Genomic DNA, 247,348 nt, shown 5'->3' on the forward strand with positions numbered 1-247,348 from the left:
TAAGAAACAATGGTGATATAGCACCTCTTGTATTTTTCTGGATAGAGCTGGAATCCATTCTACTAAGTGAAGTATCCCAAGAATGGAAAAATAAGCACACATGTACTCACCATCAAATTGGTTTCACTGATCAACACCTAAATGCACATATAGGAATAACATTTATTGGGCATTGGGCAGATGGAAGGGGGGAGGAGGGGATGGATATATAGATACATAATGAGTGTGATACGCACCATCTGGGGGATGGACACGCCTGAAGCTCTGACTGGGGGTGAGGGAAAAGGGCAATATACATAACCTAAACATAATAAGCTGAAATGAAAAAAATGTTCATACTACCCAAAGTAATCTACAGACTCAATGCAATCCCTACCAAAATATCAATGACATTCTTCATAGAAATAAAAATAGAATCCTAAAATTTATATGGAATCACAGAAGACCCAGAATAGCCAAAGCCATCCTGAGCAAAAACAACAAAACTGGAAGAATCACGTTATCTGACTTCAAATTCTACTACAGAGCTGTAGTAACCAAAACAGCATGGTACTGGCATAAAAACAGATACATAGACCAATGGAACAGAACAGAGAACCCAGAAAGAAATCCATACATGTATAGTCAATCTATCTTTGACAAAGGTGCCATACTGTCCCGGGGAAAGGATAGTCTGTTCAATAAATGGTGCTGGGAAAACTGGATATCCATATGAAAAATGAATTACTAGGCCTTTATCTCTCACCATATACAAAAATCAAATCAAAATGGATTAAAGACTTACATCTAGACCTGAAACTATAAAACTATTAAAAAATTGGGGAAACACTTTAGGGCATTGGTCTGAGCAAAGACTTCTTGAATAATACCTCCAAAGCACAGGCAACCAAACTGAAATTGGACAAATGGGATTACATCAAGCTAAAAAACTTCTACATAGTCAAGGAAACAATCAACAAGGTGAAGAATAAACTCACAGAATGAGAGAAGATATTTGCAAACTACCCATCTGACAAGGGATTAATAACTGGAATATATAAGGAGCTCCAACAACTTGATAGGAAAAAACTCAAATAATCCGAATTAAAAATGGGCAAAGGATCTGAATAGACTTTTCTCAAAAGAAGACATACAAATGGCCAACAGGTATATGAAAAAATGCTCAACATCATTAGTCATCAGAGAAATGCAAATCAAAACTATGAGATATCATCTCACTCCAGTTAAAATGGCTTTTGTCAAAAAGACAGGCAATAATGAATGCTGGCGAGTATGTGGAGAAAGGAGAACCCTCATACACTGTTGGTGGAAATGTAAATTAGTGCAACCACTATGGAAAACAGTGCAGAAGTTCCTCTAAAAACTGAAAATAGAACTACCATATGGCCCAGAAATCTCATTGCTGGGTATATATCCAAAGGATGGAAATTCAGTATATCGAAAAGATATCTGTACTCTCATGTTTATTGCAGCACTATGCACAATAGCCAAGATGTGGAATCAACCTAAGTGTCCATCAATGGATGAATGGATACAGCAAATGTGGGGCATATACACAACAGAATATTATTCAGCCACAAAAAAGAATGAAATCCTGCCATTTGAAACAACATGGATGGACGTGTAGAACATTATGTGAAGTGAAATAAGCCAAGCACAGATAGCCAAGCACAAGATAGACCTCAAAAAAAAAAAAAAAAAAAAAGAAAGACAAACCTCGCATGTTCTCACTTATATATGGGAGCTAAATATTAAAAAAAATTATCTCACAGAGACAGAGAGTAGAATGATGGTTACCAGAGGCTGGGAAGGGTAGCAGGGAGGGGGTGATAAAGTGGAGATGGTTAATGTGTTCAAAAATACAGTTAGATCGATAGAATGAACAATATTTGATAGCACAACAAAGTGACTATAATCAACAATAAGTTAGGGTATACTTTAAAATAACTAAAAGAGTGAAATTGGAATGTTCCTTACACAAAGAACTGTTAAATGCCTAAGGTGATGTATACCCCAATTAACCTGATTTGATTAATTCACATTGAATGCCTGTATCAAAACATCACAGGTACCCATAATAATTAAAAATATAAATAAAATAAAAGAACACAAAAAGGAGAAAGAGGAGATCATTCTAGTCACCTAGAATATGTACAGGAAGGTAACTAGGAGAGCCCAGTAATTCACATGCACAGGATTAATCAAGCCTTTAGGGCCTTCGACAGAGAAACATTTTGCCCTTTTCTTTTTGAGTTAAGTTAATTTTCTGTATGATTTGTGATATTAAATAAAGAATGAAAGGAAGGATGGAAAAACATTTAACAACCTTCCATTTTGTTGGCATTCCAGACCATGCCTAGCAGAGTGTGTACAATTAATTGATTCATCATGTGCTGACTTGGCTTGGATAGGTTGATAAGGAACTTACTAAACAGGGAGTTTTATTCTTCTCCTTCAGCATTTAAAGTACCCCCCCCCACCTCCATCTGTGGATTTGATTTCCATAGTTTCAGTTACCTACAAGCAACTGCAGTCCAAAAATATTAAATGGAAAATTCCAGCAATAAACAATTCATAAGTATTAAATCACATGCAGTTCCGAACATGATGAAATCTCTTGCCATTCCTCTGTCCTGGCTGGGACGTGAATCATCCCTTTGTCTAGTGTATCCACGCTGTATACGTTGCCTGCCTATTAGTATCATCATCATTTGCTCCTGATATCCAACCATCAGCATCATGATGGCTCAATGATCCAGGATCACCTGAAGCAGATGATTCTCCTTCTCCTGTATCATTAGAAGGTCAAAATTGCTGAACACGTCGCAATGCCTATGTCACTCACCTCATCTCATCTCATCACATAGGCATTTTATCATCTTTCATCATCAAAAGAAGGGTAAGTACTTTGAGAGAGAGAGAGAAAGAGGAAAAAGTGAGGGAGAGAGAGAGAAAGAGAGAGACCACATTCAAAATAATTTTTATTACAGTATATTGTTATAATTGTTCTATTTTATTATTAAGTATTCTTGTTAATTTCTTACTGTACCTAATTTATAAATTAAATTTTATTGTAAGTATGTACATGTATGTATAGGGAAAAAACATAGTATATGTAGGGTTTGGCACTTTCTGTGGTTTCGGCCATCCACTGAGGGTCTTGAAAGGTATTGCCCTTGGATAAGAGGGGACTATTGTACTTAGAAGTAAAGGCATTTCGGATATATTGTTAAACGCATGACTGTTCACAGAATAAGTTACAATTTGTAGTTCGTCTCCTTATCCCCATGAAATCAGCTTGAAAATTAAAAGCATCAAAAGCAGTTTTAAAGGGAAAAAAGAGTAACCAAAAAATAAAAAAGTTGTAATCTAGGTAATATGAAAAGTGGACCCAATTTTTTCATATTTTTGTGATCATGGGAGAATTATGTGCCAAAAAAAGCTACATGAACCTGATTCCTTTTAGAAATTATTGTAAGAGAAACATAGTTTTATTTTGGAAAACATGGAAAAATACCTAAATGAAGACAAAAATTAAAAAATATTCATAACTGTACAAATCACAGATAACAAATCTTAATTTTTTGGTACATTTCTATTGATCATTATGCATGTATATTTTCACAAAATTGGGCTCCTATGGCAAATACAGGTTTGAATCTTGATTTTATCACTTATAGGCATAATAATAAACATTACCCTTTATTATTAAATATTATTTTAAATATGATTTTTAAATCTGTTGTATTTCTGTAGCCAATATTGTTGCAAATTAGATTTTAATCACTTTTCATTTATTAACGTAAGAAAAAAACTTACATTTTCAGTTTTGACTCCATTAATTTTCCGAGGTTATGTTTTTAGAATAAGAATTATGACATTAAATAGGAGAACATTTTCAAGGCTTTTGGTAAACTTAAGCCATATGGCATCCAAGAAGTTCACGCCAATTTCTTAGGTCAATTTTTTTTTTTAAATACCCACTGGCAGACACTTGCACTTTCTTCCTGTAGTTGCTAACTAAAATCAGCGTGTGGGCTAGAACCAGACTCTTTGATGAAGGGTTGCCCCCTCCCCTAGCTGTTCTGGGAGAGGTAATTCCTGGTAAGAACTGTCCCTGGAGCCCTCTGCACCTCTTTGTTCCTCAGGGTGTAAATGAGAAGGTTGCGCAGCGTGGTGTCTGCTGTGAACACCAGAGGGGGAAGTGGATTCCACTTGAGGGTTTATCTAGAGTGGGACACACGCACGTGAAGATTAACAGCCGTCGTGCGGCAGGACTGTGCTGAGGTGGGAGGGACGTTAGCGCCCCCTGCTGAGTGGATCTGTGAACAGCAGCCATTGTGAAGGCCTAGCAGGTGGGGAGGCGGGTGGAACAGCAAAGACTGGGGGGAGAGCCACCAGCACAGAGCGCTCACGCAGGCGGTGCTGCCACCAAGACCACATGTGGTTCCCCGTACCCCAGCACAGCTGGCACGTAGTAGGTGTTTCGTCAGTGAGTGCAAATTCCTGTCCTCTTCCTGGCATGAATGAAAGAAAATGAAGGCGACCCCAGGGGAATGCATGGAGTGAAGGACATTGATGCATTAAATAAGCTATGGTTTGCCATATATTGATATCCAAAACAATCAAATATCCCCTTATCATATAACATAAAGCGTTTTAACTTCACATGATAATAGTTGAGAGTTGCTAACTTTACATCATAGTATTTAAGGTACAGAACCTCAGGAAAAATCAAGATCACCGCCACAATCACATGAGCCAATTCCTTAAAATAAATCTCTTGTTCATATATTGCTTCAGAGGAAAAGTAACCTTTTTAACTTCAGGTTAAGTGAACAATAGCAGCCTACAGTGTCCCTATCCACTTTTTGGAGTTTTAAGGTTTCATAGAACTTAAAAAAATGAGAGTGAACTGCAGCAACTAAGTGTATCAGGTACAGGGAATTAATGAAAGTCCAAATTGTGAGGAAATAAAGGCAAATGTAGCATTTGCATGGGAGAGTTTCACTGCTGTCAGGTGCTCAACGACGCCTTTCGATCTCCCTAAACTTCAGAGACCTTAAAATGTCCCTTTGGTACTGATGACCTTTTTCAGGGCGCCTTTGACATCCTTGTTCCTAAGGGTGTAAATCAAAGGGTTGAGTAAGGGAGTGACGAAAGTGTAGACCAGCGCGATGTGGCGGTCCTCATCCGCCGAGGAGCTGGACCGGGGGCGCAGGTAGACCAAGGCGCAGCAGCCGTACTGCAGCAGCACCACGCTGAGGTGCGAGGAGCAGGTGGAGAAGGCCCGGCGGCGGCCCTCGGCGCAGCGAATGCGCAGGATGGCAGAGGTGATGAACACGTAGGAGACACAGATAAGCAGGAAGGGGACCGTCAGCACGAGGACGCCGACGACGTAGAGCACGGCCTGGTGCACGCGGATGTCAGCACAGGCCAGGCGCAGGACCGGAGGCACGTCGCAGAGGAAGTGGTTGATTTCGCGGCGGTGCCCGCAGAAGGGCAGGGTGAAGATTAAGGCGGTGAGCTGCAGCGACAGCAAGAGGGCCAGGCCCAGGGCGCCGGCCACCAGCTGCACGCACAGCTTCTGGGTCACGAGGACGGTGTAGTGCAGCGGGTGGCAGATGGCCACATAGCGATCATATGCCATGACTGCTAGGAGAAAACAGTCCGTGCAGCCAAGGGTGACAAAGAAGAACATTTGGGCTCCACATCCAGCCAATGGAATGGGCTTCTGGGCCCCCAAAATGTTGGAGAGCATCAAGGGCACGACGACAGTGGTGTAGCAGATCTCTACAAAGGACAGGTTAGACAGGAAGAAGTACATCGGGGTGCGGAGGGAGCTGTGTGCGCACACCACCCCGATGATGGCTGTGTTGCCACAGAGGACCATCAAGTAGAGGAGGAGGAAGAGAAGGAAGAGAAGGGCCTGGAATTCAGGGACGGTGGTGAACACACGGAACACGAACTCAGTGGGGCCGGAGTGGTTGAGGACAGGTTTCCAGGCAAACATGCCTTCTGCAGAAGCAGCGGAGGAGGCCCTGAGCCCTCATTGGCTGAGTTACTTTATTGCTTGCATAAAAGCACGGACTTTAAATTTTGTTTGGAATTACCTATTTAGCATCCAGTTTCCAATCACAATGCTTGGGAATGAATTCACGATGGAAGGTTTGGTATAATTTTCCTTGGAAATCTTCATGCATGGGATAGATAGTAATCTGTAGAAGTTCCTGGGGACAAGACATGTAGTTGTTTCTTGTGAAATTTTTAAAAATTTTACTCTGGTATTTTTAATCCAATTGATGAGAGCTAATATTTTGCTGGGATTTATTTATTTTATTATTTTATTTAAGCATATTGGGTATAAATGTTTAGGTTATGTATAAAAATAAAGAATTGTATGGTTGTACGTATTGTAAAATCAGTTAAATGGATGTGTTGTTTACTTTTTTGGTAAACATTCTCATTGAAATACAACATATGTACAGAGAAACTCACGAATCCTAAGTGTACAGCTTGACTTACAATTTTTTTACGTAGAAATATGCTAGTATAACTACTACCACAATTAAGAACTAGAACAATTCCAGTAACCTACAAGCATCCTGCATGACTCCTCCCAGTCTTTATCCCTCACAAAAGTAATCATAATTTTAAAAATTTTATCATTGCAGATTACTTTATGTTTCAACCTCTATGTGAAATGATAATGATTTGGCAGTCCTCTGTACTTTATTGTAACTGAATTCAATATCATGTCTGCAAAGATTATTCTTACTGTTCTTTGTAGCAATACTCTGTTTTTCCACTGCTTTATAGTATCCCATTTTATGGCAATACTATAAGTTATTCATGAGTTATTCATTTTTAAATTCAGTTGTTTTGACTCCATATAAAACTAGGCAAACATCTTTTATTCCATTTCTTTCTGATAGTTACTCTTCGTGCATTTCCTTTCATTCGAATATTTTCTCTAAATTTCTAACCAGGAACCTAAACTTTTGGACTCAGATTCAAAGGAAAGGGAAGTGAATAGAATAAGGTTAAAACTAAAATAGAGCTTTCTAAGAAAAGACAATAAGAAAACTAAAAATGCAATAGCAGATTGCATTAGAAGAAACAGGAGAATAAAAGAGTTTTGTAAGCATCTGGAAAGGGAAAAATAGGTATAAATTAAGCACTTTTAGGTTGGACTACAACCTTATTTTTAATACAAAAATTCAGAAACAATAGAATAATATCTATAGAGTTTTAAGAAAAACAAATTGTTGTGAAAGAATTCTATACGCAGACCTTAGTGATTTATGTTAAAAAGCAACAGAAATACTTTCTCACGTTTATGAGGGCTTAGGAAGTAACATCACTTCTGTTTAGCATTGTGTTTTGTTATCCAACCAATGCAATAAGGCAGAAAAAAGATGCAGAAGATGTGATTGTTTAACTGAAAACACAAAAGAATCAACTGAAAAAATGAGGACCAATAAGATATTCATTATCGTTCCAAATGAAATGTAGTAGAAGGTCTCTTAACTAATCTTCACTTAACTCATGTGTCAGATTAACCAGTGTCCCTCATTCCCTCTGTACAACACACAGCATAATGCTGTGACACACCGACCACAAGAGACCTGAGTTTACTCTGCAGTATGTCTGAGCATTCTTACGCCCACAAGGGAGGTGGCTTGCACGTAAATCAGTTGGATATTCCTCAAACCTGTTTATGTCATGTGTATTCATTTTTTGTAATTAAGTAATTGTATTAAACATTACAAAATCACATAAGGTGTTATTGTGACTATGAAGGTATTTAATGAAAATTAATAATTGAATGCTTGAGAAATACTTGATAATTACAAGTTGCTAAAAATTGCTGTGGAATAAGCTATGAGCCAGGCCACTATAAAAGGCTAGGAGAAAATGTCATAAAATTTTGAATAATTTTCTATTCATATTTGACATGAGTCTAATTTTCACTCCATATTAAAAAAGATAAAACTGTAATTAATACATGATGCATGCAAGAAAGGCTTTGACTTCAGGTAATACAAACTCAAGGTAAAGCTCTTGGCTTTATATCCGAAGGTTGATGAATAAAAGTCCATCTGTATGATTTAAGTTAAAGTAAAATGAATAACTTTTACATACATACATACTAAGTAGTATGTAGTTTATGCTTTGGATCACAGGACTTTCTTTCCTTTATTTTTTTAAAAATCAATGATACAAGTTAGAAAATGTCCTTCTTCCCCAAACAACTGAAATGAATGAATGAATGAATGAATGAATGAATAATAAAACACCAGTGAATAAACTTAATAAATACAAGTAGCACTATCAGAAGAAAACTACTAAGCTTTGCACATATGTGCCTGGGTGGAAAAACTCAATATTTTGGTGTTAATTGACTCTGAAATAATGCATGAATTCCATGCCATTCCAATCTAAATCCCTACAAGAACAAACAAGTGAAAAGACAAAAGAATGTTAAAAAAAAGTGCCACAGTGGAGTGAAACTTGTATCACAAGACATTAAAATATATCACAAATAATTATATGTTATTATATCATAAATCTAAATGGTATTTGTGGAGCAGTAGAGACCCAGCATAATAAAAGAGAATCACTAGTAATACCTAACTCTATTGTGCTTATTGCATCACACATTATTGTATACACTTGACATCTATTAAGTCATTTCATACCAGCCCTCCATAAAGGGGCTCTTATAACTGTTTTACAGATGAAGAAACTGAGGCACAGAGAGGCTAAGTAAACTGCCCAAGAAACCTTCACAGCTAGTAAGTGTTGAAATGGAAATTTAAACGTAAGCAGGCTGGCTCCACTTAATCACTTTATTATATTATCTCTATTTACTATGTACAACAGTTTAATTATCTGTAAAATGGAACTGAAAATACGCTTTCCACCCTTCTCAAGTTGTTGTGAGACTTGAACAAGCTATTCCGTGAAATTATTTAGAACAGTCCTGGCACAGAGTACACACTCAAAGTACAGTATATTAACTATTTTCACTATTTCAAATCAAGTAAAAAGGATCAATTTCCTAACAGGGCATTAGGACAATGGGCTAATCATTTTCGAAGTTAACTCCTCAATGCATGTAAATCAAAATTTATTTCTGGTGGACCTTAGATTCAAATATTTTAAAAAGCGATAGAAAATTAGAAAATAGAGTAGATGAATATTTTTTCAGATCTCAGGGTAGATAAACATTTACAACCATATGAGCAAAGGACAGAGTACATAATATTGATATTTTGACATAATAAAAGTTTATAAAGTTTTGTGGGTCAAAAACAAAATAAGAAAATTATGTAGTAAATGTACTTTTACAGTTCAGCAAAAATTAACCTATCATTAGAAAAACAAATACTGGAAATCCAAAAAAGAAATATGCAAAAGTAAAAAATATAAAAATCTATTTTATTAGTATTCAAATAAATATAAAATTAAATAAAATGAGATATAATTTTCTATTTACTAACTGATAGTAATGGGAAAAAATAACTTCTGGTGTTAAGATTGCAAAGAGAGATGTATTCCCAAATATGCTAGTGGAAGTATAAATTGCTATAAAAATTTGTGGAGTGCAATTTGGTAATGTAATGAAAGACTTGCAGAAATTCATATACTTTGATTCAGCAATATTGGTTCAGAAATTTATTCTTATAAACTAACCATGTGCATAAAATTGTTGACAGGAATGTTCATCACAGTTCTCAATATAATGGTAAGAAATTATATCAAACTAAATACCAATAATGGGAAAATGTTTAAATTAATTGTGGTTTATTCATTTGATGGAACTGTGTGCAATTGTTTAAAATTACATTGTACAAAAATATTTAATAAGACTGAGAGGACTCATAAAAAGCAGATTATAAAACAGCATTATACCATGCTTTAATTAAAAAAATTATATCTATTTATAAAAAGTAGACCATACCTCAAAATATTAACAGTGAATATTGCGAGGTGGCTGGAATTGTGGATCTTTTTGCTTATGGCTTACGCTTTTCTGTTTTTACAAATTTTACAATGAACATACACAATTTTGTAATCATATAATGAATTAAAAGTCTGTTTATTCTTAATTTCCATCAGTGTTAGGAAGGAAGGACAATACTATGGATTTTGTAGTTAGTTAGATCTGCATTTGAAAACTACTCTTCTCACTTGTTAGTTTAATTTTCCTAATGAACTCATTACTTGATGAGCCTCGGTTCCCTGATGTTAATTGAGGATATGAATATGGACCCTTATAGAAAATTTATGACAATTAATAGTTTCGAATATATAGTATTTCTGAGACACAACAGTTTCAATGAATGTACCTGCCCTTCTGTCTCCTTTCTTGTAATGAAGCGTTTTCCTTAGATATTTACTCTTCAGTTCTTATCTTTTTCAGACGGAGAGTGAGGTTCTTCTAGAGCTGTATCCTCCCAGGCCTTGCAGTTGCTCTGCTAAACCTTAAATAATACGGCAAAGAGTAAAAGAGAAAAGGAAGAAGAAGAAAACTGGAAGAGAGATTTCAGTACAATAATTGTAATTATATATGATCAAAATCAAATGAGATAAACTTTGACTCAGGAAACAATTTAAAAATGATTCTGTCTTATTAGATTTGAACATAAAATGATCAATATTGCACCTAAATGGGAAGAGCCAAGATTTGATGCAGAATGTACCTATTCTGTTGATAAAGCAAGGCATGCAGCACTGGGAGTGTGACGTCTGTCACAACATCACACTGAGGTAATTGGAAGGAAAAACTAGTAGACATATGCAAGGTGAGGCTGTAACCTGTTAAAAACCAAACACATCAGAATTTATATTGACAAATTAATATTTTCCTTTCCAGTGGTCACTTTCAAAGGCTTTTGACTTGCTCTAATGATTTCACCCCATTCAAACCACTTCTGGAGCTCCTCTGGGAATTATTTTCAAAGTACCTATGTATTTTCTTGAATATCATCAGTTGTGACCTATATTCACATTTGAATGACACAATTATTTTTTTTCTTAATAGCAAAACATTTGAGATACAGTGACATGAAATACAGTGGATTTAATAGATGATTACATTTTGCACTATAGGGTTTGATCAAAATATTAATAAGAGTTGGTGCTGCTAGAAACACACATTGTGTAGTAGAAACAAACATTTCCCCCAGCTTTCCATAAAATGTAAGAATAAATATTAATATCATTTCTGCTAGGTTAATCATTCCAGATTTTGATTCAATTTTTGTGAACATTTTCCTCTTGTTGACGTTCTGAACTAGAATTAACTGATTCTGTCATTCAGATTCAACTGTGTTGGCCACTTACCTTGGAGTAAACTGTCCACTGGCACATCCGACCATTACAACATTTTCACATGGCTAACGGGTGAGAGATTGGTTGCATCTGAAATTTGTTAATAAAAATGTTCCCTGGGGCATTTCTTTATTTCATGTCTAAATGATCTCTGTGCATCTACACCACATTTTCTTTATCCATTCATCTGTTGATGGACACTTAGGCTGAGTCCATGTTTTGGCTGTCTTAAACAATACTGCAATGAATATGGGAGTATAGATATCTCTTCAACATACTGACTTTATTTCCTTTGGATATATACACAGTAGTGGGATTGCTGGATCATACGGTAGTTCTATTTTTAATTTTTTTGGGAAATCTCCATATTGTTTTCCATTTGCCACTTAAAATATAATAAATAAATTTATATATTCTGGGTCTGCATCCTCCTGTTGTATGACATGCATTCAAAACTTTTTCGCCTAACAGTCCATGCAATTCCATAAACAGTATTTATTATTCTCAGTCTTCTATTACTCTCCCCAAAGTTGTTCGTAGAGAAAGTCACAACCTTTCCCTCCTCACTACCCACAGAATTCACTTGCCTTCTGAGTGCCTATACTGTTTCCTTTGGGAGTTGACACTTAAAACACCGAACTCCTGGCAATGCCAGTTTGATAAACACTTTAATCATGGCTATATTTTGGCTCGATAAGGGCAAGGACATCTGTCTTGTTCAGTCCTGTATCCTTACTATAATTGATTTGATTTGACCTAAATCAAATTAGTTTGTAGGTAAATCTCATGTTCTTTAAACTTCCTTTCAAAGCCAATATTCAGTGATGACTTCTATAACTCAATTATGCCGTTTAATTACTGTAGTCCCACAAAGATGGGGGCATTTCTCAGTCCAGTGGTTGTATGTTTATATTTGTTTGCTGCATGCGACAAGGAAGACCTTGAGTGGGATGGGTTCAGCTGATAAGTGGACAACGGGAAGCACAACAGTTAAATTATTGATATGTTAAATATTTGTTGAGCCAATCAATAAGTTTGATAATGTTGGGAAGCTCATCTAGGTAGCAGTTATCTCTCAATGGCTGATGGGCAATATTGCAATGTGTAATGTAAGCACACTGCTAATACATAAACACTGTAATATAAAATTGAAACACTTTTGAAAATGTTAGGGAGCCATGGAACAATGAAAAAGCCCAGTCATAGGTCAAATGTGTGCTGGTTTATAAAATATATATAAAATTGAATATCCACATCTGTAAGGAAACTCAAGAGACATTTAGTCTTATTCCCTTATATTCTTCATGCAAGAAGTGAGGCTCATTGAGATTAAGCCTTGTCCAAAGGCATATGGTTAGTTATAGGCATACCTGAGGCCAGAACCCACATTCCATTAGATTAGTGAGCAGAGAGTGGAGCCCACACACATGTCTACACTACCTCTCTCTTTTCATCCACATTGAGGGCTGTGCAACTTAATTAAGAGAGTGAAAACAGCCAGGCAGAAAGGACACATTAGTATGATCCTGGCCATGCAGCTAAAATGAATCCCCAGACTCAATCGTGCTATTGTGCACACAGGCAGGGGGAACAATGTCCTGTGTAGAATAATTTAATAACTCTTCAATACTTTTCTTGCCTCAGATTATTTCCCCTAATGGCAATGACCACTGTGCCATTCCCTAGTTAATTATACCTTTAGGAAATATTTGATCTTTCAACAAGAGCATGAGTCCTAGATTTGTCATTTACTGCTTTTAGAACCACGGACAAAGTTATGAATCTCCATGAGCCTCAGCTTTTTATCTACAAAGGATATGATATATTAATAGTTACCCTGCAGATTTATTGTGAGGATTAACAGTAGGGCTCATTAAGTGCATTGTCTGACTTCCAGTAGGTATTCTTTTCTCATTCTCCTGATTGTACTTGCAGCCCTGGCTCTATTGAATAACTTTCAGTTCCTTGTCATGATCTTTCTTGCTCTGGGTACTTCAAATCACCTACTCCTTCTGCCTTGGATACTTTTCTCCTCCATACTCATACTCCATCCTCATCCTCACCTTTCTCAACTCTAGTGATAGGTGCTCCTTCTATGAACTTCCAGAAAACCTTCTCACTTCAACTATAAAGCCACTGTGCCTCATCGATAAATCAACCAAGTAGGAAAATATTAATTGAGTATCTGTCACGAATTCAAGTCTTGTGCTTAGCTATGTGGAGGGATTTAAGAGAATTATAAGGCATGATCACCAATTTCGGCTTTGTAAGAGAACAAACACATAAGAAAAGAATTTAAACATCCTCTGAGAAACTCGTTTCTAAATTGTGTTCCTTAGAACGTGAATTCTTCATGACACCCCAGATATGAAAGTTTCTGTGCTCAAATTGGAAAACATTCACATTTTTTCTCAGATATTCACAATGCATATTAACACAATAATGTTTTGTGAGGTCTTGATGTAAAGCAACCAGCTTAATTTTGCCTCAAAATATTTCCAACTCTATTTCACCATAGAATACATTTTTTTTTTACATAACACCATTAAACTGCTTTTGACTTAATGATGCTGCTTGAAGAAAGTGAGTTCCATGCCATGCTTTTTAGGATAGGCCTATGGAAGAACATTGAAAGGAAAGGCAGAAGATTTGAGTTCCATCCTGGCTTTACGTTTTTAGGCACATGATGCTAGGAAATGCAATCATTTATTCTGTATTTGTAAAGTGGATACCAATACCTACTCTGATAACTCATTTGTTGTCCACAATTCAATATTGATATATATATATATATGAATCAATTATAAAACATTATAAAATTTATGTTATTATTTTTAGAAAGAAAATCAAAATCAAATCAATCAAAGAAATTAAGTCTCTTAAGATGTTCTCTTACCGCTTTGAAATTTGCTGCATTCCATCAGCCACCTAAGAAAAGTCACAAATGAGTAGGTTAACGTTTGCTAGGATGCCACGAATTCCTGCAGTAGGTGATGGAGGGAGCTCTCCTTGAGAGGCCCTATCTATCTTCTTTTTACAGGGCAAAATGGAATAAGGGTCCATGAGCTTCGTGTTATACAACCTCTTCTGGAGGGGAAAAGTAGACAAATATGATACCCTCATAATATCCACATGACAATGGGGAAGTGTCCTTTGCAAGCACACTCAGGAGAAGAATCACATCTTAGAAATTTGGGATGAGGGTGGAATAGGGTGAGAGGGACATCCTTTGGAAAAGTGATACTACGGAATAATCCTAACTTGAGCCCTGAGTGAGACCCTGTGTCCTCAATGATAGAAAACAGCTTCTGATATATTTATTCAGGGTCCAGTCATGCCTAATTTAGTCAGATTATTTAGTGTCCTTTTTGAAATCTCTTTAAAATTAATGGGCCCCCAAAGACAAGGAATTTCCCCAGTGGTTGCTCTTAAACTGAACTCAACTAGAGAACAATTTCCAGGGTTGATCAACTAAGGCAAGATTGATGAGCAACTCTTTTGTGTGGTCACTGTAGGTAATTGTTGTCTGGGGCTTCCAGTCAGGTATCCTTATTCCTTTCCTATATCCATCAGGTGTTTATTGATGTTGCATTCCAGAAAAATCTTCCCAGTGAGTGTGGTTGGCATTTATCTCAGCTTGAGCTCAAGGAACATGTGTAATGCACTAACCCAACACTAGCCTGGGCATCTTGAGATCTGGAATCTAGTTGTGGTTCTGCCTGGTGGTAACTGTTGACTTCAGGCAGTAGTGGAGCTTCCTCAAGCCTTACATGGGCTTCCTCATCTGTGATATGAAGTGTTGGATTACATGAACTCCATGGGTCCTTCCAGCTCGAAAACTCTATAAACAGTGCATTTTTTCCTTAAGAAGCAGAAAATTTATGAAGGATTTTTTTATAACCATTATTGTAAACTTTGGCTTCATCTTTCTGCATCATACATATTTCTGTCTTTTGATCAAGTTTTCTCTCTGCTGATACTTTCATAGTTCTGAAAGCTTTATTTTTTTGTAATGATAGCTCTATCCCCAACTCTAGTATTTTGTTGAGGATTTTTACACCTGTGTTCATCAGGTATACTGACCTGTACTTTTCTCTTTTTGTTGTGTCCCATCATCTGTAAGCTACTTTTATTCTTCCCAGAAAATAGGGCTGGGTTGGAGGGCATCATGAGACAAGGAGGGTATAAAGAAAAGCTCAGAGCTTCACAAAGTATGAGTCTAAGATGTGACTTTCCAACATAAGCCTGGGATGCCAAGGGCTACACCATGAGGTGAGGTAGGATCACCAACTATCCTGGTTTTTCTGGGACTGCTGTGTTTTGGATTTTGGGAAGAACAATAGTCCTTAAGCCAAAAGGAACAGAGGTTTAGTAATTTGGAAATTTTCAGCCTACTCCAATTGAAAAATATGCCAAAATTAGGAGATACACTGTTAGGAAAGTGTATTCTGGAGAGAAAGCCAAGGATAGGCTGGACTATCTTTTGCTAGTGCTTTGGAAGGATAAAAAGTATTCATTCACACAGAGGCTCTCTAAAGACATTAGGTGTGTGACTCATGTATCTCCTCAACAATCTCAGCAGAAGCTGGGAATAGAGATGGGATTATTCAGGAAAGGTATATGGAGAACTCTCTTGTCTAATGGAGTAAATTCCTATGACATACATGGAGGACCCATAAGGTTTTTGAGAAAGTAATATCAGCAGAAACCTTGGCAGCCCGCATTGAAAGGGACAGAGGAAAGAAGAAATAAAATAAAGCTGTCAGTCTCCCAAAATTACGTAAGCAGGATAAAGGCTGATGAAACTATTTGGCTGAAAACATGTGCTACCCTTTCTGAAGAAGGAAGGATGACTCTGGGGGCAGAGCCTTGGGTCTGGAGTGTGGCTCCTTAAATCAGAGAGGGTGGATTCTTTGGTACAGGAGGTGGAACCATGAGCTGCAGAAGATTATTCCCAGGTCTTAACAATAATGGAGTTTTCCCTTTTTGATTTCAAAATTTCTTGGGACCAATAACTCCTTTTTTTCATTTCTTTTTCTCTCTTTTGGAATGTCAATGTCTGTAACCATTATTCTATTCCTGTTCCATCACTGTATTTTGGGAGTAGATATTTTATTTTCTAGTTGTGCAAGTTCACAGATGGAGAGAAAATTTGCCCCAGAATACTTTATACCCAGTGTCTTACCTAGACCTTGACTTAGATGGTTTAGATGATGAGATTTGGGGAATTTACACTGATAATATTTAGATGAGATTTTGGACTTGAGTTGATGGTGTAACGGGTTGAGACTTTCGGGGATGTTGGGATAGGGTGAATGTATTTTGTACTTGGGATGTGTTATTAAATACCAGGAATCTTCTCCCTTTTTTAGGTTGATCATAGTAGTATACCTGGAAACCAAGGATAAAGAGAGAATATTTTATATTCATGTGGGGAAAATAACTAAGAAGACAAGTTTTTTCTCATCTGATACAATGGGAACCAGAAGACAGTGGAATGACATCTTTACAAAGATTGAAGGAAAGAGAGCATTCTTAGAATTCTATATCCAGTGAAAATATTCTTAAGATCATGTTTAAAAATGTAAAAGACTACTTTTAAATTAAGAAACCTATTAACTGTTTAAAACAAAATAATAATAATCTATGATAAATATACATAAAATATGGTACAATAAGAGCATAAATATGAAAGTACAGTAAATGGGATTATAATTTTGAAAGTTCTGGAGAAGGGATATTACCAGCAAAAAGGAAAGCATTGCTTAATGATAAAATGGGTAATTCATCAGCAAGATATAACAATGCTAAATATGTCTACATCTAATAAGATACAGGCTATCTAATAAGATACAGCTTCAAGATACAGGAAACAAAAATTGTCAGAACTAAAGGGAGAGATTGACAAATCTTCCATCCTCGTTGTGGATTTTAACCCACTTCCATCAGTGATTGATAGCAAAGTAGACGAAAACATATAAAGATATTGAAGATTAGAACTACAATATTGGCTTACTTCACCTAATTGATTTTACTCAGTATCTATAGGATACACATTCTTTTTTTTTAATTTATTTTTTATTGAGGTAAAGTGTACATACATAATTTAAAATATTTGCCATTTTTAAGGGGATATACATTTTTTTCAAAGGCACATGGAACATCACCACAAAACATATGTGGTGCCATAAAGCAGATTTCAAAGATAAAAGTTATAATCCAGGCTCAACATCCAGGATCTTGTAATTAGAATTAGCTCCCTATTTAGAGCATAATGTAGTCACTAGCCCATAGCAATTTTGAATCCAATTGGGCACATTGTCAGCATCCTTTACTCTGGCAGAAGAGAATGTTCCTTTATTACAGCCCAATTATGCTCCCTGGGACCGGTTTCCTAATCCATAATTATCTGCAGATACTGGCTCAACTCTCCGGATCTGTCCTCTGAGAAGTTCTTCCATTTGTATGAAAAACAGGGATAACAGTCTTACTCCATAGGATTTTTAAAGATTAATAGAATATGTACATATTTATATATTATATATGTTTCTGGCACACAGCAAATGATTAATGTTAACTATTACTAATAACTAGTATTTTAAAACATAAAATTGAGGCTAAGTAATATTTTTTTGATACAGTAATTGCTTAAATAATACTTTAGGAAAATTGTTAATTTATTTTTATTTTTATGTATAATTCTATAATAAATAACCTTTGTTCTGGTCACATGCTGTGTGCCCCTAATTCTCAAGGTCTTTGTCTGCCTTGCTGTGTGTTCCAAGAGACTGACTTCTCTGGTCTGAATTAGCCGGTCTCCCCAGCCCTCTTGTTGGCAGTTGGGTTTGGCCAATGGGAGACAGAACAAGAGATGGATGGTTTTGAGCAGAGACAGGTGGGGGTATTTACCTCCTGGCTCTCTCTTTGCATGGTCATAAGTCTATCAATAGTTGCCTTTTATTTCTAAAGCCACATTTCCTGCCATGTGGCTTCTCTTCTTAGACCTATTTAGTTCTAACTGGTCGGTGATAATACTGCACCCTTCTTTTGTCTTTTAGGTCTAGAGGTGATGATGTCTTCCTGCTATTGCTAGTATGCAAGTGCATTGCCACATCTTGTTGGTTTCCTTACGCATAGCCACTGTAGAGAATCCCTTTATTACATTTTTTTTTAGTTTCATATATTGAACGAGCCATCTCCTTCCAACAGATACCTGGATACAGTCTTACACTTGCCACTTTATATTATTTATGCTGACTTGCTTATATATTTCTTTTCCAGAAGAAAATTTACTGAGTCAAATTTTATAAACATTTTAAATGTTTGGCACATGTAGATAAACAGTATTCATAAAATTTATATGCCATTTTTAAAATTCATTTTAACATCAACTGAGAGAAATCCCAGTTGCACAGGGATTCACATGGCTGGAACCAAACTTCTGCCTGATAGGTTGTACCCTCCCCTATCCTGGCTGTGCTTGGAGAGGCGATTCCGGATTAGAACTCTCGCTATGGCCCCTTTCATCTCACCGTTCCTCAGGGTGTAGATGAGAGGGTTGAGCAGTGGGGTTCCTAATGTGTACACCAGTGAGACGAACTGATCCTGCCCGGGCTGGTAGCTGGCGCTGGGGCGCAGGTACACGAAGGCGCAGCAGCCGTACTGCAGCAGCACCACAGTGAGGTGCGAGGAGCAGGTGGAGAAGGCCCGGTGGCGACCGGTTGCCGAGTGGAGCTTGAGCACGGCGGCCACTATGAAGGCGTAGGAGGTGGCGATGAGGAAGAAAGGCACAGCAATGGCTAGTGTGGCTGCCGCCAGCACTGAGTGCTCATGGACATGGCTGTGGGCACAAACAAGATGCATGACTGGTGGCACGTCACAGAAGAAGTGCTCGATACCCCGAGCCTGGCAGAATGGCAGAGAGAAGATGAAGGCCACCAGCTGTAAGGACAGGAACAAGCCAATGACCACAGAGGCCACAACCAAGCGGACACAAAGAGTCAATGTCATGATGACAGGGTACTGCAAGGGATGGCAAATGGCAACATACCGGTCATAGGCCATGGTGGCCAGGACGAGGCAGTCTGCACTGCCAAGTCCGACGAAGAACGCCATCTGAGCGGCACAGCCCAGGAGGGAGATGGTCTTCGCTGACTGTAGGGTGTTGGCCAGGATGTGGGGCACCACCACAGCAGTGTAGCATATTTCCACCCCTGCGAGGCTGCCCAGGAAGTAGTACATGGGCGTGTGTAGACGGGCTTCTGTGTGAATGGATACCACAATAAGGACATTCCCGGTGACGATAAGTATATAAACCAGGCTGACCGCAAGGAAGGACAGGACACGCAGCTCTGGGCAGGAGGGGTAAGCCAGGAGCACAAATTCCGTCAACACAGAGTGATTTTCCCAGGTCATTGAGCTAACAGCTTTTCTCTGTGGAGAGTCACAAGGACAGAGGGAAGAATGAGACGGAGGATACATGAGTTTACACTCTGAGCCATGAATCTAGTCTAATCGGAACTGGAGTTAGACACCAGAAGGATAAGAAGTAGTTCTTTTTCCCCCCCCTCCACTTTACAAGGTTTCTCCACGGAAATATCTACACCTCAAATTCTAACTGCCAAGAGTTGGGCCAGATTATGTAAGAGACTGTTGAGGCAAAGTGGCAGAGGAAGTGGGTGGAATTCAGGAACTATTTTCAGAAGTAGTGGAACAAAAATTAAATTTTCTTAGTAAATTCACAAGAAAGTGTCAGGAAATCTTGGGGGCTAGAGGTCACTAAGGTGCAAGAGGGAGGCCAATCATTCATTTGTTCATATATTTATTTACGCTCAGCATCTCCTGAGCTGTTAAATCGGTGGTATGTGGATGTTTCACTCAAAAGCTCATGATATGATAGAAAATGAAGAAAGAACAAAACGCCCATAAGGCGAAGGGCCGACATAGGCATGAGCTTGGCAGTGTCAGGGATGAGCCTCACGAAACAAAGCCCTCCTTCCTCTTGGCTTCGTTAGTCTGATGCAATGAGGAGACGTATAAGAACTTCAAGGAACCAGGTTTCCTCCTGGTTTGTGGAGGTTTGGGAAAATACGTGATAAAAAGCTGTTGAAAATCTAAGAGCCCTTCCTGCGAGTTTGGGCATGAATATGAATGACCAAGCTGGTCCCTTTTTCCATATTTCTAAGAGGTTTATGTGAAATCTGGGAGAAGCCATCTAGTTCTCATGAAAACCTTTTAATGAACAGACGTAGCTCGCAAGGGACATCCATCCTACTTCTTTTCCCAGACCAACTCTTATTCAAGAAGGTGGGAAAGAGGTAACGTATGACCTCATTTCAATTTGCCAAATGTAAATATTTTCTGTTATTCGTTATGAGCTTTGAAGAGAAATCTCTAACTGGACACACCACTTTCAGTAAAAATCATTCACATAAACCTACCCCAGTGTCACAAGCATGGGGACAAACGTGATTACAGGCAGTCACAGATATTAAGAGCACTGAGGACATGAATGGCTCTCTGTTGTTTTTCTAACAGCTAACAAGCAGTGTCTGCTTCAGTTATTCTGTTTCCCTCATCTGAACTTCAATGATACTTTGAATTATTTCTAATGCCACTTAGCATATTGCACATTTAACTGTAACATGTGGAGGAGGGGCAGTGTATCAGTGTGAAATGAGCTGTGAAATTGAATGATGTGGTTTGAATAATTTCACCTCCCAGTTCCATGATGCTAGGCAATATATGATTTCTCTGAGTCTCGGTTTCTTTATTTGAAAAATGGGAATAATAATTATACTTAGTTCAAAGGGTTGCTGTGAGTTTAAATGGTTCAAAAGGTTGCTGTGAGTTTAAATGTGATAATAATGTATGATATCTATCACAATAACCAGCCCATAGTAACAGCAACCTAATAAAAGACAACCGTCATTATTATTTGTAAGTTCAAGGGCAGCCATTCTGCATTATTTACATTTTTATATCTCCATGATCACCAAGCCTTATGTTGTGCAAATTGTAAAGACTCAATAATTATATCTTGGGCAGGTACAGTGGCTCACACCTGTAATCCTGGCACTCTGGGAGGACAAGGCTGGAGGATCACTTGAGATCAGGAGTTTAAGACCAGCCTGAGCAAGAGAAGACCCTATTTCTACTAAAAATAGAAAAACTTAGCTGGATGTGGTGGACACATGCCTGTAGTCCCAGCTACTTGAGAGGCTGAGACAGGAGGATCACTTGAGCCCAGGAGTTTGAGGTTGCAGTGAACTATGGTGATGCTGCTGCACTCTAGCTTGGACAACAGAGTGAGGCTGTTTAAAAAAAATTATATCTTACATGATGAGTGCAATGCGCACTGTCTGGGGAATGGACACGCTTGAAGCTCTGACTCAGGGGGATGGGCGGTACATGGGCAATATACACAACCTGAACTTTTGTACCCCCATAATAAGCTGAAATAAAAAAAAATAAATAAATGAAAAAAAATTATATCTTGAATGGATAAGTATATTGTGAAAAACATAAGTTATTTTTTTCCCATTTTCTGCTTCTACTTTTAAGTGAAAGATTTAAGATTATTTCATAGTCAAATCACTTGTTTAGGTGCCCTTATGGAAAACAACTTCATATGTATATTTGGGCTACACTGTGGAAAAAAATCCTATCAATCTAGAACATCGCAAATAAAAGCCTACAACAAATTGACATCTGAAGGCTAGTCTACCACCTGTGTTATGATAGGAGGAGGCTTTGAAATTCATGTCATAATGATGACTTCTGAGAATTTTATTGTACTCTATTATACTCATATCATCTTTTTAAAAAATTTTATGTTATTTTTAATTGACAATAATTATTGTATATATTTGTGGGTACAATGTGATGTTTTGATACACGTATACATTTTGGAATGATCAAATGAGGTTAATTTGCATATCTATCACATCAAATATTTATCATCTTAATGCTGCTCTCCAACGTCTATAATAAAATATTTACATCAGAGCTATCGTAGGTCATGAATTCTTGGTGCTGGAAGAGACCTCAGAAATTGCCTGGTTTAATCTCCTGTTAGCTACTTGAATCTTCCTTACAGTATTGGGACATCAGGTCACCTTCAATGCCCACAGACTCTCATTGCCTCCTGGTTTACTTGCGCCAGTGCTGGACTACTAGAGTCTCCGGAAGTTATTTCTGTGATCTGTTGAAACCTGCCTCTGCGCAACTATAGCTTATTCTTTCTGTTCTAAACAATGTGGCCATTTTCTACATAAAACACCTCAGATACTAAAGAGCTCTTATACTGTAGCTCTGATTGTTTTTCCTAATTTCCTTTTACTATTCAACATGGTTTTGATACATCATACAATTTAAACTCTCATTTTATTTATTTATTTATTTATTTATTTCATGGAACAAACTGTTTTATTTTTTATTTATTTATTTATTTTTATTTCAGCTTATTGTGGGGGTACAAAAATTTAGGTTATGTATATTGCCCATACCTCCCCATCCCCCCAAGTCAGAGCTTCAAGCGTGTCCATTCCCCAGACAGTGCACATCACATTCATCATGTAGGTATACACCCATCCCCTCCCCCCAACCCCCACATCTGTCCGACCCCCAACTGGTGTTATTCCCATAAACTCTCATTTTAAATATCTCTTTTAAAAGTGCGCTGCATAGGACATACCACAGGAATGGTTACATTAACAAGATCTAGATAGATAACATAGTGGAGTTCATGGTTCCAAGAGAGTGAAAGTTATCATGTCAACATAGCATTAATTTGCTATTCCAAGTTGTTACTGAATATGTTGCATAGGACAGAGTAAGATAAGAGCACTTCAGCCTCATCCCCAGAAATCTCCCCAGATCTCAGTACATCCAGGTGAAACTCCACATCATTCTCTCAAATTCCTTCCGACCTCTCCAGAGAGCCCTGCCCCAGTTGGCAAGACTATCCTGAGAAACATTATCTCTGTTCAATCTGGAAATTCAGATAGCCTAGACTAGAACAACCCTCCAACTGTCTAGTTAGTGTTACGTAAAAAAGGGGGCTAGTGGATTTCTCACTAAGCAGACCTGAGCTAGAATCTCAGCCTGCTATTATTAGCATAATCCCCTGGGCAGATCATCTCACATGAATTTCTGTTTCCTCATGTTTAAAAGATGTAAATAATAACACTTACATAATGGAGCTGTGATGAAATTAAATGAGATAAAGTATTTAGAACACTTGGTTTGATGTATGAAACCTACTAAGTTGCATAATAAATGTTAATTCTTCCCTCTTTTATTTATATCTAATAAGGGTATGATATTAATCATGTCTGCTTCATAGCAGAAGATTAAATGAGGTACCATATGGTATGATGAAAAGGCTTTTTATTAACTCTTAAACCTTCTCAAAATTTATATTTATTCAATCCCTTCACATTTCTTTGACTGAGATTAGTTATTACCATTTTAATCAGAGTGGTTGGGCTCCCAAGTGAAATTCAGAGAAACACCATAAGTCATGGGCTGAACTAGTTCTGAAATCCTGGAGTCTATTTGTAAAGCCACTACTTACTTTTCTAACTCAGTTTTAGCAGGTGCTGGAATGTTGCAAATCTGGAATAAGGTAGAAGAAGACTTTCGCTTACCTTCAACATGAGAAGGGAGAGGGCTGCACTGAGACAGCCTCCTCAGTTATGTTCATAAAAGACAGGCTAGGCTGTAGGAGGTGACGTCTAACTACTCTGGTGGTTAAAGAAGGGAAGACATGGCCCTGGAGAGTCTACCCAGTGGGACAGAGCCTTTATGTAACCTCCCAAACAGAAGCCATGGAAGGAGTAATTGCTTTGCCACTGAGGGTCTTGCCTTGTAAGTTCTATCTCCCTGAAGAAGGTAACTTAGTCATTGCTGACCTCCTCCCTTGTTACCAGATAATTAGTCCAAACTAAAACTGTCTCTATCATGTGGAGGGTCTGGAGTATGTTTGTCAAAGTAAAGACCAGTATCAAACCCTTTAGCAACACTCTCAGTGTCCAAAACAATTTTGTGAGAAATGTGAAGTGCCCTAATCGAGGTCATTTGAACCTCCTGTTTCAGAGAATTTACTCCCACCATTTTGTCGTAGCTGGGTTCATTCCTAGTCCCAAATTATTATTGCCCTGGAGAATTGAGACTATATTTTGTATTTTGTTTCTCTTCCATGGGGCCCAGCATAGTGTTATATTATTAATAGGGCCTCGATTAATACATATCAAATGTTTCACCTTTTCTGTGGCTTCTTTCTTTAATTTTCCTGGAGACATTCCCATTAATTAGCAAATTAGCTTAATTAATTCCCTTAGAACAAATGTTGGTCATGTGTAAAAATATATAGCATATTAAAATATATAACATATAAATGTTTGTGTGTGTGTGAATGTATGCACCCATGTGTCCATTTTTTCAAAGGCAATTCTTCTGCATAGGCCTACAGTGATTAGTGTAGTTCTCTGGTGTGTGTGTGCGTGTGTGTGTGTGTGTGTGTGCGCGCGCACATGCAGGATGATCAGATCCCAAAGCAGGCATGGATGAGATACCTGAGATATTCAGAAACTATGAGATATCTTCGGTGTCAATAAATGGAGGAGAGTGGGTGGGGGGAGAAAGCATAATATATTAAGTGCCTACTGTGTGCCAAGCATTATAGTGATTACAGTAGCTGAGTCTTATGTTGCACTTACTATATTCTACACACTTTGCCTTTAACTCATTTTATGCTTACAACAATGCTAACAAGGGGTAATTGGTATCCCATTTCTACATTGCATCACTTAATCATAAGAACTCTGCAAAGTGAGTTATTCCTATTTCACAGGTAAAATTCAAAGGTAAAAGATCTGCAGAATTTGAATTGTTTGTCCAAGAACAGATGAAGCAAGTAAGCTGAGATGAAATTTGTCTGATACTAAAAGTATTTCCACTTTCCTCTATATTAAGCTTCATCCAGCCACATTGCCCTCAAATGCTTTTTAGTGAAAGTAAAATATGGCATATATTGCAAAGATGAACCACAAAATGGATTAGAAGGCCATATAAGGTTGAACCCCTGGCAACTTCTGGCTTCCTCCTGACTCTTCTTCAGCAATCCTGTCTTTCTTTCAGTCCCTCTTCTCACCATGCTTCCTCCCACCACCAGGCCTTTGCACATGCTGTTCCCTCTGCTTGGAATGCCCTTCCACTTTTCTTTTTACCTAAGTAGCTCCTACTTATCCTTTGTCCAAGTCCCATTACAACTTCCCCAGGGGACACTTCTCTGACCTCGGTCACATCAGGGTCAAATGTGCCTTTTGGAAAGTCATGTACCCCTCCCTCATGGCAACTACCGTAGCTGGAAGTTTACATGTATCTGTGCGCTATTTGATTAACCTCTCTCGCCCTAGTAGTGTGTAGGCTCAAGGAGGGCAACAACCAAGTCTCCTTTTCTTCAACTTCTGTGTATATTGTATGAATAACAAAAGGCTAGACTAGGATTTCCCAACCTGGGCACTGTTGATATGCTGGGCTGGATAATTATTTGCTGTGAAGGGCTGTCCTGTTCAGTGTAGGATGTTTCACAGCATCCTGGCTTCTACCCACTAGATGACAGTAGCATCAGTCCCTACTTTCTAGTTATAATAATCCAAAATATCTCCAGATATTTCCCTGGGAGTCTAAATGACCTCCCATTAAGTCCACTGGGATAGACATATAGAGGGCACTCAAAACTATGTATTGAATAATTGAATAAACAACTCAAGATTCAGGTCTGGAACTCTATAGGGATGAATCTTGCAACTTCAGATGAAGATGGGGAGGTTGGTAGGTGAACACAGAATTGTAGCTACCTGAGCTGTATAGTTTTAAGCCTTCTTTTCATTCATCTGTGGTAACTTGGTGCATTTTCCTCTCTGTTGTGGTGGTATTTCAGTTACATGAATTAAGAATGATTATCTAGAATCACTGCATCCTTTTCCCTGATCAGTTTTATTTTATGTTATGTTATTTTATTTTAGAATATTATGGGGTACAAACGTTTAGGATACATATATTGCCTTTGTACTGCCCAAGTCAGAGCTACAAGCGTGCCCATCCCCCAGACGGTGTGCACTGCACCTGTTAGGTGTGAATATGCCCATCCCCTCCTCCCCTCTCCCACCTGCCCAACACCCACGAATGTTACTTCCCTGATCAGTTCTAAGGAAACACCAAAAATTCTTCCTTATCAATTCTCCATTTTAGGTAATATAGATTAACTCCTGTATGCATGAAAATTTTCTTCAGAATCGAGTTGTTTGTGTAGGTCCTTACTTGGGGGAATAAAGGGCCAAGTGAATAGTCCTGCAGCTCTTGTTATGGAACAAGATACAACTGAGGGTGTGGGGTAGGTAGCAAGAGGACTTATGACTGAGAAAATATGTAGGGTTCCTTTTAATTTCTTGAATAATTTCTAACTATGGCCTATATCTCTCTGAGTGGAACATGGCATTATACAGCAATAATGATGTTAAAATCTTGGCCTGCTACTTCCTTACTTCAAGTAAGTGTCTAAAGAATTAAGTATGGAACAGGAAATCATTTTTCAAGTTTTTTTTTATTTCAACATATTATGAGAGTACAAATGTTTAGGTTACATATATTGCCTTTGCCCCACCCAAGTAAGAGTTTCAAGCATGTCCATCCCCCAGACAGTGTGTACCGCTCCCATTTGGTGTGAATATACACATCCCCTCCTCCCCACTCCCACCTGCCCAACCCCCAGTGAATGTTACTACTTAAGTGAAGTATCACAAGAATGGAAAAACAAGCACCACGTGCACTCACCATCAAATTGGTATTAACTGATCCGCACTTATGGAATAGGAAATTGCATAGGATGATTGCAAAAGTCACTTTTCAGAGAGCCTGGAGTGGGGAAGAATGATGTTACTATGCGTATACGTGTGAAAAGTATAACATATTTAATGACTCTATACTATATGCTGAAAACATTTTTTCTTCTCTAAGCTACATTAGTGAGAGCATGGTACTGCAAGTTTTTGTTTCATAGATATGTGTATGAGTTTTCCAGGGCTGTCATAAAAATATCACAGACTGGGTGGCTTACACAACAGAAATTTATTTTCTCTCAATTCTGGAGGGTAGAAGTCTAAGATCAAGGTGCTGGCGGGGATAGTTTCTGCTGAGGTTCCTCTCCTTGGCATATAGATAGCTGTCTTCACCCTGTGTCTTCACATGGGTTTTCCCTCTGTACAAGTCTGTGTCCTAATATCTTTTTCTTAGAAGGACAATAGTCATGTTGGATTAGGGCCACCCGAATGACCTATTTTAACCTAAGTACCTCTTTAAAGACCCGATTTCCAAATACAGTTACATTTGAGGTTCCAGGGGTTAGGGCTTCAACATTTGAATTATTTTTTTGGGGGGGGAGGGACACAATTCAGCCCATAACAATATATATGCATTAAAATTGGATAAAATACGCTACACCAGGGAAGTCTCTTCTTTGGCTTTTTTCCATCAAGTTATCCATCTGTCAGAAGTATCTCTTTCTGTCCCATATTTTGTAAGGCAACTATTTAGAAATATTGTAGTAATGGACCAAGGACTTCATAGAATGAGTAATTCGTTGCTGCAATAATTCTACTTTCCCCCCTCCCAATTTACTTGGACTGGATTTAATTAATCCCGAAGGGAACTTGGGTGAAGAAAAGTTGAGGCTACTGGCATACTTTCCTTCAAGAAAGCTGATATTTTTAAAGATCAAACTTAAAAACTAAAAATTGAATAAATTGAGCAATGTGGGTGGGGTTAGCAATTATCGGTGCAGATAATGTCCTTGTGGAGTTTCTGCAAATGACATCATCTAAGGAGCTTTCATGTTCCAGTTTAGACGAGCACAAAACAAAAGCAAGGACCTCACCAAGAGCGGTTTCAGAGAGGGTCCCTGGGGAGGTGACCTTCACAGCTGAAACCTAAGGATTATTAACAGTGATCCAGGAAGATCAATACAAATGGAGATAAATAAGGCCTGCTATCTTAAGGTGGGTCAATGTAAAAAGAAGATTTGATTTGTAAATGTTTGCTGTATAAACTTTGGTTCGCATAGCATAACCGGATGTTTACCTCAAAGGGATATTTCTCTACTCCTTGCAGAAGATTCAATTGGGTGATATTGAGTATGGAACCTTGGAGGCAGCAACTTCCCGAAATGCTGCCAGTGATTGTGTTGCAGGAAGCCAGATGAGAGCTGTTAGAGCTATACTACTTTAAAGGAACTCAGTTTTGTACCAGAACTTGTTTGTTCATCCTAATTTGTATTAGGCACTTTGTAAAGCATTTCCATTGCCCAAGTCCCTGTCCCTCCCCTAGGAATTCACCATCCAAGATAGTTAACACAGTGAGTATCTCACTGGAACAAGCCTGGGCATGTTCATCTATGTATTCCGTCCTTACATGGCACACAAGGGATTTAATACAAAGTATGAGGAAAGTTAAAAAAATAGTTACCTTATTGCAAACGAACCCTGGATGTAGTACACCCAGGCATAAATTATGTTTGTTAAATCAGCATTCCATAAAATTTTCTGTTCACATTTTTGCACCATATGGAAGGCCCAAACTCTTAGCTATTTCTCTCACTTCTCTCTCTTTAGAGATCTATATCTATATCTATCTTATCTGTAAGTAGATCATCTATATCTATATCTGGATATATCTTTATGTATATATATATGAAGGGGAGTTCATGTGTGTGTATGTGTGTGCATGTACATTTATAGATGCATAATTGGAGAGGTTTTTAATCAAATAATTTTATTGGGGAAAAAGTTCTAACTAGAAAATATTGAATTCACATTCTAGTGAGGACTCTATATACTTTGCTGAAGAGTTATCTGATGCCTAATTAAAAATGAACAGCATAAAATGACACACTAGAAGGTATGATATGAGATGCTAGAGTTTTATTATTAAGTACATTAATTTGGATACTCTGAGAGGCAGATGCCATGTCATTTGCAGCAACATGAATGAATCTAGAGGACATTTTGCTAAGTGAAAGAAGCCAGCACAGAAATACAGACGCTGCATGATTTCAGTTATTTGTGAAATCAAAAAAGTCAAACTCACGCAAGTAGAGAGTATAATGGTAGTTTCCAGAGGCTGAGTGGTAGCAGGTGTGAACGGGGAAAGAGGAGATGTTAGCCGAAGGGTATAAAGTTTCAGTTAGACAGGAGAAATAAATTCTAGTGATCGACTGCACCGGAACCTGGTGACCTATAGTTAATAATAATGTATTGTATGCTTCAAACTGCTAAAAGAATAGATTTTAAATGTTCTCATCACAAAGAAATTATAAATATGTGAGGTGACAGATAAGTTAATTAGCCTGATTGGATCATTCTACAATGTATGCTGTATCATAACATCACATTATACCCTCTAAATATTTAATATATACAATTATCATCTGTCAATTAAAATAAAATTTAAAAAAGAAATTCAAGCTCCCAAAATACTCATTTGTGATATATAAAGTGTAGGGACTAAAGATGAATAATGAAGATGATAAATGTCATTCATTATCCCTCAAACCAGAGATGACTATAGTTAATATTTTGGAATATTTACATCCATTCTCTTTCCTACATACGTCACATGGTGGATATTTCTAGTATTTGAATCATTCTGTAAATGCAGCTTATATTTTACTTTTGCTAATAATAATTATAAGTATTAACATTACCTCTGAAGCTGGAATATCCCTGGGTTTAAATCCCAGCGTCACCACTTATTAGCTGTATGTGACCTTCTGCCAGTTACTTAAACTCTGTGAGTCAGATCCGGCATTGGAAAATGGGCATAGTAAAAGTCTTCACAGAATTTTGAAGACTAGGTAAACATATATGTATGTATATATGTATACACACAATATTTATATTTCTGGCACACAGAAAGCAACTAATGTTAGCTATTACTAATAACTAGTATTTAAAAATATAAACTTAAAATTGAATAAATTCCTTCATACAATAAATGTTTAAACAATACTTTATTCTGGGGATTTTGGATTGTCAGTGTATTTTTATTTTTGTATATAGTATTATAAAAAACAAATTTTTCCTAATAATTCTCTGTCCCTAATTCTCAAGGTCTTTGTCTTCTCTGATCTGTGACCCAAGAGACTAACTTCTCCCCAGCCCTCTTGTTGCCTGTTGGGTTTGGCCAATGGGAGACAGTGCAAAAAATGGGAAGGTATGAGTTGGGGGGAGGTTTGGGGTATTTACCTCCCTGCTCTCTCCTTGCATGGCCATAGGTCTGACAATAGCTGCTTTTTATTTTTTCTAAAGTCACAGTTTCTACCAAGTGGTTTTTCTCCCCATAGATCTAGCTTTCACAGGTCTCTGTAATATTGCACCCTTCTTTTGCCTTTTAGGTCTAGGGGTGATAATGTCTTCTTGCTATTGTTGACATGTAAGTGCATTGCTACAATTTGGTCTCCTTACCCATAACTACTATAGATAATACCTTTATTATAATTTTTTCAGTCAAAAGTTATTAAAGGAGTTACCTGTTTCCAGGTGATACCTGGATACAGTTTTATACTTGCCACTTTTTGTTATTTTATGCTGATTTGCTTTATATATTTATTTCTTAGATGACAAATTACTGAGTCAAATTGTAGTAATATTTTTAAAGACTTTGGCATACATAGGTGAACAGCATCCACAGAACTTATACCATTTTTAGAAATCAGTAGCATTTCTATATACCAATAACAATCTCGCCAAGAACCAAATCAAGAAGGGAATCCTATTTACAATAGCTACAAAAGATTAAAATACCTAGGAATATTTAACCAAGGAAAGGAAAGATCTCTACAAGGAAATCTATAAAACGCTGAAGAAGGAAATTGTAGATGACACAAATCAATGGAAAAACATCTCATGCTCATGGATTGGAAGTATTAATATCTTTAAAATGACCATATTGCCCAAAGCAATCTACAGATTCAATATAATCCCTATCAAAATACTAACATCATTTTCCACAGAGTTAGAAAAAACAATTCTAACATTCATATAGAATGAAAAAAGATCCTGAATAGCAATCTTGAGCAAAAAGAATGAAGCTGGAAGCATCACATTGCTTGACTTCAAATTATACTACAAGGCTATAGTAAGCAAAACAGCATGGTAGTGCTATCAAAGCAGACACATATATCAATGAAACAGAAAAGAGAACCCAGAAATAAAGCCACATACTTACAGCCAAATGATCTTTGGCAAAGTTAACAAGAGCATACATTGGGGAAAGGACATCCTTTTCAATAAATGATGCTGGGAAAATTGGATTGACATATGCAGAAGAATAAAACTGCACCTCAACTCAAGATGAATTACAGACTTGAGTGGAAGACCTGAAACTATAAAAATCTTAGAAGAAATCCAAGGGGACATTGATCTAGGGAAATAATTCATGACCAAGACCTCAAAAGCACAGGCAGTGATAACAAAAATGGACCAATAGGACTTAAACTACAAAGCTTCTGCACAGCAAAAGAAATAATCAAGAAGATTGAACATATAACCTGCAGAATGAGAGAAAATATTTACAAACTATACATCCAAAAGGGGACTAACATTCTGAATTTACAAGGAACTCAGACAAGTCAAGAACAAAATACAAATAAACCCACTAATAAGTGGGCTAAGGTCATGAATAGACATTTTTTTCAAAAGAAGACAAACAAATGTCCAAAAAGTATGTGAAAAAAAGTTCTACATCACTAATCATTAGAGATATGCAAATTATTAATAGAACCACAATGAAATATCTTCTTACACTAATCTGAATGGCTATTATTAAGAAGATAAAAATTAACAGATATTGGTAAGGATGTGGAAAAAAGGGAATGCTTTTGCAGTGTTGGTGGAAATATAACTTAGTCTAATACAATCTCTATGGAATACAATACAGATATTTCTCAAAGAACTAAAAATATAGCTACCAAACATTCCAGCAATTCCATAACTGGGTATCTACCAAAAGGAAAAGAAATCATTCTATCAAAAAGATACCTGAAATAACATATTTATTGCAGCACCATCCAAAATAGTAAAGATATGGAGTCAACCTAAGTGTCTATCAGTGGATGACTGGATAAAGAAATTGTGGTATATATGCACAATGGAATACTATTCAGTCATAAAAAAGAATGAAATCTTGTCTTGTGCCACGACATGGAAGGAACTGGAGGCCATTATCTTAAGTGAATCAACTCAGACACAGAAGACAAATACTGCATGTTCTCACTTATAAGTGGGAGCTAAATAATGTGTACACATGGAAGCAGAGTATGGAATGGTAGACAATGGAGACTCAGAGGGGTGAGGACTGAGAGGGGTGGATGATGGCAGGTTGCTTAGTAGGCACAATATGTTGCTTCAATGAATGGATGCACTTCCACAAGTCATGAACCAATTCCCTAAGATAGTTTTCTCTACATCCTATTGGTGGTGTTTTTCTGAAGAACCCTGATTAACACAGCTTTTGGTATTAAGAGTAGTTCTAGAGGAACAGAACCTTAGGGATGAGATTTTTGAATTGGTTCTGGGGTTTGTGGAATTGTTTCTCTAATCTGATTAGATTTAAAGGCACTAATGATTCTCTTTTCAGTAGTAAAGAGCAATGAAAGTCATAGTGTGACATGGCAGTAGAGATACACAAAATAGCACTATTGGATACATCTAATCAAATATTTGTAAGAGGCAAAGTTCTGGGTGCACTTTGCATATGATGCCAGTGAATACTTTTGTCAAACTAACAATATAATGAAATTGACTGGTTGCTTCTAATTGCACTAGATCAAGTGGGAAGAAAGAATGAGTTTAAGGGTTCAAATTCTAACATCAAGCAGTGCATAAATGATGTAAAAACTTGTATGTCAGTCCTGAAAGAGGCTCATATGCCTGTAGTGGTGGGGCTGATATTTCTAATAGCCAAACCCAGAATCTCATCTTGTGAGTGGGTGATTTACAATGCATTCCCAAACTTGAGGGATGTCTACAGTTAAAGTGAGGGCATGAACTGGGAAGCAATAGGCTCTAGAAAGTGGGGACATATGAGAGAATTCTGATGAAGCTGGGAATGTAGAAGTCCTAAATTCTGGTGAGTCTTCTTTGCCAGTAAAGTAGCTGCTCTAGCCTTGGCTGAGGAGATTAATCCTGATTTCCCTCTAATGGCATCCCCTGGGGTAGTTGCCGTATAAGACACTACTGATTCTCCTCAGGACCCACTCTCACCACCCCTCTTTGTTTCTAAACCTATGACTAGACTCACATCCCAGCAACCTGATAACACTATGTCAATTGATCTGCAATGAGGGTGTCAAGAATATATAATGAGAAAAAGACAGTCTCTTCAACAAAAGGTGTTGGGAAAACTGGATATCAATATATGAAAACTGGATATCCATATTCCACACAGCATTGCTTCTAATCAAGGTTGTCACTTGATAGCAAATGAAGTGTGTAAATGGAATTAACTGGTTCCCCATTACTATGTTCCCCAACATCCTGAAGCAACTGATTTGACAGAACCATGAATGTCCTGTTGAAGACTTAAGTTACAGCACCAGCTTGGTGACAATACCTTTGAGGGCTGGGCAACATTCTTTAGGAGGCTGTATATGCTCTCAGTCAGCATCCAACATATGGTGCTGTTTCTCCCTTAGGCAAGATCTATAGCTCTAGGAATCAATGGGTGGAAATGAGAGTGGCATCACTCACCATTATTCTTAGGGATCTGTCCCTTGACCTTATATTTGACTGGTCAAGACAACTTAATTCCAAAGGGAGGAATGCATCCACCAGGAGATGCAGCAATGATTCCATTGAACTGGATGTTAAGAGACTATCACCTGGCCACTTTGGGTTCTCTTGTCTCTGAATCAATAGGCAAATAAAAGTGTTTCTGTTCTGAATTGGGGTGATTGATTCTCATTACCAAAGGGAAATTGGACTACCTCTCCTAGAAAGAGTATATTTGGAATGTAGGAGGCAAGTTAGAGTGTTTCTTAGTACTACTATGCCCTGAGATTAAAGTCAATGGAAAATTACAACAACCCAATTCAAGCAGGACTGCTAAAGACCCAGACTCTTCAGGAATGAAGGCTTGGTTCATCCTATCAGATAAAGAAACACAATGAGTTGTGGTACTTTCTGAGGACAAAGGGAATATGGATAGTGGAAGGAGGGAGTTATAAATATCAGCTTTGACCATACGAACAGTTACAGAAACGAGGATTGTTGTTGTTGGGTGTATTTTTCCCTTATTTTGTTACGGATATGTTTGTGTGTGTGTATAATAAATATCTATGTTTTCTTCTCTCTTATACCTTTATAATGTAACATAAAGTGTTTTAACTTCACATGATAATAGTTGAGGGTTGCTAACTTTACATCATAGTATTTAAGGTACAGAACCTCAAGAAAAATCAAGATCACCGCCACAATCATGTGAGTCAATTTCTTAAAATAAATCTCTTGTTCATATATTGCTTCAGAGGAAAGGTAACCTTTTTAAAACTTTGGGTTAAGTGAACAATAGCAGCCTACAGTGTCCCTATCCACTTTTTGGAGTTTTAAGGTTTCATAGAACTTAAAAAAATGAGAGTGAACTGCAGCAACTAAATGTATCAGGTACAGAGAATTAATGAAAGTCCAAATTGTGAGGAAATAAAGGCCAATCTGACATTTGCATGTGAGAATTTCACTGCTGTCAGGTGCTCAAGGAACGCTTTGGATCTCCCTAAGCCTCAGGGAGCTTCAGATGTCCCTTTGGTACTGATGACCGTTTTCAGAGCACCTTTGACATCCTTGTTCCTAAGGGTGTAAATCAAAGGGTTGAGTAAAGGGGTGATAAAAGTGTAAACGAGGGCAAACTGGCGGTCCTCATCCGCCGAGGAGCTGGACCGGGGGCGCAGGTAGACCAAGGCGCAGCAGCCGTACTGCAGCAGCACCACGCTGAGGTGCGAGGAGCAGGTGGAGAAGGCCCGGCGTTGGCCCTCGGCGCAGCGAATGTGCAGGATGGCGGAGGTGATGAACACGTAGGAGACACAGATAAGCAGGAAGGGGACCGTCAGCACGAGGACGCCGACGACGTAGAGCACGGCCTGGTGCACGCGGATGTCAGCACAGGCCAGGCGCAGGACCGGAGGCACGTCGCAGAGGAAGTGGTTGATTTCGCGGCGGTGCCCGCAGACGGGCAGGGTGAAGATTAAGGAGGTGAGCTGCAGCGACAGCAAGAGGGCCAGGCCCAGGGCGCCGGCCACCAGCTGCACGCACAGCTTCTGGGTCATGAGGACGGTGTAGTGCAGCGGGTGGCAGATGGCCACATAGCGATCATATGCCATGACTGCTAGGAGAAAACAGTCCGTGCTGCCAAGGGTGACAAAGAAGAACATTTGGGCTCCACATCCAGCCAATGGAATGGGCTTCTGGGCCCCCAAAATGTTGGAGAGCATCAAGGGCACGACGACAGTGGTGTAGCAGATCTCTACAAAGGACAGGTTAGACAGGAAGAAGTACATCGGGGTGCGGAGGGAGCTGTGTGCGCACACCACCCCGATGATGGCTGTGTTGCCACAGAGGACCATCAAGTAGAGGAGGAGGAAGAGAAGGAAGAGAAGGGCCTGGAATTCAGGGACGGTGGTGAACACACGGAACACGAACTCAGTGGGGCCGGAGTGGTTGAGGACAGGTTTCCAGGCAAACATGCCTTCTGCAGAAGCAGCGGAGGAGGCCCTGAGCCCTCACTGGCCGAGTCCCTTCGTTGCTGGTGTAAAATAAAGGATAACAAGTTTTGTTTCTGATGTGGAAATGACCTAATTGTCATCGAGATTCTAATTGTAATGAAAGTTATGGAATAATTTTCCTGAGACATCTTCATGTGTATGTTCTTGAAGACAAAGAAACAGATTTCTAAAGTGCTTTTAAAAAACGGCCTTTTAAGTATAAGATAGTAGAATGGTGGTTACCACGGGCAGTGAGGGAGGGGGAAATAGGAGGCATAGGTCCAAGGGTACAAACTCGCCTCTATGTAGGATGAGTAAGTCTAGTGATCTAGTGCACAGCATGAGGACTATAGTTAATAATATTGTATTGTGTACTGAAAATTTACTAAGAGAATAGATTTTAGGTGTTCTTACCCAAGAAAATGTTATGTGAGAAATAGATATGTCAATTTGCTTGACTATGGTAATTAATTCACGATGTATCTGTATATCAAAACATCGTATTGTATACATTAACTATATACAGTAAAAATAAATAAATTAAATAAATACAAATTTATCAATCAGGTCTTTGTTTCTGCTAAAGATTCATAGTTGTATAATTGTAAATCCTTATTTTACAGATAAAACTTAGATGATGGAACATTCATATTAATCCCAATGTTTTGGCCTCAGAAAGGATTGGGAACATACATTTATTCCAATTTTATCCTGACATATGTTCCTTATTTACTTTTCCTTATTGGAATATTTTCTGTAAGACTTCAATTGTGAACCCAAATTTTAGAATTCAAATAGCCTGAGATGTAATGTGTAGTAGACAGAAACAAGAGAGAAGCTAGATGGTATAAGAAAAGATAAGTAGGAAATTAAACAAACAAACAAACAAAAAAAACGTAACCACTTTCTACAAGGTAACCACTCTCAGGGAAATGTTTGCCTAAAATATCTATTTTGTGACACAAAAATCCGGGAGATGATGGATTACTATCCAAAATGTTTTAAGGAATACAAATTCTGATCAAGGAATCCTATGCCTGATCAAGTTGTCATCCATGTATAATAGCATCAGAAAGAATTTTTCAGATTTGCCAATGCTTGGATGTCTGCTATCCACATGCATGACAGCTCAAAAAACAATCTAGTTAAAAAATCAAAATTAAAATTCAACATTAGATATTTTATGGTATAAAAGTGGAGGGAATTAAAACACAGTAAAACATAGTTATGTCTAAGTAATTATTTCAAATATAGTTTTATCAAGAAGAAAAATTTCAAGCATAATTCTTGAAAAATGAATTGTGGAAAACAATTTTTAATAATAATATGGATCTAATATTTCAACAGACATAAAAAAGTATGAAAAATGGGTAGGGGAGAGGAGAGATATGTGAAATCGTGCTAATTTCCTCAATCTGTATAGGGAATAATTCAATATAAGCAATATTATTATTTAGATGTGGATAAGTACACAGAAGTTTATTCTTCTTATATTCTTTAACTTTCAAAATTAGTCACTTGAATATTAAGCACAAATAGAATATACTTTTTCATATGTATATATGCTATATATATCATATAATATATACTATATATATCTTTCCTCAAAAGAAAAGAAAGAAGCTATAGTTCAAAACAAAAAGAAGAAAAAAATTGGTAAAGAGTTGTATGGAACAAAAATCTTTTAAAAACAGTTTTCAGAAGAAGAATGTCAATTATGACAATAAATATGGATGGGCACACATCCCTTTTTTAAAATAAAAAGATGTTCACATTGATTTAAGAAGCAAAAGATGTTTTTAAGAGGCAAAAAGTAGTATCATGGAGAAGCTAATTACCTGTTTTAGTCAATATTTTTCTGAAAGTTCTAAAAAATGAAATAAGCCATGTCCCCCAACCAAACAAGATGACAGATATCTGATGGTCCCTATGAAAACCCCAAGACAACTGAGAAGTTGTTGGAACTAATACAGAAATTCCTTAAGATGGTCAATAGTTAACCAATTTCCATTTAAGCTCTTTGTTCTCTTTACCTCTATAAAACATACTGTCAGTTGTCCATAGCACACTCAACTCTAGGCAAGGAGACTTCACTCTAGTACATCTGAGCATGTCTACTCCCTCTAGTTGAGGATTTTTCTTGTCAAGTCAACCGTATTAGTTTCCAACTGCGAATAAGCCAAGTACAGTTGATATTGCAAAAATTGATAAAATAATGCATGAAATGTTCCACATAATATTGAAATCTATGTGAAAGAGGATTCTTTCAATGGAAATTCTTTCAGTGGATTCTTTCAATGGAATATTTTGGAATTATTTGACAAAAATGAACTGCAAACAAATAATTTACTGATTAATCAGTTAAGATGGACAGAAGCACTATATACGTTTAAGGAAAAAATCGCAAAAATCTTGGATGATGTAGCACGCATTTTGTTTCACAAGTGTCTTTACATTTTCATTCCATGTTAAAGACACTGATATTGCAAATTGTAGGGAATGATTTGTAAGTGTGGTTCACATAAGAACACTTCAGTTTGCAATAATCATCCAACCCAAATTGGATACACAAAAAACGTCTTGGTCATACATCAAAATTTGGGAGTAAAAGTGTGCATTTATATATTTTAAGTTAAATGAAGATTTTAAGGATATATGCATTTTTAAAAAATTAATTTCCTTTTAAGGAGCTTTTCAATTGTTGATCAAACACTGGCTGCTTTGGATAAAAGGGCTTTTATTGTACATGAAACACAATGCTTTTTCCTTGCATAAGGAATAACTAGTTGGAAATTATAATCTCCAAAAGTCACACAAATATAAAATATTAATAAATGTAACATGCAATAACAAAGACAAATTTAAGGTAATTGCAAAAAAATTTTTATGGGAAAACTCAATATTTTAAGAACATTATGTCTTCAGAATAATACATATATTTGGTGCAAACCTGATAAAAATTCCAAGAGAACATAAGTGTGTATTTGCATGCATATGTAATTCATAATGTGATTTTGAAGTTTATTTGGAAGAATAACCAAGTAAGCATAAATACATTTTCAAAAAACAAGGGTGGAAACTTGTATTAAAAATTAAAATGTTGCATAAATTACAATATTTCATAAATATGTAATGCACTAAAATTATATCAGAAATAAAAAATAAGTGCAGGAATAGAAAAATAGTTCAATTAACAGAAAATACCCACCAATGTATGAATCTTAAATACACAGTAAAGTCAAGGCAGCACAGCAAAGTTGTTAAGAGCATGCTCTTTGTCATGAGATTACTTGGGTTCAAAGTAATCTTGAACATGTTACATAAAATCTTTACACTTCAATTTTCTCATTTATAATATAGAAATAATAAATGCACTTACCAATAGAGTTTCTGTGATAATATGGTGAAAATAAATGAAAGGGACTTAAAATAGTGCTAGTCCCTATACACATCCACTAAATGTCAACTCTTACTATTTTTCAAATAACCACAGCATTGGAATAATGAGCTAACATTTGTTTTGACATTATTTTCCCATTACTGTAAACTGAAATATATTTCGGATGATCAAAATGTTTGTTTTCTCCAAAAGTGAAATCATAAAGGAATTAGAAGACTATACAGTTAAGGGCAAAACTAAGAAGACCTAAATCCAGCAAGCCTAATTATTAGAAGGTAGAATCTATGTTGTAGTCTTTGGTTCTTGGATTTTGCTCTTTTAATATTAATTGCTTTGCAACTTAGTCAAGATGTTGCTAAGATATTCATGGAAAAGACAGATTAGTTGGAACTATTCTGTTGGAGTGTCTGACACCAATACCCAAACTCTGAGTCTATACTTGTAGGAGAGGGAGGCAATCTTCCATGAAGTGTGATTTGAAAAGCCTCTGAAAATATATCCTGCCCCATATTGTTCCTCTAAAGGAAGTGAATACTGGGAAGGAAATTCTTGAGTTAATTATTCCTGCGAGAAAACTTACAGGCTTTAAGGTCCTTCCATCTGTGTTTTAATCCTGGCTCTGCCACATGCCAACTCTCTGGTCTTGGGAAATTTACTTAGTAAATAAAGCTTATGACCCACAGTTTCCTTAGCTAACTTGCAGGGTTAGTGTGCATGTAGTGAAAATATATGTAAAGTACCCTGTATTGTGTCTAGAATTTTTTCCTGCAAATATTTTTTTATTGTAAAATACACACAGCATAAAATTTATCGTCTTAACCATTTTTGTGTACAGTTCAGTGGTGTTAAGTATAATGCATTCATATTCTTGTGCAGCCATCACCACCATCTGTCTCCAGAATCTTTTCATTTTGCAAAACTGAAACTCTACATCATTAAACAATAGCTTCCTATTTCCCCTATCCCCAGCCTCTAGCAACCACCGTTCTACTTTCCATCTCTGTAATTTTGACTCCTCTAGGTTCCTCATATAAGTGCAGTGACTTTTGTGACTGAATTATCTCAGTGTGTCTAGCTTTTAATAGGGGCTCGCCTCTTCCCAGTCCCCTCTCCTTCCCTCCCCAATTTCTTGAATACTATATTATCTCTCCTAAAATCATGGAAACTTCCTCAGCCTGAAGTTTCCATCTTTTCATTTTCTTAGCTAATTTCTACATATTTCAGCTCAGGATTCAGCTCAAGAATCAGTTATCCAGAAAGTAGCCCTGAATCTCATCCTTCCCACATCTTCAGGATATGAATTACTGCAGAATTGTGCATATATCTCAGTTATAAGATTGTTAGGCCTGCATCAGGTTAAATACTGTCAATCAATCAATCAATCAATCAAGGAAGCTAACTAGCCTTTACTGAGCGCATATTATATGCTGAAATCGTAGTATCAGCTCTGTGGGAGAATATGAAAAAATTATATAAAAAATGGTCTTTCCCTTAATCATGCAAGGAAGACCTAACATTTAAAGGAATTATGAGAAAAAAATATACTAAATGAAAGTTTCTTAAATTATCTTTTTTGAAAAGTAAAGCTATACAACGCTCCCCTTCCTAACAGATAGATCAATCCATAGATATTAATACATAGATTCAAAAATAGAAACAGAGATAGATACATAAATATGTATACATAGTCAAGCACATTTGGGAAATACTAAAAATTCTACCTCTTTGTGATCCACAATGTATGTTAGCATCAAAATCCCCTAAGAACCCTTAGAATTTTTTCAAAACTTATTGCTCTGTGCAATGTTTTCTTTTTCACACAGTACAACTAGTGTTTTGGGAAAGCCTCTTTAGATGCTGTGGAAAGCATATTCAAATATAGTAATAATGGCTTATGCCATAATGAGCAAGCACTGTCTGGGCTATCCTCATGCATTAATTCAGTCACACTTCAGAAAAACACCATGGGACAGAAAACATTTTAATATCTATTTTGCAGATAAAGAACCGAGGTACCAATAGATTAGGTAAGTAGTCTGAGATCAAACAGCTGGTCAGTGGAGGAATTAGGGTTCAAGCTCAAGCATTTTATTTTTTTTTATATTTCAGTGTCTTTCATTCAGCATCAGAAGTGGTCTTCAGATTTTATTGTTGCCCTTGAAAATACCTTGTCATTTTTTCCCACTAACAAAATGCTACTGGTGTCAGCTGCTTCATCTGCCTTGACAGGAGATTCAATTTATTTGGAGCAAAGGAATGAGTTAAATCCTCTCGTGTGTGTTTATCATTTTGATAAATGAGTCCCAACAAGGTTAAATTTATCTTCTGTCTAAACAAGAGTCAAACTTGTGAGAAACAATTGTTCAATGCACATAAAGTTGAAAGTCAGTTCTTGGGTGGAGAAAAGGAGGAATTATGGGAAGTCATTGCTAAAACTAGGAAAAAATTCTGTAATTTCTGTGATCTTTAAGGCTCAGTTACCAATGATAAGCCTTGATATGAACTTTCTAACCATTTTTTCCCTCCACTTTCAAATATGTCAACCATCTAGAAATTTTGTCAGTGCAAGCACAAGCATTTTAGATCTAGAAGGGAGAGACCTGATTTTGGGCCCTGGTTTCACTTCTTCCTAGTTGTACGATGTTGGATAAACCACAGTCAAAGCCTCATTTTCCTCATCTGGGAAGTGTGGATGCCCAATCCATTACATCATTGATTTATTTAATTCTTCTTCAGTCTACTTTAAAGTGTTCCCTACACTTGAAAGCAGGGATTGGCAAACTTTTGTTATAAAAGACCAGATTGTCAATATTTTAGGCATCGAGTGCCACATCGGTTAGTTGTACATTGTGTATCTTCCTTTCTCCTCCTTCTCTTTCTTTCTCTCTACCTCTCTCTCTCTCTCCTCTCTTTTCTCTCCACTCTCTCTCTCCTTTCTGCTGTTGCTTCTTTCCTCTCTTTCTTCTCTTAAAAATGTAAAACACAAAAAAATGATAAATGTTTGAGGTAATGGATACTCAAATTACTCTGATTTGATTATTCCATAATTTATGCCTGTGTCAAAACATCACATATACTCCATAAATATATACAGCTATTAGGTATTCATAATGAAAAATAAAAATAATTTTTAAATGTAAACATATTCTTCGCTAAATGGCTGTACATACGAAAAGAGGCTGAGTTTGAACTCTAGGTCTAGCTTGCCTGTACTTGCTCTAAAGTATTATACACTCTAAGTCAAGATCAATTAGGAAAAAGAATAATCAATTAGTTTATAAAAAGTAAAGTCTCTGAAGATGTTTCCTTACCTCTTTGCAATTCACTTCATTCCATCAGCCGTCAAAGAAAACGTATACGGGCGATTTTTCTTTCAGAAATACGAAAAGTTTCTGCCACAGATGATTAAGGTAGCTCTCCAAGAATGCTTTTCATCCCCATATACCATGTTCCTAAAGGATACAATACAATAAGGATCCACGCAGCATCTCCTAGAAATAATGAGTGATCAGTTGGTGATGTCCACCTAATGTCCAGATGTGAATAGGAAAGAGAGTGCTGGTGTCTAGGAAAGAAGTCAGGTCTCGTTAGAGAGCTGTGCTTGGGGTAGAGAAAGAGGGACACCAAGAAAGTAGGGGCACTATGGAGTTGGCCTAGGCCAGACTCCTGCGTGGAAAGACCAGGCTTCTTTCTACGTTCTCCTTTTCACTCAGAGGTGATTCTCTGAGTTAGCCTGATTTAGCTAGATAATTTGGTGCCCTGTAAGATGTTCCTTTTAAAATAATGAGTCTCCAAAGAGGAGGAATTCCCCTAATGGATTTTCCTAAGCCAAGTCCAACTAAAAACATATTTGGGAAAAATTTCCTGGGTTGATAAACTGTGACAAAGTTAATGGGCAACTTTTCAGGTGATGATCATAGACCACTGCCATCTGGGACCACGGTAGACTCCTTCCCTGTTTGGTAGTTTTGTGGTTTCCTGATTCTAATCAGGTCTTATATTAGGAGTCCATGTTTTAATGGATATTTTATCTATAATGGAATATTATGTTTGCATTTATATTTATAATTTCAGGCCCCACGAAGTGGATGGCTTAATTTAATTATGATTCATTTGAGTGCATTTGCTTGCTGCCTTTAACATGAGCAAGCACATTATTTCTGGACACATTCCAAGTAAGTTTTCAGAGAACTTTCAACATCTATTAGAGTCAGGTTTTAAGTCCAGTCACCAGTTTCTTGTGGGGATCTTAGTTTCTGTCTCCTGCCACTACTGGGGATGTTAACTCCTCATTCTTTACAGGGATTGAAATCCTTAGCCCCACTATTTCTGTTTTCAGTACTCGATAGTCTTCTGATTTTAGTCACCAGTAATCACTGTGGCTTCAGTTCTGGTCATCAGAAATTTTAATAGCATTTGTGACTCAGGTGTTAAATAAAGTTTTAATTTTTCCCTATTGTTGCAATGTGTTTAGAAGGGAATTCAGAAGTTTCCATGTATGTTCATTTTATTTCCCTGATAGAAAAAACTGATGCTAGAATCTTTCACTCCTGAAAAAAAAAAAATCACAAATTAAATACTTTTCCCCCAAAGAACATTGAGAAGTCTAACATATGCTTAAGTCTCCTCTCTCTCAAGAATATATTTTTTCAATTTATCTTTCCAGTGATGATCTTAACTAAAACACTGCTACTCAAAATATGGCCCAAGGATGAGTGTTAATCTGGAAGATGTTTGTTGCTGATTTGATAAAAGATATGCACAGAAATTGAGAATAAGTGTTTCAAAACTTTAGAGCAATTTGACATTCCTATGCCACTCACACAGCACTTTCACATTCATGTTGTTGAATGGAGTATAGACCAGTTCTAGTGTGGCTACACTTGGGTGTGATGAATCTCATTTAGCATGAGTTGCAAAGTAGTAATGAGCAGCAGAACACATTAAGTTGTGTGGTATTTTAAGGTTAGTTGGTCAAATATAATTCAAAATTATATGAATAAGTGACAAAATAAAAACATTTTAAAATTTTTGTAACTTGTTTTTATAGTAAGTTAATTTTTAATCAAACCTGCCTTTAGAAATTTATATTTTTACATTACAGCTAAATTAGGAAAGCAAAATCTGGCCGGGCGCGGTGGCTCACGCCTGTAATCCTAGCACTCTGCGAGGCCGAGGCAGGTGGATTGCTCGAGGTCAGGAGCTCGAGACCAGCCTGAGCAAGAGCGAGACCCCGTCTCTACTAAAAATAGAAACAAATTAGCTGGCCAACTAAAATATATATAGAAAAAATTAGCCTGGCATGGTGGCGCATGCCTGTAGTCCCAGCTGCTCGGGAGGCTGAGGCAGTAGGATTGCTTAAGCCCAGGAGTTTGAGGTTGCTGTGAGCTAGGCTGATGCCACGGCACTCTAGCCAGGGCAACAAAGTGACACTCTGTCTCAAAAAAAAAAAAAAAAAGGAAAGCAAAATCTGTAATTTTTTAACTTTTAAAACTGAGGTATAATTTACATACAGTGAAATGCAGTGTACATTTCAATCACATTTGATAATTGCATATACTCATGTAACCCACATCAAGCTTTCATTACCCTAGAAAGTTCCCCTGCGTCCCTTTCCAGGCAATACCTGCCTTGGAACCCAACGCTTTTTTCTTTCCTTGTTTCTTTTTTTTTTTAATTGTATATTAGCTTTGATGGCTACTGAAATTCATGTAGATTGAATCCTATTGCATGTACTCTTTTGTGTCTGGTTTTTTTCAATAAATTCATCCACATTATTGGGTATGTCATCAGTTCACTCTTGTCATTGCTGAACAATATTTCATTGTACAAATAGGCTGAAAATTTTTATCTGTTATTTTGTTGAAAAACATTTGTTCTGACTAAACACTGAGGAGTCAAACTTTTGTATTATAGAATTGATGTTTCTAACCTTAAAAGAACTGCTAAATTGTTTTCCAAAGTGATTGCACCATTTTACACTCCTGAAATTTTTTGTCTGTTATTCTGAAATATAAAATTTTCAGAATATACTGAAAATGCCAATAGCATAGTATCTTGCTTCAGCTGACATATTGCCTTCTTCCTGTGTAGTTAAACCTCCCTTTAGCTCCCTCTTTTAAGAACCCAGTACAATCTCTCAATTTTAAAATTCTTAGTTTAATCACATCTTCAAAGTCCCTTGCAGGTTCCAAGAATTAGGACCTGTATATCTTTGGGGACTGTTATTCAACCTACCACATTAGGGATACATTATGCCAACATTGATGTTGATACACATTTAAAAATAATTTATAGCTGAAATATTATTTGTCACATAAGAGCTGACTTAAGTTAATTAATATTCTTGTGATTATTGATATTTGAGATTTATTTCCAAAAAATTGTTTTATGTTTTCTATTGGCCATGATTTTTAATTTACTCATTTTTGTACTTTTCCATTTTTTTAGTTGTTACTATGAAATTTTTAGCCTGCTGGAAATTTTAGGTGATCAATAAACAATATCTTTTTATTTCTTTCCTGAATTTACAACCAACTGACAAATATGTTACAGAGGTCAGAAAAGTGGAGATCAAAATCAGCCTTCTTATTAATAAAGCTAATTGCTAATTAATAAAGGAATAAGTAATTATAATACTTATTACTAATAAAGACATTCGACAAACTTGGCTTGAATCTGTAAGCAGATGTGCTTGGTAATATTTTCTTCTCTGAATTTATCCTCCTGCAGCAGATACTGTCGGCACTTTACTCACATCCTCTGCTGCAGCGCACATTATCTCTGTGCATGCTAACACTTATTGATGAAAGAATATATACTCTTGGCCTGAGGAATGATTGTGGCTGAAAAGCACTCTTAGTCCATGGGTAAACCAGACCAGAAATTCTGGGAGTTAATTGTTCTGGTGACATCATCAATAAAGGACAGAGGGAAGATGAGAGATAAATACCATAGATTTCTCACCCCTCAGGTGGTATTACTCTGAAACCTGTTTTATATAGTCTCTCATGAAGCAAGATAGATCTCCTGTTCTTGATTGATATAATCTACTATATAATGCAGCACTGTGTTGATTTTCTTCTCTTCATCTTACTGTCCCACTCCCCTACCAGTTATTTCTGATATTACCTCTAAAAGAAACCACTTGAGCACAAACCCTTAACTCTGGGATTATTTCTGAGGCAATCCAATATAATACACATTCCCGGGTTATAGGTCTCCCCTTTACAGAAGCTGATTCTTCTATTTTATTGCTTCCATATAAATAAAACATAACAGAAGCTACCCTTGCTGCAGATAATGAGAGCAAAAAGAGAAAAAGAAAAGCATATGAACCAAGAATGCTCCATTCTCTCTTCCCAAGTCTCCAATCAGATAAATTGACTTTCTTCAACCTTATGGAAACACATTCTTTGTACTTCAGCCCCTGTGAATAGTAAGTTAACTTTCCATCCTTGTATATTTGAAGATGTCATTTTGTCATCACACTGTAATGATAGTCTATCTGGGTATAGAAATATGGATGGATATTTAATTTCCCTCAGCTATTTGCAAAATATTAATCCACTGCTTACTTCAGTGGTTTTTATGAGAAGTCTGCTGTCAGTCTGATTATTATCACTTTGTATAGTTCTTTCTGACATCTAAAAATCTTTCCTTCTTCTTGATTTTCTAGTTTCACAATACAATCAAATAAAGATTTTAAAAATGTATCCCTCTCAGAAATTGGTGTGGTACTTCAAGCAGAGGACTTATAAATTTCTCCAATTTACCAATCTCTTAGTCATTTTCAGTTTTGATATTTATTTTCTTTTGTTCATGCTGTTCTTTCTTTCTGAAATTCCTAGTATGTCTATATAAAAGCTTCTCAATCTGTTTTGGTTGACTCTTAGATTGTCTCATGTTTTACATTTCTTTTCTCTCTAGGGTATATTTTGAATATTTTTAAAGTTTTAACATCTACATGCTAATTCTGAGATCACTTTTGTCTTATGATAACATATATCCAATTCATTGAAAGATTTCATAAATTTTTTGGTAATGTATGTTTTATTTCCAAGGCTTTTCAATCGTTTACTTTTTATATTTATTGTGCTAATTAATAACCAATTTTTTCATTTGTTTCCTTCTCTGGTTTTATGGATTTATTTTCTTCATAACTTACGAGTATTTTAAACTAGTTTATTTTAAAGTTTTTGTATTACACTATGATTTATTTTCTCTTTGCATGCAATATTAATCTTCTCTTGGGTCTGATTTATTCTGTTTATTGATTTTCTTAGTTGTGATTCATGGAGAGATTTCCCTATATTTAACATACCCCTATTTATCTGAGAGCTCATCTCATGTTGGTGTTTTTTGTTTTCTCTTGATTGGATAAGCCCATTCTGTTAAGTGGTTTTGCATTTTCAATGGCCAACATTTCTGATATTCACAGATCATATATTAATAAGTCAGAGTTTTATCAGTGGTGGTTTGATCTTGTTCTTTATCAAGTCAAGGGAAGGACTATTTCTCTCCTTTACTATAGGCAAGAGGACTAGCTATGGAGACAAACAAAATGAGATTTAATTTATCTCCATTCATGGGAAAGAATCACATAGATTTCCTGTTTTTTGCAGGGAATCTATCCCTGGTACTCACTGAACATGTTTGTTCCCTGTTTGCCCAGGGGTGTTACTGTCAAGGGCTCAATAGTTTGTTTTATTCCCAGAGCTCAGTGTACTGTAGGATCATCTCTCACTCACCATTATGGTTTCCTGCACTTTTTGGACCACAGATATTTGTATATATAATTTTGAGTCCAGGTATGTGTTTTTAAATACATGGTATATAATTTCTATATGTTTAGAGCAGCGAAAGAAGATTTTTTTCTCTTACTTTCTTTTCAGATGACTAATGACCAACTTACTGATGGAATTTAATTTGGCTCTTATAGAAAGCATTGAAATATCACACAACAGATTACCTTGAATGGGTTCCAAATGTTCTAACTCCCCAATCAATAAGGTTTACCCTAATCAATAAGTTCAGAAGTATTTGCTTGTACAATAATGCTGACATACACGTGCATGATTGAACTTGGACTGGAATAAACTCTACTTGATGGAGTCATCAAAAACTGTATGGAAATGATTTTTGTACCATAGAAAGAAGCAAATACTCTCATAATATAACTGGAATATTCTCTCATGCCCACATGTTCTCAATATCTTCTCTGCATTTTCCTGTCTCTGCTTTTCACTCTCCACCTAATTTCTCAACAAATAATAGTCCCTTGAGAAAGCCACTGATAAAATATACATATGCTATTGCACAGCAAGTCTGGCTCTTTCCTAAAACATTAGAGAGATCTAAAGAGGTAAGAATAGTATATGGTATATACATGTGTTTTGAAGACAGGTGTCATGAAAATATCACTAATTTCATTGTTATTGAAAGATTTTAAATTTGTACTTTAGAACTGCTGATGAGAAGGGCATGAAAGTCTTCCATTCTCAACATATTTCCTGGACATCCCAGAGAAGAATGAGAGGATCCTGTGACCGAGATCACAATTTTAAACATGGTTTGACAGACTGGATTTAAAAAAGCCAGACAGAGAAATCAGTCCCTGTTGTGGTGTCTCCATAAGGTCCATAGTCCAGGAAGGTGGCCCTAGGAAGTTGCATATGAGCGCAGGTTCAGGTAAAAAAAGTTCAAGAATCTTAAGAAGTAGAGAAAAAAGGTGAGGCAGTTCTGGAGTGGGAGCAGGGCAGAGAGATAAGATGGTCCAGTTCAGTCTCTATTAGTTTTGCTAAAGATATAATAAAAACACTTTACATTTGTTTCTTTGTAGTAGTCTAAGCATTGTGCTAAGTGTCTAAAATATACTACCACATTAAATATCACCCCACCCCTATGAAATAAGTACTATTATTATGCACATTTCACAGACAGAGTAACTGAGGCACAGAGAGATTCATACAGTTTGAACTCATATTGTCTCACACTGGGGCCTTTGATTTTAATCATTGCATTAGCACAATTTAAAAATACTTCTTCAGAGTGGAGAATTCATGACTCAATTTTATTATAATTGTGGGATTATAATCTTAATCTTAAAATAGAAGTGGCATTCTATTTCTGGTAAAAAAGACATCCAAAATTTTCTCTAACCTAGTCGTATTCCAAAAACATGAATAGAACAAGCTTCATACATGAAGGAACTCCTCAGAGAAATTAAAGACTAGAAATAATTAAAATTAAAAAATATTCTTAGCCACTGGAGATCCAATGGAATTTTGACATGGTTTGCCACCAATTTATAATTAATAGGCTAAGCACAACGAAGACTTCACTTTTCCAACAACCTTCCTGAATGCATTCTTGACCTCTTTGTTCCTCAGGCTGTAGACCAGAGGATTCAGCATGGGAATGACCATGGTATAGAACACAGATGTGATTTTGTCTGTGTCCATGGAGTGGATGGAATTTGGCTGCAAGTACATAAAGATGATTGTTGCATAGAAGATAGACACAGTGGTGAGGTGGGATGCACAGGTGGAGAAGGCCTTCTTCTGTCCCTCAGCTGAATGCATCCTCAAGATGGCAACAAAAATAAAAAGATAAGAGTTCAGGATAACCAAGAGAGTGAAAAAGACATTGAATGCTGCCAATGTGAAGAGGACAATTTCATTTGTGTAAATATCAGAGCAAGAAAGAGCCAAGAGTGGGGGAATGTCACAGAAGAAGTGATTGACCACATTGGAATGACAGAAGGAGAGATGGAAAGTGAAGGAAACATGGATGGAAGATTGAAAGAGTCCACAAATGTAGGAGCCAGTGACCAGTAGGACACACATAGTATTTGTCATGGTTGTGGTGTAATGCAGGGGTTTACACACTGCTGCATGACGGTCAAAGGCCATTGAGGCCAGGAGGAAACTCTCAATAGTGACAAAGGCTGCAAAGAAGAACATCTGGGCAGCACATGCATTGTACGACATGATCTTATCCCCTGTGAGTAACCCCACCATTACCTTGGGAGTGACAGCCGAGGTATAGACACAGTCCACCAGGGAGAGGTTACTAAGGAAAAAGTACATGGGAGTGTGGAGCCGGGAGTCCAGCAGAATTAATACAATGATCCCAAGGTTCCCAGCCAGAGTGATGAAATAAATGAGAGTGAAGATTATAAATAAAGGAACCTGAAGCTCTAGGGCATCTGTTAACCCCACAAGAAGGAATTCTTTCACCTCTGAAGTATTCTCCATCAAAGTCGTTTGGGATTTATCATGAGAGGTACCTATGACAAGATGAGAAAACACAAAATTATGATAATTGAACACTATCATGGGAACTGGAATGTGGCCAGGGTCTCTCGCTCGTGTGTCAGTTTCCTGTGCTGTGCAAGAGTCTGTGCGCGAGAAGCTATCCAAATGCTGGGAGCAGTGGGCTCTGTGAGGTCGTTCATCTGGAGGTGGTATGTTTGGGCACTGGAATATCTCTGCTGACCATGGCTGGGGCACATTTCGGCTTGCCTGGTGTATGGTATACTCTATTACACTAAACCACACAGGGCCCTTTTTCACTACTTGCCATATCTTGCAAACACTCTTGTTAAAATATACATAAAAAGTGTAATCAACAGAAAGCAAAATATAGGAAACATTTGATCATTCTTTGGCATGTGATGCTGACAAGATGTTTCACACGCATTTTCCATCTCTGATAGACTCATCCCCAACCTGTTCTTAGTAGCTAACGATATGCAACGATTCAGGACACTGCTCCAGGGACACACACACTTTTCTCTCTAATTTATGAGGACCCTTAATTGGGTGCTTCCCTTTAAACATTGGCCTAAATGAAACCACATGATCTGTGGAGTACATTCTTACTGATATTTTTATATCTTTCTGTAACTCAAAAACTAAAGGAGCAGTTTTTCAAAAAATTGAAGCAAAGCTTTAGTTTTTTTCTTTTCACATCTTTTCTTTTCTTTATTTTTCTCACAGGCTGATATTTTCACCTCTCCCCACCACTTATGTCTTTGCTTTATCTGTGGGGAGGGTGAATAGGAGAAGATGGAAGAGTTACTTTGGGCCTCCCCTAGGGAGAGAATCTGTGCCTCTAACCAAGCTGCAGACAGCCTGTCATACCTCATGGTGTATCTGCTTGTGCTCACTTCCAGTGGTGGCTCAGGTGACAGCTGCCGTGGTTATAGTATGAGAAGCTGTCTCAAATCACTCTCCATCTCCCTCATAGACTATCCTACTCTTATGTGACAATGAACTGAAAGTTTTTTGAAAACCATAAAAGATACTAACATTTTTAAATTAGGCAATCTGAACCATTACTTTTCATAGCCCATCTCGTCTCTTCTTAGTTACTGTAGAATATTCAGCCAATAATATCAAATGTCCAAACTTTGATGTTCCTAAAGTAAATAGCCTAACATTTGAGATCCCCAAATAGATGTTGAAAGTGTTACAATCCCTGAAATTCAGAAAGGAAGGTATGATCTTTGCACTGCTACTCCTACAGCATATTCACAATAAAAGAAAATTAGAAAATGTGGTCTCCCCTTTGAAAATAATCGTCACCCCAACCCCTTATGCAAGACATATGAGGGTGATAAGCATGGAAATCTGGGTGCTGTAGAGCAACTTAGTAGGGTGAAGAGAGCAGTGAGTAAGAAATCAGAAGACGACTAGCTAACAGGATGTCTGTGGTATAGCTCTAATCACTCAGGGCTTTATTTTCTCTTTTTTATTTGCATTTGCGAAATAAAAATAATTGGGCCTTCTAGCACACCTTCCAATTCTAACTGGCTATGATTGTATGTTTTCTTGATACTTACTTTTGTCCTGGGAACAGACAAATGAGGGTGCAAAGAAGAGGGTATGGAAAAGCTTCGTGGCCAGACCATTGACCAAAAGTCCTCGTCCACATCCAGGAAAGCATCATGCTGGAGAAACTCCTTCCCACCTGTGGAGTTTTATGTTGTGGAACAAAGTCTGGGCTTGTGCTCTTGCAACTATTAAGGCAGAGACAGAGACATGTCTCTCGGGAAACATTTAACATTATGTGAGTGGATATCTCAGGAGGCTTCTGATTCCGGGTTGGCCCGCCCGGTAAGACCCTGACTGGAGACAGCAGAGGGTAATGTTTGCATTTGGGCTGAGAGTGCATATGAAGACACCGGGGAGTGGAAGCTTAGAGGAAAGAGCCTCCAATCATCAAATGAGCAGGGCCAAGCCACGTTAGGCAACAAAGAGACAGCCTCACTGAAATCTCTGGTTTATGCAGTGTCAGGACCTCATGAAGCTTTCTCATAGCTAGCTTTTTCTCGAAGGTCTAGAGATCTCCCCAGAAATATTTTTTCTTTCTGTTTTTCTAATTTTTTCTTTAAACAAAATACCCGTTTGTCTTACCACCACACAGCTGGTCTGAGGGTCTTTTCTCTTAGTTTGGAGGTAAGGGAATGGATCCATTCTTTCCTCTGCATAGTCACCTGATCCCAAACCCCAACTCAGGGTTATCTCTTTTTTTAATCAATGCAGTCAAGTGCTGTGTGGTCACATGGCCTAGCTTCAGTCCTAGTTGTGTCACCTATTGCAGTGTGATCTTTGCTAAATTATTTAATCTTTCCAAACTTCAGTATATCATCTATTAAAAAGAAATATTAATAATAATAATTACATATTTCTTATAGGAGAATCACAAAGATGAAATATGATAATGCATATCATGATGAGTAGCACATATTAAAAGCTCAATAAATTTAAGTATCACTACTTCATTACAAGTAAGAAATTGATATGGGAAACAAAAATACAGGTGCTCAAACATGACATCTGCTCCCTCTATTTCCCTGCCCCCTTGCAGCTAGTTAGAACCATGAACTAGCTCTATGCAGTGGACTGGTGAAGAAGCAGCATGTGTCATTTTGGTGTTGAAGTATAGCAAAGCCCACGCATAATCACTCATTTGCCTCACCCCCTGCTATGGTAACTGAAAAGGCTGCATGTTCCAGAGGATGTAGCTACAGGTGGCAAAATCTCCACTGGCCTGGGTATTTGAGTGAACATGCAGAGAGAGACTTCCCCTTTCTTAGACAACCTATTATACACACCCATTAGCAGAAATATGAAATAAATCTCTGTTGTCTTAAATCATTGGAATTTTGGGTTGGTTTGTTATGGCAGTTTAACCTGGTCTACCTTGTCTAATACAATGTATAATAAGCTATGTATGTCTTGTTGACTATTTATCTTTTGTTTTGAATAGATGACATGTTGTTGGGTACCACTCCACTTATCTTTTATTCCTTCTTTTTTTATATAACAGCCTTATTGTGATATAATTAATAGACCATAAAATTTACTCATTTAAAATGTAAAATTCATTGAATTTTAGTATATTCAGAGTTGTGTGTTTATCACTACAATTAAGAACATTTTCTACAACTGAATAAAAACCTTGTACTGAGTAGCAGTCACTCCCATTTCCTTCCACCCCTACCCTAGTGTTAGGAAACCACTGATCTACTTTCTGTCTCTATATGTTTGTTTAGTATGGACATTTCATATAAATAGAATCATATAATATGTGGTCATTTGTGACTGTATTCTTTTAGAATAATGTTTCCAAGGTTCTTTCACCTTGTAACATGCATCAATACTTCATTCCTTTTTATGACTGAATAATATTCCATTGTATGGATATACCACATTCTATTCATGCATTAATTACATTGATGAATATTTGACTTCTTTCACCATTTGGCAATTTTGAATAATGCTGCTATGAACATTCACATACAAAGTTGATCTGATCTTGTGTTTTAAGTTCTCTTGAGTACATACCTAGAAGCAAAACCACAGGTAGGGCACCATTTTATAATACATCTGCCCCCAGCAAGGTATTAGGGCTCCTATTTCTCCACAGTGATTCCAAAATTTGCAGTTTCCATTTTTTTTTATTACTGCCATCCCAGGGGGTACAAAGTGGTATCTTACTGTGGATTTGATTTGCATTTTTCTACAGACTGAAGATGCTGCACATCTTTTACCATGTGTATTGCCTGTGTATTCCCATGTGTATTCCCATGTGTATTCCCATGTGTATCTTTGAAGCAATGTATATTCAAATATATTGCACATTTAACATTTGGCTATTTATCTTTCTAATGTTAACTTGTAAATGCCCTATGTGTACTCTGGATACTAGTCCCTTACCAAAATACTGTATTTGATCATTGATAAGAAAAGCCTCTTATTTGAGATGCTATTGTAAATCAAATTGCTTTCTTAATTTCATTTTCAGATTGTTCATTGCTACTATATAAAAACCCAACTGATTTTTTCATGTTCTTGTACCCTGCAACTTAGCTAAATTCATTTATTAGCTTTAGTAGCTTTCTCATAGATTCTTCAGGATTTTCTATATGTAGGATCATGTCATCTGCAAATAGAGATAATTTATTTCTTCCTTTAAAATCTGTATGCCTTGTATTTCTTTTTCTTGTCTAATTCTTCTGGCTTGTATGATGTTGAATGGCAGTGAGGAAAGCATGCATCCTTGTCTTGGCCATAATCTTAGGGGGAAAGATGTCAGTCTTTCATTATTGAGTATGTTAGCCTTGGATTTTTTTAAATGCCCTGGATAAAGTTGAGGAAGTCCCACATATTCACAGATTTCTGATTTTTTTTTATCATGAAAGGATGCTAGATTTTGTTAAGTGGCATTTTGCATCAGTTGTGATGATCATGTGGGGTTTTTTTCTTCTTCAATTAATGTAGTGTATTACATTGTTTTTTTTTATGTTGAACCACCCTTGCATACCTGAAGTAAATCTTTCTTGGTCATTGCATTTAATTATTTTTATATGCTATTTGATTTGACTTGCTAGTATTTTGTTAAAAATCTTCATTTATATTACCAAGGAATATTAGTCTATAATCTTCTTGTGATATTTTTATTTGGCTTTAGTTGTAGGGTTATTGACCTCTTTATTACTACATAATGGTATTTTTTTGTCCTTTTATATTTTTTAAATTTAAATTTAAATTAAAAATTAAAATTAAATTAAAAATTAAAATGTTTAATTTAAAGTATATTTTATATTTTTTATTTTAAATTTTTTATTTTTAATTATTATAGGTACATAATAGTTATATATTTATAGGGTACATGTGATGTTTTGATACAGGCATACGATGTGAATTAATCAAATGGGGGTAATTGGGGTATCTGTCATCTCAGGCATTTATCATTTCTTTGTGTTAGTAACATTCTAATTCCACTCTTTTACTTATTTTAAAGTATACCCTAACTTATTGTTTATAGTCACTTTGTTGTGCTATCAAATACTGTTCATTCTATCCAACTATCTAACTATATTTTTGTACCCATTAACCATCCTACTTTATCTCTTCCTCCCCACTACCCTTCCCAGCTTCTGGCAATCATCATTCCACTCTCTGTCTCCATGAGATCAATTGTTTTTAATATTTAACTTGCACATATGAGTGAGAATATGTGAGATTTGAATTCTGTGCATGGCTTATCTAACTTAATGTTCTCCAGTTCCATCCATGTTGTTGCAAATGGCAAACTTTCACTTTTTGATGGCTATATAATATCCTACTGTATATATGTATCGCAGTTTCTTTTTCCACTCATCCACTGATGGACAATTAGATTGATTTCAAATCTTGGCTATTGTGAATAGTGCTACAATAAACATGGGAGTGAAGATTTTTTTTGATATACTGAGTTCCTATCTTTTGTGTGTGTGTGTTTGTGTGTGTGTGTGTGTGTGTGTGTGTGTACATATATATATAGCCAGTAGTAGGACTGCTGGGTTATATGGTAGTTTTATTTTTTAGGTTTTTGAGGAATCTTGATATTGTTCTTCATAGCGGTTGCACTTATTAACATTCCCACCAACAGTGTAGGAAGGTTCCCCTTTCTCCACATCCTTTCCAGCATTAGTTATCTTTTTGATAAAAGCCATTTTAATTGAGGTGAGATGATATCTCACTGTAATTTTGATTTGCATTTCTGTGATGACCAATGATGTTGAGCATTTTTTCATATACCCATTGGCCATTTGTGTATCTTCTTTTGAGAAATGTCTATTCAGATTCTTTACCCATTTTAAAATGAGATTATATGAATTTTTTCTTATAGAATTATTGGAGCTCCTTATATATTCTAGTTATTAATCCCTTGTCAGACAGGTAGTTTGCAAATATTTTCTCCAATTCTATGGGTTGCGCCTTCACTTTGTTGAGTGTTTCTTTTGCTGTGCAGAAACTTTTTAGCATGATATGATCCCAAATGTCCAATTTTATTTTGGTTATCTGTGCTTTGCGGGTATTACTCTAGAAGTCTCTGTGAAATTCTTGGCAGGTACTCCTCAAAACTATCAAGTTCATAAAAAACAGAGAAAGACTGAGAACATGTCTCAGAGAAGTAGAGAGTAAGGAGGCAGGACAAGTGAATGCTAGAGGAGCTAAAGGACATCTGTAGAATACTACTGAAATCTGAATAAAGTCAGAAGTTTAGAAAATAATATTGTATTCATCTTAGTTTCTTAGTTTTGACAAATACCATTGCAATATAAGATTATAACAGGGGAAAATGGGAGAGATTATATTAGATTCTTATGACAGCTATAACAAATCATTATAAACTTAGAAGCTTAAAATAGCACATATTTATCATTTCACAGCTCTTGAAGTTCAAAAATATTTTCACTGGGCCAAAATGAATTGTTGACAGACACGAACTTCCTCTGGATGCTCTAAGGGACAATCCATTTCTTGTCTCTTCCATCTTATAGTGGCTGTGGGTATTCCTGGACTGTGGTCACATCACTTCACTCTCTGCTTCCATGGTCACGTTGCAGACTCCTCTTTTGTCTGTGGTCACCTCTTTCTGACTCCCTCTTATAAAGATACATGGATTGCCTGTGGTCCCACACAAATAATCCACCACAATCTCTCAAGCTTTAAACACTTACCTTAATTACGTCTGCATTGTTTATTTTTTTAAATGCCACGTAAGATGACGTTGACAGGTTCCAGGAATGAGGATGCAAATTCTTTGGTGGACCATTATTCTGAGTGCCACCACCTTATATGGAAACATCTGCACTATCTTTGACAATTTTCTTTAAATAATTTGAAAATAAATAATTTTCTAAATAATTCTAAGGAAAATAATCACTGAAAATAATAAATAGAAATAATTCCAAGAGAAGAAATATCACTATAAAGACAGAACTGAATATTCGTGTTCTATTCTACTGCCCCATAAACACCAACCTGAGCATCTTGGCATTTTAAGCACGAACTTACAAATACTAAGATGTGGAAGCAAATTATGTAGAGACAAAAAAAAAAAAAAGAAAATATGAGTGCACACTCTTGTGAGTAGTTTTGTAGAGTATAGAACTCCCTGAGGATCAAAATTTAAAGCATAAAAATTATGCATTATATTAGTACATTGAATATATGTTATGTTTATTACTGACAGATATTGTCATGTTATATTTTATCTGGACACTCAAAAACATTTCAGCTAATTATGTAATTTGTATGTATAAAGTCATTTTTCAAATATAGCCATATATTAAACTTTATCTCATGTTTAACTTCTATTTATGATTTACTAAATAGTATTTATTTAATGTGTTACTTGCCACTTACCAAGATATCATTTCAAAGTAAAAATTATGAGGTGATTTATTTGGTGATGGGATTTCCAGGAAATCATTGTGTCCTATCATTGCACCCTCAGAATGTCCAAACTCTGAGTGAGAATGTAAAGAAAAATATTTCAGCAAAGCAGAAAAGAAGCTGTGCCTCTCAAAATGCACTACATGTGTATTTAGAAGGTTTGTATTATGGTTTAAAGATTCAATATATTGATACAATTGGACCCAAAGCTTAATAATTTTATTCATTCATTTAACAAATAATTATTGAGAATCTTCAGTGAAACAGACGTCTGTTTAAGTACTGAGCAGGATCACGTAAACAAAACAGAAAAGTCACTGCTCTCATGGAGTTTAAACTCTAGATATAGATGATAAATAACAAGTGAGCAAATTAATATGCGGTAGGAGAGTGTGGATAAGGACTTTGAGGAATAATGCAGGCAGAGGGGGACAGCATGATAGGGAGGGAGTGTGGTCAGGGAAGGCTTCCATGACATATTAACATTTGTTTACAAAGAGACCTGAGTGATGGGAGGGAGACTTCCACACAGAGGGAATAACAAAGTCCAGTGCCCTGAGGCAGGAATGTGATTGGAGTTGTGAAGAAACATCAAAGACATCAGCATAACATTTGGGAATAACAATAGGGTGTCCGGCAGAAGTGTGGAGGGGAGGGGATGGGTGTATACCTACATAATGAGTGCAATATGCACTGTGTGGGGAATGGACACGCTTGAAGCTGTGACTGGGGGATGGGGGGGGCATGGGCAATATACGTAACCTAAACTTTTGTTCCCCCATAATATGCTGAAATAAAAAAAAAAGACATCAGCATACATAGCATGAGTAAAGAGAGACAAAAGACTGAGGGAGTGATAAGAGAGGATGTGTCTTAACTAAATTAAGAATTAATGAGCAACATTAACCATTTCAAAGCACTTGCAGAGAGAATGTAGAACTGAGGACATCTAATTTCTGAGGGCATTTCTTTTTATTATTTCAGCATATTATGGGGGGTACATAAGTTTAGGTTATGTATATTGCCCTTCCCTGCCCCCCCACCCCACCCCAGCCCCCGCCCTGAGTCAGAGTTTCAAGTGTGTCCATCTTTACTTTTCTTCTGTTGTTATTATACTCTGGCTATTTTATCCTTTTGAAAAGTATAATGTGAAAAAGTAGGTTCTACAAAATGACTCGGTCAAGCCACAAATATTGATTCATTTGAGGTGCTTTAGTTACATAACTCTCAATAAAATATGCCAACAAAATGAGCACATATTTTCATTTAAAACTATATCACTTTCTTCACAAACTAGAAAAAAAGTAACATTAGTCAGAAACTTATATTCTAATACCCCAGTTAATAGGTTAAACTATTTTTGTTAAACATTAGCCACATTCCATTTACCTCTGGCTAATTTTCTACTCCCATGTGTATGTGCCCACATTGGTCGCATGGGTGAAATTCTGTTCAAGAGCTTGTTTCTGCACCTATTTTATGTGTATGTTACTAGTGGCATATGATAGAGAAAATGCACATGGAAGGAGTGAATAAATCAAATTTCCTTAATAAGATTTAAACAAGCCTAAACAAAACATTTTATGCATCTCTTTAGTTATTCTTATTCAGGTATTGTGTTTCTGATTATTGTGTTTCCTTTTTCTAAAAACCAGACTTTCAAAGAGATAACAGTATCAGTTCTGGAATTTTAACTTCAGTGTGGGCCTTGAAATATTATGAGGTTTCTGGAAAAATATCAGAGAGGAATGAAACTAGGGTATTATGCATCCTACAATGTTAAACTCACAATCCTAGAGACAACCTTGCCTTCTCAACCATCTTCTTGAATGCACTCTTCACCTCCTTGTTCCTCAGGCTGTAGACCACAGGGTTCAGCATGGGGATGACCATAGTATAGAACACAGATGCCATCTTGTCTGTGTCCATGGAATGACTGGAACTGGGTTGTAAGTACATGAAGGTAACAGTCCCATAGAAGATGGATACTGCAGTGAGGTGAGAAACACAGGTGGACAAAGCCTTCTGGTGTCCTGCAGCTGAGTGCATCTTTAGGATGGTGATAAATATGAATAGGTAGGATATCAGGATAACTAGGAGGGCAAAAGAGACATTGAAGCTGGCTACATAAACAAGAACCAGCTCATTCACATGTCTATCAGAACAAGACAGAGCCATGACTGCTGGAACATCACAGAAAAAGTGATGGACTACATTGGACTTACAGAAAGAGAGACTGAATGTTTCCCCGATGTGGATGGAGGCATTCAGGAAGCCACAGACATAGCAGCCTATGGCCAGACATGCACACACACTCATTGTCATGGTGGTGGTGTAATGCAAGGGTTTACACACGGCTGCGTAGCAGTCATAGGCCATTGCAGCCAAGAGGAAATTTTCTACAGTGGCAAAGGCTACAAAAAAGAACATCTGAGCAACACATGCATTGTAGGAGATGAGCTTGTCTCCTATAAGGAGCCCAGCTATGACTGTGGGAGTGACAGCTGAAGAATAACAAAAGTCCACCAGAGACAGGTTACCAAGGAAAAAGTACATGGGAGTGTGGAGGCGACAGTCCCAGAGAGCCAAAATAACCATGCCCAGATTTCCAGAAACATTGATGAAGTAGATGAGAGTGAACATGATCAAGAGGGGGACCTGTAGATCTGGGGCACTGGTTAGTCCTAGGAGGATGAACTGTGTCACTTCTGTACTGTTCTCCATCAGTGTTATTCAGGCATCAGAAGACATCCTGTAGCAACGAGCAGGAAAGGAGCAGAGCATTAAACATAGTAGAGATTGCAACAAAAGTAAATGTTTATATTCCCTATACATTATTTCATTATAGCAATAATAAATAATATGTGTTTCAAGATTCTCCATAAATAAAGCACGAACTTAACAACAAAATTTAATGTATTAATTATCTATGGAGGTCCAGACCATTGAATGAGAGATCTTCATGTATCATCTCTCCAGTTTTTAAATTTTATATATTTGTAAACTGAGATTTGGAAAATTTAATGAATAAATAACATGACAATTCTGGAATTAAAGCAGCCAGTTCAATTTTTCCAAGCCTAGGAAATTCATAGACTTCTGCATTGCTAATGTGTCCGCAGCTGTTCTAGACACTTTCAAATCTCTATTCACTTATCCCTCTCAACAAAATTATGACGTTGCATAGTTGTTACTTTCATTTAGATTGTGAGGCACCAGAGGTTGGGTAATTGATTCATGTATACAGAAGTATTAATTATCCTGGAAAGCTTTAGTTCTAGACAGAATGGTTACCAAGTCCAATGGCCTAAACTCAATTTAAATCAAAGTGAATTTAACTCAATTTACAATTACTGTCTCCATTATTCTAAACTCAGTGTTTGGGGTTTCATAGTGAATTAACTGAGGGGTATATGCACAGAGATGTGGTGAGATAACTGGGGCAATAGAGGCATGTACAAACCACAAAGGCAATTCTAAGGGGTAGGCACAGCATTGGGTACAGAGCTTGAGCTCTGGGAAGAGGTGCATGTCATCCCTACTTATATTAATACAGCCTAAGACTCAGTGGTCCTAGCCTACCTTTGCTGAGCCAGATTTTCTTCATCTACAAAATGAAGATGGTAATGAGACCTAACTCAAGGTTTTATTATGAGAATTAAATGAGAAAATGCATAAAAGGAATATAATGCTGAATGTTTGGCACAGACTAAGTACTAGCTGTTTCTGTTATTGTTGGAATGAAATGATGCCCTCTCTATGCTTTGAGAAAAGTCGGTGGCAACATTGTAGGGCTTCAAGTGTGGATGAGATTTGAAGTTTTGAAGCCTCATTCTTCAGTTTGCTTTTTTTTTTTTCCACACAGTAGCTTCACAGAGATTTTATGTGCCCTCCAACGATTCACACTCAGCTCATACTCTTCCCATATGATTGGTTACTCTGTTCATGTGAGTCATTCTTTTGCTTAATATCTTTCTTGAAATTCATATTTGAGCTTTAGTTGAAAAAATCTTTTTCCCTTTATTGTTATCCCATAGTTGAATCACGGACATTGAGGGTTGAATGTTCATAGTTTGTGGATTATCTTTAGCTCGCAGATCTGTTTTGGTGAAAAGTTCATGTTTAAAAGTTTTGCATTTGAGTATTTTCTAGTGTGAAAATATTATTTTAAATCTTTTTCATTTTAATTTAAAGCTTTTGGAAGCATATCCATCCTGCACTCACTGCTCTTCCCTATTTCTCCGCCTATTCCTTTACAAGCCTAGCCCAGGAGGGCTTTATGTTTGCCTACCTTAACACATATAACCACTTTTAGCGTATACTGTGTTCTACAACATATGATCAGAGCTTTACACATAAAATGCGTGTGAGTGTGTACATGTTTGTTTGTCTGTTCTTATTTACCATTAAGGCAATTGCTTATCTGTGAAGTTACGTGATATTGTGTAATTCCACAGGTAGTAGGAGGAAGACTCAAGATTCAAAATGTAAATTCTGTTTCATCCTGCTCAAAAGCCAGTAAAATTTGTGGAGATGTGCCAATAACAAGGATGAGATTATGGGATTATGGGGAAAATGTTAAAATGAAGTTCAGATCTTGCTAATTCATTTACGGCCCTTTGTAGTTTAAAGAAGGGTCATTTCACTCTCTGGTTACTTTTACTGTTGTAATCTCCAATGAGAGGCCAAGTGATAGTGAACAAATTGAAATTATTACCTGATCAAGCAGAGCATCACCTATACTATTATTTTGGTTATTATTTTTAGAAAGCAGCATGATGATGTTTCATAAATATCACTAAATTCTCTACTGCTAGAATTTTATTTTTTTTATTTTTTTTATTTCAGGATATTATGGGGGTATAGACATTTTGGTTATATGTTATGACTTTACATCTCTAATCATTAGGGAAATGCAAATCAAAACCACAATGAGATATCACCTAACCCCAATGAGATTGGCCTTTATCAAAAATCCCAAAGCAACAAATGCTGGCAAGGATATGGTGAGATAGGAACACTTACACTGCTGGAATTTTAATATATCTCATCTTCACTTAAATGTTTTAGAAAAATGTTCAAAACTTCTATTTATGCACTTAAATAACTTATAGTAGGTGTAGCTGCCTCAGTATTTTTGCATGAATTACACTTTTCGTTAAAAGTGTACACGGAATATGGAAGCTTACCTTGCCTCTTGAAAACAAGTGACAGTCAATCCTGAATAGTGTGTTTGAAATCAGAAATTCCTCCATGGAATAATGCCAAAATGTTGTTGGAGAAGCTCTCCTGCAGGCAGTGGTCAAAAGATTCTGAGAACTCTAAGGCAGGGAAAGATGGAGGAAAAGACACTAATACACGTTTAGATCACGGATCTACCATGTCTTCCTTCTGTGTCCTTGGAGGAGTCACTTACCACCTTCCTATTTGTGAAGTAAAAATTATAAAATTGTCTCTTCCATGTAATTCATGGAATTATGCTTGTACATAGCAAATAAAGGAATGTCTGCAAAACAACTTGCTAAGAGGTTATTATTTTAAAGTCACTCAATATAATTTTAGTATTGGAGTGTTTTCCTAACCATGGTTGCAGACTCATAGCCAATCTGTGGGTCAGGACTTTTTTTTCTATTTTTATTTCAAGATATTACGAGGGTACAAACATTTTGGTTATATTATATGACTTTGCCTCACTCAAGCGAGTATTAGAGGCATGCCCTTCCCCTCTACAACACTCACTGCATCCATTAGTTGTGTTTACTTCCCCCAACCCCCTAATTCCTGGAGAATATTACTACCGTGTGAGCACCATAGTGTTGATCAGTTAGTGCCAATTTGATGGCAAGTACATGTGGAGCCTATTCTTCTGTTCTTTTATACTAACAAATATTAACACCCAGATGAATAAATGATGTCCAAAGAGGCCCAGCAAACAGTTTGGTTCCTCTAAAATAAAGTCACCTGGAGTCATGTTGGATTGCAGAGGCTAATTTCAGAGGCTGATGCTAATGAACCAGCAGGGAATTATGGAGACACTGAGTTCTCTGGGAATGTCCCCTATGAGGGCATCTACAACTTCTCATTCCACTTTTCTAGAGAAAAAGCAATTTAACTACCTGTACAGACGAAGCTGGATATTTTGATTGTGCTACTTTGTGTTGTTACTTTTTGTGTTTTTAAATTTTTAATTAATATACAGTTTACAAGCAGTAATATGCACACTTTTTACATATAGCTCTAAAAATTTGGTCAAATATATACTCATACAACCATTACCATGATCATCCATAATAAATTTCCTCAAGCTTCTTTGTTGTCAACCCCTTCTCCTACCTCCTGTCCCTGGAAAACCCTAAACTCTTTTTGTCCATATAATTGTATCTTTTCAAGAATGTCCTTATCTAGAATCCTAGAATTTGTAGTCTTTGGTTCTGGCACCTTCACTTAGTATAATCTACTTGATGACCTTTCATAGTGTTATGTGTATCAGAACTGGTATCTTCTTTTTTTATTGACAAATTATATTGAATAGATGTACATATTTATGGGGTACAAAGTGGTGTTATAAAGTTTGAATACAATGTGTAATGGTTAAGTAAAGCTAATTAATATATTCATCAACTCGACTATTGAACATTTTTGTGATAAGATCATTTTAAATTTACACTTTCAAATTTAAATGTACAGTACAAAAATATTAGCTATATTCACTGTGCTACACACACACACACACACACACACACATACACACACACACACACACACACACACACACACACACACACTACATTAGTTATGCATTCATCCCTAAATGGACACTTAGGTTGAGTCCATTACTTGACTATTGTGCATAGCACTGCAATGAACATGGGAGTGCAGAAATCTCTCTGGCAACTGTGTCAAAGATTCCAAATCTGTGGAGTAAATACTCAGAGGTGGGATTGCTGGGTCATACGGTAATTTGATTTTTACTTTTTAAGGAAACTCCATGCTGTTTTCTATAATATTTGTATTAATTTACATTCCTACCAACAGTGTACGGGGTTCATTTTTTCCCCGATCCTTGCCAACATTTATCTTTTGTGAGTTTTTTTCTTCCAGTAGCGATTCTAACAGGTGTGAAGTGACATCTCATTGTGTTTTAATTAGCATCTCTCTAATGATTTGTAATGTTGAAGATTTTTTCATTTTTTTCTTAGCTATTGTATGTCTCCTTTTGAGAAATGCTATTCAGGTCTCTTACTCATTTCTTTTTTTTATTTCAGAATTTTATGTTGGTACATATGTTTTAGTTACATAATTTGCTTTTCTACAGTTTGAGTAGAAGTTATAAGTATGCCCTTCAGTCAGTTAGTGTGCATTGTACTTGTCAGGTGTGAATTTACCCATCCCCTCCTCTCCCCACTTGATTTTCCTTGAATTTTACTTGCATATGTGTACGGAAGTGTTGATCAATTAGTTCCAATTTAGTACTGAGTACATGTGGTGTTTGTTTTTCCATTCTTGCAATACTTCACTTAGAAGAATGGTGTCTAGTTCTATCCAAATTAATACAAGATGATTGGTTCACCATTATATTTTATGGCTGAGTAGTGCTCCACGGCATACATATACCACATTTTATTAATCCACTCGTGTATCAATGGGTACTTGGGTTGTTTCCACATCTTTGGGCTCATTTATGCCCCTGTTTTAGATGTGTGTTTCTACTGGTATGCGGTAAAGGACATGCATGTAGAATGAGTGAAGGAATCAAACATCCTTAAGAAGGTTTTTGACAAGTAAGACCCAAGAAACCTTATGATTCACCTTAGCTGTCTCATTTCGGTATTCTATTTCTAGACATAATATTTTATTTTTCCCAGACAATACACTTTTGAAGAGTTAACAGTATCATTTTTGGAACTTAACTTCCATGTGTGTCTTAAAATGTGATTCAGGCCATGGAGAATATCTCAGCAGAATGAAACTAGGTTATTATGGTTAGTACATTAAATTTACAATCCTAGAGACAACCTTGCTTTCTCAACAAGTTTCTTGAATGCACTCTTCACCTCCTTGTTTCTCAGGCTGTAAATCACAGGGTTCAGCATGGGGATGACCATAGTATAGAACACAGATGCCATTTTGTCTATGTCCATGGAATGACTGGAGCTGGGCTGCAAGTACATGAAGATTATAGTTCCATAGAAGATGGAGACTGCAGTGAGGTGAGAAACACAGGTGGACAAAGCCTTCTGGTGTCCTGCAGCTGAGTGCATCTTTAGGATGGTGATAAATATGAATAGGTAGGATATCAGGATAACTAGGAGGGCAAAAGAGACATTGAAGCTGGCTACATAAACAAGAACCAGCTCATTCACATGTCTATCAGAACAAGACAGAGCCATGACTGCTGGAACATCACAGAAAAAGTGATGGACCACATTGGACTTACAGAAAGAGAGACTGAACGTTTCCCCGATGTGGATGGAGGCATTCAGGAAGCCACAGACATAGCAGCCTATGGCCAGACATGCACACACACTCGTTGTCATCATGGTGGTGTAATGTAGGGGTTTACACACGGCTGCATAGCGGGCATAGGCCATTGTGGCCAAGAGGAAATTTTCCATAGTGGCAAAGGCTGCAAAAAAGAACATCTGAGCAGCACATGCATTGTAGGAGATGACCTTGTCTCCTAAAAGGAGCCCAGTTATGACTGTGGGAGTGACAGCTGAAGAATAACAAAAGTCCACCAGAGACAGGTTACCAAGGAAAAAGTACATGGGAGTGTGGAGACGACAGTCCCAGAGAGCCAAAATAACCATGCCCAGGTTTCCCGAAACATTGATGAAGTAGATGAGAGTGAACATGATCAAGAAGGGGAGCTGTAGTTCTGGGGCACTGGTTAGTCCTAGGAGGATGAACTGTGTCACTTCTGTACTGTTCTCCATCAGTGTTATTCAGGCATCAGAAGACATCCTGTAGGGACGAGAATTAAAGGACAAGAGTGTTAATAGATGTTGTAGGATAGATATTGCACTGAAATAGAAATGTTCTTATGCCATGTGCATTATTTTATTATATTTATAATACGTATTAAAGATTCTCCATACCTAAACTTGAGCTTAACCACAAAATTTAGGGCATTAAATAGCTATAGATTTACAAAAGTTAAACTGGAAAGATCTTCATGGATTATCTTATTAGTTTTTAAATTTTTATCATTGCAAACTGACATTTGGAAAATTTTATAAATTTTTCATATGACTTTTATGTAATTATGCCAATTCAGTTTTTCCTGTCCTAGTGAAAGCTTATATTTCTGTTTCTCACCTGGCAGGATTGGTCTGGATACTTTACCTCTATGTTCATTAATTCCTATCAATAATATTTTGAGTTTAGTTGATACTTTCATTTATATTGAGAGGCACAAGAGGTTGAGTAATTTATTCATTTTTACACAAGTGTTAATGGCAAGGTAAGCTTTGAAACCAAGCACAGTGGTTTCCAAGCACGAAGGTCATAATGGTATATTGATCAAATTATTTTAGCTCAATTTACACTTGCTCATTGTCTCCATTGGCCCAAACTCAGTGTTGGGGTTTCACAGTGAAGTAACAGAGATATATGCACAGCAGATATCTTAGGACGACTGGAACAGTATGGACATGTACAAACCACAAAGGCACTTCTGAGAGGAAAACACGACATCGGATATAGAGCTTGGGCTCTGGAAAGAGCTGCATATTGGCTCTACCATTTACTACCTTGGAGTCATTGGTCCTAACCTAACTCCCCCGAAGCTCATTTTATCCACCTGTAAAATGAAGATAGTAATGATATTTAACTCAAGGTATTATTGGGAGAATTAAATGTGAACATGCATAAAAAAACAATGGATGAATGCTGGGTGATTAGCCAACCTGAGGAGGGCTAGCTATAATATTATTACTAAGATGGAAGGATAGACTTAAAAGAGTCTCTTTTCTTTTTTTTTATTTCAGCTTATTATGGGGGTACAAAAGTTCAAGCTATATATATTGCTCATGCCCCTCCGTCCCCCCTAGTCTGAGCTTCAAGCATGTCCATTCCCCAGACAGTGCACATCGCACTCATCATGTAGGTATGCACCCATCCCCTCCCCCCCATCCCCCCCCCAGTCAGAACTTCAAGCGTGTCCATTCCCCAGACAGTGCGCATCACACTCATCATGTAGGTATACACCCATCCCCTCCCCCCATCCCTCACCTCTGTCCTATACCCAATTGATGTTATTCCCAAATGTGCACTTAGGTGATGATCAGGGAAACCAATTTGCTGGTGAGTACATGTGGTGCTTATTTTTCCATTCTTGGGATATTTCACTTAATAGAATGGATTCCAACTCTCTCCAGGAGAACAAATACCATTATTGGGCATCTACCCAGAAGAACAAAAGTCATTCTATAAAAAAGACACCTGTACCCAAATGTTTATAGCAGCACAATTCACAATTGCAAAGATGTGGAAACAACCCAAATGCCCATCAATTCATGAATGGATTAGTAAAATGTGGTATATGTATACCATGGAGTATTACTCAGCTATAAGAAATAATGAGTCTCCTTTCTTATACTCTTTCTTTCTCTCAGTAGCATCATCCCATATTTGACTCACAGGTCAAGGGTTGAAAAATGATCATTTGTGACTTGACTTTAGCCTGTGGATCTGTTTTTGTGGCAATCTCTATGTTGTAAAATATTTCATTTGAATTTGTTCTTGTGTAGGAATAGTGTTTTAATTATTTTTATTTTAATATGAAGCCTTTGGAAGGATATCCATCCAATGCTAACCAGTTCCTTCCATCTTACTCATTAACCTTCGGCAACTTCACTTTACAAGCCAACCCCTTGGAGGCTTTATGTTTGCCAAGCTTAACCCACATGACCACTTTTAGCATATACTATGCTAACCCAATGTTAAGCATATACCATAACCAGTGTTAAGAGCTTTATATATAAATGGATGTGTTTGTGTTATGTATTTGTGTGTAGTATAAGTTAGGTAACAGTATTCTTTTTATTTTACTATTAAGGCAAATGGGGACTTCTGAAGTGTTTGATGCTTTACAATTACACAGCTAGTATGAGGAAGATTAAATATTAAAAGCCAGTTTAGACCTACTTGTCAGCCTGTGCTTTTAGCCATAGCACTGTCAACATGTACAGACATGCTAGAAATAATAAGGATGAAATTATGGGAAACATGTTAAAAAGAAGTTTGGAGTTTGCTAATTCTCTTTGGTACTTTTTGTAGCTTAAGGAAGAGCCACTTTACCCTTCTGTTTATTCTTTACCTCCAATGAGAGGCTAATATATAGTGAACAGGATGAAGTGACTACATAATCACCTACATTCTTTTTTTGACTAATCTTTTTGAGGACACCAGCATAATGATGTTTCATATGTATCAGCTAACTCCCCACTGATGGAAGTTTTGATGTTTACACCACCAGCTTCACCTCATTCTTTTAGAAAAATGTTGAAAACGTCTATTTCTGTGTTCAAAAAATGATAGTAGGTATAGCTGTGCCACCGCTTTTGTATGGATTACAGTTTTCACTAAAAATGTATATTGAATATAGAAGCCTACCTTGCTTCTTGAAGACAAGAGACAGTCAACCATGAACAGTGAGTTCAATATCAGAAATTCTTCCCTGCACAAATTCTGTTAGAGAAGCTCTCTCTTGGGTAGTGGCCAATGGTTCCAAGGTCTCTAAATCAGGGAAAGATGAAGGAAAAGACATTAATACATGTTCAGATAATGAATCTACCATGCATTCTTTCTGTGCCCTTGGAAGAGTCACCTACCTCCTTCTTTATTATATTATAAAATAAACATAATAAAATTACCTTTCCCATATAATCCATAGAATTGTATTTGTTTTATTTATTTTTTATTTTTTTAATTTTTTAATTATTATGGGTACACAATAGTTGTATTTATGGAGTATGCATGATGTTTTGATACAGGCACACAATGTGAATTAATCAAATCAGGGTAATTGTGGTATCCATTAGCTCAAGCATTTATCATTTCTTTGTGTTAGGAACATTCCAGTTCCACTCTTTTAGTTGTTTTAAAGTATACTCTTATTGTTGATTATAGTCACTTTGTTGTGCTACCAAATATTATTTATTCTATGTAACTGTCAAACTATATTTTTGCACCCGTCAACCATCCCAACTAACAAATGAAAGAGTACCTATAAAACAACTCATTTAGGAGTTATCATTTTCAAGTCACTCAATATAATGTTTATCTTGAGGTGTTCCCTTAGCTATGGCTGCAGGCTTACAGGAAATACTAAAATCAGGAGAGGGCCTGTATACACAAATAACTGTTAACATTTGGATGAATAAAAAATGATCCAGTGAGTTAGGATTAAAGTCCGGTACCTCTAAAAGGAAGTCACCTGGAGTCATGGTGGATTTCAGAAGCTAATGCATAGAGCCAGGAGTGAATTAAAGAGATATGGCGCCCTGAGGGTATGTGCCCCATGAGAGCATCTATAGCTCTTCTTGCTTTCCTAGAGAAGACACAATTTAATTGCTTGTGGGGATCAAATTGGGTATCTCAAGTGTGCACATATGTTTTTCTATTATTTGTTATTTTGTATTTATTTTTCACTTTTAATTAATATATAAGTTGCAAATAATATTAGGCACACATTTTGGTATTTATTTCTAAGAATTTTGTTAAATACATAGTCATGTAACCACTACCACAAGCACCTAAACTAATTTCCTGAGCTTAAATGTGGTCAACCCTTTCTCCCATCCACTGCTTCTGGCAATTACTAGACTGTTTTTGTACAGACAATTTTTCCTTTGCAAGATTGTCCTTAACTAGAATCCTAAAACATACAGTCTTCTTTTCTGTTATTTTTTTAACTTAGTGTTATTCAGCTGAGGTCCAATAATTTTGTTAAATGTGTCTATAGTGGAATATTAGTTAGCCATGAAGAAGAAGGAAATTTTGTCATTTGCAGAAACATGGATGGATCTGGAGGGCATTATTTTAAGTGAAATAAACCAGGCGCCAAAAGACAAATATTGCATTTTCACACTCATATATGGGATCTAAAAAAAATTGATCTCATGGAGGTAGTGAATAGAATGGTGGCTACTAGAAATTGGTAAGGGTGGTGGAAAGGGGTAATGAAGGGGTGTTGGTTAATGGGTAATACTGTTAAATAGAAGGAAAAAGTTCTAGTGTTCAATAGTGCAATAAGGCAATTATAGTAAAAATAATTTATTATATTTCAAAGTAGCTAGAAGTTTTCAAATGTTCCCAACATAAAGCAATGATAAATGTTTCAGGTGAATCATGTCCCAATTACCCTGATTTGATCATTATATGTTATATGCTTGTATCAAAATATAACATGTACTCCATGAATATGTATCAAAAAATTTTTTAAATGTGTTTATAGTGGAATTTCTTAAGTTGTGGAATAATGTCTCATAATGGGAACTTTACACATGTTTTTTAATTCCCAAGTTGAAGACCATTTGTGTCATTTCTAGTGTTCAGTGACTGTGAATAAAGCTGACCTGAACATTGACTAACATTTTTGTGTGAATATAGGTTTTAATTTCATTTGGCCAAATACCTGGAAGTTAGATTGCTTTGTCACATGGTAAATATGCTTGATTTAATGGAAATTCTCAAATTGTCTATGAATCAATAAAATGAAAAGGCAAGCTATGAAATTAGAGAAAATATTTGCAAACTATATATCTTACAAAGGGTTAATATCTATAATATACAAGTAACTCATACAACTCAATAGCAAAAAGTCACACAATCTGACTAAGAAATGGGCAAAAAACCTAAATAGACATTTCTCTAAAGAAAACATACAAGTGGCAGACAGGTACTTTAAAATGTGCTCAATATCACTAATCATTAGAGTAATACAAATCAAAACTGCAATGAAGTATCACCTCACACCTGTTAGAATGACTATTATCAAAAAGAGAAAAGATAACTGTTGGTGAAGATATGGAAAAAAGGGAACCCTAGCACGCTATTGGTGGAAATGTAAATTGGTACAGCCATTATAAAAAACAGTATGAAGGTTCTTCAAAAATTAAAAAATAGAACTACCATAGGATCCAGCAATCCCTCTTCTGGGTAAATATGCAGAAATTAAAACAGTACCTCCAAGAGATATTTGCACTCTCACATTCATTGCAGTATTATACCCAATAGCCAAGACATGATAACTGCCTAAATGTCCATTGATGGTGATGATATATTGTGATATATATAGTATTATTAATGTTATATATTATGTATAATATATATATATTATTCAGTCTTAGAGAAAAAATACTGCCATTTGTGACAAGATGGATGAAACTGGAGGGCCTCATGCTAAATGAAATAAACTAGACACAGAAAGACAAATATTGTGTGATCTCATATGTGAAATCTAAAAAAGTCAAACTCATACAAACAACAAAAGTGGTTTCCAGAATAAATTCTTCATTTCCAGGAGTTCAGTTTGATTTTTCTTTGATATTTCAATTTCTTTAGTGAATTTTTCTTCCAAGTCTTGGATTTTTTTTTGTGGTTTCTTTGTGTTGGCTGTCCATTTTTTCTTGCATATCATTGAGTTTTCTTACAATCCACATTTGAAATTTTCTGTCATTTAGTCTTCTGAATTAGGTTAATGTCCATTGCTAGAGAGCTGGTATTCCTCTTTGGAGGTGTGTTTTCTGTTTGATTCTTCATACTTCCAGAGTTCTTTTGCTGAGTCCTTCTCATCTGGATCAGCCATTGCTTCCTACTTTTCAGTTTTCATTTGGAAAGTAACACACTGTGTGCAGGCTCTGTTCCAGTGGATGCTGTAGGGGCAAGGCAGCTTGCAGCTGCTTCCTACCAGCCTGGATGTGTGTGCTTCTATGGTTGCTTGATCTGCCGCTAGGGAGAGCTGCTAATATCGTGGGTCGGCAGAATCAACATTGTTAAAATGTCTACACTACCCAAAGTGATCTACAGATTCAATGCAATCTCTACTAAATTATCAACATCATTTTTCACAGATATAGGAAAAATAATTTTACATTTTGTATGGAACCAGAGAAGACTCTGTTTAGCAAAAGCAATTTTAGGCAATAAGAACAAATTGGGAGGTATTAATTTATGAGACTTCAAACTATATTACAAGGTTATAGTTATTAAATCAGCTTGATATTGGCACAAGAACAGGGACATAGACCAGTGGAACATAACTGAGAACCCAGATATAAAACCATCCTCATATAGCCATCTAATCTTTGACAAAGCAGACAAAAACATACACTAAGGAAAAGAATCCTTATTCAATAAATGGTGCTGGGAAAACTGGATAGCCACATGTAGAAGATTGAAACAGGACCTGCACCAAAATCACCTCTCACAAAAATCAACTCACGATGGATAACAGACTTAAACCTAAGGTGTGAAACTATTAGAATTCTAGAAGAAAATGTGGGAAAAACTCTTGTAGACATTGGCCTAGGCAAAGAATTTATGAAGAAGACCCCAAATACAATCACAGTAACAATAAAAATAAATAAATGGGACCTGATCAAATTAAAAAGCTTCTGCACAGCCAAAGAAACTATCACGAGAGGAAACAGACAACCTACAGAATGGGAGAAAATTTTCACATGCTACACCTCCAATAAAGGGCTGATAACTAGAATCTATTTAGAACTCAGGAAAATCAGCAAAAAAAACTCAAACAACCCTATCAAAAAGTGGGCCATGGACATGAACAGAAACTTTTCAAAAGAGGCCAGAATAATGGCCAACAAACATATGAAAAAATGCTCAACATCTCTAATCATCAGGGAAATGCAAATCAAAACCACAATAAGATACCACTTATCCCCAGTGAGAATGGCCTTTATCAAAAAGTGCCCAAAACAATAAATGTTCGTGTAGATGTGGAAAGATAGGAACACTCTTACACTGCTGGTGGGACTGCAAACTAGTGCAACCTCTGTAGAAAGCAATATGGAGATACCTCAAAGAGATACAAGTAGACCTACCATTTGATCCAGCAATCTCATTATTGGACATCTATCCAAAAGAACAAAAGACATTCTATAAAAAAGACATCTGCACTCGAATGTTTATAGCAGCACAATTCACAATTGCAAAGATGTGGAAACAACCCAAGTACCCATCAATACATGAGTGGATTAATAAAATGTGGTATATGTATACCATGCAGTACTACTCAGCTATAAGAAACAATGGTGATATAGCACCTCTTGTATTTTCCTGGATAGAGCTAGAACCCATTGTACTAAGTGAAGTATCCCAAGAATGGAAAAATAAGCACCACATGTACTCACTATCAAATTGGTTTCACTGATCAACACCTAAGTGCACATATATGAATAACATTCACCGGGTGTTGGGCAGATGGGAGTGGGAGAAGGGATGGGTATATACATAATGAGAGTGATGCACATGGTCTGGGGGATGGACACACTTGAAGCTCTGACTAGCGGGGGAACAGGGGGGCAAGGGCAATATACATAACCTAAACTTTTGTACCCCTATAATATGCCGAAATTTAAAAAAATGAAAAAAAAAAGTGGTTTCCAGGGGCTGAGAGAGGGGTAGGGGAAATGGGGAGATGTTTATCAAGAGATACAAACTTTTAGTTATAACCTGAACTAGAAATCCAATATATAGTATGGGTGGTAATCGATGTGTTCGTTCATTCGATTGTGATAATCGTTACACAATATATGCATATATCAAATCACTACATTGTACACATTGAATATATGCCATATTTATTTGTCAATTAAATATATATATATATATTTTTTGAGACAGAGTCTCACTCTGTTGCCTGGGCTAGAGTGAGTGCCGTGGCGTCAGCCTAGCTCACAGCAACCTCAAACTCCTGGGCTTAAGCAATCCTACTGCCTCAGCCTCCCGAGTAGCTGGGACTACAGGCATGTGCCACCATGCCCGGCTAATTTTTTCTACATATATTTTTAGTTGGCCAGATAATTTCTTTCTATTTTTAGTAGAGATGGGGTCTCGCTCTTGCTCAGGTTGATCTCGAACTCCTGACCTCGAGTGATCCTCCCACCTCGGCCTCCCAAAGTGCTGGGATTACAGGCGTGAGCCACCGCACCCAGCCTGTCAATTAAATATTTTAAAATAAAAAATCAATTCTTGGAAAAAAAAGCTCGGGGGTTTTGTTTAGATAATGGAGCTCTTTTATATCATGATTATAGTAGTGGTTATATGACCACATAAATTTGACCAGACTCATAACTATACACTAAAAGCTATGGATATTACTCTTTATAAATTATACTTTAATTAGAAAATGAAAAACAACAATATGAAATTATGTGTACACTATCAACATATCCAGCTAGGTCCCCACAAGCAGATTGATTGCCTTTTTCTTGAAAAAGTGGGATGAGAGATTAGATGCCCTCATGGAGAACATCCCCGGAGAGCTCTCAATTCTTCCTGTTGGTTCCCCTGCATCGTCCTCTGAAATCCCAATATAACACAATGTGACACAATTTTAGAGAAACCAGACGATGTGCCGAGCTCCTCTTGCTTCATTTGTGCATCTGAATGGTAACAGTTGTTAATACATGCAGGCCTGCCCCTTTCCCCCTCTGTAACCAGATGATTTGCTATGAGCCTACAATCATGGCCAGAAAAAACACTCCTAGGTGGAAATTATATTGACCGACTTTCAATGATAACACCTCAGCAAAGTGTTTATAGAACTTCTCTCATTTGCTATTCATAGACACAATTCTGTGAATTACATGGGAGAGGTAATTTTGTTTATTTTACAAATAAGAAGACTAGTGACTCCTCCAAAGGCACAATAAGGATTGACTGTCCCTTTTTTTTCCCACAACAAGGTAAGCTTCTCTACTGCATATACACATTTAGTGAGAAGTGTAATCCATGCAAAAACAGTGAGGCAGCTGTATCTATTATGAGTTATTTCGGCACAGAAACATATGTGTTGAACATTTTTCTAAAACAGTGAATTAAGGCTAGACATAAATGTCAAAACTTCCATCAGTAGTGATACTTATGAAACATCATGACACTGCTTTCCTTAAAAAGGATCAATAGCAACAGAAAAAGGAAAGGTGTTGCTCTGATTAAGTGTTAATTGCACCTTCTTGACCTCTCACTGTGGGGGTGGGTAGAGAGAGAGAGAGAAAATGCATGTGAAATAATCATTCTTTAAACTACAGAAGGTATTAACTGAATTAGTGAGTTCCATACTCCACCATAACCTATTCCCCATAACTTCACCCTAATTATTACTGTTATATCTACAAATGCTGACAGTGAGGTGGCTAAAAGCACAGGCTTTTTTGATTTGTTCACGATGTGTTTGAATCTTGTCTCTTTAGTCTTCCTTACACTAACTGTATAATTGTAGAGCTTTATATACCTTCTTAAATTCTCAGATCTCTAAATGATAAAATGAGAATAATAATACTACCTACCTTACAACATTATTGTAAGGATTAAATTTAAAAAATTAAATGAAAAAATATGCATATATACATATGCACACATTATTTGTCTGTATAGGTCTTATTATTGGCTATAAAACACAGAATTTTACAAGTGGCAATGAGTGTCAAAGGTTGGAAAACACCATAACTTTTGGGGTTAGGCTTGTAAAATGAACATATGAAAGAATTAGGGTGATGGTAGAGAATGAGGATTAGCAGACATTAGATGTCTCTCTCAAGGCCTAGAATTCAAATACAAAGATTTAAAACGCTGTCCCTATACAAGAATTTATTCAAAGAAAAAGTTAAAAAATGGAATTCACCCCTCAAACAAATTTGCCAGCTAAAGGAGACAGATAAACTAGGTACTTTTAACCATTGACCTCAGTGATTCAACTATGGGATGGCAGTAATGACAGAAAGAATGAGATTAAGAAAGGAACTCTTTCAACCCAAACTAGAATATAGATTTTAAGGAGAAATTAAGCAAAATAATGCCTCACAAAGAAAGACTGAACTCATGCCGGCAAAGGACAGACTGGGAAGCACTGGAGGGCACAGAAAATCTCGGTGAACCAATTGCTTGAGAAAAAGCAACTGAAAGAGAGAGGCTATGAGACTTCAGAACTCACCCATACCTGAGCCTGCATGTTACCGCCCACCTTTCTCAAACAAATACGTAGGCCATCATTCTATCCTAATAATAATATTATACCTAACACTAATCGAGCTAAATAATCAGCATTTTAATCATTCTCTTTATACAATACTTCATTTAATTCTCACAATAATATCTTGAGGTAGGTTTCATTAATATTTCCATTTTGTAGATGGAGAAAATTAGGTTCAGGTAGTTACGTTAGGACTATGAATCTTAGGTAGTACACGGTGGAGCTGATGTGCACCTCTCCCTGCTGCCCAAGCTCTACACTCAGTGCTGTGCTTTCTCATCATTAGCTCTGCTGGTTGTACACGCCCCTGTTGTCCCAGCTACACTAAGTCATCTATTACATGTATATATCTCCCAGTTAATTCACTGGGAAACCCCAAACACTGAGTTTGGACCTGTGAAGACAATGGTAAGTACACATTGAGTTAAATTCCATTTTATTGAAATTCATTTAAGACTTGGGAACCATGGGGGAGGGGGAGAGGGGATGGGGGTATAACTACATGATGAGTGCAATGTGCACTGTCTGGGGAATGGACATGCTTGAAGTTCTGACTCGGGGGGATGGGCGGGACATGGGCAATATACATAACCTGAACTTTTGTACCCCCATAATAAGCTGAAATAAAAAAAAAACCCTTGAATTTGGCACTAACAATTTTTTAAACTTAAATACATTAATGAACCTCTGTGCTTTGTAAGTTAAAAGGAGGTAACAACTAGTAAATCCCATTGGATTGTTAAGAGGAATAAACAAATATCCATGTAAATTGTCTGAATAGTTCCTGGCACACGAGCAACAAGAAAGTATAAGCATTTACTAGGCTCAGGAAAACTGAATTGACAGATATATTCATTGCAGACATGTCATCTTAGTTAAGACTACATTTTCTACATCTTAGTTTATAAATTTACAAAATTTAGAAGTTGAGAGACGATTCATGAGGATCATTCTGTTTCAATAATGTGTAACTCTATAGATAATTTATGCATTAAATATCATTGTCGTCTAGTCCACACTTTAGATCTGGAGAATACTGAAGTATAAATTATTACTATAATGGAATAATGCACATTATAGTTATAGTTTTTAATTTCACCTAAATCTCTTTTTTCATTTATCATTTTGTTCCTTTATTTTTCGTTGCTATAGGGCATCTCATGATTCACAAATACCATCTATGGAGAACAGCACAGAAGTGACTGAGTTTATCCTTCTAGGACTAACTGATGCCCCAGAACTACAGGTCCCTCTCTTCATGATATTCACTTTTATTTATCTCATCAGTGTGGTTGGGAATCTGGGGATGATCCTGTTGATTCTCTTAGACTCTCATCTCCACACTCCCATGTACTTTTTCCTCAGTAACCTGTCTCTGGTGGACTTTTGCTACTCTACAGCTGTCACTCTCAAGGTCGTAGCTGGGCTCCTTATAGGAGACAAGGTCCTCTCCTACAATGCATGTGCTGCTCAAATGTTCTTTTTTGTAGCCTTGGCCACTGTGGAAAATTTCCTCCTGGCATCAATGGCCTATGACCGCTTCGCAGCAGTGTGCAAACCTCTACATTACACTATGACCATGACGACAAGTGTGTGCGCATGTCTGGCCACAGGCTCCTACGTCTACAGTTTCCTGAACGCCTCCATCCACATTGGAAACACATTCAGTCTCTCTTTCTGTACGTCCAATCTGGTCCATCACTTTTTCTGTGACCTTCCAGCGGTTCTGGCCCTGTCTTGCTCTGACAGACATGTTAGTGAGCTAATTCTTGTTTTTGTAGCAAGTTTCAACATATTTTTTGGTCTCCTGGTTATCTTGATTTCCTACCTGCTCATATTTACCACCATTATGAAAATGCACTCAGCTGCAGGATACCAAAAGGCTTTGTCCACCTGTGCTTCACACCTCACTATGGTCTCTATCTTCTATGGAACAGCCATCTTCATGTACTCCCAGCCTAGCTCCAGTCACTCCATGGACACAGACAAAATCGCATCTGTGTTCTACACCATGGTCATCCCCATGCTGAACCCTCTGGTCTACAGCCTGAGGAACAAGGAGGTCAAGTGTGCATTCAAGAAAGTGGTTGAGAAGGCAAAATTGTCTTTAGGATTGACTTCTTAAAGGTGCAGGATCCACAGTGAACACGTTTCACCCCTATCAGATATTCTGCATGAAATGACTCACACTTTAAGGCCCACACTGCATTTAAATTACTGAGATGATACTTTTTCCTCTTCAAAAGAGTGTCACCTGGTAGGAAGAAATCATTATGTCCAGATATGTTATGTCTAAATGAGAATAGCCAAATGGGACCTTAGGCATTTTGGAGTCCTCCTTCTCAAAAACCTTATTAATAGTATTTGATTCAGTCACGTTCACATTGTCTCTACCATTTGTCTAGGCAATCTTATACGTAAACAGGGCACACACAAACCCATGAGTAGAAGAGCAAGCAAACATCCCGTAAGTACACACACACACAGAAGTGGGAAATTTGTTAAAGGAGATAGATGGCATGTGATTACCTGTTTTTTGTTTGTTTGTTTCTTTCTTTCTCTCTCTCTCTCTTTTTTTTTTTTTTTTTTGAGGCAGAGTCCTGCTCTGTCACCCTGGCTAGAGTGCCATGGTGTCAGCCTAGCTCACAGCAACCTCAAACTCCCGGGCTCAAGCAATTCTCCTGCCTCAGCCTCCCAAGTAGTTGGGATTACAGGCATGTGCCAGCATGCCCAGCTATATTTTTCTATATATGCTTTCAGTTATCCAGCTAATTTCTTTCCATTTTTTTTTAGTAGAGATGGGGTCTTGTTCTTGCTTAGGCTGGTCTTGAACTTCTGAGCTCAAATGATCCGCCCACCTCGGCCTCCCGGAGTGCTAGGATTACAAACTTGAGCCACCATGTTCGGCCTATGATTATCTTTTAATAAAAAAGTTAAAATAGTCAATTGAGGTATCATAATATAAATTTTGTCTGGTATTATTTATTTCTCTAGTTGAAAACTATTCTAAGAGTCCAAAATGAAGAAAAATGTGATATGAATTTTTAATAATGGTGTATGCTTTTTGTTGGCACATTTTATTCATAGCATATAAGTATACAATTTTAAGGAATTAATATTTCTGTCTGTAATTAGTCATTTGGTAGATACAGTGTGGTCATATGATCATTTTCAAAAGCAAAAAGGCCAGAGTACAGGAAAAGGGGATGGATAAATAATAAGGGAATTTCTTAATTTTTCTGTGTATGACTACTTCTATTACATTTGGCACAAAAAAAATACACTCAGTAATGATGTTACCCATTTTTTCTCTGGAAATTCTATAAAAATCACAGGCAACAAAATCAAAAATTGTCAAATGGAACTACATCAAACTTCTGTGCTGCACAGTAAACAATCAACAAAATGTAAAGGCAACTTAGAGAGTGGAAAAATATTTGCTGACTGTGTATCTGACAAGGGTTTAATATCCAAAATATATAACGAACTCATGCAATTCAATAGCAAAAAAAAAACACCCAAATTATCTGATTTAAAAATGGGCAAAGGATCTGAATAGACATTTCTCCAAAGAAAACATACACGTGGCCAATAGGTATATGAAAAGATGTTCAACATCACTAATTATCAGGGAAATGCCAGTCAAAATCACAATAAAATAACGCTTCGCACCTGTTAGGATGGCCACTATCCAAAAAGAAATGGAAAATTGCAAATATTGATAAGGATGTGGAAGAATTGGAATTCTTGTGTGCCATTGGTGGAAATGTAAAATGGTGCAGCACTATGGATAAGAGTATGGAGGTTTCTCAAAAAAATTAAAAACGAAACTAACATATGATCCCTTGATCCCACTTCTGGGTATATATCTAAAAGAATTGAAATCAGAGTTTTGAAGAGATAGCTGCATTCCTATGTTTATTGCATCATTACTCACAATAGCTAATATATGAAAACAACATAATTGTCCATCAGTAGACGAGTGGATATAGAAAATGTGATATATATGTACAATAGAATACTATCAATCCTTAATAAAGAAGAAGATCCTGTCTTTTGTGACATAGATGAACCTGTGGACATTATGCTAAGTGAAATAGGCCCATCACAAAAAGGCAAATACTGCATGATTCCACTATATTTAAAGTAGTCAGACTCATGAAATCAGGAAGTAGAATGGTGGTTGCCAAAGGATGAAAGCAGGAGGAGGTGGGGAAATGTTTGATGTGTATAGAGTTTCAGTTACGCAGGATGGGAGAGGGGACCTCTGAAGATCTGGTGCACAAAAATGTGCATGTGGTTGTCAAATTGTACTGTACACTTGGAAATTGATGTCATAGTAAATTTTATGTTATGCATGTTTTTGCTCACACACACACAAAATCCAACGACAGAGGAAATTGTGTTAAATGTAAATAAACTAAATATACTAAATAAAATACTGAAATAAATAGACAAATCAAAACCCAAAAATGTATTTCTTAAAGGGAGGCATTCTTTAAATATAAGGAACCACAAATATGAAAGTATAAAGATGGAAAAAGATATATTATGAATATATAACAAATGAATACTGGTATTATCCTGTTATCAGACAAAGTAGTCTTTGGGAAAAAAGCATCTTTGATTTGATTTTTGGCTTGACTGTTATTGGCATATAGGAATGCCACTGATTTGTGTGCATTAATTTTGTATCCTGAGACTTTACTGAATTCATTTATCAATTCTAGGAGTCTCTTGGTTGAATCTTGGGATTTTCTAGATATAATATCATATCATCAGCAAAGAGTGAGAGTTTGACTGCTTCTGTCCCCATTTGGACACCCTTAATTCCTGTCTCTTGTCTGATTGCTCTGGCAAGGACTTCCAGGAAGCACTATGTTGAATAGAAGTAGAGATAGTGGGACAGCAAACATATAAAAAAATGCTCAACATCTCTAATCATTAGGGAAATGCAAATCAAAACCACAATGAGATATCACCTAAGTCTTCTATGCATTAATTTATTTGACATCTAATTTTCAAATGATGCATTCAATAAATTTATACATTTATTGAGGTTTACTACATGCATATCAAGCCTTGGGGATGCAATGGAAAAACAATACTGATAAGATCTTATTCTCATAGAGTTTAGAATCTTATGGGTGAATGAGACAAGAAAATGACTAAATATAGAAATAATTTTAAAATTGTATTAGTGCTATAAAAATGATCAGGGAGTTGTGACAGAAACTAATAGAGAAACATACTTTCAATATGGATGTCTAAGAGGATAAACAAATTAGTCAGGTTTTTATTCAAGAAAGCAGGCCGGGTGCGGTGGCTCACGCCTGTAATCCTAGCACTCTGGGAGGCCGAGGTGGGTGGATTGCTCAAGGTCAGGAGTTCGAGACCAGCCTGAGGAAGAGCAAGACCCCGTCTCTACTAAAAAAATAGAAAGAAATTATCTGGACAGCTAAAATATATATAGAAAAAATTAGCCGGGCATGGTGGCACATGCCTGTAGTCCCAGCTACCCGGGAGGCTGAGGCAGTAGGATCGCTGAAGCCCAGGAGTTTGAGGTTGCTGTGAGCTAGGCTAATGCCACGGCACTCACTCTAGCCCGGACAAGAAAAGCGAGACTCTGTCTCAAAAAAAAAAAAAAAAAGAAAGAAAGCAGAACCACTGTTGGGGAATAGGAAATTACTTGGGGAACTAGTTGTTTAAGAATTTTTGGAGGAACTAGAGAAACTGAAGACCTAAATATGGATACACTAAATACCTTGACTTGATCATTACACATTCTATGAATGCAACAAAATATCACATCTACCCCATAAATATATACAAATACTATGTATCAGTGAAAAAAATTTAAATTAAAAAATAAAGTGGGAGTTTAAGGCTCAGAGAAAATAAATTTACTAATCTGATGAAGGACCAGTGAGGTAAGCAAGTTGGAGTTTTCAGGAATAAATGTGTGTGTGTGTTTGGAGATACACCATGTCCAGTACATCAGCAAATCATATAATCTCCACTTTTCAAATACAATAAATAATCTAGGCAATTTGAAGGCTATCTTATTTATAAAATATTACATATATAATATTACATATGATTTGGAGGAAGCAGAAAATAATTAAGTAGATGTATAATTTTAGAGATTTATTTATTTATTTATTTTGAAAGATATAAAAACATTAACTTTATTGAACTAATGAGATAATATGGTGATCAGCTGGGGGATTTGATGGCAAAACAAGAGTTTCAAAATGTTCTTAAGCCACAGAACAATGATGAAATATGTCAACTAAGAGACCAGGCCTCATCTGCATTTCGTTGTCACAGACTGCAATTTTTTTTTCCAATAAGTCTCTGATATTTTGTTTATTTATTTGTTTATTTATTTAAGCATATTATGGGGGTGCAAAAGTTTAGGTTACGTATATTGTCCTCGTGCCCCCTACCCCGAGTCAGAGCTTTAAGCGTGTCCATCCCCTAGAGGATGAGCATCGCACTCATTATGTATGTGTACACCCATCCCATCCCCCCCACATCTGCCCGACACCCGATGAATGTCATTTCTGTATGTGCACTTAGGTGTTGATCAGTGAAACCAATTTGATGGTGAGTACATGTGGTGCTTATTTTTCCATTCTTGGGATACTTCACTTAGGACAATGGGTTCCAGCTCTATCCAGGAAAATACAAGAGGTGCTATATCACCATTGTTTCTTATAGCTGAGTAGTACTCCATGGTATACATATACCACATTTAATTAATCCACTCATATATTGATGGGCACTTGGGTTGTTTCCACATATTTGCAATTGTGAATTATGCTGCTATAAACATTCGAGTGCAGATGTCTTTTTTATAGAATTCTGTGAAGAAGATAAAAAAGAGTAAGAGATTACTTAGGATAGCAATTTAAATGGGGTGGTCAAGAAAGGGTTTTTAAGGAAGCAATGCCAGGTCTAGAAAAAAGGGGAACAAACAAGTTAGAGATTCAGTTTTGGGGATGAATCTAGCAGTTCAGTTTCAAGTACAAATTGTATGGCAGACTAATACTTTTTCTCAAAATCCATTCTCTTTTCCTTCCAGAGTACTGGAATTTGAGATAAGCACATTTTCATTCAGCTAGAGACTCAATGTCAAAGTTGTCTTTGCAGCTAGTTGTGGCTACATGCCTGAAGCTTTCCCAGTGGAAGTATACTCAGATGTAATGTGTACAGCTACTACATTACTTTCTAGAGAAGAATTTATTTTTCCTCCATCTCTCCTCTTTCTCTTTCCCTCCAGGTAGAATAGCTATGATGAGGATAGACTACACTCCAGGAGATGGTAGAAGGTGACAATGTGAAAGGAAGCTGGATCCCAGAATGACAGGCACCCCAGTGTTTAGACAGTTCATTTTTACGCCTACTGCTATTTGAGAAAAAAAAAAATTCTATCTTTTTTATGCCACTATATTTGGCTTTCTGTGTTACAGCAGGTTAGCCTCATTTTTAATTGTGCCAGATTAACGATGGCCACAGATTCTTCACAGCTCCTTTCCTTAGTATGTGGAATCTCTTTCTTCATACTTGAATTTAGGTCAGCTTTTGACTCACATTGACCAATACAATGTTGTAGAAGACATGCTATATGAGCTTGGGAATCCTTGCAGTTTTACTTTTACACTGGCCTGCAGATGGCACGTAAGAAAACTGATCCTGCCTCTGGAAGTTGAAAGACCATGTGGAGAAGAACTAAGGTGACCTGGAGAGTACGTAGCATCCACATCCAGAAGTGTGAATGACACTACCTTGGACCATCAAGCCCATGTGAACTTCCAATCTCATGAGTGAGCCTGGGTGAAAGCAGCAAAGGAAATCCTCTACCCATAGATTTATAAAAAATAATAAACCATTGTTTTAATCCACTACATTTTGGGGTAATTTGTTACACAATAATAGATAACTGATTTAACTATAGTTTATCTAATCTCCCTGATTAAAATTATGTGCTGAGCAGAGTCTTCATCTTCTCCATGGCTTTTTTGAAAGCATTATTAACCTCTTTATTCCTTAGACTATAGACTATTGGGTTCAACATGGGAATTATTATTGTATAAAACACAGATGCCATTTGGTCATTGTCCATAGAATGACTAGAACTGGGTTGTAGGTACATGAAGATTACAGTTCCATAGAATATGGTGACAGCAGTGAGGTGAGAAGCACAGGTGGAGAAGGCTTTCTTCTGTCCTTCTGCTGAGCGCATCCTCAGGATGGCAATGAGTATAAACAGATAGGAAGTCAAGATAACTATAAGGGCAAAAGCAACATTGAAAGCTGCTAAGATAAAGAGCACAATCTCATTCATGTAGATGTCAGAACAGGAAAGAGCCAGGATTGGGGGGATATCACAAAAAAAGTGGTGGACCACATTTGAATGGCAGAATGAGAGGCGGAAGGTGAACCCAGTGTGGATGGCTGACTCAACAAAGCCCCAGACGTAGCAGCCCATCACCATGTGAGTGCACACACTGGTAGTCATGGTGGTGGTGTAATGTAAGGGCTTACACACTGCTGCGTGACGGTCATAGGCCATGACAGCAAGGAGGAAACAGTCAACGCTGGCAAAAGCCACGAAGAAGAACATTTGAGCAACACATCCCCCGTAGGAAATAACTTTATCCCCTGTGAGAAGCCCAAGCATCACTTTGGGAGTAACAGCAGAGGAGTAAACACAGTCTGCCAGAGAGAGATTACTGAGGAAAAAATACATCGGAGTGTGGAGACGAGAGTCCAGCAGAATTAACACAATCATCCCCAGGTTTCCAATGAGGGTGATGAGATAAACGAGGGTGAACATTACGAAGAGGGGGACTTGCAGCTCTGGAGTATCAGTCAGCACCAAGAGTCTAAACTCATTCACCTCAGTGCTATTTTCCATGAATGCCCTTTTGAAATTGTGTTTCACCTGTTAAAACAAGGAAAGCTGGATAAATTAGTGGCTTACACATGTAATCCTAGCACTCTGGGAGGCCAAGGTGGGAGGATTGCTTGAGGTCAGGAGTTTGAGACCAGCCTGGACTAGAGTGAGGCCCCATCTCTACTAAAAACAGAAGAAAAAAATTAGCTGGGCCAGGTGGTGCAAGCCTGTAGTCCCAGCTACTCAGGAGGCTGAGGCAGGAGGATCGCTTGAGCCAGGAGTTTGAGGTTGCTGTGAGCTAGGCTGATGCCATGGCATTCTAGCCTGGTCAACACAGTGAGACTCTGTCTCAGAAAAAAAATTGTCCTCCTTGAGAGGCATGCCAAAAAAAAGTGTAAGAAGCTCAAAATCATGACCAATCACTGCACTGCACAGCCTACGCCTTCCTTGATCCTCTTGAGGGAAGCAGCATAAAAGGAGAAAGATGCTCATCCTTCTTTAATCCCCTGAGATAAGCAACATAAATATCCCTGAGCTTTAATTTCTTGATCTGAAAAATTTAAGCGAGCATTGTGTTTTCTACTTTTATTATGTCACAAAATCCTTCCAGCAATTTTAAAAACGTGCTTTGAAAACAAGACAAGTATTCAGAGATGCAGTATATTGTTGTGATAAAGAACATGTTCTCTGGTCATGACCCGTCTACATTCAAATTCTAGCCTTTCCGTTTACTGGTTGGGTAACCTTAGGCAAGTCACAACCTGTCTGTGACTCAATTTAAGACAGGGATAATGACAATCCTACCTCACAAGGCTGTGTGGAGAATGTAATGAATTGCTATGTTTAAATCACTCGGAATACTGTCTCATATGTAGTTAGAACTCAATAAAATTATAGGTATCACTATCATTAAATAAATATTATTATTAATATTAATGGTAGTAGCACTATATACAATTGTTGAGGGAAAAATAAAAGAAATGAAATTATTGGAACCACATCACTAACGAAGTTTATGGGAGTGACTTCATAAATTAAATTCAAATTTGTTTAAACAAGCATATTATTTTCACAGATATTAACAATGGAAAATTTGTGGCTGAGCTTTAGGAATAATAATAGATACAAATTTTGAGATGATGTCTTCCAATGCATGACTTCTGCAGGGAATTTATTGAGGATTGTACCAATTATTTCACCCAACTACATAATCGTATTATGAAATAACCTCCTCAATTTTCAAAATCCATGCTAAATATCTGGTCAAAACTGATAAAGTCTTCAAAAACTAATTCCCTAATACCAGAATTGTTCAGCTCTGGCTCTCTTTCCCTTACATTCCCCCTGAAATCCATGAGCATATACTGTTAACTCTACCTTCAAAATATACTCCAAATCTATTCCCTAGTCACTACCTCCAGGGTGACCACTGCAGGCCGTAATACGACTTAGGTCACACCTGCTAAGAACTGAGGCCCCAAATGAGTCAGTGAGAAAGTTAAGAAAAGGAAAACTAAGGCAAGATGCAGATTTGGGAGCTGAGAGAGGGTGGGGATTAAGGAGCAGATATTGAAGTTCTGCTTTTTCGATAGAGAGTAAATGCATGCTAGGGACCATGTTTTTTTAAATCTAACAATATCAGCACCATCACAGGTAGCCATATTGGCCTTCTTGACAGGCACTTTTGTCCTGGCTTGAATAGATCCAAACCCCAATCAGTCTGAATCCAAGCCTAAATGCACAAACAATAAATTGTACTGCCTTAAATTTTGTTTCTGTATGACCCAACGTACCTATATATAGCTGAGCACATAATAGATAATAATTGAAGAGATGAATGATTAAATCATTCCATAATTGTAAGTCAATCCGAGGTAGAAAAAAGTGCCTGAGTTTTAGTTCCTAACACCTGGGTTTGGATATCAGCTTCTTCACTTAATACTTTGAACATGATTTCTACGTTCTCTAAAGGTCATTTTTTTTTCCTCTGCAAATGGAGACATAGCAACTTCAAAGTTATTAGAGAAACCATATTATACTTCTTTGTTTGAATATCCACTGCCTGCTAGATTGAAACTTGGAAAAGCTTTAGTTGAATTGTCTTCTCATCCATGTGCCTACCATGGTGTGTGGCACATACCCCACAGTCAATAATTTTTTATTGCACGACTGAACTAGTGAAGAAATAGCTGTTATTACTGTCTAAAAACAGCCTGTAAAAAGCGATTCCTACCGAGGGATTAAGCAGCATCTTCAGTAATAACTGCTTTGAGACTAGAAGACTGTATCTAAGTGAAACAGAATTCATATGCATTTTATTGATATTCTCATAGGAATATATTCTTTATTAATATAATTTTATTTAATATATTTTACATTGTGTTCAATATAGTTAATGTCAATAGCTTTCTTAACATTCCCCTGAGAATATACTCAGTGAAAAATACTTAAACACAAGAGGAATATATTTATTTGTATTTATTGAAATACATTCAAGAATAATACTCGATGAGATGCCTTTTTGTTAATATAAAACAAATTATACTTATTACTTTTGTACATGTAATTATGTTAATCTTAATATGACTTACCGTATTCATCAAATCTCCAACACATAAATCATTCGTAAGTGTGTTTTAGGTTAACTGAGTTTTCGAGAATTAATTTACAGCAGATTGTGCTAACCCAGTATTTTACAAATGGTAAGTCACGATCCGTTAGCTGGCGGTGAAATCAAACAGTGGATCAGGACAAGCATTTTTTTCAAAAAGTAAATAAAACTAAATACCACTGCTATTACTAGTAATAATCTCTAACACATAAAGCACTTACTGTGTGCAGATGCTCTTCTAAGGGTTTTACATACATTAGCTCATTTAAAACAGAAAAGAATAGAAAGCAAAGGTGCATTGCACCTTGAAAGGCAAGTGGGGCCCCATGAAAGTTTTGTTTTTGCTCTGTGTGTGTATGTGTATTTTTGTATGCACACAGGTGATGGGTTACAATGTAAATTGTATTTCTTGTTATGGATTTCTCATTTTAAAAAGTCTAAAACCTTTCATCAATAGCCTCTGAATAGCCTATGCAAAGTTAAGCAAGAGACTGTGCTTCAGTAATGCAGGACCATATACATTCATAGTATGCTCACAGTTCATTCACTGACTTGTTTATTTCTTTATTTATTTACTCACTGACTCATTTATTCTTTCATCTATATGTTCTCTCATTGCCTCAACGAACATTTACCGCGAGCCTATCATTTTCAAAATCCCCTCCTGTGCACAGGGATTTTAAATGATGAGAATAATATCATCTAATTAATGGAGGTTGTTGTAATATCTGGACTCTACCTAAACAGCATGAATGTATTAAAAGCTGGGATACTAAACTCTGACTACCCCATGGGAAAATGTTTTCCCTTAGACCTTTACATACCACGTCTTCTACTACCACAATCTAAACAGACCATGGATCTGAACTTAGAAACTTACCTTGCTCTTCAAGGAAGATGACACAAATTCACTGAAAGAAAAGAAGAAAAGCATCTGTTTAAGAAGTTAATTTTTAATGTCTAATGACAAAAATTGAAGTTCTCTAGAGGCAGAAAGATGTAGGGAAAAGGCAATTAGATGGAAATTATAAAATATTCTCCAACTTGTCACATGAGGCTGCTGCCGTGAGGACAAATAGGGTAAAGTTTGAATGCACTCTGCAAAGTGCTGAGCAGCTCTAAGAAGAGATCGTCAGACCCACCATGGACATGATTTTTACCTGGGGGTTTTATCTCTGGCAATTACCGCAGGCTCACAGTAATAAACCAATGTGCAATAAGACCACTTAGTAAAATGAACAATCTCTTACATTAAGATCAATACATGAACACCAAAAGGCCTCTAACACACAGGCTGGTCCCTCTAACATGGTTTAATTAGGATCATGTTAGGATGTTAGAGACCAATGACTGGAAACCAACAATGACTGAGGGATTTGTGTGTATGTAAAGTTCTCAGGGGACTAGGTACCCATGAGAACAACCACAGTCTCTCACTCCAGGAACCTAGAGAAGCAGCAATTAAACTGTCTGTGAAGCCCTAGTTGAGTTTGTTGAGGAGGAACACTAGTGTATTTACATTACTTGAGGTTATTTCTCTTGATAGTGCAGAACATCTTCAGAAGAGATTTAGCATGAACTTTCCTGGCCACAATCAGACAGAATCACGAGACGGAATGGAAACCAGGCTGGAGTGGTGTGTAAGTTGTGTTGGCTCATGTCAGCATGCCTTCCCAAAATTCATATCAAAAATGTTACTGCTGACTGGGCGTGGGGCTCACGCCTGTAATCCTAGCAGTCTGGGAGGCCGAGGAGGGAGGATCACTCAAGGTGAGGAGTTTGAGACCAGCCTCAGCAAGAGCGAGACCATGTCTCTACTAAAAATAGAAAGAAATTAGCTGGACAACTAAAAATATATAGAAAAAATTAGCTAGGCATGGTGGTTCATGGCTGTAGTCCCAGGTACTTGGGAAGCTGAGGCAGACAGATGGCTTGAACCCAGGAGTTTAAGGTTGCAGTGAGCTAGGCTGACTCCGTGGCACTCTAACCTTGGCAACAGAGTGAGACTCTGTTTGAAAACAAAAGAAAAAAAAAAGGTTATTGCTTACATAACTTCTCTGCACTTCAGTTCTTTCACTCATAAAATGGAGATGATGATGATAATAGCTACTTCATATGGTCATTAGGAATATATAAGTTAATATTTATAAAGTGCTTAAAACAGAGCCTGGTACACAGTAAACTTTCAACAAATACCAGATACAAAAAACCAATTACAACATCTTGTGTTTTTATGAGAGAGCCTCCATTCATAGCTAAAAGTGTCCACTATCTCCAAAATAAATCATTTATCCCTTAGGGACCTTGGAAGCCACCATGAATTAATTTCAAATATCTTACCACATAATTGTGAGGTTAGAGTGTATGTTAAATAATTATTGAAAACAAGCTGAAAATAAGACAGAGGAGAACCAAAATGTGAACTACTTAAGCTGACAGAGCAAATTGGAGAACAGAGTTCCATCTTCAGTGTATGGGTTTCACCCACTGAGATACAGGCAAAGCTGAGCAACCCTAGGACACACCAAAAAATCATCTCCAGATGTGTTTTTACACAGAGACGGTCTATAACATGGCTACCAGGAGCAGACATATGACATGTTTTCTAGCTGTTCTTTACCCAAACTCTTCCTATTTTTTGTAGTTTTTGTAGTTGAAACTTGCTGGAAGACTGTATAATAGTGTTTAAGAGCTCTCTAGAAGAGACTCTAAAGGATGGCATGGGTTCAAATCCTGGTTCTGCCTAAACTGTTCTTGAACATGGCAAGTGTCTTAATGTCCCTAAGCCTCACTTTCCTTGCAAGTAGAATGGGAATAATAATAGTACCTATTTGTAGAGCTGTCAGGATTAATGAGTAAAGAGATATAAATCACAAACAACAGTGCCAATGTGCTAAGAAGCCATATAAATGAAAGCATTCTTATTGTAATTTTACTTAAAGTGATCACAACTCAGCTACCAGCAAAGGAACCTGTCTCAGTCAACGATGTACGATGAATAATTCCCAGAAGTCAGGATAGTTATAATTTATTTGTGGTGGGTACTGTGGCATGCGGCATTAGCCAGAGTCCAAAAGTTGTGATAGTAGTGACCAAAGGTATTAGTGTCAAAGGATGGGAGTGGTGAATATGCCAGAGGAATTGTCTTAACCAAACTGTTCCAGTGGTTTGATCTTGCTTATGGGTCCTGTTCTCTGGCTTCCTGAGAGGAAAATCCATATCCATAAATGCCTACATCCAAAAGACAGAAAGATCACAAATAAACAATCTAATGAATCGTCTCAAAGAACTAGAAAAGGATGAGAAAACCAGCCCCAAACTCAGCAGAAGAAAATAAATAACAAAGATCAGAGCAGAATTAAATAAGAGAGGAAGTTTAAATTAAAAAGGGTGGGAGAAACACTTCCAGAACAGCATAAAAAGGACCTCCAAAAGCCTGTTCCTCCATAAAAACAATGACAACACAGGCAAAAGTATTTATAATACAAATTTTCAAAACTCTAGAAATTAACTAAAGGTTCTCAACAATTCAAGAAAAATGGCTGAATCTCTCAGTAGTACTAGTGAACTATGTGGCATTTTAACTTACTCTTCCTCAGCTCTGTAGCAGCCTTGAAAACCAACAAATACGGAATGATAGTAGCAGAGGAAAACATCAGCTGAACAGCCATTGAGTGAGCAAAATGTGTTTGGAGGTTCCTAAAAGGCCTCATTCCCAGAGTATTTCACCTATCTGCCAGCTCCCTAGAAAAACCTCAAAACTGTGAAGTTTTGTCTTTATTTCACCTGACTCAAGTCACACAGTCAGAAAAATCCTAATCCTAGGGTGTTTGTCAAAGCAATGTGCAGCAATTGCTTAACACTGCAATTGCCTGAATGTGTAAATATCAGTTGGAGCAAACAATAATCTGACCAAATTCTTACAAGAAATTTTTGAGGCCATTATAAATCGATACAGGGCCTCGAAAAGCTGCCACATATTTCTAGGGAATCACAAAAATCATGCATCTGTGTAAGGCCCCATGCATGCCCAGAAAAGGCCTGAGAAGGACTTAATCTTTCATCTTTGGCTAACTTTGTGGCTCTGAACAAACAATAAGTGAAAATTAAGGCAGAATTTAAACTGCTGGGACATTAAAGACAAGCTCCTTACAAAGCCCATTTGCAAGGTTTCAGAGAATTAATGGTTTAAAGCATTTTAAAAAATCTGTCCAATTGTTAGTTGACCACTAAGCTAACTTAGTAGAAACCGCAGTGACCACACATGACAAATAATACAGAATTAACATAAGTAACCCAGGAAAATCATTAAAAAAATAAACATCACCACCAAAACTAAATAAATACATAATCCCTAAGTGGGAGAGGAGACATAATTTCCAGAATATGCTACATTTTATTATTTAAAATGCCCTAATTTTAACAAAAAATAGAAGTCACCTAATGAACAAAGTATGACCAATACACAGGTTTAAAAAGATTGTCCATAGAAACTGTCCCCGAGGAAGCCCAGATGTTGGACTTAACAAAGATTAATTTGAGGGGGATGACACAGCATTGTGAAGTCTATATAATTAAAATTTGAATCCTATAGAAGACTTTGCCTTCCCAACAGTCTTTTTAAAGGCACTCTTAACCTCTTTGTTCCTCATGCTGTAGACTAGTGGATTCAGCATGGGAATGACTATGGCATAGAACACAGATGCCATTTTGTCAGTGCCCATGGAATGGTTAGAGCTAGGCTGTAAGTACATAAAGATGCCTGTCCCGTAGAAGATGGAAACTGCAGTGAGGTGGGAAGCACAAGTGGAAAAGGCCTTCTGGCGTCCTTCGGATGAGTGCATCTTCAGGATGGTGATAAATATGAATAGGTAGGAGATCAAGATTACCAGGATTGAAAAGAGGACATTGAATCCCACCACAAAAAAAATAACCATCTCACTGATGTGGTTGTCAGAACATGAGAGAGCCAGGAGAGGAGGAGCATCACAGAAAAAGTGATCAACTACATTGGACCTACAGAAAGAAAGCCTGAAAGTGTTCCCAGTGTGGATGGAGGCATTCAGGAAACCACAGACATAGCAGCCTATGGCCAGACAAGCACACACATTTGTTGTCATGGTGGTGGTGTAATGCAGGGGTTTACACACTGCTGCATAGCGGTCATAGGCCATTGAGGCCAAGAGGAAACTTTCTACTGTGATAAAGGCTGCAAAGAAGAAGAACTGAGTGACACAAGCAGTGTAGGACATGATTTTGTCTCCTGTGAGAAATCCTGCCATCACCTTGGGAGTGACAGCTGAGGAATAACCAAAGTCTGCCAGGGAGAGATTACTGAGGAAAAAGTACATGGGTATGTGGAGACGAGAGTCCAATAGAATCAACCCAATCATCCCTAGGTTCCCGACCAGAGTGATGAGGTAGATGAAAAGGAAGATTACGAAGAGTGGGATCTGCAGTTCTGGGTCATCGGTTAACCCCGCAAGAATGAATTCAGTCACCTCTGTAATGTTCTCCATTAGGAAATTTGGGGCTGCCCTGTAACAGTGAGAAAAAAAAATCAGAATGATAAATGGAGAGAGGACTGCTGAGATCAGTCAGCATGTCCATTTTGTCCCATGTCACAGTATTGCAATTGCTTGTTTTCCAGAAGTTCTGGACCTTAAACATGTCCATGACAACAGGATGCAACTTTAAATTATTAATAGTTAATAGAGTGTCCCTAAAAATGATTTTAGAGATAATGCATCCCAACCTCCTAGCTTCATAGATCACTAAACTAAGATACAGAAAAGATTCATACAAGATCATCAGATGAATTACTAACTGGAACAGGTGAGATGTGAAGCCAAGTCACTTTGAATCTAAGTCTTCTCTCTTTATCAAAAAGAAAAATTCATTTAAACCTTTTACATTCAACCTAAACTAAGCACACAATAGTAACTTGTTTAATTGACTGATTGAATGATTAATGAAATCTATCATTGCAAGTTAATGTGGATAACTGAAAACATGAAATTAGGAATAAAAAACATTACCAGTTTGCTTGGCTTTGTGCAAATAACCTACCTTTCCAGATCTTAATTAATGGCGAGAACTGGATGCACAAACATTTATGACCACACTCAACCTGTTAAAATCTTCAAAAAGTTAAAAAGAAATACGCCTCTGGTAATATCAACCAATAAACTATGTAAATTTCTGAATGCTGTTCATTCCTTCATCTCTCTATAAGCACTAATTCAGTATGGTACATCAGATTGCCTGCTAATTGCCAGGTCTACACTGATGCACAAGATACATTCTCTGACCTCAGGATGTTTAGTCGACAAAGACACCTAAATTTAGGAATATTATGTTTAGATCAGAATATTCTTATTCTCCATTCCCAAGGAGAGAGCATTGCTTTCTCATTTGCCCAGAACCGTGTGATGGTTATTGATCTCACTTACACTGTAGTCCATTAGTCAGGCAATGATACACTTACTGAATTGTGTGTCCAACACCAGATAAGTCTTTAGTGTCAGAATTAGAACTTGAGATCAGGTCTCCTTATTCTAGTAATTAGTTCTATCATATAATTTTTCACATCTCCGTTACAGTCTGTTTTATAACTTGTTTCAAAGCCCAATTTCTTCCTCAGTTAATCAACATTTCTTCTGTCTCTTTTTAAAAATATTAACATGGGCTTCCTGATTACAATAAAATTTTATGTTGATATCCCATTCAATTCTCTCGACAATTCTAGAATTACTCAAGATAACTAATATTATCATATTTCCTGAAAAAGAAAACTAAGATATAAATAGTTTAAATAACTTGTTCAAAGTAATACGAGCTTATACTTTGTGAAGTAGGGACTCAAGGCCTTCCTGTGCTTTTTCTTTATGCCACGTGAGTATACATGTTCTAATAGGAACTCATCAGTGCTTAGACATATAGCATCCCTAATCCAAAAATTCAAAATACGAAGTACTCCAAAATCTGAAACTTTTGAGCACCAATGTGATGATGCAACAAGTGGAAAATCCCACACATAAGTACTTATCACAAACTTTGCTTCATGTACAAAATTGTAATTACTATAGGCATTGTATATAAGGTAGACATGAAATATAAATGAATTTTGTGTTTAGACTTGGGTCTTATCCCAAAGATATCTGGTTATATATGTGCAAATATTCCAAACTTCAAAAAAATCTGAAATCTAAAACGCTTTTGGTCCCAAGCATTTCTGAATAAGGTATACTCAATGTATACTCAAGCTATTGAGGTTACTTAAGTTGTATGAAACAAAGAAAAGAATTATTCAAAATATTCCAGCCAAATCTCTGAATAAACCAAAGGAGAAATGGCTGCCTTGATGCATTTTCCTGATTACCTCTGCTCCTGCAACTTTATGGCTAGACAGTAGATTTGATCTAGAGGCTTACCTTTCTCCCTGAACAATACTACATGCAAGTCCAGCACCTTCACATGTGAGTGAATCTTCTATCAGAAATTCAGTCCTTGAAAGAAGGAAAACATCTTTTTTTGGAGACTATGCTTTAGTGTTTGCTCAAAAGGCTTAAAGTTCTCTAGAGGCTGAAAGAAATTGAAGGAGAAAAATGCTACTGGCTTTGGAATCAACTAACAAGAACTTTACTCCTGTATTTGCCACTCTTTCTTCTAAGTCACTTAACCTATTTGAGCCTCAATATTTTAATCTATAAAAAGGAAATAATAAAAGATATCCCCCAACAACATCAGCCTGAAGACTTTGCTTTGATAAGAAAATAATAGAATCCCCATAATATCTTATACTTGGTAAAGGGTGATAATCATAACCACAATAGACATCATTATTATTGGGAATTTTTTTCCCTGGACATTGTTACAGCCTCTCAGCAGTATGTCAGTTTAGAGGAAGGTCATTTTTGCTACTAGATGACTATTAACAATCAGATGGATAAATGAAAGATCAGAGTAACTCTAGTTCTTGGGCTGCTGCCTCTAATAAGAAGCCAGATGGAATCAGGTAGATACATGAATAGTTGAAGAATAGGAACCAGGAGGTAATTTATTGGTCATGAAGATCTCAGGGGATTACATACCTTCTGAGGGCTACAAAACACTTTATCTCACATAAATAGGAATCAGGTGATTAAGGTGTCTATGGGGATCCAGCTCTATTTGTTGTGAAAAATCATGAGTGTATTTACATTACTTTCAGTAATTCTCCTTGAAAATACACAAATCAAGCCAAAGCATGACCTCCAGAACTGCAATTTGACATAAATATTAAGAGATAGGAACACAGATTCTGTCATTAAATAAGGCAAGTGGACCTTAGGAATTAGTGCTTCCTTTAATTAACCTTAAATGTTAGAATGATTGAGAAGAAATATCAATTCATTCAACTGTTTATTGATCCCAAATAGGTTTAGCCATAATTATGAGACCTGGATCACAGATATGTACAAAATAAATGTCATTCTTGTGAACATGGTGCTAAAGTCTAATGAAGAAGATAGACACTTAAGCAAATAAACATCCTAAGAAACATAAATATATGTAGAACATTCATATATGATATGTATAGAGAATAAGCATATAACTATGCATTTAAAAGTGAGAGAGAAGAAAAGAAATCTACTTTATATTGATTGGTCAGAATGTTTTCTCAGGAAAGTTAACATTTTAACTAAGTTTAAAAATGACAAAGAACCAGCATGGAAAAGATCATTCCAAGCAAAATAAAAAATATGTAGTAAAGGACTAGCATTTCAAGGAAGTCATCAGACTCTAAAAGAAACCAGTATGATTTCTCCGTAGATAGATCTTTTCCTTGACAGTTTCCATTTCAGCATCCTCTCCAAACAAAATCTGAATAAAATAAAACAGAGATCAAGTGACATCAGCAAAATGGCGGAATAGGAGAGACAAGCCTCTTTCCCTCACAAAAAACAACAAATAGACAATCATCCATGAATGATAATAGCCTTAAGAGGGCTCAAGGGACCATTTAAGAACCTACAGCAATATAGGGAAACAAGTAAGGGGGAGGATGAAATAACTGAACTGTAAAGATTGCTGGAGAGATATACATACTTGAGATGTCTGGAGATGACTAGTATCAAGAAGAAGAGCAGGAGCTATTGTTATCAGCCGTTTCATGGGTGCTACTGTGTTCCCCAGCAACCCACTCTGCAGTGAACACTGATATCTGTCACCACTGAGGTAAAAAACAGCCATCCTCACAGTTACAGTCACCAGAGAGACAGAAACACAGTTGCACCACCACCACCCAAGAAGGAACCACTGTTGTGCTGCCCCATGACCAAAGCAAGCACCTCCTCCAACACTGCACATGCCTCAAACACTGGAGCTACCACTGTTACAGCCTAGCCCTGCCTCACACCTTAGAGCCTCAGTTGTGTGTGAATGCACACTCTAAATACCAGTTCCATAGCAATAGTGAGCTAGCCTGAGCCCCAGAACCCAGAGCCACTGCAACTCTGAGTATACCCATACTTTGGATCCTGGAGCAACTGTACCCCAGCTTTGGACCCCAGCTCTCCAACTACTCCACAAGCACCTGGACTTCACACATAGTCACCAATGCAGCAACCCAGGTGCTGGTGTCATCAGTGTTCCAGACTCCAGAAGCATTGTCCCTCTATACATGTTTATGGTTTAGACCTTGGCCCCATGGTTGATGCACAGACATTGTGCATCTGACATTGGGGTTACCAGAACTGTAAGCACACCCATGAGCCAGACCCTGTGCCAAAATTGATCCCCTCAGCCATAACTTACATGGTGGTTGGGAGGATCCCAGAAGCCTTTACCACTGAAGACGCAATATCCCTTGCTGCTGCTATTGACACCCACTATGATTGGGCCATTTGCACTCCAGCCTGGGCAACAGAGTGAGACTCTGTCTCCAAAAATAATAAATAAATAAATAAATAAATAAATTGGTATTACCCACATTGTGGTTTGGAGGTGAAATGAGACAAAAGATATAAAATACTTGGAGAAGCACTTAATCTGTATAAATGATTACTCTTGTTGTTATAGAATATTATCTCAAATCATTCTAACTAAAGGATCACAGCAGCATCACTACAAGGGCAAAGGCCTTCCACAGTCAGGACCTTGAAGACCTCCTTAAAATAAAATAAAATAAAGTCAACAAGGTTGTGCAGGCACCAGGTTGTTCCCACTACGGTGAGCTTAAATAAAGCCAGATTGGGATTTAAGGGTCTGGTGACTGATGTCTTGAAGGGGATTGCTCTGACATGAAGCTCTTAAGGGACAATTCCTCCTGTGAGTACATCCACGCTCCATGTCTCAAGTACTGAATATTTTAATTAAAATTTTGCCTGTGGGGACCAAGTTCTAAGAGAACTTGCTAAGGAAAGTCATGGGTATGTGAATTATTATTTCTTCTCCAGTATACCCATCTGTTCTTAAAAATAAAGAAAAAGAGACTATTAATTTTCTTAGCAGCAACTGACGTGGTCACCAGAGCAGGGAAGGGAACACAGGCTGGGGCATTCAACCAGTCATCAAGACTTCAGACAACATTATTTCCATATGTGATGTGGAGCTTTTTTTCTTTCTTTTAGCAAGTAAATATCTTTTTGTGTCTTTTGTTCCCCTTGACTCCTGAGGCCATCACCTGACAGGACTAAGATCTAGCACATGGCTGGTGCTCCAACTTTATTCTCTTTGAACACTAACCTTTGTTTTCTTTTCTGTGCTGTGTATTGTACACCTTCATATGAAATTTTCTTTTTTCTTTTTAATTATTATGGGTACATAATAGTTGTATATCTTTATAAGATACATGTGATGTTGTGATACAGGCATACAAAGTGAATTAATCAAACCAAGGTAACTGGGGTATCTATCACCTAAGGCATTTAACATTCCTTTGTGTTAGGAACATTCCAATTCCACTCTTTTAGCTATTTAAAAGTATACCCTGTTAGAGGCAAAAGAAATTTTCTTTCTTGGACTTACTACAGCACAAGAGGGTTATCTGGTTTTTCTAGTGATACATTTCCAAGTGGTGACTAATAAGTTCAGCCTCCTTATACTTGGAAATACTGCCATCTTTCACAAGTGACTTGAGAGATTTCTGTGGATAGGAAGAGAGAGGATGGATGACAATGCATGGGGACTTGGGATCGTGTTTGTAATTGTGTGTGTGTATGTATGTGTGTGTCTGTATTTCATTAGCTGGAATCCAGTCATCATATAGCCCTAACATATTTGCAAGGGAATTTCTGTGCTTAGAAGAAAAATAGTATACCTTTTTTCACCAAGTATTTTATGTCCTTTGTCTTATTTTGTCTCCAAACCACAGGGGTGAGTATTACCAATTTATTTATTTATTATTTCAATTTAATTTAATTTAATTAATTCCTTAGTTATAGTTACAGAACAAGAACTATAAGAAAGTGGGTTAATCTATAGTATGAGAAACTGAAGTCATAACTGTGTGTGACTCAGGTCACAGTCACATCTCAAGGCTTAAACTGTGGCAAGGGGGAGTTCCAACAGCTTTTAAATTATATTTATTTTCACACCTGTATATGTATTTTTGTCACTTACGTAGCCTCAAAAACAAGTCTTCCAGTATTTAGTATTTTTTATCTACTGAACTTCAATGTACTCAACTAGAGTCTAACACAGAGGGGCCCTAAGCCTGGTAGGGGGAAGGTGGACAAGCCACTAGCACAGTTACCTCAGAGAGGGGCAGTCCCAGCAGCAATTCCCTATGAGCAGTTTACAGAAGAGAAGACTCAGGTCAGGATTACAGACATTTCTGTAGGTTACTAAGGTGCTACCCATAGGTGGACAGCTACAGCACCACAGCTTCTTTCTGGGATATCTCTGAAGAACTGAGATGAAGAGAAATCCTCTCAGTGGGCAGAACTTTGAGCAGTGCACCTAATTGTTCACTTTGCTTGGAAGGAGGAATAGCAAGACATACATTTATGTATCAATTTATGGGCTATAGCCAGTGGTTTGGCTGAATGGTCATGGACTTGAAAAGAACATGATTGGAAAATTGGCAATAAGGAAATGTGAGGAAGAGGTATGTGGGTATACCTCCTGAATCAGCAAAAAACCTGAATATATTTGTATCCCATGTAAATGCTCACCAAAGAATGACCTCAGCAGAGGATTGTAATAATCAATTAGACAGGATGATCTATTTTGTGGCTACCAGTCAGCCCCTTTCTCTAGACACCCCAATCACCCAATAAGCTCATGAACAAAGTGGCCATAATGGCAGGAATGGAGGGTAAGTATGGGCTCAGCAACATGGACTTCCACTTACCAAGGCCAGCGTGGTACATCCAGCACTGAATGCCCAACCTGGCAACAGCAGAGACCAACACAAAGTCCCCAGTATGGCCCCACTCCCCAGGGAGATCAGCCAGCTGCCTTGTGGCAGGTTAGTTACACTGGACCATTACCATCATGGAAGGAGCAGTGTTTTGTTATCACCAGAATAGACACTCTGGATACAGACTTGCCTTCCCTGCATGCAATGCTTCTGCCAAAACTACCACCCTTGGACTAACAAAATGCCTTATCTACCATCAGGGTCTTCCATATAGCATTGCTTCTGATCAAGGAACCCATCTCATGGGAAAAATAAGTGTGGAGATGCTCATTTCCCTTACATGAGGTAGCTAAAATAGTCAAACTCATAGAAGCAGACAGTGAATGGTGGTTGCTAGGGATTGGGGGAAGGGGAAGCGAGTCGTTCAACAGGTATAAAGATTCCGTTATGCAAGAGGGGTAAGTTCTAGAGATCTGCTGTACAATATTGTAGCTATAGCTAGCAATACTGTATTGTGTGCTTATAAATTTGTTAAGAGGGCAGTTCTCATGTTACATGTTCTTATCACCATTAAAAAAAGAAAAAGAAATAAAGATATTTACTTCTGACTTTAAAAATAGTCACAGAATGTTTATGCTTCAGTGGCTTCTCTCTCTCTCTCTCTCTGCCTCTTGCTTCTGCTTCTGCTCTGTAGGCTGGAGAGAGGACAGATCAGAAGGAGCTTAAACCTGTGAGGAATGACTCAGCAGCAGGTCCTAGAGATACGACAAAGCCTCCTAAATCAGAAGAGAGTATCCTAAGGTTATATATCTCTTGTTAAGAACATCTCTGAGTGTCACCAAGATGTAGGGACACACTTAAAACACATATGACCCGAGGAAAGAACCCACACAAGTCTGGGTATGATTCCCATAGACAAATATGTGATTCACAGAGATATAAATATCACTCACTTAGATAAGTGGTGACTCAGACAAAAATAATCTAAGAAGATACCAAAGACATTATTTTATTGATGTATTTCTTCTGAGAGAAAAAAATAGCCTGAGATATCTGACACTGCTTTCCAGTTCCTCCTCACTAAGAACTATGGTTATCTCTGAAGCCAAGGTGGTTGATAGGATGAAGCTGCTACAGATCATTCCTGTTCTCAGTCACCTCTTCCGTGAAATGGAAATGATAATAATAATAATGCCCACCTAATAATAAGATGAATAATATTAGCTAATGTTTACTGAGCTTTACTCTGAGTTAGGAACTAGGCTAGAATGGTTATGTCATTCAATTTCTACAAGCCTTATGATAAAGACAGTACTGTATTATGATTGCTACTTTATAGATGGGAATTATAAGACTCAGAGATTTTAGTCATTTCCTCAGGGCTGCGTCACCAGTAAATGGTGTAAACAATATTCAAAGCAGATAAGTCTGATTTCAGAAGGCACAGCCTAAACTAACTATAATAAGCTACATACTATGTAAGATAATGCACATAGTAGTAAGCACTCAATATATGAAAGTCATTTCTATTATTTTGTCTAAGTACTGCTTCTGTGCATTCTACACTATTATCCCATGCTAGTCCACACTTAGGTATTTCTTTCTTGTGTCAGAATCTATTCCAGTCTTTGTAGACTTTTTCCATCTCTGCTGGTATGACGGCTCAAATTTCACTTAGAGAACAAGATTGTTCAATTGCTAAGAATCCTTCGCATCTCTCCAGCATGCCCTGCAAAGCTCAAGCCTCTGGATTGAGGCCTCTTATCTTCTGTGCATTCATGTGTTCATCAAATTCTGAAAGGAAGTTCATGAACCAAAACAGGCTAAGAACCACAGCTCTGGCTATTGTGACTGAAGCATGGCTGCTCTGCTTATGAGGAGCTGGGGTTTGGCACTTTCCTCCCTCCTCTGAGCTTTCTGTGTTCAATGCCAGACACCACTTAGATTTTCTTTCTGTCAAAGCCCTGCAGAACACTGGTACCATTACGTGAGTGCCAAAAATAATTCCATGTTGTCCAAAAATTTAAAAAGTTTGGAAACAATACTTAAAAAATCCCCATCCCGGAGAGTCAAGTGTTCATTAGCCTACGGAAGATGCTGAGATTTCCTGTAGCAAAGTACCAGCAAGCTGTTTAACTTGCCTGCTCATAGAACTGCTTTTTCCTGTGTAACTCTTTTAAATTCCCATAGCATTAGTTCTTGGGAAAAAAAATCCAATATTAGAGAGAAGTGTGTAATCCGTGAAATTCCTGCAATGTGTCCCTCTGGGGACAATGCACCTCAGAGCTAGACTCTTTGAGTATTTCATATCCATATTCAGGACAGCCCTTATATAATTTGCCCATTTTCATAATTCTCTCTCATTAGCTTGAGTGTTCCTCGAGGACACATTTTTGCCATATTTACCTTTAAAATACCATTAAAGTGTTTGGAATGTATTAGTCATAAATAAATACTTTTTGAATAAATGAATAACTTAAAACCTTTTGTTTGTTTCATTGATGGTGAATAGACTAGCCAACTATTCTGATTTGTCCAGGATTGAGGGATTTCCTGGGATTTGGGACTTTGGGACTTCCCATGCTAAAACAGAAGGTTCCAGGCAAACCAGGACAAGTTGGTCATGCTATGTGGTGGGACTCTTTGTCTTGTTGATTTTTGGTTTTAGTTATCCTATATGTGCACTCCCTCTGTGTGTCCAGAATTGAGCTGAACACTGGCCATGAATTATTTTGTTTAGTCCTCACAATGGTCCCAGGAAATAGGTATGATTTTGTGCCCATTTCACAGAGGAGGAAATTAAGACAAAGATTTCATGCCTTGCCCAAGGATACACCTTATCCCATGGTCTGGCTCTAGAAGCTGTACCTTAAACACTTCACTCTCTTGCCTTCCAAAATGAATTCTGCAGGTACAGCAAAGAGCATAAGGTCATGAAATTCATCTTTGAAAATAAGAGCTCAGGAATTCACATAGGAAATAATTCACATAGGAAATAATGTAGACAGGCATAATCTACTCCCTGTTGGGTGAGATAGAACGTGAGAGAAAGAAGCCTGGAAAGCCATAATCTTCACATTAATCCAAGAAGTGAGCGAATTTGAGTATGAGCTTCTAAAACGTTATATACAGGCCAAGCAAGCTGAGAGCTATTTTGGGCTCTGTTATGAAATACAATCACATGGACAGGTGGCCTACATTTTCAGCTTTATATTTGGTGAGGAGTTTTGCAATCAAAGTGAGAATGCCATTGCACTGACTGTATTCAGAATAGGCAGCTGGAGTCCTACAGATTCTGAGCATGCTGAGCAGGAGAGCTAGCCGATGGTATGGAGTGGGAGATAGAAAATCTGGAGTCTAGACTCAGTGTGGCCCCGCTAGCTACTGACATGAGAAGAGCCATTTAAGGGTTTTTTGCCTCAGTTTCCTCATATGAAAAATAGAAAGTAGATCAGGATAGAGTAGAAGAGCCAGAAAAAGAGTGGATTAGAATCCTGATATCTTAGCCTCAGTTTTATCATTTGTAAAATGGGAAATTTGATTCACAAATCACAGGTTATCATTAAGTAGAAAATGGTGAAACTTGTCCAGCTGTTGGATCTTCTGTAAGTCACTTCCCATATTTGACCCTTAGTTTTATCAACTGTAAAGCTAAGATAATAAATGGTTTTATTGTTTTTTTTTTTTTAGATAATAAATGTTAACAAGGTAACTATGAGAAACAACGTAGGTGACAATGCCCAGGTGAGCTCACAGCACATAGGAAACCCTCAGGAAATATTTGACGAGGGGCTGGTCTCTCAGACTCTTCACATCTCTAGGAAATGTGCATTTTGTGCACATGAACCTCAGGGCCACTGTTTCCTGCTTACTCTAAGAAACAAGTCTGAAGATTTAGGATTTTATGTCTGATATTGTTAGTAACATAAGTCACAACCCTGAAGAAGGTAAAACAATATTATTTGGCCATATCAGAAATTCTCATAGAATTGGGAGTGAGTGAGATCTCTCAGATCAGATTCACTAAGAAATAGATTCTGAGATGGAGATCCGTATGCAGGTGGCTCTGCAGGGAGTGCTCTTGGGAACAGTGCCTGTGAGGTAGAGACAGCAGTGGCATCAGACAGAGGGAAAACTTGGGCTGCAATGCTGTCTCGACAAAGGCCTCAGCCAATCCTTTGGGGAGCTTGGGAGCTGAGATGGCCCTTAGTAGCTATCTCAAGGAAACAGGACAAGAGGACCAGGCCTTTATAACCCTTACTGACCAGTCTTGGGGGATGCCAGTTACCTGGGGAAAGGGCCATAAGTTGGGGGTACTTGGCCTCCTTCAGCTGAAGGCAATACCTAGAAGGAGCTCAGCTGTGAGATCCAGGTAGTACACCATGGTACCCCTATGGGAAACACTATTATTGACTTAAGAGATCCTTGAAATTGAAGAGAAGAAATGTGAAAAGGAGCCAACTAGGGACCGAAAGAGAATAGTTGCTGCAATTAACTTGAAAGTCAATATACTGGCTCCTGAAATTACTTTCTCTCCAGCTTTAGCCAGGTCCACATATCACTCAGATAGAAAGTGACCATTCTCTGAACAGAGAATCAGTAAAGTGTTTATAAAGACAAAGCATGACTCTATCAGACACACTCAGGGAGAAGCAAACTGAACGGGTACTCACAAGCACAAACTAGGTTGTGGCTGCCAGTCAGAGCAGCTGTGGTCTGTGAGGTGGTGTTCAGAGGTGGACTACAGCACGGCGTCTGCCCAGCCACTTCCTGGACGTGAGATGTTCAGAAACCACTTCTCCTCTCCAAGCCTCAGCTTCCTTGTCAGTAACATGCAATGGAGTAACAAAGAAAAGCCCTTTTCTCTCTCTTTCGTCCTTATGTAACAATAATTCTAGATCTTTGTTATCATTGTTAGCAAGAAAAAAAAAAGATTACAAAATGGATGCCTTGGTAATGACTTGTTTTCTGCTGTTAAGTTAAATTTTAGGGCAGTGCTTTCTCTGCATTATTCACTTTCCTGCTGATTTTCTACTTGAAATGCTACGGACTTCTCTTGTATTTTTGAGTGGTTTTTTTTCCCCCTCCTGCTCTTTAACATTTTACAGTTTCATGAGATCAGTGGTTTTTCTCTTATTCACAATACAGTCCCTGGAAGTCTCAGACTAGAGATATCAGTTATGTTTTATTACAGACACCAACTTGGGCTAACTTAAAGAATTAAAAGGAGGTAATTTAAAGGATATCCAGAGGTTTTCAGAATCAAAGGAAAACTGGGCAAAAGGCAGAAACCAAGGGCACTTCACAGGGCTAAGGAACAGAAGTCAGAGGCAAAGAATGATCTCGTGTCTGAAATGGCCCAACCGGACGGAATCCCACTGCTGGAGCAAATGAGCTCCAAGCCTTGATGGAGGTCTTGCATCACTTTCAGGTTCAAATTTAGGACCATGATAACTTCTTATTGGCTGAGCTCAGGACTCACGCCTGCTGCTCTATGCACCTCTCTACTTTTCTCTATAGGGATTTCTCTCTGGGGGGAAAGGAAGGAAATGTTCTCCTTGCCTCAGTTTCCATTGTCGGGTCAGTGCCAGGAATTCTTCTCCCACCAACCCAATAAGGATGAGATTTCACCAAGGAAGTCAGAATGTTTTTAAGAAGAAAAATGGATTCCAGATACACAAAATAATGACCAATGTCTGCTACAGCAGGTGCTCAAATAACTATGTAGGTGGATATGTCCTCACACATAAAATGCTGAAGAATTTCCCTTAAGAAAACAAGTGCTTTACTTTAACACAGGTGCATAAGCAAAATTGTTCCAAATATTCTCTCAGAGAAGTTGGTATTCTGCCTTTAGCTCTGATATGATATCTAGAATTTCCTTAGTGGAGCTTGAATCTATAGTTTAAGTTTGAAAACGTTAGTCTGAAAGAGAATACACTCCACAGTTGAGCACCAACATACCATGCCAAGCTCATGTTCCATTACTTCTCTTCACAAATGGTACACTCCAGCCAAACAGACACTGTTTGCTAAATACCTGCATAGCTTCCTTTGTATTTCACTGTGTCTATCTTCCTTGTCCTCAACAAATGCTATCTTTTTCAATTCCCTACCCTGGAATCTATCCTGTATCTATTTACCATCGCATTTTATATGTATCTCTCTTGGTTTTTCTACATAGAGTTAAAGTTACTTATGGATAGGTCTTATTTGCTCTTTACTTTATACTATAAGCTTCTTGAATATAGATATTCTGTTGGATAAATCATGTTTTGACATTTGTACTATGAAATATAGCATATACAGAAAAGTTAGTAGCAGAAATTTATATAAATTCTTTGAATATAAGAGCTACGTTTGATTTACCTTTTGTGTGTGTGGTTTTTCATTTCAAAATATTAAGCGGGTACAAATGTTTTTGTTACACAGATACCTTGTATAATGCTTAAACTGGGACTTAGTATTCCCATCACCAGACTAGTGTTTACTGTACCTAACAGGTAAGTTTTACTCCTCCCTTCTCCCGCTTCCCCCTTCTGGGTTTCCAATGTCTTTTCTATCTCTTTGTGCTCATATGTGCCCATCACTTAGATTCCAATTGTTAGAGAGTAAAGGTAGTGTTTGTATTTCCATTCCTGAGATATTTTGCTTAGGATAATGGTCTCCAGTTCCATCCAAGTTGCTACAAAAAGACATTATTTCATGGAACCAACCTAAATGCCCATCAGTTTATGAGTGGATAAAGCAAATGTGGTGTGTGTGTGTGTGTGTGTGTGTGTGTATCTCATGGAGTACTACTTAGCCATAAAAATGAATGAAATAATGTCTTTTGGTTTATCTTTTTAACATTTTTATTGTGATATATATTTTTGGTATGTGTGTATATATATATATAAATTACACACAATGTGTGTGTGCATATATATTATTTGGTGTGCCAAAAAGGTACATAAAACATCCAGGTTCATTTGGCTTTCCTTATCCATCCAATCTCAATTTTCACCTTTCTTCTGAGCTTCTAATCTGAATGGTCTACTTTCTTACCAGCTTCTGCTAACAGCCATATGCCATCCCATCTCCACACCTGGGTTCAGGTGGTTGGTTAGCTCCCATACAGCTCTGCTCATAACATTTTTACCAATAGCAATGCTATTGTCAGAAACAGACATTTCCAATTTTGGAAATGCTTTCCCCTCAATTATCTCATTTACCCCCACAACACCCTTGAGGAAGGTATAGCTGGTGCTATTATCTTCACTTTGATGATGAGGAAACTGGCTCAGAGGTAAGTGGCTTATGCCAGTCTCACAGCCAGTAACTGGTAGAGTTTTGACTAGAAGCTAAAATAGGAATCTTGGAATTCTGCAGTCTTTGTACATTATCTCTTCAGAGCTTGGCTCAAGTCCCACCTTCTCTAGGGAGCTGTCCCTGCTCACAGGATTATTTCTCATTCCTAAAGAGTTCTAATTATTAATTTCTGTACTACTCATTTGACAACGGTGACAAATACCTTGAACTATCATCTACCCAGAGGTATGTGCTTTGTTCCATTGCACTATTTGTAAGCTGCTCCTGAAAGCAGAAACAATGTTGAAAATCACCTGATTTCTTTACCAACGTCACATTGTGACTTTCCTACAACCTGTGACCAGTTAACATTGGCTGGGTCTTGGCCGTCTTTGTGGGCTGCAGCATTCAAAGAGCCAAATCCAACTATCAAGACTGAAAATAAACATACCCTCATCCACTCATGTTCCATGGGGTGCAGAAAAAAATTCCTGCCAACAAAGTTATTGAACCTTGTAGTCATTAACCTCAAAGTGCATTACATTAGTCAACATATATGCAGGAGGCTTTGCTTTGTTGAAGTAGGAATTACATTTTATAGTCCTACATTTGTTTGCATTCTCCAGAGTACCTTCAACACAGCTGGGTCTTACCATGAAAGACTGTAAGTGATTTACACATCAAATAAGACCTCCACGGAAATTTACTAAAATATATAGCTTCTTTTCTTTTCTCAGAGCACTGGGAAGGGAGGGCTCAAATCTTGGCTCCTCTTTGTAACAGTAGGCAGGTTAGTTAACTTCTCAAAGCTTTGGGTTCCTTAACTGCAAAACTGAGGCACAAATACTTATCTTGTGGTAAAAAAATGAAGGCCAAAATGTATTTTGACACACAAGAACTTTATAGAGCATAAAGTCTGAAAGAGTCAAGAAAGATTTGGTTCTCCGTGGGTTTAAGCAAGTTAAACTGCAAAAATCAAGGTTTTCAATTGCAAAATGATAGGGTTGGTTCAGATGGTTTTCAATGGCTCTTTGAGCCTTTAGCCAAAGAGCCTATGACTCAGCAATTCCAGCTTCAATTGTCAAGGAATCCTAATATTTTAGTTCTCCATTCCCTATACATAAACCTAAACAAATCATTGAATGCACAAAGGAAAACTTCTATGTAGAATAATTCAATCATAATCCATTGTTAAAAGAATAATCTATCCTGATATAAATAACTGGCCTGATTTATGTGTTTTCACATTCTCTTTTGGACATTTCAGGTAGGAAATCTCACTGTGCCTTTATTGCACTGCCTTGCACTGCAGGCTCTACCCACAGTGGCTCTCATTCATCAGACTGTTCCTGCAGGGAGAGGGTGGGTGTTGTTAATGACCAAATAGGCATTTAGTCTCCATTTGACAGATTTCCCATGTGGAAGTGAAAAGCTCCCCACAGTAATGTGTACTCTGTGAATTGACGTCTTGCTGGCGACAAGACGTCTCCTTCTGAGTGGCTTCTATAAATGAATACTCATGTAATGTCAGCTTGAAATGTGTCTGCTATAGAGGTGGGAGCTTGAAGGGCAGGAAGTTAAACAAGGGATGAAAATAAAATCTTGGACTTGGATGGGTTAGAGAGAGTGAGGGAGCTCAAGAGTCTGGTGAGAAGTACAAGGATGGCTGAGTGAAGAGCTGATACAGGAATCTCATCTGCATCAAATGTGCGTCCATTGTGATGGGCACGTTCACATATCTGACTTCATGTTATCTTCACAGTTTATCCTGTACATCGGGTTTAGAGAAATTAAATTACTTCCTTGAGGTCACATAACTAAGAAGAATAAGGATTTTCATACATCTTTCAATACTAGAATTGGTACTCTTTTATACCTATTTACAGTCAAATGTAGCACCTTTTTGAGGGGATTTCAACAGAAAATAGAAATACGTAGGCATTAGGCATTCAGCTCTTAGAAGATCTGCATTTTTCTGCCTACACTGAAGTATAGAGTCATAAAGAAACACACCCAGAAATATATCTTACTATGTACTGTAATAGTGATGATGAATAGATGCTAGACTTTAAATTTTCACAGAGATCTAATGGCTTAATGGTGAAAAAAGTTCTTGCTTAAGTCGAGCATAGAAAGAGCTTCAGAAGAAAAGAAGGAAAAGGAGGAGGAGAAGAAAGAAAAGAAGAAGTAGAGGAAGAGAAGGAGGAAGAGGAGGAAAAGGAGTCAATCATATCAAGTAGGGGAAAGCAGAGCTAAGGCTGGAATGTACATGGTGCTGGGATAGCTGCTTCTCAGACTCATCTCCAAATCTGGGCACCTGTTAGCTCTGTAACTTCTGTAAGTCACTGAGAAAGTCTCTGTGTGTGGCAGATCCCAGCCTTCAAAGGCTGTTTTCCAGGTGTGTTGCTGGAGGAGCCTCGCTGCTGAAAAGGAGAGAATACTCGAGGGTAGATGAGGCAGGTGTAGCTCGCCCAGGCCTTGGGCCCCGAAGCCTCTGATCCTTTCCAGTGATGACAGGCATGTGCCAGAGAAAGCTTTTCCTCAGATGGGCCTCATATTCCACAGCTCCCTCCTTGCTCCTTTCTCCACAAGACCTATGATTTACCTACCTCAGACAGGGGCTTCCCTGTGCATGATGGAATTTGATAATCTCAAAACTAATTTGACCTTCTAAGCCACCTGATGGAGCTGACCAAGATTTATAGTTTTCACATTTAAAATACAAATTTATTTGTTGGGTATCTTTTTCTTTTTGGAGATTTAGAAATCATGAACTCTGTGGTGAATTGCATTAATCGTAGCTGTGAACACCATCAAGCACTTGATGTGTGAGAAGTAAAATTAATCACGCCATGCCCTTCCCACGCACACACATTTGCTCACACCATCTAGCACACGGAACAAGACCCGAGGGAGGACTAGCGCTGTGCGTCATCGTGCCATGCCTATATTAAAAGTAAATTTCCAGGCAGGCTTTTTATTCTTATAGCATCTAATTACAGAACATCAAAATGCAACAGGAACCCAGAGGTGAGCTGAATTATTGAAAAAATAAAAGCAAAGAGGGCTCCAAAAGCTATTGCCTGTATTCATAATAGATTCACCAAACTTGAGGGTGCTGAGAAATGCAAGCATTTAATTCCGAAGACAAATATCTCCTTTCATAGCCCTTGGGAAAATTGCTTTTTTTCTCTAAACCTTCTGCATGTTTTGGTAATTATGTTAGACAGAGGCCAAAAGCATAGAAGAGAGAGAAGACTCTCCACAGAAAGGTACATTTATTCAGGTCAAAGTTTAAGCAATTTGTCTACTGACACTGTTCCATACTTCTGCATACAAGGTGACATATTGTTTCCTATCAAAGTCGCCTCAGCACTTTAGCAAAAGGGTGCATGACCAGTGAGGAAGGGTGGGAACATGGATAGGAATGGAAGGGTAGGGAGGAGAAAAGATTTAATCCTGGGCCACCTAATTCTTGATCCAGTGCCCTGTCCTCTAAATTACGACCTTCTCTGAAACGTTATTGAAAATATTGGAACATCCTTCATTTTGCATTAGAAATTCTAACTCTCAAACTCTCAGAACAAAGAAATGAGCAACATAATACCCTGCACTCAGTTGATAAATATTATACATGAAGATGAGATCCTTACACCAAATTTAATAGCAAATGGGAATTTCTTACCATTAAAAATAAAGGGAGGAAAATTCAGCACGTTCAGTTAAACACTTCTATCTTCTGCTTTAAACCATATCAAGAAACTAATGCAAGAAAAGTTTAAATGTCTTATGTTGTAATTCATTAAATATAAGATTATCTTCCTGAGTAAGACATTTCAAGGTGCCAGTTTTTGCATCTTCTCCTAATAGCAGAAGTATCCACTGTTCTTGGGGAAGAAAGAACTAAAACCTGCCAAACCTCAAAAGTCATGATACTCAGGTCTGAGAGAAAGCTGATCTCTTAGTTACTGGCCTACTTCCTACTCATACGTAAAGATTGAGGGTTAAATTTGTTGAGCATTTTCCAGAGAGAACTTTTAACTTCCTTGTTCCTAAGGCTGTAGATCAAGGGATTCAGCATGGGGATCACCACAGTGTAAAACACAGACGCTATTTTGTCTGTGTCCATGGACTGGCCGGAGCTGGGCTGTAAGTACATGAAGATGATGGTGCCATAGAAGATGGACACTGCGGTGAGGTGGGACGCACAGGTGGAGAACGCTTTCTTCCGTCCCTCGGCTGAACGCATTCTTTGAATGGCAATGTATATGAAGATGTAAGAAATGAGGATGACCAGGAGGGTGAAGAAGACATTGAAGCCCACGACAAAGAAGACAACCAACTTGCTGATGCGTGTATTGGAGCATGAGAGAGCCAGAAGTGGGGGAATGTCACAGAAAAAATGATTAATCTCATTAGCACCACAGAAGGAGAGTCTGAAGGTGTCTGCTGCATGGACAGAGGCATTGAGGAAGCCGCAGACATAGGAACCTGCAGTCAGGAGGGCACACACACCTGCTGTCATGGTGGTGGTGTAATGGAGAGGCCTGCACACCGCTGCGTGGCGGTCATAGGCCATGGAAGCCAGGAGATAGCACTCGACAGTGGCAAACCCCACAAAGAAGAAGAACTGAGCTGCACATCCATTGTAGGAGATGACCTTGTTCCCTGACTGCAATGCAGCCACCATCTTGGGAGCGACAGCGGATGAACAACCCAGGTCTACAAAGGAGAGGTTGCTGAGGAAGAAGTACATTGGTGTGTGCAGACGGGCGTCTGACTGGATGATCACCATCATCCCCCCATTCCCAACCAGGGTGATGAGGTAGATGAATAAAAATATTAAAAGGAGGGGAACCTGAAGATTGGGGTCATCTGTTAATCCCACAAGGATAAACTCTGTCACTTCTGTGCTATTCTCCATTGTGGTCAACTTGAATTTAGCCTGGTGATTAAAGCATAGGAGTCAACAAAACTCAAATGAAAGTGTAAAAGGGATAGTGAGATAATATAAAACCAGAAGACTAATATATATTGAGAATGTACTATGTGTAAGACATGCTAGACCCTTCCATTATACTATAGCATTTAATTCTATGTGATAGGTGATATTATACCCATTTTACAGATAAGAAAGTTAAGGATCAGAGAGCTGAATATAGAGCAAGATAAGCTAATTAGTAGGACTGAGAATCAAAGTTAACCCCTTTGTATTTCTGAATCCAAAAGCTATCCACTCAGAGCCTGAACTCTTCTACACGTTTACATCATATATGTGCAAATTATGATGTGGATGTGCACGGAAGCACTCCCAATAAAATAGCCTCACTAGAGATTTCCTAAAATTTTCTATGCATATGTAATTAAAATTAATAATTATAGAAATCCTAATACTTTACTATAGGCCAGGCACGGCTCCAAGGGCTTCACTTGTATTTAACTCATTTAATCCTCATACCAACACTTTGGGCCTAATTCTTTTATTTTCCTCATTTTACACAAGAAGATACTACATATATGATAATACTCCCTCATATTCAATGCTTTATCTTTGTAAACCATGCTCCATGATTTAAAATATGCAAATAGAGTATTTTTCTTTCTTTCTTTAGAGTATTTCCCATTGGCAGTACATTTTATATTGGGTCTCCTTTCTTTGGCTACTATCTGCTCCTAAAATTGAGCATCTTTTACATGGAGACTGGATGAGAGAGCTATTATTATAAAATAATAATAATAGTTAAATAACTATTGCCTAAAGCCACACAACTGGTAAGTGCTGGAGGCAAAATTAAAAACCCTGGTGTTTGATACCAAATCCAGAGATCCTAATCACAGCTTTTGATGTCTTTATGAATTTATCCATCAACAGTAGTTCAACTGAAAGGGGGTATGGTATATAGAAACAGAAGTACAAGTTTGTAAATATTTAATATACAACTATAAACTTTTTTTTTTTTTTTTTTTTTTTGAGTCAGAGTCTCACTTTGTTGCCCGGGCTAGAGTGAGTGCCGTGGCGTCAGCCTAGCTCACAGCAACCTCAAACTCCTGGGCTTAAGCGATCCTACTGCCTCAGCCTCCCGAGTAGCTGGGACTACAGGCATGTGCCACCATGCCCGGCTAATTTTTTCTATATATATTTTTAGTTGGCCAGATAATTTCTTTCTATTTTTAGTAGAGACGGGGTCTCGCTCAGGCTGGTCTCGAACTCCTGACCTTGAGCAATCCACCCGCCGCGGCCTCCCAGAGTGCTAGGATTACAGGCGTGAGCCACCGCGCCCGGCCTACAACTATAAACTTAATACATATAAATGTGTGTGTGTATTTGTAAGAGGTGAAGAGTTGTATATATCACCATTCAGAAGTCTTGTTTTTGACCCTGACTGCAGTGAAGTCCTCCCTTCTCTGCACTCTCCAAGCACTTGAGCCTTGGATGATTATTACACAACTAGTTGGGCAACCACTCAGCTCTTCAGCTAGCCCTAAGCCGCTTGGGACAGTGACGTCCCCTCTGGTGCACCCAGCCTACCCCAGCAACTCTCACACATATGTAAATATTTGGTGAATGGAACAGAACATCAGCAGCAAAGTATTTAACTATTTCTCATGCTCTGTAATTCCACAACAAGCAGTCTATTGTTCTCTTGTCTAGTTGAGCCTATGCCCAACTAAAATATTAGCTTAGACTTGTCATATGGAAAACATTCAGAAGCAACAGTGAGTTTGGGGAAGGTCAGGCCTGCACGTAGGTGTATGTCCTGCTTTTAGAGCGTTTGTCCTTTCCTGTCGTTGTTCCTCGGCCTGAGGTGTTCACAGGCTTTCTCTGCCCCTGAGAGCGGAGTGGGTGGGTACGGACTCAGAAGAGGGAAGAGAGAAAATGTAAGAAGGGAAGGAAGAAACCAGAACTAGAAGGAGAAAAATGCTTCAGCCCTGCTTGGCCTTAGCTCACCTTGGAGAGCAACTGCAGCACTCAGATTGATGACGAGCCCTTTTTAGAACCTAAAAAGAAGGGGACGGCCCAGCTTGTCCTGTTTGGATGACCACTACACACACAGGTGATGTGGGTGGTTTCATAAGAACCAGGTCAGCCGACCTCAGAAACACTACTGGACGGGGACCACAATCACATTCCGCCTCCTCATCTCCCACTTGGCACCTCTGTGAGCAATGCTCCAGGGAGTACATTTGCAAATATCTTCTCATGCCTCTTTTTTTCCTTAGGATGAATTTTCTAGACTTTCATATTTTTTAGCCTTTTAAAACTTGTTTGTAGATTTCTATCCAGTAACGTATCAATTAACTTTACAACCAGCAGCACTTTCCATTCGATTTTTACAGCCTTTTTTGATTTTTATTCTTTTGATTTTTGACATGTGTGTACTCTCTAATTTAGCAGACACAATATCCTGTAATCTGTGACAGGCAGTGTCCTGATCTTACATATTAGAAAACTGAAGTATGTGGTGCCCCTCAAGGTCACACAACTGCTTAATTGTAAAACCTATGCAATGCTCCAAAGCCAGATTTTCAGCCTCAGCACTATCGACATTATGAGCTGGATAGTTCTTTGGTGCAGGGGTGGGGAGAGGTGGTGCTGTCCTGTTCATTGTAAGATATTTAGCAGTTTCCCTGGACTCTACCCACTAGATTCCAGTAACACCACCACCACCTCAATTTGTGACAACCAAAAATGCCTCTAGACATTGTCAGATGTCCCAACTGTCCCCTGAGAGGTAATATTCCCCATGGTTGGGGACCACTCTTCTAGAGTTTATAAAAAGCAGTGGTTCTGAAGTTTATAAAACTCTTTTTGCATTCACTTCTTCATTTAATAATTGCATGATTAGAAAGATAAATAGATAACAGATATAGACATGAAAAAACTGAGGCTAGGAGAAATAAGTGACTAGTTCAAGGTCTACAGCTTAGCCAAATATTGCTGTTCATTGGTGGAGAAAATCCAGGAAGGGATTTTCCTTGCTTGCTAAGTACTGTGGTCCTTTGACTAAGGAGATATTAAGCCTCCCATATCATAAACCATCCTTTTTTTCTCCCAATACAGGTAGGATGAAAAACTTGGAAAAACTCCAAGAATAAAATGCAGCTGACTTAGGGTAGATTCCAAGTTATTTTCCAAACCACCTTCTCAAAAGTTTATTTGATCAATTTCCTTAGTTAATAAAGACCGCCCAAGTATATTCAGTTAGGCTGTAGGTCAATTTCTAGAAGCCATTACACACTCCCCATACTGAACTGCCCCAGACTGCCATGTTCATCTATCAGCAATTAACACTCAAGGTACTTTCTGTGTTCTCTTGATGGGCAACGCTTTCCATTAGGCATTACAGGGACTGTGAATAAATGTGTCTGGATCCAGAGCGGCATGGAGAAATCTGGAGTCAGAGCAGAGAGAAAAGGCCTCGTCTACCCAGTGCCAACCCTGAAGGGTTGCCAGGCCTGAATCCAAGTCCTGCTACTGCTGCAGTACCTCCTACTACCTACCCTAGTCCTGCAAAGACCACGCTTTTCTTCATGGGACTAAAATAAATGTCAGAAGGAGTCTCGAACAGGAACAAACATTTTAAAAATATCTAACAAAAGTGTGTTGAAAACTGAAAAAGCATTAAAATAGAAGGAATTATTACTGTTATAAAAAGAGAAGGATAAGTCTAAGCCATCAAGACAGATAGTCTGGAAATAAAAGGTTCCATCAAAATTGCTTCTAAAATGGTTTGAAGAATCACCCCCAGCCATCACACCCCCACTGGGGAGTTCTAAGGAAGACTCAGTGAAATAGCTACTAGACTAAATTCCATGAAGGAAGAGACAAGATCTATTTTGTTTGTTGCTGTTTTGTGCATTATTACCCACTGCCTAGACTAGTGGCAGGCACAGAGAAGACCCAAATATTTGTTAAGTGAATGAGTGAATTAGAATTCCATACTTAGATTATCACAAAAATATAATTATAGACCATGGCTATGTGCTACAAGCAGAAAATACAGAGTGCTGTGAAACTAACAGAGGAACGTGATCCAATGTGTGGGGAAAGGCGAGTGTCAAAAAAGGAGGGTGTCAGAAAAAAAAAAAGAATTAGAATTCCAGCAGTTAAGTCAGAATAATAGTTTTAAGGCTTAGTTTCTTTGGAACTGTAGGGAAGGCAGTTTTCCTTTATCAAGAGAGGGTGAAGTAAGATAAAATATGGGAAAATCCAGCCAACTGTGTGATCTATGGTGGGTGCTCAATACAAACTAGTTTATCCATCTCTTTATCAAACTGTAGACCAATCATATGAACCTGTTTCCCAGATTTTGTTAATACCAGTTGGCAGCAACATCCCACCTAACAATGACTGTGTCAACAGCTGTCTAAGTAAAGGTGACTCAGAGTTACCTATGTGAAACTTCTGTCTCTATTCTTGCCAGGGAAGCTCGGGAAAAATGGAATTAGGAGTTGTTTTTTTTATACCTACTTCTGAACCCCATTTTTTTTTTTTAGACAAATCCATTATTTCTACCAACAGTGTGAAGAATACTGCTTTGCAAAAAAAAAAAAAAAAACGTCAGGGAAAACATACCTATGTCCTTGGGAATTATGAGATCTCAATTCAGAACTGCTTCAACTACTGGACTTTTTGAAGTCTGAAAAAGAAAAGAAAAGCTATTGGTCTCCTAGGACATTGGATTTCAAAGAGTAAAAGATTTCCTGAAGCTATGGGATAAAAGGGAGTTCAGCAGCTGCTGCTGCAGTTTGCTTGAGACCTAAGTGAGTTATAACAAACTCTGTGAGAGGTCTGACATCAGCCCTATGTAGATTTAGGAGCCTCTCAAGGGCGGTTCCCCAAGGTCTCAATTCCAATCCAGGGCTCAGAGACACACAAACAAGCAATCAAAACACTACTTTCCTGAGGGAACTGAAATACCATTGTGACCTGGAAGAGCCTGAAACATCCCTTAAGGGCTGAAGAGGAGCCCCAGTTCTAGTCACAGGCTGACTTTTTCTTTGCTCTCATGAAATTATTTTCAAGGAAAATTTCCCTGTTAGAATAAATTAAAATTTTTGAAAAAAGAAGAAATACAAAGTGACCAAGCAGGTGGTAAGCTAGGTGATATAAGCCCAAAGATGTTTTTGTACCACTCTTGGAATTTTGTAGCATCTAATCTCCTGACCCACATGTCCAACTGTAAAGGCTTAGATTTCTTCTTTGTTATTTTATTTGATCAGTGCAACAACCGAGGAAAAAATAGAGAAAGGAAAAGGGAGAGATGGGGGAGAGAGATAGAGAGAGAAAAAGAAGAAAAGAAGAGAGAGGAGGGGAGGGGAGGGAAGAGATAAGAAGGGGAAGGGACAGGAGGAAAGAGGAGGAGGAGAAGGAAGAAGAAAAAATTTCACCTGTAGTTTCAACACTCTAACGACTGAGAGAATCTAGCCTAAATATCTGGCTCTATAAAATAAATTAGTTCTCTCCTTTATTTGTGTTCAATATTCTAAAAAATTAAATAGTTTAAAATGAAGACTTTTAACATGGTAAAGTGGAATGGTCCTGGGTTTTGGCAAATGAGAGGCCCAGAATGTGCCGCTTACTGAATGCATAACAGTGATAAATTATTAATCTTTCTGAACCTCCTCAGTTCCTCATGACACTGAATTATCCTCTTTCTTTTCCTTCCCAAAAGTCTCTTAATTCTGGGAAAATCTTCTGCTTTGACTCCTCTGGCTCCTTCTCTGGTCTCCTCACAAGATCAATTTGACTCTTCACCTCCAAATAGTTACACCCTGGGGTTTTAGGAAAAAACGAAGGGTAAGAAAAGGGCGAATTCTGACTTTTGGATTCGTTCAAGGCCAGATACCAGGTTCTGTCCATCCATACTCAAGTTAATGCTGCCACCTTGTGGCCATTTCAAGCTTTTCAAATGTGAGCCGTTCCAGCAGCGGGGCTGGGACATTGAGGATTTCCTTGCAGTGCTTGTCTTCCTTGCAGCACTTCCAGTAAATTCACAGAGGAAAAATGCTTTGGAATTACAAGAAGAGTCAAGGAGCTACAAATCTGTCTAAAAAGTTAATTTCATGGCCACGTCGGATGTTAGCACCTCTTAGGACTTTAGAGATCACCGAAGTGTTAAGGCACACAAGGCACCGTAGCCAAGAGGTGGCAATTACATCCTAGAGCCAAGTACACGGGTTCAAATCCCAGCTCTCCTTCCTAGTGCCTGGAAGACTCATGCAAGTCACTTAGTCTCTCTGTTCCTCTCTTTCCCCTTATGGGGCTGTTGAGAGTTAAAGTGAACGGACATAAAGTGCAGACATGCCTTGTTCAGTTCCAGACCACCACAGAAAAGCGAATATCACGATAAAGCAAGTCACACAAATTTTTTTTTGTTTCCTACTGCATACAGAGGTTTGTTTACACTTTACTGTAGTCTATTAAATGTGCAGAACATGTTTGAAATAAACATTATACATAGCTTAACTAAAAAATACCCTACTGCCAAAAAATGCTAGCAATCATCTGATTGTTTTAGATCTTCTGTGAGTCTTAATCTTTTTGCTGGTGGATGGTCTTGCCTTGATTATTGACAGCGCCTGACTGATCAGGTGGTTGCTGAAGGTTCGGGTGGCTGTGGCAATTTCTGAATATAAGACAATAATGAGGTTTTCCAAATTGATTAACTCATTCACAAAAGATTTCTCTGTAGCATATCCTGATGTTTGATAGTATTTTACCCGCAGTAGAACTTCATTCAAAATTGGAGGCCGGGCACAGTGGCTCATGCCTGTAATCCCAGCACTCTGGGAGGCCGAGGCGGGTGGATCGCTCAAGGTCAGGAGTTCGAGACCAGCCTGAGCAAGAGTGAGACCCCATCTCTACTAAAAAGAGAAAGAAATTAGCTGGACAACTAAAAAAAATATATATAAAAAATTAGCCGGGCATGGTGGCGCATGCCTGTAGTCCCAGCTACTCGGGAGGCTGAGGCAGAAGGATCGCTTAAGCCCAGGAGTTTGAGGTTGCTGTGAGCTAGGCTGATGCCACGGCACTCACTCTAGCCTGGGCAACAGAGCAAGACTCTGTCTCAAAAAAAAAAAAAAAAATTGGAGTCACTTCTCTCAAACCCTGCTGTATCACCTAAGTTTGTGAAATATTCTAAATCCTCTGTTGTCATTTCAACAATGTTCACAGCACCTGCACCAGGAGTAGATTCCATCCCAAGAGATCACTTTCTTTGCTCATACATAAGAAGTAACTCCTCACATTCAAATTTTATCATGAGATTGCAGCGATACAGTCACATCTTCAGGCTCCACTTCTAATTCTAGCTCTCTTGCTATTTCCACCACATTTGCACTTACTTCCTCCACTGAAGTCTTGAACCCCTCAAAGTAATCTCTAAGGGTTAGAATCAACTTATTCCAAACTCCTGATCATGTTGATATTTTGACCTCCTCCCATAATCACGAATGTTCTTAACGTCCTCTAGAGTGGTGAATCCTTTCTAGAAGGTTTTCAATTTACTTTACCCAGATTCATCAGAAAAATCACTCCCTATTGCAGCTATAGTCTTATAAAATGTATTTCTTAAATAATAAGACAAAATTTGAAATTACTTTTTCAATCCATGGGCTGCAGAATGGATGTTGTGTTAGCAGACATGAAAACACCACTAATCTCCTTGTGCATCTCCATCGGAGTTCTTGGGTGACCAAGTACATTGTCAATGAACAGTAATATTTTTGTTTCTAGCTCTGAGTAGAGGTTTCTCCAAGTTCTTGGTGATCATCAGGAAAAGAATTTCAGGATACACACCGTAAGCCAAGAAAGGGACAGCTTTTTATTGAATGTGAAAGTATACTCTCAGGAAAGACAGTGGGCAGGCTTGAAAGAGAGCAGCTGCACTGGGAGGAAGTGGTTTTAGATCTTTTGTAGTTTTACTGTTAATAATTGAAAGGAAGAATATTCAAGGCCAAGGGGTTGGCTTTTACTAAGAATTTGGGTAGTAATTCCTAGAATTGGATTCCGTCCTATTTTCATACTATATATGGTTGTCATTAGCCTAATTTCAATATTGTTGTGTCTCAGGGAATGAGGAGGCTCAAGGAGAGGGAGAGAATTGTGGAAATGGCTGGTTGGTGTGGCAGTCATAACATATTTATCAATTAGGTTCACCGTTGTATATGGCCACAGTTCGTGGCATCCCAAAACAGTTATAATAATAACATCAAAGAAGACTTATCACAGATCACCATAACAGATATAATAATAATGAAAAAGTTTGAAATATTGCAAAAATTACCAACATATGACACATAGACACAAAGTGAGCACGTGCTGTTGGAAAAACGGTAGTTCCAACAGACTTACTCAACACAGGGTTGCCATAAACCTTCAATTTGTAAAAAAGGACTATCTGCAAAGTACAATAAAGCAAAGCACAATATGTCTTACTCATTTAAGGCTCTCTCCTGGAACCTGGAATAGTGCCTGTAGAGTGACAGTAAGGACCTGCTGAATTATGCAGATCCCATCTGACTCTCTGGTAAATTGGACTAGGCACAGAGATGTCAGCTGATGAGCCCACTTCAGGGAAATTTATTTGTCCTTAACTCACCAAACTAGCTTTCAGATCACCATATATGGTAGTTTAAAATAGCACATAGCACTGTGTGCTTCTCATTAGGAACGAACATGGAAAATTATTGATCTGTAGATTGATAAACCCTGAGGGCTAGTTGTTAGTGATATTTTTCACAGTTTAAACTGGTGCCTTGAAATATAGCTCACTCCCACCTTTGAAAAGGAAAGCAATACCCATCAGCTATATCATAGCACATCTACACGTGTAATCACATAGAAGACGGAGCATTCTTGTTCCTATGGATAACACTCTCATCTGGGCTTCTGCTTCCATCTCACCTGTCTCCTTTAGAACCTGGTTTAGTTACATCATCTTAAATTTCTTAAATCTCCAATACCTCCACCTCTGCAATGTCTTTCCTGTCACATCCAAAAAGTACTTCTCAACTTTGACCATCCTTAGAGCTAACCTTCTAACTCAACTTTCTTTTCCATGAGTGAGTGAATAAATGGTCAAAAACCAAGTGGTATTCACAAGGTAACACAACTAGCAAGTGGTGGAGCTGGAATGGAACTCCAAACCTGAGGTCAAGACCCACACCCACATCATAAAGTTTCCCCAACCCTCAAACTGCAATTCAAACGCATCAGTCTCAAATGCGACATGCACCAAAAGACCACAACTTGCCTGATGGTGAGTTTGGGACTGGCTAACAGAGTGTCATCACCTAGCTGGTGATCAGAAGGTATATGGAATTGTATCTTTGCTGCTGAATTCTTTTGAGAAATAGTAGCAACAAAGATTTTCCTGAGAATTTCCCTTGGATTATGATTAGATCTATGGCAGGCAGTGGAAAATCTTGGCATTGAAAAATTCTTATACTCTTTTCCTGTGGCTAAGCTTCCTTGACCTGTGTTAGCTATTTTCTATCTATAGGAAGCAGCTAACTGGATGGATTTCCTGTGCCACGGAAATCATTCACTCTGGAGCATTGCTTTGTCAATATGTTGCTGCACGGGAAGATTATGAGCTCAAACTCATGCTCTTCTCCTAATCTCCCAGCATTTTCAATCCTACCAGCTTGCATCCTGAGCCTTAAAAAAACGATTTCTAAAATCATACAAAAACAACTAAAAGCCCGCTATGGTTTCACAGTCTCCATGGAAATGCTAGAAAGGGATGCTGTGTTGATTTCTTCACGTATCTCTTGGACTATTTTGTTAATGCCTTTTATATACGGCACTTGGTAGTTTACAAAGCCATTTCTCACTTATCTCGGTTAATCCTTACAGCAAACCCATGTGGGAAGTATTACCACCCACGTTTAGCATATTATGAAACTGAAGTTTGGAGAAGATAAGGGACTTAACCCAGGTTTATGCTGTTTGTAATTAGTAGAATCAACATTTAAAGTTTGGTTTGTCTGATGCCAATGCTACTTACTGTTCTTACCACTGTGGCCAAAACAGTGCAGCCTAGAGCAGTAGATCACTTTGATGCCCTAGTGCCTTTGCTTGTCCCTTGAAAATTCACCTCAGGGGTCATATTTGTTAGAGGCACTTTACAATGTTAATACAGGGCCTAAGAGAAAGCATCCTGGACAAGGCATTAGCATTTAGTTCCGGTTCTAGTTTTATCACTAAATTGAGTGATCTTGGCCTATTCATGTAATGGATCCCTTCTTCCATAGGTAAGTGGAAATGATAATCCTTGCCTACTCTCTCCCTTCCTCATTTTCCTCCACCATCACTACCCTAGATGAAATACATTAAGCTAACTAGAGCTGGGAATATTATAATGCTTTGAAAATGAGTGTCTTAACACATCTCCAAAGTATTGTGATTACTATAATTTGAAGACCTTAGCTGTGATTTTTTTTCTTTTAAGTTCTCCCCTCCATTAACTTTCCCCAACAAATGCTGTCCATTTCCCATCCCTATCTACTGGTACTCACTGCTTAGGTGCACATTGCTGCTTCCTACTGAAAGTGCCTGTGACTTAGAAGAAGCAGGAGCAGTTTGCATGTGGGGAAGGCCAGAGAAGGCAGAGGTGGAGGGGGAGGGTTGGTTAGCCCGCCTTGTGCTCTACAATCAATCCCAGAGGTCCTCGACAGTATTGAGCTTTATTTAACTTCCCACAGCAGGAAACTGCCCTTGAGTGCACACGGAATTGGCCTCCTTCCCTTTGCTATCTCACTTCCCCACTCTCCTACCTGAACATCCAGAGATCACCTCCTAAATAGACTCTTGTACACGAGTCCTAGTCTCAGGGTCCACTTCTGGGAAAACCCAAAGTAAGAGACATTCCACGATAAGTGATAGCTTCAGCAGGTAGTTAGTTTGCATAAGGGAACTTACATAAGTGACAGCCTCCCCAACCCCCACCTTTCATTTCCTCACCTAGAGTGTGTCATGTCACCATCTTGTTTCTCCTTGCCTAGCTCACAAGTTCTCTTATATATCCTGTAACTTTCTCCCACCCTACTTTTCCTCTCTTTCACAATTTTCAGATTCTCTTAGGAAAATCTCCCTCTAAGTGCTTCATTTTATTTTTGAACCTCCAATATTTCTTAACTCATGTCTGAAAATGCAAGAGCACCTAGAGATGGAAAGTCATATTTTCCAAGTGTCATTGAACATAATGAAAATCATCACCATCAGTCTCCAAAGCACTGAAACGTATCCCTAAGATCTCCTCTCATGCTCACTATAAATGTCTTCTTTCTCTTCCTCGACCTCTTGTAAACCCAATTTTCTTTAAGTACCAATTTTCAGGATGCTATGGATAGACTGTATGTGTCTCCCCAAAATATGTTGAAGCCCTAACCCCCAATATGGCTCTACTTGAAGTAAGGAAGTAATTAAGATTAAATGAGGTCATAAGGGTTGGGCCTTGATCTGATAAGATTAGTGTCCCTATGAGAAGAAACACTAAAGCTCTCTGTTTTTCTCTCTTCCTCTCTTTCCACCATGTGAGGTCACAGAAAGAAGGCAGTTATCTGCAAGCCAAGAAGAGAGCCCTCACCAGAAATTGACCTTGCCAGACCTTTATCTGGGACTTCTAATTTCCAGATCTGTGAGAAAATAAATTTCTGTTGTTTAAAACACCCAGTTTATGGTATTTTGTTATAGTAGATGAGCAGACTAAGACACAGGATAAATGCAAATCTATTTCTCTTATAATTGTCTATTTTTTTCCTTTTTCTTTGAAAGCAGGGTATCAAAAATTTTTAAACAATTTTTTCACTACAAATGCACAGCATTGCAGTAATATTAAATATTTAATAGTTTTCTATAGATGAGAACTAGACAATGCAGCATGAATAACATAATTTCCAAGATATTTTTAAATCTTAGGAGATAACAGCACCCTCCCCTTCCTTTTTTTTTTCCTTTGCAATAGTGACAAACACTACTCAATTTACTGGAAAATTGGATAGGAACAAGTAGTTTGTACTCTAAATATATTAGCTATCCAGAGAATGACTGAATCTTAAAATACAAAGTGTTTCACTATGCTCTAGTATAAAAAGCCTTGAGAAGTGGTCAAATATTATTTTTGTGTATTAGTTTTTCCAGGCAATGTACATTCTCTGCCAACATTGAGTTCATTTGTTCATTTAATTTTTCATTCTTTCATTACACTTTATATTGATAAAAGAGAGAATATTTCTGTTCTTCTTACTGAATCAGTGCCAGAATTCCAACTCAAAGCAGTTTAAACAAAAAATAGAATTTATTTGCTCACATAATTTCCCAGTGTATGGTTAAGGTGCTGATATAGTAGAATTGAGGGGTTCAAAAAAAGAAAACACAGCCTCTCCCTTACTCAGTTCACCTTTCCTCTGTGTTGGCTTCTTTCTCAGGTAGGCTCCCCCTATGTGACAATAACCCATTCTACTAAGTGAAGTATAACAAGAATGGAAAAACAAGCAGCACATGTACTCACCATCAAATTGGTTTTAACTAATCAACACTTAAATGCACATACAGTAATAACATTCATCGGGTGTTAGCAAATGGGAGGGGGGCGGAGGGGATGGGTATATACACACTTAATGGGTGCAGTGCACACCATCTAGGGGATGGACGTGCTTGAAGCTCTGACTTGGGTGGGGCAAAGGCAATATATGTAACCTAAAAATTTGTACCCCCACAATATGCTTAAATAAAAAAAAATTTTTTAAAAAGATATTTCTCAGCAGCAATGGGTTTTTATTATCCTCACAGCTAGAATCCCAACAAATGAGAATATTCTTTCCCAGTAAATCTAGCAAAGGTCCTATGGTGTAATACAATAGGCTTTGCTAGGGTCACATGTCTACCCCTGATCCCATCACCTTAGTTCAGAAGAGCAATGTACCCTTACTGGTCCTACCTGGGGCTGTGTCCATCCCCGGAGCTGAGGTTAAAGTCAGCCTCACCTAAACACTTGGACCAAGAATGGGAGATGCAGTTCCTTGTAGAGAAACTAGACTGGGGTGGTGGGGGGAAGCTGAGAAATTTACTCCCATTCCATGTCATATCCCATCCCCAATTATGTCCAGTCATGTTATTCAACATAGGATATCAAAGTCCAAAGGCATTAAAATCCAAAACCAAATTCTCCTCTGAGTTTAAAGGACGCAAAGTTCTCTTTGATTTCGTGGTCTGTTCGTTCTGAGCTATGGCAGTTTTTCCATCAGCACCTGTGATCTGAGATATTTCTCACTAGTTAACCCAGGCAAAAACGTTATCTCCAGAATACAGTATTTGTTGAGATTTAGTGATTCCAAAATAGGAAGGGAAGATGGATTGCTCTCATGAGAATGCCAGGAAGTCTATGCAATTTTCCAGAATCCATGGTCTGTGAACCTAAACTCAGCTAGGAGACATCTCCCCACAGAAAATTAATTTAGGCACTATACATGTACCATATTTGGGGTGGGGGAACCTCCTTCATAAATTGTCTTCTTTCTTACAAAATAAATTTGAGATATTGCTGCCTCCTGGCAACATTATAAATCTGCAACCAGTACAACCCAAGCACCAGCTCTCATCTGAAATTTCTTTCTTTGTCATCCCATGGATCCCAGCAGATGTCCATTTCCCCTTTCTGGGTTCCCAGCACCCATGTGCTGCATGATGGTGAGTTCTATCTAGTAACACACCCTCCGCCATATCTTGGGGCAGGCAATTGCCTTTTCAATTTCATATTTCAGTGGCTGCTACCACTGTCCTTATTGGGGATACGCTTATGTCTCACACACTCGCCTTTAAAGGAAGTTATCACTCCTTCTCAGTTTTATTTCAGCCGGAAGAGCTCCTTTTTCAGATTCCCAAACTGAAGCTGCTTTTGGTGCTTCTTATTGCTGGGCTTAGGGAGGAACACCGGTACATCTAACACATGTTCCTCATGACACCAGCATTCCCGGCTCTCCTCTGCTTTTGGATTCTGTAAAGTTCTCAGACATGTTCCCTCAGGGTGCTGGCAATGCCTACTTGCTTACCTCCTACATTACCTAGAAACTCATTAATATTTTCACTTTGAACACACGGATTGGAAGATTCATTACCCCCTTTCCCCTGGTTACCAATATCCAAATTTTTTAAGTATTCACATCTCCTTCACAGAGTCCTTATGTTTTCAGGAACTACAGCTACCTCTAACTCCGGAAATGGCCCATTTCGTCTAAGCCAACCCTCACAATCCATTCCCCCAGCAAAAATTACTGGCCGGCATGTGACCTGAGCTAGTCCAATTAGGACGCAGCTCAGGACTCCTGCTCACACAAGCTCCAGAAAAGCACTTGCTCCCACTACTGGTCATGAAAACGGAAGCATGTAGCTGGCAGCCATCCTGTCAGTGAGGAATACATGACAGAACTTGGATGGAAAAATAATTGTTGTCTTCATCAAACTATCACCTTGAAGGTCTCTGTATTTATTCCAAAAATAATCGACCAAACTAACGGAGAGACTTCTCTTTGAGAGTAGAGTTCCAAGGTATATTCCTTTTTATACATTTATATTCACTGGTGGAAAAGCCCAGTCCTCTGAGGGTGGGTTTTATTTTTTAAACACCTAGAGAAGTTATTCAGAATCAAGAGTAAATAAGTCGGTGATCAGTCTGAGTAACAGTATTTCTGGGTTTTTTAAAAAGGAGACCGTTTTACTAGTGAGTAGTTTCCTAGTGGCTAAAACAATGGTCCCGAAGGCAATATCTCTTTTTGAGCAAATATAACCACTTTCATTCATTGTGGGAAGAAAATGACTTCAATTCTTAATTGCACCATAGTGAATTCTGGCTTTGCTCTGACATTTTTAAATATTTAGATTCTACTGTTATCTCAAAATAGCTAATCCTTAAAAAAAAAATTTAGCACCTGAACATACCTTCTTAAGGGCTAAAACCACAAGTTTACTTTGTCAAATTGCCAAGGCAACCAAGAAGACTGCCATATTAACACCTGTGTGTGACATCATCTAGCGCAGACGATGTTTAGATGTTGGATGTGTACTCTGCATAGTCTGGTGCTCTCGGCCAGCCAAACAGGATACAGGCCAGATGGTTTCATATCTGTGGGGCCTCCCATATATCGTACATGCATTCTGTGTTCCTATTTTATAGACTTAACTGTTACTACTTCCTTTGAACTCTCAAAACTCTCTTATTATCTGTTCTAACAAATGAGATAGATATAATAGAGCATGGCAAGAATCATTTAGTCCATTTCAGTTCTCCATAAAATACTATTCCCATATCAATCTAAAGACTTTCTTTCTGCTTCCCATGTTATAGGCATTATGTACAGTTAGTCTATCTCTCAAACAAATATGACAATGAGTCATTAAAACTGTAAGCCATTTTATTTACCAATGATGTCAGTACTCAAAGTTGTCCCAGTTAAAACTATAAGAATTCTAGAAGAAAATGCTGCAAAAGCTCATCTAGATGTCAGCCTAGCCAAAACATTTATGAAGAAGACCCCAAAGGCAATCATAGCAACAAGAAAAATTAATAAATGGAACTTGATTAAATTAAAAGCTTCTGCATGGCCTAGGAAACAATCAATAGAGTGAATAGGCAACCTACAGAATGGGAGAAAATATTTGCATGCTACACATCCAATAAAGGGCTAACAAAACCAGAACCTACAAAGAACTCAAGCAAATCAGCAAGAAAAAAATCAAACAACCCTATAAAAAGTGGGCAAAAGACATGAACAGAAGCTTTTCAAAAGAAGATAGTCTAATGGCCAAGAAACATAAGAAAAATTGCTCAATGTCTATAATCATCAGGGAAATACAAATCAAAACCACAATGAGATATCACCTAACTCCAGTGAGAATGGCTTTTATCAAAAAGTCCAAAACAACAGATGCTGTCATGGATACAGAGAGAAAAGAACACTTACACACTGTTGGTGGGACTGAAACTAGTACAACCTCTATGGAAGATAGTATGGAGATTCCTCAAAGAACTGAAAGTAGACCTAACATTTGATCCAGCAATCCCACTATTTGATATTTCCCCAAAGGAAAAAAGTCATTTTATCAAAAAGACACTTGCACTCAAATGTTTACTGCAGTACAATTCACAATCACAAAGATGTGGAATCAACCCAAGTGCCCACCAATACATGAGTGGATTAATGAAATGTGGTACATGTATACCATGGAGTACTACTTGAGCATTAATAAATGGTGAATTGATACCTTTTATAACAACCTGGATGGAACTGGATACCATTCTTCTAAGTGAAGTATCACAAGAATGGACAAACACACACCACATGTACTCACTATTAAATTAGAACTAATCGATCAACACTCATGTGCATACATGGTGGTAAAACTCAATGGAAATCAAGCAGGTGGGAGAAGGGAGGAGGAGATGCATAAAATCACACTTATGGTACAGTGCACACTATCTGGTGATGGGCACACTTATAACTTGGACTTAAACTGTATGAAAGTCAATTCATGCAGCCAAAACATTTGAACACCCATAATATTCTGAAATTTAAAAAAAAATCTATTTCCTCATGAAAAAGAAAAATGCACTGAAAGAAGATACAAAGTGCTTAGGAGTGGTATCAGGATTTCACAGTAGTGACCATGGAACAGTGAGCCACAGGGAAATGGGAGAAGCTTGAAAAGGATCAGCTATGAGTTTCCAAGAAGAAAAGATCTGAGCAGGGCCATCAGTGGAGGTGAAAATGGAGAAACCTGAGAAAACCAGTGCTGGAATGAACTGTGCATGTGGAAAATACATCTGCAGAGGGACTAGATAGCAGGACCCAGATCTAACTCCAAGTACCTGATTTAAAAAATAATACTAATATTCGAAGCCTAAAAAATGAGATTACAAGCCTAGTCATGTACAGTCTAGGAGTTCCCTTATTTGTTCATCACCTTTACTTTCTCTATATGCCTATTAAGCAGAAGGTCAGTAACAGCAAATTTACTCTTTTCTCACTTGGTTTAAATTTTATAGGGCAGTCAGAAGAGGCTGCGGATCAGCTGAGATTACTGCAGGAAGAGCTTATTGAAGCAGGGTTGACAATAGGTCTTGTCATTCTGCTCCCTGAAGATGCCCTTCGACAACTGTGTCAGGCAGAAAGCACACACGAAGTGCTCAGGATGGAACTTGTGCCCCATGGCACTGATGCAGCGGCCGGTGATGGGCTGCCCACACCCGTGGCAGAGGGTTCCTCGGCGGCGATGGTAATGGAGCTCACAGAAAGGACGTCCATCCAGTTCAAAGAAGGAGCCAGTAGAAAAACTGCTGAAGCAGTCCTGGGAGTGGAGAGAAGAGAGAGAAAAAGAATGCAGATGTCAAGTGGTGAAATGTCAGCAAAGCAAAATTTACACCCCTGAAATTCCTGCCCGTTACAAGAATCTCACTTGGTCCTTGATAAAGGGAGACGAGATTGCCCAATTGCAAAACCAACAAGCAGATGCCCACAATGGATGCCGTGCCTTGTTTCTCTACTAGAAAGCCCACATTAGTTCCTCATCCAGGACTGTGAACCAACCCTTTTATTAGCTGTAGCTCTTCCTCTCAGAGAGGAGAACCCTTGACGTTCCCTAAATCTGAAAGATAAGTGAATATACAGACCCCACACACAAAGCATTCTGGGTGCCAGACAGTGTCCATGGCTGAAAGGTAGTTTTCCAACACTGGGCGGTTGCAGCCACCACACTTGGGTGAGAACATGGCTAAGAAATCCTTGCGGCAATAAGGCTTCTTGTCCTTCTCATGAAAGCCTGGAGAGAGAAAATCAAGGATTCACTGTTGCAGTTTGAGCCCTTAAAGCTACCTTGGAGGCTAAGAAAAAGCCATTCATCTAACCTCTCCCAACCTCAAAGTCCTCATACTCAAACTGGGTTAATTACAGATACCTACCTCGAAGGATTGTTGTAAGAAATAAATGAGATAATGCAGGTAAAGTGTTATGGTATTGTGCCTGGCTCATAGTAAGCATTTAATGAGTATACAAAAATGTTTAGATTAAACTATTAAGTGAAAAAGCAAAGATACAAACTATGTTAAAAAAAAATGCAGCATGATACCCCAGATTGGATCCTGGAACAGGAAAAGGTCATTGGTGGAAAAACTGGTGAAATCCAAATAACATCTGAAATTTTGTTCAAAGTAAAAAAATAAATAAATAAAAAATAAAGTCTGCTTGATTCTACACTTAAAAAATAAATAAATAAATAAATAAATAAATAAATAAATAAATAAATAAATAAATAAATAAATAAGGACTATTCTTCCTCAATGCCCTTGTGCTAAGTTTTCCCTTGGCCTGGACAGTTCTGCCCCAGTCTGGCCTCTTCCTGTGATTCACGAATCAGCTGAAGTATCATCTTATCAGAGAGGCATCTCTTCAGTCCCTTCTTGTCATTTTATCCTTTTTTAATTGTCTTTATAGCATTTACCATTACCTGAAATCATCTTTATGGTCTGTCTTCCCTCACTGGAACATTAGCTCTGAGAGAAACTAGATATTGTTGGTCTTGTAACCATTATATCCCCAGTATCTAAAACAGCATCTGGGAAAAAAGTGTCTAATATTTTAAAATTGAGAACAACTGACTCAACCACCCTACCTTAGATAGGTCCTCATCATTCTCTCTCTTTACATACACAGTAAGTTAGTAGTTGGCTAGTTTGATTACTGCCTATCTCTCCCACTAGAATATATTCATCATGAGGGCAGGAACCCTCTTTTTTTGTCACTGTGTCCCTAGTACCTAGAATAATACTTCATACATTATATAGTAGTTGCTCAATAAATATGTACTGAACAAGCTGACATGTGAACAATATTATAATAGCAAAATTGAGACCATCAGCTCCAGAAGCATGTTGTAGTTTAGAGCCTCACTTCAGCATTGACTAGAACCTGTATAAACAGATGAACTTTTCTGTAAGAAACTCTCTTTCATATTGACTTGGAGAGGCACCCAAAATGAAGAAGGAATTATCAGCAATGCCGTTTGTGGAGCGCCTGCTTTGTACTGTTTCCTCTGAGGGCCCTACCTATAGAGCTAAATTGAAATTAGATTCTTCACAGCAACCCTCAGAAGTAGGTTTTAGCCCCATCTTACAAATGAGAAAGGGAAGCTCAGAGAAGTCACATATAACTAGCCAGTGGAGGAGCTGAGATTTAAATCGAGGCCTAACTTCAATGTTATAACCCTAATTAAATGCATCCTGACCTTGAGGTGTCTGTGGGAATTGATAGTATTAATATCAGCTGAGCCCAAGTATCACAGCCCAATAATGCTGTAACTACGAGAGCTCTGCCTGTGCCCCACCGAAGTACCTGTAAGCAAAGTGTGCACAGTGGACTGTAAAGCAGCCTGCCCAGGAAACACTATTTCTAGAAAATGACTTTGATAGTAGAGGCCAGATCACAAAATGGCAACAGGAGCAGCCAGGGGTTGGGACCCAAACCACGCAGCTGCAGTTTTTCCATTAACTCTGGTCACTTTTTGACATGCCTTGCTTTGTTCAACTATACTTTCTTTGAAAAGCAGACAATTTAGCAGAATTCTGAGGCCTACAGATCTAACACTCCAGTAATTTTATATGCTATCCTGTGTTCTTCCTCTAAACCCCAGAAGAGCTCACTTTACTTTTTTTGACTTTATCAAAGGATTTCTAGAGTCTGCTCAAAGGAAACTGAATACAGGAGGTCCTACTATTTAAGAAAAACAAACACCCACAACCATCTTTCTTGCTTTTGTGTGGCATAGTATTGCTCAGACTTTAGTGTGCATAACTCACCTGGGAACTTAATAAAATGCAGATCGCTAGGCTGGGTCCTCTCCCCAGAGTTTTTGATTCAGTAGGTCTGGGATGGGGCCCGAGATTTTGCATTTCTAACAAGTTCCCAGGTGAGGCTGATGCTGTATAAAGCAAATGACATAAAATTGAGCTTGCCTGGAAGTAGGTATTACTTGATAAAACTGCAAGACCTGCCAACTAACCTAGCAGTGACCCTCCTCGAGGCATTTGCAGGGCAGCTGGTTTCAAGAGTGGGACAGCAGGGAAGTAACAGCCTCTGTTTCAACTTGGGTGAGTCTCAGGAGAGGAATCAAAAGCAATCAGCCAAACTTGCTGTGATAACCCTGTATTTCGTAATCTAATAAATTAAGAAAGTTTCAGCACTTACTTTCCTGGAGGCTCTCTCTGGGGCCAATTACCTCTGGAGGATGAGCAAGAAACACTAACAATTAAAAGTGCCACAGAGAGAGGGAGGGTGTTTATACTCTGGTGAGGCTCTTAGCCACAGGGGAAATTAGGGAGCACCCGCATGGCCTGGATAATGAACAATTAAACAGAAACAGAGGTAGGCACTGAGCACCTCATCCCTGCGGGAGGATGCTAAGGCCCGATGTGCTTAAAAACTTGAGCCTTAAAGAGGAATTCTCTGAACTGAAGAAAAAATGCAGATGAATTTAATTTCCCAGGAGGCTCAGTGGTTAAACTATCATGATAGAAACTCTGTGTGTGACTATGTGGCTTGGGGTAAGGCAGGATGCCACCTAATTAATGGACTGACCATATGGTAGGAGACCCATTTACAGAAAGCCTGAGATAAAAATGGAAGTACAACCAAAGAGGAGCTTCTGATTAATTAAATGGCCCTGTTTGTCAGATGTTTCCATTTATAAATGTGTTTTAAGTGCAGTTTCATGTTTATCTAAAGTCAAAAATGACCCAATCAGCTTTGTCTGATTAGAAGGTGCCAAGTCAAGGACAATGAGAACGAGCTAACTTCATGGTGCTTTCTGGTCATCCTTTGGATTGGCTATTTGTCTTTTATATCTAACTTGTGTCTCTACTTGAAATGTGCCTGTACCCTGTTGTTCTGCTCCCAGGCGACTCCCACATCATAACCATCCAAGAACAGTACTCACCTGCTGACTATTCTACTCAACTAATTTTCAGACTTCTATGGCTACTAGTACAACATAAATTTACTGTGACACATTTTAATGTGATTTAGATTAAATCTCAATTAAAAATGCTGCTGAACTAAAGTGTGATCTAGAAATGAAATACCTAATGATTTGTGGAAAGCATTGAGCAAGCTCCAGTGAACAAGTAAATTAGTACAAAGTACCTGCTAGTGGATGATTCAGTGCTACTGTATCTGGGTCTCTTTTCAAGAAAAGCGTATCATGTTGGCACCAAGAAGTAAAGAGATCTAATAGCAGAAGAGGAATTGAGGTTCAGTCAAGGGGCAGTTGTGATGTTTTAGAAAATGCAAAAATGGTGCAGAAATAATACCTGAGTTAAAATTTTACTTCTTTGACTTTACAGTTGTGTGACTTTAAGAAAATCATCTTACCCACCTGAGGCTCAGTGTTTTCATCTATAACTAGGTATAATGTGGAATAAAATTGCTCCCACAGGTGTGGTGGGGATTAAACGGATGATCAGTAGCAGCATGTATAATAACATGTCTGATATTTAGGAGAGTCTTCATATTGGTGAAGGCTCTGAACACATGGAATTTTCTTCACTGTCTCCTGAAACATCATTAACATGACAGTTAAGGAATTATGTATTATAAAGAGCCACATGGGAAAAGATAAAAGCAAGGGAGATGCCACCAGATGAGAAATCAATAAAATTTTCAAGAATTTAAAGTAGGTTATAAGAGTGTCAACTGACTTGACATAAATAAGAAAACTGGAACCTACATCTCCACAGATGGGACACAGCAATAAGAACCAAGCCATTGGGTGCCACAATATCACAGGGGCTCAGGAATTGAATGGATGAAGTACTCTTCAAGGCTCAAAGCAGGACTGGCTGGAAGTCTGAAAAGCCATAGAAGATCAGATGCCCCACCCTACCATAAGATGCAGTGATAATTTTTGGAAATATTGAACCAGAGAGTCTCAGTGATCAGTGATCCTGGACATCACAAAGAAAGGAGTCAAGTTCTGTACTGAAAAATGAGAATTAAGTAAAAGTTGACATACTGAAAGGTAAAAACTCCATTCCCCATTCCTTTTTTTGCAGAATATCAGAATGCTAGCAGAGAGATCTCTTTGGTAAAACTGACTTGAAAAAAGACCTAAGATAGTCATATTCTGGGGTCCCCAACAAAATGGCCAGAGCATCCTACCTGAGTACCATATAGTTAAGTCCACTAGTCAGAAAGTTCTGTCTATACCCAGGAAGCTTCCAATCAGTATTTTAGTATCTTGTTCTTAAATAGAAACAGATAACCAAGGATCAGCAGCATTTGACAAAGACCAATGTAAAAATATGTAAGGTACCAAGATGAAATAGATACCAGATTCCAAATTGAACTGTAAGACATCCCCCCAAACAGATAGCCAAAGACTGCACAGTTCTTCAATTCCTCACTCACACTGAAAATACACAACAGGTAAAGAAAAAGGAAAATTGGGAGACAGATACCTTTAGATAAAACTGTGCTATCTGTTTATTCCCCACCACCACCCCCATCACCAAGAGGGATGAGGTATGGTTTACAATAACCTCAGGTCAAGAGAGGGACCACTCAGAGAGGAGGACATGTGTGCCTTGCCATTAGTGGGAGACAGTTGATGGTATCTGACTCAGCCCTGGAAAAAGTCCCCAGGAGAGTCAGGCTGAAGGGGTTGATGGCAGCAGAATAGAGAGGCAGCTGAAAATTAGCTGCAATTCCATTGACTTCAAGAGAAAAGTACAAGTGTCCTGTGGTCCTTTTATGAAAATTCTACTGGAAGAGATGATATGGAACCATTTTAATTATTTATAAGGGAACACAAGCAGTAAACAATGAAAGCTCCATGAAAAAAAACTCTCTGTAGGACCGATCCTCAAAGGAATTTGACAAGGGGAGAATAGCTAGCCGAGACATGTAAAGGGAAACCAGGAGTTCACTGCTGAACCTTTACTTAATCCACAAAGCATCCAAGAAAAAAAAAAAAAAACAACCCAGAGTTAAATGTTAGCCAGGCCTGGAGAGTGTAACACCAACTTAACAACAATCCTAAACAAGTTAGAACTTTCCTGCTTTCCATTCTCATCCCCTTCCTCCCCAGTGTTTCAATCCCAGACGGGCCACATGTCAAGATCAGCAATGCGGATGAGGGTGGTGGATGCCAAAGGCAGATCAGCAGAGGTGAAAGGCCACACCCCTGTCCTGGCCTCCTGCACCTTGAAAGCCCTGCCAGGAAGAGGAAGTAGTTGTCACTTTTTAAAAGTTGGAAGCGGTAGCTATTACATAGACTGAATTACCCAAGGACTTAATGTTGTGTTTTGTGTCTTAAATTTATTTTATATTTAGAACTGTTTATTAAGAGAAATCAGAAAAGACATGGGACCATCCAACCTTTTATTTAGAAGAGAGGAGAAAACTTTCCCCACTGAGTTAATTCTAAAAGGACAGGAAAAGACAAAATAAAGAAGCCGTTTGCTACATGGCTTACTTGTGAGCAATATTTGCATGATTGTCAATATGTACATACTGAATGCTGATCTAACCTGTATTAATAATATAATTATATATTGGGAGAATGGGGGGGGGAAATATATTGGTGTGAGTGGGATAGTAACAGCATTCCTAAATCTCAACATCCCCAACAGGAAGTTAACATATAATGGTTAAAACTGGAAAAGTAAAATGATCTATAATAATGTAAGTTATTATTTAAAACACACAAGTAAAGAAAAGAAGAAACAGCTAAAAGATTTTGGAGAGGAGAACTGGATTTGTGAATGGGAGAAGGAAAAGCAGGGTACTTTTCTTTTTTAATATTACCCTTGAAGCAATAATTGAGTTTTTACACTAAGCATTTTTATTTGTTTGATTGAAAATCAATTTAAACAAAAATTACAAATGTTGGAGAAAGGTAGGGAGGGATGGTATAAGTTATATTTGTTCAAAACAGATATAAAAAGAAGTCAAAAACAAGACAATTCAGAAAGCAAAAGGAAAAAACTTGCAAAGAGGAAAAGACAGATCATATAAAATGGATCAGGGATAAGAATAAAATCTTAATAAAAACTTCTCAACAAGGAAAGCTAGATGATAGTAAAGCAATGTCTTCAGAATTACGAGGGAAAATAGTTTCTACCTAGAATTCTATGCCCAGGCAGCTTAAGGGCAATGACAGAATAAAAATATTTTCAAATATTTAAGTTCTCAAAAATATTACCTCTATACATCCTTTCTCAGGAAGCTAGTAGAGGATGTGCTCCACCAAAATAAAGGTGGTAACATGCAGTAAAAGACATGGGATCCAGGAAATAGAGGATTCAAAGAGGAAAGTAATAAAAAGGAATTCCCAGGAATAACTACCAGGGATAATTCTGGAATAATGGACCAGAATGACTGCTACTCAGCAGGAAGAAACCATTTCAGGTTGGAGCAGGAGGAGGGAAGTCTCCTGGAAGGATGTCTCCAAGAAAAAAATGTAAATGACTTATTACCAGATGTGGTTGATCATTTTAAGAAGGATTTCAACGTTCTGTCAGATAACTTAGTGATAAGTACAATGAAAACTAAGCTAATGAAAAATAGACCCAAATATTAACTCTAGAAAGAAAACGGATTTATACAAAAAGTACACTGTGATAATAATAAGAACTGTTACTACACCTCTGTGTGCCAGGCAGTATTCTAAACACAATAATTGTATTGTCACTAAGTCCTCACAACAACCCTATAAAGTAGGCACTATTATTAAATCCATTTTACTGATAAGGGAAGTGAGATATGAAAAGGTTAAATGGTTTGAACAACATCATACAGCTAATAAATAGCCCAGCCCAGATTTGAGCCAGGCAGTCTGACACCAAAATCCATGCTCTACTGTAATCATAGTTTGCTACACGGCTTACTTGTGAGCTATAGTTGCATGATTGGCAATATGTACCTGTCAAATATTGATCTAACCTGTATCAATAACATAATTATATATTGGAGAATTGGGGAAGCAAAATATGTCAGGGGTGAGTAGAATAGTAACAGCATTCCTAAATCTCAACTTCCCTGATAGATAGTCAACGTGTAACAGTTAAAACCAGAAAAGTAAAATAATCTATAATAGTATGTTATTATTTAAAACACTAAAGTAAATAAAAGAAGAAATAGCTAAAAGATTTTAGAGAGGAGAACCGGATTTGTGAATGGGAAAGGGAAAAGCAGGATACTTTTCTTTTCTCACATTACCCTTGAAGCAGTTATTTGAGTTTTTAAACTACGCATTTGTATTTGTTTGATTGAAAAATCAATTAAAATGAAAATTATAAATGTTGGAGAAAGGTATGGAGGGATGGGATCCAGTACTGAAATGGGCATTTGGATGGCAGTGGCAGGAACCAGGGGCCCAAAGGCAAAAGGCTACCAGAAAAAGCCCTACTGGTCCTCTCACAACTACCCCTGGGGTGTGGGGTGCAGCCTCCCTGGTCAAGCTGTACCTTCTGTGCCAAACACCTCTCCACAGTGAGAGCAGAAGAAGTGCTCTGGGTGCCAAGTCTGGTTCATTGCCGTCAGCACTTTCTGGAAAAGGAACACACAGGAGATATTAGAATATTGCAGAGTTGTAAAACATGACGTTGGTTCTGCGTGAGTGATTAAAAGCTACATGAAAGCCAGGGGGTGGGGAGGGAAGGGAGCCTTTACTTACATCCAGGATGGGAGCAGCACAGTACGCGCAGCGTGGGGAGAAGAGCTGGTGGTAGTCCTTGGGGCAGTAGGCCAAGCCACTCCGCTCAAAGAAGGGACTAGTGCCAATCTCTTCTTTGCAGTGAGTACAGATGAAGTGCTCTGGATGCCACGATTGCCCTAGAGCATGGATCACCTAGGGAGTGAAATAAAGCCCAATATGGGAGCCCACTTGAGTGCTCTAGGACCTACAGATTGAACAACTCTAGAGGACACTCTTCACACTGTACACCATGTAGACAGCACCTCCCGGAGTTACACAACACTAGGTTCCTGTGTGTTCCTAGGTTCCACCTAAGGCGGTCTGTTGTCCGTGCCTTCTGGATAGCAAGAGGATGCCCACTTTCCCGGCTGGTCGCTCTGATAAAAGCCTGTACGTATTTGCTACCACTCCACTGCCCCAGAGGGTGGTAGAAATAACATAGGCACAAGGGTGATAGACAAGAGATAACTACAGCCTTGCCATGGGAGGGACTCCTGGAAGAAATAAAGGCCCAGTGACAGTGTTTATTCCTCTAGTCTGAACACTTCATTTCGCACCCCATGCAAAGTGAGGTCTCTAAGCCCTTCATCATGGCTTTGGTGAAGGATGATTCAGAGTAGGAGTTTGTAGCTACGATTTGGAGCTGAGTTCAGCTGAAAATTGTCATTGATAAATTTAGACCAGGTATGTTTGAAGCGAGGAAGCAGTGAGAAAGATCTTCTCAGTAAAGGCAATACAGAAAAATGGTTAAGAACTCAAACTCGGGAGACAGACTCTCTTGGCATCAAATCTTATTAATACCTCTACCTCTCCTAGACCTTGGGCACGTCAGTTAACGTCTCTGAGCCCTCAGTTTCCTTATCTGTACAAAGGGAAGAATAAGTCCTTCGGGGACTGATGTGACCATAAAACGAGGTAATATTTGTAAAGTACTTAGCTCTGAGGCCAGAGCACTGTAAGTGATCAGTAATTATTGACGACTACTAAGCTGTCTTAGAATATAAGGAGAAAGAGCAACCCTTGGAGGGACAGACACAGACATACATGCAGACACAGATGGCCATAGGACCAAAGTGTCGGCCGTCCCACCTTCCCGGCAATTGGTTTCTGGCAGGAAGCACAGTGGCCCTTGGGCACTGTGGCAATCCCGAGGTCCTGTAATTCCTGTTCCAAGCCCCCAAGCATTGAGTCCAGGGAGGCCTTGCGATCCTGCTTGTCTGGTAAGTGCTTCTTGCCAGCATCTGCTTTCACTGCAACCTGGTGCAAGGAAAAAACCACAAAAACAATCAGTCTCATGTACTTTTATCCTCATTGGCATGTTCTATGTGACCCTACAAGCTCACTTCTACTGACCAAGCTTTCAGCCCTTCCCTGACCTTCCTCCAAGACACCGACAAAAATGCTGTCACCTCCCTTTCATTCTGAGCTCCTCAGGTAAAATAAAATCTGGCTCATCTTCTTCCATTTGTAAATCTTTTCTTACCATAGAAAATTGAGTGCATGGAGATGATACCCTTTCTAGCTCTTGTGATGACCCCAGGTCAACAATTAGTCACATTTGCTTTTATTAATTTATTCCACAATATTGGTTGAACACCTAGTTTGTGCTAATCATTGTTCTAGGTGCTTGGAATAAAGCAATGTACACGATAGACCAAGTGTCTGCCCTTATGGAATTTGTATTCTACAAGTGGTAGACAATAAACAATTAAACACTTACATGATGTCATGTCAGAGAGAGAGAAATTATAAGTTATATATGGAGATAGAAGGGACAGAGGGCAGAATAGTGAGGAAGAATTGGTTTAGTTGAGGGTGATCAGAGAAGGTCCCTCTGAGGAAGCAATATTTGAGCAGATATTTGAGTGGTATACTTAGGGACCCAGAAATATTGACATCTATGGGAAAAGCATTCCAGAGGAAGGGAAGGCCCTGAGGAAGAAAACAGTCTGGCACAAAGAGTGCCACAGAGTCAAAAAGATCAGCAGGGCCAGAGCAGAGGGAGTAAGATTGAGCTCGGCAGGGGAAGATGTAGGAGAGAGGGGCAAAGATCATAGAGGGCCCTTGCGGTGACAGCTTGGGGTTTATTCCAAGGTGATGGGAGCCCTTGTAGGATTTCAAGCTTGTGAGTGAAGGAATCTGGTTTATAATATCCCTGTGGCAGCTGAGCGTAGAATTAAGTGTTGACAAGCAATAGTGGATGCCGGGAAACTATTATATAATTACTTAGACCAGTGTTAGGGGAGAAGGTGCTGAGAAGGGGTCAGATAAGACTTGTTGAAGGATTGGATTTATTTAAGCAAAACTCCAAAATAATTATTATAAGCCATTCAAGGGAAGATCCTCGAATTACAAAAGGGATGCCTAACCTGTCCTTCACCACTTCGTGTCCTGATGCTGGCTCTCCCTACCCCTTTCCAACCGGGCTACTGCTACCCTCCACCTAATACTTCTCTGATCAGAAAGCTACAATGGCTTTCCGTTGCCTCCACATCAAGTGTGCACTCATCAGACAGGCCTTCAAAGCTGCCCATCCACTGTTCTCACCTGACTCTCCTATCTCATCTTTTATTGCGCAGTAAAAGCCTCCGTTGTTCAAGGCCAGCGGGCTCTGTACAATCTCCTGAATGTAATCTGCTACTCTCTGCCTTCAGGCCTCTACTTGAGCTATTTTTACTGCCTCTAATAACCTCACATTATATCACCAATCAAAATGCTCATTTCCCTTTAAGAAACTTTGATCATCTGACAGATTTCCCTCCTGCTTTATTATATAATGTTAGTTAATGTTCAAGAGGCTACTGTTCAAAAGGTTGTTGTCTGCAAGGCCTGTTAAGGGTGATTAATATTAAGTATGAAAAAAACTAAGTCAAAAGACAACAATATATCTATATCTACATCCACATCTATCTCTCTTTGCTTGTACATTTCAGAATTCTTCTGAACAGGTATGTAAGGAACAAGAAATACTGAGTATCTCCCGAGGGCAGAACTGGATGGCTGGGGGACAGAGGTGACAGGGAAACAGCTCAGTGTAAACTTTTTTTTGGACTTTCGATTTTTGTACAAGAGGAATGTATGAATTATTCAAAAAATAAATGGGAATTTTAAATTAAAAATTTAAATAAACAAGATGCATGCTAAATCTATTAGGAAATACAACGCAATTAAATCTCCTAATGGAAAGTTTTCTAGTATTTTCAGACAGCACAATGAGCTAGTCCACCTGGCTTTATTGTAGACATTAGCCCATCAAAGGACTTTTAGCCATTAAAGAAAACTGTTTGTGATGTCTATTCATGTGTCCCTCTAATAAATGTGTGCTACTCACTGTGTACCAGGCACTGTGCTGGGCATTGAGAGTCCCAAAGTGGGCCACCAAGATAAGTCCCTGTCCTCCCCAGTCACAGACATTTTTATATACTGCCTTAAAATTATTCCACAGCCACATCATGAGTGTACATCAAATTCTCCAACCAGATTTAGAATGGTTGGATTTTCTGCCTTAAGGATTCTAGATTATATTTCTCTTAATAAAACCTTAAGCCCACTTATCTTATTTCCATTCTTGGCCAAGCCATGCGAGCTTTCCACCCTAGAGGTACACTAGAGGATACAACAAAAAGGCAGATTTTATCTCAGTATGGGGTTGGGACTCCTCGACCTGCTACTGTGAGAGCCTCACTTTGATCTCCCTTGGTCTGTCTCAGCTTGCCCTCGGTCTCCCTGCCCTGCTCAGCCAGGTCTCTGCCACAGTCCTTCCACATCATCAAGCCTTCGAGGCCTGTTCCCTCAGGGTTCACTCCAACTGAACCGACCTCCCTTACGTCCAAACCCTGCCTATTCTTCAGAGTCCATCCCAAGTCCTATCCCCACCACTCTGATAAAATCTCCATAACCTCTCTACATTCCTAATGCTTGCTCCACATATTTTTGCAAACCACTTGACTTTTACTCTATAAATGTTACAGAGGCTTACGCCTCATTTTACCAAGCACCCTCCAAGCTCCTTGAGATCAAAGCCTACTGTATCATATTATCTTTTGTGTTCAAACAACATATGATAAAAAGGTGAGTTAATTCATTGAATTAAATTTAGTCTGGGAAAATGAATGACAACTTAGAAGAATTCTGAAGCAAGGGAATACAGAGCTGAGTTCCAGAAAGATAAACTAGTGCCCCTGTGGGCCCTGGAGGCTTTACCATCTGGGCTGTACCCACCTTGTCCTGCATTTCACTCAGGTGGGCCATGAGCTCATCCAACTGAGCGGCTGCTGACGTTTTAGAAGGTGGTGGTAATTCCTTTGGCTCTTGGACCTCACTATGGAGGGAAAACAACAAAAAATGATATTAATAAATCAAAACTCAAATAAAGGATAAGCTACACATAAAATACTGGAAAATGCAATTTTAATGATTAACTCCTTAGATGTGAGTCTAAAACCAGAAACAGAAAGTATTTAAAAATAGGTACTAGACTGAAAAGTTAAAGAAGCTCTCTCTGCCTTTTGTCTCTATTTCTCCATGGTCATCTAAATTATAAAGTATTATATCTCCTTTCAGTTATTGTCAGGCAAAAAAACAAGAAGTAAATGAGAATACAGAACAGGCATTGACAAACTAAGGTCCATGGACCAAATCTTGCCACAGCCATTCATTCACCTACTCTCCACAGTGGCTTTTCTGCAGAGTTGAAGAGTTGCTACAAAGACCTTTTCGTCCACAAAGCCTAACATATTTACTATCTGGGCCTTTACAGAAAAAGTTAGAAATCTCTGGTATAGAAAGTTTAGATAATGTATATAATGATTGTTTCATATTCATATAATTGTGAGTAAATTATGAATAAATAAGACTTTAGACCCAACAAACAGAATACAGATTCAAGTACCAGCATAATCAATAGTCAAATGAACTATATATGAGGATATGAAATAAAGCTCAATAAATTCTCAAAAGTATATCATACAGACCATATTCTTAGATTGCAGTGAATAAAAGTACATATTAATGGTAAAAAAATCCACTTAAGAAAAAATAAAACACTTGTAAATAATTCTCAGGATTAAAAAAAATTAAACTGAATTTTCAAGCCATTTAGAAGTAGCAATGAGAAAACACTCCTTCTCTTCCTCTCTCTCTCTCTCTCTCTCTCTCTCTGTCACACACACACACACACACACACACACACACACACACACACCCTCAGAGTTAAAAGCAAAACATTATTGAAAGGAAAACATATAAATAGACTTAAGCGCAATATTAAAAAATAAGAAAGATTAGAAATAAATAAACAAAACATTCAAGTCAAGAATCTAAAAAAAAATCTAAAAATAAACATTACAAGTAAAACCATAAATTAACAAAATAGAAAACAAAACAAAACAAAAACTGACGATTTTGGGGGGGCATTATAATATAATTTCCAAGTACATAGAAAAATATGGAAATTACCAAATTCATTCTATGAATAGCACAGAAACTTGGTACTAAAGTCAAAGAAAGAACAGTTTGTGTGTGTGTGTACATGTGTGTGTGAGAGAGAGAGACAGAAAGAGAAGCTTAAGTAAAAATAGTAGAGATGAGTTTTTTTTAAAAAAAATCATGGCTAAGTAGTGTTATGCCAGCCATCCAAGAATGGTTCAATACTATGAAAAAGATTAATATAATTCATTATACTAACAAATAAAAGAAAAGCTATATAAACATATTGATAGTTGCTAAAAAAGCAGTGGAAAATAAATTTAATCACCATTCCTATTGTTGAATATCAAGGAGGAAAAGAAAATTTCTATAACCTGATAAAATGTGTATATAAGAAATCTATAGCAAGCTTCATATTTAGAGTCAAATATTAAACACATTTCTAGGGAAGAGATGAGCCAGACCTGGATGCTACTATCATTGCTAATCTTCAGTGTTATTCTAGAATGCATTATCAAATGCATTTAAAAGTAAAATAGAAGAACTACATATTTGGGGAAAAAAAGGCAAAGCACTCTCACTCTTCTTTTAAAGTAAATGGTATGATCACTTACCTGGAAAATGTAAGACAAATGACTGAACTATTAGAACAAAAAAGAAAGATCAGGGTGGCGACTAGATACAAGAATAAAATGAGATCCTATCTTCCCTATTGACCAGCAGTAAGCAATTCAAAAATTCAATGGGAAAAAGAATCTGTTCAAAATACTAACAAAAATTATAAAATATCAAAGAATAAATCTAAAAAGAAATGTGTAAGACTTCTATGAAGAAAAACCATTGACAGCCATAAAAGAAGACCCACAATACCTGATTTAAAAATGGGCAAAGGACCTAAATAGACATTTCTCCAAAGAAAACATAAAAATGGCCAACAGGTATATGATAAGGAGCGCAACATCATTAATCATCAGGGAAATGCATATCAAAACTAATATGAGATACCACCTCACTCCCATTAGGATAGCCATTATCAAAAAGTCAAAAGAGGCCAGGCACGGTGGCTCAAGCCTGTAATCCTAGCACTTGGGGGGCTGAGGTGGGCGGATTGTTTGAGCTCAGGAGTTCGAGACCAGCCTGAGCAAGAGCGAGACCCCGTCTCTACTAAAAATAGAAAGAAACTATATGGACAGCTAAAAAATATATATATAGAAAAAATTAGCCGGGCATGGTGGCACATGCCTGTAGTCCCAGCTACTGGGGAGGCTGAGGCAGGAGGATCACTTGAGCCCAGGAGTTTGAGGTTGCTGTGAGCTAGGCTGACGCCATGGCACTCTAGCCCGGGCAACAGAGTGAGACTCTGTCTCAAAAAAAAAAAAAAAAGTCAAAAGATAACAACTGTTGTCAAGGGTATGGAGAAAAAAGGACCCCTTTTACACTGCCATGGTGGAATTCAGCCATTATGGAAAACAGTACAGAGGTTTATAAAGAATTAAAAATAGAACTACCATATTACCCAGCAACCCCTCTTCTGGGCATGTACACAAAGGAAATGAGATCACTACCTCACAAAGATATCTGCACTCCCATGTTCATTCTAGCATTATTCACAACAGACAAGATAAGGAAACAACCTAAATGTCCATCAATAGACAAATGAATAAAGAAATTGTGATATATATCTAAATACACACATATATACATACATACACAAATGCATATCCACCCACAATGGAATATTAGTCAGCCTTTAAAAAGGAGATTCTGTTTTGAAAAAACATGGATGAACCTGGAGGACATTATGCTAAGTGAAATAAGCCAGACACAGAAAGAGAAATATTTCATGATCTCAAATAAAAAGTCAAATATTTAGAGATAGAGAATAAAACAGTGGTTACCACGAGTAGAGGAGGAGGGAGGAAATGGGGAGATGTATGTCAGAAGATAAAAGGCAGCAGATATGTAAGATGAAAAAGGCTAGAGCTCTAATGTGCCATATGAGCACTACAAGGAATAAAATTGTACCATATTTAGGATTCCTACTAAATGAGTGAATTTTAGCTGTTCTTACCTCAAAACCAAACAAAACAAATGGACAACTATGTGATATGATGGATATGTTAATTTGCTTAATTATAGTAACCCAACACGCAATATATGTATGCCATAATATCATGTTGTATGCCTTAAATATTCACAAAATTTATTTTTTAACAAAGAAGACATACATAAATTAAGATGCATACTATGATGTCATTTTCCCCAATTAAACTGTAAATTCAATGTAATTCAAAGAAAAATCCTAATAGAATCATTCAAGTTAATTAATAAGCTGATTCTAAAATGTATGGGCTAGAACACCCAAGACAATTTTGAAAAAAAAGATAAAGAAAGGAGACTTGTCTTGATAGATGTGATATCTTATAAAGTGACAATAGCCAAATTTGTGTGATGTTGGTAAAGAAACATACAAGTAGATAAAAGAAGTAGACTAGAAAATCCAGAAACTCCTGTACCTATAAGAACTTTATATATAGTAAATGTGGCATTTCAAATAATCAGAAAAAGACTATTCAACTCAATGAATAACAACCTACTTGGAACACAATGAATTTAGGTCTCTAACACATCATATACATGAATATATTTGAGACCCATTTAAGACATAAATATTTTTAAACATAAATACTAGAAAAAAAATGGAGGATGTTTTTTATCATTTGGGGTGATGAAGGCTTTCCTAAGAGCAGCATAAAACTCTGAAGTGAAGTCAAAAAAGAAAAAAATATGCATAGAGCTAACCTCAACAAAATTAAACATAAATAAATATTTAAAACATAAATAATAATCAAATTTTAAAAAGGTATAAATTAATAATAAAACAATAGAAACCTGAACTAAAGCTTTTTTAAAAATCAGATTTCAGGAAAAGAAACTCAAATGTTTATTACTATATAAAAATGTGCTCAATCTCATTAATCTTTAAATATGCAATTTAAAACAATGAGATATCAATTTTTATCTATTAGTGAAAATTTTAAAAGATTAACAATATGCAGTGTTGGCAAAAGTCAGGATTATACATATACATAAACATTTATGTACACCATAAGTAGCTATGTAAATTTATAAAAACCTCTGCAAGGCAGCATCTATCAACATTTCAAATGCATATATCCTTTGATTCAGCAATTTAGCTTCCAAGATTCTACCCTACAGAAAAATTGGACATATAAATAAAGATGTATGTTTAAAGACATTCATTACAGTACAGTTTTATGAGCAAATTGAAAATAAACTAAATGGAGCTAGAGTCAAATAAGTTATGGTTCATTCATGCTATAGAGTAACATGTAACTGCTGAAAAGAATGCAGACATAGATTTATGTGAACTAAGAAAGACTTCCAAGATACATTATTAACTTAAAAAAGTAAAGCCCAAAACAACATGAAAAATGTCTTTCCATCTACATAAATTTATAAGCACATATACACTAAGTGTGCACATGCATACACCAAGGTCTATAAGGAGACATTCTTGACAGGAATTACCTATGGAGATGGTGATTAGTTGGTGGGAGTAAAGACTCTAAGGTCAGTGTCTAACTTTGTACCCTGCATATACTAGAAAAATAGCTAATGCACGTAGCCAACAGATGAAGTGCCAGGGGTGGCAGATGGGACATCAGTAGTGAAATTCACATGTATATCTCAGTTACCATATATATATATATATATATATGTGTATATGTATATATATATATATGTATATGTATATATACACACACTCTTTCATATATATACATATATATATACATGATTCTATAAATGACCTTTAGTGAACTACATAAATTCAGTCACACTATAGAGATTCCTATTTAAAATCATTTTTAAACGATTTTATGTATTAATATAAATGTAATATAAAATTAATACATGTTAGCTGTAGAAAATTTGAAAACTGCAGAGAAATATAAAGAAAAATTCAACCACACATAATCCCCCTTTCAGGGGGCAATTACTCTGTACATTTTGGCTGAAGAGTATATATTACATTCTTCTATGACTGTGTGTAATTTAATTTTTTTATATATATAGCCTTTATTTATATTAAACACATGATAGATTTTGAAGCAAAACAGGTAGAGTTATGACACAGAAGTGGTAATAAGATTTATTTTAGACACAATTGAAGACTGAATGGATCCATTATTTGCATAATTAGATTCCCAGGAATACATTTCAATATGCAGCAAATATGTAGTAATCTAGTAAATATAGGAAAAAAAAACCAGACCCTGTTAGTTTTTGAAATTCCCATAGGAAAATAACAAAGGCTATTAAGTTTTGCAAATAATTCCATTACACACAGATATGTCACTCAGTGGCTAGATAAATATAAATTTACTAAGTGATTGTGTGTAATTTTAGAAAGTTAAAATAATGCTTTTTCCTATTCTTACACATATACTTTTCCATCTTTTGCAACCATTACAGCTAGCATTTATTGAGAGTCTACTATGCCTGACTCTCTGTAAAGGGGTGTGCACATGTCCTCTAAACCTGTGTAACAACTTTAAGAGCACGGTATTATCACCCCCAGATAAAAAATTGGGACTTAGAGAAGTTCAAAATTTATCTCTACATAATACACCTAGCAAATAACGGAGTTTGGGCCTGCAGACTGCAAAATTTACATTGTCTGTCCTAAACTATCTTCCAAAAAAATGTTTAAAGTCTATATAGCTATCAAATATATGATGTACTATAATTTTTAAAACAATCGTTTATTGTTGCATATCTAGATTGTTTTTCTAATTTTTGCTATTATAATCAATACTGCAAAATAAATATTTGCACCCATATTTGATGATTTCCATAGAGTAAATTTTAAGAAGTGGAATCACTGGGTCAAAAAGTCTGAACAGGTAACCTTCTCTGGAATCATGTTTGTAATCAGCATTAACCAAGAGAGCTTAGCTAACAACCCACATATATAGGCACACGATGCAAAGCCATAAATAAAAGCAAATATTCTAAGTCTTTCACTAAATATCTTTTTAAAAACAGGGGTGAGGAGGGTACATGGGGGGAGAAGGTGCCAATGGTGACTTCAGGGACACGAGGGTCATCCAAAGTCCTTGGTGTCCTCCTCCTGGGAAAGCATTGAGTTTGGGTCAAGGGTGGTGTTTAAAATTAACATGTTGTCAGTGACTAAAACAGCACTGTTTACATAAAAAACATTTTTCTAATTCTAACAAGTTAGAGGTGAAAAGGAATGAGCATGAATGTTTAGGAACTGTTTAGGGTGCTGGGCCGGCGTTCCCACACTGGGTGGTGGTGTCTCTGCTCCTGGAGTTGCTCTCCTGCCCTGCCCCAAGTCCCCTTGTCGTGTGGCTGGATGAGTCTCCTGGTCCCGTCCACATACAGGAAGGAAGAAAGGATCCCTGAAGAACCTTGGAGAAAAGGTTTTGTGCCCTCAAGTGGGGCTTCCCCCCTTTATTTATAACCTTAATTTACACAGTGACCAGCCACCGTGGAAACAAATGCCTCTTCTATTGTTATGTACATAGTCCCTACCTGACTGTTGTAAATAAGTTGTTCTTTGTGTATAAATAAAATGAGCCCGTCTTTTATCTTCCAAAAATAAATAAATATATACATGTACTACTTTACTTATCTTTATGTATTTACCAGCCACAAAAAAGTAGAAGGAAAATGGATAACTTTCTTAAGAAAAAAAAAAAAGACTGTCTTTTGGAGACAATGTGTCCCACTGCTGACTGACTGACTTATTTTTGAGTATTTAATAGCAAGGAAAATGGAGGAGGAAAATGGATGTCTTCCTGTCTTAAGATAAAAGAGCTTATCTTTCAGGTACAACATGGCACTCTGCCAGACGAAAGTTTTGTCTTTTTTTTTTTTTTTTTAAATCTAGGAGCAAAAATGGCCAGGTATGCAAATGATTGATGATTCAGTCCCTCTTAGAAGTTTCCAAGAAGGTACAGAGAAAGGAGCTCTCCCTGACAACGCTTTAGTCATCATACCTTAGTAAAAGCTGCCACAGGCTCGTGCCTGGGAAACACAAAGGGTGACAGGACTGTGAGCACATTCTGCTGCCCGGTGCCCAAGCACAGAATAAATGTAGTTTTCTTATCAGAGCCTGTATGTTCCTAAAAGCCTTCCCATCTCACAGTCGGAGCATATTGCTGGTTTTTAACTAGAGTCCTACTGCGGTGTAGAAAGAGAAACAGATTATTGTCATGATACCCTCATAGTTATTGACTCAACAATATAATATTCTAAACGAGAAATGGGAGACCTTGAAGAGTTGATGATACAAGTTAAAGTGCCTGCCGCAGGAAATGTTCCTGGAAAGAGAGGAACCTCAAATCAGAAGTCCTTTGATCTGTTCTCCAACTTTTTGAAAGATAATAAAGGTACCCAGCTATGTCATCAGCAACAACTTACTTCATTACCCAGAGATATTAATAGAACGAATCACAAAGATGCATTTAAAACAATCCAGACTTCATAAGGGGCTTCATTGTGCTGGGTTTTTCTCCCATTTATTTCTCTGTTATAGTTTTATGAATTGTTCCTCCCTGTTATTACCAAAATTATTTTTGTTCATGTAAAAGATACATTTTTAAATTACTGCGTATATGGCTATTGACATATAACTATGTTAGAAATATTATTCCATTGCTATATTCATAGGGGGTATTATTATAAATATACTTTCAAGGTATATTGAAAGCAATGTGCAGCTCACTTAAGAAAGCCGAAGTAAATGGTGGAAACAGAATGCAGGAATCTAGTTTCTGAGCCTAATATTCTATCTGTATATGCTAGTCCTGCCGGCTCAGAGTTATACCAGCCTCGGGGATTTGTATCAGGCTGTTGGGTATTTACTAAGTCACCTGGATTTTATGTCACTCTCCCATTGTGATATGGGCCTACACAGCAAGTATCATTCAGCAGTGGGGAACATATCAAAGTCCAGCCAGGAAAATACAAACCATGTGAGTAAACAAGGAATTTAGCCCAGAAACTTGATTATACAGGTGATGGGAGAGCTAAGAAGCAAAACAGAAGACAATGGAGTAACCCACGCTTAGCCACAGTAAGAAGCCGTAACCATGCCTAAGGCAAAGGGAGAAAGAAAAGAGGAAAAGTTACCACAGCCCAGGGGCAGAAGCTGGAACCACAGCAGACAGGTCATGCTCCAGCTGAAGCCATTAAGAAGACCTAGCTGCTGACGGACACACTGTGGGAAGAGAGCAACTTGGATTTCCCTGCTTTTCACCCTCCAGTTCTCCACAGTGCCTCCCACTGGTTGAAGCCGGTGAGAGCCAACTGCCTGGAGCCTGCAAAACCCAAACTGCAAGGGGTCAGCTCCCCTGGCATACAGAGCAAGAGGGAAGAAGTCATAAGAAGTAAGCCAGAGACCCACGCTATAAGGAAAGAGGGTGGTAGTAAGTTAGTGTTGCTGTGCCTTCAACTGATCACAGTGCCAGATAGGCTGTTGGCCGGGCTGGTTTTCATGATATCAGCCCATACATTCACTTGTATTTCTACTGAAGTCTTGGTTTCCTAGATTTAAGAGACCAAATATTTACTGGAGAGCCTGTTGTGTGACAGGAACTGTTTTGTTGTTGTTTTACTTTGTTTTGATTTTTTTTACTGGGTCCAGGAGAGGGAGGATTAGAAGTAATGCTCACCCTGCACCATCCTGGAACTAGAATAAACCAGCAATATGTATTAATAAATTGGCCTCACTTCCACCAAAGTATAAAGTGCCCTCAAGTGGGAAGTTTTAAAAAGACTTCTTGTAGCACAAGTTCCTTCCCTTGTTTTTGCCTCTTGTGTGTACATTACTGGCTACAATTCTGACATCGAGTAAGATGTGCCGTAGTACTCTTTACCAAGCATAAATTTTTACTCTCTATAGTATGCCCTTTAATTTGTTTCCCAGAAAGTTTTCTGATGTTAAAAATTTCAAGCTATAACTGAAGAGAGCATGAGAATATTGACCTTTTTATTTTTTCAGACTGTCAGTTCTGCTTTGGCCTGGAGAAATGATTGAATAAGTGAATCTATTTCAATACATAGCTTTTATTATTTTTTCATAATTCTTATTAAAAGGAAAACCCTCCACCCACTAAATAAATTTTGAATAAATACATAAAGAATTATATACTCATTAGTCTGCTGTGGAGACCCATTGTCTTAGTTTAGCCCTCATCCTAGCTTTGCTGTTGCTGGAATCTTGCTTAAGTTTCTCCAGGTGTGTTTTCTCTTTTGTGAACTGGAGCATGATACCTAGAACAGCTGGGCCAAACATCTGTGGTGACTCTAGAAGAATTTACACTTTTTCAGGTGGTAATGGAAACAGCAGAGCTCACAAGCCTGAGCAACGTGTCTACAAGCCAGGTACCTTGAGAAGTTGCCAAGTCAGCTTAGCAGAGTTCTACCTCTGCTCAAAGACTATATGGAAAGAGGAGGAGGATGTAGGAGTTCTAATAATAAACACTCACAAAGCAAATTATTGCCCAAAGATTGACAACAATTATCTAATAACTTTAATTTTTAAAAGTGTTTAATAAAAAAAAAATACCTGTAGACATTGAGCTCCTTGATGTCAGTAGTATACACAGGCTGCGCCTAAGACACATAAGTGACAGAGAAGAACAAAGAATGAATTTCTGTTATTAGAATGTTGGTGCTTATCAACACCTAGAGTTAGAGGATATCCATAGCTTCTAAAAGGAACTGATAACTAGCATATCTCTGAGATCTCCTTTCATAAGCCAGAGGAATTACCAGCCACTCTGCAGAGAAAGGCCAACTTCTAAACAGAGTAGTTGGCATATAAACAAATACTAGCAGCCCCTCCTTGCCTAACAACCCAGCCTGCAAGGGGTCAGCTCCCTTGGCATACAGAGCAAGAGGGAAGAAGTGACGAGAAGTAAGCCAGAGACCCACACTATAAGGAAGTGGGTGTCAATAAGTTAGTGTTGGTGCGCCTTCAGTTGGATCACAGTGCCAGATAGGCTGTTGGTTGGGCTGGTTTCATGTTATCTGTCCATGCATTCACTTGTATTTCTATTGAAGTCTTAGTTTCCTAGATTTAAGAGACCAGATATTTACTGGAGAAGCAGACCATCCTCAGGTAGAAACCATAAAACTAAGCGGTTGAAGCAAATTCCCTTTAACTAGATGGGATGGTGCCTGGGGGGACTATAACACAATTAAACTTGACATATGAAAATAAATAATATGTGAATCTAAAGGGTGGTTGACCAGCAATTCATTTATTTATTGAACAAATATTTATTGAGTGCTTGTCCTGTGCCAGGGCTGGCGATGTAACAGTCAAAAAACAAAACAAAACAATCAAATAAAAACTGACTACCCTAGGGCTTACATTCTGGTGTTGAGAAACATAATAAATAAATTAATATGTAAAGTTAATCAGGGGGTGGAAGATACGAAGTAGGGGAGAGATGGCAATTATAAATATATTGATCAGGGAAGGACTCACTGAGAAGAGGTCACTTGGGCAAGGACTTATAGTAGTGAAGAAAGTAAGCAGATATCTGGGGTAACATGATCCAGGAGGAAGGAATAGCAGGGAAAGCACCCTGAAGCATCTGTGGAACAATGGGGAGGCCAGTGTGGCCCGAGCAGAGTGAACCAGGGAGACAGGGGCAGAGAGTAAAAGGAGCTAGATCATGCAGACAGGGTGACCATATAATTTACTGTTCAAACTGGGACACTTTTGAGAGCGAAGGGAGGAAGGATCTAAAAATAATTCATATTATATAATTTCTGAAATATGTATTTACTGACAAAAAAATAGTTTTATTATCTTGATGGACCTATAAAATAATTCTATTCAAAACATGTTTTCAAAATAAAATTTTCCTAAAATATTTTTAAATGACACAAAGCGATGAACATTTAAAAAATAAAATTAAAAAACTCATAATGATTATCTGAACATTTTAAAATGGCAAAAATAATTATTCTTGATTATATAGTCACATACTTTAATTGGTTACTTGGCCATTGTCTCTAACATTGTGATGTGAACCTTTCTCTGCAACATGTGTTTTTTTTTCACTATGGTGTTATTGTTTTCATAAAATTGCAATCTTCTTCAAAGCTGCATTTTATGATTAATATATTTGAAATTATTGATACTTTTAATGGATGTTTCTCTGTAGAGTGTAATGCTTTTAATTAAGAAAATTACCCCTTTCTAGATATTGATGAACCTATAAGTTCAGAGCAAATTCTGCTAAATAATCTTCTTAATTCCATTTTTTATATTAAAATGTGTAAATATTTCAGGCCAATATTTTTATAGGTATAGCCTTCTGCCTTCATCCAGAGCACCTTTACTCAACAATATTCTTACAAGGCAAAACTTTCAAGTTGTCTCTATGATTCTTTTGAACATTTCACCAAACAGATGCTGCAAAATCATAGCTTTTTACAATTTCATTCCATTCTGGTAGAGAATAAGAATTGATTCGATTAAAATTAGAAGTCAAAATTTACCAACGTCAAGATTTTTCTGAAGCACAATTTTCGAATTATATAATTAAACCATATCAGATTTCATCTTCTGATTTGTTCAATTCCTCCTCAGCTTTTGTAGGGAGAAATTTGAGCTTCTTCCTTTTTGCAAGCTTCATTTTATGTGATTGTAACTTGCTAAAGACTTCAAAAGCTGAATTTTCATGCTACGTACATTGAATGATTTGATTAACGATTTCCAACTGTTTTGCACATAATGCATCCTAAATTTGGGTTGCTTTACAAGGTGTTTTTTCAAAGGTTCAGGCATTTCCAAAATCTAACTGATGACAGGCAACACAGAGAAAATATATACAGCCATGCTAAAATGTTTGTGCAGTGTTTGATATTAGCTTCTGTCACAAAAGTTTTGTGGGTTGGTTACTTATATAATCTGTGTGTGCATACAATTTTTGTAAATTTTAACAATTACAGTTTCTATTTTGATTGGTAGAATACTACAGCTTATTTGGATGTGGTCATAAATTTTGCACACATCACAACCAATCCCAAATACATTTATGCTCCATATTTTTTTTAGTTGCTAAGAACATTGTTCTTACTACAAAGCTGTGTTCCACCAACGTTTGTATTCACATTCTCACCAACATTTTATCTTCAATGTTGAACTTTTCAACTAAATTTACAATGGCATCAACAATATTAGATGTTTCATTTTTGATCAGAGAACGAACTTCCACATATTTTAATCCTTTGAATTGGATTAAAAGCAAAATTGAGCCATTTTGGAATTAACAAATTTTCTAACTGAGGTTCTGATGACACTAATACAAAATTGACATTATTGGATGGTTTTCAAAGGGAATCAACTCATTTATTTTCAAGTACAAGAAAACTTGTAACTGAAAACAAGCAAAATTAATTTAGAAGACTCATTTGACACAAATGGAAAGGTGTGTTTCACAATGACATGTTGAATTGCTATCTTCAGGCACATTCTTATAAAAATAAGTATTAACCATGGAAGTAGATACTGGTGTATCCTCACCATATTTGTGCCTTCTGATTTTCAAAGGGTTGGTGATCTTTCTACTTGCCCCTGTGTTGGATGGTAAATGTTGACAAATATTTTGTGAATATTTTGTGCAAGTTACACATTCATCATCAGCTTTCTTAAGAAAATTAAACATGTTTTGGTTTTGGTTTTGTGTTGAGCTGACTGCTGAAAGAGTTGTGGGGGTGGGAAACCTGCAGCCTTGGGGCCACATGTGGCTTTCTGGATCCTTCAGTGCGGCCTTTTGACTGAATCCAATTTTACAGGACAAATCCTTTTACTAAAAGGGGTGCAACAGAGAAAGAAGCTTTTCTTGCCTCCTTTGGTGCTTAAAAAAGAACAATCTTGAAATCAGAAGGCTGCAGGTTCCCCACACCATGTCAAGCAATCTATTTCCTATTTCTCACTGACTCTGAGGCGGCTCCATGCATCTCACAGGCCACCACGTGGACCATGACAGGGTATGAGTGGCGGCCAAGTGGCCAGCAGGGAAAAAAGCCCCAACATTTTTTCTACCACCACCTAAGATCAGAGGAGTTAGCTGTCCCTGACTGGTGTGCTTGAGCTCTTAAGTTGAACGGTCAGCACCCTGCATATTATCCTTGAAAAGTTGCTGCTTAGTTAAGATTCGTCTGAACAGGATCAGGAAAAAAGACGAGCTATCATTAGTCACCTTTTGGATTTAGTCATAATAAAGTGAGAACTCTGTTCATGGTGTGTGTTTTACACACTACTAGATGAGACCGTCGAAGAAGACAAAAGAACCAAATAGAGGTCTGTTAAGCCATTGCTGGCTTACTTTAATTCAAAAACTAATGAGAAAACGTCAAAAAAAAAAAATGGAAAACCAAGAGTAAAAGGTAAAGTCAATAGGATGTCAGAAAAACAAGCATAAACCTGGGTTTGTAAACCAGAACATATGGTCACACCACAACGGTCAATGTAAGACTGGGGCTTTTACAACAAATGAGATGGGAAGTCATTGTGGGGTTTTGAGTAAAAGAATGACAGGGTCTGAATTAAGTTCATTTATTTATTTATTTATTTTTATTTGTGCAAATTTATGGGCTACAGAAGAGATTTTGGTACATGTATATAATGATCAAGTTAGGGTATTCAAGGTGTTCAGCACCAGAGTATCACACATTAAGTTTTAAAGGATGACCCTGGCTGCTATCTTGAGAGCAGACTACAGAGGGGCAAGGGCAGGAGACCATGGCTACATTCTAACAATGAAAACAAATACAATAGCTCCCTAGCAGAGAGATGAATGAGTATCCTTAAAACTGTGTGTATGTTCCTGGAAGAAAAAACAGAGGGGGAACCTACCCCTGAGCTCAAATTTCAGATTTACCCTTCTAGTTATTCCTCATACTGTACAAAGATGAATCAGAATATCACAGTTCAAAAATACCAGCTACGAACAGCATCCACTTAATTCCTCTTACACTAATTCCATTCTCAACAATAACCTAATTATGATGTCATTTCATGTGGACTTACCATAGAAAGAGAATACATATATCAGCAAATACTAACATCTGTTTTACTTAATAGTTTTAAATCTAACCATAAATTAATAAATTTGACTTCTTTTTTTTTTTTTTTTAAATACATCACTTCTTGTGAGTTTGGTTAGTTTGAGCTGGTTTCCTAGAGTTTCATCATCTCTGGGAATATTAACAATTGAATTTCCTAATCTATCCAACAGAAAATAAGACCTAGAAAGTGGTGACCCTGAAAAGTCACCCTGAGAAGACTTATCTGAGCTGCCATCTGGCTTTTCCCAGGTGATCTCTGGCCTTACTGAGTGCCATTCCAGTCAAACTGCAACATACTACAACTCTGATGTCCAGACAGTAACATCAGAGTATCCCAAGTGAATCAGGCAACACCCTACCTGTGACCATGCCCTCATTAGAAAAAATTTAGTTCTCAAAGGCTTATTCTTCTGTAATAATTTTCTCAATTCTTCTCCTCTTTCCCAAAACAACCATCTTTAAACTAACATTGAGAAATTATTTTTTTCTCTTTCTTGGATATATGATTTCTCCTTTCATACCACATTGTGGGGGATACAATTAATTTTCAGAAATGCACTCAAACATCTGTATTTAAGGTATTAAAATAAATGAAAAGTTACCGGCAAAGGACTTTTATTATCCTGAACAGAAAGAATATTTGAAGACTCTTTAAGGCTATTCTCCTTTCTGGAAAGCTGATCCAAGGGAAGAGGAGCTGGGCTGGAATATTCATCACTGTCCTGGAGGGTGGAGCGCTCCAGTTCCTCCAATAAGGCATCTACATCATAAGAAACAGGAAAATAATAATATAGAATATTTAAGTCTCTGGAATTATTTTCTCCTTAAATATCCCCACTGCGCCCCCATTCATCTCTTCCTCTCTTGGGTTAAGGCTAGTTTCAAACATCTTCCCTTACTCTGTTTTTCACTTCAAGAATATGGTGTATCCTGCCAGGAGATGTTTAATGCCTCCACAAATTGTGGCTTGTTTCTTATTTTCTTCGGTTGCTTTCAATTTCATAGTCTCACTTTCTAATTTGACTTCTTAAATTGCAGGTTTTATTCATTTAGGGAGGATTGTCCACAAAGATCCCCAATTAGAAAAAAACAAATTCTAAATATTTTCTTATCAGAAAATATAAGTAACTACATTACCATTTTTATCTTTTTTTTCTTTACCACTGATGTATTCTGAGAGAATATATTACCATTTTTCAAAATGTACCTGGACAATAACACTTATTCTTAATCCTAATGATTTTTTTTATCTTAAAACTCAAGAATTATCTCAAGCACATAATCAAATTCTCAAAACAAAGTATAAGTATTCTGTTTTCATATTGTGGAAAGAAAAGGGGGTTGAGGAGGAAACTTAAATATTACAAAATCAAGTAAGATGTTGCAATTCGAATAGTTTGTTTCTCTTATAGTTTTCTTGGGAGAACCAATGGAGTTTACAAGTATTATACTAGTACCTTTCTGCTCAGTTTACACATTTCATTTAATCATCCTAATGTTTTGAGGCAGATATTATTACCCTCATTTTGTAGAAATTGGTTTAAAATAATATGGAGTAGAAGGAATGGGTGGACATATATATGAAACAAGATTGGTCAAGAGGTGATGATTGTTTAAGCTAGCCTATGGGTCTATCAGATATCATTAAACTATTTCCAGTACTTTTGCATATTTTATAATTCTCTACAATAAAAGATTTTATACAAAGAAGAACAAAGGAAAGGAAAGAAAACTAAGGTAGAAAGAGGAAGTAAAACTTTTTGTCTCAGAATTTTATTAGCCAAATCTCAGAATTCCAAATTTTTATTCTGTACCTCTCAATTAAGATAGAGGCCCTTTCTTTTCTATTTTCTAAGCTTTGTTCCAACCAGCAGTTCAAAATCCTACTGAATTCAAAATAAAAAGCCATTTTATAACACAGAATAGGGGAGGGAGGAGACTGGACCACTAAGAGCAGTGAGTTACCCTCAGAAGCACCAGCTAAGCAAAGTTAATAAAACTCCCCTTTCTGGGTCACGAGTTAACAGGCCTTTCTCTTCCTGTTTCCTGTGAGTGTGCATATCGCCAACAGTCTGACGTTATGCCTTTTGCCAGATTCTGTAATTTGAAGATGACTAATTTCAGTATGACAAATATGGGATTACTGGGATGGGGGGTAGTACTAGACTGAAAACTCCGCAGTTCTTCTCTGTAGTCCCTTACCTGTGGAAATCAAATAATATCAACATTAACATGAAAGGAGTAAAGTGAGGTCCCTTGGGTTGTAAGGATCTCATTCTGAGCCAGAGCTTGCTCCTGGTTCTTCTGTATCTATCATCTCCATATAATGAGGGTGTAGGTAAAACTTCTGGGTGGATACAAGCTGCTATTCTCCGAAGCAGTACTGCAGAGAGGAAATATTTGCTTACCTGAGATAATATGTCCTCAATGCTATTTCTCTGAATGTGAGAAGAAAGATCCACCCAAAGTCTAGGGCAAGTTATTGGACTGATGACAATTTGAAGAAACTTTTGAAGTGTAATCATCAATAGCCTATTGAGACGTTAGCCAATTAGATAATCTACACAAGTGTTAGTTTCCAGGCTGCTTGGAGCTTTCTACATTTCTGGACAAGATTTCGATAACATCCATCCTGCTCAAGAAATGCAAAGCTAGGCCGGGCACGGTGGCTCACGCCTGTAACCTTAGCACTCTGGGAGGCCGAAGTGGGAGGATTGCTCGAGGACAGGAGTTCAAGACCAGCCTGAGCAAGAGCGAGACCCCGTCTCTACTAAAAATAGAAAGAAATTATATGGACAACTAAAAATATATATAGAAAATATTAGCCGGGCATGGTGGCGCATGCCAGTAGTCCCACCCACTCAGGAGGCTGAGGCAGGAGGATCACTTGAGCCCAGGAGTTTGAGGTTGCTGTGAGCTAGACTGATGCCATGGCACTCACTCTAGCCTGGGCAACAAAGCGAGACTCTGCCTCAAAAAAAAAAAAAAGAAAGAAAGAAAGAAAGAAATGCAAAACTATACACTTTTTTTCTTATCTGGGTTGTTCCATTGGCTAGAACATCTGAACCAATACACTTCTAAAATAGGAAAACACCTTGTAGCTTAACTAGTTTTGGTGTGAGGTGTTCCTGAGAGTAATATTAAACAAGTATTTTGTTTTTCTTAGTTTTGTCATCTGAAAAAAAAAGTGAATACCTATCTCAGAGGGTTGCTGCAGGCACCTAACATACATATGTAAAAATATCTAGTTTTAGCCTAAGTCACTGAATAAGTATTAGTTCCTTTTTGAATTAACTGCCTGGAAACCATTAGGTATCAAAAAAAAAAAAAAAAAAGAATCCTAGAAGAACTTCAGATTCCCCCAACATACAGATGAATAGAATTTATCTACCCCGAGTCCTAAATACAGTCTATCCTAGTATCAAAATAGACTTTACCTCCAATACAGTTCAATATTTATTAAACACCACCATGTTCTCTTCATTAACATCTCTTCCCTCCTGTTATTTGCCCTTTTTCCTTCCTCTTAAAGCTGTTTCTCCAGCTTTAAAATTATACCCCCGAACAATTTTTTTAAAAAGACAATGTGCAAGATATCTCTGTTATAGTTGTTGTTTGTACTTTTGACACTCCCTACCCCAAACACACACAAACCCAGGACACTGTGGAATTAATACAGCTTGGAATTTGGGTAAAGGTTAGTGACTCAATGCTAGGATGCTGGCAACAAAAGTTAGCAAAGGTTATGGAATGAATCCCAAGAATGACAAACCTTACATTATTCCAAAGGTTTGAAATGAGGGACCTCTCTGGGTAATGTGGCTAATAGTTCCACTGCTGGTTTTAATCGTTGTAGAGTGGAAGAAGACATCATATTTTCAGGCCACAGTAATCTGTTCCTTCAGAATTCCTCTGAATAAAAAGCTTAGCAACAAAATTACTGGAGTTAGAGTGCTGACTTCTTGATTTAATACTAAAACATGGAACAAATGAAACCACCCTGGCCTTTCTCCAACCTCTGCAGATCTCTCATTCTTGTACTTCTATTCCATTTTCCTCCCAACACCCCCACCCCTTTTCTTTCTTTTTCTCTCCAAATCAAATCTCTGTTGTTGCCTAGCTGTGTGCACCTAGCTACTGGAGATCCCAAGAAGAAAAACGGCCATAATGAAATGACAATTTCAATTACAATTCAGTACAAAGGCATTTGTTAAGAGTTTACTCTGTGGTTAGCACCAAACTCTTGCCTATTTTGCCACTGCAAACAGTGAACCCACAGTTCCTCAAAACAATCATAGATCCTCAAGCTTCCCCCTTGGTTGGGTTGAGAAGAGAAGTAAAAATAAAAGCTTCCAGTACTACTCTCAATCTGGCTAGAAGTATCCCCTCCCACACATGGAGAGAGGGCAGCCAAGTCTTCATTCCCTCAGAGTTTCTCTGCCAAGAAACTCCTTACTCACCCAACTCTTCCATTGTCCCACATCCAAGATGCCCTTGTCTCACATGTTGTGAGGAACTCCTTTGGCATGTGCTGAAGAGGAGGACCGCAAAGGAACTGAATGAGACAGTGTAAAGCACCCTCTACAACCCTTTTTTGGTTCCTGTATTTGCTTAGCACTTCCTCTCTTTTGATTTGGTGAATTTCTTCTTTTTCTTTTTTTTTGGTAGGTCAGTTTTAAAGATGGGATTGACATAGAAAGGCAAGTAGTAAGATTTGAGTTCTGGTAGTGCATTGGCCAGGGTCATAAAGATTCAAAATTAATTTTACAAAATTTGAGCACCTACTGTGTGCCAAGATTTATCTTGAATTCATGGGAATGGCAGATTTACACTTGTGTTTTTCTCAAGTATAGGTGTCCCACTGTAACTGAGCATCTGTTTTCTTTTTTTCTTTTTTTCTGTGAAGCTGGGGGACTGACCATAGAGGCATGGTCTCCTTCTTAAAATTTTCATCAGAGTTAACCAGCATCCAGTTCATTTTGCTCTCTTTATTTACTTGATTATTCAGAATTTATACTTACCTGCTTTCGTGCAGGTAATTTCCTGCATAGATTGTAAATCCTTTAAAAGTAGGGCAGAAATAATTCATGTTTGCATTCTCAGGGCCTAGTTTATTCAGTGGTCCAAAATGTAAACATATATAGGGATCATGAAGAATGAAGCTGGAAGATTTAAGATACCAGTTGCTTAACTGAGGACATCTTAATTAAGTATAATCCCTGGCTGGTTACATTGCCTTATAGCACTTTCTCTGAAAAGTGACACTGGGGGTTAGCTTTTCACCTTTTTTAGAACTGTGATTTTGTTCACCTTGAATAAAACATTTACAAAAGGCCTACTGTGAGAATGCATTATATTGACAAGGAAAACCCCCATCTATTACTTAGCACAGCAGCCACCTGAGACCCCCCCCACCTCTCATGGAAGACCTGCATCAGCATAATGCTAACCTAACACCTGGCCCATCAACTAGTCTGTTACCTCAGCATAACACTAAACCTATTACCCGGTGCAGCAACTACCCTATTACCTGGTGCATCGACATAATACTAACCTATTACCTGGCAGGCATTAGTCACCTGAGACCCCACCCCTTGGATCACCCCAACTTAGTAAAAGTGGGAAAAATTAGGTAGACAGGGCTCAGAATTTGGTGGCCAGACCCCTCTGAGCCCGCCGGCAAATAAACCTTGATTCTCCGACTCTCTGTGTGCCGGTCGGTTTGTCCTCGGGACCACTCGCTGTAACACTTACTGTAACAATATAAAGAACTATAAGTATGACGCTGGGAAATAGATTTTATCTCCATTTTTACCAGTGGTGAAATAGGTTGAAGAAATAGTAACTTGCCAAGATAATAATTAATCGGTAGCTTTGCTACTTACTATTATACAATCCAGATTTGACTCCAAAGTCTGTGATCTTTTTTCTACAACACAGTGGTCTTTTTTTCAAAAGAATTATTCATTCTCCGATTCTCCATTCCATTGTGTTTCTAAGACTTCTTTTTTTTTTATTTTGGGGAAAGATTTCCCCTTCTGTATTACTTTGAGCAGCCATTGGATGTCAGTGCTGTTCCAAAAATCTGCTCAATGCAGTTTGAAAAAATTCCCATTGATACTATCCCACAATTATTATAACTGAAAATGACATTAGCCCTGTGAAAGTGCAAAACACTCAGTAGAGAATATAAAACATCTGCCTAATCTTAAAGTGTTAACTAGTCAAAATACTGGAAGGAAAAATGTACTTCAGCACTGGTCTACAGTATAAATGATTAATGTGAAATTTAGAATTGGATCCCCAGGTCTTGTTTCCATCTTCTTTCTTCTGGAGCTTTTAACCCCAGATGCTTTACTTAACCGTTTATTATAATGGATGAAAGGAAGGAATAGAAGAGGCCCACTGCATCACTGACCGTAACTTGGAGATGAGCAAATGGAAACTCCCTTTCATGCACCAGGAAGACAACTTAGTTACACATGCTAGTGGGTAAAAAAGTAATTTCTGATAAAGCTACTGTCCCGACTGTGCTTCCTGTGTAGCAGAAACATTCATAAACCGCAGAACCAGGTGGCTTCCGGGCGGGAAGCTAGACAGAAACCTTCAGCTTCTCTGTGTAGTTACCAGAGTCACGCTAACAATTCTTCACCCCGCCCTCCAGGTCAGGGACCATAGCCACGTTAAGCAGCAGATGCCAGCTCCTTGATGCCCCAACGTTTACTAAGGAACCAACTTTACAATTCGTTTCACAGATTTTATTAAGAGCCAACTGAGTGGCGGGCATTGTGCTGGGGCCCCGAGAACCCGACGGAACCAGATTCAGGCCCTGAGCTCCAAGGGCTCACAAGTGAGTGCGTCAGACACTGGATGACGAGACGAATACCACCATAGACATGAACGCTAGCCAGTCCCAGAGGTGTCACCTGACCTAACCAAGGTGAGTAAGGGCTATTAAGTGGCCACCCCGGAAAAACTATGCCAACGCCAAGTTATAAAGAAAGAAAAAGTAGGAAAAACCCTCCCAACCTGTCCTGACCAGCAATTGGCTCAACATTTGAGCCCGGATATAAGGCAGCTGTCGTGGCCTAACCCGGAAACACTGCCTCCCTGAAAAAATAAACTGGCACTGCAGAGAGTAAACTACTTTTCCCGTCAAAACCTCCCAGCATCCTCTCCACCTCCGGCTTCCTATCTTTTTTTCCTCAAGCATAGCATAAACAGGACTTCATCTCCCAGAATGCCCTTGGTTTAGTTAACCGCGCGCATGTGCCAGGGGGCGGGTCTTCGTTGCCCACGACCCCCACCTCCATTCTATCGCCGCCATTTTTTCAGAGATTTTCATCCGGCAGCCGACGGGGTTTTTTTTCTTAAAGGAGAAGCGACAGCGCAAAAATATTCCCCTCTTCTTCCCACAAGACCTGGCGGCGCTAGGGACAGGAAGGCCAGAGACAGGAAAGTGAGGTCGGGGTGGAAGCGGAAGAACACCCAGGCTACTTTTGCGGCCTAAGGCAGAAGGATAGAAAGCGCCCTTGTGGCATTCGCGGCGCCTTAGGGAGGCAGGTGCGCGCGCAGCCAAACAAGGATGCGCGTGAGGCGGGGAAAGAGGTGCGTTTTCTTCCTACCCACCTCCCTGGCGAGACCTGCCCCTCCCACTGCCCCTAACGCGCAGTGAACTCCAGAGGGGGGAAAAAAGGTCACTTTGGGATTGTCGCGAGACGCAGCCGTTTAACGGTGAGAACGGGTGCGCGGGGAAGAAAACCTCGCGCGCTCCCTTGGAGCCGTTTCCTGATTGGTTTAAGCAAGGGGCGGGGGAGGGAACCTGGTACGTCGCTGCGTGTGAGATCGCGAGGGGCGGGGCAAGGAAGCCCTTCCACCACTCCAATTGGACCGCTGAGCGTCTGTGGCGGGCGCGCGCGCGCCGCCAGCGGTAGCGGACCTTGAGTGGCAGGGGGCGGGGGGGGGCGCCCTCGGAGCCGGGCGGAGGGGAGGGGGGAAAAGAGGAGCGCAGGGTGAGAGTGAGCCGGACGCTCCGGGAGGCGAGGGGGGCGGGGGGAGTAGCGCCGCGGCCGCCGCTACCTCCGCCTCCGTCGTCTGAGACGAGGGGGTGGGGGACGGACAAGCCCCGATGCCGGGGGAGACGGAAGAGCCGAGACCCCCGGAGCAGCAGGACCAGGAAGGGGGAGAGGCGGCGGCGGCCAAGGCGGCTCCGGAGGAGCCCCTGCAACCGCCCCTTGAGGCGGCGGCGGCGGCGCCTGCGGGGACCACTAGCAGCCGCGTACTAAGGGGTGGTCGGGACAGAGGCCGGGCCGCTGCGGCCGCCGCCGCCGCCGCCGCTGCCGCTGTGTCCCGCCGGAGGAAGGCCGAGTATCCCCGCCGGCGGAGGAGCAGCCCCAGCGCCAGGCCTCTGGACGTCCCAGGGCAGCAGCCCCAGGCCACGAAGTCCCCGTCTCCAGTTCAGGGCAAGAAGAGTCCGCGACTCCTGTGAGTAACGCAGTCTTTCAGGCGGTGGGAAAGACCCCCCTCTGTCCGCACGCAAGCCTCTCGGCTCCCGTAGCGCCCACTCCACGTGACACTCTGCCTGCGCTGCCCCCTGCCGGCTCAGCACGCCAGATGTCACACCGTTTCCCCGTGAGCTTTCTACACCCCTCCTCTCCGCTCCCGGTGCCCTCTGCCCGTGGGGCCACTTCCCCACTCCCTGAAGTCACTCTCTGTAGGGTACAGCCCTCCTGCTCCCTAGTGACCCACCTCTTTCCTGCTGCCCACGGGCTTATCCCTCACTCTGGCATCTGCACCCTCTTTGTCAGCCTATCCCTTTCCCTTCGGCGGCTCTCCAGTATTACATCACATCCCCATAAGGAAATTCAGAGCACGATCCTAGCCTTCAAAAATGTTCTCCCCTCTTCCCATTAATTAGCTCAAGAGCTAATTGTATTAGTATGTTTATGTAGCTTTTTCCACTGTTCTAAGTTTTCACATCAGTTTTCATTCTTCTTAGAAATCTGATACTTATGGTTGGGTAAAAACGTGGCTCTGCTGATTATCAGTGTAGAGTGTTTCATATAGCAAAATTAGATGAATATTATTTAATTTTTGTTTTTACGAAGCAGCATGTGTTTTGTCTTTGTTTTTACATATATTTTAATGTAGAAACTTAATCCTTAAAGTAAACTCATAGGAGAGGAATTCCTTTATTACCTAGAGGTTAATAGAGGAACCATGAACAGGTGGCCAGAAGCATAAATAATGCTCAGATGTTAAGAATACTAAAGCATGCAAATTTGTAAATTTTAGAAATTAATCATATTAGCTGCTGAATTCATTACTGGAAACATCATTTATGTTCTTTGACTTTCAAGTGAAAAAAATTAGGCGAGGCAAGGAAAATTGAAAGGGCGGGCGCATATGTCAGTTTTAAGTGTTCTTCTTTCCCCCCAGGTAGATACAATGGCAAGGTTGGGCTTACACTAGACCCAGTAGATTTAAAGCTTGAAGCAGACCTGTTCCAAAATTAGGAGTTAAGTCTGTCACTTGGCACGCTTGCTTTACAAGCCTCTCAGAAAGAGGAATAAAATTTAAAGGTAGTCATATTGTGGTATTAGCTATGCTTTCAAATTTTTGAATGTCAATTAAGTTAACATAATTGAGAGAATTTATTGTGTAAACTACAGTTCCTCTGTGGACAAAAAAAATAATCTGTACTTACAAATCGTTGGGCTGCAGTTAGAATTCTAATTGGTGTAGATGCATTTCATATTTACACTATGTTTAATCTCTTAAAAGTTTGGAAAGATATATGTCATTTACCTTATTTGGATATAAATTTCTTGGACAAATTCCTTAACCTACCTGTGCCTCAGTTTCCTTATCTATACGGGATAATCCCTACAACTTGACTTTGTGAGAGTTAAACACGGCATGTGAAGCACTTAGCACAATACCTGGTACATAGTAAATACAAAGTAAAAGATACTGTTTTGAGGAATGGTAGCATGCTAGATGTATGAGTGGTTTGTGGTTTTTTTTTCATGTAGATTCTGCAAAATAGGATGTTTTCATTTTTTTCTGTTACCATACCTAGAGAGGGTAATACTTAAAATATTTTTAAAATTGCCTTCCATTCTCACCTACCACTTGATAGTTAAATATGCCTATATGTCTTAAGATAATTGTACCTAGAGTGGTAATTTTACCTGCCATCATGATTTAATTTTTCTATAACTCCAGACAAAAAGCATTAGTGACTCTTTATTTCCACCATATAAATGTTACAGATGAACTTAGACGAAGATAACTTAATCCCTTCAGTTTTGTCTCTACAATATTTCTTGTGAGGTGGAAAAAAATCACTCTTATCATTTGATTTCATGACAGATAGTGATAAAGGTTTTTTTTTCCCCTTATCCAAGCTCTGCAGTTGGTGTTCTTACTTTCTTTCAGCCCTATAATTATCTTTTGACTGTGTATTTAAAATTATACAATTTTGATCAGATTGTTAAAACAAATTTTCATCATGACAGTGTTTTTGTTACACAGTTTCAGCTTACTCCATGGCCTGGAAATCAAAGGAGTCCTAAAGCATTTCAGCTTGGCAAATCTTTGAGTAGTAACTGGGCTTGGTACTATGCTGAACTTAGAGGTAGAAAGAAAACTGAGACATGGCCCTTTCTTCAAGGACCTTGACAGATAAGGTCAAGATGCATTGATTAGTGGAGGTGTGTCAAACGTGTGCATAGTTTATAGATTTTCAGTGATAAAATACATTTTAAAACTGTTTTTTACTGCTTAATTTAATCCTTTAAGACATTACAAGACGTTTTGAGTATCAGTGTATTGAACCCTGCAGGGTCAGGTATCCTCTGACTTTGATTAATCTGCATTTTTCCAAATAACAGTTATGACAAGTTTAAAACAGAAGTGTAAGAAATTTAATTTCTGTATTAATTACCTGTTCCATTCAGGTCCTTTTTTTATATCCTAGCTTTTTCCCGTATAACATCACAGTAATCAGCTGTGTAACCTACATTTCATTCTCTTGATTAAAGAAATAGTAAAATATAAAATAGCTTAAAAGATCAATAAATACATAGATTTTGATTGATTGAAACCTCTGTCCCCATTGGAAGGCAAGATTATATTATATAGTGGAAAAAGCATTGGACTTAAGTCAGAAAATTTCAAGTCCATTTTACTTTGTACAGTCACTCGGTGACCTTGGGCAAGTCACTTCTTTAGATCTGCTTCATCTGTAATTGATATTTTGTGAATTTGTGAAATGAGCTTTATAGTTGACTAACTTACAGTTTTTATAAACTTTCTTAAGTTTATAACAACTTCTTTTCACATTGAAATGTTTAAGTTTTTTAATAAATATATTCCACAAGAAACATGATAGCATTGGTATAGTAGTTTTCAGATATAATTTTTTCTGTTTTATAAGTTAAAATATCCATGCTTTCTGCTAATATGGAAACAGTGAAATTGTCAAACTAAGATTAGGTTAAAATGTGAAATAATGACTTTTCATTCTGTCTTATAATATATCCTGTTTACCCAGTGCATTTTAGAACTTAAAACTTCAGTAATAGACACTTTTTAGAACTTAAATTTAGCTATTGAGTAACTATATTAGCTAATAATTTTAGAGGTCTTCCTTCATGTTCAGATGAATTACAGATGAAGGAGAGTATTCCTCTATTTTCTGATGTATAGTATTCCATTTTTGGTATATTACTAAAAATAGTAATAAACCCTCAGGTGATATTTTCTTTTTGAGGGTCATGGATAGTGAGGATGAAGAGGTAGTAGCATTCTGATTTGAAAAAACATCGTCCTTTGGGGAAGGCTTCAATTGTACAAAATTGAAATTCTGAATAATTGTGATCCTAAAGTAATTAGTATGGTAATAGAACCATTGGACCATTTTAAAAGGTTTTTGGAAAGCTTATTGTATAATATTTCAAAAATTTAGCAATTACTTTAGCTTTTATTTAAAGTTACAATGGTTAGCAGTTATCTTGTCAATTGGGACATTGGGAATATGACTTAAAATAATACCAAGCTTTTGAAAAATATATGAACAAAAATGATATCTATTCTTTCTGAAGGGAACAGATTTTGCAGTATTCTATGGCTTATGTATTTGCTTGGGCATTTTTTTGGTAACACAAAAGGGTCTTCAATGTATTAGGTTTACTTGTGGGAGGGGGAAAGACAACTAAAAGACTTTATACTACTCAGAGATACTGTATCACATCTTTATAATAAAGATCCAAGACATGTTGACTTTTGAATTTGGGCAGTACATATGGGGGAATTTATTATACTGTCCTTACCAGTTATGTATAATAGAAAATTTTCCAAATTAGAAACATGGTAATACTTTTTTTTTAATCTGTAGGGTATGGCACTTTAAGCTCTTTACTGTTGCTGTTTAATTTGTAAAGTGCAAGTTATATTTATTTGTGAGGATATTTGTGGAGTCTGCGTTTTTAGAAATAGATTTTGATTTGGGTTTAATAAATGTAATTTTGGGGGCTTCTAAAATGTTTATTAAATTTTTATTATAAAAGTTTTTGAATATATACAAAGTAAAGAAAATTATATGATGAAACTTCAGTGTATTTATCACCTATCCAGCAGTTACTGAGATTTGCCATGCTTTCTATGTCTATCCTTCTCCCTTTTTTGGCAGAAGTATTTTAGAGCACATCCCAAACAATATGTCATTTCACCCCTACTTAGTGCACTTCTGTAAAATAAGAGCATTTTCTTATATAACCACTTAATATAATGAAATTAGCAATAGTCTTAATAACTTTTTACAGTTAAAAACAAGTTTTTTTTTTTTTTTGAATGATACCCTAGCTCTGTGCTGTTAGGTAGCCACATGTGGCTATTTAAATTTACATCAACAAAAATTAAAAAATTCAGTTCCTCAGTTACACTAGCTATTTCAAGTGCTCAATAGCCATATGTGACTACCATATTGGACAGTGTAGATATAGAATATTTGCATCACTGTTGAATGTTCTGTTTTATGACAGCTGCTCTATATGCTTTCTGCATTACTCTGTAGGTGAACCTGAAAGAGATAAATATTTTATGTTTTAAGGAAATGTACAAGGTTGTTCATTTAATGTTTAATTCTTATTTCTTTCAGATGTATAGAAAAAGTAACAACAGATAAAGGTAAGACTTGGTCATTCTTCTCTGTGTACATTATACTGATTATCTTATTCAAAGTCTCATCATTCAGATTAGCTCCCATTTAAAAGTGACTTTTATTCAGTAAAATAATTACCGGAGTTGGTAGAACTTATTTTGATGACAGTAGATTTGGACAAAAGACTATATGGCATTATTTTAGAAACCTAATAATAGGCAATCAGATTATTTGATGGCAATTTATTGTAATTCTTTAAGCTATTTGGGTTTTCTTTTTAAATGAAGAGAGGAATGATAACACAATATGTAGTGAAATGTAGGCAAAATCGTGATTCTGATGGAGACTGAAATTATAGTTGTAGTTTGAAGAATGCTAAAATAAAAGTGTTCTAAAAATTTAGCCTAGTGAATAATTAAAGGAGGTCTTTGGGTCATTTCTCTTCAAATTAGAGTTTTGTCAAACCACATATGTGTATTGAGTATAGTTTTCTGCTTATCTGGATTATGTAGGGAAGCTAATGTTCACTTTTTTCAACACTTTTCAAAACTTTATTCTGGCTTTGCAGATTAGGTTATTAAAATTGCCCCCATCAGGTTGGACCAGTTGCTCATTCATTTTATTTTTTCTAGTTGGTTGTCAAATTAAAATATACAGCATCCTCCTTAAAACTGGAACAAAAATACTTTTAGGCATATTTTATTTATTGTGTATGATTTTAACCCAGTCCTGACACAGCCAGTTCTCAATTCTCAGAATTCACTAAATACCTGAGAGTTGACCAGTTAGTTTTTAAGGTCTACTTTTAGCCTGCTACTATTTCTAAAAAAGAAAAAAAAATACATATATATGTGCATTTATATATATATAAATATATACATAAAATCTTAATAAGATTTTTCTGTTTTCATAAAGAGAATGCTTTCAGAGTATGTAAGGCAAGTTTACAACCTAGATTTTATGCCATTTAGAACAGTAGTAGTGTAATTTGGAACCACTAACTTGAATTGTTGGTGGCTGCTTTGTAAATAGTTAGGTGTCCATGCTAAGGTTTCTTGTTTATCTGAATACTGGAGTTTGAGGCTAATATTTCATAGCATACCAAGCAGAAGTATTTTATACCAGGCAACTTTTTTTTTTTTTAACGTAGAAAGCTTTGCATGATTATTTTATCTAGTGAGTATTTTGTTACTATTGTTGTTACTTAGAAAACAGGTTATGTCTGCCAAGAATGGAAGGTCTTATGATCCTTATTCAGAGATTATTTTGGAGATTTTATGATGTGAGGAAAATGTAGAGACAGATGACAATCAAGTCCAGAGTAGTTTTGATTAAAACAAAAAACAGTCTGCCTTAAGCGGAGCTAAAATTACCTTATGTGTGTAAAGAAATTGCTCTGGGTTGCTTTGAGGAGAACTTGGAGAATGTGATGGAATTTTTGAACCCGTGTTGGAGATAAATTTAATGATCTTTGTGTAGATGTCTTAAACCAGAAGTTGGCCTGTTGTGTGATGGTGTAGCTGTGGAGAGATTAAAAGTGCATTCTTGGTAATTCAGTCTCAAAATCAATCCCACTTTAATCCACTAGTTAAATGCTCTGGATTTAGACATTCTCAAACTCCTGTCTTTATCTCTTTATTAGTTTACCTATTAGAGTAGCTGTTCAACTCTATGAATAGTATATTAAGTCCGTAAGAACTGTAACATATGTTCATAAAATGACATCAGTAAATAAGGAAATGGAGGGTTGAGTAGTCACTTTTTCCACTACTGTCTAATATTTAGAATTCACTGCAATTATTTCTCTTTTTCTTATTTTTTAACTTCTCAGAAAGTTACACTCCATTACTGTGTAGTAGTCCTCATGTTCAGTCAACTGAAGTTTAACTGAAGTAACTCATACCCATTTCAATAGCTAAGGCTTTTCGAAAGTTTGAGCAGATTTTATTTTCTAGATGTATGACTAGCTCTATGTTTTATTAATATTGAAAAAAAGGTCATCAGGATTGTTTTTAATCTTATTTACTCCAAACAACTAGAAATTATATGCTTTCCTTGAGTTGAAGATAAGAACCTTCGACATGTTTCAACAAATAAACTATTGCACACACAAAGTGATTTTGCATGATTTTTAAATTATTAAGTTACAAAGTGCTACATTCAATTTTCAGACTGAAATAATAATAAACGTTAGTTTCTGTTTCTGCTACATTTATTAAATTCTAGTAGGTATATATATGGAAAGCCATTTGCTAAAATATGGTTTGTTAATTCATTCAACACGTAAATATTGACCATCTACCATGTGTCTGGAACCATTCTGGATACTACATTGTACTAGTAATCAAATAAGCTAAAAGAAGAAATCCAAACAGTATAATATAATGTTTGAGTAAGTTGAAGTTGGGGAAGCTAAGTTTAGGTAAGATGGTAAGGGAGGCCCTCTTGGAGGAGGTAATATTTGAGCTCAGACCTAAATGTGCAGGTAGAAATCTGGATAAGGAGCATTCCACATCGGAGAAGCAAAAATGAGAAAGATTAACACTTGAAAGCTTAGTTCACCACTGCCAGAGGATCATGTTCATCACTGTGGAGCTTCTAAGAGTGCAGAAGTCTTGAGGAATGGAGACTAGATCCTTTTTAACTTGGCTTTGTGTTTTCATTCTGTTTCTCTATTTTGAGTCAGTTATTGTACTCGTGATAATAAAGTAAAAGAATTGGTGAGTAATAGTTAAAACTGCCCATCAAGATAGAACATCATAAAAAAGGGAGACTGACCTTGATGTTTACTAAACTATTAATATGTTTCAAATGTTTTGTGGAATGATAATAAATACTACTGAGTCAAGTAAATGTGGGTCGTGCCTGAGTCATTAATGTTAGATAGATTATTTATTGCAAGACTTCTCAGAAACGTTCATTTTGACTAATTACGCAGTAGTATAAATGTGAAAATTTTTGCAGCTATTACCCAACTTATTTGACTATAAGACCCCCTTTTGAAGGACATTTCATAAAACTAGAGTTTATGGAAAACATATTTGAAGTAACAGATGCTTGAAAATTTGATTGTATTAAACTTTATGTCTGTTTTTATTCAAAATCATTTTACTGTTTTCAGTTTACTCTTCTAATGGAGTAGTGACGTTTAACAAAGATTACTTACTTAGAGTCAGCAAATGAGTTCATAACAGATCTGGGAATTTACTTAGATTGTTTAGAGCTTAATTGTTAACTATTTGCTTTACCTAGTTCATTGTAATCAGCATAGTATCTGGAATTGTTACTAAAGTATTAGTTTGTTTTGATTTTTTTTTTCCTCCACCCTGGATCACATCCTCAGTTTTGTCTTATATTGATTTAGTCTGATTTATAGATTATGCCTGTGTCCTCCATTTTTAAAGAATTAAAATTAATTTATTTTTAACAGTTTTCATAGTTTAATTTTCAACAGAGCATTTTTTTCTATGTTGGAATACCTTTGATTATGTCTTTATCCTCTCAAATTAGTCTCTGGTTTCCCATTTATCTTGGACTCTTGTCAAATTGTAGCCTCAACATAGCATTGACTTTTTTCTGTCTTTCTTTATAGGTGCATCTCATTTCCAGTACCTTTAAATGTTTGTATTATTTCTAAATATATAGAAGAGACATTTTTGTTCTTTTTTCCCACTGTAGTGAGCAAAATCTGACTTTGCAGTTTTTACCATTTGTGTTTCTATACAAAGAAAGATGTGAAAAGATACTCAGGGCATTGTCTTCAAAATTCTTTTTTGAAAGATTTTGAATCTCCTTGCTCATGACCTGGTTTTCCTAGTTAAAATAAAATGCTATGGGTTTTAAATAGAAAAGTGCTCTGGAAGGAAAATCTCTAGGTGAGAAAGAGCCTATGTAAGCCCAGTCTTGACCCTCAGTTATGCTGTGAGTTTTAGCTGAAACACTCTTCTTTACAAATTAAATAATACTCTTCTAAATTTAAATGTAGTCAAAAAAAATTCTAACAGTTTCGTTTCCTTACTTCTCTTAATGCTACTGAGATTGGCTAATATTTCAAAATGGACTTTACCAATTATTTATGGAAAACACTGCAGCTAATGATAGAAATACACAGAGTAGTCCAGTCAGATTTCGGACACTCAGGTTTCTCACTCTATTGTAATAATGCTTAAGTCTCAAACGGCTGATAATACATTAGGTAGACATTTTTATCTGTCCTTCCTTCCTAGCCCTTTATCTTAAGGAAGCAGAACTGTATTATTTCTCTCAGTATGAGAATAATCTACTCAGACATCTTGTTCCATGTTGGGAATGGCCCAGATCCTTTAATCCATTTTGGTAGGTCAAACATCCAGACTTACTGTGGTTCTTCCTCTGTGCTGTAATTTCCTAGAAGTACAAACAATCTCATATACAATATATGTGGATTATTACACAGGCTTAAAAAGCCTTGATTTTCAGCTCATTTCAGTTACAGGATGTTTTATCAGTCAGATAAATGAGTCTTTGTGTCCCTTAAATAGTAAAGAAATAACAGTCACCCATTATAATTCAACTTAGAACCATCTCTGACACAGTTATTAATAAAAGGTTATTCTGGTATAGATGGTTATATGTGTGGTTATATCTATCTATAGATGTTATAGATTTTATATTGAAATCCCATTTCCTGCCCAAACCACTTGAGAATTACAGCAGAATGCTCTGGTAGAAGAAAACTGAAACAGAGGAAACCTAAGGTCTTGAGTGGGGAAACCCATATTCAGGTAGTAGAGTCTGAAACCCCTAAGAGAGACCCATCTCTCCCTCAGAGTGTAACTTATCCTCACACCGCAATTATCTTGAGTGGATGAGAATCTCTGACAAAAGAATTAAGTTAACTCTGATTTAATGCCCCCAACCTTTTAAGTCCAAGAAGAAACAAGTTCCTCTGAATTATAACTAGCCAGATTAACCTAAACTACATCCAGTAAAGCCCCTTTAGCTTTATAACAAAACCATCTAAGAACTTAGTAGCTTAAAACACAGCAATTGATTATTTCTTGGTTGTGCTGTTCCCTCATTGATCTTTCAATTCAGACTTTTTTAATACCATATTGGTTTCAGGGCAGTGTTCCAAAATGCTGAAGCAATAGCTGCAAGACATCTTGAAACCACTCTACAGGATATAAGATCAACATAGAAAAATCAATTGTATTTCTGTTCATTAGTAACAAATAAAAAATTAAAATTAAAAAATATTTATAATAGTATTTACAATAACATAAAAAATATGAAATACTTGGGGATAAATTGGATAAAAGATTTGGAAGACCTGTGTACTGAAAAGTGCAAAACCTTTGCTGAGTGAAATTAAAGACCTGAGTAAATGGAACAATGTATCTCATTCATGGATTTGAAAACTCTGTTATTAAGACATCTTTTCTCTGCACATTGATCCATAAGTACTATGTAATCCAAATCAAAATTTTAACAAGTTTATTTTTTGTACAGTTTTGATCTAGAAATTTCTTGAAAGGGTCTTGGGGATCCCTAGGAGTTTATAAACTATTATTTGAAAACCATTAGCATAGACTAATCAGGATTCCCACCATGTTTTTTAAGAACGGGATTCATTCTTTAAGAAAGAGGAAGAGATAAATAGCTGTTTGGGGGCTATCCAACTATGGCTACTACCCATGTGTATTCCATGATTTAACCATTACCCAACTTAAAGACATTTGGTATTTCTCTGTTTTTTTTTCTTTTTCCCCCCTGAGATTACAGCTGATTTTTAAAGAAACTCTGTTAAAATATACCATATTTACACAAAAGTATGCATATTGTAAGTGGGCAGTCTTGTAAATATTCATAAGGGGAGCCCAGTCATATACCATCACCCAGCTTAAGAAGTAGAATGTGATTAGCATTCCAGAAACCCCCTGTGCCCCTTCTAGTCACCTACCCCCACATGCAACCATCATTTTGACTTTAAATAACAAATTAGTTTTGCCAGTTTTTGAATTTTACATAAAATAGGATAATACGCTATATACTCTTTTGTGCCAGGCTTTCACTCACCATTTTGTGACAGAAATGTTGTGCTTATTGTAGATTGTTTATTTTTGTTGCTATATAGTATTCTATTGTGGAAATATACCACAGTTCTGTTCTACTGTTGATAGCATTTGGGTGGTTTTCAGTTATTGGCCTGTGGTGCACATTTTTTAAATACATTATTGGGGTATAATTTACATGCCATAAAGTTCATCCATTTCAAATGTACAATTCATTGATCTTGATAAATTTTATGAGTTGCGCACCTATCATCACAACCTACTTTTAGAACTTTTTCTTCGTCTCAGTAATGTCCTTCATGTCTGTTTATAGTTAATCCTTGGTCTCACCCCCAGTCCCAGGCAACCATTAATCTACTTTCTGTCTATACAGATTTTTCTGGACATTTTATAGAAATGGACTTGTACCTATAATGTTAGCTTATTTCTATATTTTGCCATGGTCAAGGTCTGCTCATTTTGTCCTCACCCCACCTCAATGTATCAACTTTATTTTCATTACAATTTTTAAGTAAATCCCTTGTTATCATTAGATCTGTACTATTACAATTGCATTCCAGCTGGTCTCTTTAATTTGCATCTCTCAAACCATCTCCCCCTTCTTACCAATCAGCCATGAAGTCTGAAGATCTGTCTCAGATCAGATAACTCTTACTTTGTAACTTTCAGAGATTCTCTAAAATCTAACTTCAGATTTCTTAGACTTGGATCTAGGGCCTCTACCGTGTAGATGATACTTTTCCAGGTTATTGCTAATAATTCTCCTTAGACCCCCACATTTCTTCCTGTAATAATAAATATTATTATCTCCCAAATCTCTGAACTTTTCTGATTTTGTGGCACTGTCCTGTATTATCCTTTTCCTAAACATCTCTTCAATATAAGTGTTATACTCATACTTGAATGTTTCTTTCATGCCCCAGATAAAGTGACCTGAACACAGCCAGATTGTACTATGGTTGTTTTTAATATATTTTGCAATTCAAAACTGCTGCTGGAAGAGAGAAATCAGTGAAATTAGCCGGATGTTGGGGATAGCTAAAAGCAACACATTTCATATATATTGAAAATGATTCGTTTTATGTGGACCAAGCTAAATCTAGACCACAACAACAGTTTCTTTTTATGTGCTGTCAATTCCTAATTTTATATATGTAGCACAGATCCCCTCCTCTGAACTTGAGGCCCATTCATAGTTTATGCAGCAGACATCTCAACTTACCCAAAGCGAAACACATATTCTCTCTAGTAGTCTCTTCAAAACAAACAACAGAAAACATCTGATTTTTTGTGTGTGTGTTTCCTTCATCTGTCCAATTGTTCAAGTCAGAAATGTAGAAACCTAAATCCCTGGTATTTCTCCCTTTCTCCCTCTATCGCTTTGTTAAGTCATTATCTAGGTCTATCTGGTCTGTCTCCTAAGTATTTCTCTTATCTTTTATTCTTTCCATCACCGTTATTGCCCTTTTTAGAGCTATTATTATGTGTTACCTGGTATATTTCACTGGGCTTTAAGCTGGTCACCTGGCATCTACTCTTGCCCCCACCTAGCTCATTGTCTAGCCTGCAGCCAGAATGAACATTAAAAATGCAAATCTGATCATGCCACCTTTCTACTTAAACTCTTTCTGTGGCTATTAGGATAAGATCCAAAATTCTGCAAGGACCTTCTTAATTAGACTTTTTTCTGACTCCTCAATATGATAAATGATGACAGTTTCTGTCGTCTTTTTTCTGCGTTATGTTGATCTTACTTTCAGTTTTCACTTCAGGATGTTTATGCACTCTTTGTTTTTCCTTCCCCTTCTGTCATCTAGCTACCACTTATTTATCCTTCAGAGTTCAGGCATATTTATTTAAACTTGAATGTTGAGCTATTAATAATTGTTAACTGTAGAGACATTAAGTTAATAAACACTAGTTTTAAGGGCTATAGTTTCAAAGAGAAAGCATCCTTTCACCTCAAACCTATGTCTAAGCAAAGTCTTTTAATGTTTTTAAGAGACAGAACTAATTTACCTAATGCCTGTACTTAATGGCATTACTTTGTTGATTCTTTTTCTTGCCGTAAACTTTTAATATCATCCTAGAAATTTTGTGAAAGTTTAGTATTTTTTGTCCTTTACTTTTTACCTGCTCCAGTGGCTTATGTCTGCTCCTAAATAGGTAAGAAAGAAAATGGAAACATACATAGATGTTGTAAACAGTGAGAGATGACTAGGAAAAGAAAGAAAAATCTACTATAAGTATTAACACATACATATACATTAACAGTATTGTTGATTTAAAAATGCATAAACCAGGTTAGAATGTAAACATTATTTAATTTTTTAAAGTTTGAAAATCTCAGCTTTTTTTCCCCCCTGACTTTTTTTTGTTTGTTTGTTTTGTTTTAAAGACAGAATCTCTCAGAGTTTCGCTCTGTGGCCCAGGCTGCAGTGCAGTGGTGCAGTGACGGCTCCCTGTAACCTTCAACTCCCAGGCTCAAGCCATTCTCTTGGCACAGCCTCCCCAGCGTCTAGGACTACAAGTGTACACTGCCACCCACAGCTAATATTTTTTATTTTTTGTAGACACATGGTCTTGCTGTGTTGCCCAGACTAGTCTCAAACTGTTGGCCACATGTGATCCTCCTGCCTTGGTCTCCCAAAGTGCTGTAATTACAGGCATGAGCCACTGCGCCTGGCCTTTTTTCTGGCTTTTAATCACACACACAAAAATTCTTCCAGTTCTCTATTTTGGAACATAATGAAATACCACATTCAGTTTTATATTAAAAATTCACTTTTAGGGAATAATTGTTATGTGTCTTTTAGGTCTATATATTGGATAAATGGGGCCCTCTCTGGGCACTTGTACCCAAGGCTAAGTAAAAGTGAGCCAAATCTGAATTGAGCCCTTGCACTGGTGCTCTTTCACCTCTTTTGTGTGGTTAGGTGGGACTTAGTAAAAAGAATATAGGCTTTGGACTTAGATATGCCTGGATTCAATTCCCAGTTCCATAACTTCATATGTGAGCTTGGGAAAGTCAATTACTTGCTTTCCTCATCTGTAAAGATAAGAAGAAAAAGAATTATTTGACAGGGATATAAGAACTGAATTTAGAGAAATGGAAAAAATATTATGTTGCCTGGGATTTAATAAATATTTAAGATTTGTTAGTTTCCCAGAGGAAACTTAAATATTTAAATAAATATCAAGGAGAGAGAGGATCTTTAGTTTCTTCATAGGCTATTAACCAGCCACACCCTTGTTTTGCTCAACAATCAAATATTAGCTTTGATTGTATTAGAATGGCCCTTCTAACTTCAAGTATTTTATCATGATTAAGTAGCTCTCATCTTTTGGATTTTGATGCGTTAGCTTGTTTGGAAAATGTTATCTCTAGCTGTAGGATTGAGATGAGTCACTCTTAACACTTAAGAAGAAAACATTCCTGCCAGTAGTGCCAGTCTCTTATTGTTGTAATTCAGAGTCAACTACTCTTACTTTATCCTTTCCTCTTTCAGGAGTGTACCTTTAACCCTTGAACAACACAGGCATTAGGGGCACCAACCTCCTTCAAAAACCTCCATGTAACTTTTGACTCCCCCAAAACTTAACAACTGATAGCCTACTGTTGACCAGAAGCCTTACCAATAACAGCTGATTAACTCATATTTTGTGTGTTATATGTATTATATACTGTATTCTTACAATAAAGCAAGCTAGAGAAAAGAAAATGTTACTAAGAAAACCATAAGGAAGAAAAAATGTATTTACTGTTCATTAAGTGGAAGTGAATCTTCATAAAGGTCTTCACGCTTGTTGTCTTCGCGTTGACTGGGCTGAAGAGGACCTGGAAAAGGAGGGGGTTGAACTTGGGGTCTTAGGAGTGGCAGAGGCAGAAGAGATGGAGGAAGTGGAAGGGGAGGCAAGAGAGGCAGGCATACTGGGTATAACTTTATGGGAATACATCATATTTTCTATATGACTCTCTTGCTTTTCCATTTCTCTAAAAATATTTCTGTATGGTACCAGTGCTTCCATTGTTTGCTTTAGTTTCAGTGCCCGTGTCATAGAAGTATCCATGTCCTAAGAGAAGTTAAAAGCAGTCTTGAATAACTGGGACCCTTTTGCCAAATTATGTAATCTCTGTTTCTTAGCACTGCTTCTAAGTCGTTTTCCTCATCCTCTGTCACTGGTTTGGGAGTACTCATCTTCATCAAGTCGTAGTCTGTTAATTCCGCTAGTGTGGTATCTGTTAGCTCTTGAATTTCTCTGAAACACATATCTTGATGCTCCACCTTTGTTGCCATATCCACAGTCTTTCTTGATTTCCTTGATTGGCTCTTGTCATAAATCTTACGAAGTCATACACAACATCTGGACACAGTTTTCTGAAGCAGGAATTTATTATTTTAGACTTGATGGCTTCCATGCCTTTTTCTGCAACACCGATGGCATCTTCAATGGTGTAATCCTTCCAGACTTTCATGATGTTCTCTCTATTAAGGTTTTCTTCTGTAGTGTCGACAGTCCTTTCCATTGAGTACCGTGTGTGATATACCATAAAGATCCTATGACTCTAATCTGGAGGATGAATTAGAGATGTTGTGTTTGGGCAGTAAGTAGATCAATTTGACACTTTAGTGTTAAACTAATGGGATTCTGGGTAGCCAGGGGCATTGTCCAATATGAGAAGAACTTTACTTTAAAAGGCAATCCCCTTACTAGCAAGGGTACTTCCTGACTTCAGGGACAAAGCATCAATGGAACCAATCCAGAAGATGGGTTGTCTTTGTCCAGGCCTTATTGTACAACCCAAAACTGGCAGCAGGTTTTTATCTTTTCCTTTCAAGGCTCGAGAGTTAGCAGCTTTATAGCTAAGGGCAGCCCTGATCATAAACCCAGCTGCATTTGCATCAAACAGTAGAGTCTTTTGCCTTAAATCCTGGTGCTCACTTCTTCCTACTAATAAATGTCTTTAGCGGCATTTTTTTCCAGAATAGAGTACTTTTATCTGCATTAAAAACCTCTTCAGGCAGAAAGTTTTTCTTGTCAGTGATTTTCTTAATGGCATCTGGGGATTGGTCTGCTGCCTCTTGGTCGCTGAAGCTACTTCTCCTGTCATCTTGACATTTTTTAAGCCAAACTTCTTTCTAAAATTATCAAACCATTCTTTGCTGGCATTAAGTTCCCCAGCTTTAGATTCTTCACCTTTCTTTGGCTTTAAGTTGTTGTATTGTAACTTTGGTTTTTTCCAATCATATTAGAATCTGTAAGTATGCCTTTCTTGCCTTGTGCATTTTCTCTTATGCATTTTCCAAAATGAGATAAGGTATTTCACAAAAAGTGCAAGGTTTTCACACCTGCAGGCATAGCTGTAGTAATGGCTTGATGAATTTCTTTTTCATTTTTTACAGTGGTTCTTATGCTGGATTCATTCATTTTGGAATGGCAGGCAACTGCAGCTGCAGACCTCAACCTACAGTACATATGAAGCAATTTAACTGTTTCTTGTAATTTTGTGACTTTTCTCTGCTTCTTGGGAGCACTTCCAGCATCACTAGTGGCACCTCATACGGGCTCCATGGTGTTATTCAAGGTTTATAGTATTACACTAAACCCCATGCAAAATACGAGAGAACTGTGAGAGATCACCTTTTACTATATACTCAGTTTACTGGAGAGACAACTGCTTACGTGGGGTGATTATTCTTAGCATTTTAAGTGAATACTCATTGTGCTCATTGCAGTAGCAACCAGAGGTGGCTACAAAATTATTACAGTAGTACAGTATGTACTATAGTTAATTTTATGCAGTTAGGATTTAATATTACATCTTTACTTTTTTTACATTTCTCTCAACTGCAAATGGTGCCGTGTACAGTCTGTAAGAGTTTGTGGATGTAAGTTTTGATGAATTTTAACTTTTTATAATAGATTTGTATATATTTTATGCGAGTAAATGATAAAATATACTAGCATCTACATATAGTTTATGCATTCACGACATCATTTTGTTCATTTTTCAATGTTTCTAGGCTACATGGTACATCTGTTTTTTTTTTTAATTTATCACAAATCTCTAAAAAGTTTTCTAATGTATTTATTGAAAAATGTCCACAGATGAGTGGACCTGCACAGTTGAAAACCTGTATCGTTCAAGGGTCAACTGTAGTTGAATTCACTATGCCTGCACATAGCTGTGGCAGTGACTTGTTTGATGTCTTCCTTCACTGAAGCTACTATGGTTTTTTTCTCTTCTTTCCTATTTATATATTAAGGAACCTCCTCAAAGTTAACTGCTGTTATGAGAAACAACTAGAAATTTTGTTTGAAGTACCACACAGAAGAAACTTGGTTCTTTTCTTACCTGGTTATGATTGTTACCTTAATGTATGGGTTATCCTTCTATTGTCAATTTCTGCTCCAGAAACCTGACGGTGCGCCTGTGTGCATGCCTGTGTGTGTGTGTGTGTGTGTGTGTGTGTGTGTGTGTGTGTACGTACGTGTGTGTATGTGTGCTTATTTGTTTTGAGGTGAAACTTGTGTAACAAAAAACTAACTGTAAAAAATGAATCATTTTAAAGCACACAATTCAATGACATTTAGTACATTTACACTGTTGTACAACCATCACTTCTGTCTAGTTCCAAACATTTTCATCACCACCAGAGAAAATCCCTGTACCATTGAAAGCAGTCGTTCTTATTCCCTCCCCCCAATCCCAACAAACGTTCATTTACTTTTTGTCTCTATGAATTTACCTATTCTGGATATTTTGTGTAACTGGTATCATAGAGTATATGACTTTTGTGTCTGGTGTCTGTCGTATAACCACAATGTTTTTAGCGTTCATCCATATTGTAGCATGTATTAATATTTCATTCCTTTTTATGGCTGAGGAAAAATTCTGTTGTGTGGATATATGACATTTTGTTCATCCATTCACTGGTTAATGGACATTTGGGTTGTTTCCACGTTTTTGGGTATTGTGAATTGTACTGCTGGAGAACATTTCATGTACAAGTATTTGTTTAGATACCTGTTTTCAACTTTTGGTCTGTATATCTAGGAGTAGAATTGCTGGGTCATATGGTAATTCTATGTTTAAGTTTTTGAGGACCTTCCAACTGTTTTGCTCAGTGACTGCCTCGTTTTACATGCCCACCAGCAATGTACAAGGGTTCCAGTTTTTCCACATCCTTGCCAACACTTGTTATTGTCTTTTTTTTTTATAGCCATTCTAATGGGTATGAAGTGGTAATCTTTTATTTATTTATTTATTTATTTATTTTTTTAATTTCAGCTTATTATGGGGGTACAAAACCTCAGATTATATATATTGCCCATGTCCCGCCCTTCCCCCTGAGTCAGAGCCTCAAGCGTGTCCATTCCCCAGACAGTGCGCCTGGCACTCACCATGTAGTCATACCTCCATTCCCTCCCCCCACCCCCCACCTCCCCGAGTCAGCACCTTCAAACATGGCCATTCCCCAGACGGTGCGCAACGCACTCATCATGTAGGCATACACCCATCCCCTCCCCCCACCCCCCGCCTCAGTCTGATATCCAATTGGTATCATTCCCCAATGTGCATTTAGGTGATGATCAGGGAAACCAGTTTTCTGGTGAGTACATGTGATGCTTGTTTTTCCATTCTTGGGATACTTCACTTAACATAATGGGTTCCAACTCTCTCCAGGAGAACCAAAGAGATGTCGTATCACTGTTATTTCTTATAGCTGAGTAATACTCCATGGTATACGTATACCACACTTTACTAATCCATTTGTGAATTGATGGGCATTTGGGTTGTTTCCACATCTTTGCAATTGTGAATTGTGCTGCTATAAACATTCGGGTGCAGGTGTCTTTTTTATAGAATGACTTTTGTTCTTCTGGGTAGGTAGCCAATAATGGGATTGCTGGATCAAATGGTAGGTCTACTTGAATCTGTTTAAGGTATCTCCATATTGTTTTCCATAGGGGTTGCACTAGTTTACAGTCCCACCAGCAGTGTATGAGTGTTCCTGTCTCTCTGCATCCACGCTAACATGTATTGTTTTGGGACTTTTTGATAAAGGCCATTCTCACTGGGGTTAAGTGGTATCTCATTGTGGTTTTGATTTACATTTCCCTGATGATTAGAGATGTTGAACATTTTTTCATATGTTTGTTAGCCATTTTTATATCTTCTTTTGAAAAATTTCTATTCATATCCTTTGCCCACTTTTTGATAGGGTTGTTCGATTTTTTATTACTGATTTTCCTGGGTTCTAAATATATTCTTGTTATCAGTCCTTCATCTGATGTATGCGAAAATTTTTTCCCATTCTGTAGGTTATCTGTTTACTCTCATGACTGTTTCTTTGGCTGTGCAGAAGCTTTTTAATTTGATCAGGTCCCATTTATTTATTTTTGTTGTTGCTGTGATTGCCTTAGGGGTCTTCTTCATAAATTCTTTGCCTAGGCCAATGTCTGTAAGAGTCTTCCCTACATTTTCTTCTAGGATTCTAATAGTTTCCCACCTAAGGTTTAAGTCTGTTATCCACCATGATTTGACTTTTGTGAGAGGTGAAAGCTGTGGGTCCTGTTTTAGTCTTCTACATGTGGCTATCCAGTTTTCCCAGCACCATTTGTTAAATAAGGAATCTTTTCCCCAGAGTATGTTTTTGTCTGCTTTGTCAAAGATTAGATGGCTATATGAGGATGGTTTTATATTTGGATTTTCTGTTCTGTTCCACTGGTCTGTGTCCCTGCACTTGTGCCAATACCAAGCAGTTTTAATAATCACAGCTTTGTAGTATAGTTTGAAGTCTGGCAAATTAATATCTTCCATTTTGCTTTTGTTGCTTAAAATTGCTTTTGCTAAACGGGGACTTCTCTGGTTCCATACAAAGCGTAAAATTATTCTTTCTATATCTGTGAAAAATGATGTTGGTAATTTAATAGGGACTGCATTGAATGTGTAGATAACTTTGGGCAGTATAGACATTTTAACAATGTTGATTCTTCCGATCTGTGAGCATGGTATGGTTTTCCACCTATTTACATGTTCTGCAATTTCCTTCCTTAGTGTTTCGTAGTTCTCCCTATAGAGGTCCTTTACCTCCTTAGTTAAACATATTCCTAGGTATTTTATTTTCTTTGTTGCTATTTTGAAGGGTATTGAGTCCTTAATTTGGTTCTCCGTTTGACTGTTATTGGCATATATGGATGCCTCTGATTTGTGTGTATTGATTTTGTATCCCCTGACTTTACTGAATTCATTGATCAATTCCAGGAGTTTCTTGGTTGAATCCTTGGGGTTTTCTAGATGTAACATCATATCATCAGCAAAGAGTGAGAGTTTGATCTCCTTTCCCTATTTGGACTCCCTTGATTCTGCTCTCTTGCCTGATAGCTCTCGCAAGGACTTCCAATACTATGTTGAAAAGTAATGGGGACAGTGGGCAGCCTTGTCTGGTTCCAGTTCGAAGTGGGAATGCTTTCAATTTTCCCCCATTCAGTATGATGTTGGCTGTGGGTTTGTCATATATGGCTTGTATCATTTTTAGATAGGCCCCGTCTGTGCCTATTTTGTTAAGTGTTCTTATCATAAAAGGGTGTTGAATTTTGTCAAATGCTTTTTCTGCATCTATTGAGAGGATCATGTGATCTTTATTTTTGCTTCTATTTATGTGGTGAATTACATTTATAGATTTGCATATGTTAAACCATCCCTGCATCTCTAGGATGAAGCCCACTTGGTTGTGATGGATTATTTTTTTGATAAGCACTTGGATTTGATTTGCTAGGATTTTATTGAGAATTTTTGCATCTGTATTCATAAGGGATATTGGTCTGTAGTTTTCTTTTTTTGTTGCATCCTTTCCTGGTTTTGGTATTAAAATTATGTTGGCTTGGTAAAATGTGTTGAGGAGAATTCCATCCTTCTCGATATTGGAGAATAGTTTATGTAGGATGGGCACCAGTTCTTCTTTGTAGGTATGGTAAAATTCAGGTGTGAACCCATCTGGTCCAGGGCTTTTCTTTTTGGGAAGGTTTTTTATTGCTGTTTTGATTTCAGATCTAGATATTGGTCTATTCAGGAATTCTATTTCTTCCTGGTTGAGCCTGGGAAGGCTGTGTGTTTCTAAAAATTTGTCCATTTCCTCCTCATTTTCCAATTTGTGTGCATAAAGATTTTTGTAGAATTCATAAATGATGTCATGTATCTCTGTGGCATCGGTCGTGATTTCTCCTTTCATGTTCCTGATGGAGGTTATTCGAGTTTTTTCTTTTCTGCTCTTGGTTAGCCTAGCCAGAGTTGTGTCAATCTTGTTTATTTTTTCAAAGAACCAACTTTTTGTTTTATTAATTTCCCTTATGGTTTGTTTGTTGTCCTTTTCATTTAGTTGTGATTTGATCTTAATAATTTCTCTCCTTCTGCTGGGTTTGGGGTCGGTCTGTTCTTCCTTCTCCGGCTCTTTGAGTCTATTCATTAGATTGTCTATTTGTAAGTTTTCTGTCTTTTTGATATAGGCATTTATGGAAATAAATTTTCCTCTCAGGACTGCTTTAGCTGTGTCCCACAGATTTTGATAAGTTGTGTCTCCTTTGTCGTTTAATTCAAAGCATCTTTTGATTTCATCTTGATTTCTTCATTTATAAAATAATCGTTCAGGAGGAGGTTGTTTAGCTTCCATGACTTTGAGTAGGAATGAGAATTTCTGTTAGGGTTCATTATTACTTTTATTTTGCTGTGATCTGAGAAGATGCATGGTATAATTTCTATTTTTTTAAATTTTTTAAGACATGCTTTATATCCTAGAATATGGTCAATCTTGGAGAATGTCCCATGAGCTGATGAGAAGAAAGTATATTCAGTGGATTTTGGGTAGAATGTCCTGTAGATGTCAGTCAGGCCCATTTGTTCTAGCATTCTACTTAAGTCCATTATTTCTTTGTTTATTTTTTGTTTGGAGGCAGCGGCGTGTTAAAGTCTCTGACTATTAAAGTACTGTTATCTATCATTTTGTTCAAATCAAGTAGGGTTTGCTTTATGAATCTGGGTGCCCCTAAGTTGGGTGCATATATATTAAGTATAGTTTTGTCTTCTTGTTGAATTGTACCCTTCACCAGTATATAGTAACCATCTTTGTCTTTCTTTACTTTTATTGATTTAAAAACTAAGTTATCGGAGATTAAAACCGCCACGCCAGCTTTATTTTGGCTTCCATTTGCTTGAAATATCGACTTCCACCCTTTTATTTTCAGTCTAAATGCATCCTTGCAGGTTAGATGAGTTTCCTGAAGGCAGCAGATACTTGGCTTGTATTTTTTTAACGATTGGGCCAGTCTATGTCTCTTGAGTGGGGAATTCAATCCATTCACATTTAATGAGAGAATTGATAAGTGAGACTGATTTCTGTTCCTCATGTTGGGTTGAATTTCATTATTCTGTTTTCTCACTTGAAGTGGTAATCTTATGTGGTTTTGATTTGTATTTCACTAATGACTTTTGAGCATCTTTTCATGTACAGTTTTGTCATTTATATATCTTTAGAGAAATGTCTGTTCAAGTCCTTTCCCTGTGTTTTAATTGGGTTGTTTTTATTTTTGTTGTTAAATTGAAAAAAACTATATATTCTGGATATTAGACCTTATCAGATACATGACTTGCAAATATTTTCTCCCATTCTGTAGGTTGTCATCACTTGTGAGCATTTTTTAGTGTTAGTTCATATATTTAGGTCTTTGATCCATTTTGAGTTAATTTTTTGTATGGTGTAAAGTAAGAGTCCCACTTCATTCTTTGCACATGGATGTCTAGTTGTCTCAGCACCATTTGTTGATGAGGCTGTGCTTTCTCCCATTGAACAGTATTGGCAACCTTATTGAAAATCATTTGATGGGTTTATATCTGGACTCTTAATTCAGTTCATTGCTGTAAGTATGCTTAGCTTTATGCCAGTACTACACTGTCATGATTACTGTAGCTTTGCAGTAAGTTTTGAGATTGGAAAGAGCAAAATGAGTCCTCCAACTTTGTTCTTTTTTTTCTAGATGGTATTGGCTAGTGTAGTGCCCTTACATTTTAATATGAATTTTAGGATCAGGTTGTCAATTTCTGCAGAAAAGGAAGCTGGGATTCTGATAGGGATTACGTTCAGTCTGTTCATCTATTTTGGGAGTATTGCCATCTTAATTTTCTTTTTGTTCATTGCTAATGTATTTAAAACAATTGAATTTTATGTGATGATCTTATATTCTGCCACTTTGCTGAATTTGTGTTTTGCTTTTAATAGTTTTTTTTTTTTTTGGTGAATTCTTACAATTTTCTATATGTGAAGCCATTTGATCTGCAACTAGAAATATAGTTTTAATTCTTCCTTTCTAATTTGGGTGCCTTATTAAATTTTTTTCTTGCCTAGTTGCTCTGGATAGAAGTTTTTCAGTGCAATGTTGACTAGAAGTGAAGAAAGATTACGTCCTTGTCTTGTTCCTGATCTTGGGGGGAGAATTTTGACTCTTTGCCACTGAGTATGATGTGACCTCTGGGATTTTCATAAATGCCTTTTATCAAGTTAAGGAAGTTCTATTCTATTCTTTGTTTTGTGTTTTTATTATGAAAGTTTGTTTAATTTTGTCATATGCTTTTTCTACATTGAGATGATTGTGTGTTGTTTTCCTTTATTCTAGTAATGATGTGTATTACATTTATTTTTGTATGTTGAACCGCCTTCATAATCCTGGTATATGTCTCAGTTGATAATTGAGTTTAATTCTCTTAATATTCTGCTATATTTGATTTGCAAGGGATATTGGTTTATAGTTTCCTTATGTCTTTTTCTGGCTTTGGTGTCAGAGTAATGCTGTCTTTATAGAAAGAGTGGGAAGTGTTCCATCTTCTGTTTTTGAAAAAGTTTGAGAAAGACTGGAGTTAATTCTTTAAATGTCTGATAGAATTCACCAGTGAAACCATCTGTTCCTAGCCTTTTTTGTTGGGAGGTTTTTGTTTACTGATTCATTTGTCTGCTCATTTTCTATTTCTTGAAATTTTTTTTTGGTAATTTGTGTTTCTAAGAAGTTGTTTATCTTATCTAGACTATGTAATTTGTTGGCATAAAATTATTCGTTGTGTTTTCTTGCGATCTTTATTTCAGTGGTTGTGTCCCTGCTTTAATTTCTGATTTTAGTAATTTGGGTCTTCTCTCTTTTTTTTCTTAGTTTCGCCAGAAGTTTGTTGATTTTGTTGATCTTTTTAAAGAAACAACTTTTGGTTTCATTGATTTTTCTCCATTGGTGTTCCATTCTCGTATTTCATTTATCTCTCTTCTAATCTTTATTTCCTTTCTTCCACTTGCTTTGGGTTTACTTTGTGCTTTTTTTTTTTTTTTTTTTTTTCTGGTTCCTTAAGGGATGATGTTAGGTTATCGATTAGGCATATGATTTCTTTTTTCTATTTTAATGTAGGCATTTATAATACAATAAATTTATAATTTATTATAAATTCCCCTCTCAGTACTGCTTTCATTATAACCCCTAAGTGTTGATATGTTTTGTTTTTGTTTTCATTCCTCTTTTAAGTATTTTGTAATTTACCTTGTGAATCCTTCTTTGATTCATTGCTTGTTTAACAGCATGTTATTTCATATCCACATATTTGTGAATTTTGTAGTTTTCCTTCTGGTGATGATTTCTAGTTTCAGTCCATTGTGGCCAGAGAACATATACATGCTTTATATGATCACAACCTTTTAAAACTTATTGAAACTTGTTTTATGGCCTAACATTACCCTGGAGAATGTACTGTGTACACTTGAGAAGATTGTATCTTCTGTTGTGTGAAGCATTCTGTAGATGTCTGTTAGGTGTAATTTTTTTCTAGTATTCCTCGAGTCCCATAATTTGTTATTGAACTTCTGATTTTTTTTTTTCTCCTTTACTTGCCACTATACAAATGAGGAAGGTTGTTCTATCTGTTATTGGAAATGGGGTATTGAAGTCTCCGGCTATTATTTTGTTATTACCTATTTCTGTGTTCAGTTCTGTCAATCTTTGCTTCATATATCTTGGAGCTCTGTTAGCTTTGTATAGTTCTATACCCTCTAAATTGATTAACCTTCATATCAATATGTTGTATTCTTTGTGTCTTGTAACAATTTTTCAATTGAAGTGTATTTTGTCTGATATTTGTAGGACCACCTTTATGGGTTAAATTGCTTCCTCCCAAAAGATGTTAATGTCCTAACTGAGGTACCTGTGTATGTAACATTTAGAAATAGGTGCAGATTAATAAGCCTATATGGTAATTTATGGCAGCCCTGGAAAACTAGCAGGTTTTGGTACTGGAAGTGGAGTGTAACAAAATGTCTTAAAATATGGACATAGTTTTGGGATTGGTAGTGGATATTGGCTGGGTATATTCTGAGGTGCTTGATTGAGAAAGCAGCCTAGATTGCCTTGAAGAGATGATTGACAGAAATATGGATGTTAAAGGCAATCTGGGAAGGCTTCAGAAGGAAATGATGCATGGTGGGAAAAAAAGGTGATCTTTGTTACAAAGTTGCAGAGAATTTGACTGAATTGTATTTTGTCATTGAGTGGAAAGTATTTAATAGAACTTGTGAGCAATGAACTTGGATGTTTAGCTGAGAACATTTCCAAGCAAAGTGTAGAAGGTGTAGCCTGGTTTCTCCTTGCTGCACCTTGCTCTCCTTGCTGTACTAAAATGTGAGAGGAAAGAGATAACTTGAGGAATGAATTGTTTAGCAAAGAGGAATCGGCAATTGATAATTTAGAAATTTTTGAGCCTATTCAGATAGTGTATTTGGTAATAGGACCAAGGGTGTGACTGGACGGCTGTTTTCTAAAGAGATAAGGTGTGGATCCTGTCAACTTATGGATCCCATCAACCATCTCAGCTGTTCCCAGAGTAAGAGATGCAATTAGCCAAGAAAGATCTGTAGAGGACCCTCTTGTTTGGTGGCTTGGACCCCATGAATTACATGAGAGACTGACAAGGTTTTTAAGAATTGTATAACAGCAGAAACACTGCCAGACTTGACTGAAAAGAACAGAGACAGGATGAAATGAAAGAAGAATGATTCTGAGTATAGAGCCACAAATGCAGAGGCGTGGGCGTACAAAACCTCCTGGGGCTAGAGAGTAGGGCTCTTCCCCCAGTGGGCCCAGAGTACAAAGCATTGATCCACAGAGGATTATTCTTAGGCCTTAAAATTTAATGGAATTTGCTTTGCTAGGTTTTGGACTTGCCAGGGACCCATGACTTTTTTTCTTCCAGTTTCTCCCTTTTGATATGGAAATGTCCATTCTGTGTCTATCAAACCATTGTATTTTGGAAGCAGATAACTTGTTTTCTGGTTTCACAGCTCCACAATTGAAGAGGAATTTTGCTCCAGAATGGGCCAATACCCCAAGTCTCATTTACAGATAACTGATATAACTAATTTAGATGATGAGATTTGAGAATTTTGAGTTGGTGATATTTAGATATGATTTTGGACTTAGAGTTGACGCTGGAACCTGTTAAGACTCTAGGATGTTGGGATTAGGTGAATGTATTTTGCATATTGGAAGGACATGAATTTTAGGGGGCTAGAAGACATGGACTATTGTGGGTTGAATTTTTGTTCCCCCCAAAATATGTTGAGGTCTTATCATTGTGAACTTAAATGGAAATAAGTCTTTGCAGATGTAATCAAGTTAAGATGGGTTATACTGAATTAGGTTGGGCCCTAATCCACTATGACTGATCTCCTTATAAGAAGAGAAAAACCACAAGACACATGAAGGGGAAACACCATGTGATGACGGAAATAGAATTAAAGTTAGAAGCTGCAATCCAAGCAATGCCAAGGATTGCTGGCCACCACCAAAAGATAGGAAGAGGCAGGGAGTGATTCTACTCAGAATCTCAGAGGGACTGTGGCTCTGCTACTGTGTTCATCTTAGACTCATAGCCTCCAGAACTGTGGGAGAATAGATTTCTGTTTTAAGCTATCCCAATTTGTTGTGGTTTGATACAGCAGCCCTAGGAAATAATGAAACACCTCTGCTCTCTCTTGCTTACTATTTGCATGAAATATTTTTTTTCCATCCTTTTACTTTGAACCTATTTGTGTCTTTAGATCTAAGGTGAGTCTCTTATATAAGACAATATAAATGGGTCATTTTTTTTTAAGTCCATTCTGTTTATTTCTGCCTTTTGGGAGTTTAATCCATTTACATTTAAAGTAATTACCGGTAAGGATGACCTTATTTATGCCTTTTTCCTATGTTTTCTACCTGTCTTAATATCTTCTTGTTTTGATCTTTTAACTGTCTAGTTTAAATTAATTCCAATTTAGCTTCAGTAGTAAACAAGTCTCTGCTCTGTATCATTCTGTTTCTCGCTCTTTATGTTGTTATTGTCACAAATTGTATCTTTTGATGTGTGCCCATTAACATAAATTTTTAATTGTTGTTTTATACATTTGTCTTTTAAATCATATAGGGAAATAAAGAGGAGTTCTAAACCAAAAATACAATAATACAATTTTATATTTGCCTGTGTAACCGTTACAAGTGTTTTTACTTATGGCTTTGAGTTACCATCTAGTGTCCTTTCATTTCAGCTTGGAGGACTCCTTAAAGCATTTTTTGTAGGGCAGGTCTGCTAGTGACAAACTTTTTATTTTTTTGGTAATGTTTTAATTTCTCCTTTATTTTTAAAGGATCTGTTTGCCAGCTGCAGAATTCTTGCTTGATAGTTTTTACTTTTCATCACTTTAAATATGTCATCCACTGCCTCTGTCTTCCATGGTTTCTGATGAGAATTAGGCTGTTGATATGATTGAACATCCTTGTTCCCAGTGAGTCACTTCTTGCTATTTTCATGATTCTTTGACTTTTGACCATTTGACAATAATGTGTCTGTCTGGGTGTGGATCTCTTTCATTTATCCAACTTGGAGTTCATTAAACTTCTTGTTTCTATGGATTCATGGGAAGTTTTCCTCCAATATTTCTTCAAATACTCTTTCTGCCCATTCTCTCCTCTCCTTCTGGGACTCTTATTGGTATGCTTAGATGGTAGTCTGTGTTTGTTGAAACATTGTTTTTCTCATTTCTTTTAGTTCTTTGTCAATTATTTCCTTTAGCTCTTTGAGCGTATTTTTTTAAAAACCATATTCTTTGGACTATATAGTCTCTAAAGGCTCTCTTCCTTTAGCTTGTGTTCAACAAATGATTTGACACAGATTTCCTTAAACGTTTTGTTTAACTTACTTTTTTCTTCTTTCCAACTGTAAACCTTGTTTTTTGTAAACCTTTTATGTATTTTCCAGAGTTTCTGCAAAGTTAATTCTGACAGTTTTTTCATTATGTGCATGTGATTTTTTTTTGGAGAGACATTTTTGCTGTCACTTCTGGCAGTGCTTTTTACTTTTTTTTAAGATTAGAGTTTTGGGGGTTGAGTAAGATAGGCCAGTATACTTTATTCATAAAGATAAGCTGTTTTTATCAATTGGCATCATTTATTGAATGGATACGATTGACAGTATGGGAAGTTGTGGGGATACAGTTCCTTTTATCGTGGAGAAGAAAGAGCTTTATTGAGTACAAGAGGTTATGGAATGGGTTCAAAGTCTAACTTGGTGGAGTTGAGTTGAGGGAAAGAAAGATTTTTTTTTTTCTATTAAATGTTGTAATACTTCATATAGGGTATTGAATTGTTCTCTTTGAAGAAATTCTTTTAAAAGTCCTTAATTATTAATCTCAAAATCAAAGTTAGATCAAAGTTATCAAAGTTGGATAAGCATAACTAAATCTAGAGCTTCAACAAGCTGATCTTGAGCAAATTGTCTCCTTTGACCATCCATTTACATTATAAGTAAAACTTACTGGGTTGTACTTAGACCAGATGGTCTTTAAGGTTTCACCTCTTAACATTTTATGATTAAAATAGCTCAGATAGAAGAAGGGTGAGAAAAGTACTAATTTCATTCCATTACATTAATACATTCTGATAACACTTTAAAACACTATAGCTAAAGCTAAAGTAGCTCTCTGTCACCACTTTGTTCCATAGTGGAGGAAACAATTCTTTAGACTTAAATTTTAAGAAAAAATGTTACCATACTGTTCATAGTGTTTTGTGTCTTTTTTTACACTTTAGAAGTTTTTGGCTAACAATTCTGTCTCTGTAGATACCTCTACATAGTATTTCTTCGTGGGTATATATCATGGTTTATTAAAATACTTTCTCATTGACAGAGGGTTAGTTGTTTCTGTTCTTTGCTATTACAAACATGCTACAGTGAACCCCCACATGCCAGTTTATTTTCCTGGGGTAGATCCTTAGAGCTGAAATTGCTGGACATATTTTTAGACCTTCCCTGAAGGTAACCAGTGTTTATCAATTTCTCATATGTCTTTCTAGTAGTGTTACCATATGTAAGATATAAATATCTTTTATATGCACACATACGTGTATACTATAATTTATAAAACCAATCCCCTTCGAATATTTTGTTTTCGACTCTTTTGCTACTTAAAAACTATACTATAAGTTTGATTGTTAATTTTGTAGGGTAAATTTCTGGGAGTTAAATTTCACGTGAAAAGGTATATGCATTTATAATTTTGATATATATTGCCAAATTGTCCTCCATAGAGGTTTTGCTAATATCCATACTATCTGTGTATTAGAGTGCCTTTTTCCTACAGCCTTTCTAATACAGTGTGTTGGCAAACATTTGGATCATTGTTGGTATGATAGGTGGAAAATGACATCACACTATTGTTTTCATTTGAGTCTCTTGTTATGAGTGTATTGAGCTTTTTTTGTTGTTTGTACGTTTGAAAGCCATGTTTTTAATGAGGTGCCATTTCTTTTATTGGATTGTTAGACTTTGCTTATAGTTGATTTTCCTATGTAGAAAATTGTGTTTATGTGGTTGGATGTATCAGTCTTATGACCTGATATTTTGTTTGATTACGAAAGCCTTTCCCGTGCTGAAATTATTAAAAGAATCTTTCATTGTCAAAATGAGCTCACTTCTAAGTAATAAGCTACTCGAGGTATGAGAGCCAATATCTAATGTTAACGTTTTATTATTTATTACTCAGGAGAAGATGACCTACCTCACTTCATTCACCCTTAAAGTATGAGGAAATACATGATAACAATAACAGATTTTGTTTGTGTGCTTGTGCACAGTGTATCATAGGATAATTGAAACAGAACAACAGTGGAGCTCGACTTTGCCCTGCCATAGGATTGCTCTGTGGAGTAATTCAAATTCATAATATAGTTCTAAGTAAAACTGTTGATTAGAGTCAAGGAAAGACATTCCTGTTATGGAATTCCTCTTTAGCAATTTCTTACAGAATCGTTTGGTTGTTAAAACTAGATCTGCAATTCATTCTTTTTGGTACTTCTGTGGTTCTAGTCATCTTTCTGGGACCCCTTAGTTTAGTTTTTTCAAACTTAGATCTAAAGCTTAGAATTCTATGAACTGAATTACTTAGGTGTGTATTTTGCATATTTAGCATTGCATTTTTTAGTAGTTAAGGTAAGATAAAATTACTGCTTTGCAACATGAAGTTTAATTTCTTCAGAGTGATGACATTAAGGATGAGTTTTACCTAACTTTCCTCTCATCTTGTTTTTTCTATTATTTCAGTATAAATCAGGGTTTTTTTCCTTTTAAAAAACATTTACTTTATCCTCTTCTTTGACTATATTTACAGTTAGTGGGTATACAGGGATGGTTATTGGTTAACTATAAACTTTAAAAAGAATAATATATGTTTTTATCTAGATCCCAAGGAAGAGAAAGAAGACGACAATTCTGCCCTCCCTCAGGAAATTTCCATTGCTGCAACTAGACCTAGCCGGGGCTGGCGCAGTAGTAGCAGGACATCCATCTCTCGCCATCGTGACACAGAGAACACCCGAAGCTCTCGGTCCAAGACTGGTTCACTGCAGCTCATCTGCAAGTCAGAACCAAATACAGATCAGCTTGATTATGGTACAGTACAAGTAGAATATGGTTACTTATAGCCAGTTCCTTTTATATTTTAAATGTAGTATTGAACATTTACCTAAATAGCTTAAATTTCAGGGATGGGTGTGGCATAGTGGCATAGCTAGGATTTCTTTTTGATAATCTGCAGATATTCTTCCTTTGTATAATTACCTCATGTAGTAATTTGCTTAGAATCTCTTGGCTGTGAGAGAAAATATATCTACATAAATAAAGTTTTGTCTTGGCTTTATTTTTCCAGATGTTGGAGAAGAGCATCAGTCTCCAGGTGGCATTAGGTAAAAAAAAAAAAAAAAGCTTTTCAAATTTAATATTTAAACCTTTAGGGACATAGAGCATAATTGTAGTAAATGATTTAGAAGTTTTCTACTTGAAAAAATTTTGAGCTGTAAGAGAAAATAACTTCAGTTTTAATATTAAATTTAGGAGATTTCACATCTCCTAATTTTTAGTTATATAGTTCACAAACCATGTCTTCAATACCTTCTATTTTGAAGCTTCTTCCATGCTAAGCACTAGTATGGAATGTGAGTGTTTTTATCAGGGTTTTGAGACTTTGTCAGTATCTTGTATGGTAAGTCATAATTTTTATCTGTTGTTAGGTCTTTTTTGATACAGCAGATTGCTAGACATAGTATTACAAAGTCAATTGTTTTTTAACTTTGAGTGCCATTGAGTAGTTAACACCCTACCTTTATTTAATAAAGTGATTGCATATTTAGGATTTATGTATTTTTAGTTTCAATTATCATTCTTTAGGATAAAGCAGCTAGATTTCAGTCCAGCTAGATAAAAAGGATGAAAATCCTAGATAACTTGCTGTGAATTTTTGGCAATTTTTAAATAAATTATGTAATAAAATTCAGTCAGACATGATCTTTATAACCAGAATTTATCATTTCTGTTTGCTTGTTTTTAGTAGTGACGAGGAAGAGGAGGAAGAAGAGATGTTAATCAGTGAAGAGGAAATACCATTCAAAGATGACCCAAGAGATGAGACCTACAAACCCCACTTAGAAAGGCATGTATCATATTTTACTCCAGATATGTCAGTGGAAAATAAGTAGGATATTGTATGCTTTTGTCTTGTTGCCAAACTAATGAGTGTAGAATTAATATTAAATGAGTAATTACTTGTTTTATAAATCTGATATCACACACCCTCATACAATTCTCTCTTCTATTTATAGTACTTTATTTTAATTATATCCAAATTTTTATGATGTCTACATGTTTTATCTTAATAAGGTATTGTGAATTGCCTGAATGCTTAGAATTTTTTTACTTATTCCTGTTTCTCTTTAAAATTATAGTGAGATTTGATTCTTAGGCATCTTTAACTTGGGGGATGATCCCATAGGCATGCTAAATATATATAAAATTACTGTACATGTGAAGAATAATTGGTGGGAAGTGACATTTCATGAACTGAGGATCATAATTTTATAATAAATTGATGATAACCCTAAGGTTTAATTTGTTGTTATACTCTTCCTTGAAAAGATCCTTTGTGGGATACCAGTGTTGAAATGTATTTGTGTTTTCAGGGAAACCCCAAAGCCACGGAGAAAATCAGGGAAGGTGAAAGAAGAGAAAGAGAAGAAGGAAATTAAAGTGGAAGTAGAGGTAGAAGTGAAAGAAGAAGAAAATGAAATTAGGGAGGATGAGGAACCTCCTAGGAAGTGAGTAGGCAATTACTACTAAAAATGAAAATTAAACAGATTTTGAAACTACTAGTGGAAAAGAGGGGTAGGAGTGTGAGGAAGGATGTTGACATATACATACTTCAAAATATGTATTTTTTTTAAAAATTAAGAAAATTTGGCCTCAAGCAGCTGACAGTTTCATTGGAGAGGTTGTTTTTTTTTTATTTTTTTGAAGTAGTTAGGCTTTTTGGTTCTATTGCATGTATCCTTCATGACCTAGTATAGTTTATATTCTTAGGGTTTTGGGGTAATAGACTTATTCTGCTTTTTAAATTGACTAAATTTAGGTGGTAGACTATAGTAATTCTTTAAGCAGTACATTCAGGTATATCCAAATCTTTTATAGTAATGCATAATTTATTGAAGGTATATGTTTAATCTATGATGCAGACTGATTTGAAAGTGAAATTACTTTAGAGTAAAATCTTGCTTGATTTGCCAGATATATCTTTGGCTTTCTGTATTCAGGGTTATTCTTTGAGTCTGCCACTTGCTCTGTGCCCTTGAGTGTGTGTATATATGTCTTCAGTCATCCTTCACTCTAAGTTTCAATACAGAATATGTGGATAGTTACTCTGTCTTTAATTATAGGAGAGGAAGAAGGCGAAAAGATGACAAAAGTCCACGTTTACCCAAAAGGAGGTGAGGAAATTATACTGTTTTGCACCTTATTTTGGTGCTAGGCACTTTACTCACATATTTAGACCTACTAGTAATCCTGTACAAATGAATGGCTATTTAAAAATTTCACAAAAGCAACTTCATTAATGTTTTTGATGTACACATGTTTTTATTTTCATTGCAGGATCTTGAAGTTTCTAAAAATTTTAATACTTCCTGTTTACATTTTTGGGAGTTACTGATTTATTTGTGCTATTTTAAAACTCTATCAAACATTCGGTAATTTCTGGTTACTTCTAACACAAATTATAAGCAAGCTATATACCAGTAAAGAGATTTTAATTCTTTCTATTGTAAAATTGCAATTCCCTATAGTACAGTTTGAGTTAAAGGCCGCACTGTGCAGAGTGCCACTTTTCTGTTGCTAACTTTTCTCCTACATTTTGATAATAGAAAAAAACCTCCAATCCAGTATGTCCGGTGTGAGATGGAAGGATGTGGAACTGTTCTTGCTCACCCTCGCTATTTGCAGGTTAGTGAAGTTGTTATTAAAAGGCAGCTTTTCAAGTTATGTTCCATTGCTTGTTCTCATACTTCATGAGATTTATAATTTGTTGGCTTCTTTAGGCTTTATCATTAACATATGATGTTAAGAAAATCTTTCTTTAAACATAAAATTACTTTAATTTTTCTATCTTAGTTGTTTGTGCTGCTATAACGGAATACCTGAAACTGGGTAATTTATAAAGAACAGACATTTATTATTAATACCTCATGGTTCTGGCGGCTGGGAAGTCCAAGAACATGGCACTGGCATCTGGGTAGGGCCTCCTTACTCTGTCAGTCCATGGGCAAGAGGAAGGGTGGATCCCTTATGACCTAAGCACCCCCCATTAGTCTCCGGTGTTGTCTCAGCACTGTTGTATTGGGGATTAAGTTTCCAACATATGAACTTTGGTGGACACATTCAACCATAGGACATTTTATTTTAAGAAAAAATGTGACTAAGAAACTGAGCCCAAATAGAGGACTTTCCTTGGAAAGTTGGAATCTTGGAATATTACAGTGTTTCCCAATGTGCTATAAATATTTCTGATACAAGAGATAATTGTAACAACATACTAAGACACAGAGTAACAATTTTGTTTTAATGTATATTAGGAAAAAGGTTGAATTGGCAACTCATACTAGATTTTGATACTGTATAGTTTGGGTTTTGTTTTTATTTTTCTTAAGTAAGTTGGTTTTTTTTTAATGAGTAAAGTTACATCTTATATTTAGGTCTGGCAGAAAACATGAAAGTGAAATAACTGCTTAGGAAATGCCTGTTTGATCTTTAGCAGCAAGTATAACCTGAGACTAAGGCCTTACTTTTTGGATTGTGATTCTGTTATAATAATAGCTACTATGTTTTTGCTGTGTGCCATTGCTGCACTAAGCACTGCACAATATCTGATTTCTTTTTCCCCACAACACCACTGTGAGATATTGTTATCTCCATTTTACGAATGAGAAGTGGAGCTTGAAATAGTTAAGTACATCTCCTAAGATCACACTGCTAGTGAATGACAGACCCACTTTGGAACCCAGGTCTATATATTTCCGTAGCCTATGTTCTTAATCATTTTACTAAACTGTCTCACTATCCATATACAAAGTATTTGGTTATTTGCACTTAGCACTTAACAAAGAAAAAAGCTTTCAGGAAGCCTTAGTTTTTATCCCTTTTCACTTTCTTTTACTGGTTTAGCATCACATTAAATACCAGCATTTGCTGAAAAAGAAATATGTATGCCCCCATCCCTCCTGTGGACGACTCTTCAGGCTACAGAAGCAACTTCTGCGACATGCTAAACATCATACGGGTACTTTTTAAAATATAATGTTTATCAATTAGATAATTGCATTATCCTTTAGATGTGCAGACTGGTATCGATACAGTTTTTTCTAATATAAATCTAAGAGTCTATAGTCAAGTGTAGGATAAAGGTATGAAAATAAAATGTAATAAGATTTTATTTTACAAGAGATGAACAAACTAGGGCTTTTGAACTTTTATCCTTTGATGACTTTGAGAACTTCTATGACTAGGATAATGATCTTTTTTATTCAGTATTTATTCTGATATCAACTATGGACTACATACGTATATTATTGCTAATCTATCCACTCAGCACCACTAAGTTTGTTTGTAATGCCTTGTTTTGCAGCTAAGAAAACTGAGGCTTAGCAGTACTAAAGCAACTTGCCTATAAAACATAGCTGATTTTTGGCAGAAGCAGAATTTTCTAGTTCTGCTTCAGGTAGATACTTGCAGTAGGTATTATGGATTAAAAATCGGGTATATGGGGAAGAAAGCCTAAATGTAAAAGGTTTGCTTATAGTTTGTGGTTAACCATTCAGTAGCCCCTGGAACTTCTGCTATAGAAATCGTAAAGACTAGCTATTGAATTTGGTTACAAACTGCTGTGGCAAGTGTTGACTCAAAAAGAGAAACTGAGAGTCTTTACAGTACATATTATAGACTTAAATTCCGTTTATTTGTAACCACTGATAATCTCATTGCAGTGCAGTTAATAGGGACAGATTGAGCTGAGTACATACCACTGAGTATGTGCCAGACACATGATTATTACATATGTTGTCTTCTCAGTGATCTTAGAGAATAAAACTAAGAGTTTCAGTTGCAGAAATATCATGTCTCCTGCCCAGAGTCATACTGATACAGGTATTCTGTCTCCTTCATTGACTGTTAGGCTACTTTATTTCTCCTTACTTTTCCTCATTGGTAAATAAAGGATACCAATATCAGAGTTATTGTAAGGATGAAATGAGATAACATATAAAGTGCTATTTAGTGCACAGAGCCTGGCACATGGAAGACTTTTTCAAAACACCAAGATTAGAACTTGGATCTTAATCACTTCAAAGTCTACAATCTTTTCTTTATATCATGTTTTTTGAGAGAGAATACTACCTTCACTGTTTCTTGATAGGTGCTACAGTTTCTTTACTCCTTCTGCTCCCAGTTAGTACTGTTTTATGGCACAGAAAAGTAATTTCTGACAACCAGTTTTAAATGAAAGTAGAAATTACAGTGATCATTCACTCAATAAATGTATATTTCAAAAATAAAATAAAATAATTGGTGTAACTGAGCTGCTATAACAGATAACTCCCTAATGTCCAGGGCCTTAATAAAATAAAGGTTTCTCAGGAAAGTAACATTCAAAATATATATATATATACACACACATACATACATACATACACACACTGAGGACCTTTTTGCTCATGGGCTCTCCAGGCACCAGGTGATAAAGAAACAAAAAAGTACAATGCTCCTTTGTCCCACAGATTCCACACCACGTTATCAAATTCGTCAAAAATTCTGTGTAATTGGGTGGGAGGGTTGTAAAGGACAGAGGGAAGTGGAAGTAGTTGAATGGTATAGAAGATGTGGAGTAGGAAAATAAGATAAAGAAATACAAGTGCTGTTTACATATATATGACAGCAGCAACTCGAGTCTTTTCAGAGAATTTTAAGTGTTTATCTTAGGTAACATTTTTAAAACCTGAAACAGAGTATGGTTATCATTTTAGATGTGGATCAGTTTTCTTCTGTGGAATGCCAAATTCTTTTTCTGTTTTCTTGTTTTGTTTTAATGCCAGATTCTATATTAACATTTCAGCTTTCATGATCTGTGAAAAAACTGTTTTGAAGAATAAGATTCATGGAAAATGTAGTTGTTTACTTGGTGAACAATTTACCTAAAACTTGGATTAATGATAAAATGGGGATTAGGGTTCTAGTTCTCACATTGCTGTCTGGTTTTTTTTTTTTTTTTTTTTTTTGAGTTTTTCTAAACAGGTTCTTATGTTACTAAATGTATGGGTTTTAAAAAAAGAAAGATCAAAAGCGTATATATTTTTTTAATTTTTTTTTACCTAAAGTGTTTATACATTGAAAACAATATTGCTTTTACTCTAAATCGACCTGCCTGATCATCTGCTTACTTTTTGTGTAAACTAGGGAAAATACTTAGAGGGTGTCTAAATAGAACACTAACCACATTATTTTTCTTAGATCAAAGGGATTATATCTGTGAATATTGTGCTCGGGCCTTTAAGAGTTCCCACAATCTGGCAGTGCACCGGATGATTCACACTGGCGAGAAGCCATTACAGTGAGTATTTACTGATGAACACCTGGGTGAGAGGTGTATATATCCTACTTGAAGGTTTGCCCATTTACAAACATTACACTGCTGTTGACTTTTATCAAATTAAAAAGTGAGTATTGATTAGGGGAGCTATATAGTGTTCTTTTTCTTCATTTTCCTGTTTTTCAGGCAAACAGAAAAAAAAATCAGTTTTCCATTTAGTGACATTTCCTAATCTTTCACAAGAAGTTTATGTTACTGATAATTGTGTATATATGTGAGCCCCAAATTCTTAGCCTGACCCTGAATAAGAGCTCTCCTTATTTATGTTTGACCAGCCACTTCCTTTCCACTCTCTTTAGGTGTGAGATCTGTGGATTTACTTGTCGACAAAAAGCATCCCTTAATTGGCACATGAAGAAGCATGATGCAGACTCCTTCTACCAGTTTTCTTGCAATATCTGTGGCAAAAAATTTGAGAAGAAGGACAGTGTAGTGGCACACAAAGCAAAAAGCCACCCTGAGGTGCTGATTGCAGAAGCTCTGGCGGCCAATGCAGGCGCCCTCATCACCAGCACAGATATCTTGGGCACTAACCCAGAGTCCCTGACACAGCCTGCAGATGCTCAGGGTCTTCCTCTTCTTCCTGAGCCCTTGGGAAACTCAACCTCTGGGGAGTGCCTGCTGCTGGAAGCTGAAGGGATGTCAAAGTCATACTGCAGTGGGACAGAACGGGTGAGCCTGATGGCTGATGGGAAGATCTTTGTGGGAAGCGGCAGCAGTGGGGGCGCTGAAGGGCTGGTCATGAACTCGGATATACTCGGTGCTACCACAGAGGTTCTGATTGAAGATTCAGACTCTACTGGACCTTAGTGGACGGGAAGACTTGGGGCACTGGGACAGCTCAGACTTTGTATTTAAAAGTTAAAAAGGACAAAAAAAAAAAAATTTAAGCATTTAAAATCTAGTAAAATAACTGAAGGGCCTGCTCTTTCCATTGTGGATCACAGCACACATATATACACACACACCCCCATCCCCATCCTCATCCCCTGTTCTCCCTCTATTGTCCCCCTTATAAAATTGATAATGTCTTTACCAGAAAGGTAGACAAAAAAGCAGCAGAAGCTCTTAAAGTGAGAGCTCATACTTACTTCCAGCCAGCAGCAGGCTTCCTGCTCATTGGCAGATCCCCTTTTCCAACCTATAACTCCGATGTGCTCTGGATCAGCTTTTAACTCTCAATAGTATATTACTGTCTTCTAAATCCCTTCTCCTTCTCGACTGCTGCCCTATGGTTCTGGCTTCTACCCACTGTGGCACACTTATCCTCAAATATCATATAATTCTAATCTCTGGAGGCTGGCAGCTTGACTTGGCACTTTAGGGTCCCTTAGCAGGGTGAGCTGTTAAAACACACATCTCTTACCCCCTCTTCCTCCATTCCCCACTGGGTTTCAGAAAGGAAGAATACATGGGGACCACCTCCCTCCTCTTTGATCCCAGCATCTCAGTCCCCCTCCCAACCCTCCATGTGGCTCTCAATGGTGCTCACTTGCTTGGAAGCAGGCTCCCCAGAGGGAGGGGGCTGCCCTCTACACAGTCTCTTTGACTGTAAGACAGGGCTCTTTATCGGTGAGACGGTGAGAAAAGTCCCAGGCTAATGGCAAAAATTTGCACTTTGAACATGTGTGTCTTTGTGTTGTGGAACCTGAGATTCCTTATTTATTAACAGAAAGTCTGATTTTTTTTTTTTTTTTTTGGTCTTTATTGCTATATTTTGCGGGGCTGGGCTGAGAGAGATTAGATTATTCTGGCATGGGATCCTTTCCACAAGAGGTACTTTGAAGACAAGACATAGAGTTGAAGAAGCACAGCCAGCCTCTGAAATCAGCTCTCCAGTGGCCTTTAAAGAAAGCTGGTCCTCAGCACTAACAAAATCACTACAATAGACTAGTGCTTTTTTGGAAGTCTTTTTAGGGAAGGATGTTAGGTTTGTGGTAACTAGTATGCTCTTTAAGATTTTTAGAGCATTGAGATATAGGAATTTTGAGGGGACGAGGAGGGTTTTTCAGTATCTAAATTACAGATAAAGGATTTTCTCTTGTGAAATTGTTTCTTTTCTTGTCCCCATCATTTTCTTCCATACACCTCCCTATTGGCTCAACTCTAGCCCCTTGCCTTGTTTTTGTTTCTTGCTTTGCTTTATCATTGGTTCATTCCAGCTCCCTATTAGTGAAGGACACTGCTGCTTAGTGAAGGAACAAAATCTACAAGTCCTAAGGTTTTATGTCAAAGAAAACTGTTCTGTTTTGTTAACGCTTTAGAAGAAGAAAGGCTTCAATAGACAAATTAATAATTTTTATAATAATGGCTTTGGCTTTCACCTGAAATTCTGGGAATTACCACTTTCCTTGAGATACAGATTTTTCATGGGGTATAGATTGCTTATTACTGTCCATGAGAGAGACAGGTAGTTCATAACTTCCAAAAGACTAAAAACCTATTTTGGCTCATTTTTAGAGAATTGCAAGGGCAATTCTTATCCTTCTGTGTACCTTAGAGGCTGGAATTGAAGGCTTACCCTATTCATTGTTTATTGTCAGAAATATATGATGGCTATTGGAAAGAATGAAGTTTTGCTGAAAAAAAAAATAAGTGACAGCTTGTTTTTCACAAACACTAAAACTACAGAGTTTATCAATTTTATTTTTTATTTATTTTTCTCCCAAAAAGGGGGGCAACAAAATGTCATTTCTGAAAGAGGCGTACTTTACACCCACTCATGTCAGTGGTTGGGATGCCAGAAATAGGGAGTGAAACACCTACGACAAACAGTCTTAAATGCACTATTGTTTCTTTTCAGATTGTTGCAGATTTGCCATCCCTCCGATGTGGGGGTAGAATATGCTTTCCTACCCACAGTAAGGGTTTGGAGTTGACTTGGGTATTTTGAGTATATTTGAAAATAGTACAAGATTGATTGGATGGGCCTACAAAAAAGTTTTCTACTCTTGAATAAGTCCATTTTATACTGTTTCACTAGCTAGCATCTCTATCTCACACTTAGCTTTTATCTTTGTCACACTTTTTTTGCCTCCATAAATTTCATTTGCACTGCTTAGTCATCAGATATTTTAGACACCTACACAAACAAAAGCAAACTGCATTTTAAAAAATTTCTCTCTGAGATGGGTAAAAATATTATCCTTTCCTATACTATTCTCCCCTTTCACAAAAAGCAACTAGTTAGTTCTACTAATTAAAAACTTCTTGCTTTTTTTCCCTTTCTTCTTTTCTTTTCTTTTTCTTTTTTTTTTTTTTTGTATTCATAGTTACCATTTACCTATAATAAATTATTGTGGCAGTTTGCAAAAAATTTTAAAATATCTTTCATAGACTTGTGAGAAAGGGGTGCTAGCATAGTAAACAGTAGGTATAAATAAACTATTAATATATAAGCCCTCTTCATGTTTTCCATTCTGCTCCACATGCTGCTTATTTCATTGTTTTTCCAGGGAGCTTTTTGAATCTTAAAATTCTACATTTTGTACTCTTGGTCAAATTCTGTTACCTTTTTAATAACTTTTCCCACTGCATATTCTTCGTTTTGAATTGGCAATTCTAAATTCTGAAAATGTAATTAAGATACAACTCAATATTTCTGGGAGATGTGCTTCCCTCTTGTTTGTGGTTGCCCCGGTTATTTAGCATAGTTGAGACTCCTTCTTAAAATACTTCAGAGAGTTTAGACAAACACTGGCGTGGGAGTCCTGGGAGCAAAAAAAATTATTAAGGTATAGAAAAGCATCCACATAGAACACTCAATCCTCCTTTGTACCTGTTTGGAGAAAAAATATAAAGAGTATACTACTAAGGTTATTACAGTCTGGTTGTTTGAAATACCATTTCTTCCTCTTTCTCTGTCTTTTTCTCACTTTCCAATGTACTCAAGAAAATTGAAAAAATGTAATGAATCAATTTAAAATATTTTATTTCCTAGAAGCCTTTTTGCCTGTTGTAATGTGCAGGACCCTTCTCCTTTGGTGGGAGAGACAGGTAGTTACCTGAATCTAGGTTGAAGAGGTTATGTAAAAAGAAATTATAATAAAAGGGATACTTTGCTTTTCAAATTTCTTGTTTTCTCTTAATCTAAGTAAGACATATTCAAAATAAATAATGTAAAGAAGAAAAATAAAAGTTGTCTTCATGGAAGCAACTTGTCTTCCTTGGTTGTACTGAGTTACAGTTAGCCGAGGGATGCAACAATGAGTGCTGCTAAATGAAAAAACCAAGTGCCCTCAGATCAGGTTTTATGTGGAGTTCACTCATTGAGAATTATGCAATTAACTTTTGAATCAGTTTAATTCTTGATTTCTGACGCTGAAATGCCATATTCTGTGATCATTCCACAAATTTGGAAATCTCGTTGATATTTGATGGCCTTCTACTAGCACAAGTGACCATACTAATCTAGTAGATGAAAGATTAAGGATTCTGCAATGTTAATTTCACGCTGGTAATAACAAAACCTTCATAGCATTTAATATCAGTGCTTTTCACAAAATTCAGTGTCCATTTCAAGTACTGACCTTTAACAAAAAGAAAAAAACTATAATCCTCCTGAGTTCCTAAAAGTCCTACTGTGACAGCTGCCCAGGCCTCTCCCTTACATCCTTCATTCATTGTTTAGCTATGTAAATTTGCTTCTGAGGTGGCATGTTTAAACTTACTGGCAACATCTATGATACAAAATAGTTAAAGCTCATTGATTCAATTGAGGATGAAACTTGCAGCCCTTACCCAATTAGCATCATCCTCTGAGTCCAACACAATAGGCTGACAACTCTCCAAACACCTTTTAACTCTTTTGCCCTTATTTCAAAGCCTAGCTCATGCTCTTATTTTGTTAACAAGCATGTGGTATGACTGGGATAGGGAAGGAAAAGAAAAGCATGTTTGTCACTTGAGACAGACTGCCTTAGAAATGTTACCAAGTTAGGGTTGAGTGTTTCCTGTCCTTGGAAAAGAACAGGCCTAAACAGTACCTTCATCCTGTAGCTACCAAGAAGGCACCATGATTGAGATCAGAGATGCTCCCTTGGTTGGTTTTACTCAAATATAAATTAAAAAATGCTTTCAAAAATATGAATGAAAAAAATGCTGTATTTTTAAAGGACCTACTTCATACAACCTTTGTTTTTTGAACAAAATATGAACTACCTAAAGAAAGGATGAAATTAGAAAGTCAGTGGGAGAAACAACTATGGAATCAAAAGACTTATTTAAACTGGAGCCTAGTTATTGGATTTTGTGTACATCATTTTACTTCTTAAAGCTTCAGTTTCTCATATGGTAGAAATAATATTTACCTTAGAATTATTCTCAGGATCAAATGGAGTTGCTTTAATAAAAGCTTTTAACACAGTGTTTGACTCATAGTAGATGCTTAATAAATGGCAGCTATTTAATAATAAAAATATTGAATACTTCTTCAGACCACAAAAGAAAAAAAGGACATGGGGAGCATTAAGGGAGGGTGATAATAAAATGAACTGATCATATGTGTTTATAAAATAGATTACATTAGGCAGAGGTGTCATGAGGATTAGTGTGATAGTGACCTTGTTGCTAAGTGCAAAAGCAAAACAATGACATAAAAACAAGTGTGCTAAGTACTGAGTGGAGGAGAGAGAGAGAGGCAGACGCTGCAGGAAAAAAAGTTGATTAAAAAGGGCCCTTTGATTCCGCAGGCACAAAAAATCCACAGCCAGGAATTTGCTGCCACCTCTGAGTCAGGCAGGGGGTGGGGGTGGGATGTACAATCCCATTAGTAGAGAATGCCCAGTGGATTTAGTCTGTGAGAGTCACATTTCTTATCTGGACCCGTGTAGACAGAAGTAAATGCAGTTCACTTGTTTCCTGGGACAGTTGAGGTAGGGGATGGCTTTCGCAGAGCATTCACCACTGACCCCTCATCGCCGAGACCTCTGTAACCGTTCTATCTGGCTAGCCAGGAAGATTCGTTCGGACCTGACTGCTCTTATGGAATCTTATGTAAGTTATGTATTTTGCTGTTGTCTGTTTTCTTTTTACCTCTTCTGATCCAGGCCCTTACCATCATGCTCCAGCCCTAATATCAGTTATGACAGCCCTAATCATATAGTCATTCATATGTTGGGCACCTATTATTTGACATGGCCCCTTCCCTGGAGGAAATTCATGTGACCTTATTTTCTTCCTCTAGGCTTTTTAGGTATATTATTCCTTGAATGAGAAAATATATATGGGGTTCTAGGTAGGACTGGCTATATGTCTTGGAGGCTATTCCTAATTTAATTGCCTATATTCTGCCAGAATAAATTAACTATGTGCCCTCTAAATTAGGGTTCTTCGTAGACATTGTTCCAAATTTGTGAGCTATGTAAATGAAAGGTTTATAGGATTGGGAGGAAGAGCAATATGAACTTGGGAGAAATTTGTAAATCCTACCAATTTCTTCTATACAATATTAGCCACCCACTTTTTAGTATTACACATCAAAAATGTACCTATATCTAAATAGAAAGGTCACCCAGAGACTTGTGGAAGTATCAGATTCTTAAGGAGCTAACCATGAAGTTCCAGACTGGTTTTCTAATAGCAGGGGATCCTCATCAGTCTCTACACAAGGCCTGCTATGGAAATGCTCCAGGCCCCTGTGGGGAGTTCTGAATTTAGGTTTTCTGAGAATCGTTTCTATAGTGTCAGAAATTAGACACTGATTACCTTTTTACTAATTTCTGCTGCATTTTCTAAAGGATTGACTTCACCATAGAGTGGGTGACGGGATGAGGGAGGTTAGAGAAATTCTGCAACAGCTACATTCCAGAGCTTCCTAGGTGTGGCTGGTGTCTTCAAGTACGTTTAAAATACTTAGACTCCAGTATGATTAAAATATTCTAGTTTCCAGGAGAGAGTTTGAAGAGGGAAGGAAAAATTTTTCTAAATCAATGATTTTCAACCTTTAGAACTTAAACACTCTCCCAAGAGATGCACAGATACTCAATTTCAGAGACTACTGAGTCTTCCTGAAGTCCAGTCATGGATCCCAAATTAAGAGTTCCTATTGTAGATATTTTCTTTACACCTTGGATCCTTGATCAGGGAGGTGAATGAGATTTTATATGAGATTTAGGGATGATTTCAGTAAGGACATTGGGGTGATTACAGAAGATGTGCTGTTTTCCTGTATCCTCGGCCAGGTGAAGTATCAGGGCCTGAACAAGAACATCAGCCTGGACTCTGTGGATGGTGTGCCAATGGCAAGTACTGATAAGTGGAGTGAGCTGACCGAGGCCGAGCGACTCCAAGAGAATCTCCAAGCTTATCGTACATTCCACGTTATGTTGGCCAGGCTTTTAGAAGACCAACAGGTACATTTCACCCCAACTGAAGGTGACTTCCATCAAGCTATACATACGCTTCTACTCCAAGTTGCTGCCTTTGCTTACCAGCTGGAGGAGTTAATGGCACTCCTGGAACACAAGATCCCCCCCAGTGAGGCTGATGGGATGCCTGTTGTTGGAAATGGTGGTCTCTTTGAGAAGAAGCTGTGGGGCCTAAAGGTGCTGCAAGAGCTTTCACAGTGGACGGTGAGGACCATCCATGACCTTCGTGTCATTTCTTCACATCAGACTGGGATCCCAGCACACGGGAGCCATTGTATTGCTAATGAAAAGAAAATGTAGCATTTAGCCCCTTTTCCCTTCCTTGCTTTCTTTTCTGATGGAATGTACATGTTTCTCTGGAGCCTTACTTTCCCATCTTAAATTTCTGAAAACCTTTAAGACCACAGGCATTTTCATCAAGTAGGGTTGGAGACATGGACAAATGGGCGTACAGGTTCAGTTTGGGGTGGGTGCGTGCATATGTGTGTGTGTGTCTGTCTGTCTCTATTAGGGACATGTCAGAGTGAGAACAACATCCCTCTATTAGTACTCTAATTTTCCAACCCACTAAGTAACCGTTACAGGCATTTAACAGCCTATACACAGAAGAGAGAGATATATTTTAACTCTAGTTCTGGATAACTTGCCTGAGAAGGATGAGCCATTGAATTAAACTCATAGACTTTAGCCAATTTAAACTCTTTGACAACAAAAATAATACCTAACATTTATTGAATATCTACGATATTGGGCTTTATGTATATTATGTATAACTTTTACAACAACCTTGGGAGGGCAGTGGTGTTATTCCCATTTGGCAGATGAGAAAACAGGCTGAGAGAGACTTGATTAAGGTCACATGGGTAGCAAGTGACACACTAAGTTTGAACAGAGATCTTTCTTATTGTAAAGCCTCTGTGCCCTTAGAGGTTTGATTATGAACTTCTATCACTGCACTTTGTCATAGAGGGTTGGAAGATGTATCCATGTGTCTATCCCCAACACTGAAAAACAGTCCCCATTACATGTCCTCATAAGTCAGTAGCAGACTTAGTGTTAAAGTCAGTATTTGTTGCCCATACTTGGCAACGAAGAGAGCAGCTGGAGATCTTACTATTCTATTTGGGAAAGTGATTAGGCCCACCAAACTTCTGAACCTTTGAAGCTGGGAATGTGTAGTAATTCAGCCTGGTTTCAAGTGTCCACTACTGAATGTTCTTGAATATTGGGTTGGGCACAGCTTATACCAGGTTACCTCATGTTTAGTGTAATCAGCGATGCGGTCATACAGACACTGTAACCCAGACATTCGTGGACAATGGGTGGAAAACTGCTCGGGTTAAAAAGTCACAGGATTCCTTCGCTTCACATTCTCTGGATTTAGTCATGAGGAGAGGGTGAGGCCCCACTCTGTTCCCACTGGAAATGCCAGAGATTCTGAAACAATATACACAGCAAAGCCTCTGCTGCTCAACAAAGGGCAGGGGTCTGCATTTAGTATTCTTACAAGAACCACACATAGTATGAAAGGTTGTAAATGTGGGTATTAATGGAAAAGGTCATTTGCAGCGAGGCCTGTGTACTGATGGTACAGCGTGAACCCAAAAGTTCTCAAGTATATTATGTATTTTATACTTACCGATTATTTAAGACTCAAGATTTTGGATTGGGGGCCCAGGTCAATTTAGTTTAATTAAGGCTTCTGTATTCCTAACTGACCCATGAGTCAGGGCTAGTTCCCACAGGTTGTGTGAAGTGGAAGTGGGTGACTTAGCTTCTATGCTTTCCCACCTGGGCTCGTGTACAAAACTCCATGAAGTCAGCATTACGAGAGGACCTGAGGCATTGTGGAAGTTCAGGGAAGGCAAGCCCCTGCTTTCTAGTATGTATTTGTGGAAATATGGTTGTATATATAAAAAACAAGGAACCAATACTAGGTTGGAATTGAAAGGTGCAGATTTATTAGGACGTTAAAGGAAGGAGATCGGCAAGGGCCCAAAATAGTCTCCTGGAAGAAGTAGGAGTCGCATCTCAGAGATTGCCGGAATACAAAATAGAAATCATAAGGAGAGAAATGGGAGAGTTGCCTGCTTAGGCGAAAGTTAGGCAATAATAAACATTTGGGTACAGCTACCACTAAAAGCTTATTGTTTGGCTTTATTTTATTTGTAATTTTGGTGTAGGTATATAGTTCCCCAATGAATGTATAGAGGCTTATTTCATTCAAGCTTTTCCTTATTTAAATTGTTTCTTCTGCTTGACTGCAGCCTTCTCAATTCATAAAGTATCTGCTTATTAATGTGAAGCCCTTAGATTTATCTGGATAATACTTTTGTTTAATGGAGAAAGATGTATCTAAAATTTCTTAATGGGAGATAACTAGTTATAAGCTTGCTAGATCTAAAATGAGTGACCCTGTCAATTATAAATAAAAATGTTAAAAATATTTTTAAAGGATTCCTTTAAAAATATTTTTAAAAGAATAAAAAATTAAAGCTATTCCTCTCCAAAAAAATTAAAATAAAAATAATAAAGTAACATAAAAGAAATATAAAATGAGCGACCCCTCTCCAAGTGTTTTTATATCCAGCCGATGTGGCAGGGCAGACATCTGCAGAAGTTTCAGAAATCATTGGAGCCTCTCTTAAGCACTGCTGAGTTGCATATGAAGGAATATGTATGTGTAAGAGCTAGATTTGAAGTGGCAGAGGGTCCAGAAAAGGTATAAACACTAATTATTGAATGGGAGGAGATAGATAAATGTTTAAGTCTTGAATAGGTCACAGAATCATCAAGTCTTTACCAAGTGCATTACCAGCACTGTGCAAAAAGCTGTGTTTCAGTTTGTTCTTTAAGTAACTTGCAATATGCTTCAAAAGAAGTGTGAGGAAACCTCTTAGAAAGAGATAAAGGGGAAATGAGCACTTAGCTGTATAACAAAAACATAAACATGTATGAAATCTGAATGTGTACAGATTGCAAGACAGTGCGTCATGTTTACTGAAATGGATAAATCAAATTGAATAAGAGACTGACAATGGACCATTGTTCTAGATACATATCTTATAGGGATAATGATAACATTCTGGAAGTATACATTTTTAAGGATATATAATCCAAAAGAGATTTTTTTTTCTTTGGATTTTAATCTCTTGGTTATAGGTCTGAACATGGATAGGATCTCTGGGAAATCAGAGATGCTATATGGATATAGTTGTTAATAAGGTACATAAATTTACTTCCTAGACCCTAACTTCTTATTTTGTAAAAAGTATTCCTTTTATCCCACTGCCTCCAGAAAAGTCTTTTCTGTGGGGAGGGAGAGAGATTCTATCTTCTGTCAAGAAATTGCATGGATGAGAGTTGATAAATTTTTCTTGCATTGATTTAAGAGGGTGATTTGGAAAAAGCTTGCAAAGTGGCACAAACTTGAAGGCCAAGCATGGAATAAAATTAGCTTTAATATCAGGTTTGAGGGAAGTGAGAGTTTTAATAAAAATGGAAAGTGTAAAGTCATAGCCCTGGTATTACTGTTATTTCAGGCTGCTGAGGATTAAAGCCCCATGGATGACTCATTGTTGTGACCACTTGTCAATCTGGGAGAGGACAAGTAAATATTTCAGGAAGACTTATCTGAAAAGTTGTTTACAGTGAATTTTGTTTGTGAAGCCTCAGCTCCTCATGAGGTACCTGAGCGTGGTTTTCCTCTATTAAGGGGTAAAACAGAGATGCAGGAAGCACCAAGACAAGATCTCCACCAGGATGGGAAAAGGACTGGTGAAGAGGAAAGGGGAGTGGGGAGTACAATTTGCATTTCACTTCAGTTGATTTATTGTGTGTGTGTGTGTGTGTGTGTGTGTGTGTGTGTGTGCGCGCACATGTAGTGTTTAGGTCAGGGCATTCTTTAAAAAGAGTGGTTTGTACTCCTGCCTCATCCCACCTCCACTTGAAGCATCAAACCCAAGAATGAGCTCTGAATAAATGTTGGTGCATTCAAAAAGTGAAAAATGATAAAAAAAAATTTTATCTCTTGACTCAAAAACTTCTATAGAACTTTGAGGACTACAGACAGATAACGACAAAATAAAAAGAAAATTTGATCTTTGGATGAAATGTATTTGAAGTGTGAGATAAAAATCTATGTGCTTATGATTCTTAAAATATATTACTCAGATGGATGTTTTTGGCACATAGAAAATAAAAAATGCAAGATAGCTAACAATAAAGTTCTCAGCAAGACCATGAGTTACTTCTTTTATTTCTGTGTCTGTGGATGAACAAGGGGAATTTCAAGTGATTTCAACATTGGATGAAATGTAATCCTTCCAGCCAGAGCCAGACTCAGTCAAGCGTGCTGGGTAAATCTCCATGATGCCAGGCCACTGGGCAAAACTCCCAGGGCCAGTCAGCCTGGAAAAGGTAGATTGCCTCTACGTCACCAGGCCAGTGCTGCTTTGCTCTCTGGATATGTAGTCCTAGTGGCTAGCCTGCAGATGAGAAAGATTTCCTTTTATGTGGTTTAATCTCAAGTGTGTGACCCCGATAAAGCCTTTGATTGAAGAGAAGAAGCCTGACTCGCCCATTTCTAATCAGGTTGAAGGCAGAAACTAAATTGTGGAAAATCCCATAGGGGAAAATATGAAAAATTGCTGAGAAATTCAATATTTCTATCCATATGTTCAAGGTAGTATGAAGGAGAATAATGCACTGACTTATTTACTATGTCAGGTATCTCTACACTATTTTATGTCATTAATCCTCTGTTTATTATCTCTTTCATAGATGAGAGAAAAGAGAATGGATGTTAACTTGTCCAAGTTCCCTCTAGTATATGACAGAGCTGGAGTTTTAACTCTGCTACACGCCAAACCATGGTACACCTAATAATTGAGATAATCTCATTCTGAAATCTCATTCTCCATCTCTAATTCACTTCCCTTGGATAAAGCCAGTACAGACTTGTACAGAATCTTGCTCTGTAACAAAGTCTATATAAGGTTCCAAACTTTGGGACAAGTCACTTTTTCTGAGCTTCCTAATTTATGAAATGGAAATGATGAAAAATAACTAACTTCACAGCTTGTTATATGATTCAGACAAATTGAGTATCTGAAAGTACTTATAAATGACTTACAAATATCACCAAGTGTATTTACTCTAATGTCTCAAGTAGCTTGGATTCAAGTTAGACTGGATTGAAGAGCAAGCTCTGTAAATATCTCAGAGGATACCATTTGCTTCCCAGAACTGATCTGGTCACAGCCCAGACTTCACCCTGTTGTGCTTGTTGGCCTTTGGCCACCAGAGGCCAACCCCATCTCATCGACAGACTCCAGGAATTGTCCACCTCAAGAGATTTGAGACCCAGTCTGTTGACTGCACCCAGAATATAGCTTTCACAGTAGGCGGAGTCAGACAAGTCCTGGAGAAGCCTAGCAGGCTCTAGAAGGAGCCAAAGACACATGCAAACTAGAGCCGCCCAGGATATGTTAAAGCATGTATTTAGACTTAGGATCATCCTCCATATACCCACACCCTCCTCCTTATACAGGAAGGAACTCAAACTTCTTTGAGTTCAATCCCTTCATTAAACACATAGCACAGAGGAGCCAAAGAGGGTCAGCAATCTGCCCCAGTATCCCAGCTAGAAAGTGGAGGAACGGGACCTGCAGTCCATGGATTTCCTACTGCATCTCCCTGCTTCTCCATTAGACCAACCTCATTTTAGGAAACATCAGGTGTCTCTGTTTATGTTCTTCTTGCTCTCCTGCATACAGCACCCTCTAGCTCCTGGATCTCTAATAATCCTCTGGAAGCTCTAGGAACGGCAACTCATGTTCCAGACTTTTTTTGCCACCCCAATGCCCACCTCTACCATAAGTTGGTGGCGCTATACCTCATCCCTCTCCTGATACGATAGGAAAAAGATGTGTCTCTTGCTGAGGGAAAATTCTGAAGTAATTGTCTAAATACCATATTGACTAAATATCGTATTCCTTTCAGGATAAATGTCATTTGAACAAGGCACCCAGAGAAGCTTTTTAAAAATAGTATTCCAAAGCAGATGTCTTCAGGTCGGATCAGCCCTTATGCCATACTAGGTGAAGGGTTAGGACTAGCTTCTCTTCTCTTAATCCCTGACTCCTACCCCCAAAGCTTGGGGTGGACAGAGGGTTGAAAGTTGTACAAATAACTTCAGAGGCCACTGTAAAAAAGTGCCAATATTCCCAACCTGTTTCTAAGCTATGTTGTAACCAACTCTGACAAAAATCGATGTGTGATTAGTATTGTCACGTGGATAACAAAGAACAACTTCTGGATAAAAACCTTCAAGATAGCCAATTATAGAATTGCCCTTGCTTTTTTGACAGAACCCAATCCAGAGCAAAACAGCACCTTCATTGACTCTTTCCCCAAATTAACCAGCCCAAGTCTAAATCCTATAACAAATGCCTCCTAACACTTCCTTACTGAGGTGAGGTGCCTCAAAGGTTGTCTCCCTCATTGCACCAAGCGCATAAACTCAACCTTTCCTGACTGCAGACATTGTCCTGGTCAGCTTTGGCTAAAGGACATCAACACTATCAAGAGAAACCACAGGAAAGTTTTAAGCAGGAAAGTGACATCATGGGGCTTATATTTTTAAAATGAACAGTCAAACTGTTATGGACAGGTGGTTTTATGGAGGCAAGAGTGTGAAAGCAAAAAAATCTAGATGACGTGAGCCTCAATTAAAACTGACAGTGTCCTGGCACGGTGGCTCATGCCTACAATCCTAGCACTTTGGGAGGCTGACGTGGATTGCTTGAGGCCAGGAGTTCAAGACCAGCCTGGGCAACATAGCAAGACCCCATCTCTACAAGAAATTTTAAAATTAACCAGACTTGATGGTGTGCACCTATAGTCCCAGCTACTTGGGAGGCCGAGGCAGGAGGATCCCTTGAGCCCAGGAATTTGAGACTGCAGTGAGCTATGACCATGCCACTGCACTCCAACCTGAGAGACAGAGAGAGACCCCGTCTATAAAAAAAAAAAATACAAAATAAAACAGTGACAGTGGGGATGGAGAAAAGAGGACAGCTCTGAAAAGCATGACAGAAGATTTGCCATGGAAAGTCGAGGAGAAGGATGGTGAGTTTTAGAAAGAGGAAAGAACCAAAGAACTCCCCTCCCAAACTAGGATAGTGAATAAATTAGGCAGGAGATAAGAAAGGGGAATAGATACTGGGGTAGCACAGGAGATTGCAAATTTGGTTTTTAAATATGCTGAGTTGAATGTGGAGAATAGAAGCAGCTGGGTAGGAAGGTTGGGGCTCAGTCCTGCAGGATCTTGAACATCACGCTAAGCAATTTAGATTTCATGCGATAGATACAGATCAGTGACTCTCTTAAAGTGATCATTAAGGAAACCAAAGCAAGAAGAAAGGAAAGGAGAGATGAAGAAAAATCACCAGGGGTCAGGTCAGTTTTTCTGCCTTAGTCCTAAAGGGAACCAAAAAGGGTCCTCTTGTCCAAATGCAAGTGCCGAGCCCCTCTGATTCTGAGGGTCACCACAGCTTTAGCAGAACTAAAACTTCAAGAAACCACCCACATTGTATCTCCCATCTTGGGCAAATTTGCATCTCCTGAAAAGGGTTTCATTTTATTTATTTTATTCTATCTATGCACCCACCTTCTTTTCCACATGACTAACTCCTGTTTATGCTTCAAGATTCAGATCACATGTCACCTTTGTGAAAATGTCCCTGATCAATACCCTATATCACTGCCCTCTCCTCTTCACTGGGACTGCATCTTATATCCTATCTCCTATCACTACTGTTCTACTACTGATTACTGTCACTACCACTGCTACAGACAATAATAAGAATACTGAGCTTGGACACCCAGTGAGGTGCTTTGCATGTAGCACCGCTTAATCTTCACAACAAACCATCGCACTTGGTGTTACCATTTTCACCCCTATAGAGGAGAGAACTGAAGCTCAAGAAGGTTAAATGACTTGCTCAAAGTTGCAGAGCTTGGTAATTGGCAAAGCTGGGAGGTATGTGGGTATACAACCTACACTTTTTCTTTGCATAACTATTATATTACATAGCACATTGCATGTTAATTATTTGTGTATACACCTCTCCTGCTGGACTGTGGGCTCTTTGAAGGCAGAGGTTGCGTCTTCCCTGGCATATGATAGGTGCTCAAATGTTACCTGACTAAGAGGACGAAAGGCAGATACAGATAGTGATGGAGAGAATGCCAGGTGCTGTGGAATGGAAGAAACAGTGCTTTCTACCAATGCTTATCAACATTTGTCACAGAAACAATGATGTTTGTATGGCACACTAAGGTAAGTTGGGGGGATCTGGATTCTGGGAGGAAGCTGCTCTAGGCTACAGTGAACTGGACCATGGTAGGTACAGTATGTCTGGCAGCCTCAGTACCCACTTGGGTTACCGTAGTGTTGAAGGTGATAAGTATGTCTTGGACATCTGTTGGGCAATCTGTGCCTTATATCAGGGTTTAGCAAACTATTTCTTAAAGGGCCAGTAAATATTTTAGGCTTGTGAGCTATAAAATCTTTGTCGCAGCTAGACAGTTCTGCCATTGTAGCATGGAAACAGTTGTAGATAATACATAAATGAATGAATGTGGCTGTATTCCAATAAAACTTTATTTATAAAAACAGGTGCCTGTCCTACGGGCCATGTTTGCTGACCCCAGTTTTATATGGACTTTGTGCGTCAGAGCCTTTGAGTCCTTTTCCTCTCTGCCCAATTTTTTAATTTTGAGGAAGTCCAATTTATTAATTTATTCTTTGATGGATTGTGCTTTTGGTGTCATATCTAAATATCTTGCCTAACCCAAGATCACAAAGACTTTTTTCCTATATTGTCTCCTTTGGTGCTTTTTATCTTGAGCACTTAGTAAAGTGCCATCCTTCTTAGGAGGATGAATGAATCCTTCTTAAGAATGAATGAATGAATGAATGAATGATTTAGATGAAAGAAAGGAAGATCTTTCTTTCTTTCTTTCTTACTTTCTACTCTCCTGACTCCAGGCCCCCCAAAGCATGAAGCTCAGCAGAGATTCCTGGAACCCCTCGTCTGGTTTTTCAGCTCCCAACCTTGCTGATTTGTTTACCTATAACTTAATGACTCCCATCCCTCAATGCTGCAACATATTCTTTTTACAACATATACACCTCACTTTTATTTGCACCCCCCCATGCACATACTTGCTTTTAAAAAAATTACCCCCAACATAGTTTTTAAATTAAGTTTAAATTGACTTTTCATGGTCAAATTTTCAGGAATCAGAGAATATCTGGTTTATGACAGCCCCTATGAGGTTAAAAAAAAAAAAATCACTAGACAGGAGTAGATTTGGACCAAGCCTAAGGCTAGAGGGAGTGAGACTGTGGCTGAGATAGGAGTGGGCTTGGTGGGGGGGCTCAGAGGCTTCCCACGTCTCCCTCCACAGCCGCTCAGCTCTGCATTCACTTCTCTTTCTTTTTTTTAATAATATGTAGTGTTTTATGTAAATACATATCTTGTAAAAATTTGAAAAATTAGTCAATCAAGAGGGAAAATAAGGGCAAAAAAGAAAAGTTGGAACTAAGATTGAGTTGAGCAGCAAAAATGTTGTGGAAAGGACCAAGATTTCTAGAAGTCAAAATAAGGAGGAAGACCTCTTTGTTTTACGTGACTTACAGTGTACAATAGACAGCAAAAACCCAAGTGTCCACAAGGAGCGTGTTCTAGAGAAGACACTGTGTAAGGACCAAAGAACAAGTCCGTTACAGCGGCTCAGCCGTCCCCTTCCATCACCAGCGGGGGTGGAGTTTACCGCAGCCTTGTCACCCTGATACTCGGAGTTCCAAGAGGAACTTGGACACGGAAGGTTACAACATGCCACCACCTCCCCCTTTCCTATCGCTTTTACGTATCTATTTTTTTATCTACTTGCCTAGAATATTTTGAGACAGTAAAAACTATGTTTTATTCTTGTATTTACTCTAGGATGTACAATGGGCAACATGGAGGTTAACACATCGACTGCCACACTAGAAAAGAAAATGTTTCTTGGGGCCATGGAGTTTTATTAGGAAAATAGAATAAAAACTTCAAAAACAAAACGATCCTTTCTAATTTAATGAAAAATTTGTTACTTTTTGTTGTTTTCTGTGCGTGAGTTATATGCAACTTGAAAAATAGTTCTTGCAACTCCTAAGGTGAAGAGACATGTGAGTTACATATGCTTCACAAGGCCTCGGGCTCAAAACTAGCGTGAGTTAAATACAACTCACATGGCAGTTAGTGTGTTAAAACTACTTTATTAATGAAATAATAATGCATGTAAGAATCCAAGAAGGGAAGGTCATTTAAAAGGATTTGATAACTGGGTTCTATTTCCTGGGGCCTTACAAGATCTCTTCTGGTTTTCATTCATTCAGTAAACTTTTAGAGCATCTGCCTGATGTTGAGCTCTGGCACTAACTACAAAAAGCTAACACCAAGCCTCTCCACACTAAAAGAGCCCATAGTCAAGTTAGGTAAAGAACTCATGCAAAGGAACATGTTCATATTAACATGCTGCTGAGGAGGTTAAGAGGAGTAAGGAATGAATTCTTCCTGGGAAACTGAAGGAGTATGTGTGTGTGTGGAGGGGGAGGGGGCAGATAATAACATATTCTAAAGAGAGGTGACACTCAAACCCAGTCTTGATTGATGAGTTAGATTTCTTTTTCTTTTTTAATTTTATACGTTTCTCTAAGTTCACGTCAGACAAATGATGTACTGATGTTGTGATAAGGTTTGAGGGGGACACATCTCACACGTGAGTGTGGAAACCCAATCATCATGCTCATGAACTGCAAAAGGATCTGATGAGTTAGATTTCATCAGGCAAAGGCACAGCCAGGAATTGCCATGACGTTTTTGGGGATCAGTGTGCAGAATGCAGTGGGCATCTGTCACAGGGAGAGGGGACCCAGAGGGCTAGCTGGAGATCGGTGATGAGGGAGGTCAGGAACCAATGGCAGACAGTCAGGTGTAAAGGTGGACTGGCATGCAGTCCAGTTTAGGAAGGTTGTCCCATGTAATTATTATAGCACCTCCTTTTAGTCTCGACCAGAGTCCAGATTTGGAATCAAAATTATATGGCCACCCTACTTACAAGGTGACCCATTCTGTCCCCTCTCCCACTTCTTTTTTTATCTCAGGTCAAACCCTTCTCTTCTGTCCTGGCTCCCACCTCTCCCTTTTCAGTGGGGGAGCTCAGTTTCTGAAGCCAGGAGGGCTCTTCCAAGAAATGGACTGAGACCATCAGAAAGGAGGATTCAGTAGCTGTTGAGAGGATCCTCCCAGGCCAGCAGAATTGAACAGATCTGAACACATGTCTGGCTGAGGCCAGGAGGCTGGTGCTCCCTTCCCAGCCCTGGACCAAACTGTTTGTTTCTGGAAAATCCCCCCCGACATCTAATCTTTCTTCTAGGCCCAGCTGAAATCCCATCCCCTTCCAGAAGCCTTACCAGGTCTCTTCCGGAACTTGTATCCCTCCTTCTTTTTCCCATAGTGTCACGTGTGAAGCTGTATCACATTGTCATGGTGAATAACTTACATTTTGTGTGCATCTGCCTCACTCAACTGTCAGCTCTGATTAGACATCTTTGTGTTCTTCTTGGTACCTAGAGATCTGTCACTATCAGAACAATCATCATGGTCACCCTCACATCATGAAAGCTCAAGGTGACAGGCTAGGCACTGTGGTAAAGGATTTCCTTGCATATCTCATTCAATCATCAGAATAATTTTATGACATTAGTCTTACTATTATCCCCACTTTACAGATGACATTAATTCTCAGAGAGGTAAGACAACTTGTCCATGTCACAGAGCTAGTAAGCAGCTGTGCTGGGACTTGAGCCCAGGTCTGTCTGATTTGATTCTGAGATCCCATGTTTAAAGCAGTTGCAAATCACAGATTTGAACTTTCACATTTAGAAAGTTCATATTTAGTTCCAAAGTGCTTTGCATCCATTAGCTCATTTAATCTCAAGTAACCGAGGAATTTGACATGCTAACTTCATTGTAAAGAGGAACAAACAGAAGCACAAGGAATCACCAGAGACCAGTATTTGACCCAGTCCAGATCCACAGGTTTGCTGCTATGCTAAGATACAGTATCCTGTAAAAGCTACTTCACTTCTCTGAGGTTCAGTTTCCTCTTTGGCAAAACAGGGATATTCTCAGTGCGTAATTAAAATCATTATTTCAAAGAATTAAATGAAATAACCTTTGCAAAGGCAAATTCTAAATACTTAGTAAGTACTAGGCATTATTCTTCTTAATATTGGAGCCAGACAAATTTTAGTTTATCGTGTGACTTTGGGCACGTCAAGTAACTACTCTGAGCCTCAGTTTCCTCATTCGTAAAATGGGAATTACCTACCTTAGGGTTTGTGAAGATTAAGTGAAAAGCTGTTAGGAAGGTATTTTTCAGGTAGAGAACATGTCTATAAATGGTAGTGACCTGCTTCCGGAGCAGCAATTTAGGAGAAGACTCAGGAAGGCCACCAGTTACTCAGTCCTTAGTTGACAGTTGGTTCTAATGTGCTCACATCAGACAAGCGGTAGAAACAATCCTAAACATCCATCCCAGTGTTATTTGGATTTCAATCACATCTTCCTCTCAGGATAATTCCTCCCAGAATTATCAAAAAAAAAAAAAAATTCCAACTTCAAAGCTGTATCATATGTCCTGTGGTCAGTTCTATGCTATCTCTCTGTTGAACCTCCCACATGTACTTGAACAAAGTGGGGTTCACTGGCTCCTTTGCAACAAGGGTGACAGAACAACACAGGAAAACGCTCTACAGAGAACTGTGGGGCTTCTCAGCAAGAGGGTGTTAGGCAAGGGGGTTGTTAAGAACTTGAGCTTGTATTAGCTGATTTGGAGGAGGTGTGAAGAAGTACAGCATGTGGAGCCAATTCTATGGTCGGGTATCTTACTTTTTATTTAGGTGGTAGAAGGAAGAGAATGGGCCAAAGCTTAAATTAGTAATGATGCAGCAGCCATGTTTGGCTATTTTTAAAGGTTTGGACAGAATTCTTGTAACTGTGTGTACACTCAGAGCCATGCTCTGTGGTCGTTTCAGTGGCCCATAGTCCACCCGATCCTCTGCCAACGTGCCCCCTGCAGCCTCCTATAGCTCCCCTGCTTGTAGCACCTGAAGCCATACCTTACTCCCAGAGCAACAGCCCCCACAGCCACTATGGTGCCCACCCAGCTGCAAGCAATAACCCGAGCCAGCTTGGCTCACGAGCTTAGCCAACAAGGAGGGGGGGGGGGTCATCGATGCTGGCCTGCTGCCAGATCCCCGCAGCCTCAGCCAGGGCCCCTGCCTACCGGAGTCCAGCAGGACAGAGCGCCTGTGGGCGCTGCTGCTGGTGAGCGAGGGTGGCCGAGGAAGAAATGAGGGCGTCCAGACAGCTGTCTGCTGCTAGGCAGAGTGCCCCAGCCCTGAGGCAGCAGAGAATCGGGCAGCCATTACTGAGGTAAGCCTGGTGCTGGCTGTATCCGGTTGGGCACTTCATGGGACAGTCCCCGCGCTGTCCTGGTGGAACACCTGCTTGGCCCTTCAGGAGGCCAGAGCCAAGGATGGCCCACCTGGCAGCTGACGAAGCCTCCAGAGGCGACTGCCTGGGCTGCTCCCAGCTCTGAGTCGCTGCTGAGGCACATCTCACGGCTTCCAGAGTGCCAGTGGGTAGTAGCAGCGGGGTCAGGCCCGGGCCCCGGTGAGCAGGTTGGGGCTATGGAGGCCTCCAAAGAGCAGGTCGGAAGCGGCAGGCGCGGGCCCAGGGCGCTCACCAGGAGGCAGCCCGGCGCCCCACACTGCGCTTACGACGCTGCCGCCGGCCTCGAGGCGGGGCCCACTCGGCGTCTTCAACGTGTCGTGCAGCGCTGGCCCTGCAGTTGGCAGGTCCGGGAGGCCGCAGGCCTGGCAGAGGCCTCAGCGGCCGGCCGGAACTCGGCGACACGCTCCCGCAAGACGCCCCCCAAGCCGAAGTTGGCACGGCTGCCGCCTTCACAGGAGCCAGCGTCTGCGTTGGCCTGGGGGTTGAAGGTGGGCGCGCAACCGGAAACGCGTTGACCGCGTAGTCGCGGTGGATGGCGCGGGGCACAGGGGCGGGCGTCGCCCGCGTAGCCGGGCCTGCCCCCGCGGCTGCGCGTCTCGGAGCCCGCCACATTCCTCATGCGGTCCCAGAGGAGCCGGCTCTGTGCCTGCCAGGCGGCCGCTCCCCCGGCGTGGACCGTGTGGAAGAACACGTCCGAGGCAGCTGCCGTGACGTCGCTCTTCCCTTGGGCCCGACTGTCCACCAGCTCACGCCTCACCCGGGCCTCTTGCACCAAGGTGGTCCCGGCCTCCACGTGGCTGAGGACGCGCGTGCCATACGGCAGCACAAGCATCTCTGCCAGGTACTCGGCCTCTCCCGTCGGCTTGTTCTCCGGGTGGCTACTGCGGGTGGGCATGTGCTGCCGGGAGGCGGGCTGGAAGTCAGGGATCTTCACAGGGTAGACGCTGTGCCGGACCTGCTCCCCGGCCGCGGCAGTCCGGTGCTCCAGGTTGAATGCCTGGACGTCCTGGCCGTCGGCCGAGAGCCATTGAGGAGGAGGGAGGAGAGCTCCGTGCTGACAGAGGCCACCCAGACGTTGGGGTAGTTGAGCCCGTGGTCAGTGAGCTCCGCAGGGGTCTCTGTGAAGCTCTCCCTCCAGGGCACCACGTGCACGTGGTCTGGGATGAGGTAGTCTGTGTCCTCCATGGGTGAGGTGTTGGAGAGTAGTCGCGCCGCAGCCCCGGCCCCAGCTCCATATTGCGCAGGTTGTCCCAGCTGCCGGGAGCAGCGCCCCCGGCATCAGCAAGTTCGTTCGGTGCCTGGCTGCAGCCTTGGAACCCCGGCATCCACACGTCCCCTATCCCGCCGCTCCCAGCCGAGAGCAGAATCAGCAGGTGTGCAAAGCGCAGGGCCATGGCTGGAGGAGAGCTTCACTTTGGCAGCCTTTTGTCCCTCGTCTTCTTCAAAGCTAGAGTTGCGGAGGGGAAGCCCGAGGCCTGGGAGCTCAGTTATGTCCAACAACGGGGTAGTGACTTGGCCCCGACAAAGGTCCCCTCTCAATGAGCAGTCCTCTCCCAGGCTGGTCTCCTTGAAGTCTTCAGAAAAAGAATAACAAGGACGTCCTTTGTCAGAAGCATCCAGGGGAGTGAAACTGTGACAGATTCCAGGCTTTGGGCTGGGCCAGGGAGGGAAGAAATAGGCTGGTCAAATGCATAGTGTCCCAGGACCCTCTGACCTCAACTCTACGAAGGAAAGCAAACGTTCACATTTATCGAGCACCTAATATTTTAGTTTCTCACTTGATCCTTGTCACAGGCTGCAGTTAGGGTCCTGCTATTGCAATTTGCAAATGTAAGGCTCAGACTAGCCAAGGAACTGGCCCAGGGGCACAGCTAGGAACATACTTACCTTCCAGCCCTGCAGAGCTGGGACCCTCTCCTCCTCTGACCAGCCAGCCTGTGGGGCATGGTGGGTGGGACGTCACACTCACTCCAGGAGGATTTCCTTGTGGGCCTTCAGTAGATATGCCAGAAAAGGATGCCCTTTCTGTGTTGGTGCAGGGTCAGGGCAGCTGTAAGAAGTGAGGGATGGCTATACCAATGCTCCAGAGACCTGCTGCATGGGCAAGGCAAAGTGTCCCAGGGAGGTCTGAGTAAACTCCACAAACCCTCTGAGGCCCAAGGATATTCCTTGTCCTATTCCTTTTACTTGCAGCCCTCTAGGGGCTCCCCCTTTCCCTGAGACTAGCAACTGCTCTAAATGAGCCTCTGGGCTAGGTGCTTTATAATCCCATTTTAACCTCTCACCATTCTCCTTTTACACATTAGGAAACAGACTCACAGAAGTCAGGTAAAGTGCCCAAGGTCACAGTCAGTACAACATAGAGCCAGCATCTGAACCCCGTTTCATTTGATGCCAAAGCACAATTTCCATTCACTGATCTGTGCTTGGTGTTTCTCCTTCCTATTCACTGTCAGGGACTTGGTTTTTATCCCTCCTGGGGCATTTGCAGTTAAAGAAGGCTCATGGAGAGGGCATGTAGGTGACTCCTGGGTAGAGCTGATTGCAGCAGCGTGCTTGGATCACAAGTCTTTTCTCCCACCATGTACTGGGAGAGTCAGCACCATCCAGAGGAATGGGTACTGTGCTTCACTTCTCAAGATCTGAATTGGAATCTGGGCTCTGTCATTTCCTCAGTTGAGCCCTCCCGCTCTCATGGCTTTCTTCCCCAAGTCTCACTCCCCTCATCTGTTCCATGATAAGAACAATACAAACCTCTTCAGGCTTGAGCAGTTAGATGCAAAATGTCCAGCCGAGTGCCTGGAACAAAAGAGGGTGTTCTTTCAGAGAAGTGGGTTAGGTGACTTGTTCAAGGTCTGGATTTGTACCCAGGTTTGTCTGAAACCAAAGCCTAGTTAGTGCTCTTTCAATCCAATGCTTCCTTCCAATCTCTATGTTTATATTCTCTTGTTTAAAATGTGACGATTTATCAAAAGGTAATCGGGGTGGATTATTTCCTGGAAAGAAGGCTTTTCTCTGAGAAAACAACACAATTTTTTTTGTTCCTAGGACAGGGACAAGTGATGATGCTGCTTCCCACATCCCACTGAGTTTCCTAACCTCGTAACCTAGGGACAAGCACTTCATGGACTTATAAAATATATATATTTATTTTTTTCTACTTTTCACAGCTAATGTATTTTCCTTTTTTTATTTAATTAATTTTTTTTTCTTTTACCTCATGGCATTTAAATCCAAAGGAGTCTGGGGATTCATCATGTTTGGTTATAGCTCTTTCTCAGGACCTGGGGCATGTTTGTGGGGATTTCATAGCTGTGAATACAAGAGAAAATAAACATGCTTTGGCTGAGTGGTGGTGAAACATTTGCTGACGTGGATGAGATACCAGTGGGAGGAGGGCAAGGAAAATTAAGTGAAGATGTTTTGTTACCAGCCCTGGACAGCACTTGCTGAGCTGGGTGATTAGGAGGGGTCAGTTGGTGCCCAGCATGCACATCCCCTCATTGTTCAGAGGCAGCGTGAAGACCATGCAGGCAGGACAGACTTTACAGACATACACCAAGGCCCCATGTGACCTTGAATAAGTGTGACTTCCTATAAAACAGGAACAAACAGGATTTTTTAGTTATTAACTTTTAAAAAAATTACAATACATGCTTGTATGGAAAATTAAAAGAGTAAAGAGGTTATATAAAATAAAAAAGACATCTCACCCAGTTGTGCTTCCCAGAGATGACCACTGTAAACAAGTAAGATGTTTATCCTTCCAGACATGTTTCCATGCATGAATGCATCTACCCAGAAACATAGACACATACTGTTTTCTTTTACAAAAACGGTTAACAGCCCACACACACTTTTACCCATGAAGAAGCTGATTCCCAAAGAAAGGAAGTTATGTGTGCAAGGTCACGCAAAGATAGACTGGAACAAGGATAGACCTGGACCTGAATCTCTTTAGTCTGCCTCCCACCTTGCCTCCCTCTCTTGGGCTGTGTGCATTCTAATTGAGCATCCCAGGGGACACAAATGCAGACAGTTATTCTGGCAGATAGGCAAGGTCAAAATATTTAATACCCTGCAAGTTGTAGACCCATGTCGCGCCGCACTCGCCTGCAAGGACGACGCAACAAACTGGAGTTCTTCCAACAGCAGTTTAATGAGGCATCTAGTCTAGTTACATGGCGAGAGACCCCGAACAGGAAGGACAGTGGGCTTATATACCATTGCAGGTAGTCGTGGCGGGAAGTGATTGGTAGAGGGCCCTGACAAGGCTCCCAGCAATGATTCTATTGGCTATGTGCTCACCCGTAATCAGAGACCGCTCCCAACAGCTCCCCCTTTTGTTTTGCAACACAAGCTTTGGGGACTCCAACCTCAAGGTCCGGATCCAGGGGGTGGAGTCCCTGAAGCAGGTGCAAAGGCCACCGTCTCCCGTGCAATGAGCAGAGACTCTGGGAGGTGCAATGGCTGGTAAGGGGGTGACACGCCACAATCTGGTGCAATGGGGAAACCCCTCAGAGTGCATGGGCCATGTCACGCTGTGCGAGAGGGGAGGCGGTCTTGATCTTCGGAGCGTAACATTTGTAGCCAGATGCCAGGGGATTGACCACACTCGAGGGCGGCTAGGGCTTGGGTAACCACCACTCGGTCCCTGCGGCGCTGTGCACGAATGCGCAGGAACCCCCAGATCACGAAACCTGCTCCCAGGATCCCCATGAACCCTAGGGACCCCAGGCCAGCCCAGTCCCGAAGTCCTCGGACTATTGACTGAAATGTAGGAAAGAGACCATTGGTCACTGTCAAGTCCAGGCGTGTGGAGTTAACTGCCGGGTCAAGGCGGTAAATTGACTAGACCAGTGTCCTGTCAACATAGCAGATAATTGACGAGACTTGTTGGCCGCGGCGGAAGCATTATCAAACGGTACCGCGGTAATGCATAGTCCTGTGAAACGCCATTCGCAGCCCAGCTGTGCCAGCTGCCATAAGGCATCTATTTGCTCCTGGACCAAGTCCACACGTTGGTTCAGTATCATGATACCACCCTTCAGGTGCGCGTTGACGGCGGATTGTGTGTCCAGAGCTGTAGCCACAGATGCCGATAGGTTGTTCAGCGTCTGTGCTGTCTGAACAGAGCCTACCGCTGCAGCCGTAGCGGCTGCCAGTGCGGCAGTCACTGCCAATGTGGAAATTACAGCTGCAGTAACGCCAAAATCTCTTCGCTGTCGGAAAAGGGTCAAGAAGCTAGGAGCCTCCACCGGCCAAGGAATATGCCGAGGCATACGGGCAACAATTGCCATGGACTGGCTGGAGGCATTCCAGCAACGGGCATAGGAGCAGTTTGCCGTGGAGCAATTGAGAACACCAGGACCAGAGGAAGTAGCAGTGATCCAGATAAAAGGGGGCCAGAGGCAAACAGGTGTGGAGGGGAAAGACAGATTACGCTGCTGAATAGTGTGGACCGACGTCTCAAATGTTGAGGAGGAGTTCCATGTAAGATTGGCAAGGCCCAAAGAGGCATTAGTAGCGAACAGCCGGGGGAAGATCTGGGCATCATGGGTCACCGGCATCGGTCTCGGGAACACCGACAGGATGGCCCAGCGCCGGTCCGTCGTCACCGATGCGGCCAGCAGCAGAAAGGTCAGGAGCAGCAGCATCCCCGGCAGCGGACGCCCCATCATCTGCATCCTCCACATCCGCCAACCGCTGTACTCGCCGTGTTAAGCGTGCCGGGACCCACACTGGATCAGGAGTGTCCTGCGGGAAAACACAGACAGCTCCCCTGGACCGGCTCACAACCGGATCCGGGCCTTTCCATTTGTTAAGCAGGACATCCTTCCACAAGACCTGCTCTGATAAAGGGGAACCGGGGTTGGCGTGGCGGTCCGCAGCAGAGCACCCCTGATCATCCAGCAAAAGAAAATTTAAAGTGAACAAGGTGAGAGAGAGCACAGGCTTAGGGGTACGTAAGCCCAAAGGGCTCGTCCCCGTCTCCCCCTTTTGTTTTTTGAGATAGACCTTTAAGGTGCCATGGGCACACTCTATGATACCCTGGGCCTGGGGGTTATAGGGAAGGCCCGTGCGGTGCTCCACGCCTAGGCGTGTGCAGAATTGACGAAAAGCTTGTGAGGTATAGGCAGGGCCATTGTCAGTTTTGATAACCTGAGGTTTACCCCAGGCAGCCCAAGCCTCTAAGCAGTGGGTGATGACATGACTTACCTTTTCACCTGTCAAGGGAGTGGCATGAATTATGCCAGAGCAGGTATCAACAGAAACATGGACATAAGAAAGAGTGCCAAAGGAGGAGTAATGAGTGACGTCCATTTGCCACAAGTGGAGTGGCCGAAGACCACGAGGATTGACACCTACATGAGGTGCTGGACGAAAAGGTGCACAGGCCGCGCACTGCAGCACAATATCGCGTGCGGCTGCCCGCGAGAGGCCAAATTTGAGACGTAACGTCAGTGAAGGAGTATGGTATAGAGAATGAAACTGGCGAGCTGCCTCCAACGGAGAGCCAACTCAATAAGCGTGAGTGGCATGATCCGCCAGGGCATTGCCGCGAGCCATGGGGCCCGGCAAAAGGGAATGGGCCCGAATGTGCGTTATAAAAAATGGGGACCGGCGCGAATGGATGGCAGCACGGATAGCACAGAATAAGGAGAACACCGTGCTGCGAGAGTTAAGAGAATGGGCTGTTTCCAAGTGACGGACAGCCTGAACAACATAAGCAGAATCAGAGATTATATTAAGGGGCTCTGGCACGGTTCGGAGAACCAATTCAACGATAGCACATTCAACGTGCTGGGGAGAAGAGTAAGCGAAGCGGGCCGTAAACACCTGATCATTGATTACATAGCTACCGGTGCCTGTGGATGACCCGTCAGTATAAACAATGGTAGCCCCAATTAGAGGCTCAGGGGAAGTCAGATGAGGAAAGATAAGCTGATTGCGAAGTGCAAATTGAAGAAGGGGATGTTTAGGGTAATGGTTATCTATGTCTCCTGGGAAGATACAACAGAGTACTGCCCAAGAATTTAAGGAAGAGCAAAGGACTTGAGTCTGGGACTTGGTGTATGGGCAATGAATAACTGTAGGGTAAATACCGAAGTGGGAAAGGGACAACGAAAGCCCAGATAAGGCCAAATCCGCAACCTGCGTAGGATAATGTTCTATAGCACGCCGCGGAGAAGCATGTGAATGAATCCACAGCAAAGGCCCGTCCTGCCAGAGTACTGCCGTGGGCGCCACGGGAGAGGGCAAGAGGCACAAGGAAAAGGGGCGGTCCGGTTGGATGCGGACCAACTGAGCTTGCTGAAGAGCTTCCTCGACCTTAGCGAGAGCCTGCCGAGCCTCAAAGGTGAACGAACGGGGGGACAGTATATCAGGGTCACCCTCCAATATTTGAAACAGAGGGCGCAGCTCAGAGGTTGGGAGATGTAAGAAGGGGCGAATCCAATTGATGTCGCCAAGTAATTTTTGAAAATCATTTAGAGTGTGCAGAGAATCTTTTCGAGTTTCAATCTTTTGGGGTCGAATAGAAGAGGGACCGATACGAGCCCCCAAGAAGGTGCCTACATCGCCTTCCTGGACCTTTTCTGGGGCAAAAGTTAGGCCAAAAGAAGATAAGCTGTCACACAAGGCGGCATAGGCTTTGTGCATCACTGAGGTGTCAGAGTGGCAAAGCAAAAGATCATCCATATAATGGAGAATCTGGACACAGGGAAAGGTCTGCCTCACAGGGAAAACTGCTGCCGCCACATACAGCTGACACATGGTAGGACTGTTAGCCATCCCCTGAGGCAGGACCCTCCACTGGTATCGCTGATCAGGCTCCTGATGATTAAGGGATGGAAGCGTAAAAGTGAAACGCTCCCGATCATTGGGGTGTAGCGGAATGGAAAAGAAACAGTCCTTAATATCAACAATAAGAAGTTGCCAATGCTTAGGCAAAGCGGACAGAAGCGGAAGGCCGCGCTGCACTGACCCCATCAGCTGCATCTGGCGATTGATTGCGCGGAGATCGTGTAAGAGCCGCCACTTGCCAGATTTCTTTTTGATAACAAAGATTGGTGTATTCCAGGGAGAGCGAGATGGCTCCAAATGGCCCATGCGGAGCTGCTCAGAGACTAACTCTCGAGCGGCAGTAAGTTTGACTGAAGGCAGGGGCCACTGAGGCACCCAGACCGGCTCCGCTGTTAGCCACGGTATGGGTATAGCTTGCTCCTCAGTGACCCCTAAGAAAAACCCAGCCCTTGTCGTGGAGGTCGCGGCTCAGGTATAATGGGCTCCGCTCGGCCCTGTAGCCGGGGGCCCAGTCCTTTTCCAGGAATGCAGCCCATAGCACGCATCATCTGTTGACTCTGTGGAGAGAACTCATTAGTCAACCGAAAAGACATTTGCTTTAACACTTCCCATCCCCATAGGTTGACAGGTATAGGCATAACATATGGCTGAAATGAACCCTCATTACCCTCGGAGTCCCGCCATTTGAGACGGGATGCACTCATGGCCGGGGCAGAGGCATATCCGAGGCCTTGCAGACTATGTGTAGAGGGAACAGTGGGCCAGGAGGAAGGCCACCATCGACTGGACATAACACTGGAATCTGCCCCGGTATCCAAGATACCTAAAAAGGACTTGCCCTGAACTTGTAATGTAAGTGTTGGTCTCTCTCCCAACTCAAGGGTTACATATGCCCCTACACCCCCCGAGGAACCAAAGCTCCCCTCCCCCCGAGGACAGGGAGCACTGGGAAAATGAGAATGAAGACTGGGTAATACTAACAGCTTAGCAATCCTTTCACCAGGGCAGATAGATACTACACCTCTGTGGGCCGGGGCTAAAATCTGAACAGTGCCTGTGAAATCTGAATCTATAACTCCTGGGTAAATAACTAAGCCTCGCAGTGTAGAGGAGGAACGACCTAGCACTAACCCCACCGATCCCGACGGGAGAGGACCGCGAAAATCAGAAGGGATGGGCTGACATCCCATCCCGGGGGTTAATACTGAGTGGGTGGTGGCACAGAGGTCCAGTCCTGCGGAACCCGCAGTGGCTCTCCGGACCCTGGGGGCACCAGGGACGGCAGCTGCATCTGCGGGGGCACCAGTGGCTGTTGGACCGGTGGCTGCTGGAAGACCCCATACATTCGTGGGCCCTGGGGTCGAGGGCCCCTCCTCCCGTTTTTTGGCTGGTTAAATGTTTTAGAACGAGCACCAGGTGTGGAGGTTAAAGGCTGCAGCCAGCGTCCGTGAAGGTCCTTGACTGACTGACACTCGGAGGCTCGATGACGGCCCTTACCACACCGATGGCAGATTTCCAGTATGGAAGGCCGGGACTCCGACCAAAAGCGTGGAGGTCCCATAGAGCGGGTATTTTGGCTTTTGCACTGTCTCCAAATGTGTCCTTGTTGGCCACACTTAAAACAAGTCACTTCGGAAGTGTCCTTAGCGGCAAGGATGGCAGCTGCCAAGCCCGCATTGGTGGGAGGGCCTCCAATTTCTCTGCAAGCTTTTAACCATGCACTGAGGCCCTTTCCCTTCCAAGGGGCAATAGCATGACGACACTCTCTCGTGCACTGCTCGAAAACCAACTGTTCCACTAATGGCATAGCCGAGTCGGCATCGCCGAAAATCCTTGCAGCGCATTCCACCAACCGAGCCACAAAGTCAGAAAACGGTTCTGCAGGGCCTTGGATGACCTTGGTTAAATTACCTGCAACTTCCCCGCGATTAGGCAGTTGTTGCCAGGCTCTTATAGCCAATTGATTAATCTGGCCATAGACCTGAATGGGAAAATTAAGCTGATTATTCTGCCAACGACCCTGTCCTAAGAGCATATCGGCATCCCAGGCAGGCTGGCCCTGCTGCGTGTTCTGCCGAGCTTGATTAATACAGGCTTCTTGATATATGGATTTCCAATCTAAATATTGCCCCATGGATAGACAGGCCCGCGCGGTACCAGCCCAATCACTGGGGGTCATGGCATGCGCACTTAGCCGTTCCAGTAGGCCACGGGTGTAAGCGGCATTGCACCCATAAGCCTTGACAGCTTCAACCAAAGCTTTTAGTTGCTTGTAATCTAGGTGTTCGTGAAAGCGATGTTGATTAGCGTCCTCAAAGACGGGGAAAGCAAACTCCCTCTGTATCTTCTGTCTAGCTCGGGGAGGCACAAACGAGGTTCCGCCCTCCATATTTAGAGGGGCGGATCCCGCAACGGGAAAAGGAGGGGCAGTAGCGTACGGGGGCGGGCGATTACGCTCCGCCTCATATCTAGCCGCCGCCTCCTCCAGCTCCGCCTTCTCCTGCGGAGACAGCCCCTCCTCCGCCTCGCGAGAACGCGAACGGGAAGAAGAGCGAGACGATGAAGAAGAACAGGAAGAGGAAGGACGAGAGGAAGAAGAGGAAGAAGAGGAAGAAGAGGAAGCCGACATGTGGAGGGAGGCCATTTTGAGAGCCACCTCCTCCATGTCCCTTTCAGGCAGCGGGCGTCCCCGCCGTTCCTGTTTACCCGCGGACTTACGTTTCTTTTTCGGCCTTTTCCTCGGCCACCCCGGCCGAGCCGGACCCACTTTGCCTCTCTCAGACATACTATCTTGATAATCACTGAGTACTTGCTGACCTCCCCGGACCGGACCGCTGCAACGGTCGTCCTCTAAACAGGAGCGCACCAGTGCCCACACAGGGAGAACACACTCCCAAAGGGGACCAGACTCTCGGGCACGGCGAAGGTCCTGCTGTAGCTTATCCCAACTCGGAATCGGTAAAGACCCCGAGTGGAGAAACCATGGGGCCACCCGGTCCACGTCCTGCACAAAATGGCGCATGACACGGTCAGGGATACGAAGCTGCCGGGCGGCCAGAAGACCCCGCAGGGCCCGCAACAGGTGACAACTAGGAGAGTTCCCCATGGGGTAGGTCACAAGCACCCGGTGCCGGCGTCAGAAGAGGGCAGGGCTCCAAAATAAAGCCACCCCAGCTGCTGTGGTTCTGAACTCACCTCCAAAGAGGTCGTCTCCGCCGGTGCGAGAAGTTCCCGGGTTTCGGCACCACTTGTCACGCTGCACTCGCCTGCAAGGACGACGCAACAAACTGGAGTTCTTCCAACAGCAGTTTAATGAGGCATCTAGTCTAGTTACATGGCGAGAGACCCCGAACAGGAAGGACAGTGGGCTTATATACCATTGCAGGTAGTCGTGGCGGGAAGTGATTGGTAGAGGGCCCTGACAAGGCTCCCAGCAATGATTCTATTGGCTATGTGCTCACCCGTAATCAGAGACCGCTCCCAACAGACCCAGCCAATCAGAACTAACACTGGCTGCAAATGACCTTCCTGAGGTTACTGGCTAAATATTGGCCCTGCATGTAGGGATGTCATTTCATATCCTACATGTGTTTCAGTGCATGGTTAGGAAGGAATCCATGAATGAATGAATGAGGATGCAAAGTGACCTTAAATAATACCACAAAGGAAGAAAGAAACTTTCTTCAGTAGAAACACAGTGCTATTAACTGGAGCATTATCTGTCTATGCATTTTTTTTTTTTTTTTTGAGACAGAATCTCACTCTGTTGCCCGGGCTAGAGTGCCGTGGCATCAGCCTAGCTCACAGCAACTTCAAACTCCTGGGTTCAAGCAATCCTCCTGCCTCAGCCTCCCAAGTAGCTGGGAGTACAGGCATGTGCCACCATGCCCAGCTAATTTTATATATATATATATTTTTAGTTGTCCAGCTAATTTCTTTCTATTTTTTTTAGTAGAGACAGGGTCTCACTCTTGCTCAGGCTGGTCTCGAACTCCTGAGCTCAAACGATCTGCCTGCCTCTGGCCTCCCAGAGAGCCAGGATTATAGGTGTGAGCCACCACGCCCGGCCTGTCTATGCATTTTTAAAATTGGGACCCGGTAAAAGGGGAAGAGGCGGTAATGGAAAAGGAAAGAAGCAGAACAAGGGAGTTTGTTGCAGTTCAGCAGAACTGGATTTGGGATATAGTTCTGTACTTAGTGGCTCTGTGACCTTGGACAAGTGACTTCATCTTCTTGGCCTTTTATTCTGTAAACATCTGTGAGGATAAGAGGAACAAAGAGTAATTTAACTAAGATTATACCAGTTAAGAATCAGATAGGCTGAGGGGTCTGAGGGACTTTTAGTCTGGTGGGCTTATAATTCAATGTCAAAGGTAGCCTAGGGATCCTGAATCCCTCATGGGGTCTGGAGGCCTTTCTCATCCTCAGTTCAACCCAAGGGTGATTCAGAGTTAAACCTCTAAATAACCCCTATTCCCTCTGTGTACACCCCCACCTCCACCCCATCATACACATGAAAGGGTCACCTGACCAAGGAACCTGTAGGCTTAAAGAAACTACCAGGTCCCTCCCTCCCTCTTCCCAAGGGACCTGACAATCCCTGTTTCCTGCAGTCTCCCTGCCCTTCTTATGATACTTTTTTAAAAAGGATTTCTCATGGGTCTGCCCTACCTGATAATGGACATACATGTTGTAAATATGTTAGCTTTGAGAAGACCCAGAACCATCAAAGAGATCAAGAAAGCTGGAAGGGAGAGACAGATACAGAGAAAAGCCCTGATCAGCATCACGGAATTAACCTGTGTCCATAGAACTCATAATTCGCAGCATCATTATATCTTCTCTGGATGATATTGTAATCTCCCCACAAGTGTCCCCACCTCCTAAGGGACAGCTGGGATCATGACAATCACTTAGACAAAACCTGCAGTGGCTCATTGTTTATAGCATTGATTCCCAATTAAGACTCTTAAAAATAGAGGTTTCTGTGATTTCATTGAATCAGAATGTTAGAAGATAAATTCTAAGAACCAAACTACCTACACTCCATAGAGCTTACTTTCCACATTAACATGCCATTACTTTTCCATTGTCTTCATTAGCATAACCTCACTATTCCAGGACACAATTGCCCAAACAGATGGCTTGATTATTCATCATAGGAATTTTCCAAAATATGTATCAACTCTTCAATGAAAAGCATCAACAGTTTGTGCCCTCAGATTATGTGGATCCCTTGCCTTGCTTTTCCCACCAACCTTAGACAATTGTGTTATGATATTTACCCAATTCAATTCAAGACCTTCCCCCTCTCTCTAGTGAGGGAACTGCCTTAAACTACCTGTCCAATTCTCCATAGATTCTAACCTCACCTTCTGAGACACTGCTAAGTCTCTATGAGATGATGTTCAGTTTGCATTGGGGATATCTGGGGAAACAGCATTTGACAGTCCCTAAAAAATTCTGTGGCATGGTTAGATTTGAGAACTAATGGACAAAATTAAGTCCAAAAATGCCGTGCCTAACATTCAGGGTCCTCAGCAAGTTTTAAAGAGGTGAAAACTTAGATCACCAAGAAAATAATAGAAAAAAAAAAAAGAAAAAACAAACAAAAACTCTACAATTGAACTCTGTCCCATCCACATTTGGACTTTATGTTGTCTCAGTTTACTTATTTTTATATTTTCTCTTAAGAGATTGATGTAAGTATTATTATTTTTGATAGATTTGTCTTTTGGACTTCATGCCAGAGTTATGAGTGGCTTGCAAACCACAATTACAGTATTAGAGTATCTGGGTTTATCTGTATATTAATACTTAATTTTACCAGTGAGTTTTATACCTCCAAATGGTTTCTTTTTGCATGTTAGTGTTTTTTTTTTTTCTTTCCGACTGAACAACTGATGTTAGCATTTGTTGTAGGATGGGTCTGGTGGTGATGAATTTGCTCAGATTTTATTCATCCAGGAAAGATTTTATCTCTTTTTCATATCTGAAGAATAGCTTTGCTGGACACTGTATTCTCGGATGACAGTTGTTTTCTTTTAGCATTTGAAAATGTTGTTCCCTTCCCTCCTGGCATGGTTTCCATCGAGAAGTCTGTTGCCAGATTAATTGGAGCTTCTTGTCCATGTTATTTGCTTCTTTTCTCTTGCTTCTTTTAGGATACTCTCTTTGTTTTATTATTATATGCCATGGAGTAATATAATTCGGGTAAATTCTATTTGGAGTTCTCTGACCTTCTTGTATCTCTTTCTCCAGTTTTGGAAAATTTTCTGTTATTATTTCTTTGAATAAGCTTTCTACCCCTTGGTCTTGCTCAACTCCCTCTTCAGCACCAATAATTCTTAGATTTGGTCTTTTGAAGTAATTTTCCATATCTGGTAGGTAATCTTCATTCGTTTTCATTCTTTTTTTATCTTTTTTCTCCTCTGACTGTTTATTTTCAAATAGTCTGTCTTTGAGCTCATTGATTCTTTTTAATCTATCTTGCTGTTGAGAGCTGCTAATGGTTTTTTTCAGTTCAGCAAGTGTATCAGTTCCAAGATTTCTGTTAGTTTTTTTTAACTTCAATTTATTTGTTAAATTTCTCTGATAAATTTCTGAATTGATTTTCTATGTTATCTTGGAGATTACTGAGTTTCCTTAAAACTGCTATTTTGAATTCTTGGTCAGAGTGTTAACATTTCACCATCTTGTTAGCATCAGCCACTGGTTCCTTGCTTTGTTCGTTTGGGGAGGTTGTGGTTCCCTTTTTGTTGTTGTTTCTTATGGATGTGCATCTATGTCTTTGCACTGAAGGATTAGTTATTCATTTGGCCTTTCCTGTCTGACTTGTTTTGGCTTTTATTGGATATGTTTGCTTAGAGATTCTTTGTAATTTACCTATTATTTTCTTTCTTTCTTTTTATCCCCTCTAGATTGCTGCCTCCTTTTTGGCACTAGATGGTGCCTGAAGGCCAGGTTTGCCTCAGTTCCAGTAACTAGAGTGCCTCCTGTCTGGAAAGCAGGTGGTTGCAAAGGGGATATCTAGGTAGTATGGGAAGTCTGCATAGGGGTTTATGCTCAGGGGGGCCTAAGGAACAAACCTACATAGCGTATACTGCTCAGCAGCCACTCTGATTTGGTGTCCCTTTGGTTGAGTTACAGAGCAGAGTTTTCAGGGCTGGGCATGGGAGTCCTGTCTCCGTTTGTCACTGGCTGTCCTCAGGGATATTTCTCCCTTCAGGCACTCCTGATACTTCCTAGCAGTTGAGGCAGGGACAGGTCTCCTGCCAGGGAACCCAAGATTGTGAGGTAACTGGCTGTCCACCTCAATCTCACTTTTTCAATGTAGGAATGGTTGTTTTGGGGGAAATTTTCCACACACTTGGTGCTAGGCAGATTGGGAGGAGGGGCATCATGGAAATGGAAGTCTAGTTCTCTTACTGTCTGCTTGGAGTTTTTTCACCTCTTTGTGGTCTTGAAAACTGCCCCCTCCTCATATTTGAGTTTTGGGATATTGTTGGTGAGAATCTCAGTGCTGTATATTTGTTTTTGGTTTTCTGTTGGGGAGAGTGAAGCCAGCCTGCTTCTATGCTACCATTTTGGAATTAGAAGTCACAAACTCTACACTTTAAACTAGTTCATTTTCTTACATTTTACTGCTTTTGTGCTTTTATTCGTGCTTTACACCCTGCTCATCCTTCTCCCACAGCTCAGCATCTTTTTATTACCTGTATTGTAACTAATCTCCAAAGATAGTCCCCATTTAACCACCTCTCCCAGGATTCATGCTCCTGGGAAGTCCTGTCCCACAGTAAATTTGCACTGGGCCTGTGACTCACTTTAACCAGTTCAATATGACAGATGTGAAGCTGTTTCTACACCTAGACGGCCTGGGAGCTTGCGCTTCTGGGAACCTGAGTCAATCGGCTACTCTGCTGGAGAGGCCACATGAAGAGGGAGAGATCATCAGATTATTGAAGAGAAAGAGGAGCCCAGCTCTGCCACTGTCCTGGTTTACTGTAGCCTGCATACTGTCCTCACACAGGTGCTAGGTATGAAAATGAGCCATTTTGGACATTGAAGCCCCACTGAGCTCCCAGCCAACACACCATGCAGCACAAGGGGTGTCCTGCTGAGCTGCATCAAACACAGAACAGTGAGGGTGAAAGGATGGTTGTTTCAGACCACCATGTTTTGTGGTGGTTTATTATGCAGCAATAGATAACCAGACACCCAATTTCAAGGCCTATTTCAGAAGCTACTCCTTTAGGAAGCTTGTTGCAGTATCCTACTACCGTCCCATTCCACAGCTGGACGTTCCCTACTGAAGTCAAACAGAAGATATTCAATCCTTGAATGGAACTTTCCATCTCGTCCTGCCTCCCCTTGCAGTGTATTCCATGAATTCAGTATATTTTATGGCCAGTGGGTCTTTTGGGGTGAGACAAGCAATTTAGGAAAAACTACTCTTTCGCTGAGGGTCAGAAAAATTTGTGACATATGGTTACTCCTGGTAGATCCAATGTGCTGCCTACAAAGATAAAAATACTATCCAGGGAAGGGGTCATAGCGTTAATCTTGAAAGTTGCCCAGGTTAGGGCTTATCTAATGGAGATGGTGTTAAGTGTTGTGTTAAGGAAATACAGGGGTATAAAAACACAGGAGCAAGAATAAGGGTAAAAAGTGGAGGAGGGCATTCAAACTTCTCGGTTTATGGTGCAGCCTTTTGTCTAAGTGTTACCTATGACCATACTTTCTGCCTGTTTTAAAAGCCAATAGTGTGGATAAAATAAAAGGCTGCCTTAGGGGTGAGCAGTGGATTTTGTTTTGGAGGCCAGGAGCTGCTCACAGTGTCGGCATCACAAGCCAGCAGAGGGCAGTGCAGACAAAAGCATTGCCTGCAGGAGTGACTCCTTCAGAGTTTTAAGTGGATCATAGGGACATCGTCACTTTGCCAGCAGTTTTGTGAGACCGGATGACTGTTTCTGCCTTTGGCACAATATGCACAGGGCATAAGTCTCCTCTGCCGTGTATGGCGTGCCAGAAGTATTTATAAGTGGGAGCGTCAGTGTCTACTTTGAACTCCTGCCAGTGCCAGCTGCATATACCGTGCATATTTACTGTACAGCCTGGTCCTCCGTATGTGGGATTGATTGAAAGATGGAAAAGGAGCAGGAAAACCAAACACTCATTCATTGGGCAAAGTCCCTGTGAAGGGCAGTCTGGCTATCTGTGCACAGGAACCATGATTTTGTGCATGCTCCCTTTTTAACTCAATGTCTCCATGTCTGGGAATCCATTCAAAAGAAACGATTCCAAGGAAGAAGAAAATATTCACATTCAAAGCATTTAGAGTGGCACAAGTTGTGGCAGAGTGTGCATGTCTTTCTGCAGCAGAGAAATGTTGCAAGGAGTGTAGTTAGCTGGCAGCCTCCAGCGGCTGCCCATTCCGGATCTGCCATAGCGTTTGTGCCAGGTCTGTGCTCTCCTTACGCTGCTTCTAGGGGACAGGAAGGGGTCTCTCTTGGAAAGCGACCTTTCAGCTGAAACTTGAGGGACTGATAGGACTTAGACTAAGAGTGATCAGCATACTGTTCCAGCAGAGAAGTTATTCATAAGCCAGACTATAAGGGGAATTTCACTCCACCTTGGTTACCAAGGGTTGTGCTCCCAGCAGACTCATCAGATTCCCACAAAGGACCCCAAACATGCCCTCACCTTGAATCTGCAAATGTTGTTTCCAGTTGACGGTCCCTGGCAAGCCAAAAACCTTTTGTACATCCCCTGGGTTCTTATCCAGGTAAGTGTTGGTGTAGTGATCAAAGTCATCTGTCATCTCCTGGATGGGTCGGGAAAAGAAAAGGAAAAAGGTTGGACTTCAAACACTGGGGAGTCTATGTAAACAGAAAACCTGTTGCTCTCAGCTTTGACATGAATATCACAGGGGAGTGAGCCCAGGTCCTAAAAGAGAACAGTCACTCCTACCTGTTCTTGTGGCTGGATGATGGCTTTGTTAAAATTAGATGCCTGTCCCCCAGCACCTGGAGCTTCATCGTCTGGTTTACATGGAAGACTGTATAAAATCCTGTAGCAGCCCAAAGAATAGGGAGGGTCAGAACACTGGGAGAGGGCATCAGATCATTGTATGGTTGTGGATAAATCTTGAAATAAATTCATAGACTCTAAGGGCTGCCAGGGTTGGAGTCTGTGTACAGCATGTGGTGTCACCAAGTGGTGTCTGCTTGAACAGCTTGAGTTACAGGGAACTTGCTACCTTCCAAGGCGACCCAATCTGCCCTTCATCTGCTCTGACTAGTAGAAAGGTTTGCTTTCTGCTTAGCAGAAATTGTTCTCCCTGGTGATCTCATGTTCCATTCTCAGTTTTGGAGCCATAGTGAAAAATTCTTCCTTTTATTTTCACCTGACAGAGCTTCAAGTGGTTGAGGAATATTCAACTACTTAAATAATAATAATTATTGCTACTATAGTAATGATATTATCATTTAACCACCCCTATTATATGTTAAGTACTATGCTAGACATTTAGGATATTATCCAATTTAAGTTTTAAAACTACCTGTTGCAGCAGGTGCTGTTATCCTTATTTTAGAGTTGATAAAACTGGGGCTTAGAGACAACAAGTGACTTGCTAGTAAGTCATGGAGTTCCATCAGACTTGTGCAACTTCAGACCTGGTACACTTTCTACTCTCTCATGCTCCATGTTTCTAGGATAATTAAAGATGGGGAAAAGGAGTTTGGAGGTCAAAGATTGATGAAAGGAAACAACACATGTATTATTTGTTGAAGAGGATATGATGTTTTAAAAAATGACTATATTTATGGTTGTAGTTGAACTTAAATTCCTTTAGGTCCAAGAGGTGGAAGCCACTGGCTTTGGAGGTGTGTGGGTGGAGGAAGTAGTGACATTGCCGTGCAGAACCTGGGCTCCCAGCCATCCTGCAGGTAGCACGATGGTTACAAGTGTATCCCAGGAGTCAGCCTGCAGAGTTTGAATGCTGGCTTTTCCACTCACTTATTAGCTGTGAGCCCTTGGGCAGCTTGCTTTAACTTCCTTTTGCCTCAGTTTCCTGATCTGTAACATGGGGAAATATAATAGTGCTTCCTGCTGTAAGCATTACATGAGATAATACATTTTTTGATATCTGGCACAGAGTAAGCATACAGTTAAGGTTAGCCATTATTATTGTCACCTCCCCAAGATAGTGACAGAGCCAGGTGGGATTGGGAACCCTAGGTCAATGATTCTTTTTTTCTCTTTTGGGCGAAGGTAAATAGATCTATTACACAATGTATTGTTTATTTCAGCTGTATTATTCTGACATTTAAAAAATTTTTAATTGTGGTAAAATACACATAAGATAAAGTTTACCATCTTGACCAATTTTAAGTGTACAGTTCTATAGTGTTAATTACATTGACATTTTGTGCAATTTCTTGAACACGTTATATCTTGTAAAAGTATATTTTTATGCTTATTAAACAACACCTCTCCATTTCCTTCCCTCCAGCCCCTGGCAACCACCATTCTATTAATACTTTCTGTCTCTATGAATTTCACTACTGTAGGCACCTCATATAAGTGGGATCATACGATATTTGTCTTTTTGTGATTGGCTTACTTCAGTTAGCATAATGTCCTCAAGGTTCATGCATGTTGTAGCATGTCTCAGAATTTTCTTCCTTTTTACAGTTGAATAAAATTTTATTGAGTGTATGTATCACATTTTGTTGATCCATTCATCCATCCATAGACATTTGGGTTTTTTCCACCATTTTTTTTTTTTTTTTTTTTTTTTTGAGACAGCGTCTCACTCTGTTGCCCGGGCTAGAGTGCTGTGGCATCAGCCTCGCTCCCTGCAACCTCAAACTCCTGGGCTCAAGCAATCCTCCTGCCTCAGCCTCCCGAGTAGCTGGGACTACAGGCCTGTGCCACCATGCCCGGCTAATTTTTCTATATATATATTTTTAGCTGTCCATATAATTTCTTTCTATTTTTAGTAGTGACGAGGTCTTGCTTTTGCTCAGGCTGGTCTCGAACTCCTGAGCTCAAACAATCCGCCTGCCTGGGCCTCCCAGAGTGCTAGGATTATAGACGTGAGCCACCGTGCCTGGCCTTCTTCCACCTTTTTTCTATTATGAATAAAGCTGCCATGAACGTGGGTGTACAAATACCTCTTTCAGACTCTGCTTTTAATTCTTTCTGGTATCTACTCAGAAGTGAAATTGCTGAATCGTAAGTTCTATTTTTAATTTTTTGAGGAATCTCCATACTGTTTTTCTTAGTGGCTGCATCGTTTTACATTGCCCAAGGGTTTCAGTTTCTCTGCATCCAAATCCATACCTGTTATTTTCTTTTTTCATAGCAGCCATCCTAATGGGTAGGAGATGGTATCTTATTATAGTTTTGATTTGCATTTCTCTCATGATGAGTGATGTTGAGCATGTTTCATGTGCTTATTGGTGTTTTGTATATCTTTGGAGAACTTCCTATTCAAATCCTTTGTCCATTTTTAAACAGTTTGCTAGGTTTTTTTTGTTGTTAAAAATTCTGAATATTAACCCGTTCTGAAATATGTGATTTCAAAATATTTTCTCCCATTCTCTGGGTTGCCTTTTCACTCTGTTGATTGTGTTTCTTGATGCATAGAACTTTAAAATTTTGATGTAATAATTAATGTATTTTTTTGTTAAATGTGCTTTTTCTATCATTTCCAAGAAATCATCACCAAACCCAATGTCATGAACCATGTCCAATGCTTTTGTCATAAAGCATGGAGATAGATTTGGTTGGACAGTAGAAACAACTTAAACTTAAGAAGCCCTCGGCAGGTTGCAAAATGATTTTACCCACATTGGATTATTTAAATTTACAAGCAATAGTCAGTTTATAGATGATGAAATAAAGACGCAAAGAACTTGAGTGAGTTACCGAAAAATGCTCAAGGGGAAAGTATTGGGCAGAATTGGTCTTTAGGATTATTAAAGAATTGGTTTGAGGTGCAATATTCAAAGCATTCTCAGTATTACACAGGAGTTTTTGAAGCCTCTTACATCTACAAATTGATAATCAGACTAAAGGGATAAGAAATACAAGCCCCTCCTGCATTCACACATTCACAGTAGCTTCATATTATAATCCAGGCAGACTCAAAAACTTTTTAACTCCTGGGTGAAAGTTTGTAACTCCAGGAAGGGCAGCACCTGACAGCAGCACATCCAGACGATTAACCGAGAGGGCACCCGGAGACAGCAAGGAGCACACTGGGCGTCTGGTGTTTGAAGGACTGGAAAGAGATATAGTGGTTTATGGCCACGGGTTGTGGAGAGGATAGATTGTTCCTAAATACTGATTTACCCCTTGGTGCCTTCCAGTCTGTAAAGGGCAGGTGTGGATCTCACTTCCTGACCAGGTACTGGATATTGTCAGATTATTTGGTGGTGGAGCAAATACACTTAAAGAGAAGAGATTTCCATGTCAGTAGGATCCTCACAGAAGCCTATAGGAGAAGGGAGTCTTATAAAAGGGTCCTGACAGATGTGCCAATACACGACGTTTGATAGGACACGTCGGGTGCTCTCTTCACTTGGGCAGGCTGGCAGACTGTCTTGGAAGTTCAGCTTCTGGTGTGTCCCTGTGGGGTGGGAGGGGAGCCATGGTTTATAATGATAATATAGGGAGTCAGACCTTTCTTCTCGGGCCTCAGTTGCCTGGGACAGAACCTGCAGGCTTGAAGAACTGCAAATAGGTGGTTGCACATAAACCTTCCTGCCCTTCCAAACAACTCTGCAGGTGCAGGAGGAGAGCAGGTGGCTCAGCAGAGTCATATCCCAGAGCACCTGCCTCTGACCCTGCCAGCATGCAGGAAACTGCTATGGCCTGTTGAAAGTGAGCTGGGGTGAAAGAAGAGCCCTGCTGAGGTACTTGCTCCAGGATAACCCTTCAGGCCTGTCTCTGGGGAGGTTAATTTCATGTGGTTCTCCATCTGGGTCAGACTCGGAGTATGTAACTGAACCCTGGGTGGCCCCTCCTGGTCGATGGCATTGTGGTTTGTCATCTCTTGCCTGAATTCCAGCCATTGGACAAGCACCAGACAGCATGACAACCCTTTTGTTAGCAAAAGGGTGGCAAATGGGCTTTTCCCCAATTGACCAAACATGCCATCTATTGATGACATGGTCAAATGTGCTATGAACAGGATGTGGGGAAGTGTGTGTTAATGACCCTTGGTAGTCTTACAAGTTTTCTGGAATGGAGGTTCTTTGATTACCCATGTTTAAGTAGGCTGGGAAATTTGGTGTAGACATCTATACTCAGAGACAGTAGGGTTTAAGTAAGAGTCTCTCTCTCTCTTTCTTTGTCTCTCTCCCTCTCTCTCTCAAACATTTCTATAATGTGAACTCCCTACTCTTTACATTTCCTTACATTCATGTTCTGCCAACTATTGTACAGATCAGTAACAAAAAGGGCTAAAAAGACTCAACAATCAAGAGAACACAAGAGGATAGTTATGCAAGACAGGGCAGGCTTACAACTAAACACTGGTGTAAAATAGAGAAAGCAAATTAAATAAAGGATATTTAAAGTAGAAAGTATACAGGTCCAAACACAGGAGAAGGAAGAGTGGAGTTTTAAAACAATTCACTGATGGTAAGATTAAAAAAAATAAAATCAGGAAAATAAAAGGTATATTCATAATAATAGTTATGATTAGCCAAAAATGTTTGAGTGGTTATATGTGAAGTAGTGTCTAAGCACT

The 247,348-nt window shown here is 38.6% G+C and overlaps 13 protein-coding genes, 1 long non-coding RNA gene and 1 other non-coding gene across 18 annotated transcripts; 3 read left to right on the plus strand and 12 right to left on the minus strand.

Moving 5' to 3' along the window:
* Positions 1–5,062: 5,062 nt before the first annotated feature.
* LOC123642141 (olfactory receptor 10Q1-like) lies at positions 5,063–6,059 on the minus strand. Its single transcript, XM_045557052.1, has one exon. The coding sequence runs from the start codon at positions 6,011–6,013 to the stop codon at positions 5,063–5,065; it is 951 nt and encodes a 316-aa protein (XP_045413008.1). The 5' UTR covers positions 6,014–6,059.
* A 12,700-nt stretch (positions 6,060–18,759) lies between these two features.
* On the minus strand, positions 18,760–20,024 carry LOC123642142 (olfactory receptor 10W1). The gene has a single exon (XM_045557053.1). The coding sequence runs from the start codon at positions 19,819–19,821 to the stop codon at positions 18,760–18,762; it is 1,062 nt and encodes a 353-aa protein (XP_045413009.1). The 5' UTR covers positions 19,822–20,024.
* Positions 20,025–35,176: 15,152 nt separating this feature from the next.
* LOC123642143 (olfactory receptor 10Q1-like) lies at positions 35,177–36,136 on the minus strand. The gene has a single exon (XM_045557055.1). The coding sequence runs from the start codon at positions 36,134–36,136 to the stop codon at positions 35,177–35,179; it is 960 nt and encodes a 319-aa protein (XP_045413011.1).
* Positions 36,137–49,867: 13,731 nt separating this feature from the next.
* On the minus strand, positions 49,868–50,812 carry LOC123642719 (olfactory receptor 5B12-like). The gene has a single exon (XM_045558112.1). It carries the CDS (start codon positions 50,810–50,812, stop codon positions 49,868–49,870), a length of 945 nt encoding a protein of 314 aa, XP_045414068.1.
* A 9,264-nt stretch (positions 50,813–60,076) lies between these two features.
* Positions 60,077–61,018, minus strand: LOC123642720 (olfactory receptor 5B3-like). Its single transcript, XM_045558113.1, has one exon. The coding sequence runs from the start codon at positions 61,013–61,015 to the stop codon at positions 60,077–60,079; it is 939 nt and encodes a 312-aa protein (XP_045414069.1). The 5' UTR covers positions 61,016–61,018.
* Positions 61,019–66,134: 5,116 nt separating this feature from the next.
* LOC123642721 (olfactory receptor 5B3-like) lies at positions 66,135–70,168 on the minus strand. Its single transcript, XM_045558115.1, has 2 exons — positions 69,908–70,168; positions 66,135–67,255 (listed from the first exon to the last, which is right to left on the minus strand). The coding sequence occupies exon 2, from the start codon at positions 67,225–67,227 to the stop codon at positions 66,289–66,291; it is 939 nt and encodes a 312-aa protein (XP_045414071.1). The 5' UTR covers positions 67,228–67,255; positions 69,908–70,168; the 3' UTR covers positions 66,135–66,288.
* Positions 70,169–78,690: 8,522 nt separating this feature from the next.
* Positions 78,691–79,638, plus strand: LOC123642722 (olfactory receptor 5B2-like). The gene has a single exon (XM_045558116.1). The coding sequence runs from the start codon at positions 78,694–78,696 to the stop codon at positions 79,636–79,638; it is 945 nt and encodes a 314-aa protein (XP_045414072.1). The 5' UTR covers positions 78,691–78,693.
* Positions 79,639–85,491: 5,853 nt separating this feature from the next.
* Positions 85,492–86,438, minus strand: LOC123642723 (olfactory receptor 5B12-like). Its single transcript, XM_045558117.1, has one exon. It carries the CDS (start codon positions 86,434–86,436, stop codon positions 85,498–85,500), a length of 939 nt encoding a protein of 312 aa, XP_045414073.1. The 5' UTR covers positions 86,437–86,438; the 3' UTR covers positions 85,492–85,497.
* Positions 86,439–93,407: 6,969 nt separating this feature from the next.
* Positions 93,408–118,253, minus strand: LOC123642725 (olfactory receptor 5B12). Its single transcript, XM_045558121.1, has 3 exons — positions 118,240–118,253; positions 96,460–96,534; positions 93,408–94,564 (listed from the first exon to the last, which is right to left on the minus strand). The coding sequence occupies exon 3, from the start codon at positions 94,543–94,545 to the stop codon at positions 93,601–93,603; it is 945 nt and encodes a 314-aa protein (XP_045414077.1). The 5' UTR covers positions 94,546–94,564; positions 96,460–96,534; positions 118,240–118,253; the 3' UTR covers positions 93,408–93,600.
* Positions 112,277–113,589, minus strand: LOC123642726 (olfactory receptor 1444). Its single transcript, XM_045558122.1, has one exon. The coding sequence runs from the start codon at positions 113,584–113,586 to the stop codon at positions 112,636–112,638; it is 951 nt and encodes a 316-aa protein (XP_045414078.1). The 5' UTR covers positions 113,587–113,589; the 3' UTR covers positions 112,277–112,635.
* A 12,346-nt stretch (positions 118,254–130,599) lies between the features above and the next one.
* Positions 130,600–162,733, minus strand: LPXN (leupaxin). 3 transcript variants are annotated; one of them, XM_045558118.1, is made up of 9 exons: positions 162,441–162,733; positions 158,583–158,740; positions 153,458–153,504; positions 143,632–143,731; positions 140,500–140,667; positions 139,390–139,563; positions 139,181–139,262; positions 131,336–131,484; positions 130,600–131,013 (listed from the first exon to the last, which is right to left on the minus strand). In XM_045558118.1, the coding sequence occupies exons 1-9, from the start codon at positions 162,451–162,453 to the stop codon at positions 130,744–130,746; spliced, it is 1,161 nt and encodes a 386-aa protein (XP_045414074.1). In that variant the 5' UTR covers positions 162,454–162,733; the 3' UTR covers positions 130,600–130,743. The 3 variants fall into 3 exon arrangements, with proteins under 3 accessions (XP_045414074.1, XP_045414076.1, XP_045414075.1); XM_045558120.1 differs by lacking the exon at positions 153,458–153,504; XM_045558119.1 differs by lacking the exons at positions 153,458–153,504; positions 162,441–162,733 and adding an exon at positions 161,758–161,846.
* A 3,159-nt stretch (positions 162,734–165,892) lies between these two features.
* Positions 165,893–207,844, plus strand: ZFP91 (ZFP91 zinc finger protein, atypical E3 ubiquitin ligase). Of its 2 annotated transcripts, none has more exons than XM_045558123.1 (11): positions 165,893–166,464; positions 171,143–171,171; positions 196,997–197,206; positions 197,463–197,499; positions 198,141–198,242; positions 198,769–198,903; positions 199,519–199,569; positions 200,002–200,080; positions 201,299–201,413; positions 203,636–203,735; positions 204,074–207,844. In XM_045558123.1, exons 1-11 carry the CDS (start codon positions 166,109–166,111, stop codon positions 204,582–204,584), a joined length of 1,725 nt encoding a protein of 574 aa, XP_045414079.1. In that variant the 5' UTR covers positions 165,893–166,108; the 3' UTR covers positions 204,585–207,844. The 2 variants fall into 2 exon arrangements, with proteins under 2 accessions (XP_045414079.1, XP_045414080.1); XM_045558124.1 differs by having other exon boundaries at positions 198,144–198,242.
* A 1,510-nt stretch (positions 207,845–209,354) lies between these two features.
* CNTF (ciliary neurotrophic factor) lies at positions 209,355–212,254 on the plus strand. The gene is made up of 2 exons (XM_045558125.1): positions 209,355–209,768; positions 210,956–212,254. Exons 1-2 carry the CDS (start codon positions 209,655–209,657, stop codon positions 211,439–211,441), a joined length of 600 nt encoding a protein of 199 aa, XP_045414081.1. The 5' UTR covers positions 209,355–209,654; the 3' UTR covers positions 211,442–212,254.
* Positions 212,255–221,916: 9,662 nt separating this feature from the next.
* Positions 221,917–222,020, minus strand: LOC123643156. Its single transcript, XR_006736713.1, has one exon. It is a non-coding gene; the product is annotated as a small nucleolar RNA U13 (small nucleolar RNA).
* Positions 222,021–236,768: 14,748 nt separating this feature from the next.
* Positions 236,769–242,591, minus strand: LOC123642730. The gene is made up of 3 exons (XR_006736510.1): positions 242,554–242,591; positions 242,287–242,407; positions 236,769–236,837 (listed from the first exon to the last, which is right to left on the minus strand). It is a non-coding gene; the product is annotated as an uncharacterized LOC123642730 (long non-coding RNA).
* Positions 242,592–247,348: the final 4,757 nt, after the last annotated feature.

Source organism: Lemur catta, chromosome 7 (genome assembly GCF_020740605.2).
Source record: "Lemur catta isolate mLemCat1 chromosome 7, mLemCat1.pri, whole genome shotgun sequence".
NCBI classification, from domain to species: domain Eukaryota; kingdom Metazoa; phylum Chordata; class Mammalia; order Primates; family Lemuridae; genus Lemur; species Lemur catta.

Bases quoted from the DNA above. Each gene is read 5' to 3' on its own strand.
- LOC123642141 (XM_045557052.1), bottom strand. From the start codon at position 6,013: ATGTTTGCCTGGAAACCTGTCCTCAACCACTCCGGCCCCACTGAGTTC.
- LOC123642142 (XM_045557053.1), bottom strand. From the start codon at position 19,821: ATGTATCCTCCGTCTCATTCTTCCCTCTGTCCTTGTGACTCTCCACAG.
- LOC123642143 (XM_045557055.1), bottom strand. From the start codon at position 36,136: ATGTTTGCCTGGAAACCTGTCCTCAACCACTCCGGCCCCACTGAGTTC.
- LOC123642719 (XM_045558112.1), bottom strand. From the start codon at position 50,812: ATGGAGAATACTTCAGAGGTGAAAGAATTCCTTCTTGTGGGGTTAACA.
- LOC123642720 (XM_045558113.1), bottom strand. From the start codon at position 61,015: ATGGAGAACAGTACAGAAGTGACACAGTTCATCCTCCTAGGACTAACC.
- LOC123642721 (XM_045558115.1), bottom strand. From the start codon at position 67,227: ATGGAGAACAGTACAGAAGTGACACAGTTCATCCTCCTAGGACTAACC.
- LOC123642722 (XM_045558116.1), top strand. From the start codon at position 78,694: ATGGAGAACAGCACAGAAGTGACTGAGTTTATCCTTCTAGGACTAACT.
- LOC123642723 (XM_045558117.1), bottom strand. From the start codon at position 86,436: ATGGAAAATAGCACTGAGGTGAATGAGTTTAGACTCTTGGTGCTGACT.
- LOC123642725 (XM_045558121.1), bottom strand. From the start codon at position 94,545: ATGGAGAACATTACAGAGGTGACTGAATTCATTCTTGCGGGGTTAACC.
- LOC123642726 (XM_045558122.1), bottom strand. From the start codon at position 113,586: ATGGAGAATAGCACAGAAGTGACAGAGTTTATCCTTGTGGGATTAACA.
- LPXN (XM_045558118.1), bottom strand. The intron at 139,263-139,389 runs GTAAGTAAAGGC...TTCCTTTTCCAG, and splicing joins GTGCTGCTCCCATCCTGGAT to AAAGTGCTGACGGCAATGAA. The intron at 131,014-131,335 runs GTCTGTATATTC...CTCCACTCCCAG, and splicing joins CAGAATGCTTTGTGTGTGGG to GACTGCTTCAGCAGTTTTTC.
- ZFP91 (XM_045558123.1), top strand. From the start codon at position 166,109: ATGCCGGGGGAGACGGAAGAGCCGAGACCCCCGGAGCAGCAGGACCAG. The intron at 197,500-198,140 runs GTAAAAAAAAAA...GCTTGTTTTTAG, and splicing joins CAGTCTCCAGGTGGCATTAG to TAGTGACGAGGAAGAGGAGG. The intron at 198,243-198,768 runs GCATGTATCATA...TTGTGTTTTCAG, and splicing joins TACAAACCCCACTTAGAAAG to GGAAACCCCAAAGCCACGGA.
- CNTF (XM_045558125.1), top strand. From the start codon at position 209,655: ATGGCTTTCGCAGAGCATTCACCACTGACCCCTCATCGCCGAGACCTC. The intron at 209,769-210,955 runs GTAAGTTATGTA...ATCCTCGGCCAG, and splicing joins CTGCTCTTATGGAATCTTAT to GTGAAGTATCAGGGCCTGAA.